This window comes from Dendrobates tinctorius, unplaced genomic scaffold, assembly GCF_039654945.1.
Source record: "Dendrobates tinctorius isolate UK_male_01 unplaced genomic scaffold, ASM3965494v1 ptg000049l, whole genome shotgun sequence".
Taxonomy (NCBI): domain Eukaryota; kingdom Metazoa; phylum Chordata; class Amphibia; order Anura; family Dendrobatidae; genus Dendrobates; species Dendrobates tinctorius.
This window is the reverse complement of record NW_027361717.1, coordinates 25,059,585-25,347,500: the sequence shown is the minus strand read 5'-3', so window position 1 is coordinate 25,347,500 and position 287,916 is coordinate 25,059,585. Positions and strand designations below refer to the sequence as shown.

Sequence of the window (287,916 nt, the reverse complement as noted above, 5' to 3'; positions counted from 1 at the left end):
GTCCATCTTGACACCGGAAACAGCAGCAAAATCTGATGAATTCAGCAGTACAGGGTCTATAAAACATTCCAATGAAACACGCCCACTGGTGACCCATTGGTGGTCAAAGATTTTGCTATTGTGAAATGTCACACCTAAAAACGCATGCGCATAAAAAACGCAACCGCATGCAAAAACGCATGTAAAACGCAAGTAACACTGCGTTATTTTGACGCATCAGCGTGCGCATGAAGAAAAAAAAACGCACATTTGTTTTGCGTTTTTCTTTGCGTTTTTTATGCGCACGATGCGCTGCGCAAAAAAACGCTAATGTGAAACTAGCCTTATCATTATCTGCTCCTAATGTTACGTAGCATCATTCTATATAGTAAAGTCACAACAAGATATAGAGATGGTAAATATTATGTATTTTAGGAATATTCTGTAATGAATGTAATATATGACGATATCATAGTCTGGGGCTGCAGCTGTTATCAGCATCACTGCACATGATGGAGTCAGCGACTCTATGAAGAGATGAGGAATCTGTGGATCATTATGGAAATGATCTGTAACTTCTGCAGATTTCTGTAAAGAGAAGACACCCAGTTATTACATCCCATCAGTAGATTCCTAATAAAAAGTAACTAAATCTGAGCTGGAGACTAAAAGAAAGAAAGTCTAATATCTACTTACATGAAGTGCAGGTCGTTCTGATCTAATTCCTCAATGTTCTCCAGACTTGGATCTTCCTTCTACAAAATGGAGAAAATAACAATTATTTCTATGTTACATGTAATATACATATCATGGGGCGGAGGGAGAAGTAATGGTAGATAACTTACCATCTGGTGGTTAGATGATTTCCCTGATCATAGCCCTTCACGCTTGGTGAGATGATGACCAAAGCTGATGTTAAACTAACGAAAGACCAGAAATGCAGGAAAATTAAAACTGATTTTTTTTACAGCCTTCAAATGAATGTAGTGTTAATGTATGTGCGGCTCCCTTACCTAGGCTGGAATTCAGTATGGTCTCTTACACTGTCTGCACTATGAACATGGTGCTTCACTGGAAGCAGTGGTTACGGCACAGGGGGCAGTGGGGGGTGGAGCAGAGCCATCTAGAAATACAGCTCGGATGGAAGCTGTGGTCACATGGAAGGACTGTGACCTGCTCTCCGATCTCATATTTGGTCATACAGATGGTGCATGACTCTGCCTCCTGTGGTGATATATCCCTTGTTGGGAGGTTTGCAATTTGCAGTGCTCGCCTGCCATTCCGAGCCTGCTGTCTCCCTGGCATAGGTTGATTTTGTGCAGGTGGCTCCACCTGTGGCAGTGGTGGTGTCATTCTAATCCATCCCTGCAGCTGACGCTGCATGTTAAATAGATGTTCCTGCAGCTCATGCAGGACGTTAAATAGATGATCAAAATGGCTACGGCCTACAGGATATCTGCTTGTAGCTGGAACCTCCCTGGGTGTGCGGCTGTATGGGACGGGATTTTGCCGCCGGAATTCAATTTCAGGGCTGGCTGCAGATCCACTTGCTTGATGGCCGTCATCCCTGCTGCTCTCTCCACTTGTTCTGGAGGGCTCCGCAGGGACTGGTCTTAGGGGAGAGCGACTTCTTTCTCTTCTCTACTCTTCTCCCCTACGCCTTGGAGGATCTCGGGCCCGTCTCCCTGTCCTCTCAGTGACAGCATTGCTGTCTCTCTGACGTCCATAACTGGTAGAAGGTCTTCCCTGATCTCTTTGATGAGACCTCAACCTGTGGACAATTATGGCCTGACCTATAAACAAATGAGAATTTATCAGAATTCCCAATTTTAGCAAACACTTTTGGGCTATAGTGATGGGTCCATCTGCTGCTGTGGTGTTTAGGGAGAAGGGAATCCTAGAAAGAATTGCCTTTATTTTGGACTTGGTGAACCTAAACTGTCCTGATATGTGGTCCATCATACCCCAGGTAGAATGCCTCCCGAGAAAGCCCCATAGGGTGGGAATATTGTCTGTCTCCCCCAAATATCACTTACCTTGATTTTCTGGTCGGCGCAGCCATGCCTCATTGTCGGCAATCAGCTGACGCAGCTCTCGGGCGCTCATGACTGAATTACCTGAAGCTGGCTGATAGAATATTGGAGGACTAAGCTCTCCGGTGGCACCGGTATTATTGTGCTCTGATCAAAGATCAAAAAGTAGCAATGGAAGTAATCACCAGATGTGTAACACAAACTAGTTCGCTCTTCCACAACCAACGTGAAGTGTCAGCAAAAGCATCAACTCAACAAATGGCGCTGATGTCACAGTGCTCAGACATTACATACCCTCAGCACATTCCATGATGCCATTATGACATCACAATTGAGCGTGACCCCCTAATCCTGAGCATAGCATTGTGACATCAGAGCAGCCGGCCGCCATGTTTGCTGCCAACTGGTGAATGAGGCAGAGAATGGGGAATGGAAATATCCCATCTGTTTTAATATAATAGAAATGTATATAAATCTGTCATGGAAAAGATTTCAGAATCCGTTTCCTCCATGTTTGTAAATAGTAGATTTTTTGCTTTGGTCGATATTCTATACAGATTATATCTGGTATAAGTTATCCTCTGCTGTAAACTATAAGGCTATGATCACACACGATTTGTCAGCGTTTTTAATGCGTTTTTAGCACATTTTCAGCTGCATTTTACAGCACCAGCAAAGTCTGTGAGATTTCAGGATTCTCATGCACACAGCTTGGTTTTTTGGCCTCAGTATTTTATACAATACCTTGGGTTTTGCAGGATGCAGCATGTCACTTTCAGTGTTTTTTCAGCCTTTTTCTGATACGCAGGTATCAGTTTTTGCTGCGTTTTTTGTGTCAAAACCTGATGAAGTAAAATCAGACATTTTTTTTATCCACTAAACTTTATCAACATTCACAAGAGACAAATATACCATGACAACAATGGAGGAAAAACGCCCCAAACACACAACTAAAACTAAGCAAAACCTGTTTTTTTGAAGCAGGTTTCTTACTGCCAAGAAAGCAGATTTTGCCTGTAGAAAAAACGGATCAAAATGCAATGTGTGAACATAGCTTCAGAATGTAATGTTTGTCTTTATCACTTCTTGTTGCGGATGATACATTATTGCTAAACAATACACATCTCAGCTGCTGCCTATCAGACTGTCAGCGAAATGATTAGGTTATATAAATAAGTGAAAATAAAATAAATATTAATAAAAGGTAAAAATACAAATGCCGTCAAAAAGAATTAAAAGGACATTGTAGCTTTAATTTTCTGTGCCACCAGGGCCATCCTACATGACATACACTGATTTTCCCTGGGTGTCATGTGCCCCTATAATAATGTGTCCATATCACTCAGTTACCCCAAATCCAAAAAGTTATTACAGCAGTACCTGACTGGTAATTCTTCCTACCTGCAGACCCCTGTGGACACCTCGGGTGGGCTGGTCAGTGAGGCACCAGCAAAGTGCAGATTTAACAGTAAGAGTTGGTGAAATTTCCCTCCTAAAGATCTTGACTGATTTATCTTCTTAACCCCTTCTTGACATGGAGAGTTCACATTTTTTCAGGTTCATTTCCCCCAATTCCAAGAGCCAAAACTTTTATTTTTCCGTCACTATAGCCATGTGAGGACTTGATTTTTTGCCAGACGACTTGCACTTTTCAATGACACCATTCATTCTATCACATAGTGACCTGGAGAACGGTAACGAAAATTCAAGGGCGTTAATGCAAAAAAAAAGTGCAATTCCACAATTGTTGTTTGTTTGTTTTATTAACAAAGTACAATCAATGGTAAAAACTGACCAGGAAATCTGATTCTCCAGGTCAGTACGAGTACGCAGATGTCAAACATCTTCAGTTTTTAATTATTATTTAAATAGTGAAAAAATGCAAAAAAATGTACAAAAAAATTTTTTTAGCTTTTGTTGCATTTTCCAGAATGCGTAATGTTTTCTTTTTTCGGACTATGGGGCTGGGTGAGGAATTATTTTTTGCGCCTTTGGCTGATGTTTTTCTGTACCATTTTGTGGTAGATACGATGTATTAATGTCTCCTTATTGCATTTCATTGCAAAAATGTAATTTAGGCGTTTTTGATTTCTTTTCTTGTTACTCCGTTTACTGACTGGATTAATTTACTTTATATTTTGATAGATCGGACCTTTACAAACACAGTGATACCAAATATGTGTATTTTTTTAAATTATTTTATTTTTAATGGGGCATAGGGTTGGTCACTCTCACCCACAAAGCACTCCACGGCTCAGCACCACCCTACATCTCCTCCCTTGTCTCAGTCTACCACCCTACCCGTGCTAATGACCTCAGATTAACATCCTCAATAATCAGAATCTCCAACTTCTGTCTACAAAACTTCTCACATGCTGCTCCTATTTTTTGGAATGTACTACCTAGGATAATTTGTGATGATCCCCAAAACCCACAGTTTTAAGCATGTCCTTAAACTAATTTCTTTAGACTGGCCTACTGCCTCAAAACATTAATCTAACTATCTCTGCGTTGCCCATTCAAAATTTTTACCATAACCAGGTTCTTCCCATCATGTTCTCACATGCTTTATGCATTTCATAACCCTCTTTGTGTCTGTACTGTTACATATTTTGGCTGATAACCGGTTCATGCAGCATTACATGAACACCCGATTTCCTACTTCATGACTGGTCAGGACAATGAAAGCAATTGTTACCATCCACCTTTCATGTCTCCCCTATTTCCTCATAGATTGTAAGCTTGCGAGCAGGGCCCTCACTCTTCTTGGTATTTGTTCATTTATGTTATTATTGTTATGCTGTATTGTCTTTTGTCTGTACAAGTCCCCTCTGAAATGTAAAGTGCTGCAGAATATGTTCGTGCTATAGAAATAAAATTATTGTTATTATTTGAACTTTTTTATTTTTTTTATATTTTTCAATTTTTTTCCATATTTTTAAAAACTTTTTTCATTTTTTACTCTATTCGTTGTTTGTGCTATACGTAACAGTGCATCAGCCCTGAGCTGGCTTTCACAGGATGATTGTAATGACATGCACTAGGGTCATCAGCAGACCCCAGCTGTTATGACAACCTACAGGTGCTTCTCACAAAATTAGAATATCATCAAAAGTTAATTTATTTCAGTTATTCAATACAAAAAGTGAAACGCATGTATTAAATATAGTCATGATGTAATAACGTGCAGGTGCTGGGTATGTCACCACGTAATAGACCAAAAGTTAAAGGGATTTATTTACAAGAGTCTAAACCTCCTCGCAGGGAGGAAACGGTGGGGATTAAACTGGAAAAAGAATTATGAAATAATGGTTTATGACAAATAGGCAAAGTTATCAAACAGTCAAGGCAGATAACGGTAATTAACGGGTATTCGTGAACGCGCTCTGTCTTGGTCCATGATGCAGTCGGTCCAGCTCCAAAAGTCTTCCCCCTGGCAACCCTACTGCGCAGCTATATGGTTCCGGACACGGAGCAAAGGAGGTAACCCCTTTCTGATTCTTTTTGTGCTTCACCCCCTTACATTTACAAACAGAGTGATCTATTTCACATGTTTATTTCTGTTAATGTTGATGATTATGGCTTTCAGCTAAAAAAACCCAAAAGTCATTATCTCAGAAAATTATAAAACTTTATAACACCATCTTGAAAAAATGATGTAAATGCACTCAATACTTGGTCGGGGCTCCTTTTGCATCAATTACTGCATCAGTGTGGCGTGGCATGGAGACGATCATCCTGTGGCACTGCTGAGGTGTTATGGAAGCCCAGGTTGCTTTGATAGCAGCCTTCAGCTCGTCTGCATTGTTGGGTCTGGAGTTTCTCATCTTCCTCTTGACAATACCCCATAGATTCTCTATGGAGTTAAGGTCAGGCAAGTTTGCTGGCCAATTAAGCACAGTGATACCATTGTTTTTAAACCAGGTATTGGCACTTTTAGCAGTGTGAACAGGCGCTAAGTCCTGCTGGAGAATAAAATTTCCATCTCCAAAAAGCTTGTTGGCAGAGGAAAGCATGAAGTGCTCTAAAATTTCCTGGTAGACTGCTGCGCTGACTTTGGTCTTGATAAAACACAGTGGACCTACACCAGCAGATGACACGGCTCCCGAAAGCATCATTGATTGTGGTTACTTCACTCTAGTCCTTGGAATTCAAGGTCCCAGAGTCTGGAGGAAGAGTGGAGAGGCCACAGACCAAGCTGCTTGAGGTCTAGTGTGAGGTTTCCACAATCAGTGATGGTTTGGGGAGCCATGTCATCTGCTGGTGTAGGTCCACTGTGTTTTATCAAGACCAAAGTCACACAAGATCGCCTCCATGCCACTCCGCACTAATGCAGTAATTGATGCCAAAGGAGCCCCGACCAAGTATTGAGTGCATTTACTGAACATACATTTCAGTAGGCCAACATTTTAAAATCATTTTTTCAAGCTGGTGTTCTAAAGTATTCTAATTTACTGAGATAATGACTTTTGGGTTTTCATTGGTTGAAACTTTTTGATGATATTCTAATTTTGTGAGATGCACCTGTATCATTGCCTATGACGGACCATAGACCTACCGACACGTATTAATTGACAAAGAGTGACAGCGGGATTTAACAGGTTAACAGCATGGGGCTGAGATCTGCTCCACCCGCAGCTGATAAAGGCGCATGATGGTTGATTAACCAGTTAGTGACTGAGCCAATTTTGACCTTAATGAACAAGCCAATTCTGACCACTGTAACTTTATGAGGTTACCGTATTTTCCGACCATAAGACGCACTTTTTTCCCAAAAATTTTGGGGTAAAGTGGGGGCTGCGTCTTATGGTCGTAATATACTCACCTCCGGGGCTCTGCGGTGGTGGCAGCGGGCGGGGCTCTGCGGTGCGGTGGTGGCAGCGGGCGTGGCTCTGGGGTGCGTTGGTGGCGGCGGGCTGTGCTCCGGTGCAGGGGCGGCGGCTGCGCCAGCATTTCCTCGCAGCCCGGAGGCCCCCGCACATCCCTTGCTGGCCGCTGCCATGTTGCGGTGGCCTCCGGGAACATGAACGCCGGAAAGATGGCCGCCGGTCCGGGGACGGCGCATGCGCGGGCTCAGATCTCGTCCCGAGATCTAGGGGGACGAGATCTCGTTGCCGAGATTTGAATCTCATTCCTCGAGATCTCGGGACGAGATCTGAAACCACGCATGCGTCGTCCCCGGACTGGCGGCCATCTTTCCGGTGTCCATGTTCCCGGAGGCCACCGCAACATGGCGGCGGCCAGCAAGAGATGTGCGGGGGCCTCCGGGCTGCGAGGAAATGCCGGTGGAGCCGCCGCCCCTGCACCCCGGAGCACAGCCCGCCGCCACCCTCACCCCGCAGAGCCCACCTGCCCCAGCTCAGCACAGGCCACCTGCCCCAGCAAAGCTGCCCCAGCACAGCACAGCTGCCCCTTCCCCAGGACAGCTGCCCCAGCACAGCTGCCCCAGCACAGCCCACCTGCCCCAGTGCAGCTGCCCCAGCACAACCCACCTGCCCCAGCACAGAGCCGACACCGCACGAGCCTGGACCACTGAATGACCCCTGTGACTACTCCTCCACCTGTGCCGGATCCCTTCCCAGGTAAGCTGAATTCGGACTGTAAGACGGACCCCCATTTGACACATTATTATTTTTTTCCCTATTTTCCTTCTGAAAATTGGGGTGCGTCTTATGTTCCGGTGCGTCTTATAGTCCGAAAAATACGGTATATCTCTGGCACGCTTCATCGGATCCCACTGATTCTTAGTTTGTTTTTTTGTGACATATTGTACTTTATAGAATGTCGGTCAGAGGCTTATACTGTATTGCACACCTCAATAATTAGTTGGTGCTTCAGAGGAAGTTTAAAAGTCCAGTAGTAATAGATAACCTCAAGCACTCAATTAATGCAGTCCATAGTAAATGAAAGAATGTATATTTATTTTGGGAATCCACAGCCGTCAATGAAAAAATAGAAAAATGTTATTCCCAACGTTTCAGCCTTTATGTCCTTGTTCAAGGGTTTTCTACTTAACAGAGAAATAAACATAAACATCATTACAATATGATGATTTATAAACACAAATAAAGTTATAATGTGGTAATATGCAATGGCCAGTTTTTAGTTTAACTGTACATAGCCATGGTTATACATACACAGTGTTGAAAATAATCGGCATACAGTAGAAGCAATTGGTGTGAATTCACCTAAAGGAAAATGGGGGGGAAATGATATAGTCACTATATAGGAGATGCAAAAAGACAAAAAAGACAAAGAGCAATTATCTGTAGGTAGGGAAATCAGCGTGACCGGCATGCACCATGTAGGTGTAGTGAAGCGTGTGCCTAAACACTACTAATGACAATGATGTTACTTCACCCATAGGAGATCATTTCACACAACAAGGAGCCCAGTTTGGACTCAAAGAATTAAATCCCCGCATACCCAGTACCTTCAATCCTCCATGGACATACCACGCTATTGAAACTTACATATCATTGGTGAAGAGGGACATAGACTTCAACCTCAAAGACATTAATAAGGGTTTTTTACGCATTCAACACAACATATCCACTATAGAGAAAAATGCCCTTAAATCACTTAAAGACAATAAACAAATCCTAGTAAAACCTGCTGATAAAGGGGGCTCAATTGTAGTTATGGATAAATCCCACTGTCTCTATTATCCAATCATTATTGAATGATATAACTACTTATAAGATATCTGATAGAGACCGTACTTTTGAGACAGCAAGGGAGATACGACACCTTGTGGATTAGGGACCATAGACTGCAAATTGGGAGAATACCTGATAAGCTTTCACCCTATAACCCTGGTATTCTATGTACTCCCTAAGGTGCACAAAGATCTCATTAATCCACTAGGGCATCCTATAGTGGCATCTACCAATTCCATCTTGTCACCACTTGCCATCACCTTAGATCGTATCCTTGCCCCTTTGCTGCCTCACATCACCTCACCCCCCTTTTTTCCCTTTTTATCTTCTTCTCCTTTATTATTGCCTTTTCTTCCCCTTTCTGTTATTCTTTATCCATTTTTCCCTTTACATATGCTGTCACTTTGTCTTTCATCTTTTATTCCTAACTATTATAGCACCTTAATTTCCCTTTGTGCGACTTTCGACCTCTTATTTCTCCTCCTCTTGTGGACCCCACGCATGCGCTGTTGACCGCTGACATTCTCTAACCGCAGTCTCAAGAGACTCCGGTGCATGCACACTTTCATTTACATCTTTCATCTCTCTCTGGCAGCACACAGAATTCCCTGCCATGTGACTGGTCCGGATCATATGATACATCCGGAAATTAAGTTTTCTTTAACAATGTTTTTATTAAAGTTTTCAAGATAACAGAAATATGAAACATTTATATAGTGCGAGTCATTGCTATATGGAGTTTAGGACACTGTATATCAATGCAATACAATAAGATACCAATTTCCATCTTATATCAAAAACAGCGACACTTGAGATGAATGCAATCAACAGTAAACAAAACGAAACCAATAGGCAACTGTAGTGACACCGGCAGGCAACTGGAAATATGAAGTTTTGAACACAATATAAATGAAAAGAGAGAAGAAAGGGTTCAGACTAGTTTTTACAGCGATTAAAAAGGCCTTTCCAGGACGTCCTATCCTGACAGCACCATGGGGTTGACCTTTCATCCTTACAGGGACAGGAAATACACGAGAGGTTAAAAGGTCCCCTCCCACACCACACTCCAGTGTTTTTCCTGTCCCTGTAAGGACAGGCACGAGAGCGCCGCAGCGGCGGCGGCAGGAGAGCAGCAGACAATGGCAACTTACCGGGGCCAGTAGGATCGGGGTCCCAACCGCCAACTCCTCCGGTCGGACGGTGCGTGCGGCACCCCCCTAAGGCGGGCTTCCCGCCTACAGTCCCGTGGAGCGTTGCTCCGGGACGATGTATCGCTCCCCCCAGCGCAACTCCCGCGAGAGCCGGCGGCCGCGTCACTTCCGGTCGCCGGGTATGACGACTTCCGGTCAGGAGGGCCTGCGTCGTCAGGATGAAGCATCATGGACGGGAGAAGCGTTTCCAGCACAAGATAAGGTAGGATAAGAAAGCGGGGGCAGCGGTACAGACCTGTGGTCACCTTCAGTGCATCATGGACGGAGAACACGGACGCAGGAGTGAGCCAGACCCAGCGTCCGTGAGTAGGGGGCATGGTGGGCTGTGATTTCAAAGACAGGAGCTGTTAGTAAAACGGTCTCCTGTTCTTTGTTAGGACAAGTCGGCGCCGACCCCGGAGGCAGCAGCATCTAGGGGATCAGGCAAGCCCAAATGCCCCATCTGTGCCAGCAAGCTGCCGAGCACATGGAAGAAACCCTTATGTGAGGGCTGCACCCTGCGGATCATCAGAGGAGAGCAGGCCACGTTCCTCACGGAGATGCGCACAGTGGTCAGAGAGGAGGTCCAGGCCTCCATCTCTGCATGGCTACCCACGCAATCTGCCGAACGGTCCCAATCCAAAAGACCAAGATGGGAGTCCGACCAGTCTTCAGAGGAGGATATACGGGGTACGGACTCGGAGGAAGAAGGCGAGATCACCTCTGAACCCCTGGAGACAGGGAAAAAGTACCTCTTCACATCAGAGAATACGGACGAGCTCCTCAGGGCAGTGAGGAGTACGATGCAGATCGAGGAAGCCCCGAAGGAGCAATCTATCCAGGACGCGATGTTCGGGGGGTTAAGAGCCAAGGTCCGTCAGGTCTTCCCTGTCAATGACCATATCCGGGCAATGATCCTGGAAGAATGGGAGGATGCCGAGAAAAGACTGATTGTGCCGCAAGACTTTAAACTGCGACTTCCATTTAACCCGGAAGACATCAACACTTGGGATGAGGTGCCTAATATCGATTCCCAGGTGGCTAAGGTGTCGAGGAAGACCTCAATTCCCTTTGAGGACTCTTCCAGTCTCAAAGAACCCATGGACAAAAAGGCCGACGTGCTCTTGAAGAGGGCTTGGGAGGCCTCAGCGGCGGTGATGAAAGCAAACATAGCCGCCACTTCAGTCGCTAGGTCCATGCATCTATAGATCGACCAGATGGAATAACAATTAAAGGAAAAAGCCCCTAGGGGCGATATCCTTGAGAGCATTCCCCTGTTAAAGATCGCGACTGGTTTTCTGGCGGATGCTTCGGCGGAATCTGTAAGATTTGCGGCCAGGAATAACTCTATATCCAACGCGGCCCGTCGAGCCATATGGATGAAAACCTGGTCGGGGGACTACCAGTCTAAAAATAAATTATGTTCCATACCCTTCTCGGGGGGGGGGGGGGGGAAGTATTTGGGCTGGCTTTAGATAAGATTCTAGAGAGTGCCTCTGACGACAAAAAAGGGTTTCCAGAGGAGAAACCAAGAAAGCAGTCTTCCTTTCAGAGATTCCGTCCTTACCAAAGGCAGGAATATAGAGGGAAGGGGAAATCTCCTCACTGGGAATATTCGAAGGGGGGGAAAAGTAGGGCTCTCCCGTCTCGTTCCGGGCAAAGTTCCAGAAGCAGAAGACAATGATGCCATACCGGTAGGGGGGCGTCTCACATACTTTGTGGGGGCTTGGCGACTCATCTCCCAAAACCCATGGGTCCTCAATACAATCTCCCAGGGTTATTCCCTCGAGTTTACAAAAACCCCCCCCCAGCACGATTCATGGTCACAGAACCCCGTTCCAGAGCCCTGATAGATCCTATATGGGCCGACATAGGAGATCTATTAAAGACCAAGGTAGTGGTTCCCATCCCAGAAGCGGAGAGATGTCAGGGGCACTATTCAACTCTCTTCACGATAAAAAAAACGTCGGGAGAAAGCCGAACCATCATAAATTTAAAACCATTAAATCAATGGGTTCGATACAAGAGATTCCGAATGGAATCCCTGAAAACCGCCATCCCGCTGATAGACCAGAACGCTTCCATGTGCACTATAGACTTAAAAAGTGCTTATTATCATGTGCCCATCCATCCTCAATCTCAGAGGTTCCTACGTTTCGCTCTAAAGAAAGGCGGCAGATACTACCACTTTCAGTTCCAGGCCCTTCTGTTCGGCTTGGCGTCAGCACCTCGAGTTTTTACGAAACTGGTCGCCGAAGTCGTGGCAAATTTAAGACAGGAGGGCATAATCATTGTGCCTTACTTAGACGACTTTTTAGTGGTATCCCGTACAGCGGAGGAGTTGAAGGAACAACTCATTTCAGTAATTTCCAGGCTCGAGAGCCTAGGTTGGATCCTGAACAGAGAAAAGTCAGATCTACTGCCCAGTTCTCAGAAAAAATTCCTGGGGGTCATGTTGGACTCCAGAAGAAGAATCTCACTCTTACCCGAAGAGAAGAAAAGACCCATCATGGACAAGGTTTGTCAGCTCGGTCAGCACCAGGTTTCATTAAGGACCGCGATGAAGATTCTGGGCACCCTAACCGCATGCACACCCTGCGTTATGTGGAGCCAGGCCCACACAAGAATCCTGCAGAGGGAGATCCTGTCAAGATGGGACAGACGACAGTCCTCAATGGACAAGAAGTTCCGGCCGTCTCCAGCTTTAAGATCATCCCTGAAGTGGTGGACCAACCACAGAAATATCAGCCAGGGGGTTCCTTGGATCCTGTCTCCATGTGTGACCATCACCACGGATGCCAGCAGAGAAGGATGGGGAGCCCACCTAGAGGGAAGATACCTGCAAGGAACATGGCCCAAGAATATCAGCTTACAGTCCTCAAACTACCGAGAACTACGAGCAGTTTGGGAAACGCTGAAGAGAAACAAGTTATGCCTACAGAACCAGCATATAAAGATCATGTCGGACAACGTGACCGCAGTAGCCTTCCTACGCCACCAAGGGAGTCCAATACATATCATCCCCTGAGGAAGAAGTTTTAAACTTCGAAACGCGTTGGGAAAATGGGAAAATAAAAGTATACAAATACACAATCTGGAAAGGAGTCGTTTTGTCTAGCAGCGCACGGTTAATCCGAAAAGCATTTCTTTGATATCTGATGATCTATGGTCATGGCGTGGCCATTTGGATGTGCAGCAGCTTTGACCTCCATTCCTTTATGCCTTAAACTCTCTTGCTATTGGTGAGTATAACAGCTTGAACTATATCTCTTTTTTACCTGGGTAAGACCCTATTGCGCTCTTTCTCTTTTAGTTTTAACCACCAAGGGGGTCCAAGGCACGGGAGGCTTCAGGACCTAGCAGCTCGCATCCTCACCTGGCAGAAAACAACACTCGCTCCTTGTCAGCAATACACCTGGAAGGCTCCCAAAACAATATAGCCAACTGCTTAAGCAGGCAAGAAGTCCGGGCCACCGAGTGGGAGCTAAAAGAGGAGATCTTCAGGGACTTGTGCCATCGCTGGGGGACACCCCAACTGGACCTCTTCGCGACGAGAAGAAACACCAAACTGAAGAGGTTCTACTCCCTCGATCCGGCGGACCATCCGGAAGAGATCGACGCCTTGAACCAGAGCTGGAGAGGGGGACTACTATACGGGTTCCCCCCTATCGCCATAATACCAAGGGTTCTCAGAAAGATCCAGGAGGAGGGAGCTCGGGTGATGCTAATCGTACCCTTTGGTTTCCCCTCCTCAAGAAGATGGCTCAGAAGGGACCACTCCATCTACCAACGTCGCCGGACCTACTTGCCCAGGGCCCAGTTCAACACCCAAACCCAGGAAGCTTGTAACTAGCAGCATGGATCCTGAGAGGGACATCCTGAAGTCCAGTGGCCTCTCGGACCAAGTGATCTCTACATTACAGGCCAGCCGTAAACCTGTCACGCGGGCAATATATCGTAAGATCTGGAAGAGGATCTGCTCAGAAAGTGGTAGTGCCCCTTTAGACCTGTCTCGGCCAAATATCCCTCAAATCCTAGATTTCCTACAGGTAGGATTTGATAAGGGCCTAACCCCGAGCACTCTCAAAGTCCAGATAGCGGCCTTAAGTACCTTCAATTTCTCCCTATCCTCCCATCCATGGATAGCACGATTTACCAAAGCCACCCAGAGGTTAAGACCCACATTAAGAAGGACGGTCCCCCCGTGGGACCTAAATCTAGTCCTCAACTCTGTGTAGACCCCCTTAGGAGCCAATATCAGAGATAGACATTACAAAGCTCACACAAAAAAAACGTATTTCTGGTAGCGATCACCTCAGCCAAGTGCTTAGGGGAGATCCAGGCCCTCTCAGTCCAGAATCCCTATATTCAGATCTTTGAGGATCACATAGTGCTCAAGCTAGACCCGAGGTTCCTCCCGAAGGTAGCATCTCCGCAAAATCTAAACCAGGAGATAATCCTACCCTCATTTTTTCCAGACCCAAAGAATAATAAAGAAAAACTGTTCCATTCCCTGGATGTTAGACGTGCAGTCATCCGTTACCTAGAGGTCACCCGCGATTGGCGACAGGACACAAAACTATTTATCCAGTACGGCGGTAAAAATAAGGGTAAAAGCGCAGCTACACAGACCCTGGCAAGGTGGATTAAGGCAATTATCACCTCGGCGTACAAGGCCGAAGGTTTTCCTATACCGGTAAGACTTAGGGCCCATTCCACTAGGGCAATAGCGACATCATGGGCAGAGAGGGCGGGAGCCTCAGTAGATCAAATATGCAGGGCTGCCACCTGATCTACACCAAACACTTTCTGTAGACACTATAAGTTGGACACTTTGACAGCTAGCCAGTCGACCTTCGGTCGTAAAGTGCTACAAGCATTAGTCCCACCCTAAGCGAATTCCTACTTTGGTATTCCCCATGGTGCTGTCAGGATAGGACGTCCTGGAAAACGGAGATTAGACCTACCGGTAATGTTATTTCCAGGAGTCCATCCTGACAGCACTGGTAGTTCCCTCCCCAGGATTTGTATTGGTGTCAATATGCTTGTACTAAATCTCAATAAATTTTAATTGTATCCATACTGGTGTGGTACTTGGAAAATCACTGGAGTGTGGTGTGGGAGGGGACCTTTTAACCTCTCGTGTATTTCCTGTCCCTGTAAGGATGAAAGGTTAACCCCATGGTGCTGTCGGGATGGACTCCTGGAAATAACATTACCGGTAGGTCTAATCTCCGTTATCGCGGCACACACTTCACCACGCCTGCATGGTGCATACTGCACACGCTGAGTTCCCTACCTACAAGTAATTGCTTTTTTGTCTTTTTTGTCTCTTTGCATCTCCTATATAGTGACTATATCATTTCCATTGTCCTTGCCCTGTACATACCTAACTACCCTCTTCCCATTATCTTCATTCTGTGTAGAAAACCTTAACTCTATATTTACTGGTTGTAAATACTCCTTTCCCTAACCTGTCTCCCCCTAATGGTTTATGGATATACTCCTTGATATCCCTGATTACAAAAAATATTTTTCCTTTCTCTGAGCTGTTGCTAGAGATATATATTTCTTGTTTAACATGAGGCTGGCTTTCAATTGTATATTGGCCTGTGTTCGTTTTTTCCCCCCTATTTTCCTTTAGGTGAATTCACACCAATTGCTTCTACTGTGTGCAGATTATTTTCAAAACTGTGTATGTGTAACCATGGCTATGTACAGTTAAACTAAAAACTGGCATATTACCACATTGTAACGTTATTTGTGTTTATAAATCATCATATTGTAATGATGTTTATGTTTATTTCTCTGTTATGTAGAAAACCTTTGAAAAAGGCCAAAACGTTTGGGGATGACATTTTTCTATTTTTTCATTGGCGGCTGTGGAATCCCAAAATAAATATACTTTGTTTCATTTACTATGGACTGCATTAATTGAGTGCTTGAGGCTATCTATTAATATTGTACTTTACGATAGTGATAAAATGTCTTTCATATGACTTGCGTTTATTTATGAAAAAATTGAAATTTGGCAAAAATTTTAAAAATGTTGCAATTTTCAAATTTATTTTTTGTACCCTTAAATCAGTGAGTCGTGTCACACAAAGTAGTTAATAAATAGCATTTACCACATGCCAACTTTACATCAGCACAATTTTGGAAACATAATTTTTTTTGTTAGGAAGTTATAAGGGTTAAAAGTTGACCAGCGATTTCTCATTTTTCCAACAAAATTCACAAAACAATTTTTTAGGGACCACCTCATATTTGAAGTGACATTGCGGGGTCAATGTGACAGAAAATAGCCAAAAGTGACACCATTCTAAAAACTACACCCCTCAAGGTGCACAAAACCATATTCAAGAAGTTTCGTAAACCTTCAGATGCATCACAAGAGCTAAAGCAATGTGGAAGGAAAAAATTAACATTTAACTTTTTACACAAAAAAATTATTTGGACCCAAACTTTTATATTTTCACAAGGATATCAGGAGAAAATCGACCACAAAATTTGTTGTGCAATTTCTCCTGAGAACGCCGATACCCTGTATATGGGGGAAAGCCACTGTTTGGGTGCATGGCAGGGGTCAGAAGGGAGGGAAACACTCTTTGACTTTTTGAGCGCAAAATTGGCTGGAATCGATGGCAGGCACCATGTTGCGTTTGGAGACCCCCTGATGTGCCTTAACAGTGGAAACCTCGCAATTCTAACTCCAACCCTAACACATCCCTAACTCCAGCCCTAACGCCAACACCCTTAACCTTAATCCCAACCCCAACACTAGCGCCAACACCACAATCTTAACCCCAGGGGTGCTTCGGCTGGTAGCGTCCTGGGTAACTGAGTGGGAGAATGCTGGAGCAGCATGTGACATTACAGTAAGAAGCTATGAAGTCCTGCGGTGTACACAACCTTCGCGTTTCATGGAAATCTCAGATCGGTTATGTAGACTGAAGACCACAGGGGAAAATTTAAAACTCCCAGCTCCACCCATACAAATTGATGCCACTGAATAGAACTGCAGATTAAGCCTTCTTGTGGATATTTTCTCCTCCCCCCCTAAAAAAAAATAGAGGGGGAATCTATACAACTTGTCCCAAAAATGATTCAATTATCTCTCTGACCGCTCCTTTACTGTATCTTTTGCTGGTTCCTCCTCCTCTCATCTTCCCCTTACTGTTGGGGTTCCTCAAGGATCAGTCCTAGGCCACCTCCTCTTCTCTTTGTTTGACCAGTAGAGGCAGTATGCAATCAATAGATTTGGTTTCCAGTAGCATCTCTATGCTGATGACACCCAATTATACAATTATACACTTCTTCTCCTAATATCACGCCTGCCTTTTTAGAAAACACCAGCGATTGTCTAATCACTGTGTCTAACATCATGTTCTCACTATATCTGAAACTGAACCTGTCAAAGACTGAACTCCTTGTGTTTCCTCCCTCTTCTAATGTACCTATACCCGACATTGCCATTTCTGTGTGTGGTTCCACTATTACTCCCCAGCAACATGCCCGTTGTCTTGGGGTCATACTTGACTCCGAACTTTCATTTGCCCCCCACATCCGATCAATGGCTCGCCCTTGTTATCTGCACCTCAAAAACGTTTCTAGAATTCAACCTATTATTACTTTTGATTCCACAAAAACTCTTACTGTTTCTCTTATTCATTCTCGTCTAGACTATTATAACTCTCTTCTAATCAGTCTCCCTCTTACCAAACTCTCCCCCTTCCAATCTGTCTTGAATGCTGCAGCCAGAATCATATTCCTCGCCAATCGTTACACCGATGCCTCTACCTTGTGCCAGTCATTACACTGGCTACCCATCCACTCCAGAATCCAGTACAAACTTATTACCCTAACCCACAAAGCTCTCCATGGCTCAGCACCACCCTACATCTCCTCCCTCTTTTCAGTCTACCACCCTACCCGTGCCCTCCATTCTGCTGATGACCTGAGGTTAGCATCCTCAATAATCAGAACCTCCCACTCCAGTCTCCAAGACTATACACGTGCTGCACCAATTCTTTGGAATGCACTTTCCAGGTAAATACGACTAGTCCCCAATCCCTACAATTTTAAGCGTGCCCTGAAAACACATTTATTCAGACTGGCCTATCGCCTCAACGCATTAACCTAATCTATCCCTTTGTGGCACAGCCAAAAGTTTTACCATAACTAGGTTCCCCGCATCATGTTCCCACATACTTTATGCATCCATTAGCCCTCTGTGTCTGTACTGTTATACCCTTAACATTATGGCTGGAAATAGCTGCGCTATAAAGTGCAAATGTGAAACTGGCCTAAATGGTATCAGTCAGGCTGGTGTTTGATGTAGATGTCTGGGCCCAATAACACCACATTCAATACCATTTAGGCCGATTTCACATTTGCACTTTATAGCGCAGCGATGGCCTGCACACGTCCGCCACTAATCCCCGCCTACTACCGCACATGAACGCTTGCGATCTGCGCACCCTATCTTTATCATAGGGTGCGCAGATGGTGCGCTGGCAGGATTTTACCGTGTGCTGCGCACTTTTGAAGGTGTGCCCTTGTGCACCAAACGCAGCATGTTGCATTTTGGCGCGCACGGCACACCTTCAAAAGTGCGCAGCACACTGTAAAATCCTGCCAGCGCACCATCTGCGCACCCTATGATAAAGATAGGGTGCGCAGATCGCAAGCGTTCATGTGCGGTAGTAGGCGGGGACTAGTGGCGGACGTGTGCAGGCCATCGCTGCGCTATAAAGTGCAAATGTGAAACCGGCCTAAATGGTATTGTATGTGGTTTGGGCCCAGACATCTGGCAACAGCCACACTGAAGACACCGAACCAGACATCAAACACCAGCCTGACTGATAGAATTTCAAACTCCGCTGCAAATCTTCCACCTGCAAGACACCTGGAGTGTGTAGCCTGGGTGTGTGTGTTATGCGTGTTTGGTTTTTTTTTTTTTAAATATTTTAATTTTGTAATGTATCTGTTGTAAATTTGCGTTTTTTTATTTTTCATGTATTGTGGTATTTAAAATAAAGAGCAGAGTAGCTCCTATTTTTTGGAAAAAAAAATAATAAAAAAAAAAATAAATTGTTTTGAAAAAATCTCCTTTGTATCATTTTAAAAAAGGTAAAATTAAGTTACCATAAAGGTAATTAAAATGTTTTGGTATACAAGTGTGGTTAAAAGTGAGATTGCAACATACCATGAAAAAATGGGTATACACAACTGAGTTTCAGGGAATTCAAAACCATGCAAACACAGTGGGTATACACAGAAATTAAACACCTTCAATCACTGGTTACATACTCTGTTGAGAGTTTCAGGGAATGCAAACACTGGTATACACAGCAATTACACACTACACGCCTTCAATCACTGGTTACACTCGGTGAGACCTTTAATCACTGGTTACACTCTCGGTGAGAGTTTCAGGGAATGCAAACTGGTATACACAGCAATTACACACCTTCAATTACTGGTTACACTCAGTTACAAAACACAAAGAAAGTGGGTTTACACAAAATATTACACACCTTCAATCACTGGTTACACTCTGAGATAAGGGAATGTAGACATGCAAACACTTAAAATTGCGTATAATTAGTTTCAGGGAATTACACATACAAAATGTGTTTGTTTTTTTTTTTTTTTAACTTTCATATCATTTTCTTTCAGTTCACACAATGAAGCGCCACCATGCAAGCAGACACGGCCAGCCCAACCGCAGCAGGGATCAACAACGCAGCAGACATGACCGGTCAGACCGCAGCAGAAACAACCCTGACCGCAGCAGAGAGGAACAGCCACACCGCAGCGTACAGGCAACCATTAGTTTCCCTGTAAGTATAAAGACCTGAAAGCTTATTATGATCCTTTGTATAGTAGCTTAACAAGTGTCTTTATACTTGCAGATCACTTCAAGCACTAACGGCAATGCCGCAGCAGAAAGGGTCGCAGCAGAGAGAGCAGCAGCAGAGAGGGCCAGCCAGGCTGCAGCAGAGAGGGCCAGCCAGACCGCAACAGAGACTGCCAGCCAGGCTGCAGCAGAGACGGCCAGCCAACCATTAGTTTCCCTGTAAGTATAAAAGCCTGAAAGCTTATTCTGATACTTTGTATAGTAGCTTAACAAGTGTGTTTATACTTGCAGATCAGTTCAGGAAGCAACGCAGCTGCCCCAAGCCGTAATGTCTTCTCCTGAAAGCTCCCCCTCACATCAGCGAGCTGAGGTAAAAAAATTTTTTTATTTAAAATAATTTTTTTGTGGTTAAAAACACTATCCTATTATGTTTTAACAGGAAGCTGATTCAGAGGAGCTTCCAGGAGGAGACGTGCAGGGTGGAGAGACACACGGAGGGGGTGCTCAGATTGTAAGTTTAGCACATACACAGATACATAATGCTACACCCAACACAAACATTCATCACAGTGCACACACCATAACTATGCATCCATCCAAACATTTTTATTTTTTTTTCCCCCACAGTCTTCAGAATCCGGTGCCCGCACTAGAGTGACTCCCAGGACATCCCAGGGTCGTCAAGGTGATGCCTCTGGTGGTCGGCAAACGGTAAGTAACCCTATTTTGATAATTGTTTAAATGAACATCATGTGTTTGAATATAATGTAATTTTTTGCTTTTGTTTTTTTTATCTTCACAGGTTTCACAGCGTGCTCCCCACAGACATCAGGAGGAGGGTGTCATTATTGATACTGATGACCTCATCCATGAGGTGGAAATCCGGGAGCCGCTGTGGAACATGGCAAACCGTCTTCATGCCGACCAACCAACCACCCGACGGCTCTGGGATGAAGTCTGTTCTTCAGTTATTGACAACTGGGAAGAACTCAGTGCGAGGGCCAGGGATTTTGTGCGTAAGTATTACAACTTCAGTAACTTATATTTCCAGCATGTGAAGTGTTGAATACTAAACCTTTTTTTTTTTTTTTTTTGCTTCACAGGTGACAGGGTTATCACACGGTGGCGGTCGCTCCGGGATCGCTTCAAGAGGGACTACAACAAAGAGATTCAGACCCCGAGTGGATCGTCGGGAGGACACCGGGGACCCCAGTACAAAAACTACAAAGCCCTGGTGTTCCTGCAATCTACAATGGCGTGCAGAAGGTAAATATTCCCCAAACAATTCCTGTAGTAGAAATGTTTAACCAATTTTTTTTTCAGCAGACTTAAATTAAATATCAATATTTTTAATATACATTTTTTTTCTCCTTTTTTAGCACCATCTGCAGCACTCGGGAGTCTGCATCAAAGTTGCATCCCTCTGGAGTGATCCCTAGTGAGACCGCCCCCGGTGACCACATCGAGGTATCCGACCCCTCTGTACCTACCCTCTTGTCTCATCCCTCTATCCCCTCCACCAGCACTGGAGCAGCAGGGCAGACTTCATCACATGAAGCTGCTGGTGACGACTTGTTCCCTGTTCCCCACCCCTCAGACACTGCCGCAACATCTCGACCAACTTTTGGTTCTGGCCGGCAGCGTCTGAGGAGTCAGGAAAGGTTGACCTTGTCTGACTGTTTGAATCTAAACTCAACTGTTCAACACGGTTTCCACACTTATGGACAACGGTTATCTTCTGGGTTGACCATGATCAATCAAAGTATCATGGACCTCAGAAGATACATGGAACAGATGAATTTAGAATCAAACCAGACACCGAGACATAGCTTTTTTCAATCTGTTGTCCGGCAAATGGAAGGTTTAAGTACTCACCAGCAGATGCGTGTGATGCAAGCCTGTCACAATGCTCTAGTGGAAGTGCTTGCTGAAGCATCTCATCCTCCCCCTGTCCATCCTCCCCCTGTCCATCCTCCCCCTGTCCATCCTCCCCCTGTCCATCCTCCCCCTGTCCATCCTCCCCCTGTCCATCCTCCCCCTGTCTATCCTTCCACAGTCCATCCTTCCCCCGTCCATCCTTCCCCCGTCCATCCTTCCACCACCATCCATCACACAGCCGTCCCTCCTCCTACCACTCCCTCTCTTTTCTCTAGTTCCCCATTCCATTCTTCCCAGTACCTACCTTCCCCATTGCATTATACCCCAATGCCCTCACCATACCCACCACCACATACACCTTCAATGTACCCACAAACCTCGTCTGTCCATCCACTCCCGTCCCAACCACATGTGTTAAACCCCCCTTCCACTTCTGGTCCTCACCAACTCCCTCCCCAGTCCCCTACCCCCCCCCCCTCGATGTGGTCAACCCTGTTAACCCCTCCAATACTATCTCCACCCAACATTATCATAGTTTGTAATTTGTTGTAATATACCAAAAAAAAAAATTAAAAAAAGGTAATATACCAAAAAAAAATTAAAAAAAGGTAATATATAAAGGTAATTATACCAAAAAAAGTTACCAAAAAGGTAATATACACTCACTGGCCACTTTATTAGGTACACCTGTCCAACTGTGTGTTAAGACTTAATTTCTAATCAGCCAATCACATGGCGGCAACTCAGTGCATTTAGGCATGTAGACATGGTCAAGACAATCTCCTGCAGTTCAAACCGAGCATCAGTATGGGGAAGAAAGGTGATTTGAGTGCCTTTGAACGTGGCATGATTGTTGGTGCCAGAAGGGCTGGTCTGAGAATTTCAGAAACTGCTGATCTACTGGGATTTTCACGCACAACCATCTCTAGGGTTTACAGAGAATGGTCCGAAAAAGAAAAAAAATCCAGTGAGCGGCAGTTCTGTGGCCGGAAATGCCATGTTGATGCCAGAGGTCAGAGGAGAATGGGCAGACTGGTTCGAGCTGATAGAAAGGCAACAGTGACTCAAATTGCCACCCGTTACAACCAAGGTAGGCAGAAGAGCATCTCTGAACGCACAGTGCGTCGAACTTTGAGGCAGATGGGCTACAGCAGCAGAAGACCACACTGGGTACCACTCCTCTCAGCTAAGAACAGGAAACTGAGGCTACAATTTGCACAAGCTCATCGAAATTGGACAGTAGAAGATTGGAAAAACGTTGCCTGGTCTGATGAGTCTCGATTTCTGCTGCGACATTCGGATGGTAGGGTCAGAATTTGGCGTAAACAACATGAAAGCATGGATCCATCCTGCCTTGTATCAACGGTTCAGGCTGGTGGTGGTGGTGTCATGGTGTGGGGAATTTTTTCTGGGCACTCTTTGGGCCCCTTGGTACCAATTGAGCATCGTTGCAACGCCACAGCCTACCTGAGTATTGTTGCTGACCATGTCCATCCCTTTATGACCACAATGTACCCAACATCTGATGGCTACTTTCAGCAGGATAATGCGCCATGTCATAAAGCTCGAATCATCTCAGATTGGTTTCTTGAACATGACAATGAGTTTACTGTACTCAAATGGCCTCCTCAGTCACCAGATCTCAATCCAATAGAGCATCTTTGGGATGTGGTGGAACGGGAGATTCGCATCAGGGATGTGCAGCCGACAAATCTGCGCCAACTGTGTGATGCCATCATGTCAATATGGTCCAAAATCTCTGAGGAATGCTTCCAGCACCTTGTTGAATCTCTGCCACGAAGAATTGAGGCAGTTCTGAAGGCAAAAGGGGGTCCAACCCCTTACTAGCATGGTGTACCTAATAAAGTGGCCAGTGAGTGTATACCAAAAAAAGTTACAAAAAAAGGTTAAAAAATAAAAAAAAAAACCAGTTAATACAAATTGTCAGAAATAAACATTTTTTTTTTCAAAAAACTTTATTGTGATGTTTATATTTTGCTTCTTTCTTTATTCAAATTACACCAGTGGTGTAAAAGGTAAACACAACACTTGGTAACACAACACTTGGTAACACAACACTTGGTAACACAACACTGGGTAATATTTCACAGTACACCGGTGGTGTACAAGGTACAAAAAAACACTTGGTAGCACAACATATGATAACCAACACTTGTGAACATTTCAAAGTGTAAAACGCTTGGTACACAACACTTGGTAACATAGGTACATAACACTTTGTAACTTTACGCTTGGTACCCAACAATTGGTAATACTGCAAAGTGTAAAACTAACCAAATCACATGGTAAAACACAATGCTTGTGCAAAGCAAACACTTGGTAAAATTTCAGATAAAAAAAAAAAAATTACTCACAATTGGTATGAAGAAAATTATATCATGTCATCTTGCCAGTCCACTTGTCCCTCTGGTGTAACAAAACAATCTGCAAAGGTATCCCTAATTCTTGCCACTGAACCAGTACTCCGAAAAGTTTGCTCCTCATAATCCCACAAGGTGGTTTCATACACATTTTCATCGATGGAAACTGGTTCCTTTGAAAGGACAAAATTGTGCAGGATTACACAGGCCTTTACCACCTCATCCACAGTTTCTGTTTTCATTTTCATGGCCGTTAACAGGACTCTCCATTTGGCAGTTAAAATTCCAAACGCGCACTCCACCACTCTGCGCGCTCTAGTTAACCGATAGTCATAGATTCTTTTCCGGTGTGTTAGTCCACAACTACCATATGGTTTCAGTAGGTGTTTAGAAAGTTGAAAAGCATCGTCGCCAACGCACACAAAAGGCATTGGTGGGCCTGTTGTTCCAGGGAGTGGTCTTGGAGGTGGGAAGTTAAAATTGTCTCCATACAAGCGACGGCCCATGGTGGAAATCTTGAATACCTGTGAGTCGTTAGAACGACCGTATGCACCAATGTCCACGGCAATGAATTTGCAGTTTGCATCCGAAATGGCCATAAGCACAATAGAAAAGTATTTTTTATAGTTGTAAAACTGTGAACCAGATCCCATGGGTTTCACAATCCTGATATGCTTGCCATCCACGGCACCGATGCAGTTTGGAAACTGGCAGATTTCTTGAAACTTCTCTGCAATCTCCAGCCACCTCTCCTGGGTTGGCTCTGGGATGTATTCCTCCTGTAGAGAATCCCATAATGCCCGGCAGGTCTGTTGTACAATTCCAGCAATAGTGGAAATCCCAATCCGGAACTGGAAATGGAGGGAGGTGAAGGATTCTCCAGTTGCCAGGAATCTTAAAAAAAGGGAAAAAAAGTAAAATTAATACAAACTACAAGCTATAACATAACAAAAGCCTGCAGAATCTGAAACATTTTAAAAGGTAGATAACTTACCGAAGGGTCACCATCAAACGCTCCGCCGGTGATATAGAAAACCGCATGTAGGTGTCCCTTCTCCGGATTTGTTCTCCAACACGATCCACCAATATCTCAAAGAATTCCATCCGCATGCGCACGTAGTTGAAGAACTTGTCCGGATTCTCCCTCAATTCCAGGTACAGTGTGGAAAAAACGACACGGGTGAACCTCTGCGCATTAATGGGATGAATCCACTGGCGCCATCTCCTCATACGCAGGATTCGCAGTCTTCTTTTCTCCCTCTCGATAGCAATAATTGCCAACCGATTCAAGTGAAGATCCAATTCCACACAGAAGCTGTCAATACTCGCAATAACTCCTTCCAGACTCGCACTAACTCCTTCCATCGCTGCCACTAGCTCTAAAACCTTTCAAAGAAATTGTATCACAACACCCTAGATATATTTCTCCCTAGTTTCCAGCATCCAATCACATTTGAGAGCATTTTCCAAGAGCCAATCATATTTGGGAGCATCCCATTTTGGAGGTGTGGAAAAACGGATCCGCAAGAAAACGGATCCAACGGATGATAAAACGGATGCGTTTTGTTGAGGATCCGCCGTAAAATCGGTATGGCGGATCCTCAACAAAACGGATCCGTTCCATCAGTTTGCATCCGTTTTGTTTCCATTTTTTGCGGATCCGTCATTTTCAAATTTTGGCGGATTTTGACTGATGGCAAAAAACTGAAGTGTGAAAGAGGCCTAAAGGTTTCCAGATGAACCCCTCAAAAGTTAAAACTATTAAGAAGTGAGTGCAAGTCCCTGAACGTTTTGCAGCATTTTCTTGGGATTTCAAACTACTATAATAAATGTATTAAACATTTTTCAAAGATTGCCAAACCACTGGGTGACCTGACTAAGACGGGGGCAGATGTAGTGAATTAGGCTGAAGTTTCAATCTGAGACTTCACTGAGTTAAAAGAACGCTTTTTTTGTTTGACCCTGTATTGGTTCAGTCTGAGCAAAGAGCATCCTTTTATTGTAGAGGACAATGCTACAGAGGTTGGAGTTGGACCGGTGTTCATGTGCCTTCTTTTCACCTGCCGACAGGAATTATGACATTGCTAATCATAAACTGTTGACTATTAAGTGGGCCTTCAAGGAATGACGCCATTTCCTCTATGGTGCGAAACATAAAATCACTGTTATCACAGACTACTAAATTTGACTTGATTAGAATCAGCAAAAAGACTCAGCGCTGAGCAAGCTATTTGGGCTTTGATCATTTGTAAAATTGATTTTGTGGTGATCAGACCTGTCACTTAAAACATAAAAGGTGATGCTCTCTCTTGAAGTTTCTGCCAATATTAGCCTGAGGACTAACCAATTTCTATTCTCTCTGAGGGTAAAATTGTGCTGCTACTGTTTCCCTAGATCTTGTAGAGGACATCTGTAGACCCCAAGACTTGGCCCTTGACACTACTCCTACCTAAAAATGATTTGTTCCTTCTCAGTTTTGCCTATGTATTATTCAGAAGCCTCATGATTTTGTACTTGCAGGTCACCCTGATATTGACAATAGCATCTTAATTTTTTGGTTGCCAACCATGGATAGGGACGGCAGGAAATACATGTTCGCTTGTGAAGTTTGTGCTTGAGCCACAATGCTCCGAACCCGTCCCCTCCCTGTCATTTCCAGCCTTTACTTACTTGGCTCCTTGGGCCCACCTCTCCATAGACGTCATTACTGAACTCTCACCCTCAGAAGGGAAATCTGTTATCTGTGTGGTGGTTGACAGGTTCAGTAAACCGAGTAATTTTGTCAATCTGCTTGTGTTGTCTAATTCTGAAACCTTAAGTAAGTTATTCATTAAACACACTGAGTGTTTACCTGATATTTTGGAAAATATAGTTTGCAACTGTTAGCTGAATTTTCTATTAATAAATATCAATAATCCATTAAAGCTTCTCCTTTTTATTGTCTTGAGTTTTATCATCATTTTTGGTTCCTTTTTTATTACAATGATGGATACTCCAAAGGTTTAAAAATCTTTGGATGAAAAGGTTAACTGGTCTAATGTCAGAGAGAACTTGAGGAAGGGGCAAGATAGTCAGACCTCAGGTGTTAGTTAATAAGAGATGCTCTAGGGTCACAAGCTTTGAAGTTGAGTACAAAGCCAAACTAACATTTTTATTGATATTGGGGTAGATTTTGGGGTAGATACGATGTTTTTGATCACCCGTTATTACATTTTCTTGCAATGTCGTGGTGGCCCTCAAAAAAAAAAGTAATTCTGTCTATATGACCTGGGACCTAAGTCCCAAGGACGGAATAGTACGTCCAGCGCGATCAGCGGCGCTCACAGGGGGAGCACCGCTGATCGCGGCCGGGTGTGAGCTGATTATCACAGCTGACACCCGGCACTATGTGTCAGGGGCGGTCACTGACCGCCCCCAGTACATACACCCTGACACACTGCGATCAAACATGATTGCAGTGTACCAGGGGCACAGGGAAGATGTGCTGCGTCGCTCCGAGGGTCCTCCTCCCTGCAGGCCCCTGGATCCAATATGGCCGCAGGGGCCTTCAGGGTCCTGCAGGGAGGCGGCTTCCTCAGTGCCTGCAGAGAGCAGGCACGGAAGAAGCCTGCTTCACTGACTGTCAGATCGGCTGATCTGTCACAGCGCTGTTCTAAGTATCAGATCTACGATCTGACACAAGACAGTGATGTCCCCCCCGGGACAAAGTAATAAAGTTAAAAAAAAAAAAAAAACACTTGTAAAAATAATTAAAAAGAAATTCCTAAGTAAATTTTAAAAAAAATTCCCTAATAAATTCTTTTTTCTAGATTTAAAAATAAACAATAAAAGTACACATATTTAGTATCGCCGCATCCGTAACGACCAGCCCTATAAAACTGTCCCACTAGTTAACCCCTTTAGTGAACCCCTTAAAAAAAAAAATCAAAGCAAAAAACAATGCTTTATCATACCGCCGAACAAAAAGTGCAGTAACGCGCGATCAAAAAGACAGATATGAATAAACATGGTATCGCTGAAAACGTCATCTTGTCCCGCAAAAAAAACAGGCCGCCACACAGCGTCATCAGCGAAAAAATAAAAAAAGTTATAGCTCACAGAATAAAGCGATGCAAAAATAATTATTTTTTATATAAAATTATTTTCATTGCATAAAAGCACCAAAACATAAAAAAATGATATAAATGCGGTATCACTGTAATCGTACTGACCCAAAGAAAAAAACATTTTATAAATTTTACCACACGCAGAACGGTGTAAACGCACCCCCCAAAAGAAATTCATGAATTGCTAGTTTCTGTTCATTCTGCGTACCAAAAATTGGCATAAAAAGCGATCAAAAAATGTTACGTGCCCAAAAATGGTACCAATTAAAATGTCAATTCGTCCTGCAAAAAATAAGACTTCACATGACTCTGTGGGTCAAAATCTGGAAAAATTATAGCTCTGAAAATGTGGTAATGCAAAAACTATCTTTACAATAAAAAGCATCCTTTAGCGTATGACAGCTGCCAAATATAAAAACCCACCATAAATAGTAAATCAAACCCCCCTTTATCACCCACTTAGTTAGGGAAAAATAATAAAATTAAAAAAAATGTGTTTATTTCCATTTTCCTGTTAGGGTTAGTGTTAGGGCTAGGGCTGGGATTAGGGTTAGGGGTGTGTTGGGGTTAGGGTTGGAGTTAGAATTGGGGGGATTCCACTGTTTGGGCACATCAGGGGCTTTCCAAATGCAACATGGCATCTGATTTCAATTCCAGCCAGTTCTGCGTTGAAAAAGTCGAACGGTGCTCCTTCCCTTCCAAGCGCCCAAACAGTGGTTTACCCCCACATATGGGGTATCAGCGTACTCAGGACAAATTGGACAACAACTTTTGTGGTCAAATTTCTTCTCTTACCCTTGGGAAAAAAATTAGGGACTAAAAGGTCATGTTTGTAGAAAAAATATGATTTTTTTATTTTCAGGCCTAGGCGTTATAAACTTCTGTGAAACACTTGGTGGTTCAAAGTGCTCACCACACATCTAGATAAGTTCTTTGGGGGGTCTACTTTCCAAAATGCGGTCACTTGTGGGAGGTTTCCACAGTTTAGGACATCATGCGACATGACACCCTCAGAGCATTCCATCAAAGTCTGCATTCCAAAACGTCACTACTTGCCTTCCGAGCCCCGACGTGTGCACATACAGTAGTTTTCTCCCACATATGGGGTATCGGCATACTCTGGACAAATTGGACACTAACTTTTGGGGTCCAATTTATCCTGTTACTCTTGGGAAAATAAAAAAATTGGCGACTAAAAGGTCATGTTTGTGGAAAAAATGATTTTTTTATTTTCATGCCCGGGCGCTACAAACTTCTGTGAAGCCCATGGGGGGTTCAAAGTACTCACCACACATCTAGATAAAATCCTTGGAGGATCTAGTTTCCAAAATGGTGTCATTTGTGGGGGTTTCCACTGCTTAGGCACATCAGGGGCTCTCCAAATGCAACATGGCGTCCGATCTCAATTCCAGACAAAACAAGTCAAATGGTGCTGCTTCTCTTCTGAGCTCTGCAAATAACTTTTGGGGTCCTGTTTCCCTTAGTAAAATAAAAATTTGGGGGTGAAAAGATCATTTTTGTGGAAAAAAATATGATTTTTTAATGTTACGGCTGTACGTTATAAACTTATGTGAAGCCCATGGGGGTTCAAAGTTCTCAACACACATCTAGATAAGTTCGTTGGAGGGTCTAGTTTCCAAAATTGTGTCATTTGTGGGGGGTTTCCTCTGCTTAGGCATATCAGGGGCTCTCCAAACGTGACATGGCGTCTGATCTCAATTCCAGCCAATTTTGCATTGAAAAAGTCAAACGGCGCTCGTTCCCTTCCGAGCTCTGGCATGCGCCCAAACAGTGTTTCCCCCCCACATATCAGGTATCCACGTACTCAGGACAAATTTCACAATAACTTTTGCAGTCCAATTTCTCCTGTTACCCTTGGTAAAATAGAAAAAATTGGACCTGAAGTAATTTTTTTTGTGAAAAAAAGTTAAATGTTCATTTTTTTTTTTAAACCTTCAAAAAATTCCTGTGAAGCACCTGAAGGGTTAATAAACTTCTTGAATGTCGTTTTGAGCACCTTGAGGGGTGCAGTTTTTAGAATGGTGTAACATTTGGGTATTTTCTATCATATAGACCCCTCAAAGTGACTCCAAATGTGTTGTGGTTCCTAAAAATAAAATGGTGTTGTAAAAATGAGAAATTGCTGGTCAACTTTTAACCCTTATAACTTCCTAACAAAAAAAAAATTTGGTTCCAAAATTGTGCTGATGTAAAGTAAACATGTGGGAAATGTTACTTATTAAGTTTTTTTGTGTGCCATATCTTTGTGATTTAAGGGCATAAAAATTCAAAGTTGGAAAATTGCAACATTTTCATCATTTTCCCCAAATTTCCTTTTTTTTTCACAAACAAACGCAAATTATGTGAATGAAATTTTAACATTAAAATGAAGCACAATATGTTATGAGAAAACAAGGTCAGAATCACCAGGATCCATGGAAGCATTCCAGAGTTTTGACCTCATAAAGGGACAGTGGTCAGAATTGTGAAAATTGGCCCGGTTATTAAAGCCCCCGTTACACACTGCGATATCGCTAGCAATATCGCTGCAATGTCACCGATTTTGTGACGTTGCAGCGATATTGCTAGCGATATCGCTGCATGTGATACTTACCTCCGACCGGCTCCCCCGCTGGTTATCGCTGATCGCGCGAGAAGCTGCTGGACCATTTCTCGTCGGGCACTTCCTGTGGCGCTTCCTGCTGTGACGACGAGCGACGCGTGGAGCCGGGCGGGAGGACGCAGGATCGCCGCGTCTGACATGTAAGTAGCGATCCCCGTCCCCAGAGATGTCGCTGGTGAGATCTGCCTGAGTGGCAGCTCACTAGCGACCACCCAGCGATGCACCAGCGATCCTGACTGCGTCATATTGCTAGTCGGGATCGCTGGTGCATCGCTAGGTGTAACGGTACCCTAACATGAAAACCACCCTTGGGAGTAAATTTTTTAAATGGGACTCAGATACACCCTGTATTGGATGTAATGGAGGGCCTCATACATATTCTGTTCAAATTGTCATGTATTGATACTCCTAGAATCATAAAGGCTATGCACTAAGTACAAAGCCTGTCAAAAATTACAAGCCGGGTCATCCATACAGACTTGTAATGCCTCATTCAAATATTGTGATCATAGTGTAGTTGTGGTATTCCTACACTCATAAAGGCTCTACACAAAGCAAAACCAGGAAAAAATTGTCATCCAGTTATTCATAGACCCTTAAAGGCAACAATTAGAGGGCCTCATTCGATCATTAAAAAGATTAAAAACACTTTATTTGCTGCTGTCCTCTGTCAGCAGATGAGATGATGCTGTGATGGACAGTATTTCCCTATCTCATGTCTTCCTTTATCTCCACCCGTTCTGCATGTAAAGTTTCATGTTTAATTGTGAGAAGTGACTTAGGGGTGACCTAATATATATGTACAAGTATATCAGAGGGCAATACAGAGATCTCGCCAATGAACTGTTTGTACCAAGGACTGTTACAAGAACAAGGGGGCATTCTCTTCGTTTGGAGGAAAGAAATTTCTGCACCAGCATAGAAGAGGGTTCTTCACGGTAAGAGCAGTGAGGCTCTGGAATTCTCTTCCTGAGGAAGTGGTGATGGCCAACTCGCTGAATGAATTTAAGAAAGGAATGGATGCTTTTCTTGTGAGTAACAGTATAGAAGGTTACGAATAACAGAATATTATAGGTAGATGGTTGACCCAGCTATGGAGTCGGAAAGGAATTTTTTTCCCTATGGAGAAAATTGGCTTCTACTCTGTGGGTTTTTTGCCTTCCCCAGGATCAACAATGTAGAACAGCTGCACTAAAAATAGGCTGAACTAGATAATAATAATAAATTTTATTTTTATAGCGCCGACATATTCCGCAGCACTTTATATTTCAGAGCGGATTTGTACAGACAATAGACATTACAGCATAACAATAATCACATACAGTAGATTATAACAAATACCAAGAGGAGTGAGGGCCCTGCTCGCAAGCTTACAGTCTATGAGGAAAGAGGTAGACACGAAAGGTGGGTGGTAACAGTTGCCCTGATTGTATGGACCAGCCATAATGTTAAGTGTGTAACAGTACAGACACAGAGGGCTAATGGATGCATAAAGCATGTGGGAACATGATGCTGGGAACCTGGTTATGGTAAAACTTTTGGCTCTGCCACACAGGGATAGGTTAGGTTAATGTGTTGAGGCGATAGGCCAGTCTGAATAAATGCGTTTTCAGGACACGCTTAAAATTGTGGGGATTGGGGACTAATCGTATTGACCTGGGAAGTGCATTCCAAAGAATTGGCGCGGCACGTGTAAAGTCTTGGAGACGGGAGTGGGAGGTTCTGACTATTGAGGATACTAACCTCAGGTCATCAGCAGAACGGAGGGCGCGGGTAGGGTGGTATACTGAAACAAGGGAGGAGATGTAGGGTGGTGCTGAGCCATGGAGGGCTTTGTGGGTGAGGGTAATAAGTTTATACTGAATTCTGGAGTGGATGGGTAGCCAGTGTAATGACTGGCACAAGGTAGAGGCATCGGTGTAACGATTGGTGAGGAATATGATCCTGGCTGCAGCATTCAAGACAGATTGGAGAGGGGAGAGTTTGGTAAGAGGGAGACCGATTAGAAGAGAGTTACAATAGTCGAGACGAGAATGAATAAGAGAAACAGTAAGAGTTTTTGCAGAGTCAAAAGTAAGAAAAGGTCGAATTCTAGAAATGTTTTTGAGGTGCAGATGACAAGAGCGAGCCAGTGATCGAATGTGGGGGGCAAAGGAAAGCTCGGAATCAAGTATGACCCCAAGACAGCGGGCATGTTGCTGGGGAGTAATAGTGGAACCACACACAGAAATGGCAATGTCGGGTGTAGGTACATTAGTAGCGGGAGGAAACACAAGGAGTTCAGTCTTTGACAGGTTCAGTTTCAGATATAGTGAGGACATGATATTAGACACAGCGTTTAGACAATCGCCAGTGTTTTCTAGAAAGGCTGGCGTGATGTCAGGAGAAGAAGCGTATAATTGGGTGTCATCAGCATAGAGATGGTACTGGAAACCAAATCTACTGATTGTTTGACCAATAGGGGCAGTGTACAAGGAGAAGAGGAGGGGGCCTAGAACCGATCCTTGAGGAACCCCAACAGTAAGGGGAAGGTGAGAGGAGGAGGAACCGGCAAAAGAAACAGTAAAGGAGCGGTCGGAGAGATAGGAGAACCAGGAGAGAACGGTGTCCTTGAGGCCAATGGAATGGAGCATAGTGAGGAGGAGCTGATGATCCACAGTGTCGAATGCTGCAGAGAGATCCAAGAGAATTAGCATGGAGTAATGACCATTTGATTTAGCTGTTAGCAGATCATTAGAGACTTTAGTGAGGGCAGTTTCAGTGGAGTGTAAAGAGCGGAAACCGGATTGGAGAGGGTCGAGAACAGAGTTTTCTGAGAGATAGCGGATAAGACGGGAGTGGACTAGGCGTTCCAGGAGTTTAGAGATGAAGGGAAGATTAGAGACAGGTCTATAGTTAGCGGCACAGTTTTGGTCGAGGGATGGTTTTTTAAGTAGTGGATGTATGATGGCATGCTTAAATGAGGAGGGAAAATTACCAGAAGAGAGAGAGAGGTTAAATATTTTAGTTAGGTGAGGGGTGACAGCAGGGGAAAGGGACTGGAGGAGATGTGACGGAAATGGGTCACTGGTGCAAGTAGTTGGGCGAGAAGATGCAAGGAGCCTGCTTACTCTTCTTCTGTGACTGGTTCAAAATCAGAGAGTGAGTTAGATGCAGTGGGGGAGGGAGGCCAGTGCATGGTATGAGGGGATTTGGAGATAATTTCCTGTCGGATCTGGTCAATTTTTTCTTTGAAGTAATTGGCCAGATCGTCAGCTCGGAGCTCCGTGGTTGGGGCCTGTACTCTTGGATTGAGTAGAGAATGAAAAGTGTCAAAGAGACGTTTCGGGTTATTGGACAGTGAGATGATGAGGGTGTTGAAATAGGTTTGTTTGGAGAGGTGAAGGGCAGTGTTGTGTGTTCTAAGCATAAACTTAAAATGGATGAAATCTTCGTGTAGATTGGATTTTCTCCACAGACGTTCGGCGCACCTGGAGCACCGCTGCAGGAAACGTGTTTGCACCGTGTGCCAGGGTTGTCGCCATCTGCGTTGTGGTGTTCTATTTATAGGGGGTGCAAATTCATCCAGGGCACTTTGAAGTGTTTCATTGTAATGCTTCAATGCAGAATCAGGACATGAGAGGGAGGAGATAGGGGCCAATGAAGACTGCAAGTTCTTCAGAAGTTTCTGGGTGTTAATGGCCTGTATGTTTCTATGTATGTTTGTAGATGGCCGTAAGGTCTTCCTTCAGCCTTCAAGACTATGTTACTATGACTATTTAAGTAGGCAAAGAAGCGGGATCGTTGTGCTGATTATAGCATCATAGAATCGTAGAGTTGGAAGGGACCTCCTGGGCCATCTGGTCCAACCCCCTGCTCAAAGCAGGATTCGCTAAATCATCCCAGTCAGATGTCTGTCCAGCCTGTTTGAAGACTTCCATTGAAGGAGAACTCACCACTTCTCGTGGCAGCTTGTTCCACTCATTGATCACTCTAACTGTCAAAAAGTTTTTTCTAATATCTAATCTGTGTCTCCTCCCATTCAGTTTCATCCCATTGCTTCTAGTCTTTCCTTATGTAAATGAGAATAAAGTTGATCCTTCTACAATGTGACAGCCCTTTAGATATTTGTAGACCGCTATTAAGTCTCCTCTCAGTCTTCTCTTTTGCAAACTAAACAATCCCAAATCCTGCAACCTTTCCTCATAAGACACGGTTTGCAGTCCGGTCACCATTCTGGTTTCTCTTTTCTGAACTTGCTCCAGTTTGTTGATGTCTTTTTTAAAATGTGGTGCCCAAAACTGGACACAATATTCCAGATGAGGTCTGACCAAAGAGGAGTAGAGGGAAATAATGACTTCACGTGATCTAGACTGTATGCTTCTGTTAATACATCCTAGAATTGCATTTGTCTTTTTTGCTGCTGCATCACACTGTTGACTCATATTCAGTCTGTGATCTATTAGTATACCCAAGTCTTTTTCACATGTGCTGTTGCTTAGGCCTATTCCTCCCATTCTGTATATGCTTTTTTCATTTTTATTGCCCAGATGTAGTACTTTGCATTTTTCCCTGTTAAAAACCATTCTGTTAGTTGCTGCCCACTTCTCCAGTTTATTTATATCTTTTTGAATCCTCTCTCTTCTCTAGTATTAGCTATCCCTCCTAGCTTTGTGTCATCAGCAAATTTAATCAGTCTACCCTCAATTCCTTCATCTAAATCGTTGATAAAGATGTTGAACAATACAGGGCCCAGAACAGAGCCCTGTGGTCCCCACTTGAGACATTCTTCCAACTGGATGTGCAGCCATTTACGACTACTCTTTGGGTCCGATCACTAAGCCAGTTATGAATCCACCTAACAGTTGCCTTGTCCATTCAATACTTTGTCATTTTTTCAATAAGGATTGTATGAGATACTTTGTCAAATGCTTTGCTGAAGTCAAGATATATTATATCTACAGCATTTCCTTGATCCACCCAATCAGTGATTCCGTCATAGAAGGAAATTAAGTTAGTCTGACATGACTTATTAGTTACAAACCCATGCTGACTCTGTTTAATCACTTCATTCTTATCCAGGTACTGACATACATGTTGTTTAATAATTTGTTCAAAGATCTTTCCTGGTATAGAAGTCAGACTCACCGGCCTATAGTGTCCTGGTGTGAAGGGTTAATACTAAAATCAGAGCTTAAGTTTCACTTCTCCATTTCAATGTAAGGTTTCGTTTCTTAGTTTTGTTGTTGTAAGATAAATTTTTGTAATTGGCATGGGCTGTCATGAAACCAGACTGTTCCCATCTGTATAAGATAAGGGAGGTGGGAATGTAAAACTCTGAAGAATATGCCATTATACTACTTTCTACGCTATCTAGGTACGGACATATATGTAGTTTCCGGTTTTCTTGCAATATTATTGGCTTATAAAGTGAAATGATGCTATTGGTACTTGAGAACCTTGCATAATTAAGCAAAAGATTATAAAAGATGTGACTAAAATAAAGGGGCTTAGTGATCTGCCTCGATCCTCCCGTACAGAGACCCCAGTCTCCGTGTGGTCATTTGAGTTGCTAGCAACACTGGAATAATTTGGAAATCACTGGATCAACCGTGAAGGGTTAATTAGCCCTCCCTAAATAGCTACCTCGACAGTGGCGCGCAACGTGGGGCCCCGAAACAGGGACGCCTCTGCCCCCGGAGGACAACAAGACAAAGGACCCTCGGAGCGGACACAGGTGCTGGAAAATTGGGACTGATCACCCCCCCCCACAACCACGGTAAGTTGGCAGTTATACTGTTCAGACTGACCGTTGGTGTGGTTTTCCTGTGCTTGTTGCTGCAAAGAGGATCTGAGGTTTGTCCCCTGGTGGGGTGATTCATGGGTGGAATCATATAGAGGTGTAGTCCCGTTGGGGGCCCAGTGCTCGAACCGTACCTCATAAGGGACGGACACCCCGGATTGACCAGTGATTGTGACTCTTTATATTCAAAATATCCTGAATTCCTGGTCATTGTTAGTTATCAGGCGTGGTCATGTGATCGAAGATGGGTAGGATACGTAACTCAGGTATATATAGATAGATATATATAACCAGAGGTGTCCGGAGGGATAGTCTGAGACGCCCTCCTCCTTTCACTGAGTACCGCAAATTTTGGGCTTCCCAGAGGGGGTTGACCCTGTGGAACAAACGGAGACGGCTGCTCCAGTATTGTGCACAACTGAAGTAAGGATATTTAGCTCTAAAGGAGAGAATTATGTTTCTGTGGAAGAAAAAGAAAAGTTTGGAATTGTGTGAAGGATCAGATACTGTTAGTCTTATGATTCAAAGACGAGGAAAGAAATGTGTCAGGAATGCAGGAAAAATATTTTAGATTCTGGGATTTCCTAAGGGCGGGAGGCTACAGCCTACGCTATGGGATGAAGGAGTTAAAAGGTTGACTGATGATGGATTACTTAAAGACGCTGAGGAATTCCGTGGCTTGGCACATGAATTGTATAATGAAGGTTACGTGGAAATTGAACAGCAAGTGAGTTCTGATTGTTTCTGCTATGTGGAAGAAGGAAAAATTGTCTATTATGACAGGGACGGGATGATTTGTGGTTCAAGCAAGTGACTGTGGTTTGACAATGTGATTGATTAAAGAAGGAACTAAGATTGATATTAATGTGTTAGGGAAATAGTTAATAGTGATGATTTGAAACAAGAGGTCTCCCTGCTAGATGACAATTGTACAAGGAGACCGAGAGTTGCAGCCCCCACCTTTGCTGACAGCACCTATTATACGCAGCCAGCCTCAATCCCCGTTCACCCGATCCAGAGGAAAAAAAAAAAAAAAAAGTTTTCAGAAGACTTTAACCTGCTGTTCAGAAGAGAAAGAGAGAGAAAAAAAAGCAAGCTAGTAGCTGCAGCTGCTTCAGTACCCCCTCCCATCTTAGCCCACACCATATCCCCTTCGCCCCCACCGCAGCTGCGAGCACACAGTGTGCCCTTCAGCCCACACAGCAAACTCTGCCCCCCCTCAGACTTCAGCTAGTGGGAGCCCTGCTCCTCAGCCCCTCCCTGCTAATTCTCGTTACTGCTCAGTTTGTAATCTCTCCCACATGTCCTGTAAATTTACTAGGGGTAGTTTAATTATCACAGTTCCGCTCCAGAATACAATTCCAAGATGATGGTCAGATGGTTTTTTTTGTTATATAATCCCTATGTAGATGAAGAGAGTGAGGAAATCTGTATTTTGCATGCCCTTCCCACAGTTATGATGGCCCTGATAGGCTCAGATCCACCCCCAATATTGCCTGAGGATCAATGACTCACCCCATACCTCTCAGAGATACTATCTAAAATCTGGTCAAAAGGGCCAAATGATATAGGGAAAATGCCTGTAGAACCAGTAAAAGTGTTTCTCAAACCTGGTGCCTAATCCTCATACTCTTTTGTCCCAAATACCCCAGGATGCTGCTTGGTTTACAGTTATTGATCTTACCGATGCCTTCTTTAGCATTCCGTTACACCCAGACTGCCAGTTTCTATTTGTATTCACTTAGCAGGGCCACAGTTAATATGGACAGTTATGCCACAAGGGGCCCAAAACAGTCCCAACCAGTTTGCAAAAAAATATGAGCAGGTGTCTTTTGCCATTGTTGCCATTGTTAGCCTCCTCAAGCATCTGGCAGCACCGAACTGTCGGGTTTCGGCCTCGAGACTTCGGTTCTGCCTTGGTCAAGTGATATTCTTGGGTCACTGTCTCCTTCAGGGTGTCAGACACCTCGCAGAAGAAAGAAAAATAGCTGTCAGCTCCCTTCCTTTCCCAAAAGATGAATCTGAACTCCAGCGTTTTCTTGGACTATGCACTTATTTTTGTCAGTGGATACCGGATAAATCCAGCATAATGCAACCCCTTTACAACGCCTTGAAAGACGTATAATGAACTATAAGGAAAGATGGCAGTGATGAGGATTACCTCCAACATGATTGTTCCCAACTTCTGACTGAAGAATCAGCTACTCCACCAAATGTCAGTGAGAATCCACTCCCAAATCCCGATCTGGTGTTATACACGGATGGTTCAAGATATGCTGACGAGTTTGGTAGATTCCACACGGGATACGCTGTTACCACAGAGGACACTGTAGAGCACGCAGCTGCTCTCCCGCCTTCACAGTCAGCAAAAAAGCAGAACTCCAGGCTCTGTCTACTGCATGTACTTTGGCCAAGAACAGACGGGCTAATATATACACGGACTCACGGTATGCATTTGGTATTGCTCACGATTTTGGGGCTCTATGGGCCAAACGAGCGTTTATTACTACTGCCGGAACCCCAGTGAAAAATGCTGAAGCTGTTAAAGCCCTCATGGACTCGATAAAATTACCTACTCAGGTGGCTATTATCAAAGTTAAGGCGCACGGTCCTAGGACCAGTCCACAGACTGTTGGCAACGCATTTGTGGATATGCAAGCAAAAGCTGCCACTCTTTTACCCGTTGAACCAACCATACCAACTATGGTGACCACACGCTCTCAGCGTAAACAGTTACAAGAAGCACTGACCCTACAAGAACCTGATGATCTACAACAGACTGAAGTTTTCTATCGGACCCCGCGAGACCGCTTAATGACAATGCAGAGAATGTCTCCAAAGGAAGAGGTGAAGCAATGGAAGACTGATGGGGCACATATGGATAATGGTCTCTGTAAAAAGGACCAACTCGTGTGTCTCCCTAAGCGGATGTACCCTGCTATTGCCACATGGGCCTACACATCGAGGAAAGAATCAGGCCCTCGCACTGGTGCAAAAATTCTACTGGGCCCCGGTTCTCCAGTTGGAAGCATTCCCTGTTACCAACATGACTGCAAAGACCACAGCGAAGAAACTGGTGATGGAAGTCATATGCAGATATGGGGTTCCAGAAGTTGTTGAAAGTGATCAAGGCCCGGCCTTTTCTTCTCATGTGTACCAAGAATCTCTGACAATGCTTGGATCCACTGTAGCCCTCCATACTCCTTACCACCCACAAACCAGTGGGGAAGTTGAGAGGCTGAACGGCACACTGAAGGGACAATTGACCAAAATGATGCAGGAGACTATGGCTCCATGGCCAGAGCTCCTACCCATTGTACTATACCATATTCGTACTACCCCTATTGCAAAATATGGCCTGTCCCCATATGAGATATTGTTTGGTACTAGGCCCCCAGTTGCAAATTTCCAGCCTTAGCAGTTATCAGAAGAAACCGACCATGTTGTTCAATATGTTATTCTGCTTAGTAAAAATCTTGCTAACACCTATGTTCTAGTTTTCTTTTCTTTTCCAGATTCAGCAGAAACTGACACCTGTCATAACCTGAAGCCTGGTGATTTGGTAGTCGTGAAGAGGCATGTCAGGAAGCACGGACTAGAACCCTTGTATGACGGTCCCTATCAAGTTCTCCTCATCACCCAACAAGCCAATAGCAAATGAAGGGACATAATGTTTTGGTTTTTTGCATTTTCCATATTATTATTGGTAAAAGTTAAAGTTAGAAGACGATCAATGACTCAGAGATCAATACAATAAAGACAATGATCGTAATAAGGACAGTTGGTGGTCAGACACCTTCTCCTTTCTCAATCCAGCCAATTGATTTAAGGGAATTGGGGGCTGGATAGCTGGGATCTTACAAAGCTTGTTACACATTGCTGCCTGTATCTTTGTTGTATATGTGATACTAAAACTTGTTCTTTGGTGTATTTCTGTATGTATTAGGAAATTCTGCACTAAGACAGCTAATGATGATACCAAAGGTGTCGTTGCCCCTGCTCTTCTCTGCACCAATCTCAAAAGGCTACTTGATGAAGATGTTGAAGCCAAGCACATGGCTACCTACAAAAGTTCCCCATCACCGTCATCAAAAATTGTTATTCGTGAACTGCAGTATACAGGGGGGACGGGTGCGCTGCGACAGCCATGACTGGTAACACGGCATCAGTCATGTGAAGACCAGTACCCCTCAAGCTGTTAGCTTGGGATAGCACCTCTGGTGCTGCATATGTGTTAAATAATTTATCTAGGGGGGAATGTGAAGGGTTAATACTAAAATCAGAGCTTAAGTTTCACTTCTCCATTTCAATGTAAGGTTTCGTTTCTTAGTTTTGTTGTAAGATAAATTTTTGTAATTGGCATGGGCTGTCATGAAACCAGACTGTTCCCATCTGTATAAGATAAGGGAGGTGGGAATGTAAAACTCTGAAGAATATGCCATTACACTACTTTCTACGCTATCTAGGTACGGACATATATGTAGTTTCCGGTTTTCTTGCAATATTATTGGCTTATAAAGTGAAATGATACTATTGGTACTTGAGAACCTTGCATAATTAAGCAAAAGATTATAAAAGATGTGACTAAAATAAAGGGGCTTAGTGATCTGCCTCGATCCTCCCGTACAGAGACCCCAGTCTCCGTGTGGTCATTTGAGTTGCTAGCAACACTGGAATAATTTGAAAATCACTGGATCAACCGTGAAGGGTTAATTAGCCCTCCCTAAATAGCTACCTCGACACTGGGTCCACCTTCTTCCCCTTTTTGAAGATAGGAATAACATTTGCGCTTCTCCAGTCTTCTGGGACTTCTCCTGTTCTCCAAGAATTTTCAAAGATTATGGAGAGGGATTCAAAAATTTCTTCATCATTGCTTCATCATTTCTTTCTTCATCATTGCCGCTCACCATCTTTGTGGACACCTCAAAGTCTTGGAAAACTGCACAAATGTTAGACATCAATGCCAACTCTTCAGTTGTTATATTCGGAGGCTCACCAGATACCATTGGGCTCGAGCTGGTATTCGACAACTGGCCTCTACTGCTCAAAAGCCTTACCAGTATGTGCAGTGTGGAGTTCTAGCATGTGGTGACGTCGCACACGAGTAAGGCCAGGTTCACATATTGTTAATGCAGTCCGTTCAACACATAGCGATCGCGATATGCTATACCGCTAGCGCAGATGCATTAGCAATGCGTCCGAGGGTCCTTCACAGAATGACGTCACATCGCTAACACAAACGCTAACACAAACCATGTCAAACTGTATGGATGACAAAAGTTATTTTTTGAAACAAAAAAATTTGGTCACCTAGAGCAGGCAAAACCTTTTTTAAAAATTTCAAACCACCATAATTTCACACATAGCACGTTAGACTGTATGGATGCCAATACAGGCAATGTTTTCACAAAAAAAAAGTGGACTGCAGCAGCTATATATTTAGCAGTGGACTGCTAAGCCCTGCCCTGTATTCAGCCACTTTCTTTCCTCCAGCAGTTGTGCCTAGGCTAAATGGAGAATGTATCACATAAGAACATAAAAAGAGCAAGTCTAACCCTTAGGGCTCATACTCACATGCGAGAAACTCGGACGAGTCTCACACGTCACTGCCGCTGGCACTCGTATCGGAACATTCAGCTGCATGTATTTCTGTGCAGCTGAACGCTCCGATCCGAGTGCCGGTGGCAGTGCCGTGTATTGACGTGCGAGACTCGTCCGAGTTTCTCGCATGTGAGTATGAGCCCATAGAAGGACTGTTAGTAGGATGGTTCAGCGTCAGCACCAGAGGACTCTGATTAATGAAACTGTGCATACACAAGCCTGGACAACTACTCTCTCCCTCCAATCACAATTGCCCTGAGCTGTGCAATGGCGTTTTTTAAATAACCTATGATGAGGTAATGTGGCCAGCCTATCACAGTAATGCTACTACCAAGATGCCTACTCCATTACAGTGACTGGCATGCAATCTCTGCATGTTTATCTGCTATGTAACAGTTGCCAAATATGCGAGGTAGGAATAAACTAGGAGAAATCAGCGCAATTGGGTCTTATCCGATGGACACAAATTTCATTCAATTCAGATTGCACTAGCCTGATAGATCTGTTGGTAAGGCATATACAGTAGATCTCAATGGGGATTCCAGCTGCAGTAGATCCACGGGTCCGCAAGTGACAGTATCAGATATGACAAGATAGAGGATTTTGTGGATATAGTCCGCGCTGCCGATAATGATATAAAGTCAAGGTGTGTAAATAAACGAAAGTGGTTTAATTCAATGCGTTTCAAGGTTCAAATGACCCCTTCCTCAGGACATAACCACAAGTGTACACAGACAAAAGAAATTGGCTGTGCAAATGGATCAAATTTTCAAATGTGGTGCCAAGACAACATCACATGACAAACAATGTCAGGGTTCTCAACGTTAACACATGGCGTTACACATGACATGCAAACAATTCAATTGTATATTGCAATATATCCAAATGGTAATCAACTGATCCACCCTGCATGTATTCACTCCATTCACTGTTAGCAGGCAGCCTGAATGGTACAACTCCATACTTCTGCTTGCTGTCTGTCTTCTGCTGCTTTATCATATTGCAACATATTTTAATCTGCCTGCTAAAACTTTGGTATAATTCATTTGTTGCACTGTATTTAATACTTACTGCTTTATATCCGTGACTGGGGCCTCTCTAGATCTTATCAGGTGGAAGGTGCTATAGCATATAGATGGAGCCTGGTCTAGTGCCTTTGATCATCTAACCACCCCCTGGTGTGCTGGCCCCAGCTGCCAAATTATCCCAAACCAGCTCCCACAATCCCTATCTCCTGACCCTGTAGTGTGGCCTATATATTTAGTAGTTCCTAAGGGGAAGCATGCAGTGTGAGGTGCAGCACGCAAGCATCACAGAAGCTAAGCATCAATTAAACTGCAGTTATCCATGACAGTTAATCCGGGCAGGAGTCAGGTAGCCCACACTTTGCTCTCCCCTTTAACCCTGTGCTTTATTTCTATCCTCCTGTGCTCCCTTGCCATCCACATTCACCACCCAATCCTCCCTCCATCACGAGTCATACACATCAACCACTCTATACTTCCCTCTCCCATGTACAGCTCCCATGCACTCGTCACCTTCCTGAGAAACCTCAGCCCATCTTGCCGAAACACATTGCAGAAAAAAACTACTTACAATTCCAACAACTATTTGCTCTTTATCTTCCTACTCCTACAGATTTCAGGGGACATCTCCCCCAACCCTGGTCCACCATCCCCCAACCTCAACCCCTACCCTACCTCATATTGAAACCATACTAATCTTATTAATATTACTTGCACTCCCTCATCTCCATCATTTCATTGTGCCCTCTGTAATCCACGGTCTGTTTGTAACAAGCTTCCTTTCCTGCACAACTATTTTCTGAACAACTCTCTTAGGCTGGTTTCACATTAGCGCTTTTTAAACGCACGCACGGCCGGGGGTAGCTCCGCCCCCGAGCCGGCTCTCTGCCCGGCGTGCCCGCCCCTTGCTTGTAGCGCCGCCTCCTAGCGGACAGCGGCGCCTGCGATCGGCGCACCCTATCTTTATCATAGGGTGCGCAGATCGTGCGCAGGCCGTGCGCTAGTTGCGCTTTGACCTGCGCTGCGCACTTTTGACGGTGCGCCGTGCGCGCCAAAATCCGAAAAGTTCGATTTTGGCGCGCACGGCGCACCGTCAAAAGTGCGCAGCGCAGGTCAAAGCGCAACTAGCGCATGGCCTGCGCACGATCTGCGCACCCTATGCTAAAGATAGGGTGCGCCGATCGCAGGCGCCGCTGTCCGCTAGGAGGCGGCGCTACAAGCAAGGGGCGGGCACGCTGGGCAGAGAGCCGGCTCGGGGGCGGAGCTACCCCCGGCCGTGCGTGCGCTTAAAAAGCGCTAATGTGAAACCAGCCTTAATCTGTTGGCCCTCACTGAAACCTGGATTCAGGATTCTGACACTGTTCTCTCCTGCTGCTATTTCCTATGGTGGCTTACAATTCTCTCATTCCCCGAGACCCACAAACAGACATGTGTTGTGAGTTCATTTTCCCCTTCACCATTGATGTCTTTTGAACTCCCTCTGCTGGTGAAGAGAGGTAGTGAAATTGATTGGGTTGAGAGGAACCTGTCATCTGAACAGGTGGAGCCTGATTGGACACCCGGAATCACTGAGTGGATATAAGGCAGCCGACGCCCTACAGGGGTGCTGGTGATCCTTTCTGCTCTGAGCTCTTGCAACCAGTTAGTCCTGTCTACTGAAAGCTAAGTTTTTCCTCTCTTATTTTTCCATGAGATTTTGTCTGTTTGCTTCGTGTTTTGTTTTCAGCCTGCCTTTGTTGGGACGGGCTGAGCTCCATTTTTGTCTCTGATCAGTTTATCTCTTTGCTCTGTTTTCAGAATATACCTGAGTGCTGATATAGTGTTTTTGAAGTCTAGCGACTTCAGGGCCTTTTTCCCTATCAGACGGTTGGGACATTTTTGGTAGGGTTTTTTGCGGATTGCAGCCAGCATCTTTTCTGTCCTTTCCTATTTAGTTAGTTGGGCCCCATCGTTTGCTCAACCTGTCTTTCTGTCTGTGTTTGTGTTTTCATCTGCTTTTCACCGACAATACATGTTGGGGGCTGTCTATTGCTTTGGGGTCTGCTCTGGGGCAGTTTAGATATCCCCTTTCTTTCTTTAGGCTTATTTAGTTCTCCGGCTGTGAACGAGGGGTCTAGGGCACCGTAGGAACCCCCCACGGCTACTGTTAGTTGTGGTGACTAGGATCAGGGGTCTGCAATCCGATTGCTACCAACCTCTCCGGTTTTCTGGACTTAGCTTGTATTTTTGTTTTTTCCTCCTTCGGTGACTCATTCATAACAGAATCGCCAGCCATACCGCAGATTCTAGGGTACTCAATAGCAGGAAAGAATTGTAAAAAAAAGGGAAAGAAAAAAAAAGTGTCAGAATTTTTTTTTGTGTGTATATTTTTTCCTCTATGTCTTTGAGGCCGTAGGGGGAATTTTTTCTTCTCAATGGAGATGAAGCAATTGTCTGATCGTGTGGAGCAGCTCACTGCTGAAGTGCGGGGAATTTCCGCCTATCTTGCTCATTCACATGTTGCTGAGCCAAAGATCCCTACTCCTGATGTGTTTTTTGGGGATCGGTCTAAATTTTTGAACTTTAAGAATAATTGTAAATTATTTTTTACCTTAAAGCCTAACTCATCAGGGAGCTCCGCACAGCAGGTTAAAATTGTCATCTCCTTGCTGCGCGGCGATCCTCAAGATTGGGCGTTTTTCTTGAAACCTGATGATCCTAATCTAACAAATGTGAATGCATTTTTTCAAGCCTTGGGGCTGTTGTACGATGAACCTAATGCTATTGATCGGGCTGAAAAGGCCCTGTTGGCATTGAGCCAGAGTCAGGATTCTGCAGAGTTGTACGGTCAAAAATTCCGAAAGTGGGCGGTCCTTACTACCTGGAATGATGGTGCCTTGGCAGCTCTCTTTCGGAAGGGTTTGTCAGAAACCGTAAAAGATACTATGGTGGGATTTCCTGTTCCCTCTGGTCTTGACGACTCTATGTCATTAGCCATTCAGGTTGATCAGCGTTTGCGTGAACGCAAAACTGCACGAGAGGTGCTGCCACCTGTTGAACAAATGTCTGAACCTATGCAATGTGATAGTTTTGTCTAGGGCGCAACGTCAGGAGTTCAGAAGGCGTAATAAGCTGTGTTTTTTCTGTGGAGATGCCTCGCATATTATTTCTGTCTGCCCTAAATGAGAGAAACGTTTTGCACACACATTTGCTGTGGGTGGTGTTCAACCTAAGTTTCTCCTGGCAATTACTCTGATCTGCTCCCTGTCCACATTTTCCGCTAAGGCTTTTGTGGATTCGGGAGCAGCTCTGAACCTGATGGACTTGGATTTTGCTAAACGTTGTGGATTTCCTATGACACCTCTGCGGACGCCTATCCCTTTGAGGGGTATTGATGCTACTCCTTTGGTGAAGAATAAACCTCAGTTTTGGACCCAGGTGGTAATGCGGGTCGCCCCAGACCATCAAGAAAATTGCAGATTTTTGGTGTTATAACAAGAGAAAATGGAGTACACGATGACAGCGAGAAAGATACTTTTTTGTATAAAAATTTAAATGTTTATTTATGCATACAAAATATATAAGTAATTATACATAATAAGATAGTGCACCAAGGAGCATACAAGCAAAACACAAGGGCCACCCCTCTGGCAAAGCAATCCTGTTGCAAGCAAATCCACAGGTCAAGTGACCAGAAGAAAAAATGTATAAGGGGCAAGTCAGGGAGTTCCCATCGTGGACCGCAACATAACCGAGATATATCCTGAATAGCCAAATTAAGTAAATAAATGATGCCGCTTACCGGGATCTGAGAAGCCAGAGAGGGAGCCCCAGGTGCCTGATGTCCACCCCCGACGCGCGTTTCGCGGGCTCTGAAGCCTGCTTCCTCAAGGGGATAGTGAATAGTGAGGAATAGGACCTTAAAATAGCTCATGTGAAGGATCACGTGATGCAGAAGAGCCAATAGCGGTGGTTTGTGACGGCGCATGCGCGGTGTGCGCGCCAGGTCCTCCACACAGCCCGGGCGTCATGCCATTCCATGCACAAACAGGACAGCAATTATCCCGCTGTGCATGGAGGCATAGAGACGCCCTGCAGCCAAAGGACACAAGCGCCCACCACCACGAACGCGCACAACCACCTTGGCTCCACAAAATCTGCCACCATTAATATAGTAATACATATGGGTGAACCCAAAGGTACATAATACACAGAAAGGCAGATAGTCCGCCCCAATAATGATATCACAAAATAAACACCCAAAAAATAAAAAAAGGGTACAAAAAAAGCAAAGCAGAAAAAAACAATAAAAGACAAAAATAAATAAATGCACCAACAACATTACAATATAGACAAAAAATAAATAATACAAAATGATATAAGGCTCAACAGATATATATATAAGTAGAAAACAGGCTGCAGAGAAGGTGAAGAGGGAATCATCACAATATATCCATCTGTTCGGGTTTTTCTTCCCCTCTTTTCAAAAATTCTGCAGCCGTTTCAAATTTTGAGAGCTCTAAATATATCACAAGTTGAGAGAAAAGGAATCCTATAATACACACAAAAAATTCAAAGAGTTAAAAACAGTAAAATAAAAACAAAATTAAGACAAAGGACATAAGGCAGTGATAGAACCAGCAGATGACAAACAAATTTTGACTGAGGCACAAATTGATGTACTCAGCAGAGGTCTTTCGTTTTCACCTACTAACCAATTTAATTTTTTTACAGCGTTGAAAGATTTACAATTATTTTCTCGTAAATTATTATTGAGAAAATTACACCATCGGGGTCAAACGTCGGCATCTTTGAATACTCTTGAGATGGAAGCCTTACATGATCTTGAAGACCTACTTGAGGAACAGGCAGCACCCCAGACAAGTAGGTTCCCTGTCGCATTATTGCCCAGATCGGCTAGGTTCCCTCCCTTGTCTCTGAGTCCAGCTATTGAGATTTTTACAAAACTCGTCATGGATGATTTCAAGAAATTATCCACTAGAAAGAGATTTGATAATTTAACATTTAAACAGCGTCAGGCAATCCAGCAGTTGCGGGCTCTTCCTGACGTTGTCTTTAAATCTGCAGACAAGGGTGGGAACATTGTCGTCTGGCCTTGTGATAAGTATGAACGTGAAGCCTTTCGGCAACTCAGGGATTCAAGTACTTACATTAAATTAACATCAAATCCTATGGCTTCCTTCTCAATTGAGCTTCAAAAGATTTTATTTGAGGCTTATGAATCCAATATTATCTCCAAGAAGGTTCTTGACGGTTTGGTTGTTTCTAATCCAAAGGTGCCGACGTTTTACTTGTTACCTAAGATCCACAAGGATGCCCTCAACCCCCCGGGGCGTCCTATTGTGTCGGGAATTGATGGCTTATGTGATGTGGTCTGTAAATTTATTGATTTTTATTTGAAACCTATTGTAGAGACCCTGCCATCTTTTGTTCGTGACACAACGGACGTTCTGGCACGGGTTGACGGCATCCTTGTGGAACATGAGACCATTCTTGTGGTTGCTGACGTGGAGTCACTTTACACCTGCATTGACCATACTCACGGCTTGGATGCGGTGCGCCTCTTCTTGGGAGCCTCCAACCTGGATGGCCCTCTGTGCGATCTTATTCTCGAGCTGCTGCACTATGTCTTGTCCCACAACTTTTTTGTATTCAAAGATTCCTTTTACCTCCAGAAGCGGGGCACAGCCATGGGCGCGGCCTGTGCGCCCGCGTATGCAAATCTCTTCCTGGGTTCCTGGGAGAGACATATTTTTAGCGACGCGGGCATGCCGGCCGCCTCCCATGTGCTGTGCTGGCTTCGCTATATTGATGACATCTTGATGTTGTGGGACGGGACGGTGCAGCAGCTCGGAGACTTCATGGACCAACTTAATCAAAATTCTTTTAATATTAGATTGACCTATCATCATAGTAGTACTAAAGTGGACTTCCTGGACATATCTTTGGAGGTTGACCCTTCACGTCGGGTCAGGACAGATGTGTTCAGGAAGCCCACCTCGGTCAATTCTCTGATCCATGCAGAATCTGCACATCATCCCTCTACCATTAGGGCCGTCCCGGTTGGACAGTTCCTAAGAGTGAGGCGCATTTGCTCCTCTGATGTTCTTTTTGAGGCCCAGGCTGCCGACCTTAAACAACGTTTTCGAGCCCGGGGTTACAGTGGCAGATCTATCAAACAAGGTTATGATCGGGCCAGGAAAACTCCACGTAATACTCTATTGCATTCCAAAAAGGGCCAAGATAAAGCTGGACTTGATGGTCCCATTCGATTTATCACAACTTTTAATCATCAATGGACGAACATGCGACAGATTCTCATTAAGCATTGGGATGTCTTAAAAGCTGATCCGGTTCTTGAGTCCTTTTTGGGTGACCTCCCCGCTATGACATCTCGACGTTCCAAAAACTTGGGTGATTTATTGGTCAAGAGCCATTATGTTCCGGCAACTCGTAATGTTTTCAGCTCTCGTGGTCCAACTCCGGGTTTCTTTCCCTGTGGCCACTGCCTCGCATGCGCCAATGTTCAACGGAGTACAAATTTCAGTGCTTCGGATGGTCTACGCACCTTTGACATTCGCCATCGTATTTCCTGCGGCAGCACTAATGTGGTCTATTATGCCACTTGTGGCTGCCCCAGGATATACGTTGGTTTGACAACAAGGGAACTGCGTGTACGGGTGCGTGAACATGTCCGTGATATTGGCGCTGCAAAAGCAGTTATGGACCCCTCGGAACTAAAAACAATCCCGCGCCACTTTAAAACCCACCACAATTGTGATGCAGGGTCTCTTAAAATACGTGGCATTGATATTCTCCATCTGGGGATTAGAGGGGGTAATTATAAAAAGATCTGATAAGGTGTCAGTCTCCACCAGCCTGAATGAGAGCATTTCAAGGGCCAGTAGTTTGGCAATGCCAGCATTCAAAGCCTGTGCTCAGGGATGGTTTGCCGAGTATGGCCGCCTTTTATCCCATGCCTGTTCTACCGATGGCTGTAGAGTGGCCTGGGAGTGTGAGGATGACTGGGAACGTGGTGCTGTGGGTGGAATGTCACTGGTTCTCCAGACAACAGTGCCAGAGGTTCTTCCTTGGCGATCCTGTGAGGAGGCCGAACCAGCTGTGTGTAAACTGGAGGAAGAGGCCCCAACACGAGCTGAGGAGGTGGTAGGTGGTGCTGCACGTTGGCCTACGTCTTCAGTGTGTCTGTGTAACTCCACCTCATGCTTGGTCCGCACATGTTTCCACATATTTGTGGTATTGAGGTTGCTGACATTTTTCCCTTTTTTTGACTTTCTATCTTGGCCCAGATGGAGACTCGTTGGATTGTTCTGTTGGACACCATGGCCCCTAGGGGCCTAAATGAACATCTCAGTTTTGCACCTTTCCTATGAGTTCTAGTTTCTGTATAAATGGTCTATGTTTGTCATCTGCTGGTTCTATCACTGCCTTATGTCCTTTGTCTTAATTTTGTTTTTATTTTACTGTTTTTAACTCTTTGAATTTTTTGTGTGTATTATAGGATTCCTTTTCTCTCAACTTGTGATATATTTAGAGCTCTCAAAATTTGAAACGGCTGCAGAATTTTTGAAAAGAGGGGAAGAAAAACCCGAACAGATGGATATATTGTGATGATTCCCTCTTCACCTTCTCTGCAGCCTGTTTTCTACTTATATATATATCTGTTGAGCCTTATATCATTTTGTATTATTTATTTTTTGTCTATATTGTAATGTTGTTGGTGCATTTATTTATTTTTGTCTTTTATTGTTTTTTTCTGCTTTGCTTTTTTTGTACCCTTTTTTTATTTTTTGGGTGTTTATTTTGTGATATCATTATTGGGGCGGACTATCTGCCTTTCTGTGTATTATGTACCTTTGGGTTCACCCATATGTATTACTATATTAATGGTGGCAGATTTTGTGGAGCCAAGGTGGTTGTGTGCGTTCGTGGTGGTGGGCGCTTGTGTCCTTTGGCTGCAGGGCGTCTCTATGCCTCCATGCACAGCGGGATAATTGCTGTCCTGTTTGTGCATGGGATGGCATGACGCCCGGGCTGTGTGGAGGACCTGGCGCGCACACCGCGCATGCGCCGTCACAAACCACCGCTATTGGCTCTTCTGCATCACGTGATCCTTCACATGAGCTATTTTAAGGTCCTATTCCTCACTATTCACTATCCCCTTGAGGAAGCAGGCTTCAGAGCCCGCAAAACGCGCGTCGGGGGTGGACATCAGGCACCTGGGGCTCCCTCTCTGGCTTCTCAGATCCCGGTAAGCGGCATCATTTATTTACTTAATTTGGCTATTCAGGATATATCTCGGTTATGTTGCGGTCCACGATGGGAACTCCCTGACTTGCCCCTTATACATTTTTTCTTCTGGTCACTTGACCTGTGGATTTGCTTGCAACAGGATTGCTTTGCCAGAGGGGTGGCCCTTGTGTTTTGCTTGTATGCTCCTTGGTGCACTATCTTATTATGTATAATTACTTATATATTTTGTATGCATAAATAAACATTTATATTTTTATACAAAAAAGTATCTTTCTCGCTGTCATCGTGTACTCCATTTTCTCTTGTTATGGCATAATTTATTGGAGTTGGTGAATTTGTTTGCTGGGAGGCTCACCAGGTGGTGATGTCATCCTGTGCATTTTCATGCACACTGATTTTGTTTCTAAGATTTTTGGTGTTGCATAATCTGCATGATACCATTGTTCTGGGGTTTCCCTGGTTACAAATCCATAATCCAGTTTTGGATTGGAAATCTGTGTCTGTGGTGAGTTGTTGTTGTCAGTGTGCCCTTAGTGACGCTCCTGTTTTCTCCACCTCTCCCCAGTCGCATGATGTTCCTGACTATTTGGCTGATTTTTATGATGTATTTAGTGAGAATGAGTCTGCGTCTTTGCCTCCTCATAGGAGTTATGACTGTGCAATTGAGCTGAGCCCGGGGTGTAAATTTCCCAAGGGTCGACTTTTCAATTTATCTGTACCCGAGCACGAGGCGATGGATCCTATATTAAAGAGTCGTTGGAGAAGGGCCATATTAGACCATCCTCTTCACCCTTAGGTGCTGTTTTTTTTTTCGTGGCCAAGAAGGATGGTTCATTAAGGCCTTGTATTGACTATCGTTCCCTCAACAAAATTACTGTTAACTATCAGTATCCGTTACCCCTGATTGCGGATCTATTCTCTAGAGTTAAAGGTGCTGGCTGGTTTACCAAGCTTGACCTCAGGGGGGCGTATAATCTTATTCGCATTAAGCATGGGGATGAATGGAAGACGGCGTTTAATACTCCAGAGGGACATTTTGAGTACCTGGTGATGCCTTTTGGGCTCACTAATGCCCCTTCTGTCTTCCAGTGCTTCATGAATGATATTTTCCGAGACTTTGTGGATAAATTTTTGATCATCTATCTGGATGATATTTTGATCTTTTCCAAGGATTGGGACTGTCATGTGGAACATGTTCGGACTGTGTTCCAGATTTTGAGGGAGAATTCCCTGTATGTCAAGGGATCGAAATGCCTTTTTGGGGTACAGAGGATTTAATTTTTGGGATTTATTTGGTCTCCGTCAACTATTGAAATGGACCCGGCCAAGGAACAGGCCATTTATGATTGGGTTCAGCCCACTTCTTTGAAGGCCCTCCAGAAGTTTTTGGGTTTTGCTAATTTTTATCGTAAATTTATAGCTAATTTTTCTGGTATTGCCAAACCATTGACTGATTTGACTAAGAAAGGTGCTGATGTGCTGAATTGGTCTCCGGAGGCTGTTTCTTCCTTTCAGGAGCTGAAGCGAAGGTTCACTTCTGCTCCGGTTTTGCGGCAACCTGATGTCTCAATCCCGTTTCAGGTAGAGGTGGACGCTTCTGAGATTGGTGCAGGAGCTGTTTTGTCCCAAAAAGATCCGGTAACATCTAAAATGAATCCCTGTGCTTTCTTTTCACAAAAGTTCTCCCCATCTGAACGTAACTATGATGTGGGGAATCGGGAACTGTTAGCCTCTAAATAGGCATTTGAGGAGTGGAGACATTGGTTGGAGGGAGCTAGACATCAAGTCGTGGTCCTTACTGACCACAAGAATTTGATTTACCTGGAGTCGGCCAAACGCTTGAATTCTAGACAGGCTAGGTGGGCCTTGTTTTTCACACGTTTTGATTTTGTGGTCTCTTTTCTTCCGGGCACTAAGAATGTCAAGGCAGACGCCCTCTCTAGGAGTTTCTTTGCTGATTCTCCTGTTGTGACCAAGCCTACTACCATCTTAGGTGAGGGGGTAGTTCTTTCTGCCATCTCGCCCGATTTGAGACGTGCTCTGGAAGAGTTTCAGGAGGACAAACCTGAGCGTTGTCCCATTGGAAAATTGTATGTTCCTGACCAGTGGAGGAAGAGAGTGATGTCTGAAGTTCATTGCTCTGCATTGGCTGGTCATCCAGGTATTTTTGGTACTAGAGATTTGGTGAGTCGGTCTTTTTGGTGGCCCGCCTTGTCTCGTGATGTCAGGAGTTTTGTGCAGTCCTGTGGGACTTGCTCCCGGTCTAAACCTTGTTCTCGCTCTAGTGGGCTGCTGATGCCTTTGCCGGTGCCCAAGAGGCCATGGACCCATATTTCAATGGATTTTATCTCTGATATTCCTGTCTCTCAGAGAATGACTGTTATTTGGGTGATTTGTGATAGATTCTCTTAGATGGTCCATCTTGTACCACTCCCTAAGTTGCCATCTTCCTCAGAGTTGGTGCCCTTGTTTTTGCAACAGGTGGTTCGCTTGCACGGGATTCCTGAGAACATTGTATCTGACAGAGGAGTTCAGTTTATTTCTAGATTTTGGAGGACTTTCTGTTCCAAGCTGGGAATTCAGTTGTCTTTCTCCTCTGCGTTTCACCCTCAGACCAGTGGGCAGACGGAGAGAACAAACCAGACTTTGGAGTCGTATTTGAGATGTTTTATTTCTGCTGATCAGGATGATTGGGTTTCATTTTTGCCCTTGGCCGAATTTGCTTTAAATAATAGAGCTAGTTCTGCCACTTTGATGTCACCTTTTTTTTGTAACTTTGGGTTTCATCCTCGATTCTCTTCAGGACAGGTGGAATCTTCTGCCCGCCCAGGTGTTGACACTGTGGTGGAGAGAATGCACCAGATCTGGGTCCAAGTGGTGGATAGGTTGTCTCTCTCCCAGGAAAAGGCCCAGCGGTTTTCCAACCGTCATAGGACCATTGGTCCCCGGTTTAAGGTGGGTGATATGGTTTGGTTGTCATCAAAGAATATCTCTATGAAGGTGGTTTCTCCAAAGTATAAACCTAGATTTATTGGACCTTACAAGATTTTGGAGATTCTTAATCCTGTCTCTTTTCGATTGGCTCTTCCTGTTACATTTAAGATCCATAACGTGTTTCATAAGTCTCTGTTAAAGATGTTTGTTGAGCCAGTAGTTCATGTGGTGGCACCTCCTGACCCTGTATTGGTGGAAGGTAATGTGGAATATGAGGTTGAGAAGATACTGGATTCTCGCCTGGCTAGGCGGAGACTCCAGAATTTTGTTAAATGGAAGTGATTTTGAAGTCTAGCGACTTCAGGGCCTTTTTCCCTATCAGACGGTTGGGACATTTTTGGTAGGGTTTTTTGCGGATTGCAGCCAGCATCTTTTCTGTCCTTTCCTAGTTAGTTGGGCCCCATCATTTGCTCAACCTGTCTTTCTGTCTGTGTTTGTGTTTTCATCTGCTTTTCACCGACAATACATGTTGGGGGCTGTCTATTGCTTTGGGGTCTGCTCTGGGGCAGTTTAGATTTCCCCTTTCTTTCTTTAGGCTTATTTAGTTCTCCGGCTGTGAACGAGGGGTCTAGGGCACCGTAGGAACCCCCCACGGCTACTGTTAGTTGTGGTGAATAGGATCAGGGGTCTGCAATCCGATAGCTACCAACCTCTCCGGTTTTCTGGACTTAGCTTGTATTTTTGTTTTTTCCTCCTTCTGTGACTCATTCATAACAGACATGGTGGTGGAGTCGGCATACTCCTGTCCCCACAATGCACTTTCCAGGTCATTCCCCCAGTTCCATCACTCATATTCCCTTCTTTTGAGGTCCACACCATCAGGCTCTTCCATTTCCTCTCCCTCAGAGTAGCCGTCATATACTGGCCCCAAGGCTCACCCACCCTGCCTGGCTGCCGCACTTCATGTCCTCAGAACTACCAACTCTTATCCTGGAAGTCTTCAACATCCTCATTAACAGCCCTACTTCCACATCTGCATCCCAGCTTCTATCACTAACCACCTATCTAGGCCTCTCGCAGCTTTCAACCTCTGAGACACACAAGGACGGTAACACCCTTGATCTGGTCTTTGTCCGGCTCTGTTCAATCTCCCACCTAAATAACTCACCGCTTCCACTCTCTGACCACAACATTCTCTCCTTCACGCTCACAAATCCTCGCCCACCCCAGCTTACTCCTACCTACCACACAGTCAGAAATCTACAAGCCATTAACCCTCAGACACTTTCAGACTCCCTGCACTCATCACTGTCCCCAATCTCCTCTTTTTCCTGTCCTGATCTGGCTGTTCATCACTACAACAACACTCTCAGAAGCACCCTTGACCAAGTAGCTCCCCTCACCCTCAGCACCTCCAAGCACAGAGTAAAACAGTCCTGGCTCACATTTTAAACTCAACTTCTCCAGAGATGTTCTAGGAGTGCTGAACACCTATGGAGAAAAACCCGTACACCAGAAGACTTCATCCACTTCAAATTTATGTTAAGAACCTATAACGCTGCCCTTCACCTTGCCAAACAGACCTACTTCACCACCCTGATCTCACTAGCCAACAACCCCAAGAAACTTTTTGACACCTTTCACTCCCTCCTCAGGCCGAAAGCACAAGCCCCTATCACAGACATTTGTGCTGATGACCTGGCCTCCCACTTTACAGAAAAAATAGATAATATCCATCAGGAAATCTGCTCCCAACCACCAAGTGCTGTGACTCCCATCCCTTCCTGCATCTCTCCCCTGGCTCTCTTTCCACATTTGATCCCATCACAGAAATAGAAGTCTCCAGACTCCTTTCTTCCTCTCGTCCGACCACATGCACTACCGACCCTTTTCCCTCACATCTCCTCCAGTCTCTCTCCAGTCGTCACAACTCACCTAACTGCAATCTTTAATCTCTCCCTTTCCTCAGGCATTTTCCCATCTGCCTTCAAACACGCCATCGTTACTCTATTACTAAAGAAACCCGCTCTCGACCCATCCTGCACAAACAACTAAAGACCAGTCTCCAATCTCCCCTTCATCTCTAAACTTTTGGAGCGCCTAGTTTACTCCTGCCTTACCCGTTACCTCTCCACTCACTCCCTTCTAGACCCTTCAGAGTCCTGCTTCCGCCACCTACATTGACAGAAACTGCACTCATCAAAGTGACCAATGACCTTCTGACAGCAAAACGTAACAGTGATCACTCTCTGATCATTTTTCTCGACCTATCTGCAGCTTTCGACACTGTTGACCACCATCTCCTACTCTCTAGGCTCCAGTCACTAGGCATTAAGGACACTGCTCTCTACTGGTTCTCGTCCTATCTTTCTGACCGTTCCTTCAGTCTCTCCGCAGTCTCCAACATTATGTCCGCTCTCTAGCCGAAACTCAACCTCTCCAAAACTGAACTTCTTCTGCTCCCACCATCTACTGACCTCCGTAAATCTGACATTTCCCTCTCCGTGGGTGGCACCACAATAACACCCCGGCAGCAGTCGCGCTGTCTGGGTGTTATGTTTAACACCAATCTCTCCTTCACATCCCATATACAATCTCTTGCCCGCTCTTGCCACTTACAGTACACCTAAAGAACATCTCTAAAATCTGCCCTTTTCTCACCAGGAAACAACAAAAACCCTCACTGTAGCATTGATCCACTCCCGCCTGGACTACTGCAACGCTCTATTAATTGGCCTCCCTGTTACTCGATTATCCCCTCTCCAGTCCATACTTAATGCAGCAGCCAGAGTAATCTATCTGGCTAATCGGTACTCGGACGCGTCCGCTCTTCGCCAGTCCTTACATTGGCTGCCCATTCATTATAGGATCCAATTCAAAGTACTTGTTCTCACCCACAAAGCTCCCCACAGTGCAGCACCCCCCTACATCTCCTCCCTCATTTCTGTCTATCGGCCTAACCGACCAATGCGCTCTGCAAATGACTTTCGACTAACCTCTGTACTAATCCGTACCTCCCACTCCCGACTCTAAGACTTCTCCTGTGCTGCGCCAATCCTCTGGAATGCTGTATCCCAAGAAAATAGGACTATCCAAAATTTGCATAATTTCAGGTGCTCCCTCAAAACACATTTGTTCAGAGCGGCCTATCACGTTCACTAATCAAAGTCATTCTATGTGTAAGTGTGCATGTGTAGCCCATTCACTATCTCCATCCATCCCTCACTCCCTCAAGATGGCTGGACCATCATTGTAAATACACACCTGTGCTTTGTATCTTCCCCACCTCATTGTAGATTGTAAGCTCTCACGAGCAGGGTCGTCTTATTTTGCTTTAATTACTGTATTGTTAACGTTATTACTTATGAATTGTGTTTTGAAACTGTTAAACTGTAAAGCGCTGTGGAATATGTTGGCGCTATATAAAGATTATTATTATATAAAGAAATCAAAATCATATTAATAATGTAATTGATTAATATTGATATCTAATTATTACACGGGCATATGGAAGGAAAAAAGAAAAATTTAGATACTAAGACTTTTGCCTGTTTTAACATCAATAACATTAAAGGGGTGGTCCTAACATTTATTTAAATCATGAATGTGTGTATATTTAATGTCCTAATCTAATCTGATTTCTAATATATTTTAATAACGTCCCTGTCTTTCCCTCTCGATGTTATGTTTTATTTTTTCCTGCTTTGATGATGCTTTGTTTTAGAATTTATAGTGCATGCTGAAATACTCAAGAAAGTCATCATCGGGTCATTTCCACAGCCTCTGTCCCCACCCTTCCTGAAATAAAGCATCAGTGACATCTGCTTCAGCTGTCCCTGCTGTACTGAGCATGCGTTGGTTGTCAATTCTGACAGATTCTCAGTAGGATCTTGTTATTGTGCAATATTCTTTTTTATGCACAGTGACAGTGCACTCCCTCGCCAGCTCTGATGAGAAGTGACAAGCCGGCAAGAGAGCGCACTGTTAGTGTGCTTTGTAAGGAGAAGACCTTTTGAGCAGAAACCAGTCCAGCCCTTGAAAGTGAAGTCACTGATGACACTTTATTTCAGGATGGGGTGGGGTGGGGGGGCAGAGTCTGTGGAAATGACCCCTGATGATGACTTTCTTGAGTATTTCAGCATGCACTAAGGATTCTCAAAAAAGCATCATCAAATAGAAAGCAGGAAAAAATAAAACATAACATTTGGAGGGAATGACAGAGACTTTATTATTAAAATATATTAGAAAACAGATTAAATTATGACATGAAATAGACGGCTGCCGTGAATGTAGCCTCTGCCCTTTGATAACGTATCGTCAAAAAGCAGTAGGCAAAAAATAAAAACAAAGCAGGTAGAGTAGTGAGGGAACGGTAGCGGTTTTTTAATTAAAGTATATAGAAAAAATTATTAGATTATGGCATTAAATAGACAGACATTTAAGATTAAAATAAATGTTAGTTTTGGATTTAAGGAGATTGTTATTTATTCTGCTTGGTACTTACATTCCTATACTGTAAATGTTTTGGCTATTTGAAGCCCTGTAATATATCTGATTTATTTGCACTGCACCTTACTTTGTAACTCTGTGGTCTCAGCAATCAGTCCTTTGTGGGTGCCTGTTTTTTAATCTGTTTAATGAAATATGTTTTTAATAAAACAAACTATAAATCTTATATGATAATTATTGTATTATGACAGCGAAAACTGAAAATAGTAAAATGAAGGGATAAAACAGCAAACATAGCAAGAATAATGGCAGCTCAATGACCCAGTGTCCATTACTAAGTCTTCTCATCAGTGATGGAACGAGCAAGCAGTGGCCAAAGCTGTAGACAAAAGAAAATGAAAATTACTATTTTATATAAAAGTTAATGGTACACTAGTAGAAATATAAAAGATGACTTCCCGCTATGTACCTTCCCAGGACTGCTGATTTAGGGGTTCGGACAGATCCTAACTAGAGATGAGCAAATTTGTTCGGATTCGGTTCTGTATACGATCAGAATAGAATATTGTTTTTGCAATATTCGTTGAACACAACTAAACGTCATTAGAGTCAATGAGAGTAGAAATTACCGAATATGTTCAGAACCGATCATAAGACAAATAATCAACACGAAGTGTTCAAATATGGCCCTTATATTTCACAATCAGATTCGGGGCAAAATCCGAACAAATTCGCTCCTCTCAAATCCTAACAGATCTTACTAATGTCCTTCCAATATTCCCTACTAGAGATGAGCGACCTTACCTTTTTTAGGGTCGAGTCGGGTTTCATGAAACCCGACTTTCTCAAAAGTCGAGTCGAATGAAATCGGACGACTATAGTGAAAAGTCGGCGGTCCGACTGAAACTCAAAACCCAATGCAAGTCAATCGGGAAGCAAAGTCGGCAGGGAGTGGAGGACAGTAAACACACCTACAGTGCCCATTTCAATGCCAACAATATCAATTCTTATTACTTAAAGGGAAGGTGCCGCAATTTTATATAATTTGCAAAAAAATAGTAAGTTACAAAACATGTTGTTTCAGCAAATGTTGTACTAACCAGGATTTATGGTTTGTTTGTAATAATGTTTTCATGTAGCCACTGGGCGCTGACATCTTGATTTGCAGATCTGTGGAGGACTCATACAGTCTGCAAATATGGCCGTCCCTGCACATAGGAAACTGCGGTCGGCTTCCGACCGCACATTGCAGCCTCAGTAGCAGAGAACTGGGCACGCCCCTGTGGGCTGCACCATTCACTGCTGTAGTTGTGGCTGGGCGCCATTTTACTGTAGCCCAGTGCTATCTGCTGAGCTCCACTTACCCTCTATCACAGGACCACTTGTGGCATAACGGGTCCTGTGTTGTGAGGAGAGGCTGTAGATATGGAGAAGGTGGTCAGCAGAGGAGAGAAGCGCTCACTGGAGCCGGAGGATGGAGAGTGGTGAGTGCGGGTGACTTTCATCTATGCTCCTCTGTACTGCTTACTCCAGGCTCAGCCCTGTGCTTCCTGCTCCAGCGTCCTCCTGCTCTGTCTCCGCCTCCTCACACACAGCCCCAGTGATCTCCGGTAATCTGACACCTTTGCTTTTATGGCTGTCTGAGGAGGATAGTGACTTATACAGCCCATAGTCTTGTGTATAATTGGGGGGGGCTGGAAGTTTCACCAGTGTGGGCATATCTGTAATACTGTCTGCTGAGCCGTGTATCTAATCCTCTCCTGTGTGATACTGCCTGCTGAGCCGTGCATCTAATCCTCTTCTGTGTGATACTGCCTGCTGAGCCGTGCAACTAATCCTCTTCTGTGTGATACTGCCTGCTGAGCCGTGTATCTAATCCTCTCCTGTGTGATACTGCCTGCTGAGCCGTGCAACTAATCCTCTTCTATGTGATACTGCCTGCTGAGCCGTGTATCTAATCCTCTCCTGTGTGATACTGCCTGCTGAGCCGTGTATCTAACCCTATCCTGTGTGATACTGCCTGCTGAGCCGTGTATCTAACCCTATCCTGTGTGATACTGCCTGCTGAGCCGTGTATCTAATCCTCTCCTGTGTAATACTGACTGCTGAGCCGTGTATGTAATCCTATCCTGTGTGATACTGACTGCTGAGTCGTGTATCTAATCCTATCCTGTGTGATACTGTATTCTGAGCCGGGTATCTAATCCTCTCCTGTGTGATACTTTCTGCTGAGCCGTGTATCTAATCCTCTCCTGTGTGATACTGTCTGCTGAGCCGTGTATCTAATCCTCTCCTGTGTGATACTGTCTGCTGAGCTGTGTATCTAATCCTATCCTGTGTGATACTGTATTCTGAGCCGGGTATCTAATCCTCTCCTGTGTGATACTGACTGCTGAGCGGTGTATCTAATCCTATCCTGTGTGATACTGTATTCTGAGCCGGGTATCTAATCCTCTCCTGTGTGATACTTTCTGCTGAGCCATGTATCTAATCTTCTCCTGTGTGATAATGTCTGCTGAGCCGTGTATTTAATCCTCTCCTGTGTGATACTGTCGGCTGATCTGTGTATCTAATCCTATCCTGTGTGATACTGTATTCTGAGCCGGGTATCTAATCCTCTCCTGTGTGATACTTTCTGCTGAGCCGTGTATCTAATCCTCTCCTGTGTGATACTGACTGCTGAGCCGTGTATCTAATCCTCTCCTGTGTGATACTGCCTGCTGAGCCGTGCATCTAATCCTCTTCTGTGTGATACTGCCTGCTGAGCCGTGCATCTAATCCTCTTGTGTGATACTGCCTGCTGAGCCGTGTATCTAATCCTCTCCTGTGTGATACTGCCTGCTGAGCCGTGTATCTAATCCTATCCTGTGTGATACTGTATTCTGAGCCGTGTATCTAATCCTCTCCTGTGTGATGCTGCCTGCTGAGCCGTGTATCTAATCCTATCCCGTGTGATACTGCTCTCCTGAAATACTCTGTGCTGCTGTCACTCTGCTCCCAGAATCCTTGCTGCCTGCCATCCTCGGTGACCGAAGACCCCATTCCTCTCCTCAGATCCCGTCCTGGCAATGTGTGAAACCGAGGGGACAGGGGCCTGATGTATGGTGGAAGGAGCAGGGCGACAGCAGCACAGAGTATTTCAGGAGAGCAGTGTGCTGGTCTGTGGGGGGCACCCTGTTCGGTGCCAGGGATTGTACAAAGAGCGCTGTGTTTTATTCACATGGATGGACCGTCTGCTTGTCTGCTCCACAGAAATCCAGGAAACATGTCTGCTGATTGATGGCCTGTTCTGATCCAGACTTTACATGCAAAGACAGTCAGTAACTTTGCAAGCCCCATCAAAATGGCTGCTCACTGTGTCTATAGATGTCATAGGTTTTTGTGCCAGATTTCAGTAGCTGCTCCCCCTAGTGTTAACAAGTGGAAATGCCAAACTTTTTAAAATTATTTTTCATATTTTGCAAAATTAAAAACAAACGATAATATTTTTTAAGAAAATGTAAACATTAATTCTTTACATTTTTTCAATTGCTGAAAAAATTTTTTTTGGATGGCACCTTCCCTTTAAGCTTGTCAACCTTAATTTACTTTATAATAATAGTTATGCATTGAAAACTGGGGGTTATTTGGCTAAAGTTGTGGGGGGGGTAGGGCTGGCTCCAGGTTGTTGTGTGCCCCGGGCCAAAGAGTGTCAGTGCGCCCCTTTAACACAAACTACAATTCATGATGCTCCGATACGGCACAGAAATATAGGTATAGTACAATGAAAAATACTTCACTTCTTACATGACATGACTGATATATCTATTTTAAATTCTACAATAGCTCAAAAAAAGGACAGTATATTACTCCATACAGTATTATGGCCACCACATGGTGTGCCATACAGAATAATGAGCCCCATATATTTCTCCATACAGAATTATTGGTCCCATATAATGTTCTATACAGTATACAGTTGTGGCCAAAAGTATTGACACCCCTGCAATTTTGTCAGATAATACTCAGTTTCTTCCTGAAAATGATTGCAAACACAATTTCTTTGGTATTATTATCTTCATTTAATTTGTCTTAAATGAAAAAACACAAAAAGAATTGTCCTAAAGCCAAATTGGATATAATTCCACACCAAACATAAAAAAGAGGGTGGACAAAAGTATTGGCACTGTTCGAAAAATCATGTGATGCTTCTCTAATTTGTGTAATTAACAGCACCTGTAACTTACCTGTGGCACCTAACAGGTGTTGGCAATAACTAAATCACACTTGCAGCCAGTTGACATGGATTAAAGTTGACTCAACCTCTGTCCTGTGTCCTTGTGTGTACCACATTGAGCACGGAGAAAAGAAAGAAGACCAAAGAACTGTCTGAGGACTTGAGAAACCAAATTGTGAGGAAGCATGAGCTATCTCAAGGCTACAAGTCCATCTCCAAAGATCTGAATGTTCCTGTGTCTACCGTGCGCAGTGTCATCAAGAAGTTTAAAGCCCATGGCACTGTGGCTAACCTCCCTAGATGTGGCCGGAAAAGAAAAATTGACAAGAGATTTCAAAGCAAGATTGTGTGGATGTTGGATAAAGAACCTCGACTTACATCCAAACAAGTTCAAGCTGCCCTGCAGTCTGAGAGTACAACAGTGTCAACCCGTACTATCCGTCGGCATCTGAATGAAAAGGGACTGTATGGTAGGAGACCCAGGAAGACCCCACTTCTTACCCCGAGGCATAAAAAAGCCAGGCTGGAGTTTGCCGAAACTTACCTGAAAAAGCCTAAAACGTTTTGGAAGAATGTTCTCTGGTCAGATGAGACAAAAGTAGAGCTTTTTGGGCAAAGGCATCAACATAGAGTTTACAGGAGAAAAAATGAGGCATTCAAAGAAAAGAACACGGTCCCTACAGTCATACATGGCGGAGGTTCCCTGATGTTTTGGGGTTGCTTTGCTGCCTCTGGCACTGGACTGCTTGACCGTGTACATGGCATTATGAAGTCTGAAGACTACCGACAAATTTTGCAGCATAATGTAGGGCCCAGTGTGAGAAAGCTGGGTCTCCCTCAGAGGTCATGGGTTTTCCAGCAGGACAATGACCCAAAACACACTTCAAAAAGCACTAGAAAATGGTTTGAGAGAAAGCAGTGGAGACTTCTAAGTGGCCAGCAATGAGTCCAGACCTGAATCCCATAGAACACCTGTGGAGAGATCTAAAAATGGCAGTTTGGAGAAGGCACCCTTCTAATATCAGGGACCTGGAGCAGTTTGCCAAAGAAGAATGGTCTAAAATTCCAGCAGAGCATTGTAAGAAACGCATTGATGGTTACCGGAAGCGGTTGGTCGCAGTTATTTTGGCTAAAGGTTGTGCAACCAAGTATTAGGCTGAGGGTGACAATACTTTTGTCTGGCCCATTTTTGGAGTTTTGTGTGAAATGATCAATGTTTTGCTTTTTGCTTCATTCTCTTTTGTGTTTTTTCATTTAAGACAAATTAAATGAAGATAATACCAAAGAATTTGTGTTTGCAATCATTTTCAGGAAGAAACTGAGTATTATCTGACAAAATTGCAGGGGTGTCAATGCTTTTGGCCACAACTGTATGATGGGCTCCACATAATGCTACAGTATATGATGGTCTCCATGGATGATGCTCCAGTGTGTTATGGGCCCAAATAATGCTCCATATATAATGGGCCCCATTTCTAATGCTCCAGTGTATAATGGGCCCCATAGATGCTGCTCCAGTGTCTGATCTGCCCCATTTGGAGTGCTCCAGTGTATGATGGGCCTCATGGATGATGTTCCAATGTATGATGAGACCAAATAATGCTCCATATATAATGGGCCCCATTTCTAATGCTCCAGTATATAATGGGCCCCATAGATGCTGCTCCAGTGTCTGATCTGCCCCATTTAGAATGCTCCAGTATATGATGGGCCCCATGGATGATGCTCCAGTGTCTTATGGGCCCAAATAATGCTCCATATATAATGAGCCCCATTTCTAATGCTCCAGTGTATAATGGGCCCCGTAAATGCTGCTCCAGTGTCTGATGTCCCCCATTTGGAATGCTCCAGTATATGATGGGCCTCATGGATGATGCTCCAGTGTATGATGGGCCCAAATAATGCTCCATATATAATGTGCCCCATTTAGAATGAACCCAGGCTTGGTATGTGAAAAGAGCTCCATGGAGTAATCTGAAGTGTGGGCTGCCGCATCCTTCACTTTTGGTGTGGGTGAAGGACCCAAGGAAAGGGGTTACTCCTGACCAGAAGCCTGCACTGACGACTCAGTGCTTGCATTTTTTGAAACTTCAGAAGAGGCGATAGAGCTGGAGACTGTTTTAGCAATGTAAGGCAAAACCAGTTCCTGATGCTCCGGCTTTAAAAGCAGTTTACTTATTCCCAGAAAAGGGAGCCTTTACAGGCCTTCCGGAGCCAGATCATGATGCAGGCTCAACACCTCCTGCCTTAGCTGCTATTGTGCTTTTGGCACTACCAGCAGATGCACCACCACCACCATCAGTACCATCTGGCCCCCCAAGCCCAGGTCCGCGGCCTCTTCCACCATACTTACTAATTTTTGTGAAAATGTACCTAAAATACCAGCAGATATATGGTACTGTGTCAGAAGCGTACAGCTCTATACAGTCTAGGGATAATTGTAAATCTCCGTATATATTTCATGAGTCATACACAGACGCTCACAGGCTCAGTATGGATTACAGAATAATATAAAAAGTTGAAAAAGGGTACAGTATCACCAGATACAAGGTATATATAGTATAGTTTAAACATTCTGAATCTCCGTATACATTTCAGGAGGCAGACACAAACACTCTCAGGCCCAGTATGGATTAGACAAGAATATAAAAAGCAGTAAATGGGTAATGTATCACAAGCTGTACACAGTGTGGGTGTAATCTTAAATCTCAAACTGTATTTCTGGAGTAACAGACAGACGTTCACAGGCTCATTATGGATTACACCAGAATCAAAATAGAAAAAAAGGGTACTGTATCAGAAGCGTAGAGCTGTATACAGTGCTGGGCAAATTTGAAATCTCGGTATATATTTCCGGAGTCACCCTCAGACGCTCACTCAGTCTGGATTTGACCATAATACAAAATGTTGAAAAAAAATGTTGAAAAAAAAGGTACTGGATAACAAGATAGCAAGTATATATATTATAGGGTACAATTTTTAAATCTCCGTATAGATATTCCCGTAGTCACCTTGAGACGCTCACTCAGTATGTATTTGGCCGTAATACTAAATGTCAAACAAAGGTACTGTATAACAAGATAGAAGCTGTATATAGTATAGGGTAAAATTTTTATCTCCGTATATATAGAAGGGGGAAACCACACACGCTCACTCAGGATGGATTATACCATAATAAAAAATTTTGAACAAAGGTACTGTATCAGCAGATACCTGGTGTATCCAGTCTAGGGGTAATTGTAAATTTCCGTTTATATTTCCGGAGTCAGACACTCACAGGCTCAGTATGGATTACACCAGAATATAAAAAATAGAAACGGAAATGTATTTGAAGCGTACACCAGTATACATTGTTGAGTGTTATGAATGGGTCACCGAGGAGGAAAACAAGACCAAGCCAAGTCACAGAAAAACCAGAGAGGTTGGTAACTATGCAGATTGCAGACCCTGATCCTGACCACACAACTAACAGTAGCCGTGGAGCGTACCTACGATGATTCTAGACACCTCGTCACAGCCGGAGGACTAAATAAGCCTAAAGCAAGAAAAGGGGAAATCTAAACTGCCCCAGAGCAGACCCCACACGTATTGACGGTAAGACAAGATGAAAGCACAAACACAGCAGGTAGGAAAATAGGCTGAGCAAACAATGGGGCCCACACTAGCTAGAAAGGACAGGAAAGGAAAGACACTGTCTGCAATCACGCCAAAAAACCCTGGAAAAATGTCCAACACTTCTGATAGCAAAAAAACCCTGAAGTCACTAGACTTCTCCCACTATATCAGCACTCTGGCATATTCTGAGAACAGAGCAAAAAGAGGCCAATCTAATAAGGGACAAAAAGCAAACTGGCACATACAGTGACATAAGAATGGAAATTCAGCACAGCCCCAGCCGGGGCTGGCTGACCACACAAAAAACTGAATAGACCAAACCAAATCAAATGTGAACAGTAGCAGAGAGCACTTAGCTTGAGAAGGCAGGAACTGAACTGGAAACTAAGACCTCAGGTGGCAGGAAAAAATCACCAGCATGGGAATAGGGAGTCGGCTGTCTTAAATCCAGTCTGAGACTCCAGATGTCCAATCCTCATCCTCATTATCAGGTGACAGGTCTCTGTTAATTAGATCAGCTTCATTACCTCCTGCCACCACCAGAGGGAGCCCGGAAAGATAACTCACAACTCCTCTGTCAGCACAACCAGCTCCCTCACCAGAAACCAGAGGCAGACCAGAAAATGAGTTCACAACAGTATCCTCCCCTTGATGAGGGGTCACCGAACCCTCATCCATGCCACCAGGCCGATCAGGATGGGTCTGGGGAAAAGCAAAACCAATCTATTGGCATGAATGTCAGAGGCAGAGACCCAAAAATGATGCTCCTGGCCATAACCCTTCCATTTGACCAAATACTGCAGTCTCCGTCTAGCCAAACGAGAATCCAATATTTTCTCTACCTCATATTCCACATTGCCTTTAACCAATACATGGTCAGGAGGTGCCGCCATAGGAACTACTGGCTCAACAAACCTCTTCAACAGAGATTTGTGAAATACGTTATGGATCTTAAACGTAACTGGAAGAGCCAATCGAAAAGAAACAGGATTAAGAATCTCCAAAATCACTAGCATGGGAATAGGGAGTCGGCTGTCTTAAATCCAGTCTGAGACTCCAGATGTCGAATCCTCATCCTCATTATCAGGTGGCAGGTCTCTGTTAATTAGATCAGCTTCATTACCTCCTGCCACCACCAGAGGGAGCCCAGAAAGGGAACTCACAACTCCTCTGTCAGCACACCCAGCTCCCTCACCAGAAACCAGAGGCAGACCAGAAAATGAGTTCACAACAGTTGGGGTACTTTTAAATCTTCGTATATATTTCAGTCTCAGTAAGCCAGTCCAGACTCTACGCTACTGGAAACTAGATGGATACAAGTACAGAAGTAAAGTCGAGTGTTTGCAGAAATTTGGGAATTACTGATCACTGGAAAACCTCCCGGTAGACTTCACAGAGGCGATGCTGACCCTCAATTACTTTGTCTGTGGAGAAAGCGGAAAAAAGGATTGCTGTATCGCAGTAGCGTGGATCCCATCACCGTTACTCGTCTCCATCAAATTGTGATCACAGGGAGAGATGTAGACATGGTCCTCACTGCCTATCATGATGTGTCTGGTCACTTTGGAGTTCAAAAGACAGAAGCCACAGGCTGTAGGTGATTCTATTGGATTGGCATGAGAGGAGACATTGAAAAATCGTGGCAGGAATGTCACACGTCTGTGACTGGGAAAACTGTGAAAGCTGATCATAAAGCACCACTGTATCCGATTGTGAGTTGACGTCCATTACAAATGGTAGCCATTGATCATCTGATCATCATTCGACCTTTTCTTACTTTTGACTCTGCAAAAACTCTTACTGTTTCTCTTATTCATTCTCATCTCGACTATTGTAACTCCCTTCTAATCGGTCTCCCTCTTACCAAACTCTCCCCCCTCCAATCTGTCTTGAATGCAGCTGCCAGGATCATATTCCTCACCAATCGTTACACCGATACCTCTACCTTGTGCCAGTCATTACACTGACTACCCATCCACTCCAGAATCCAGTACAAACTTATTACCCTCACCCACAAAGCCCTCCATGGCTCAGCACCACCCTACATCTCCTTCCTTGTTTCAGTATACCATCCTACCCGCGCCCTCCGTTCTGCTGATGACCTGAGATTAGCATCCCCAATAATCAGAACCTCCCACTCTCATCTTCAAGACTATACACATGCTGCGCCAATTATTTGGAATGCACTTCCCAGGTCAATACGATTAGTCCCCAACCCCCACAATTTTAAGCGTGTCCTGAAAACGCATTTATTCAGACTGGCCTATCGTCTCAACATATTAACCTAATCTATCCCTGTGTGGCACAGCCAAAAGTATTACCATAACCAGGTTCCCCGCATCATGTTCCCACATGCTTTATGCATCCATTAGCCCTCTGCATCTGTACTGTTACACACTTAACATTATGGCTAGTCCATACAATCAGGGCAACTGTTACCACCCACCTTTCGTGTCTCCCCTTTTTTTCCCTCATAGATTGTAAGCTTGCGAGCAGGGCCCTCATTCCTCTTGGCATCTGTTATGATCTATGTGATTATTGTTATGCTGTAATGTATATTGTCTGTACAAGTCCCCTCTGAAATGTAAAGTGCTGCGGAATAAGTCAGCGCTATAGAAATAAAATTTATTATTATTATTATTATTATCTGAAGGTAGAGGCCAGCAGGACAGGCCATAGCTACTTAACCATCATCGATCAGTTCACCAAATTTGTAGTGGCTGTCCCTGTGAAGGATTTAACTGCCCAGACTACACAGTGGTGGAGCAGGGAGAGGTAAGTATTGCAACTTGCAAGTGCTGTGGCCATGAGCAAGCAGGGGGGCCCACTCATGGGCGACAGTACTGGCACAGGGCCCATCATAGTACGCCGGTGTGTCTGACAGCGAGTGGGCCCCTTCACCGTCAGAGACACTGTATTGTACTATGAGGGGCCCTGTGCCAGTGCCGTCGGCCAAGAGTGGGCCCACCCACCTGTTCAGAGCAACGGCACGTGCCCGGGTGCCCCAGGTGGTGAACCCAGCCCTTGGGGGGGCAGCCTAGTTTGGGAGGTTTAAAAAATGGCATATGTTGATGTGTAGGCTGTACATTCAACAGCTGCAAATGGAGGAATTTGACAAGTCCGAGGAAGAGGAGGACAAAAGCGAGTCAAATTTCTGGCAACCTATGTGTCATCAGGGGAAGGTGGGACAAAATCCTTTGAAACCCATGCATGGTTCATTTTAATGAAGGTTAGATTATCAACATTTTGGGTTGACAGACGGGTCCTTTTTTCTGTCAGGATTGATCCAGCAGCACTGAAGACTCTTTCAGATAGCACACTAGCAGCAGGGCAAGCGAGCTCCTGTAAGGCATATTGTGCCAATTCAGGCCAGGTGTCCAGTTTACAGGCCCAGTAGTCAAAGGGGAATGACCTGTGAGGGAGAACATTGATATAGGAGGAGAAGTAGTTTGTAACCATAGTTCACAACTGCTGTCTCCTGTCACTTGCAATCGATGCAGTATTTCCAGTCGTGTGAGCGGTACTTGAGAAATCAGTCCACAACATGGTCATGAAACCCCTGTCTCCAACGCCACTTCAGCTGTGTGCACCACGAACACCTCTTCCATTTTGCCCACTTCAGCTTGTGGGAGAACCAGCACCGCTGCTGTGTGTTGGGAATGCCTCAAACAAATGGTTCACCAGAGTTGCTTGTTTGTTAGCCAATATAGCTCTACGTTCTCCTGTGGCATGATGTTGTGTAATTTGCCTTTATAGCGTGGATCGAGGATGCTGGCCAACCAGTAGTCGTCATCCTTCATCATTTTGGCAATGTGGGGGTCCCTTTTTAGGATCCGCAAGGCATAATCACACATGTGGGCCAATGTTCCAGGTGTCAATGAGGCACTGGCAGTGGTGGGTGGAGGAGCACTTTCTGGCAAATCCACATCCCTCCTGTCACGCACAAACCCTGTACCTGACCTTACCACGCCAACATTTTCTCTTGCCCCCAGAGAAGCATCCTCCTCCCCAAAATAATCATCCCCCTCATCCTCCTCCTCCTCTTCCTCTTCCTCCACCTCGTCCAGGACAGTTCCCTGACCAGATAATGGCTGACTGTCATCAAGGCTTCCCTGCTCCTCCTCCTGTTCCTCCTCCACTGCAGACGCCTGATCCTTAATGTGCGTCAAACCTTGCATGAGCAGACGCATAAGTGGGATGCTCATGCTTATGATGGCGTTGTCTGCGCTTATCAGCCATGTGCAATCCTCAAAACACTGAAGGACTTTACAGAGGTCTTTCAGCTTTGACCACTGCACACCCGACAACTCCATGTCTGCCCTCAAACTGCCTGCCCGTGTATCCTCCGAAAAATGCATTACAGTCTGCCTCTGTTCGCACAGCCTCTCAACCATGTGCAGGGTGGAGTTCCACCTTGTTGCAACGTCTATGATTAGGCGGTGCTTGGGGAGGTGGAGCAACCGCTGCAGCTTCTGCATACGACTGGAGTGTACGGGCGAGCGACAGATGTGCGAGCACAGTCTTCGCACCTTTTGGAGCAGGGCTGTTAACTCTGGATAATTATTTAGGAAGCACTGCACCACCAGGTTCAAAGTGTGAGCCAGGCAAGGTATGTGTTATGAATGGGTCACCGAGGAGGAAAAAAAAACAAGCTAAGTCTCAGAAAACCAGAGATGTTGGTAACTATGCAGATTGCAGATCCCTGATCTTAACCACACAACTAGCAGCAGTCGTGGAGCGTACCTATGATGGTCCTAGACGCCTCGTCACAACCGGAGAGCTACATAAGCCTAAAGCAGGAAAAGAGGAAAACTAACTGCCCCAGAGCAGACCCCAAAGGAAAGACAGCCCACCACATGTATTGACGGTGAAACAAGATGAAAACACAAACAAAGGCAGGAAAATAGGCTGAGCAAACGATGGGGCCCGACTAACTAGAAAGGACAGGAAAGGAAAGCCACTGTCTGCAATCTGCCAAAAAACCCTACCAAAATAATGTCCAACACGTCAGATAGTAAAATTAACCCTGAAGTCACTAGACTTCTCCCACTATATCAGCACTCTGAAATATTCTGAAACAGAGCAAAAAGAGGCCAATCTAATAAGGGACAAAAAGGCAAATTGGCAAATACAGTTAAATAGGAGTGGAAGTTCAGCATAGCCCCAGCAGGGGCAGGCTGACCGCACAAGAAACTGAATTGACCAACAAGCGCAAGTGTGAACATTAGCAAAAAACAAACTTAACTTGAGAAGACTGGAAGAGAACTGAAGTCCAAGACCTGAGAAGCAGACTGAATCACCAGCACCAGGATAGGGCGTCAGCTGTCTTATATCCAGTCTGATACTCCAGAGATTCAATCGTTATCCTCCTCATCAGGTGGCAGATCACTACCACTTAAACCAACCTCACTACCTCCTGTCACCACCAGAGGGAGAACGGAAGGAGAGCTCTCAACTGGTGGAGCAGAAAATGAGCTTATAACAGTATGTGTGTGAGATTTTCAAGGGCTATGGCTGCCACAAAATTCCAGCCGTTATCACTGACTACCTTGTCTGGCTCAAAATGTAGACTGCCCAGCCATGACTCAGTTTGTCGCTGCAAGTAGTCTGCCAGTACCTCCGCGGTGTGTCTGTTGTCGCCCAAAGACATCATCTTTAAAATAGCCTGCTGCTGCTTACGACTAGCTGTTCAATAGTGGGACACCTCGTGTGCAACACTGGCAGCTGCAGATGGAGTGCTCATGCGACTGCGCTCTGTCGATGAGCTTTTGCTTCTGGAGGAGGAGGAGGGTCGAACGCCTACAACCAACTGTTTCCTATGCCGTGGGCTAGGCAGCACTGTTCCATCGCTGCTGTCCCCTATGGAGCCTGCATCCACCACATTAACCCAGTGCGTAGTGATGGACACGTAGCGGCCCTGGCCATGCCTACTGGACCATGCATCTGTTGTGAGGTGCACCTTTCGACTCACTGATTGTTTGAGTTCATCGAGAATGCGGTCTTCACATGCAGATGGAGGGCAGGGATGGCTTTTCGAGAAAAGAAGTTCCAACTGGGTAGGTCATAGCGTGGGACAGCGTAAGCTTCGCTTTCAACCAAACGGAAGGGCATCATCTCTAATGAGATCAGTTTGGCAATGTAGGTGTTCAAAGCCAGTGTACATGGATGAGAGGATGAGTACTTTCTTGTCCTACTCAGAGTGTCTGCTAGGGTGAGCTGGACTTGAGAGCTGCATATGGGGGAAATAGCGGTGGACCGGACGGACTGAGAGGGGGTTGGTGATGGCCTAGATTCAGTGTTTCGTTGCAAAACCATTGTGATTCCCTGACTGCTTTGGCCTTGCGACGACACCTCAACATTTCTTGCTGGTGGTGTGCTTACCGGTGGCGGTGGTCTTACAGTGGGGGAAGCGATGGAGCGTTGCTGGCTACCTTCAGTCGGAGCAGGTGCACATGTGGTACTTGAGGTTTTGTAGTCTGTCCACGCTTGCAAGTGCATGGTGGTTAAATGTCTAAGCATGCAACTGGTATTCAAATTTCTGAGATTTTTTCCTCGGCTAAAGATCCTTCCACACTTCTTACAGATAACCTTTGCCTCATCAGTAGGATTTTGGACAAAGAAGTGCCACACTGCACTCTTTCTACTATGGTATAAATTTTCAGGGCTTGCACGCTGTGCTAATTTGACCGTGTGGCCAAGCTGTCCTGCACCTCTTTTGGTTTTTGTTCCACGTTTTTGGACAGCTACGGGCCTGCCAGATAACCACTGCTGAGATGTCAATGCCTGCTGCGGATCCTTCTTTTCATCTGAGCTATTGCCAGCGGCACCCTCTTCCCCCAATGGATGCCAATCCGGGTCAACAACTGGGTCATCCATCACCTCCTCTTCAATTTCATCAGCACCTTCCTCTGTGTCACCTTGTAAGGTGGTATAGTATGCGGGAAGGGGAACCTGAGTTTCATCAGGGTCAGATTCTGGCTCAGTAGACTACGAGGGCAATGTAGTGCTGTGGGTCAATGTACCAGCAGAATCATCTAGCAGTGGCTGTGCATCAGTGCACTCCATGTCAGATTCATCTTGGACTGGGAAATTCAGGATTTGACTGGATAAGCCAGGCATGGTATGTGAAAAGAGCTCCATGGAGTAATCTGAAGTGTGGGCTGCCGCATCCTTCACTTTTGGTGGGGGTGAAGGACACAAGGAAAGGTGTTTTACCTGACCAGAATCCTGCACTGACGACTCAGTGCTTGCAGGTTTTGAAAGTTCAGAAGGAGGCAATAGAGCTGGTGGCTGTTTCGGCAATGTAAGCCAAAACCTGTTCCTGATGCTCCGGCTTTAAAAGCGGTTTTCCTACTCCCAGAAAAGGGAACCTTACAGGCCTTCTTGTGCCAGACGATTATGCAGGCTCAACTGTTATGATTGGGTCACCGAGGAGGAGAGCAAGACCAGGCTAAGCCACAGAAAACCAGAGAGGTTGATAACTATGGGGATTGCAGACCCCTGATCCTATCCACCCAACTAGCAGTAGCCGTGGAGCGTGCCTACGATGACCCTAGACGCCTCGGCACAGCTGGAGAGCTAAATAAGCCTAAAGCAAGAAAGGGGAAATCTAAACTGCCCCAGAGCAGACCGCAAAGCAATAGATAGCCCCCAAACATATATTGTTGGTGACAGAAGATGAAAACACAAATACAGGTAGAAAAATAGACTGAGCAAATGATGGGCCCATACTGACTAGACAGGACAGGAAAGGAAAGACACTGTCTGCAATCACGCAAAAAACCCTGCAAAAATGTCCAACACGTCTGATAGAAAAATACTGAAGTCACACGACTTCGCCCACTATATCAGCACTCTGGAATATTCTGAAAGCAGAGCAAAGAGAGGCCAATCTAATAAGGGACAAAAACAAACTGGCACAAGCAGTAACATATGGATGGTGATTCAGCACAGCCCCAGCCGGAGCTGGCTGACCCACACAAAACTGAAATAGACAAAACCAGATCAAATGTGAGCAATAGCAAAAGAACACTTAGCTGAGCATGCAGGGACTGAGCTGGAAACTAAGACCTCAGGAGGCAGGAAAAAATCACCAGCAGGGATAGAGGGAGTTGGCTGTCTTAAATCCAGTCTGAAACCCCAGATCTCCAATTGTCCTCCTCATTATCAGATGGCAAGCCTCTGTTAATCAGATCAGCTCCATTACCTCCAGTAACCACCAGAGGGAGCCCAGAAAGAGAACTCGCAACTCCTCTGTCAATATGACCAGCTCCACTACCTTCAGTAGTAACCAGAGGTAGGCCAGAAAGCGAATTCACAACACTCAACACCTCCTGCCTTAGCTGCTATTGTGTTTTTGGCACAACCAGCAGATGCACCACCACCACCACCATCAGTACCAGCTGCCCCCCCGCCCACGTTCACGGCTTCTTCCACCATACTTCCTCATATTTGTGAAAATGTAACAAAAATACCAGCAGATATATGGTACTGTATGAGGAGCGTACAGCTGTATAAGGTGTAGGTAAAAATTTAAAAATCTCTGTTTATTTCCTTAGTCACAGATGCTCTCCCAGTATGTATTTGACCGTTATCCAACCAGCAGATATACGGTACTGTATCAGAAGCGGACAGCTCTATACGGTGTATGTATGGAAAAATGAAAATCTCCATCTATTTTTAATGGATTCACACCCAGATAGCATGTATTTGTCCATGATACCAGCCGGTACATAGTAGTGTGTGGGGAGCGTACAGCTCTATACGGTGTATGTATGGAAAATTTTAAATCTCCGTCTATTTTTTTTATGGAGTCACACACACGCTGTCTCTGTATAGATTTAAGACAAATGCCAGATATACGATACTGTTTGAGAAGCGGACAGCTCTATACGATGTATGTATGGAAAATTTTAAATCTCTGTTTTTTGACGGAGTCAACAGCAGATATACAATTCTGTTAGACAAGCAGACAGCTCTATACGGTGTATGAAAAAATGGAAATGTCCATCTATGTATTTACGCACTCACACACACGCGCTGTCTCTGTATAGATTGGCCGGAATCCAAACAGCAGATATACAATACTGTTTGACAAGTGGGCAACTGTATGTGGTGTATGTATGGAAAATTTTAAATCTCCGTCTATTTTTTTACAGAGTCACACACAGATAGCATGTATTTGTCCATGATACCAGCCGGTACATGGTAGTGTGTGAGGCGCGTACAGCTCTATACGGTGTATGTATGGAAATTTTTAAATCTCCGTCTATTTTTTATGGAAGATACTAGAGATGGTTAGCACTCGACTAAAGAGTTGAGAATACGGTGCTAGTAAGAAGGAGCCAGTGGCCCCATAAACATGAGTTCAATATAGAGTCACTGCACACGTGGATGAAGCGACAGCTGATGTTTCGGCCTAACAATGGCCTTTATCACATAGTCGCCCTTTAAAGTAGAGTTTCAGTAGTCACCAGGTAATTATAAACACTGCTTCACTGCGGAGGCACGGCGGTGCCTGCATCCCCCACTGCGCCACCAATACTCCCAGGAGCTCTGATCTTCCGTAAGCAAGACCTTTGACCACATTGGATAATCCGCATCTTTTTGAAATATTGCCTAGCAGTGATCATAATTACCCGGTGACTACTGAAACTCTACTAGGGCAACTATGTGATAAAGGCCATTGTTTGGCCGAAACGTCAGCTGTCGCTTCATCACCGTCAAAATAAAAAGTTTACTTTGAGCATATTCCACGTGTGCAGTGACTCTATATTGAACTCATATTTTTTTAAGGAGTCAAACACACACGCTGTCTCTGGATAGATTTGACCGTGTTCAAACAGCAGATATACGATACTGTTTGAGAAGCGGACAGCTCTATACAGTGTATGTATGGAAAATTTAAAATCTCCGTCTATTTTTTTACGGAGTCACACACAGATAGCATGTATATGTCCGTGATACCAGCCGGTACACGGTAGTGTGTGAGGAGCGTACACCTCTATATGGTGTGGGAAAAAATGAACGCTCTGCAACTGCAGAAAATCAGAATAAAAGTTTTTTTGCTTTTAAAAAAGCAGTCTGCACAGCAGTGTGCACACAGCAATGCAGCTATCAGGTAGCCTTATAAGGCAGCCTAATAACCACCAGCACTGCTGCACACACATAAATCCTCCCCTGTCAATGCACACTAACTGTACAGTTGAAATCGTTATCAGAAGAAGCACAGTTTTTTTTCTTTGTTGCCTAACGCTCTCCCTATTGAGAATTACCAGCAGCAACCTCTCCCTATGCCAAGATCGGCAGAAGTAAAATGGCGGTCATGGTTTTTATAGCCACTGTGACGCCACACAAAGCAAGCCAATCACACGAATGCCCTTCTCTAAGATGGTGTTGGCCGCTGCCAATGTCATAGCGTTGCCCACAGTGTGCATACTTGATGATTGGATGAGAAAAGGCGCTGGAGCATCATGGGAAACGCGACTTTGGCGCACGGGTCGTCGACCTCATGGCCAACCTCACGATATGGTCAGGTTTTGATCGGCGAAACCCGACTTTAGCGAAAGTCGGCCACTTATCAATTTTACCGACCCGTTTCGCTCAACAATATTCCCTACATCTGCAGTATCTATTGGATATGCCATAGGTATGTGATTAGAGGGATATATATGGAGTAAGATATATGGAACCAGCAAGGGAGGTCCTACACTGTTTTCATTTTTTACTCACTATGATAGAAACTGTAAATTCATCAGGTCTCATACATGGTTGTTCAGACCTTTTAATATTTACACATAAGAGCAAGTAATGTACCTGATTCAAAATATGTACCTGATATTGGAAAGCAGTCGTTGTCTCTGATCAAATGTTTGTGAAAGGGTTTGCCAAAATAATCATCCATAATATCTCTATCCAGCATCCGGTCAAACTCAACCAAGCATTGTGTGCGATCACTGAAGAGGAGGTTCTGGCCGTAACTGGTAGAAAACATCTGAAATATGTCCTTCAGGGATCCTGTCCGTCCATAGAGAGACTAAAGGAAAGCACAAATATTGGGATTAGAAATCCAACTTTTGCACATATATCTGTAGAAGGACTCAGTCACATGAGCATATAACACGTCCGAGCGCTATGCCATGTTTTACCGCATAGCACAAGGACCAGTGTTATTCTGTGGGGCAGCACGCTGCGGGTGCATACTATATTCGGATCACCCTCTCCCATTCAAGTCTATGGGTGTGTGTAAAACATGTTATCTGAGTGCAGTCTAATTGCCACAGACCCAGGGAATGGAGAAAATGGAGAAATTAATTTCTCCATCTTCATCGCACCTTTGCTACGATTCTCTAATGCGAAAGAATCTGATCACACCAAAGTGACACTTGGATCCAACTCTGACAGAGTTTTATCCGAGTGTCATTAACAATCTGCCCGATTCTCTTGCACGAGAGAATATATGCTTGTGTGACACCGGCCTAAATCTGTATATTGCATCTCAACTAGTCATAGACAGGACATGTAGACATGGGCAACACGGTGGCTCAGTGGATAGCAGTGCAGCCTTGCAGCGCTGGGGTCCTGGGTTCAAATCCCACCAAGGACAACATCTGCCAGGAGTTTGCATGTTCTCCCTGTGTTTGCATGGGTTTCCTATGGGATCTCCATATTCCAAAGACATACTGATAGGGAATCTAGTTTGTGAGCCCCATCAGGGACAGTGCCAATAATGTCTGTAAAGCGCTGTGGAATGTCTGTAAAGCGCTGTGGAATAAGATAGCGCTATAAAAGCATTGCATAATAAATATATAATGATAGGCCATGACATTAAAAACCACCTGTCTAACCTTGTGTAGATCCCCATTGTTCCACCCAAACAGTGGGCTCCATAAGACCAACGAAGGTATCTTGTGGTTTATGGCTCCAAGACCGCTTTTGCTGGTTTAAACTTTCACCTTCCTTGTTCCATTTTTTCTGAGGTTTGTCCAAAAGTGTGAATTGCGGACAAAAACGTAAGAAATGAGAGTGCAGCAGCCATAAGCGGCCGCTGTTTGTCTGCAGGGCTCACGTGGCATTACAATGTCACTCTATCTCCGGTGCCGACATCACTGTAACGGTCCTCGGATGGGAGGTGAGTATATGTTGTTTTTATTTCCTACGGGGACAATCTTTATTTAAAAAGCAGATGTCCAAGTAGTAGACAACCACTTTAATCAGACAACACAGCCACCTGTTAATATGCACATACCACTGTGATTTCACCTTGTAAAACCACTTATAAAGAGGTATGACTATAGATGGTACAGTCACATCCAGGCTCAGTTGCCTAAGTAGACCAAAGGCTACTAGGCCACAAAAGCAGAGGTAGTATTAGGCCTTGTTATATCGTTTCTGACCTATAACTACACAAACTATTGTGCAGCATAACAACAGGCCACAGCCTGTAACACTGCTATGTCACATGATATATAGATAGAAATATTTGAGCTTTGTGTTTATACAGAAAAAGTATAATAACACTACAGTGGCCCCAATTAATCAAGATTCGCAATGTTCACGTTGGTCTTGTTGAGGGGGCATGTTGGAGTCAGACGATCCTGAGTCATTCAAAGAAGCATGATAGTTAATGAATCAAGAGAGTCTGACAAGTGCCGTGCGCCTCTTTGTGCCTCACCAAAAATCTTACTCTAGTTATGGACTGTAGTAAGATTCCTGGTGTAAGTAACACAACAACTTGTCATTTTGGAGGAGTCAAGTTAAATTGGTCATAAAACTCCAGTAATCGCTAAATTTTTCCCCAACTCAACACAAATTTTGTGATCTTTCAACGCGATTTTGACTTAATGGCTTTGCTGAATCGGGGCCAATGTGTCTTATTTTGTTTGTGAGAGAAAACATTGCCATGTAGTGACACAAAATGCTAATTTTCACCACGATGAAATCCATTTCTGCATTTATTGGCTCGGCAGCCATGTAAGTCACTTACTTGCTGATTTTGTGTAATTCTTACAACATCTTTGACACTCTCCGGTCTGGTGACGGTAACTTGATTTGCGATGCCTGAAAGTTTACATGTTTTGTAGTTGCTGACAGGAGCACGAGATCCATCAGGACATAACAACTCAAAATCTGCGGATTTTAAATCCTTCGCCCAAAGTGCCGGATTTTTACCTGAAGGACAAATAACATCATTTGTACACACTATCCCGTAATAATCAGAGCCACCCGCATTAGTCAGACTCAGAATGAGGGATATATTTGTTGAAGAAAACACAAACCCATTGAGCGCTCCATGGAGACACAGATATGGGGACATATGACAATAAAGAGATCAGGGAAATTTGGATATGTCTCCATTGTATCTGAAGTGATCCTTTACCTATGAAATAATGAATTCACAAATTAACCTGGTAATGACCGTTGTTTTCTGTCTCCCACCATATACAGTATTTCTGCTTGCTGTCAGTGAATTGAATATTCATTAACCTCATTTATTAAAGGGAATCTGTCATTAAATTTTTGCCTATCAGCTGTGGCCACCAGCATCAGGGGCTTATCTACAGCATTCTGTAATGCTGTAGATAAGCCCCGATGTTACCTGAAAGAGAAGAAAAAAGAGTTAGATTATACTCACCCAGGGGCGTTCCGGGTCCGGTTCGGGTCCGAAGGGAGTCGTGGTCCGGTCCGGCGCCTCCCATATTGCAGCGATGACGTCCTCTTCATTCCTGGCCGTTGCGGCTCAGACGCAGGCGCACTGCTCTGCCCTGTTGAGGGCAGAGCAGATTAATGCAGTGCGCAGGCGCCAGAAGAGGTCCTGCGCCTGTGCACTGATAGGCAAAAAAAATTGATGACAGATTCCCTTTAAGATAGGGGTTTTCATTCTAAATGTAAAGAATGATATTTCATTCATTCTCAGCTATCAGAAATCTAAAAACACTTTAATAACGCAAATCAATAAAATTAAATCTCACTGGTAAAGATATTATATGGAGACCCATAATTATGGACAATTTTGAAGTGTGGGGTGAGAGGGGGTCTTCCAGCAATCTGATGTGGTGTATAAGGGCAGCTCTACTGACCTCATTGCTTAACATGACTGTGAGGAGCGCTGTCAGATACTTGTTCTCTTACCGTCAGTGTTTTCAAATACAGCCGTGTGCGGCACAAACGCCACATCTCCCTTCTCCACTAGACACCTAAAATCAAAGGGAAAAGTTTAACTGACTGGAAGTAAAATAGATGTAAGTTACATGGTGGACAGTGAACAATAAATCCCTGCTTCACTTGTGGTTTGTACATGGTAACAGATAATGGAGGAATGACCTATTTCAGGAAGGCTGGAAGTGCTTTTCGTCAGTGGTTACTCACAGATGCTTCCGCCTCATCATATTCACCTTCTGGAACACCAAACATTCCATATTTACATTTTTTAAATATTTTTAAATTTTCAATTTTCTGAGTGAATTTGTAAACTCAAAGAGAAAAGTTCACACTCAGTAGGTGAAGTAGAAGTGATGAAGCCTTACTTATAAAGGTTAAGGTTCATATATGAAAATTTGTTCCTTGATTGTGACAATGTTATTGACGTATCAATTTGTGAAACCTTTACCAAAATTGTCAGTAGGAAAAATTAAATAAACAATAAAAATGTAATATAAACTTATATACATATACTGTATTTACTTATTAAATTCTAAGTGTAACAGGAAGGTCTATGATCTGGCAAGCCAATTCTGTACAAATGGTAGTAGGTGTATGTGTGGAAGAAGCCCTAGAAATTAACAAGGAACTAGTGTTTTATAGGAATATATAAGTATTTTATCCCTAGTACTTAATTCCACTTCTATGGGTTCAAACTTAGCACCGATGTTATGCAAACAGCTACATAAGCCTTTGTTGAAGATGCGTTCATGTACACATATTACTTACTTAAATCACTTGCCACTTGCTAGCATCGCTATATTGACATCTTTTGCATATGGAATGGCTCCATTGATTCTTTAATCAAATAAATAAGGCAGCACTCTGTAGCGCTATAGCATGCAAACATTAAAGATGAAAATTGAACTGCATTACTGCACTAGAAATATGAAAAATTGAGAAAGCTTAGCGCATAAATTGGCCAATTCATGTGTACCTGGAAGCCACGTTAAGGCGATTTTCATTCTCCGGGACCTAATACTGCCATGCCATGAAAAGGGAAAGATGTTTTTTCTAGACAGGATAAAAAGAATCCAACATTCTAATGTGTTTCTGGCTGTAGCCCTTAGTTGTAGAATATTCTACGACTAAGGGCTATGTCCAGAAACACGTTAGAATGTTGGATTCGTTTTAACCTGTCTGGACAACATCTTTCACTTTTAATGGAATGAAATAAAAAAGCCGGATTACTTACCGGTAATGCTCTTTTAATGAGTCCACGACAGCACCCACCGGAGAGAGGGATCCGCCCATAGGAACAGGAAACCTACAGAGATAAAAGAGGGCGGTCCGCCTCTCCTCCTCAGTTGGATTTCAGAGTACCTGGAGGACGGCCAATTATTAGGCCATTATATTATTCCATATGATCATTCTATCTTTACAAGTAAGAAGGTGTATATACATTATGTTAACTTCTAGGGAGGGTTAGTGAACGGGTGCTGTCGTGGACTCATTAAAAGAGCATTACCGGTAAGTAATCCGGCTTTTTACCCTTCGCCACGACAGCACCCACCGGAGAGACTTTCAGAGACCTTCACCTGGGAGGGACCACCGTGCCGAGGACCGCTCTACCAAAGGCTAGGTCAGATGAGCATGATAAATCAAGCCTATAGTGGTTATAAAAGGTAGAGGGTGTAGACCAAGTAGCAGCCTTACATATAGACTCGATTGCGACGTCTCCCCTTTCTGCCCAAGAGGAAGCCATAGCTCTGGCGGAATGCGCTCTGATACCCTCCGGAGGTTCTTCATTGCTCTCAGAGTATGCCAGACTGATCGCGTCTCTGATCCACCGAGACAAGGTACCCCTTGTGACCTCATATCCCTTCTTTTGGCCCTGGAAGGAAATAAATAGAGCCCTATTCTTCCTCCAGCTGCTAGACCTTTCAATGTATTGTAATACTGCTCTTCTAACGTCTAGTGTATGGAACTTTTCTTCCTCTGGAGTAGAAGGGTTACTAAAAAATGAAGGGAGGTGGATCTCTTGTGACCTATGAAACTTCCCTGCTACTTTTGGTAAGTATGAGGGGTCCGGTTTTAATATTAGCTGATCCTGGAATGTCAACAGAAAAGGGGGTTCTATTGAAAGAGCTTATATGTCGCTAACTCTTCTGGCTGAGTTTAGTGCAACTAGTAGTACTGTTTTGAGAGATAGGTGTTTTAGGGATATTGAATCTAATGGTTCAAAAGGAGGACGTGTTAGGGCCTCCAGTACAAGATTCAAGTCCCAAGGAGGAACTCTGGGTATGTGCACCAGTTCGCTTCGCTCACAGGCCGAGATAAATCTGGCTATCCATCTATTGCCTGCCACGTTATAACTATAGAGGGCCCCTAGAGCCGACACGTGGACCTTTAGTGTGTTAACCGATAGTGCTAAATCTTTCCCTTTCTGTAGAAATTCTAGGATTGGTGTTATCGGAATTTCTCTAGAATCGGGGGCTGTGTGAAACTCTAGGAATTTCCTCCATACCCTGGTGTAAGTTTTTGTCGTAGCCAATTTTCGACTCTGCAGAAGAGTATTGACTAATCCTTCCGAGAATCCCCTTGCTCTCAACATTTCCCTTTCAAGTTCCAGGCCGTCAAGTGGAGATTGTCCACTTGAGGATGGAAGAATGGCCCCTGCGAGAGGAGCTTCGGGGTTGAAGGAAGCACCCAAGGGTCTGTCACTGACATTGCCTGCAGGCATGAAAACCATGGCCTCCTGGGCCAGAATGGCACTATTAAAACTATTCGCGCTTTCTCTGCCCTGATCTTCATGATCACCTGCGGTAGTAGTATGATTGGGGGAAATGCATATGCCAGTTTGAACTGCCATGGGGCTTGAAGGGCATCCAGAATTTCCGGATTGTCTACCACGTTTAAAGAGGCGAACCTTCGCACCTGCCTGTTTACCCTGGTGGCGAAGAGATCTATTTGGGGAAGACCCCATAGTGACACGATGCGTGAGAATATCTGCTGGTTCAGGCACCACTCTCCTTGTCGTAGTGTATGGCGATTGAGATAATCTGCTTCCAAATTGTCTCTTCCCCTTATATGGAGGGCTGAGAGAGACAAAAAATGTTTTTCGGCTAAGGACAAGATCTTTCTTGCGGAAGACATTAAGGCGACTGATCGAGTCCCGCCTTGTCTGTTCAGATATGCGACCACCGTAGTGTTGTCTGACAGGATCCTCACGTTTTCCCCTTGTAACTGCGGAAATAAATAATATAATGCATGACTAACCGCCTTTAGCTCTTTCAAGTTTGAGGAATCCTGATGCTCACTTTTATCCCACAAGCCTTGGCCGAAGTTGTCTCCCATATGGGCTCCCCATCCTGTGGGGCTGGCGTCGGTAGTAATTGTACGGGAAGGTGTTATCACCCATGGTACGCCTCCCGATAGATTATCTTCCTCTAGCCACCATGTAAGGGAGATTAGGACCGTTTGGGATAAAGTAATTTTGTTTGTCAAATTCCCTCGGTCATGGTTTCCCTCTATGAGAATTTGATGTTGTAGTTCCCTCGTGTGGAACTGGGCCCACTGAACTGCTGGGATGCAGGAAGTGAGGGACCCCAGGAGAGACATTGCATCTCTTAAAAATATATACGGCCTGTCTATTGCTAACTTGACCTTACTTTTAATTGTCTCAATTTTTACCTGTGGCAATAGGCATTTTTGTTTTATGGAGTCTAGCTGAAGACCCAGGAAGGACTGGACGGATTGTGGCTCGATTCTGGACTTCTTGAAATTTATTATCAAACCTAAAGCCTGCAGAGATAAGATTGCGTCAGCAACCCGTCTATTACATTGTTGAGTTGAGTTTCCTATTATTAAAAAGTCATCCAGATAGGGTATTATCAATGTGTCCTTCTGGCGTAAGAAGGCCATCACTTCCAGCATCACCTTTGTGAAAACTCGTGGTGCGATGGAAAGGCCGAATGGCATGGCTGTAATCTGGAGATGCTGTACGGTGCCATCGAGGGAGACTGCCACTCTGAGGTATTTCTGAAATCTGCAATGGATTGGGAGATGATAATAAGGATCTTTCAGATCCAAGCCTGCCATCATACAATTGGGGAAGAGAAGCTTAATCGTAGATCTGATGGATTCCATTTTAAATTTGTGATTTATTATATATGAGTTTAGTTTTTTCAGGTTGATTATAGTCCTGAATGAGCCATCTGGCTTAGGTACCAAAAAGAGAGGGGAGTACAAACCCCCTTCCTTCCTGTCCCTCAGGCACATGGATCAATACTTTTTTATTCAGAAGACTCATAATCTCAGTCTCTAGGGCCCGCTGTTGGATTGGCGAGCTGAGAGATGTTATGATAACTGAGCTATGGGGTACGTGGTGGAACTCTATTTTTAACCCCTCCCTAATAATGCCCAGAACCCAGGGACTGGCTGTGATTTTCTCCCATTCTTGCAGAAAAAATTTTAATCTTCCCCCTACTGGAGGAATTGGCTCCTTAGTTTTGTCTCTGCGGAAGGAGGATCCTCTAAACATGGCACCTTTGCCCTTTTCCTCCTTTGTGGCCCAGCGATTTTGATTTTCTGCTGGTCTTCCTCTGCCAAATGGTCATCTCCTAAATGCCCTCCTATAAAACGGGAGAGAGGGGTTAGGGAATCCTTTTTTCCTTTCCTTTGCCTTGGTAAGGATTTCATCTAAAGTTTTCCCAAACAGAACTCACCCTCACAAGGTATGGAACAAAGCTTTGCCTTGGATTGGGTGTCACCTCTCCAGCTTTTAAGCCATAGGCTACGCCTGGCGTTATTAAGCAGGCCTGCTGTTCTGGCTGCCATACGTAAAGAATCCGCAGAAGCTTCTGCTATGTACGCAGCCGCACCACGGATCAGTGGTATAGTGGCTCGTAGCTTGTCTCTGGAGATCTTTTGCTCTATTTGTTGGTCTAGCTGATCAATCCAGACCATCATAGAACGAGCTGAGCAAGTACTAGCTATTGCCGGTTTAAACGTGCCCGTAGCTGCCTCCCATGCCCTTTTTAGCGAGGCATCAGCTTTTTGGTCGAGTGGATCTTTTACAACCCCTGCGTCCTCCACTGGCAAGGCCGTTTGTTTTGAGGCGGAAGCGACCGCTGCGTCCACTTTCGGCACTTTAGACCATGTTGCTAACTCCTCGTCGCTGAAGGGGTACCTTCTTTTTGAGGCGGAGGGGAGATATCCTCTCTGGTCCTGCTTCTCCCATTCTTTCTTAACCAGAGCTTTAATAGCTGGTATAACAGGAAAAACTCTCCTTTTCCTATCTGTTAGGCCAGCAAACATAATTTCCTGTGTTGTTTGCGGCTCCTTTGTTTCTGTGCAGCCCATGGTATTCCTCACGGATTTAACCAAATTGTCCATGTTTTCTAAAGGAAAGCACGAATGCCCCTCCATATCTGAGGAAGATGATGATATAAATGCATCAGAACTATCGAAGGCTATTGCTTCGTCCTCAGAGTCTACGCTGACCGTAGTTGGTTTGCTAATCTCCGTACTTATAGGTGTACTACTAGCCTTGGTTAGGGCCTGTAATTCTTCCCTTATTATGGCCCTTATGTCCACGGCTGATGTTGATGCTTGTTTTGCTGTTTCATTAATACATTTTTTGCACAGCCTTTTCGTGTAAGAGTCCGGTAGGGGACGTGTACAGAGGGCACATTCTCTATTTTTTGTTTTTTCCCTTCTCTTAGCCTAAGTCAGAGATGTAGCGTAGGAGAGAGAGAGAAAGAAAGAGAGAGACATTTATCAGCTTTGTAGGCAGAGAGTCGTCCACTCACCCAGAGAAGCTGTAGGTACCGGCTCAGGAGGCTGAGAAGGAGGCTTGTTAGCGTGGCTTCTGTGGCTTCTATCCGAGGAACCTCGGTGAGAGCGATCCTTGGCTGCCGCTGTATCATCTGCCTGGGGATGCGTGTCCTGTCTTGGTGAAGACATGTTTGCACGCAGTAATCATATCCCCAAAGCCTTATATATGCTCTTCCATATGCAGGTACCCTCCCCCCCCAGGTGCGCCTGCTTATCCTAGGTGCCGCTAATTTGTCTGCGTCCGGCCTGGATACAGCCGCCGGACGCTTTATCAATTAAAACTGTTTCCCTTTTTTTTTTTTCCTCACAGGAGGGGGCGGGGAGCGCCTCTTCATGTCACTGCAGCCGCGTGTGCACTCTGTGCTGAGGAACCTCCGGTAACCCGGAAGTTCCTCCTTACCATTTCCTGCCTGCGCTGCATGTGCGTCTCTTCCTGGACACTGAAGCTCTCCTGAACGCTGGAGGATACCGCTCCCCCTCCGGTTCGCGCTCCCACACAGACCGGGATGGATCATCCCCGAATCCCGGTGGTGTGTAAATCTGCAGGGGAACCCCGGTTGGCCTCACCCGATACCAGCGTTTTCTGCCCGCGCTGCTGCGGCCCCAGGCAAGTAGGGAGCCGATTCACAGCACTCCCCCGTCGCTGCTTCCGGACCGGAACCCCTGCCATTCCCGCAGAGACTGCACAGGTGGTTCCTTGGCCCAGGTAAGAGTCTGTAGGAGAATCCTGCGGTTCCGATAGGAACAGGAAACCAACTGAGGAGGAGAGGCGGACCGCCCTCTTTTATCTCTGTAGGTTTCCTGTTCCTATGGGCGGATCCCTCTCTCCGGTGGGTGCTGTCGTGGCGAAGGGTAAAATCTAATTTTATTCACATTCAGCCTATGGATCATTTTCCCCTTTTTTTCCCGAAATTTTTCCGATGGACTTGGATCCTGGCTGCACTTTTGAGAAGCAACGATCAATTCATTACACGGTGAGGCTTATTTCCTATCATGTACTTTTTTCTTTTAAAAAGTCCTTACCTCGCTCCCAATTCTACAGGGTACACAAGATACTTACTGACCCCTCACTGCTGAACACAAGACTTGCAGACCTGGCAGAGAAATTCGACGAGAGAGGCTACCAAAGAAACTACTGGAGCGTAACTTGAACACACCACACAACAACCACGTGACAACACCAACAGAATCCCCCTTGCACACACCCATCATTCGATCGTTCCAACACATTATCATTATCACTGGCCACTCCTTGGCAGGGCCTACTGACAGAATCACGAATTTCAGGGTTCTCCCATAATATGTCTCCAGAGACAATGGAACATCACCTAGTCAGAGCGAACATTGATAGTCTCTTAAGCACCAACCCTGCCAACAATTCCTAGGCAGCACAAGATCCGGCCCTTTTTTTTAGCATTGTATAATGTGACCACATTCCACATACCCGGCGAAAGGATGCTTCACTTGTGATAGCAATTTTGTATTTTACTTGATCAAATGCCCTTGTGGAATTTTGGACATTGAGGAATCTACTCAACACATAGGGACCGCATTCCAAGCCAAAAATCAAGAATATGTTGCAGTAAAACTTCGCTCCACCTACTGGCAAACTTTAAAAAAGCACTCCCATCAAAATTTTGTTTGCACAAATCTTGAGACACTGCAAAAGTCTATGGCAGGGAGGAGGAGCGGAGCAGCTGAGTCAGAAGTTGGAGAGGGAATAAGTTATGCAGGGACAAGAGCCTTCCTGTTTCTACATAGAGTAAACAGACTAATTAGCTGGGTAAAAAGGCAATAAATAAATTCAGCCCCTAGATGGAGCATGTGTACTGCAAACAAACTCAATAATGAAAAGTTAATGCTGAAGGCATAGAATCAGAATGTTGGAGTTGGAAGGGACGCGTGTCCAACCCCCTGCTTATTGCAGGATTCACTAAACCATCTCAGACAGATGTCTGTCCAGCCTCTGTTTGAAGACTTCCATTGAAGGAGAACTCTCACCATCTGTTGTGGCAGCCTGCTCCACTCATTGATCACCCTCACTGTCATGTGGCGCCCCTGAGACTCAGTCGCCACAGAGGTACTGCACCTCCTCCTGAGGTGTGGTGCCCCACCATCCAGGTAAGGTGGAGACACCTGACCACACTCCAACACCTGCACCCCACACCACAAAGTAGTGTAGCAAAGCACCTTCGGCGGCTCCCTGCTTGGAGTATAGCAAAGCACCCATTAGTGGCTCCTTTCTTGGAACACGAAACGTGCTGGGAGGTGGGTGGAGTTAGTTTACATTACAAAGGGGGGGAAGAGTTGAGCAGAGTAGTCAGTAGTTGTTGGAGAGAGAAGAAAATCCCCAGAGAGAGGGATAGATGGATGGAAGTGCTGCAGCAGATCCCAGTGACCTGGGTCTGCTGGCACAGGGAAGGGAGAGAGAGCAACATAGACTGAAAGCCTGACTCTCCATAGACAGGAAGATCAGTACGGAACGTGAGGAGTAAAAGAGAAAAAAGGACGTGGGTTAGAAGAGAACCCTTCCTAGAAGTTCTAAGCGCAAGGCCGGGGCCCGGTCCCCGAGGTTGTATGGATACTAATGGTCCTGCAGCAGACACCGGAGGAATAGAAGTAGTGACCACTTTATTCCCAAACAAGACTTGGGGGCACAACAGCAACTGGATAGTGAGCCGGGACTTAGTAGCAAGGAGTCCCCGAAGCAGGCTACAGCTGTCTGCCGTACAAGCATTAATACACACTATAATAGTGTCAAAAAAACAACAACGTGCTATGTAATGATTAATACCTGTAAGCCTATATGCACTGTGTGGAGTGTCCCAAAACGCGCCTCGACGCGCGTTTCGGAAAATAGATCTCCTTCATCAGGGGGATCTATTTTCCGAAACGCGCGTTGGGGCGCGTTCTAGGACACTCCACACAGCGCATATAGGCTTACATACAGGTATTAATCATTACATAGCACGTTATTTGTTGTTTTTTGACACTATTATAGTGTGTATTAATGCTTGCACAGTTGCACTACAGCACTTTGAGCACATGTTTTTACACATAGGTATGGTTAATCAATTATGTACACATTATGATTAATTACCTGGTTTATTAATTAAGCCTTATGTTATGGACTGGCATTTTCTGTTTCCATACATATATTGCTAATGTGGTTGTGTATTTTTCTTTTTATGCGCTTGTATGTTGTGCCAAAATTTTAATAAAGGCATTTTTTATTGAGCATTGTGTTCCCGGAACTTTTTCATTATAAACATAAATAATTTTATTTTGTATGGATACAGACATATTTTAAGAATTTTAATTTTATTGGTTTTCCCTGCGGGATTTTTTTTATAAATCCTGGAGTTTATTTGGTTCCATAACACAGTACTAGGAGTACTTCATTTAATGGCGCTTTAAGAGGAGACGTTCAGAAAGGCACATGTTGGCGGAGTGTTGGAAAGGAGTATTCCATCTGGCCTGGAGGTTGACTGACTCCCTGACCCAGAGGACACGGCACGGAGGCAGGCACCTGTTTGTGCAACAGACTGTGAGTAAAGCTTTGGAACTACATGCCCTGGTGTCCTCCACTCATTCCTGGGAGAACCTGCCCAGCACTGACACATCCCTTGCGCCAGACACTACACCATCTACGTGTCACTTCTACTCTGCCCTGGGACTACAGCCCTGCCTGTGGAGGGCTATAACATCATTGCTGCACCACACCATCAGTCCCAGAGGATCTGTCTGCAGCGTCGGCTTACATATCTATTGCCGAACACCACAGGTGGTGTCACGAACTATTCATTTAATCCACTACATTCCACCATTCAATTCCCCTTTTTACATTGGGCGCCCAGGGGCAAGGACCGGGTCACCGCTGCTGTGACACCTTCCCCGCTGAGTTGCTGACCCGGTACCGAGCATCCCACAGCCCTGGGAGGGCGACCCAAATACGTTTTTTCTAATATCTAATCTGTATCTTCTTTCAGTTTAATTTGTTTCTCGTGTTTCCATGTGCAAACAGTGTGATATCCCATCAGATATTTGTAGACAGCTATTAAGTTTCCTCTTAGCCTTCTTTTTTGAAGGCTAAACATTCTCAGATCCTTTAACCGTTCTTTGAAGGGCATACTTGGCAGTTGTTACCATTCTGGTAGCTCTTCTCTGAACTGGCTCCAGTTTTTCAATGTCTTTTTTAAAATGTGCCCAGATGAGGCCTGACCAAAGAGGAGTAGAGGAGGATAATTACTTCACATGATCTAGATCCTATGCTTCTCTTAATACTGTACATCCTAGAACTGTGTTTTCCTTTTTTGCTGCTACATCAGACCGTTGACTCATGTGCAGTCTGTGACCTATTAGCACACCTTCGTGCTGTGAATCATCTCTCAGCCTCAGTTCTGCTACATTGCTGTTCCAGGAATGCTACGGTGCATTACAACTCTGCTACTCTGCTAAAACTCAGTAATGACCATTTTACATTGTTGTACTCTCTTTGCTTTATCATATTTCCAACTCTGCTATATCGTGATAACAACTGTGCCATATTATTATATCAACTGATAAGAATTTGCTGATCCAGCTCTGCTAAAACGGTTATTGTTTCAACTCTACTACAGATCAGCGCGACATCTGTTCTACAGTCATGGCCAAAAGTTTAGAGAATGACACAAATATTAATTTTTACAAAGTCTACTGCTTCATTTTTTCTAATGGCAATTTGCATATACTGCAGAATGTTATAAAGAGTGATCAGCTTAACAGCAATTACTTGCAAAGTCAATATTTGCCTAGAAAATTAACTTTATCCCCCAAAACACATTTCAACATCATTGCAGCCCTGCCTTAAAAGGACCAGCTAACATCGTTTCAGTGATTGCTCCATTAACACAGGTGTGGGTGTTGATGAGGATAGGGCTGGAGATCAATCTGTCATGATTAAGTAAGAATAACAACACTGGACACTTTAAAAGGAGGCTGGTGCTTGGCATCATTGTTTCTCTTCTGTTAACCATGGTTATCTCTAAAGGAACACGTGCAGTCATCATTGCACTGCACAAAAATAGCCTAACAGGGAAGAGTATCGCAGCTAGAAAGATTGCACCTCAGTCAACAATCTATCGCATCATCAACAACTTCAAGGAGAGAGGTTCCCTTGATGCCAAAAAGGCTCCAGGGCGCCCAAGAAAGACCAGCAAGCGCCAGGACCGTCTCTTAAAAGTGTTTCAGCTGCGGGAACGGGCTACCAGCAGTGCAGAGCTTGCTCAGCAATGGCAGCAGGCAGGTGTGAGTGCATCTGCACGCACTGTGAGGCGGAGACTCTTGGAGCAAGGCCTGGTCTCAAGGAGGGCAGCAAAGAAGCCACTTCTCTCCAGAAAAAACATCATGGACAGACAGATATTCTGCAAGAGGTACAGGGAGTGGACTGCTGAGGACTGGGGTAAAGTCATTTTCTCTGATGAATCCCCTTTTCGATTGTTTGGAACATCTGGAAAACGGCTTATTCGGAGAAGACCAGGTGAGCGCTTCCACCAGTCTTGTCTCATGCCAACTGTCAAGCATCCTGAAACCATTCATGTGTGGGGTGGCTTCTCAGCCAAAGGAATGGGCTCTCTCTCACTCTTGCCTAAAAACACAGCCATGAATAAAGAATGGTACCAGAATGTCCTCCAAGAGCAACTTCTCCCAACCGTCCAAGAGCAGTTTGGCGATCAACAATGCCTTTTTCAACATGATGGAGCACCTTGCCATAAAGCAAAGGTGATAACTAAATGGCTCAGGGAACAAAACATAGAGATTTTGGGACCATGGCCTGGAAACTCCCCAGATCTTAATCCCATTGAGAACTTGTGGTCAATCATCAAGCGACGGGTGGACAAACAAAAACCTTCAAATTCAGACAAAATAAAAGCATTGATTTTGCAAGAATGGACTGCTATCAGTCAGGATTTGATCCAGAAGTTGATTGCGAGCATGCCAGGGAGAATTGCTGAGGTCCTGAAGAAGAAGGGTCAACACTGCAAATATTGACTTGCTGCATTAACTCATTCTAACTGTCAATATAACCTTTTGTTACTCATAATATGATTGCAATTATATTTCTGTATGTGATAAAAACATCTGACAAACACATAAAAACCAGAGGGCAGCAGATCATGTGAAAATATAATATTTGTGTCATTCTCTAAACTTTTGGCCATGACTGTACAGCCCACTGCTCCATCCTGCTGCCTCCTGCATGTGATGTTCTAGAACTGCTCTCCTGGATCTGGGGCTTAGAAGATCCACTTCACCAGTGAGACATAACAGCTGATGTTTCCTTTCTGGGATCATTTTTGCAATAATTTCTTCAGACTTCTCATTATTCTTTCTTAAAATTCATGACACAACCTGTGCCCAAACACGTCTGTCTACATATTTTTTTTTTCATTGCACCAATCCTGTGTTACACCATTTCCACACCAAACCAGATATATTGTGTTTTGCTGGAACAAGAAAATACAGATGTTGACCAGCAGAAAATTTGTGCTTCTGTGAATGATCCAGTGTGTACAGTGAGGAAAAAAAGTTTTAGCCAGCCAACAATTGTGCACGTTCTTCCACTTAAAAAGATGAGAGAGGCCTGTAATTGACATCATAGGGAGACTACAACTATGAGAGTCAAAATGAGAAAACAAATCCAGTAAATCACTTTGTCTGATTTGGCAAAATTTATTTTGCAAATTATGGTGGAAAATAAATACTTGGTCACCTAAAAACTTGCAAGATTTCTGTCTCTCACTGACCTGTAACGTCTTCTTTAAGAGGCTCCTCTGTCCTCCACTCATTACCTGTAGTAATGACACCTGTTTGAACTTGTTATCAGCATAAAAGACACCAGTCTACAACCTCAAACAGTCACACTCCAGACTCCACTATGGTGAAGACCAAAGAGCTGTCGAAGTACACCAGAAGCAAAACTGTAGCCCTGCATCAGGCTGGGAAAACTGAATCTGCAATAGGCAAGCAACTTGGTGTGATGAAATCACTGTGGTAGAAATAATTAGAAAGTGGAAGACATACAAGACCACTGATAATCTCCCTCGATCTGGGGCTTCACACAAGATCTCACCCGTGGGGTCAAAATGATCACAAGAACGGTGAGCAAAAATCCCAGAATCTGCATCGAGCTGGGACCACCGTAACAAAGGCTACCATCAGTAACACACTACGCCGCCAAGGACTCAGATCCTGCAGTGCCAGACTTGTCCCCCCGCTTAAGCCTGTACATGTCCGGGCCAGTCTGAAGTTTGATAGAGAGCATTTACAGTATATTATCCAGAAGAGTATTGGGAGAATGTGATATTGTCTGATGAAACCAAAGTAGAACTGTTTGGTAGAAACAAAATTTGTCGTGTTTGTAGGAGACAGAATGCTGAGTTGCATTCAAAGAATACCGTACCTACTGTGAAGCATGGGGGTGACAACATTATGCTTTGGGGCTGTTTCTCTGCAAAGGGACCAGGACAACTGATCCGTGTACATGAAAGAACGAATGGGGCCATGTATCATGAGATTTTGAGTGCAAACCTCCTTCCATCAGCAAGGGCATTGAAGATGAAACGTGGATGGGGTCTTTCAGCTTGATAATGATCCGAAGCACACCGCCAAGACAACGAAGGAGTGTCTTCGTATGATATGAAGGTCCTGGAGTGGCCTAGCCAGTCTCCAGATCTCAACCCCATAGAAAACCTTTGGAGGGATTTGAAAGTCCGTGTTGCCCAGTGATAGGCCCAAAACATTACTCCTCTAGAGGAGATTTGCATGGAGGAATGGGCTAACATACCACCAACAGCGTGTGCCAATGTTGTGAAGACTTACAGAAATGTTTGACCTCTGTCAATGCCAACAAAGGCTAGATAACAAAATATTGAGATGAACTTTTGTTAATGACCAAATATTTATTTTCCACCATAATTTGCAAAATAAATCTTGCCAAATCAGACAAGGTGATTCTCTGGATTTGTTTTCTCATTGTGACTCTCATAGTTGTGGTCTACCTATGATGTCAATTACAGGCCTCTCTCATCTTTTTAAATGGGAGAACTTGCACAATTGGTGACTGACTAAATACTTTTTTCCCCACTGTACATCGGCCTCCGCTATCTCAATACTTCATGTTGGACACATATACACATCACAATAGTTTGCAGAGAAACAAACGACTGACCGGAAGGATAACATCAGTTTTTTACACTCCTCTGGTAAAATGGAAAGCAGCGCAAAACTATAATACCGTTCTGATAACTAAGGCCAAATAACCGTACAAACCACAGCAGGGGAATGGATCTTAGCTAAAAATCACATTAAAAAAATTACACAGACATTGAACTCGGTAGATTTTTTCCCATATACTTACGAGCAGTTAGGTCCATATTTGGATAGCAACACAAGGTTTGTTATTTTAGATGTTTACTAAAACATAATCAAGATACAGTTTTATGATCAATATATGGGCTTAAACTGCAGACCCTCAGCTTTAATTTGAGGGTATTCACAGCCTAAGTGGAGTAAGGGTTTAGGGATTAAAGCTCTTTAATATACAACTGCCTCTTTTTAAAGGGGCTGAAAGTAGTGGGACAATTATCTCAAAAGCTCCTTAAGGGATTGCATGGGCTATTCCCTCATTAACCTATCATCAATTAAGCAGGTAAGAGGTCTGGGGCTGATTCCAGGTGTGGCATTTACGTATGAAAGCTGTTGCTGTGAACTCACAACATGAAGTCAATGGAGCTCTTAATGGAAGGAAAACAAACCATCATTAGGCTGAAAAAAATGAAGAAATACATCGAAGAGATAGCAGAAATGTTAGGAGTGGCCAAATCAACAGTTTGGTACATTCCGCAAAAAAAAAGAGCGCACTAGTTAGCTTGAGAAATCAAGAAGCGACATTTAGTTTTATACATTGAGAAAGACACTCGTCTGACACAGAAATGTATTGGTATTAATAAAATCCTTTCTGTAATCCCTAAGCTCTTCATTTCTGCATCACAACCTGCCTAAACGTGCCAGCTTCCATTTTTGCCTTGATTGGGATATTGACTATTACAGGCTTTTGACGCACAGTGGCAGTTAAGAGGTTAAACTGAGGCAATTAAAGCTAGCTTTCATTGCATCAGTTACTGTCAGGTATGTAATACAGCCAGCACCCACACTGTACAGAGTAAGAAACGCTCCTAAGACCATTATATTGATAACTTATGATGACCCCTATCCTTCACTAAAGGATTAAATCCAGTTCCTTCAGTACACTCATCACATCCCATTTTGTCTGCTATTATTTTAGTTTATATTGTGGGTCAAATCATTTGTGGGATATGGGTCGCCCCTCGTCCCAGGGCTGCGAGGTACTCGGTACCGGGCCGGTATCAGGGGGACGTGTCACAGCAGCTGTGACCCGGTCCGTGGCCCTGGGCGCCCAATGAATTGGCGGGAGATGTAGTTATATTACAGTTTATAGGAATAGTTCGTGACGCCACCCGTGGTGCTCGGCAAGTGTGGTGCTAGGCCGACGCTGCGGGCAGATCCACTATCCACTGGGACTGATGGTGTGTGCAGCATAGATGGTAAAGCTCCCCACAGGCGGAGCTGTAGTCCCAGGGCAGTGTAGATGCAGTAAAGGTGGGGAGGTGTAGATGGTGTAGGTACAGGTACTCAGGTGTAACGGTGCGGAATAACAGGATGACACCAGGGTGTGCGGTTCCAATGCTTTACTCACTGTTTGCAGTTCACACACATGCCTGCCTCCGTACTGTGTTCTCCAGGTCAGGGCTCCAGCCAACCTCCAGGCAAGATTGGATTCTCCTTTCCACACTCCGCCAGCATGTACCTTCCTGAACGACTCCTCCAATGCGCTTTTAGGTGCGAAGCACCCCAGTACTTAGTTACCCTGGAATGCCTCTCTCTAGGTGTTCCTAGTCTTTACTTGTATGACAGACAGCTGTAGCCTGCTTCGGGGACTCCACTATCGCATCCCGGCTCACTATCCAAGTGCTGTTGTGTCCCAAGTCTATGATGGGAGCAAGGCATTAGCGGCTCACTACTCCACTGGTGTCTGTTGCTGGACATAAAGATCCGATCAACCTCGGGGACTTGGCCCCGGCCTTTGCGCTCTGGACTGGAAGGGTTATCTATCTTTCTTCAACCAGCTTCCCACCGTCCTTCTATTCTCCTTCGTTCCGATCTGTTCTCTCTCTCTTATGGATGGTTAGGTTATCAATCTTATCAGTCTCTTTCTCTGTCTTTCTTGTGCCAGCAGCCCAGATCACTGGGACCTGCTGCAGCACGTCCTTCAGACATCCATCTTCTCTCCTCTCTCACTAACCAACTCCCTAACTCTCACTCTTCCCACTCTTTTGTATCATCTCGCTCCACCTGCCTCCCAGCACATCTCGTGTTACGAAGCAGGGTTCCACGAGGGGTGCTCTGCTACCCCCAGCCTGAAGCTGTTAGGTGTCCCCACTGAACTATCCTGTGTGTGGAATGCAGATGTGGAGTGTAGTCAGGAGTTCCCACCATACCTGGATGGTGGGGCACTACACCTTAGGAGAAGGTGCAGTACCTCTGTGACGACTGAAGCCTCAGGGACGCCACATACCCCCCCGTTAAACACAGCACGTCCGCGGGCTGCAAGACAACAAGATTAGCAGTGCAAGAACACACAAAAATTTTTAAATGCTGGTTAAAAATACTTATATAATCTTCCTAATGTGGGAGGCACATTTCTTAAACGTTACAAACAGGCTAACTTCCTATCCTAGTATCAAAAGTTTACTTAAGTGCAATTCTTAATTCAAAGTGCTATACTCAACACATTTTCTTTATTACATTCTCTATCAATTATTCTCTTTTTTTCTTTCTCTCTCTATTGGACGCAAGACACTGACCTTCTACACTTGGCCTGTCACCTGTCACTTTATTCAAGTTTTTCATTCTATTCTAATTCTCTGTATCAAACATTCTATAAAAGACATTTACTTTTCATAAGACACAACATTATCAAATACTTTTTCATAAAACATTCAAAATTCTTGTAAGGTGCTGAACACTGCTCCCAGCCGGGATCTCTTGCAGTGCCCCTTGAGGTAGACATCATTCTTCGAAAAGTGTCCATTCATAAACATCATCTTCGCAAAGTGTCTATATGTAAACATTATCTTCGCAAAGGGTTCCATATGTAAAACCAAGAGTGAGCACCAAAGGGGTGCAAACTATGTACAGATAAAGTTTTGGACCAATCAGCGTCTATGATCTCCACAGTTCCATTTCAAAAACAACACTGCCAATCACAAACTGGGCAACATGATGAACAAAAATAGCAAAGGCACAACTGGTGCAAATGACCCTCCTGGGTAACGAGATTGTAAGTTTTTCCTGTTTCTTATTTACTGGTGATCCCCTCCTGGGGTTCTGGTACTATCACCATATTCGAGATAATCATTGGCCATTTTTAGGTAGTCCTCTTCCCACTGTGTCAGGCCAGAGATCTTCTTAGGCTGCCGGGTTGGAGTCGACTTTGGAGTAACTGGAATCCTGGTAGCAGGTACCTGAGTAACTTGGGTAATGACTGTGGGTGGAGGAGCATTGACTGGTTTCGATGACAGGTACCTCTCGATGAACTCTGCAGGGATACATCATACATTAAGGGCGTACCATCCCCTGAGCCCATCATGGCAGGTAAAGGTGACATACTCCCCAGGCTGCAGGTTTCTTTTAGGGTGTCCTTTGGGCAAGTAGGATTCAATGTCCCTCCGGTTGAAGAATAAGTCACTTATCCTCTTGGGGTCTGCAATAAATCCGAACCCCCGTTCTTGATTAACATTAAGGACCTGTCCCCATCCTGCGGCATCCTGGGAACTGTAATGCCCAGCACGGGCCCTCTCTTTCCTGCTCAGATCCGAGCCCAGTACAGCCAGTCTCCTCTGTTCCCTCTCCCGGTACTCAGCTGCCAGCTGTTTAATGGTGGCTCGGTGATAGGCCTCATTCTGCTCCTCCTCCTCACGGGACCTGCTTTTGCCTACTGGGGCCTACGTGTTGTGAGTTCATTTTCCCCTTCACCATTGAGGTCTGATGAACTCCCTCTTCTGGTGAAGGAAGGTAGTGAGGCTGATTACCAAGCACCTGGGCAGGATGATGATTACTGGGTGACGGGAATTACTGACTGGATATAAGGCAGCCGATGCCCTTCTGCCTTGCTGGTGATCTCTCTGAGGGATTCTAGGAGACCAGTCTGATTCCTGCTCCTCAAAAGCTAAGTTTTCTGCTCTACTTTTTGCATTTGTGTTTTGGTTTTGTTTTGCATTGTTTTCCTTGATTTCTGCCCTTCCCTGCTGGGGTGAGCTGAATTCCTGTCTTCAGAAAACACCTGAGTACTGATATAGTCTTTTTGAAGCCTAGAGTCTTCAGGGTTTTTTTCCCTATCAGCTGTTGGCTCTTGTTTTGATAGGGTTTTGGCGGATTACAGACAGCAGCTTTTCTATCCTGTCCTATCTAGTTATCTTGGGCCCCATCATTTGCTCAGCCTATCTTTCTATCTGTGTGTTTTTTCATCTTGCTTCACCGTCATTATATGTTGGGGGCTGCCTATTGCTTTGGGGTCTGCTCTGGGGCAGTTTAGATTTCCCTTTCTGTCTTTAGGCTATGTAGTTCTCCGGCTGTGATCAAGGGGTCTAGGGCACCGTAGGAACCCCCCACGGCTACTGCTAGTTGTTGTTGATAGGTTCAGGGGTCTGCAATCCGATAGCTGCCAACTTCTCTGGTTTTCTGGACTTAGCTAGTATTTTTGTTTTTGCCTCCTACGGTGACTCATTCATAACACCTACGGTACTGCCGTTGGGGGTTCCGGTGTCTCCCCCGGGGACTGGCTTCCCGGTCCCAGACCAGGTCTAGCACAACCTGGCCAGCTGCTGCAACCGTGGGGCAACCCCGGGTCTTCTCGTGTGAAGGGGCGTCGGACATACCTGAGGCCTCCCGGCGGTGCGGCCTCTGCTCCGGTGCAGGTGATGAAGAAGCAGGTGAGGGCTCTGGATCCGCAGGGGTTTCTGCGGGGACCAGCACAGCCGTGTCAGGTCCAGGCGGGAGCTCCGCTTCCACTCCCGGGTCCTCCTGTAACTTCTCCAGGCAGGTGGTGCTCAGCCGCACGATCAGGGTAGATGTGTAGGTCAGCGCCGTCCGGGGCAGTCCGGTGTAGCAGCGGGTACCGGTGAACTGGGTACCGCAGGTGCAAGCCCTGCAGGTGCACGGTGCCGTCTCAGCCTCTCCAGCGCTTCTCTTCTCAGTTGCAGACGGGTGGTCAGTTCCGTAATCTCGTCCTGTAATTGCTGGCAAATCATGCCAGGTTCAGGGTTGGAGCTGTCAACCATGGTGCCGGGGGTTTGCACTTCCCCGCGCTCCGCAGGCCTCCTTCCCTTGCTTCCCAAAATGGCGTTCTGGCGTTCTTCCTCTTGCTCCGCCCTCCTTCTTGCCACTGGCTTCCTCTGCCCCTCCTTCCGGGGGCGGCATCTTCTTCCAGCGCCTCCATACCAAGCCAATATACGAACCCCTCGGGGGTGGGCCATGCATCTGTCATATAGTAATTCAGGCAGGGAAGGCCCAATACTCTTCGCGGTCTTTTCTTAGGACCTCCCATCTCTTCACTCTCTTCTTCTCCGTGCCAGCGGCCATTTTTGAAGATTCATGTCACAGTCTATTAAATTTGGTCTTTTGCACATCTTCAAAAGTTGTAAATCCAAGGCACACAGAACCCGATGGCATCGGGTCTCGTCATCCTGTTCATGACGCCAAAATTTGGGTCGCCCCTCGTCCCAGGGCTGCGAGGTACTCGGTACCGGGCCAGTATCAGGGGGACGTGTCACAGCAGCGGTGACCTGGTCCGTGTCCCTGGGCGCCCAATGAATTGGTGGGAGATGTAGTTATATTACAGTTTATAGAAATAGTTTGTGACGCCACCTGTGGTGCTCGGCAAGTGTGGTGCTAGGCCGACGCTGCGGGCAGATCCACTGCGACTGATGGTGTGTGCAGTATAGATGGTAAAGCTCCCCACAGGCGGAGCTGTAGTCCCAGGGCAGTGTAGATGCAGTAATGGTGGGGAGGCGTAGATGGTGTAGGTACAGGTACTCAGGTGTAACGGTGCGGAATAACTGGAGGACACCAGGGTGTGCGGTTCCAAAGCTTTACTCACTGTTTGCAGATCACACACACGCCTGCCTCCGTACTGTGTTCTCCAGGTCAGGGCTCCAGCCAAACTCCAGGCAAGATAGGATTCTCCTTTCCACACTCCGCCAACATGTACCTTCCTGAACGACTCCTCCAATGCGCCTTTAGGTGCGAAGCACCCCAGTACTTAGTTACCCTGGAATGCCTCTCTCTAAGTGTTCCTAGTCTTTACTTGTATGACAGACAGCTGTAGCCTGCTTCGGGGACTCCACTATCGCATCCCGGCTCACTATCCAAGTGCTGTTGTGTCCCAAGTCTATGATGGGAGCAAGGCATTAGCGGCTCACTACTCCACTGGTGTCTGTTGCTGGACATAAAGATCCGAAAAAGTTTCCTGTCTTATGAGGAAAGGTTGCAGGATTTGGGAATGTTTAGTTTGCAAAAGAGAAGACTGAGAGGAGACTTAATAGCTGTCTACAAATATCTAAAGGGCTGTCACATTGTAGAAGGATCAACTTTATTCTCATTTGCACAAGGAAAGACTAGAAGCAATGGGATGAAACTGAATGGGAGGAGACACAGATTAGATATTAGAAAAAACTTTTTGACAGTTAGAGTGATCAATGAGTGGAACAGGCTGCCACGAGAAGTGGTGAGTTCTCCTTCAATGGAAGTCTTCAAACAGAGGCTGGACAGACATCTGACTGGGATGATTTAGCGAATCCTGCTTTGAGCAGGGGGTTGGACCAGATGGCCCAGGAGGTCCCTTCCAACTCTACGATTCTATGATTCTATGATCAACCTCGGGGACTTGGCCCCGGCCTTTGCGCTCTGGACTGGAAGGGTTATCTATCTTTCTTCAACCAGCTTCCCACCGTCCTTCTATTCTCCTTCGTTCCGATCTGTTCTCTCTCTCTTATGGATGGTTAGGTTATCAATCTTATCAGTCTCTTTCTCTGTCTTTCTCGTGCCAGCAGCCCAGATCACTGGGACCTGCTGCAGCACGTCCTTCAGACATCCATCTTCTCTCCTCTCTCACTAACCAACTCCCTAACTCTCACTCTTCCCACTCTTTTGTATCATCTCGCTCCACCCGCCTCCCAGCACATCTTGTGTTACGAAGCAGAGTTCCACAAGGGGTGCTCTGCTACCCCCAGCCTGAAGCTGTTAGGTGTCCCCACTGAACTATCCTGTGTGTGGAATGCAGATGTGGAGTGTAGTCAGGAGTTCCCACCTTACCTGGATGGTGGGGTACTACACCTTAGGAGAAGGTGCAGTACCTCTGTGGCGACTGAAGCCTCAGGGGCGCCACAGATATGCAAACCATTCTTTTTTAACAGAATGTGGAATTTGCTGCAGACTATGAATTTTCTATCTCCATATAATAAAGACTCAAGAATCGGCCTCCACTACATGTAAAATGACAAGAGCAGGATGGATAGGATGATCCTACTAGACTATTTTACCTGACGGCCCCTTCATTGCCGTAATACGCCTCTTTGTCGCTTAGAGAACATTTCGTATTTGCCTCGGTGTTTTGTGGATCACCAATACACAGTTTGCAGAGATTGGAACCAATGGGGGATCCTGGAGCGCAGCTCTGACTGAAGTAGGAACCTATTGAGGACATAAATATATCAACATGTTCATTTATTTTCTCAGCAGTATTATCAGTACCAACCAGCCATAAATTACAGACAGTCCTTAAAAACACGGAACTTTTGGCTACAAATCAGAGTAAAATATTGATAAGTCCATGATTTTTAATCACCATTGGAAAAACTTGTACTTCCAATAATATTTGTGTGGGAATATAATCAGCGTTATCGGGGCTAAGAGCAAGTTTTCCCGCTTAGAATTCACAATACTAATCGTCGTGCATTACAGAATTTGAAATAGATTTTGTAATAAATTTTGTAGCTGTTTTCACTCTGCATTACACCCAGTCCTAAGCATTAATTATCGAAAATTATTATGAATATCTTGGTGTCTAAATTATCCATAAATAAACAGGAGTTACCTGTTTTACGATATCTCATAATGTCATATATACCAGACATTTCAGAAGTCTTGATCAGTGGGGGTTTAGGGCCATCTGTGGATCCATTGTATGGATTTACCCAAGTAAAATTAGAATCGAAATGGCATAGTGCTCAGCTGAGAGCTTCTACCTTTCATTTTATCAACTGGTGGAAATCTAATTAGTCTCATCATCACAGATCAACTCCTGATATGTTAATGTGATATGTCAACAATTGTTTGAAGTAGAAGATACCTACCACCTACTCAAGTGATGATGCTTTGGTCGCCTATGTCTGTCTTTTTTCACTCTCCAAGATTTCACTGCCACCGTTAAAAGGCGTATCTGTGGTCACCAAGGGGTTAATATTTTTTCTATAGTGTATATCTGGCTGAGTTATACTAGCTGTGCTTCTTACTGTGAACCTCTTAAAGGGAATCTGTCACCACATTTTTCGAGTATCAGCTGCCGGCACTGCCATCAGGGGCTTATCTACAGCATTCTGTAAGGTAGATAGATAAGCTCCCGGTGTAACCTGAAAGATGAAAAAAATGAGTTAGACTATGCTCACCCAGGGGCGGTCCTGGTCCGGTTTTGGTCCGATGGGTGTCACGGTCCGGTCCGGCGCCTTCCTTCTTCTAAAGATGACGTCCTCTTCTTTCCTTCAGTCCGGCGCCTGCGCACTGCAGTATTCTGCTCTGCACTCAACAAGGCAGAGCAGTGCGCCTGTGCAGGAGCCACGACAGGCAGCAAAGAAGACGTCACAGTAAGGCTGTGTGCACACGCTGCGGATTATGTGCGGATTCATCCGCGCGGATTTTGTAAAATCTGCAGGTGAAACCGCAGGTCAAAAGACCTGCGGTTTTACCTGCGGATTGCTCTGCGGTTTTTCATCTCCTCAATGGAGGAGATGGCAAACCGCAGGGGAATCCGCAGAAAGAATTGACATGTCAATTCTTTCTGCGGATTGAAAACCGCAGATAATCCGCGCGGAAAAATCCGCACCGTCTGCACTGCGGTTTTTGATTCCCATAGGGAATCATGGTACTGTACACCGCAGCAAAAACTGCTGCTGGTCCGCAGAATGCTGTAGATAAGCCCTGATGGTGGTGACGACAGCTGATAGGCGAAAAATAGGTGACAGATTCCCTTTAAGTGCCTCTGTCAGTCTCTCGCAGTGGCAGGAGTGGTGCCAATTGCGTTGTTGTGATGTATTGGGCACCCTAACCAGACTTTTAATTTACCTACATACTGGAATAGATCGCAGGTTCAAGTCCACTAGGGGGACTAAAAATAAACAGAAAAAAAGGTTTTAAAAATCTAAAATCAGAAAATTCAAATTAATAATCTTTTCCCAACCCCTATACTGCTTCATCGAGAAACAAATAAAACTGTTGTGGGATTCAGATAACAAAGACACAAACCTCTTTTTCATACTGTTTTTTTTTCATCACTTAGAATAAAACTTTACAAGTTTGGTATCACCATAATTATACTGACTTGAAAAATCATGCTGACAGGTCTAAGCCATCTATACCGCATATTGAACCCTGTAAAAAAAACAATCGCAGAATGGCCTTTTTTTCCTATTTCTAAACAATTGGAATTTTTTCTTCATTTTCCAGAAAACTGTATTGCAAAATGAACGGTGGCATGCAAAACTCCAACTACAGTAAGTAACTACATTATGCAACAATACCTCAAGAGGCAAAAAATAAGCTTATGGTTCTCGGAAGAGGGATGCAAAAACGGAAACTTTCTCAGTCACGAAGGAGTGAAAAGGAATGTGTCATCATAATATGACCTGTTGTTACATCAGGTTTTTATGTTAAATGTACTTTTTCTCAATGTTTATTTTTAATAATATGATCTGTATTTTAAAAAAAAAAAATTAGAAATTGTGCAGTTTTCATACTGCCTACTGGGACTATTCTGAACTCATACTTTCTGTTTGTTTAGGAAATGTACATGTACATTAGCAGCAATAGCCTAAAGGGCCCATCACACTAAGCGATATCGCTAGCAATATCGCTATAACATCACTGGTTTTGTGACGCAGCAGCGATATCGCTATGTGTGATACTTACCTCCGACCGGCTCCCCCGCTGATTATCGCTGATCGCACGAGAACAGCCTGAGCCGTTTCTCGTCGTCAGCTTCCTGTGGGGCTTCCTGCTGTGGCGACGAGCGACGCGGGCAGGAGGACGTCTTCATCGCCTCGTCTGACAGGTGAGTAGCGACCGCCGACCGCTGCTATGTCGCTAGTGAGATCTGCCTGTGTGGCAGCTCACTAGCGACCACTTAGCGATGCACCAGCGATCCTGACCGGGTCATATCGTTTGTCGGGATCGCTGGTGCATCGCTAAGTGTGACAGTACCTTAACTCAGACTCTATCTTTTGTTTCAAAACATCTAATGAGTGTGTGCAAAGGTCATTCTAAAGGGAGTTACATCACCTATTGTTAGATTCTGAGTTATCAGATCTCCATGGAAGTGTTTTCTGTCATTGTAATCTTGCCTCTGATGATAAGGAGATCTCTGAAAAGTCTTCTGTGAACAACATAAGTTATGACTCTGTGGGAGGAGCGGCCCCCCCTGTCGGATGCCCGGGCCGGAAGCAAGGGGGCCATTATCCAGGTTCCGGTGGAAACTGTCCCCGGGGGACAATGTTCAGCGACGCACCCTTGTGACAGACAGGAGAGCTAGGGGAGGGACCAGTATAAAGGGGCGGGGAATTCCCCAGACGATGAGTCAGCAGACCGGGACAGAGAGAATAGGAGAGCGTTGGAGCGACTGCCAACCAGAGTGACTGACCAGCGCCAGGGAGGACTCCGACTGAGGACTCCAGGGGGACGGTATCCAGCAAATCGTCCCAGACTTGCTGCCTCTCCACAGCCCGCGGCCACTGCTGCTCCAGCACAGCTCGCGGCCGCTGTTATCTCCCCTCTGCCCGCGGCTGCAGCGGCCGCTTCCCCTTAGCTCGGATCCGCAGCCCATGCCCAATCACCTGCAGCCACCCTGCGCACACCAGCGGCCGCGACCAGCACCGCGACGTCGGTGGCCACCACTGTCCCGCTCCGGGCTGCATCAGGGGCCGGGCCACTCCTGACTGCGGACTCCCCGTCGCAGCCGTTAGCTGCTCAGGTGGCCTGTCACTCGCCACCGTACACGCCTGCCACCTGCCAGGCTCCAGGGGCTGCGGCCTACTCGTCCCAGGACTCCGCTGGGGCCCGTGGGCTTCCAAAGGCCTCAGCACGCCAACGAGCGCGAAGATTCCAACAGCGCCTCAACAACTGGGCCCAGCAACTCTTACGTCGAAAGGCCAGCAGCCAGAACGGCGAGGGACGTCGGGACAGCTAAGTAGACTCTAGACTTAAGGACCCGCAGTTGGCCACACCGCGGCCCTATAGTGACCGGCCGTTGCCGGGAGTAGTCGTGTTCTACATTACCGTGTTTGCTTGTTTAGAGCCCCTGCGTGGGCAACCTGTGTTACCCCTGTTTCGGTGATCAGGCCGTGACTGAGGGAAGTCCCCTCAAGTCCCATAAACGAATCTTTAAAAGCACCGTAGTTGTCTCGTGACTCGACGCTGCATCCTGCGTACCTGCAAACACCACAACTCTACAATATCTATCTTCAGTGGTCAGTGTGAAAATTGGAAGAATTCTATTTTTTGTAATATAGATTTGATAAGGAAAAAAAATGCTAAAATTAAAAAAAAATACATTTAACACAAAAAAAACAAATTTAAGCAATAGGTAATTTTCTGATTATTACTTCTCGTTATGGATTTTCGCTCTAAACTGACTAGACTAAAAAGTGAATCAGCAACAATTTATCCAGAAAAGTTTGAATTTTTAAAAAGACATTAGCACATGTGTAGGATGTTGGGTAAGTCTGAAATATTTTCACTTTTGTTTACCTACTCTTTAGAGATGAGTGAAACTGAACTGTAGGCTATGTGCGCACGTTGCAGAGTTTCTTGCAGAAATTTCTGCACGGTTTCTGCATCTCTTGGCAGAAATTGCAGTGGAAATTCCGTGCTTTTTTATGCGTTTTTGTTGTGGTTTTTCATGCAGATATTCAAGCGATTTTGTATGCATTTTTGTAAATACATAGAGCTAAATAAATATATTTTATTTAAAAAAAAATTGTGCTGTCATTTCCTTGTTCAACCTCTTCTTTTTCAATCTCTATTGAAGACCATAATATCACTACATACCATGTTCAAATTTATAATGTTTACACACAAAAAAATATAAGTGAATGTATATACTGTATATATAAATATATGTAATACCAAGCCCGAGATTTAGTAATGAACAGGTGTCAACCAGATACCCTCATTAATAAAATGGTACATAAAGAGTTAAATAAAGACACACACACATGAAATCTGCGTGAAATGCAATATCTGTCAATTTTAAAAAAAATTTGTTAAGAAAATTGCGTGGGCTACCGCATAATTTTCATAACCAGCACAGGGAAAGCTGACGGCTGAGGGCTGATGTTAATATTCTGGGAAGGAGCCAATAGCTACAAAGATTCCAGGCTATTAATATCAGCTGACAGCTTTTTGCTTAGCCTTTACTGGCTAGTTTACAGGGGAACCAGCAATTGGATAGCAATAAAATATAACTTTTGCTTCAAATTATAAAATCTAAAAAAGTGCAAGGTGCTCAAATAGCTAACGTGCAACAAGAAAAACTGGTATATACAACATCAATCAACAATTCCTTGATTGAAAGTGTCCTTCAATCATATATTTCTAGATAGACACTATATATGACCCTGTGCAGAATAGCTGCCTTCAAGCATTGGGTATAATAGACAGGCGTAGCCCAAAAAAAAAACAATAATACCCTGATACTCTCTATTACAGTTTGCCCACCAGGCCATCAGTCAGTGATATCCAATGAGAATGAACATCTAACAAACAGACAAAATGCCTACTGATCCGTGCTTACATTTGGCATATAAAGATACATTCATCTTATGGTATTTTAATAAAGCATAAAGGGTATATCCGCATCCTAATTTTGCAAACCCCTGCTTATACACTGACATATATTAGTGGATTAAAACCACAGACCAGCTTTACATTTTATAAACTTCAGTTATGTGTAACTGCAAGCTCTATTTATATACTGTACATAAATGCACAGGTATTCATGACATCATAATGCTTCATTTGTGTCACATTTGAGGTATTACATTTAACATATCAGAGCATATCACCTCAGCTGAGGTATTGTATTTAACATATACATGCCTATAACCTTATTTTACCATTGCACGCCTCATCCTTTTGTTTGAGGTATTTTTCATGACACAAAAATCTCATAGCATGTGTGCAAAAAGAACGGTCTCACCAAATTGCGGGATTATATTCGTGTTTTGAATGACCAACTTTCTCATATAGGATATGGTAAATAAGCACACAACCAGAATAAAGTCCTTTATTTGAAATAATCACACAGACTCCTTTATTGAATCTTAATTAACCATACTTACTGAACACCTAATCCCCAATGCCCTCGTCTCCTGCAACAAAAGCAAAATAATAAACCAGCATAAAATACTATCATGTTCGACATAGTCCATTTAATACCGAGTGTCCCACGGCGATCTCACGTATAGAACAGTCACATCGCCGCCGGTGATACACTGACAGGAGGTAATCTCTCTCGCAGTGTATCACTGAGCTGCCGTGAGAGTTCACTGGAGTTCATCAGCTCTAGTGCTCTCACTCACGGCACTACTGCTGTGTGAGAGCATCAGCGCTGATCAGCTGATGTACTCCGGTGAACTCTCACAGCGGCGCAGTGATACACTGCGGGAGCGATTACCTCCTGTCAGTGTATTGCCGGTAGCCGGGTGACATCAATGTGGGACACTTGGTATTAAATGGACTACGGCAGACAGGGAGTATATATTGGTTTATTTTTGATAAGAAAGACAAAAATCATCAGCTCACCCCTTAGTAGATCCAGGAGACCCAAGCACGGAAGTCTGCAGTGTAGCAGGAGGGGAATCCAATGAATAGAAAAATCCAGCTCTTGGTTCTTCTAGGGTTAAATTTATTCAAAGAGAAATTTTTTAAAAGTCCAACTTCATAAAGACAGCATGAATGTCACCACCATGCTTGGGGACACAAGAACAGACGCGTTTGGAGCTTACAACCTCTTAATCATTGCTTGTAAGCTCAAAACGAGTCTGTTCTTGTGTCCCTAAGTATGGTGGTGACATTCATGCTGTCTTTATGAAGTTGGACTTTTAAAAAATTTCTCTTTGAACAAATTTAACCCTGGAAGAACCAAGAGCTGGATTTTTCTATTCATCGTATTATTTTTGATTGCTTGCAGGAGACGCAGGTGTTGGAGATTAGTTGTTCAATGAGTATGTATATTGTATGTGATTATGTCAATGTTTTGATTTTTATTTTACGATTGAACTCAGACGCCGGAAGATGAGACTATTCTCTCATCATCGGCTCAAGCTGTCTGTTATATGTGACAGCTGACGTAGCCAGATTGGAGTAGTGGTTCCATTAGACGACACCTAAGTACAATCACACCCACAGACAGGCGCAGACAGACGCAGACACCCACAGATGGACACACACATATTCTCCACTCTCACATATTCTCCGCTCACACATATTCTACGCCCACACATATTCTCTGCCCACACACTCTTCCTCCTTCTGACATAAATTCCTTTGACAATTCTGCAGCATTTTTGGCAGCAAATCCGCAAACCTTTTTACACCTGCGTTTTTGCTGCAGATTTGACTGAATCAATGGAAGTCAATAGGTAAAAAAACGCTGCAGATCGGCAAAAAAAATTGACATGCTGCGGAAATAAAACGCTGCAAAGAAGGACTGAAATTTCCACAGCATGTGCACAACAATTCAGGAATGCTATTGATTAACATTGCTTAAGTAATCCATTGCATTTTTGGAGCATTTCCGCACGGAAAAAATGCTGCGGAAATGCAACAAATCTGCAAAGTGTGCACATAGCCAAAAGGTCAGGGTTCATACCGGACACCTAGTCTCCAGTACTAAACTCCGAACATGGACTTTTTCAACAGAATTATGTTTTACTGATCAGGTTCGGTGCAGAATAAAGTTTGTTGAAATGCTACAGTGCAGCCAATCAACAAGCTTTAAGGCTGTGGGCATTTCTGGAGCCATCACAGCCATGTGAAGAATTGGCATGGCTGTAATTGGCTGGCACAACACGTGACTTAGTCTGAATAAACACTGGATCACAGGTTGCGCCACCATTGTGCTCTGACTAGCGTAGGAACTGTGTAAAATAAATAAATAAACAATTAAAACAAAATATTATTTTTAATAATCAGCCAAGGGAAAGCAGACAGCTGTGAGTTAGTCTTTTGCTGGGAAAGGTCCAATATCCATGGACCTTCCCAGCCTATTAATATCAGCCCTAAAAAAATGATGTGGAATCCTCCTTAATTTTAAAAACCAGCTAAGGCAAAGGAGACTGCTGGGGGCTGATATTAATGGGTTGGGAAGGTCCATGGATATTGACCCCTTCCCAACCTAATAAGACCAGCCTTCACCCACACCAGAAATGCGTTATATGAAGCAGTTCTGGCCCTTAGCTCTTCCCAATTGCCCTGGCGCAATGTCAAGCTTTTGGGGTTGATGTCAGCTGTATAATGTTAGCTGGCATCAAGCCAGGGGGTGAGTAATGTAGAGGCATCTATCAGACAACCACATTACTAAGCCCCAATTTTAAAAAATAAAAAGACACATACAGGAAAAAAAGTTTATTGAATGAAGATTTTCCCACACATTCCCTGGTTTACCCATTTATTTTTATAAAATAATTCCAGCAACTCTGATGTAATCAATTGGGGTTCCCATTACATCCAGCGATTCTCTCCTGCAAAAAATGGAGTCTCATTCTGAGAATGAGGCTCCATAGGTTACTCATAGTTATATCTCACGGTCAAAGACATTACTGAAGTCATCACCCATGAGACATGACCACAAGTGACCTATGCAATCTCAAGAATGAGGATCCATAGGTCCATCCCGCTCATGTCTCATGGGTGATGAAGTTACTGACGTCATCGTCCTTGAGACATGACCGAGAGTAACCTATGAAGCCTCATTCTCAGAATGATGCTCCATAGGTTGCAGGAGAGAATCACTGGACATCGTGGGAACCCTATTGGATTAAATTGGAACTGTTGGAATTATTTTAATTATAAATGGGTAAACCAGAGAATGTGGGGGAGTCTTTATTCTAGTAATTTTTTTCCTGGGCTTGTGTTTTAATTTTTAAATATGGGGTTAGTTATGGGGGTATCAGATAGATGCCCCTCCATTACTAACCTCTGGGTTTGATGCCAGTTGACATTACACAGCTGACATCAACCCCAAAAACTATTAGCCCGATTGCCACCGCTCCAGGGCAATTGGGAAGAGCCGAGGCTAAGAGCCAGAATTGACACATCTAATAGATGCAACATTTCTGAGGTGGCTGAGGACTGGCCTTATTAGGCTTGAAAGGGGCTAATATCCACGGACCTTCACAGCCTATGTACTTTGCCTCAGCTGGTTATTAAGTAGGGGGGACTCCATGTCATTTATTTTGGGTCTCCCTATTTTTAATAACCAGCTGTCACATCGCCGCCAGACTTGGGGCCTGCTGTTCCGGTCGCGGCCACTAGGAGGCGCTGGACCGCTACTTCGTCGCCAGACTCAGGGACGGCTGTTCCTGCCTCGGCCACTGGGAGGGGCCGTGGTTCCGTCACATCAGACTCAGGGCCTACTGTCCCGGCTTTAGCCTCTAGGAGGCGCCGGTCTGTCACGTTGCCTTTAAATTCGGGGTCTGCTGTTCCGGTCGCGGTCACTAGGAGGCGCCATGGCTCGCCCGGGAGTTATGGTGCTGACAGAGTAAGGGCACCTGCGCAGGCATCTGGTGGACGCAGGCTCCGCCCCTCTGTCAGTCATCAGAAGGTTACTGCATCATCATCTGGTCTGGTCCTGGGGGCGGTACTGATGACATCATCAGTCCAGGAACCTGTGAGGGGTGACCTGATCCCTCAAATACCTTGGGACTGGTCTTGCAAGCCGCCGGATATATTCTTGGCTCCCCTGTGTGCTACTTGGTGATTGACTATTGTTTGACTCTGACCTCAGCCTGGATTTCTGACCCCTCTATTGCCTGACGATTCTGTAGTTCTGCTATTCTCCCGGTTTGTGACCTTGGCCTGGATATTCTGACTCTGCTTCTGCCTAACGATTCTGTACCTCTGCCGTCCTCCTGGTTTTTGACTCTGACCTTGGCCTGAATTTGACTCTGCTATTGCCTGCCGTTTCTTGTTCTTCTGCTGTTCGCCTGGTTAAGACTCGGATTCCCGACTACGCTTTTGGTCTCGTCTATTAATCCCTTTCTGGCGATCGTCCTGCTCTGGCCGCTGCTCATATTGAGACAGCTACCTCCTGGGCTCTGCTGTAAATCCAGATCCCTGTATAGGGGTAAAGGGTATCAGTGTTTCTCGGGGTGTTGTCTGGCTGCAGCCCAGAACCGCAGACGGACGTCACACCAGCAAAGGCAAAAAAGATAGAATCAAAAGGTCCATGGATATTGGCCCTTTCCCAACATAGTAAGACCAACTTACACCTGTCTGCTTTCCCTTGTCTGGTTATTAAAAATCATGTTGTTTTTTCCATTTATTTATTAAGTACACACAAGGCACTGCTCTACTCTTCCACCTGGACCTCCGCCTCCTGGTTCAAGATTATTTTTATTATTTTTTAAAATTCTATATTATTTTAAGTAATTTCCCTAGCCACATTTGTTTGCAGGGAAATAGTCCTGCTCTTACCCCCATTTTGCTTCCTTTTGCAGTCCCCTAGCCCTTACTACAACCATTTTACAGCACCAAAGTTTGCGTCTCCATAGACTTATATGGGGTTTAGGGTCACGTTCGGGTCAAGTTCTGGTGTTCAAACTGAACTTTGGACTAAAGTTCGGACGATCCCGAACATCCACGGGTCCGCTCATGCGTACTCTTCTTGTTTCCTCTAGTCTACTTTGCCTACATATTGGTGCAAAATCTCAGTTGCAGGGTATGTTTATTCTGTACATATGGAAACATCCTTCAGCTACTAATAGAAAGCGAATCAAGTTCGCTTTGGATAAAACAAATGTCTCATTTCATAGCCATTGAATTATACTGAAGACACAGCAGATGTACAGCAGTTACAGCTGATACAGATATACAATACTAGCTATGAACTCGTTCTACGCCCGGGTGGCGAGCATTTTTATTGGTATATGGTCTCCCATCCTGGTATGTGCTGCCACCCTCCTATCCTGGTATGCATGGCACCCCTCATTCCTATCCTGGTATGCTTCGTATCCTCACCCCCCCATCCTGGTATGCATGGCACCCCATTCTTCATCCTGGTATGCATGGCCCCCTCACCCCCCCAATCCTGGTATGCATGGTACTCCCTCATTCCTATCTTGGTATGCATGGTCCCCTCACCCCCTATCCTGGTATGCATGGTACCCCTCATCCCACAATTCTGGTATGCATGGTACTCCCTCATCCCTATCCTGGTATGTATGGTCCCCTCACCCCCTATCCTGGTATGCATGGTCCTCTCACCCCCCTATCCTGGTATGCATGGTCCCCTCACCCCCTATCCTGGTATGCATGGTACCCCTCATCCCCCAATCCTCGTATGCATGGTACCCCTCATCCCCCAATCCTGGTATGCATGGTACTCCCTCATGCCCCAATCCTGGTATGCATGGTACTCCCTCATCCCCATCCTGGTATGTATGGTCCCCTCACCCCCAATCCTGGTATGCATGGTACTCCCTCATCCCCATCCTGGTATGTATGGTCCCCTCACCCCCTATCCTGGTATGTATGGTACCCCTCATCCCCCAATCCTGGTATGCATGGTCCTCTTACCCCCCTATCCTGGTATGCATGGTCCTCTTACCCCCCTATCCTGGTATGCATGGTCCTCTCACCCCCCTATCCTGGTATGCATGGTATACCTCATCTCCCAATCCTGGTATGCATGGTACCCCTCATCCCCCAATCCTGGTATGTATGGTCCTCTCACCCCCCTATCCTGGTATGCATGGTCCCCTCACCCCCTATCCTGGTATGTATGGTCCTCTCACCTCCCCTATCCTGGTATGCATGGTCCCCTCACTCCTATTAAAACTACACACATACAAAAAAAAAAAAACAATTATACTCACCCTTCTTTCCTGTGCTCCAGCGGTGTCACGTTCTGCTGGAGGCCGGGACAGGAGTGCAGCCGGAATCGCGCATGCCCATAGCGCTGTCCGGCGCCATATTGCTGAAGACACACTGCAAGTGTGTCTTCAGTAAAATGGCACCAGATCGCGCTATGGGCATGCGCGATTCCGGCCGCACTCCTGCCCCGGTCTCCGGCCGAAGAGAAGCGCTGCGGCAACTCTCCTCCCGGTCAGGTAAGTATGTAAGTATGGTTTTCAGCAAGTGATCTACTAGCTAGAAATAATATCTTCACCAGCAAGCTAGACAAATACAAGAAATTAAAACTAATAAACTTTATTCTAAATAGATTAAAAAAGGACTTAGTCCATTTTAAAAAATGCACATGTACAAAAACACAAACACAAACATAAAACCGCTGAAAGCGGTAAGACCAAACTTCAAAAACTTTCCGGTTTACTCTTAGTGTCGTAGTCCAAATAGTACATAGGCACTCCTTCAGAGTATCCGCTTAGTATAAATTTGTTTGGAACAAGCACTCTCTTATAGTGCCATAAATTGTCTATATTAAATCCATTGCTTTTGAATCGATGTGTTACTACTGTATTACATCTATCATTCACACTCTCAATGATTTTTGACAATTTTTACAACAACAGCCTATATTATACACAATGGCATGGCACACAATCTGAGCTTCTTCAACTAAGGTGTGAACCTATACATTGCTCTAGTTATGCAGTTCACCACCTTCACAGACTTCTTTTAGAAAAAATAACGTATATCATGGAGAGATCTCACCCAGATGTTTTTCAGTAATGGGTTCCTCCATGTGACGCTCCCTTCTCCCTACGCGTTTCACCGTCCAGATCATCAGGGGAGTCTCTGGGTCAAACCTAATGCCTTCATAGAAAAAGTGCCATCACAGGGCTGTTCATTTGGTTGCTTTTTATAACATGCACTCATTAGTATGTTCCCGCCTCCTACAAGTAGGTGGGTGTATGCCCATGACCACTTCCTGTTGATGTGTTACTATAGTGATAGGCCTATTGCTCATATGTTTCTAATGCCACCTTCTGACTCATTCAAATAAAACCTTTATCACAAGTATACTCAGACATATATGATTGCGCAGGAATCAACCTTCTCATAAGGTATACACTCATGCGCGCTCTATATACTTCATTCAGCTTATCGGGTTGCCTGGTAACGCGCTGACGTCACTCCTCTCTCCTTCCTTTCTGGCGTGGGCACACCGCGCCTGCGCGCTCTTCACTTGTCAAGTCCAACCCTCCTTCCTATGTCAGAGCGCTTGTTTCCTCCCATCGCTGAGTCACCATCCAGGGACACAACGCGCCTGCGCACTCCATATGCAGCCGCTTCTTACAAGCTTCATCCTCTAAGTGCATATAATCCCATCACAGGGTTATCACCCGGGAACACTTGTATATCTATCTACCCTTCATATGCGCTTCATCTAGTACTTTCCTTGCGTCTGTCAACTTATGTCAATTTTCATATAAGTATAATTAGCGTTATTTAGCGAAGCGACAGTATATGTGAACTTTAGTATTTTTTTTTTTTAAAAAAACGATATTGATCTATACCCGCATATAATTACGATTAACATATTTTAGCGTTATATGGCAGATGTCCCCTGCTATTTAATAATACATGGCATATATACACTTTAATCACTATTAGTAACGGAAGTGTTCCCTCTACAATTCCCAGGATACATGTGGGCATAGATTTTACCCTTGTGTAAGATATATAACAGTCATTTTGGGCATACTTCACAGATTCATCATCCGATATTGAGATCTTTAAGTAATAAATCTAAAGTATTAAACTCTGTTTCAATACTCCTTGATTTTCTCTTTTCAACTATCTCAATCGATCACCTAGGGCTATATACAGTACTTGACTTGGACTTGATACATCTCCCTTCGAGACGAAACTTCTTGTCGTCTCTTTGTCTCACTCTAGTTTATTTAACGGCTTAACTCCGCACTTAAGGGAACAAAAAAAAAGACCATAAGTCCTATTAAAAAGGTGTAACCCCTTCGGTCTCCCTCCTGAGTAACCCCACTACCCTTTAACTCCTATACAGGGATCTGGCTTTACGTGGGGCACAGTGGAGCTTGTCCTCTGGGGTTCAGTACTCATTATATGTGGTATGATAAGTTATAAAAAAGCCGCAAAGGATAGTTGGTCGTTCAGGCCTGTTGGTTGGAGTGTCCTCAACCAGAAAATCCATTTACATTCCTTCTGGAGGATCACTCTATCCCAATCTCCTCCTCTATGGGGGTAGGGAACTTTCTCTATCCCAATAAATTGGATTTTACTATAATCACCTTGATGTATCCTATTGATGTGGTTCGCTATGGCTGTATCTCTTCGATTCACCACATCACCAACATGTTCACGTATCCTCTTCCTGAACTCTCTTCTGGTTTTCCCTACATATTCCATCCCACATATACAAGTTGCCTTATAAATCACCCCACTAGTGCGACAATTAATAAACTGTCTAATGGTGTAAGTTTTCTTGTTGTTCGTACTCATAAAAGTCTTCCCTTGCGTTACTGACTGACATGCTATACAGTTGCCGCATCTATAGCACCCTTTTACCTCCCTTTCTAACCAGGTGCGTGTTGGAATCTCTCTAAAATGACTGTGCATGAGTCTATCTTTTAAAGATTTATTCTTTTTATATGTCACTTGCGGTTTAGAGCCTAACGTTTTCTCGATATCTGTATCCATTTTAAGGACTGGCCAGTGTCGTTCTAAAATTTCTTTAAATTTTTCTGACCCATTCGAGAACTTGGTAATAAAACGTGTAACCTCTCTGTCCTCTTTTTTTTCCCCCTTCCTTAATAGTTCTTTTCGATCTTTCTTTAAAGATTCCCCATAAGCGGCCTTCAAAACGTGATCTGGGTATCCTCTCTCCCGGAATCTCTCCCTCATGTCATCAGCCTGTTATTTAAATTTCTGAGGGTTTGAGCAGTTACGGCGTAACCTCAAATATTGTCCTTTTGGTATCCCTCTTTTTGTGGAAGAGGATGATTGCTCTCCCATCTTAGAAGTGAGTTAGTAGCTGTTGGTTTCCTATAATTGCTCGTTTCTAGGATTCCATCAATTCCCTTTTTGACACACACATCCAAAAATCTCATTTCTGATCTATGTACCTCATATGTGAATCTAAGGCCTAAATCATTACAATTAAGGTCATTCACAAAAGAGACAAACTCAGATTCTGTACTCCTCCAAATCACAAAAATATCATCAATATAGCGTAGCCATAGGGCTACGCTATCATGTCGAGAATTCATATCGTTAAACACAATTTTTTCTTCCCACCAGCCCAGGAGCAAATTTGCATAAGTGGGCGCACAAGGGCAGCCCATTGCAGTGCCCCTGAGCTGGTGGAAGTACTTATTCCCAAAGAGAAAGACATTATTTGTAAGGCAGAATTTCAAAGCTTTTAAAACGAAATCGTTATGTTTCATAAAGAAGCGTCCCCGAGATTTAAGATAGTATTCCACAGCCATCAGGCCTTTTTCACGGGGTATCGAGGAGTACAATGCCTCCACATCTATGCTCCCAAAAATCATGTCTTCCTCAAGGCATATACCATCTAATCTACATAGAAGATCACCTGTATCTCTAATATATGAACTCAAGTTCGTTACAAAAGGTCTTAATATCTGGTCAAGATACATTCCTAGATTCTGGGTCACACTATTAATACCTGCCACTATAGGTCGACCTTTTAAAGGGGTAAGACCTTTATGGATTTTTGGGAGGCAATAAAAAGTCGCCATAGTAGGATGTAAGGGAATCGAGAAGTCTTTTTCTTTTTTATCGATGACTTCCGAGTCAAAGCCTTCATTAACTAACGTCCTAAGAGAATCAGATATACTCACTATGGGGTTAGATGATAATATCTCATAACTCAACCTGTCTTCTAATATAGAAAGGCACATGTTCTTATAACTAGATGTATCCATAACAACAATGTTCCCTCCTTTGTCGGAACTTTTTATAATGACACTCCTGTCATTCTCAAGTCTCTTAAGACTTTCCATCTCCTCTTTCCCCAAGTTATAGAACCTTGAGTTCAAAAGATCTCCTGATTTCATCAAATCATTTGTAACAAGATTAACAAAGATATCAATTGAGTTAACATCACCTGTGGGAGGGGGCATAACCGTACTTTTTTTCTTTAGATCTGTAAATGGGCCCTCGCCTTTAAGATTAGGATTATCATCCCCCAGGTGAAACAGGAACCGTACATCCTGTAATAAATCTTCGGAGATACCCAGTTCTTGGGAAAACCTCTGATCTTGTTTAGAAAAATGTTTTTTCCATTTTAATTTACGGGCAAACAGGTGTAGATCTTTCACGGTTTCAAAGATGTCTATGTCTGATGTTGGTACAAAAGAAAGACCTTTACTAAGCACACACATCTCAGTTTCAGTCAGGGGGCGTTGTGATAAATTAATTACCTCTGGCCCTCTGGTCCGCTGTGTGGATTTAAGCGGTGTCTTAATGGATAACTTAGATCTAAAAAATCTCTCTTCGGTGACCTCTTATGGGAGCCTCTATTAAATTTACCCCTTTCTCGAATGGGTCAGAAAAATTTAAAGAAATTTTAGAACGACACTGGCCAGTCCTTAAAATGGATACAGATATCGAGAAAACGTTAGGCTCTAAACCGCAAGTGACATATAAAAAGAATAAATCTTTAAAAGATAGACTCATGCACAGTCATTTTAGAGAGATTCCAACACGCACCTGGTTAGAAAGGGAGGTAAAAGGGTGCTATAGATGCGGCAACTGTATAGCATGTCAGTCAGTAACGCAAGGGAAGACTTTTATGAGTACGAACAACAAGAAAACTTACACCATTAGACAGTTTATTAATTGTCGCACTAGTGGGGTGATTTATAAGGCAACTTGTATATGTGGGATGGAATATGTAGGGAAAACCAGAAGAGAGTTCAGGAAGAGGATACGTGAACATGTTGGTGATGTGGTGAATCGAAGAGATACAGCCATAGCGAACCACATCAATAGGATACATCAAGGTGATTATAGTAAAATCCAATTTATTGGGATAGAGAAAGTTCCCTACCCCCATAGAGGAGGAGATTGGGATAGAGTGATCCTCCAGAAGGAATGTAAATGGATTTTCTGGTTGAGGACACTCCAACCAACAGGCCTGAACGACCAACTATCCTTTGCGGCTTTTTTATAACTTATCCTACCACGTATAATGAGTACTGAACCCCAGAGGACAAGCTCCACTGTGCCCCACGTAAAGCCAGATCCCTGTATAGGGGTTAAAGGGTAGTGGGGTTACTCAGGAGGGAGACTGAAGGGGTTACACCTTTTTAATAGGACTTATGGTCTTTTTTTTTGTTCCCTTAAGTGCGGAGTTAAGCCGTTAAATAAACTAGAGTGAGACAAAGAGACGACAAGAAGTTTCGTCTCGAAGGGAGATGTATCAAGTCCAAGTCAAGTACTGTATATAGCCCTAGGTGATCGATTGAGATAGTTGAAAAGAGAAAATCAAGGAGTATTGAAACAGAGTTTAATACTTTAGATTTATTACTTAAAGATCTCAATATCGGATGATGAATCTGTGAAGTATGCCCAAAATGACTGTTATATATCTTACACAAGGGTAAAATCTATGCCCACATGTATCCTGGGGATTGTAGAGGGAACACTTCCGTTACTAATAGTGATTAAAGTGTATATATGCCATGTAATTTTTTTTAAAAAAAATACTAAAGTTCACATATACTGTCGCTTCGCTAAATAACGCTAATTATACTTATATGAAAATTGACATAAGTTGGCAGACGCAAGGAAAGTACTAGATGAAGCGCATATGAAGGGTAGATAGATATACAAGTGTTCCCGGGTGATAACCCTGTGATGGGATTATATGCACTTAGAGGATGAAGCTTGTAAGAAGCGGCTGCATATGGAGTGCGCAGGCGCGTTGTGTCCCTGGATGGTGACTCAGCGATGGGAGGAAACAAGCGCTCTGACATAGGAAGGAGGGTTGGATTTGACACGTGAAGAGCGCGCAGGCGCGGTGTGCCCACGCCAGAAAGGAAGGAGAGAGGAGTGACGTCAGCGCGTTACCAGGTAACCCGATAAGCTGAATGAAGTATATAGAGCGCGCATGAGTGTATACCTTATGAGAAGGTTGATTCCTGCGCAATCATATATGTCTGAGTATACTTGTGATAAAGGTTTTATTTGAATGAGTCAGAAGGTGGCATTAGAAACATATGAGCAATAGGCCTATCACTATAGTAACACATCAACAGGAAGTGGTCATGGGCATACACCCACCTACTTGTAGGAGGCGGGAACATACTAATGAGTGCATGTTATAAAAAGCAACCAAATGAACAGCCCTGTGATGGCACTTTTTCTATGAAGGCATTAGGTTTGACCCAGAGACTCCCCTGATGATCTGGACGGTGAAACGCGTAGGGAGAAGGGAGCGTCACATGGAGGAACCCATTACTGAAAAACATCTGGGTGAGATCTCTCCATGATATACGTTATTTTTTCTAAAAGAAGTCTGTGGAGGTGGTGAACTCCATAACTAGAGCAATGTATAGGTTCACACCTTAGTTGAAGAAGCTCAGATTGTGTGCCATGCCATTGTGTATAATATAGGCTGTTGTTGTAAAAATTGTCAAAAATCATTGTGAGTGTGAATGATAGATGTAATACAGTAGTAACACATCGATTCAAAAGCAATGGATTTAATATAGACAATTTATGGCACTATAAGAGAGTGCTTGTTCCAAACAAATTTATACTAAGCGGATACTCTGAAGGAGTGCCTATGTACTATTTGGACTACGACACTAAGAGTAAACCGGAAAGTTTTTGAAGTTTGGTCTTACCGCATTCAGCGGTTTTATGTTTGTGTTTGTGTTTTTGTACATGTGCATTTTTTAAAATGGACTAAGTCCTTTTTTAATCTATTTAGAATAAAGTTTATTAGTTTTAATTTCTTGTATTTGTCTAGCTTGCTGGTGAAGAAGTATGTAAGTATGGCGTCGGAGATGGCGGTATGCAGTATGTACGGTACCGCCATCTCCGGCGCCATACACACTCCTCACCGCTGGATGCCTCATTCTGTCTGGAGCCAGACTGCGCAGGCGTGTCGCGCTTGCGCAGTCTATAAAGGCTTTGGACAGAGTGACGATTACAGCGTTATATTATAGATATGCAGCTGATAGAGATGTACGGTATATACAGATGATACAGGTATACAGTATATACACTAATACAGGCTTCCAGTATATATAGCAGAGACAGAGGTACAGTATATACAGCTGATGAGATGTACAGTATATACAGCTGATACAGATGTACAGTATATACAGCTGATACAGATGTACGGTATATACAGCTGTTACAGGTGTACAGTATATACAGCTGATACAGATGTACTGTATATACAGCTGATACAGATGCACAGTATATACAGCTGATACAGATATACAGCTGATACAGATATACAGTATATACAGCTGATACAGATGTACGGTATATACAGCTGATACAGATATACAGTATATACAGCTGATACAGATATACAGTATATACAGCTGATACAGATGTACAGTATATACAGATGATACAGATGTACGGTATATACAGCTGATACAGATATACAGTATATACAGCTGATACAGATCTACGTTATATACAGTTTTTACAGGTATACAGTATATACAGCTGATACAGATGTACAGTATATACAGTTGAAACAGATGAACAGTATATACAGCTGATACAGATCTACATTATATACAGCTGTTACAGGTATACAGTATATACAGCTGATACAGATATACAGCTGATACAGATGTACAGTATATACAGATGATACAGATGTACATTATATACAGCGGATACAGATGTACAGTATATACAGCGGATACAGATATACAGTATATACAGCTGATACAGATGTACGGTATATACAGCTGATACAGATATACAGTATATACAGTTGAAACAGATGAACAGTATATACAGCTGATACAGATCTACATTATATACAGCTGTTACAGGTATACAGTATATACAGCTGATACAGATATACAGCTGATACAGATGTACAGTATATACAGATGATACAGATGTACAGTATATACAGCGGATACAGATGTACAGTATATACAGCGGATACAGATATACAGTATATACAGCTGATACAGATGTACGGTATATACAGCTGATACAGATATACAGTATATACAGCTGATACAGATGTACGTTATATACAGATGATACAGATATACGGTATATACAGCTGATACAGATATACAGTATATACAGCTGATACAGATATATATACAGTATATATAGCTGATACAGATGTATGGTATATACAGCCGATACAGATGTACAGTATATACAGCTGATACAGATATACAGTATATACAGCTGATACACATGTACACTATACGCAGCTGATACAGATGTATGGCATATACAGGTATACAGTATATACAGCTGATACTTACCAAGGTCACAATTTTTGGTCTTCTTAGAAATCAGATAGACAGGGATATTCCATCCCATCATGTCCCCAACACCGGTGTGACAGGACTTTTTGCCTTGAAGATTGTTCCATGTGATATCTTTATCCTTCTTCTTCACTATGGCTACAATTCTGTATGAGCCAAACTCTGCATAAAAAATAAAGATTCATAGTAAATACAGGTCACCTCTAAAATACCTCAGTAATGAGCTGGATATTTCATTTGGAGGGAAAACAGTGGCAAATCAGAGACATGATTCATATGTTTTACATGTAACATTTGGAGTGGATTTTCCTCTGTGTAATATGAAGGGTAAAATCTGTAATTAATTCAGCACAAAAAATTCACAGATTTAGTAATAGAGATCCCCATACACATATCTGCCTTACAGAGACCTGTAGGTAATGTTCAAGACACGCTGATAAATCTGGCAGTGATATTCTGGTGTAAAGTGTAAGGTTTTATGTCAGTGATATCAGCAGATCTATAACTACAGTATTCACTAGAGTCTGTACTGTACCTATTGTGACAGGGTCACTGGTGCCGTATGTGAGGGGAGATATATGTCGCAAAGGTTATTATCGTGTGATGTGAAAGCCATAAGTTTTCTTCCAGCATGATATGTGCGGAGAGTAAATCAGTCGTTCTCAGGGTCTGGCTTTCATAGTGAGTAGGTCAGAGATGGGTGGGACGCCTACTCACTATATCTCCACCTCAAGTGTGTGTGTCATGATCCATGCTGGATCATGACAGATAAAAAGCACAGGTAACTTTTTTTTTCCTTAAGCGTGTGCTTAAGTTTTGGTTTTGCCCCCGGTGGCCATTAGGATTATTACACAGTGGTGTCTTTTGTTCTAGTTTGCCCCCGGTGGTGGTGAGCGTCATTGCACTCTGGTTTCTTTAGTGCATGTGATTATAAAGCAAGTGTGATTTGCTGGCTCTTACCTATAAAAGAGATTCAGGTGTTGCAATCACGGTTGGTGATAGTGTTCATTTCAACCATCCTTGGTGGAGGAAGGATCTAGAGAGAGGTCCTGGCAGCTCAGTCAGAGCCCTATTGTGGAAGGAGTCAGAGGGGATTTCCTTGCAGCTCTGACAGAGCTTGGTGGCAGCTATTCAGGAGGAAAGCTGCATTCTGGTGGTGGACTCAGAGCAAAGCTAAGTGGTGTTTCCCCGTTTGTGTTTTTCCTTAGTGTGTATTAGTACAGCGGTGGGGCCAGTGCCTGCGCCACCCAGCTCCCTAGCAAGGGATAGGTGTAGGGTGTGCTAGGGCGACAGGTTTCTGATTGGCGCCCGGTGCGGAATCGGCATAGGGAACGTTAGGAGCGTTAGGGACACTGACTCAGGGGAGTGCAGGAGGTCTCCACGTCCCCGTTCCCTATCGCAGGGCCCACCGTTGTAACTGTTTTCCCTTCCCCTTGTCTTGTTGTTTTAGTTACCGGCCTGCGAGCCGTGTCACACAGGACAGTATCATGTGCCGCGTCTTGTTGTTTTAGTTACTGGCCTGCTGGTCGCATCACACAGGACGGGTCCACGTGACAGTGTGGTTGGAAAGAGTTAAATGTCCAGCCACTGTTTTTTCTGTCTGTTCTGTTTGGAGGAAGGAAGCCTCCAGGCTGAAGTTTCAGTGAGAGCTGCTGTGTGTGTGTTTGTCCCAGAAGGCGGGAGCCATACTGGGAAAGGAATTTGTATGGACATTTTATTTTCATTTGTGCCAGAAAGGCTGTTTTTGTTACTATTTTGGGCTTTATGGTTTATGAAGTAATAATCCACCTAGAGACTTTTAGGTTAAAGTGTTCCTGTGTCTACCTCGGGGAACAGCTAAGAGAGTCAACCTTCCACACTATATTATGTATAGGAAGAGGGAGGACTGGGAGCTTGCATCGCATCCAAATAAAAGCCACTCTGGGCTGAGTGCAATCTTGCACAGGTGTGTGCACGTTTCGCTGGTGAGCACAGCAGGAATCCACAAAGAAGAGAAAATTGTTCGGCACACCGACCATAAAATTAGAAAAACTTTATTCGGCTATTATGCCATATTAAAATGTAGAAAACACCTGACGCGTTTCTGGTGCACAAGAGGCACCCATAGTCATAGGTAATTAAAAACAAAATATATAGAAATAATATAGAGGTAGTGAACCAATCAGAAAACACATACCATTAATTACAAGAAGTGACAACACCTGAAAAGTTGAAAAAGTTGCTTGCGACAATATAATTAAATACAGCCAGTTAGTAAATATAATACAGATCGTTCCTAAAATTCATGCCACCAGGACATTTTGTATCAAGCTTTAGGATCCAAAAAGCTTCTCCTATATTCAGCAATTTCTGTCTATCTCCACCTCGCACAGGAGTATTAACTCTTTCCAAACCATAGAATGCAAATGATTCCATAATACTATGATGGATTTGAACAAAATGTTTCACCACTCCAGAATAAGAAGCGTTTTTTGGTTCAATATTTTTAACATGTTCCGCTATTCTCTTTTTTATTTTTCGTATAGTGCAACCAATATATTGAATTTTACATGTTATGCAGCAAATGCAATAAACTATAAATTGGCTATCACAGTTCATGAAAGACATAATTTGCTGGGAACCTCTATAAGAAACAATAAATTTAGTTTTGTCTATGGCATATATGCACACATTACATCTGGAACCGGCGTATTTATGAAATCCAATGGAGGTTAACCAAGTATTAATACTATCCGGTGATTTAAGAAGACTTGGAGATAAATAATTCGCTAGACTTGTTCCCCTCCGGGCAACATATCGCCATCCAGTCGTATAATCTGTCTCACTTTGTCATCTTGGTTTATGACGGGCAAATATTTTCTCACAATTTCCCTGATTTCATTGACCTGGGGGCTGAAAGGGGTCGAAAAGGTGACTATTGAGTTATATGAATTTGCACGTTTTTCTCTAAGATTAGAAAATCTAGGTTTATTTGATGCTCTATGAAACGCATCATTTACATTTCGATAATTATATCCTCTGTCATATAACCGTTTCTTAACGACATTGCTTTCCTGGAGAAAAAGAACATGATCTGAGCATTTTTAGCCCTATTAAATTCCCCATAGGGGATGGATTTAATGGTGTTTTGGGGATGACATGAAGAAGAAAGCAATAATGAATTGCCTGCGGTTTCCTTTCTGAAAATAGTAGTGTGAACTTTGCCAGTAACAGAATCACCTGTGAGAAATATACTTAGGAAAGATACTTGAGTACCTACACTACTGATGGTAAAAAACAAATTTAAATTGTTAGAATTGAGGTAGGAGTGGAAAAGGGACAAATGAGTGGAATCACCCTGCCAAACAAACATCAGATCGTCCACATATCTGCCAAACCAAAAAATGTCATTGAAAAATGAATTTAAATCATGAAAAAGAAATTGTTCTTCCCACCAAGCCATATATAATATGGCAAGAGACGGTGAGAAATTTAACCCCATAGGGGCACCCAAAATCTGAAGAAAAAATAATTTGTTGAACATAAAAAAATTATGGCTTAGCAGATATGTGGTCGATCTGATGATGAATGATTTTAATTCACATGAGTAATTGCTGTAATTGTCCATGTGATGCGTTACGGCACGAATAGCAAGAGAATGGGGAATTGAAGAATATAAATTGGTTACATCACAGGTGAAAAAACGGAAATTCTCTTGCCAGACAAAATTGTCAAAAGCATGAATAACAGAAGAGGAATCCTTTAAATACCCTGGAACACGAACAGTTAATGTATGTAGAAACTGATCCACCCAGACACTTAAATTTTCGTTGAGTGAGCCTATGCTGGAAATAATAGGACGGAGTGAAGTTGGAAAATTATGTTTGTGAATTTTGGTTAGTCCGTGAAAAATTGGAATTATGGGATGATCGGGCAAAAGCCACTTGGCTATTTTTGAATTAAATACATTCATTTTTAAACCATCCTGTACCAACTTTGTCAATTCACATTTGAAAGTAAGGGAAGGGTCACATTTTAGCACAGAATAGGTGCATGAGTCATTCAACATACTGAATAAAGATTTAATATACAAATCTGTATCTAATATCACCGTGCAACCCCCCCCCTTATCCGATTGCTTTATCAGTGTATTAAGATTATTTTGTAAATCATTGATAGCTTGAGATTGAATAGAAGTTAAATTATTGAAGAAATCTGTAGATTTAGTATTTTTATCTAAATGGCGCAAATCTATACCAAGGATTGAAAAAAATCCAAACTGGGTACCCTTGATTGTAATGGATAGTACGATAAATTGTGAGGGACAATATGAAGGTCTTTATCTCGGACACGTTCCAAATTGTTTTGTGGATCCTGTAAGGAAGAAAGGGTAGCTACTGCAAATTGCTCTTTAAAAGAAAGAGAAGCAGAATAATCATCATGAGGTATGATGTTAGGATTGACGGTCACGTTATCGCTGGAATCGCTCTGAAAAAAATGTCTTTTGACTGTAAGAAGTCTAGTGAATTTATTCACGCCTTTTATCATTTGAAAAAGGTTGAATCTTTTGGTAGGAACAAAGTTCAATCCCTTTTGTAAGACATTCGTCTGTGCCTAGGATAAAATAAACGGAGTCAAAACTATGACATTAGACGCAGGGTTTGGAACACAGTTCTCTTGTTCCGCGTTGGATAGCATGTCCATGCGCGTTTTTCTCTTCCTCCTACTACCTCTCCTGCATCTCCGTTTTTTGCTGTGGCACCAGAAGAATTATGAAAATCAAAAGGCCGGTTTGGTAGAGTCCGGGTGGAATTATCCAAGTCTGGATCAGACATTGTAGTCAGAAGAAGAAAACCAAACCGACTATGCTCAGATCATGTTCTTTTTCTCCAGGAAAGCAATGTCGTTAAGAAACGGTTATATGACAGAGGATATAATTATCGAAATGTAAATGATGCGTTTCATAGAGCATCAAATAAACCTAGATTTTCTAATCTTAGAGAAAAACGTCCAAATTCATATAACTCAGTAGTCACCTTTTCGACCCCTTTCAGCCCCCAATTCAATGAAATCCGGGAAATTGTGAGAAAATATTTGCCCGTCATAAACCAAGATGACAAACTGAGACAAATTATACGACTGGATGGCGATATGTTGCCCGGAGGGGAACAAGTCTAGCGAATTATTTATCTCCAAGTCTTCTTAAATCACCGGATAGTATTAATACTTGGTTAACCTCCACTGGATTTCATAAATACGCCGGTTCCAGATGTAATGTGTGCATATATGCCATAGACAAAACTAAATTTATTTTTTCTTATAGAGGTTTTTCCCAGCAAATTATGTCTTTCATGAATTGTGATAGCCAATTAATAGTTTATTGCATTTGCTGCACAACATGTAAAATTCAATATATTGGTTGCACTATAAGAAAAATAAAAAAGAGAATAGCGGAACATGTTAAAAATATTGAACCAAAAAACGCTTCTTATTCTGGAGCGGTGAAGCATTTTGTTCAAATTCATCATAGTATTATGGAATCATTTGCATTCTATGGTTTGGAAAGAGTTAATACTCCTGTGTGAGGTGGAGATAGACAGAAATTGCTGAATATAGGAGAAGCTTTTTGGATCCTAAAGCTTGATACCAAATTTCCTGGTGGCATGAATTTTAGGAACGATCTGTATTATATTTACTAACTGGCTGTATTTAATTATATTTTCGCAAGCAACTTTTACAACTTTTCAGGTGTTGTCACTTGTAATTAATGGTATGTGTTTTCTGATTGGTTCACTACCTCTATATTATTTCTATGTATTTTGTTTTTAATTACCTATGACTATGGGTGCCTCTTGTGCACCAGAAACACATCAGGTGTTTTCTACATTTTAATATGGCATAATAGCCGAATAAAGTTTTTCTATTTTTATGGTCGGTGTGCCGAACAGTTTTCTCTTCTTTGTATATTATGTATACTGCATATTACCTGTATAATCTGCCCCAGGTATCTGGCACGGGATCAAATCATCTACGGAAAAAAAAAAAAAGAAACACTAGCCATTTTTTACACATAACTTTTTTTAAAACAGTATGTACGATATGTTTTTAAAACCCCTCAGGAGAGTCATGCTGACCAAACCGCATGAGTCTGGCAACATTATTGCAGCCATGTATGTTTTACTCCAAAATGCTGCAGTAAAGCTAAGTGCCCACGTTAGCGTTTTTAAACACTCCTTCCCAGAAAACGTGCGTTTTTTTCCTGCGATTTTTTTGGCGCAAAAAACGTGCATTATTGATGCATTTTTTTCCGCGCGTCTTTTGGACTATAGGAAATAGCAAAAAACGCAGACCTAAGCGGAAATTAATGAACATGCTGCGTTTTTTACCGCTAAGCGTTTCCTTAGCGGTAAAAAACGCATCCATTGGCACAAAATAGCCAAAATGCATTAAAATGAATGGGATGCTTCTTTTTAGCGTTTTTGAGGCTCTTTGACCCTGAAAAACGCATCAAAAATGCTTAAAAAAACGCAACGTGGGCACACAGCCTAAAATATACTTTGAAAAACCTGTGGAGACTATGCATATAGGCTGACTACTCCAACATGCAGGTTCCCCGTGGCCTCTTCCTGCCCCGGTCTCCTAAACTGAAGGGTTCATTCTCTATATATACATAGATACGAATGTAATTATTTACTTTTTGACTTTCACTATTTTCTCACCATCTTCTAAGAACCATAACATTTTTATTTTTCCCTTGACATAGCCATATCGGGCATGTTTTTTTTAGCAGGTTGAGTTGTAATTTTGAGTTTGGTTTTAACATAAAATGCACTGAAAATTGAGAAAAAAGTTCCAAGTTTGGTGTAATGGTGAAGAAAACGCAATTAATGTTTTTTTCATTGCTTTTTTATAGTATACATTGTGTAAAAATGACCAACAAATGTGATTCTCCAGGTCAGAACACATACAGCGATATCATGGTAATAATTTAATTTTTTTACATTTTAGGGGTAAAAAATATTCAGTGTGCTAGGAAGATATCAAAAAAAGAGAAAATGGCACCTCGTGTAATTATGATTAAGGTACCTGGGTAGATAAGCTGTTCCTCTCTTTTTCACATATGGGGAGGAAGTGGTTCCGTTGTTGCCGTTTATTGTCCAAGCGCAAGATCTCTAGTCAACGATTAATATGGCCGGTATCGCTAGTTAAGGACTAATGTGGCCGGTATCGCTAGTTAAGGACTAATATGGCCGGTATCGCTAGTTAAGGACTAATATGGCCAGTGATGCATCCATAAAGCATAAATAAGTTTATGGTTTTGGAGAAAATATAACACTTGGGAATTGTTGGATAGCCCAATAGATTGTCAACGTCGTGTAAGACTCACTGTGGAAATGTCTTTTGTAACAAAAAGTTCTTTATTTAAATTTCCAATGGTGCATTTCCTGGAATAGTTCCTTTAAGGAGTTAAACTGTTGCGACCTCTGATCACAGTAGTTAGACTCAAGTACCGGGCCAGCAGCATCTAATGTGTTAAACCATTTTGCAGAGCTGGCTGTGATCTCAGCAGTTACACTCAATTGCTGGCTGTACAACACAGTTGGCATCCGTGCTGTATGGAGCGGATTCCGCTCCTGAGCCCATTCTATACATGAGGTGCCCACAGCATTGAGTAGGTCTCCCGAAAGAACTGGGCCCTGGCACCTGACTACGTTCACTAGATGCTGGTGCCGGCCCTATGTCCCGCGTTATCCATTGTGAAGTATGAGATGTGCAAATGTTCCCTTTTTGGGCAAAACTAAGATGCTCATGGTGCGTTAAATTGAAAATGTTTTGGGTCTAATTGAAGTTACCCTTATTGCGGTACTCATCAAGTGATGGCAGCAGTCCACATTTCAGTGCCGTGTATGTGTGTGCTGTATCAAGATTTACTGCATCCGCTTCATCTTTCTGCAAATTATAGAAAAGTCATGTTACTGATGTCCTCAGTCCTCACCCCATCTACTCGCCATCTCTGAGAGACCACATATGGTGTTTCTTTCTGCTAGTAAAGATCACCTACCAGAATCTTTTTGACACACTCCAGGGCAGATGATGGTTCTGTGCATTTAATGGCGCCACCACTTACTGAGGACCAGTCCTCACATTTTTTATGCTCATTTTTGCTCTGTGGACACCAGCGGATTTGCTGTTTAACACGAGGAGGACGAGCTCCTAATGGAAAAAAAATAAATTCCACCATAAGTAAATTGAAACTGATGATTTAGAGATTATTAAGGTCATGCAAAACCAGAACTACCCCACATATGCTTCCTACCGTTAAGTGTTTTCATGCCGTTAAACAAGTCTGGTCCCAAAAAGAGGAAAGTGTCCATTGCTGATGGAAGAGCTATCAGAGCGCTGGTGGTGTCTTCAAACAGCAAATCCTTCCCATGAGTGGAGCTGAATAGTTTGCACTCTTTTTTCTGTGATTTTGCGAAAAATAACATAATCTATAAGTTACTACAAACTCCAAAGCTTCATTAGAAAGGCGACTGACACAATCCTCCCCTTGTGTTGTTCACGGGCTTTGCACTTCATCGTATTTATTACTAGTGGCCTAGGTTTAGAGAATGTTTAAATGTGTTCTGCTTGACACATTTAATTCGCCAATCCTCAAATCAGCATAGAGTCTGATTGTAAAGATGTGGAAGAAGTGTCGGCACCGCTTCTGAAAATTTGCTGAAAAACATGTCCATGAATGTGATTCATTAATCTGTTTCATATGTGGTTGTATATACTGTGATTTGCAACAGTGTGATTAGCTTGGATATGGTTAACAGTGCCAGCCCAGGTTAGGAGGAGTTAAGTGGGGACATACAGTGGGTATAGAAAGTATTCAGACCCCTTTACATTTTTCACTCCTTGTTTCATTTCAGCCATTTGGTAAATTCAAAAAAGTTCATTTTTTTCTCATTAATGTACACTCTGCACCCCATCTTGACTGAAATAAGCAGAAATGTAGAAATTTTTGCAAATTTATTAAAAAAGAAAATCTGAAATATCACATGGTCATAAGTATTCAGACCCTTTGCTCAGACATTCATATTTAAGACACATGCTGTCCATTTCCTTGTGATCCTCCTTGAGATGGTTCTACTTCTTCATTGGAGTCTAGCCGTGTTTAATTAACCCCTTAGTGACCAATGTCACTTTATGTGGTGATAATTCTGGAACGCGTCAACAAATCTCATTGATTTTGAGACTGTTTTTTCGTGGTACATTATAATTTATGATAATGGTAAATTTAGGTCGATAAGTTTTGTGTTTATTTACATAAAGTTTCAGAAATTTGACAAAAATGTAAAAAAATTGCAATTTTCAAAAGTTGAATGATTATCCCTTTACTCTAGACAGTCATATCACACAAAAAAAACATTAATAAATAACATTTCCCTCATGACTGCTTTACATCAGCACCATTTTTAAAACGCTAATTTATTTTGTTAGGCTTTTAGGAGGTTTAATAATGTAGCAGTAATTTTTCATTTCTTCAAGGAAATTTACAAAATTTATTTTTTTGAGGGACCTATCCAGGTTGGAAGTGACTTTGGGGGTCCTATGTATTGGAAGACCCCAAATGTGATACCATTTTAAAAACAGCACCCCTCGACATATTGAAAACTGCTGTCAAATAGTTTATTAACCCTTCAGGTTATTTTCAGGAATTAATGCAAAGTGGTATAGCCGGAATGAAAAAGTGTTTGTTTACCACCTAAATGTCACTAAAGCCCCCGTTACACATAGCGATATCGCTAGCAATATCGCTGTAACGTCACCGATTTCGTGACGTAGCAGCGATATTGCTATGTCTGATACTTACCTCCGACCAGCTCCCCTGCTTCTCATCACTGGTCGCACGAGAATGTCCTGGACCATTTCTCGTCGGGCGCTTCCTGCTGGGCTTCCTGTGGCGCCGGCGAGCGACGCATGGATGCGGGCGGGAGGACGTCAGGATCGCCGCGTCTGACAGGTAAGTAGCGACCCCCGACCCCTGCTATGTCGCTGGTGAGATCTGCCTGCGTGGCAGCTCACTAGCGACCACTTAGCGATGCACCAGCGATCCATATCGTTGTCGGGATCGCTGATGCATCGCTTAGTGTAACGGTACCCTAACTTCTGAACTGACTGCTAGAGCCAGCAGACTCTAAAGGTCCCTTTACATTTAGTGATGCACCAGTGATCCCGACAACGATACGACCCGGTCATAAATGGTCGCTAGTGAGCTGCCACACAGGCGGTCGTTACTTACCTTTCAGATGAGGCAATCCTGACGTCCTTCCGTCCACACGTCGCTCGTCGGTGCCAGCAGGAAGCGCCCGACGAGAAATGGAGCTGCGCGATCTCGCGCGATCAGCAACAGACAGCGGGGGAGCCGGTCGGAGGTAAGTATCACACATAGCAATATCACTGCTGCGTCACCAAATCGGTGATGCTTTAGCGATATTGCTAGTGATATCGCTATGTGTAAAACCCCCTTAAGGCCGCTATTTGGCCATGAACTGCTATGGCAAACATCAGGACCACACAATCATGATCTCGGTGTGTCAATTAGATTAAAGTGCAAGCCCCCACAATCTATTAACCATTTATTTGATGTAGTCACTTTTGACAGCAGCGGTTAAACAGATCTGAATGGTGCCAACACTGATCATTTGTGATACAGCAAGTTGTCAGCTATAGTGTACAGCTATCAGCTGATGGATTGTCACCTGTATGGCGATGCTATTCTCTTATATCTCAGGTCAGTAAAAAGACGTATTGGCTGTCATTAAGGGGTTAAACTGATAGGACTTGATTTGTAAAGGCACACACCTATATATGAGACCTCACAGTGCATGTCAGACCAAATGAGAATCATGAGGTCAAAGGAACTTGCCATGGAGCTCAGAGACAGAATTGTGGCAAGGCACATATCTGGCCAAGGTTACAAAAGAATTTCTGTAGTACTCAAGGTTCCTAAGAGCATAGTGGCTTCCATAATCCTTAAATGGAAGAAGTTTGGGACCACCAGAAGTCTTCCTAGACCAGGCCGTCCAGCCAAACTGAGCAATTGTGGGAGAAGAGCCCTGGTGAGAGAGGTAAGGAAGAACCCCAAGATCACTGTGGTTGAGCTCCACAGATGCGGAAGGGAGATGGGAGAAAGTTCCACAAAGTCAACTATCTCATTTGCACAAGGACAGACTAGAAGCAATGGGATGAAACTGAGTGGGAGGAGACACAGATTAGATATTAGAAAAAACTTTTTGACAGTTAGAGTGGTCAATGAGTGGAACAGGCTGCCACAAGAAGTGGTGAGTTCTACTTCAATGGAAGTCTTCAAACAGAGGCTGGACAGACATCTGATTGGGATGATTTAGCGAATCCTGCTTTGAGCAGGGGGTTGGACCAGATGGCCCAGGAGGTCCCTTCCATCTCTACGATTCTATGATTCTATGATCACTGCAGCCCTCCAATAGTTGGGCCTTTATGGCAGAGTGGCCTGACGGAAGCCTCAGTGCCAGATATATGAAAGTCCGCATAGAGTTTGCTAAAAAACACTTGAAGGACTCCCAGACTATGAGAAATAAGATTCTCTGGTCTGATGAGACGAAGATAGAACTTTTTGGAGATAATTCTAAGGCGCAGTATGTATGGAGAAAACCATCACCTGCTCAAAACAATCCCAACAGTGAAGCATAGTGGTTACAGCATCATGCTATGGGGGTGTTATTCAGCTGCAGGGACAGGACGACTGGTTGCCATTGAAGGAAACATGAGTGCGGCCAAGTACAGAGATATCCTGGGTGAAAACCTTCCAGAGTGCTCTGGACCTTGGCCAAAGGTTCAACTTCCAACAAGACAATGACCCTAAGCACACAGCTAAAATAACAAAGGAGTGGCTTCAGAACAACTCTGTGACCATTCTTGAGTGGCCCAGCCAGAGTCGTGACCTAAACCCAATTGAGCATTTCTGGAGAGACCTGAAAATGGCTGTCCACCAACATTCACCATCCAACCTGACGGAATTGGAGAGGATCTGCAAGGAAGAATGGCAGAGAATCCCCAAATCCAGGTGTGAAAAACTTGCATCATTCCCAAGAAGACTCATGGCTGTACTAGCTCAAAAGGGTGATGCCACTCAATACTGAGCAAAGGGTCTGAATACTTATAACCATGGAATATTTCAGTTTTTCTTTTTTAATAAATTTGCAAAAATTTCTACATTTCTGCTTTTTTTCAGTCAAGATGGGGTGCAGAGTGTACATTAATGAGAAAAAAAAAATGAACTTTTTTAAATGTACCTAATGGCTGCAATGAAACAAAGAGTGAAAAATTTAAAGGGGTCCGAATACTTCCCATACCTACTGTAGGAAGCTAATTCCTGTTTGTTAAGCAGTTGATGAATAGATATTGAAGAAATAAGAAGCATTGTTTGTTAAGAGGGAAAAGGCCATAAGTTGGGAAGAGTGTTCAGCGACAGAGATTTTTGTTAAAGGGATAGAAAGTTCCAGACTAAAGTATTCTACAACTGATTTCCTATATGGCTGGAGTGCAGAGATTAGAGGAGTACCCAGAAGGTTTCTTTCACTATCAGTGAGTACCAGCCATAGAAATAGACAGAGCTGGGGGAGGCGTAATTCCTCCAAGCAGCTAAAAGGAGTGGGCAATAGAAAGGCAATGTGTAAACCGATTCTGGAAATTTAGAGAAGTCCTATTCCAACCCGGAAGGAACACAAGGCGCCCATTACAGTTGAGGATAAAGAAAGTAAAAACAGAGCTAGAAAGCTTTGCCAGGTCCCTTACACCTAAATTGCCATAGTCGGCATGATCGGTTTGCCCTGCAGGAACATTTTTTTGGGAAGACTCCTGGAACAGTGAAGATGGTGTTGCACTATGGAAAGAAGAGCAGCTGATCTTGGGAGTGGAGGGCACAATAGAGCGTGAAGAAATGCCCAGCCGACTAAAAGTCTGGCCAAGAAAAGGGTATACCCTGTGAAGAAAACCCAAACTATGTGGGGAAGTGCGCATCAGCAGATAGATAAGAAAATTACTGGGAGGTAATAGATCACAGGAGGAGAGGCCGAAGGTGGAGACACGGAGTGTGATGTGGAAACCATTAACACAAGTGAAACATGATGTGCTGACAAATTCTTGCTCACACAAATGGTATTTCACGATTTAGGGTCGATGGCAATGGTCTGTGATGTAGTGTAGTGGAAGCAATGGACTAAAAAGCAGGAGAGGAGAGGTCATTATAGTTATCAACAGAACTTCTTTTACTGAGGTAGATGAACTTGGAAGAATCTATTATCTACTTACCTAAAATTGTCCATCATCCACTTCCGTCCGGACTTCCTCGAATCCCACAATCCTCCGCGCCGCACCGGAAGTACACCGACTGCCATATTGGAATACCCAAGTGACGGTGGTACCAGGCCCTTGTGCAGAACCACCAGCGGGACACCTACGCCGGACCCCTCCACCGCCGCCACTGGACCCACCGCCAGACCCCCACCAGGACCCACCGCCGGACCCCCGCCAGATCGCCAGCAGGACCAGTCGCTGGACCCCCGCTAGGACCAACCGCCGCCTGACTACATACGCCGGATCCCGCTGCTGCCTGCCCACCCACCTCCGTGCAGTCACAGCTGGCAGGAAAGACCGTGGCTCGCGGCCTGTGCTGGAGATGGGGTGCGGGTGCCCTCTGGTGGCGCCGCACCCCATCTCCAGCACAGGGCGAAACCACCGTCTTTCCTGCCGGCTGTGACTGCCCGGAGAGCACGGTGGGGGAGAGACAGCCGCCACCCCCATCGCCACAGAGCTGCCCCCATCATGAGGTCACTGCCCTCCCAATGTGACATCTAGTATAACAGATAACTGACATTAGATTGATTTTCACACTTGGATTTGATAGTTTCCATACAGATGTTTGTACATGGCAATAGTTTACACTTCTTCCCCAGTACAATCTCAGTCACATGAATCCATCTTAGAACAATCAATTTTTACTACTTTCTGCACAACGGCTCCAGCAGGTACTTTTCCAAATCCTCCCATGAGGCAAGAATTATAATTTATTCTCTAAATCTTACACACTAATTTAGCATTGGTATTTCACCACTGCATGTATACAGGCTACCTTGTCTAACCTACAGCAGTCTTAGGACTTGTAAGGACGGATGCCCACGATCCTGAACTAGAAGCTCTACGGACGCAACGCATGTTCGCCGCGTCCAAAGCGCTGCCGTCTATTGAACACAGGTAAATCCGTATGTATTCACTGAACTAGAACATTTCTATTGATGTAATTTCTGTTGCAGAGACATTAGAAATTGACATGCTGCGATCTTAAAAGACGCGCCACATGTCAGTCTCTGAGGGTGATCCACAGGTGACTATGCACGCATAGTGGACATGGAAGTAGGCAGCCATCCGCAGCCCTCCTGAATGGAAATGTGAAACCAGCCTTACTGTACATACATTTCAGTAGCCCAACATTTCGGGTTTTAAAATAATTTTTCAAGCTGGTGTTATAAAGTATTCTAATTTACTGAGATAATGACTTTTGGGTTTTCATTGGCTGTAAGCCACAATCATCAACATTAACAGAAATAAACACTTGATAAAATCACTCTGTTTGTAATGACTCTATATAATATATGAGTTTCACTATTTGTATTGAAGAACTGAAATAAATGAACTTTTTGATAATATTCTAATTTTGTGAGACGCACCTGTATATTCGGGCTTCTCTCAGCTTCCCACTAAGCTGTTCGCACTTCTAGGATAATGCTTCTGCCACTTTCTTGTAGCATTCTGGGTTGATAGAACTTGCTTTCTGTCTGGCTGATGTTCACTTCTGCAGTAACTATAGACACTCTATTTGCCTACTGTATGTAAGAACTTTTGCCACTCTTTGGTTGGTTGTTTTCAGGACTCTTGCTACCAGTTATGAAAACATAATTCTCCCTCTGTACAAATCACTCGTCAGACCACACTTGGAGTATTGTGTGCAATTTTGGACGCCGGTGCTCAAGAAAGACATTACTGAACTTGAAAGGGTTCAAAGGCGGGCTACTAAAATGATAAATGGAGTTGGTTCACTACAATACCCAGAAAGGTTATCAAAATTAGGTCTATTTACTCTAGAAAAGAGAAGACTTAGGGGAGACCTAATATATATGTACAAGTATATCAGAGGGCAATACAGAGATCTCTCCAATGAACTGTTTGTACCAAGGACTGTGACAAGAACAAGGGGGCATTCTCTTCGTTTGGAGGAAAGACAATTTCTGCACCAGCATAGAAGAGGGTTCTTCACGGTAAGAGCAGTGAGGCTCTGGAATTCTCTTCCTGAGGAAGTGGTGATGGCCAACTCACTGAATGAATTTAAGAAAGGAATGGATGCTTTTCTTGTGAGTAACAGTATAGAAGGTTACGAATAACATAATATTATAGGTAGATGGTTGACCCAGCTTAGGGGAAGGAATTTTTGTACATATGGAAAAAATTGGCTTCTACTCTGTGGGTTTTTTGCCTTCCCCAGGATCAACAATGCAGAACAGCTGCACTAAAAATAGGCTGAACTAGATGGACATAAGGTCTTCCTTCAGCCTTCAAAACTATGTTACTATGTTAGCACTCCAGAATGATCTCTCTCTCTTCTACACAAAACCCAGAGCTGTGCTGGTCTTCAATGTTGAGGTTACTTCTCTTACTTGTCTTAACAGCATTTGGAAACAAGAACTTAGTTCCTAAAATGCCCAATTAACGCCTCCCCACCTGGGCTGTTGTAGTACGTGTGCCGACTGGAGGGTTTTCCCTTTCGGTTGCAAGAGACTGAAGACAGATGCAGAAACTCGTTCAATCGGGTCCACTTTATTGGGTGTCTTCCTTGACATCCACAGCAAAATGACAGTTTCTGCGCTTTGGCCCGGGTACCTGTCACCTCCTCCTACTCCTGTCAGCGATGACCCTCTGGGTTCTTTCACCATGGTTGCCAGTAGGCCCACGGCCACAGCGCTTCCCCCAGTCGAGTCTGCCCGCTGTGACACTTACTGCCCCTTCTGTGTTCAGCCGTCCGGTATCCTAGGCTTCCTTCAGTCAGCAGCTGTCCTGTCAGGGTCACCCCCCGGCTATCTGTCTCTCTCTCCTCTGCCTCTCTCTTCCTGAGCTCTTCCTTCCTCAGTCTTCTCCTGAGCTCTTCTCTCCTTTCTCTCCTCCAGAATGTTCTTCCTGACCCTGGGACTCTTTCCTCTTATCCCATTTCTTGGGAATTCCCCTCCTTAGTCCCATAACTCCGCCCACCATGACTGCATATCCTAGCTTCAGCTCCTGTTAGGTTCCTTTACTCACTATCCTTTGTCTCCATCTAGTGGCCAAAACCAGGTACTACATTGTCTTTTACTAATTCTAGCTGTTTCCTTAGACATGTATACGAATTCTCATCAAACAGTGTACACAACATATTTTACATGTTCCTTCTTAATCAGACAGGTCCATCTGTCAGTCCACCCTCCTACACAGTCACTAACAGTTAACCCTGTCATTCTGAAATGTCCACGAAAACTGCAGCTCACATAAAATCAGGCACAATAAAGCAGCAGGTCAGACAACAAACATGAGAAATAATCTGAAAGGATGTCTAAAAGACTTCTCTACCTTTATATGATGACACTCTACATCCTATACATGTAAACTGAGTTTCTAAAACCTTTTCACTTGCATTTGAAATTTTTTATACCATCACTGGAAATAAATTAGCTTCAGTTTATTTCAAATGAATTCCTGATTGAAAAGCTGAAGATTTTCTAAATGAACTCTAGAAGAGAAGTGTATATGCGAATGCACCACCAGCCTACCCGTTAGTCACACTCGCCTTATATGACTATACTAATAATTTCAGATGATGCTTATAATGTTACCTGAGCCTGAAGAAGATACTCGGTGATATCCTGCATCTTGTCTCCGGTGCTCCTGGTCACCACAGAATGTCTGGGGATTCTTCCAAAGTTACAGATTTTGTATTGGCTTAGTGGTCTTCTAGTATTGTCTGGACACAGCAGCTCAAAATTGTCCGAGTATTGTCCTGAAGAACAACACATGGAATTTATATGGGAAGATATACAGTATATTAAATCTGTCACTGAAATCTGATGTATGGTGAAATAAATGTAAAAGTGTATCAGGTTTATAGATTTTGGAGACGCCATGTATGCGCTAAATGATATGAGAGATTTTTAGGATTAAATGTTCGTTAACTAGAAATAACCTTAGTACTAACTGTGAGGTTCTGATTATATTTTGCTAAAACAATGTGAGATAATTATCAAAATAATGGTACTTTATATGAAGAAAGAAAAAACCTAAACACATCCGAACTTATCTATGAATCAGTTTTTAATCTGAGATCTGGAGAAGAGACATTAATATGAATCTGTCACCAGGTTTTTGCTACCACATCTCAGAGCACCATAATGTAGGGGCGGAGACCCTGATTCCAGAGATGTGTCACTTACTGAGCTGCTTGCTGTACTTTTGATAAAATCACTGTTTCACCTGCTGCAGATCTAGCAGTTCTCTGAATGCCGAGTTCTGGATAACCCTGCCCACACCTCTGATTGGCAGATTTCTGCCTATGCACATTGTACACAGAAAGCTACCAATCAGTGCTGGGGGCAGGGTTATACAGAGCTCATCAACATGCTTGACTACTTGGCAGCAGGCTTTTTAGTCCTCTAGTGCAAATCTCCTCCTGATAAAATAGTGATTTTATTAATACTACAGCAAGCAGTCCGGTAAGTGACATATCACTGTAATTCGGGCTTCTGCCACTGTTATGCTTTTCTAAAATTAGGTAGCAAATACCTGGTAACAGTTTCCCTTTAAGCGCACCTGTCACCTGACATATATGTTTTAGCAAATGTATATAAATGTATATATCCCTCACAATGTAAGAATTCTGTAACAACTTTCCCTTGTTATTGAACTTATTCCTTATTATTTTTCCCACCTTTCGTAGCCTTGAGGAGTATAATAGCAACCCTGCAACCCTGTGGCTAAAATGAAAATTTGAGTTTTGCCCCTTTTTTATAATCACCCTTATCATGTTTTTTTTATTGGTGTCTCTCTTGCACTGTTTTTATCCTTTTTGCAATTTTTCTTTCTTTTTATTCTTGCAGATTTTATGTTTTTTTTATTCTTATTTAGGTGGCTCTCTCTTTTGTCTCAAGCTCCATTTTCGAGGATGGATTTGTCGTGGATTTGACGTTATATGTGTCTTTTTGAAGACATTTTGGCTTCATCTATTCATGGCGGATGGACTTATATATTATATATATATTTTATGTCACATTCTCACTGTGCAATTTTTCCATATGCATTATGCATTTTCAATTATTGGTCATCTGCACTTTTCTGTAATATAATATTGCATATTATATGAATATAAATGTATTTATTCATAATATAATATTTTCACTTTATTATTGTGCACTTTCATATTCAGGGCATTTTTGTTAGTTTTTGTCATCTACTGACTTCTCTACTGACTTTCACCTCGCCCTTCACTTGCTTTGCACTTTGTGCGTTAATCGCACTGCTTTCTTATAATGCTCTTCACTCTGTGTGTTAACCACACTGATTTATTACTTATAATGCTGCTAGTACAGGCTTTCTTGGCTATTGCATAGCTCACGTTATTGCCTCGCTCATGTGACTTGTGGGGGCGTTCTTTGAGTGACGCTCCCTGCGCATTGGCTTCCCGTTTTTTACAATGCCGATGGCATCTTTTTTTTTCTGGCTCTGGACATAATCGCGTCATCGCTCTTCTCATGGAGGCGTGCCTTCAGTGACTCACTCCTGTCCATCTGATGACCTCTGGGTTGACAACTTCAGAGTATCGCCAATAGCGCATGCGCCATATATGAGCTGCAGTTTTCCTGTCCTCGTTGTGATTGGCTACCTTCCCATATATATAGTGCAATTTTTCAGAGACACCTAACCCCCCCAGAAGAGGGCACTGCGCCGAAACGCGCGTTGGGGTGGGAGGAGCCACCGTCCCTCAAGGTAAACCCTTTGGGCACTTATACTTTACTTTGCAGAACTGTTCTGCTTATCTACTTTTGTGATGTTTTACCTTTTCAGGTCCTTTATAACAATTCAAGTGCTGGTTTATATGGATAACACTATATCCCTACTTTTTGCATAGGATCTTTATGTCAGCACAGTGCACTTGCCCTTTCCTAAGTGGACTTTACCTATAAATTATAGATTTGTCCTGACTGGTTTGCCTACTTTTTTCAACCGTGGCTCCTCTTGGTTGTCTGTACCACTGTCATCCTTGTAGTTACCATATGTCTTTGTATGCTATGTTGTATCTTTAATATATGTTGTACTTTTGCATGAGCTGTGCTCTTTCCTTGTTTGATTTTCTGTTCTAAAAATAGGTAGCAAGTACCTGGTGACAGTTTCCCTTTAAGCGCACCTGTCACCTGACATATATGTTTTAGCAAATGTATATAAATGTATATATCCCTCACAATGTAAGAATTCTGTAACAACTTTCCCTTGTTATTGAACTTATTCCTTAGTATTTTCCCACCCTCCTTAGCCTTGAGGAGTAGAATAGAAAAATTGAGAGTAAAAGGGTGAGGAGACAAGGAGACAAGAGCAATCGATGCGTAAAAGGTTATCATTTTTAGTCTCTTTAAGCAGGAGCAAATCTCTGTTTTCTCGTTTTCCTTTTTTCCTCCCCTTCTTCCAGGAGCCGTAACTTTTTTATTTATCTGTCCACATATCGATACGATGGCTTCTTTTGTGGAACAAAACGTACTTTCAATGACACCATTCATTTCATCACGTGACGCAGTGGAAACTGAGAAAAAATTCCTAGTGCGTCAAAATTGCCAAAAAAAGTGCAAATCCACTATTGTTTTTTTGCTTTTTATTTACCACGTTCACTATATAGTAAAACTGACCTGGCAATATGGGTCAGTACAATTACGCAGATACTAAACATGTCTAGTTTTTTTTATTTGCGTTGTGGAGAAAAAATCAGAAATTTCAGAAATTTGCTAACGAAAAAAAAAATTGCTTGTGTCTCTATTTTCCAAGACCCATAACATTTTTAATTTTTGGAATATAGATCTGAGTGACGGCTTATTTCTTGTGACTTGAGCTGATGTTTTTACTGATACCATTTTGAATAGATACGATGTATTGATTGCCTCTTATTGCATTTTACTGCAATGTTGCAACAGCTGAAAAACAGAAATTCTGGAGTTTCGGTTTCTTCTTCTACTTATAACATTTATCTATCGCATTAATTTATTTTACGCTTTGATAGATCGGACTTTTACAAGTGAAACGATGCGAAATATGTTTTGATTTTTTTTTTTTAATTGCTTTATTTTTAATGGGACTAAAGGGGGTGTGATTCAAACTTTTATATTATTTTTATTTCATATTTTTAAAAACATTTTTTAAACTTTTTATTGTATTTGTTAGTCCCCTTAGGGACTTAACGATCATCCGATTTCAGTGCTACAGCTCTGCCATGTTTAACGGAAATCATGGTCCTCTATGAACGCCAGCTACAGGCTGATTGTCACAGGGGTACCATAATTCATGGCATGTGGGTCTTCAGCAGACCCCTAACTGTCGTGGCAAGCATTCGGTGCAGTATGATATTGTCACAAGTGGGCCGACGAGAGCATGGAATGAGCTCCACTCCACTCGCGGCTGTTAGCGACAGATGATGGCTGAATAAGAAGAAAGCATGAGTAACAATGACATTGCCAGTGGCGATCCACACGATCCTATCTGCCTTGATAAGATCCTTTTATCATTGATTATTTATTTGGCGCTATTGTAAATAATAATATACATTGAGCGTACGTTTGCTGCCTTTGTTTGGAGCATACGTATTATTCTTGTTTCCTGTGAGTAAACTTGCTAGTATGGCAATCAGTGGTCATTTTTAAGAGTATTCACTAAAAATTACATTTTAAATGAACTTCCTTTATTAAAATTGTGATTTGTAAAGAAGGAAGTTCTTTGACCATTCAGTCTTGGTCTACCTGCACACACACAGTTTGTATTTATACGCTAAGAATAGGCGACAACCTGCTGTTGGTTTATACCTGCACACTGTTCAATAGCAGTCAGACATTATAAAAGTGAAATGCAGTGGAGATGTTGTGCTAGAATACTGTAGGGTTGCTCTTGTCACTCTGCCGGGCCCTAGTGATATGGCGGCATAGGTCCTAGTACAACAATAAAAATGACACCTAAATGACAACATTACCTGTTAATGCCGTGTCTTCTACAAAAGCCACATCTCCTTTACCATCCCTCAAACACCTGACCAAAGGGAAAAAAAGCATGTATTCATAAGTCTTTATTGTATACTCTCCTGCTACAAAAAAAACATTTAGCCATAATAAATATATGACTTATTGCCTGCCAGAACTAGATTCACCATAAAGGCCCCCATACACATTAGCCTAATACCTGCCAAAACCACCGATATCAACAGGTTCAGCCGACTAATGTGAGTGGAGCTGCCAAGGTGTCAGCCAGCAGATTTATAGAGAACACAGAAACGATCATTCAGTCGGGGAACTATCAGAATATGCGACTATCGGCTGAGAAACACTGTTCGTCAGACAGCCATCTAATGTGATAGATGGTTGATACCTATAGATTGTCCCACTGGGGAGATATTTGCTAAAAAGATAATTTATTTTAAGATACACTAAGTTTGTAGTAATTATGTATAATGTATTAATTGAGTGACCACAGTGCTGTGGAAGTGAGAAAAGGAGACACAGGCAAGAGTTGTTGGTTTTTTTTATTTCAATAATTATTTATTTAATGGCCTATGGCTCATTCTCGAACTATGGTCTCTCGATGAATGAAGGATCTGTAGGAAGATCAATCTTGTGCAAACCTAGATAAGTTCACCAGGGTCTTCTACGCCGTTATTTTGATTGTATCAAGCCATCAGATTGCTGGTCTTCCTCTTTGCCATGTTCCTTCTATACCTTAATGCCCTTCTCCAGTGATTTGTTCTCTGCGCATGATTTATCCAAGATAGGAAAGTCGTAGCTTGGTGATTCTGGCTTTCAGTGTCAGGTCTGGCTTGATTAGTTCCCGACATGACACTCGCTATCATAAATCTTCAGCACCACATTTCATAGTCATTTATTCTTCTGTCTTGTTTCTTTATTGTCCAGGTTTCACACTCATATGTTACTACAGAGTTGACAAGACTATGAACTAGCAGTGTCTTCATCACCAGTGAAATGTTCCTTGATTTGAAGACCTTGTCCAGTGACTTCATTGTTGATTTTCCCATAGCTATTCTCCTATTAACATCCAATATCATCGCTGCATTTTGGCTGATTATTGATCTGAGTAGGTTGAAGTCTTTTACAACTTTCAGTTTGTCGTCGTCCATCTCACACGAGTCCCGTTCATACCCGTCAGTAGTCAATTTCTTTGTCTTCTTTGTATTGAAAAAACAAAAACAAAATAAGTGCCAAGACTAAAATAATAACATTAATTGATTAAAAAGTTATGAACTTTATTGAATACAGAATATAAAAAATACATCGTTAAAATCTCAAAGCGCAGACACAAGGGCAAACTGGTGGATGAGCCACTGTAGGAACCCCAGTAATATAAAAATTCTCCATTGCAATGTGACATATATATAATATTAAATAAAGTACATAGTATATATTAATAATTCTAACATATAGTGACCCAATCACTATGACCATATACAAATGGCTATAGAGGAGTTATATACAGTACATCCTACAGATAAACATAGCAGAGAATATCAGATACAAAGTACAATAACTAGTAAAAATACCCTACCCACTAAACACCCGACACACGTTTCACAAATGTCTGACGAAGCATTGCTATGGCTGATACTGCCTCTTAAGACACCTTACCCCTATCTGGATTTACAACTCTTTGATGTTTTTTTTTCTTTTCTTCTTTGTATTGAGTTGCACTCCCATGTTTTAACACTCCTTAATACAATAATTCCTTCATTCTACATTTGTTGTTATCAGTGTTGTATCGACTGCGTATTTAAGAATGTTGGTGATTTGTCTAGCAATTTTGATTCCTTCTTTTTCTGTAAGTTCAGCCTTCCTGACAATACCTTCTGTATATAAATTGAGAAATGGTGCAGCTTTGTCTGACGCCTCTCTCTACTTTGAACCATGCCATGTACCATGTTCCGTTTGGACTGTTGCTTCTTTCTCAATTTAAAGATTCCTGAAGCTAATCAGATGGCACGACACACACATAGCCTTATATCATTAATGCTATTATATAGCTTCTGGTGATCAACACAGTCTAAGAGGCTTTTCTGTAGTCAATGAAGCAAAAATTTCCATTATCCATCTAATATTAGCAATTACATCTCTTGTTTCTCTGCCTTTTATGAATCCTGCTTGTTCTTCTGCCAGCTCTTTGTTAAAGTAAGGCTGTAACGTCTTTGTAGGTTATTCAGTAGTATTTTGCTGGCATGAGGCAAGAGCGCAATAGTCCGATAGTTGCCACAGTCAGTAGAATCTCCCTTCCTCCGGATAGGATTAAACAACGATTTTGTCCAGTACTTGGGGCATTTACCAGTTGTCCACATCTGCTGACACAGACATGTGATGACATCAACTGTAGCATCAGAAGACTTTATTAGTTCTATTGGAATATTATCACATCCAGGCACTTTTTTGCTTGACAGAAGCTTTATCAAAGCAACAACTTCTTCTTTCAGGATGTTCGAATCTATCATTTCCTGTCTTTTTCTTCTTGTATCACTGAGTACTTCTTGTAGAGGTGTACCCTTTCTATCTTTCTTTGATCTGTCCTTTCTCAGTTAATTTGCTCCTGTTGGAATCTTTCAACATGCCCACTCATGGTTGAAACTTTCATTGTATCTCTTTGATTTTTAGGTATGCCTTCCTGGTGTTACCCCTCATATGTTCGCTTTTTATCTCTGTAAATATCTTTTGGTAATAAAGTTCTTTCTCTGCTTGAATGGCTGTATTTAGTCTTTTACTGATGTTGTCTATATCCTGCTTGTTAACTTTTGCTTTTAGCAGTCTTTCTTCGATGATCATTTAGGGTCTCTTCTGTTAACCATGGATGAGGGGGGTCTCTTCTGCCTCTTGTTTATTGTCTTACTAGATTCTTATCTCATTAATGATAGCCTTTATATGTGTCCATTATGACTCAGGCTTTCTTTCATCCATGTCCAGCGATGAAAATCGGTTGTGCCGACCATTCCAAAAACTTCAGTTATGTTGCTCAAATGAAAGTTGGAAAATGACCTGTTGTCTAGTCCATTTGTGCAGCTTAACGCTAATCTCTGATGTCAATTATCAGTACCACAGTCAGCTCCTGGCCTAATTTTAATAGTAATGATCAATTACATCCTTCTTTGGTGAATCTGATTCTTATAGGCCCCATTCGGTAATGTCAATGTGTAAATTCTCCGTTTGTGATTTTGGAAGAAGGCGTTCATGATGGACAGTTGATTTGTCATAAAAAAGTCAATGACTCTTCATTATAGCCTTGCTTCATTCAGCAAATTCAAAGTTTCCAAAAATGGTTCCATGTTTGCCCAATTTAGCATTAGAGTCTCCTATGATAATGAGTAAGTTTTGTTTTTGCATTGATTTCTTCTAGAACTTTATCACAGAATAATTCAACTTCAACATCTATTGTTGGTGAGTAGACATGTATAATTGTGAAATAGATTGGCACTCCTTGTAGTCATATCAAGATGACTATATCAATGACTGTATTGTACTTCGGGACAGTGGCGGCCAATCTTTTGTAGAGAATAAAAGCAACACCATTTCTTGTTTGGTTATCATTGCCAGAATAGTAGAACCAATGTTCGTTTGACTAGAAATGTTTAGATTGATTCCATCTTAGCTCGCTAATTCCGTTTAAGTCGAGTCCTGTTTTGGCCATTTCGGCTTTGACAATGTTGAATTTGTCTTGGTTCATGGTTTGCATATTCCAAGTTTCAAATGTTTTGATATCTCAACAGATTTTGATCTTCCACAGACTTTGATCTTCCTTTTCAACTAAGCGACATCAGCACCAAATCGTCCTTGCAGCTTAGATCCTGGCTCGTCATGAATATATTCAGATCGACCATCGGCTCTCCTCCAGTAGCTTGTTAAATGCTTTCTGACCTAGAGGTGCATCTGTAAGAAGATGAGCCAGAACAGAGTCAGCAGTTCCCGATACACTTTGGGACCGGAACTATTGGGACTGTGTCATGAGCGCTTCGGAGGTGACAGGCTATCATCCGGCGTCAGGCCTCAGGTCTGAGTGCCTGTCCATACAGACTGCTCCCTGAACCATCTGCCTCTAGGACCCAGTGTCGACCTCCTCCTGCCCTGAGAAGTCTGGATCTATTTAGTTAGTGGCTCAGCTGTGACCCAGTGCGGGTAATAGTTTCATTTCCACTTCTGCTTGCTAGAGTGTTGGACCTCCTCAGAGTGCTCCAGGTTGGTGTCTGGAATCCCTCTTCTGGTAACCGTATCTGGCGATTCAGCTAAGTGTTCCCCTGTTTGTCTCACCTTACCGTCTTTAGTTTAGCGGAGATTGGCTAGTGCGATCTCCCTCCTGTTCCCTATTCAGAACTAGGCCCCAGGGAGACTCAGGGTCTCAGGTTCCAGTTCGGCAATTGGTGAGGAACCAATATAGGGACTCGGTAGGAGTTCTAGGAAGAGATTAGATCTAGCCTAGGGGTCTCCAAATCCCTTCCTTAGTGTCTGGGCACCCATCCCCACTTCCCTCTATGTTACACTTGGTTTTCCCTCACCGGGCGTGACATTATTACCCGCCACACCGTTTAGAGAAAAAAAACAACAAAAAAACAAAATTGACACTTGGTTCATTTGTGCATGTGTTTTGTTAGTTTTGTGTTTTTTTTTGTTGGGTTTTTTTCCCCTCTCTCTCTCCCTTTGGAGATGGATGCAGTCACTGAGTTGGCTGAGCGACTTCGCTGTCTGTCTCTGTAAGTGACTGATCTCCGTCGGGAGGTTCTGCAGCAGCAGCAGCTGCAGGTCGCCAGTGTTGGGGCCTCTGCTGCTGGGCCGGGTCGGCCTAAACCTAAGATTGCTCTCCCTGACAGATTTTCAGGAGGCAGGGACAAGTTTTTTGTGTTTAAAGAGGCCTGCAAATTGTATTTCAAACTTCGTTCCTACTCATCTGGCAGTGAGGAGCAAAAAGTAGGGATTGTGATTTCTTTATTGCAGGGAGATCGACAATACTGGGCTTTTTCCTTACCACAGGACTCTGTGTGTCTCCAGTCTGTGGAAGGATTTTTTGGGGCCCTGGCCCTCATTTATGATGACCCTGACCGAGTGACCCTGGCGGAGTCTAGACTTTGCCGCCTCCTGCAGGGAAACCGGTCAGTAGAGTCATATAGCTCTGAATTCCGTAGGTGGGCAACTGACACAAAATGGAACTATGCGGCTCTTAAGAGCCAATTTTGTGAGGGTCTTTCTGAAAAACTAAAAGATGTTCTGGCTATGTATGAGGCTCCTGTGTCATTGGAGGCGGCTATTTCACTTGCTATACGTGTGGATAGACCCCTTCGGGATCGGTGGGTAAGGCCACTTTCCCCAGGTCCCTCTGGTGAGAGTCATTTCCCTCTGTCCGGGGATCAGCCTGGCAGTGAACCTGTGTTGGGGGAGGAGGTAGAACCCATGCAGTTAGGAGGGGCCGCAACCCCGTACTTCTCCGCTGATAGTCGCAAGAAAAAGGTGTTTGTTTTTTCTGCGGGAAAAGGGGCCATTATATTGGAGCCTGCCCTTTGGTACCAAGGCAAAAGGGTACTCTGTTAACCCTTGGTGGTCTGGAGTTAGATAAGCAGGCCATGCATTTTTCTTTTGCTTGCAGTTCCCGATTTGTCCTGTCAGCAGAGGTGGTGCTTGAGAGCAAGGCCGAGAACATTTCGGTGTTTGTTGACAGTGGAGCTGGAGTCAATATGGTGGACGCCGAGTTTGTGAGAACTCATGGTCTTGCTTGCTGTACATTAGCTAAGCCTATTTCCATTTTCACCGTTGATTCAGCTCCACTTGCACAGAAGACTCTCGCACAAATTGTTCATAATATAAAACTGAGGGTGGGGCCGACTCATTCTGAAATAATTCCATGCTATGTTTTAGAGGGGCTCCCCACTCCTATTGTGTTGGGCCTACCCTGGCTGGTCAGACATAATCCTGTAGTGGATTGACAAGCCAGGGAAATCATTGAATGGGGAGATTACTGTCAGGAGAACTGTCTGAATGTTTCCCTCTCTGCAGTCTCTGCTGAAATCTTGCTAGGATTTCTGAAGGGCTTTGAGGATGTCTTTTCGGAGAGGGGGAGTCAGGAACTACCCCCACATCGTGCGCACGATTGTCCCATTAACCCCTTTACCCCCAAGGGTGGTTTGCACGTTCATGACTGGGCCAATTTTTGCAATTCTGACCACTGTCCCTTTATGAGGTAATAACTCTGGAACGCTTCCATGGATCCCGGTGATTCTGACATTGTTTTCTCGTGACATATTGTACTTCATGTTAGTGGTAACATTTCATTCATATGACTTACGTTTATTTGTGAAAAAAACGAAAAAATGGCAAAAATTTTGAAAATTTTGCAATTTTCTAACTTTGAATTTTTATGCCCTTAAATCACAGAGATACAGCACACAAAAAACTTAATAAGTAACATTTCCCACATGTTTACTTTACATCAGCACAATTTTGGAACCAAATTTTTTTTTTTGTTAGGAAGTTATAAGGGTTAAAATCTGACCAGCGATTTCTCATTTTTACAACACCATTTTATTTTTACGGACCACATCACATTTGAAGCCACTTTGAGGGGTCTATATGATAAAAAATACCCAAAAGTGACACCATTCTAAAAACTGCACCCCTCAAGGTGCTCAAAACCACATTCAAGAAGTTTATTAACCCTTCAGGTGCTTCACAGGAATTTTTTGAATATTTTTTAAAAAAAGAACATTTAACTTTTTTTTCGCAAAAAAAATATTTCAGGTTCAATTTTTTTTATTTTACCAAGGGTAACAGGAGAAACTGGACTGGAAAATTTATTGTGCAATTTGTCCTGAGCACGCTGATACCTGATATGTGGGGGGAACCACTCTTTCGGCCCATGGCAGAACTCAGAAGGGAAGGAGCGCCGTTTGACTTTTTAAATGCAAAATTGGCTGGAATTCTGATCGGACGCCATGTCACATTTGGAGAGCCCCTGATGTACCTAAACAGTGGAAACCCGCCACAAGTGACCCCATTTTGGAAACTAGACCCCCCAAGGAACTTATCTAGATATGTGGTGAGAACTTTCAACCCACAAGGGCCTCACAGAAGTTTATAACGTGCAGTGGTACAATTAAAAAATCATATTTTTTCCACAAAAATGATCTTTTCACCCCCCATTTTTATTTTCCCAAGGGTAACAGGACCCTAAAAGTTATTGTACAATTTGTCCTGAGTACGCTGATACCCCATATGTGGGGGTAAACCACTATTTGGGCGCATGGCAGAGCTTGGAAGGGAAGCAGTGCCATTTGACTTTTTTGGCTGGAATTGAGATCGGACACCATGTCGCGTTTGGAAAGCCCTTGATGTACCTAAACAGTGGAATCCCCCCACAAGTGACCCCATTTTGGAAACTAGACCCTCTAAGGAACTTATCTAGATGTGTGGTGAGCACTTTTAACTCCCCCAGTGCTTCACAGAAGTTTATAACGCCCGGGCGTGAAAATAAAAAATAGTATTTTTTCCACAAACATGATCATTTAGTCCCCATTTTTTAATTTTCCCAAGGGTACCAGGAGAAAATGGACCCCTAAAGTTGTTGTCCAATTTGTGCTGAGTACCCTGATACCCCATATGTGGAAGAAAACTACTGTATGGGCCCATGTCGGGGCTCGGAAGGGAAGTAGTGATGTTTTTGAATGCAGACTTTGATGGAATGCTCTGCGGGTGTCATGTTGCCTTTGGAGAGCCCCTGATGTACCTAAACAGTGGAAACCCCCCACACATGCACCATTTTGGAAACTAGACCTCCTAAGGAACTTATCTAGATGTGTGCTGAGCACTTTGAACCCCCAAGGGCTTCACAGAAGTTTATAATGCCCGGGCGTGAAAATAAAAATATCATATTTTTTCCACAAACATGATCATTTAGTCCCCAATTTTTTTATTTTCCCAAGGGTACCAGGAGAAAATGGACCCCAAAAGTTGTTGTCCAGTTTGTCCTGAGTACCCTGATACCCCATATGTGTATTACATATATAAAAATATAGTGCGATATTGGTGCATGTTGTTATTATGGTGTAATTTGTAATGGGTATACTGTTCAAATTATTACGTGGGATTGCAGTAATGAATTGTGCCTTGTAAGGCACTTGGATTTATTAATGGTGGTTACATGGACACATTAGGCTTTTTTGATGAAAAGGGAATTTTTTCTCAGCAATGGCTAATGTATGCTAGTATTTTATTTGTAAGTGTGCAATGGTTTCTCATTGAAAAAAGAAAAATAAATACTAATGATAGGTTAGGGTAACTTATTTAAACTTTGTGCCCTGAATATAGTCCTTCTTTTGCCATATACACTATGTTAGTTGCTGCCTTTCCATCTTATCCTAATTTACACTAATATCTTGCATTTGCACTTTAATTGATTTGACAGCCCCTTTTATTAGCCCACGTGGTTCCTTGTGCTGAGAGACTGTGCGCATGCCGGGATCGTGCAATGCCTTGAGGAATTTGCAGCGGTCAGCAGTGTTCCTCGGTATCCCAGTGTCCTAATAGGACCTGGCGTTACCCGGACCACGTGACCGCCAATCGTTCCTCCCATTGGTTGGCGGAGGTGACGTGATTCCGTGCATGCGCCGTTTGTGGTTTTATTTGGAAGGCACAGGACCTTTTTTCACGCAGGCACAGTGAGTAGACACAGGGTGATGACGCTTTTTAGTCAGGTGTGACATTTTGATAGTGGTCTTTTTGTATTTAAATGGGATGGCCCCCTGTTCTGACACGCCTCCATGATGAAGCAGTGCGAAACGCGTGTCGGGGCATAAGGGATGCCTAGGAAGCACCACCAGCTTGCGGTATGTAGTAATGGCAACTATAGATACATCTGGCTTGTTCATTAAGCATGTGATACCGATAGGGAGGACACTTAGGGGCTACACGTGATTGTCCCACTAAATTCAGTAATATGCCTGGAGGTAGTTGTAAGTTGTTATAGGGGACTACATCATTTTGCATTATTCATGCTCTTTTTGTGCCTTTCCCCATCTGGGAATGCAATGAATTTATATCCAATGTTATGCCATACATTTATGCCTTTATCGCTGTAGTGGTGTACTTCCATAACTTATGGGTCTCTGTCAATTTTGTCTGGCACCTTCTTTTTAACCGGTTTCGATTGTGTATTTTTGTACAATAAAAATTTGTTTATTTAAGATGTACCATTGTGTGGCACCTATTCTTAATTAGAAATTAAGGTTGTCACAAGGTGATAATAGGTTTAAGATTGAAGCCCATTAGAAGAGAGAAATCACGGGAGAATCGTGAATAGGTCATAGGAGACAATCTGATACAGAAGCGCTGTGCAGTAACGGGTGGGAGCCGATGAAAAATGCGCTCTCTCTTAGATTGTAGATCAACCGGACAGCCCTAAGCCACAACGCACGTCTCGTGGCGTTTGATAATCCTGCTGCTCTCACTGTCAATCTCATGGAGTCAGCGGAGGTGTCCATCAGAAAAACTGCTGCCCCATGTAGTAGATACATATCTGCCAGGATTTTTTCTCTTGAAACTTTGGTGGCAAGTCGTTCCTCCAGCTGCTGCAGCCAGAAACGCGTCGTGCAGGTTCCGGCTACTGCGGGCTTCAATCACCCGCTGCTGATGTATGTCTCAAATAGGAATCTGCTTTTTTGTCTTGTGGGTCCCTGAGTACCCCTGAGTCCTCTAGGGGCAGCTCCGATTTTTTTGATGACCTGGACACTGCCACGTCAATCTTCAGGACCTTGTCCCATATTTCTGCGTCATTATGCTCAAAGGGGTTATATCCTTTTGGAGGAGGAGGGGAGGGCTCCCGACTTCTCCAGCTCCTTCCATTCTTTTTCAATGAGTGCCTGGACCTTCTCTTTGACTAGAAAGGTCCATTTTTTCCTTTCCTGTAGTCCCCCAAACATGACATCCTCCAGGGATTTAGCTGTTTTTTCCTCCTGTAGGCCTATAGTCACTCTAATGGCCTTGAGGAGTGCATCCGTATCTTCTATTGGAAAACACAGCTTACCACCCGCGTCACTATCTGAGGAGGAGGAGGAGGAGGAGGAGGATGGGGGTTCGGCCTGAGATAAGGCCGAGGAAGAGTCTGAGATAGAGCTAGATGGAGGATCCTTCCCATTCTTTTTCCCTTTTTTTTTAATAACGCTTTAAGGGACCCCTCCACTTCCGACCTGATGACTGATCTAAGGCTGGCTGTGAAGCTGGGGGGCTTCCTCCGCCATGGTTCGCTGGATGCAGCTGGAACAAAGGTCCTTCTGCCAATCTCTTGCTAGGGGACTTTTACATATGGCACAATCCTTATTATTCTTCTTACTCCCTGATTTTTTAGGCCTTTCCTAAGGAATTAAATACACAAAAGAAGGGGCCTATTAATCAGTTTACTAACATTCACGAAGGTCACTCACCACCCGCAACCAAGGGTACCGGACTTGGAGGCTGTGGAGGGGCACGTGACGTGTGCTCGCTGGACATCGTGGAGTCCCCAGACCTGTGGCTGGGATGACTGCTGCTTTTGTCACTCGCAGAAAATTGTCCTTAGGGGTCTGCGGATTAATGTGTTTCCAACTTTTGACTTGGGCGACGAGAATCTTATTAACCGTTGGATTAAAGCAGCTAATACGTGCTCCCTTGAATTTATTTCAATTATTATTGAAAAGAATATTATGTCATTAAAAGCTATTGAAATGGAAATGACACGTTACAGAAAACCCTCCAACAGGGACTAAGTGCAGAACATTTTCAAGAAATGATTAAAAATCTGGATAAAGAGGTGGAGAAATGGGAGAACAATATTATTACAAATAAACAGAAGAAATATGAGAGTGATGTTGGAGACTTTGAGTGAAACAAAATTTTTCGCTGGCAGATGAAGAAAGAACCAATTTAGAGGAGTTACTCCAGGAGTTCCTCAATTGTTTCTGGTTCTTCCATGAGTGAAGGGGGTGGATCAACTTATGAGGAAAGGCATGGCCCAAGATGTTTAAGAAAAATCCAGTAGCGAGGAAGAGAGAAAAGGATGGCATTAAGGTAATAAATCTATCTACACATCAGCTCACAATAGCTCAGGAAAATGTTCTATCTAGGGGCCTGACCTTCTCTCCTTCATCTGATCTTGATTTATTCACAGTTATAATGGATCTCCACCTTTTTTCAAGAAAATTGATTTTGAAGATGCTGCATCACAGAGGGGAGGGGGGAGCAGATCTTTCTAGTATAGAGGAACAGCAGGCTTTGGAGACTCTTGAATCATTAATTGATGAAAACAGCCCAACAGTGAGTATTGATTTCCCAGTGAGGAAATTCAATAAATCAAAAAAAATTTCCATCACTAACTTTGGTACCTGCGGTAGACACTTTTACCAAGATGGTTTCATTGGAAATTGAGGAGATTAAAAAGTCTAACAATGAGTCCTTTCATAATTTGAGTAGGGTTGAAAGGGAGGCCTTACAACAATTGAAGGAATGGGATGATGTTGTCTTCAAAATGGCTGACAAAGGCGGCAATATAGTAGTTTGGCCTAATACGATGTATGAAATCCAGGCATACAAAATCCTGCTCTGACCTCATGGTTACCCGGCAGTACTAACCCCGACATCCGCCTTTAAATAGGCTGCCTTAGTCCCGGTGAGCATCTTTCCCCTCCCCATGCGACCGTCGGCCGACCGCCTCCACAAAAAAAGCCGGCCGGAGTCATACAGGGCGCTATGTTGCCGTCGCCTTGCCAACGTCAGCCTGGCACGCTACCAGAATACATTGCGCCACCGACGTCAGCGACCGGAAGACGCCCCCGGTCCTTCCCATGTCAGGCTTTCAGAGGGAGCTGGCCCGGGGGCGCGCGAGGGGAGGGAGGCGCGGCGAAGCGTCCAGGGCTCAGGAGCTGCCTGCCATGCCCGCATGAACAGGAAGCCCCAGGGGGACCCCGCGGACTGCGCATCCAGGAACCCGACGGCCGGCACCTGGAAAAATGAGCATCATTGCATTTCTTATGCATTTTTGTTGTACACCTGATACATGACAAGCACTTTTTGCATTTTGTGCCCCCCATTTTTCCTCATAGATTGTAAGCTTGTGAGCAGGGCCCTCATTCACCTTGGTATGTGTTGACCTACAGTATGTGTTACGGCCTTGTAGCGATACGACCCGGTTAGGATCGCTGGTGCATCGCTAAATGGTCGCTAGTGAGCTACCAAACAGGCAGGTCTCACCAGCGATGCAGCGACGCAGCAGCAGTCGTTACTTACCTGTCAGACGCAGCGATGATGACGTCCTCCGCCCGCGTCCACGCGTCGCTCGTCGGCGCCAGCAGGAAGCCGCCACCGAGAAACGGCCCAGGACGTTCTCGCATGATCAGCAATAGCCAGTGGGGAAGCTGGTCGGAGGTAAGTGTCACATATAGCGATATCGCTAGCAATATTGCTGCTGCGTCACAAAATCGGTGACGCTTTAGCGATATTGCTAACGATATCACTACGTGTGAAGCCCCCTTTACTCTGTAAAGTATTATCTTGTTTGTTCAAGTACCCTTTGAATTGCTAAGTCCTGTGGGATATGTTAGCGCTATAAACATGATTATTTTATTAGATTATTATTATAGAAGTTTCTGATTCTACACTTCAAAACATAACATTTTTTTACGTGTGTTTCTAAGCCTCCCCATAGAAGCCTATAGGGAAAAAACACGAAAAATGCATAAGTCAACAGCGTCTTTAAATGCTCAGTGGGTGTGACTTTTCAAGAATTACATACACCCTTGTACAGTTAAATGCAATTAAAATCTGAGCAAAAAGACGCATCAAAAAGAAGCAGTATTTTTTTCTACATAGTAACATAGCCAAAAGGTTTAAATAACTGTTGGACGAACGCTATCCCTCCTGACACCCCCATGTACATGAATGCTCGGTAGAATACTCATGTGCTTTGGTGCAACATATCAAAAAGATTGGATTTTTAATTCAAAACGCCTGATTCTTATCTTCTCCAACATCATCTCTCAGGGTGGAGTCGGGAGGGCTTCATACACATTAGATCAGTGCTTCCCAACTTCCATCCTCAAGGCCCACCACCAGGTCATGTCTCCAAGATTTCCTTAGTATTGCACAGGTGATGGAATTATTACCTGTGCAATACTAAGGAAATTCTGAAAGCATGACCAGATGGTGGATCTTGAGGACCTGAGTTGGGAAACAAAGCATTACATCATGGATCGATCCCATCAAAATCAGAACATTTGGACTACTTTGATCTAATGTACATGGGTTCATTGAAGGAGCTGAATACTTCTAGACAATTGCTCCTTATTTGTTCCAATGCCCCTCAAAAAGGAAAAACGCTTGATGCTGACCTCACAAAGCAATGCCATTGCAATGATGTTGATGCTGCAAATCCCAGGAGTCACTTGACATTGGTGTCACGTGGCCTCTTCAGCCCACCAGAGGTTGCTGATTTGCTGCAGGCTTCACTATAGAACAGATTTCCACTCAATAGATTGGCTAGATTTTTTTATTCTCTATTAATCTCAGCGACAGATTTGGAATATAAAGGTGTGACTGAATTTTCTTTGAGAAAAAATGCCTTACTTGGTTCTGTTGTTTCTTTAGAATGGAATTTTGCTCTGTCAAGCTCTCTTTAACATGGTTATAGTTGCATTGTCAGACAAGATGCGAGGAAAAAAAATTCTCAGAGGATAATAAGAGTCAAATGGTAAATTTCAAAAAGTTACACAAACATTAAATTGTGATGCAGCAAAAATAAGTAGCATCAAAAACTCACTAAAAACTCCTCATAGAAACACAACCATAAAAGTTGCATAGTACTTCACCTAAAGGCTCCTTCATCCCCATAGTACGGCTCTCCAGGACCACGTGTGCACTGATCTTCCTGACCGGCACACTGCTCACACAGGTTCGCCTCTTGGGCTCCTGGGGCACAGCTCGCAGAGAAGATCTCTGAGGCAACTATGGTGGAAACGGAGTGTAGTTAATTTCTAGAAATGATGTCACTAATACAGATTGTTCAGCACTATTTATTTTTTACTTGAATACCGGTAAAAAACTTTAAACATCATCTGTTATTTGGTATTAAAAGATAACCTGGAAAGGACCTGATAGTACATTGCAACTAAAAGAATAAATTATTAGAGGAGATGAATACTGTAAATACTGTATGTTCGAGTGGAGTGGAATTTTACACACATTTTTGTAAATTGCTTCTGTAATATTCCAATAATATGGTGATCTCTGGCCTCCATTTTTCTGTGGAAATTCCCACACAGCAATGGCATAAAGTGAGACTAGGGACTTTTTTTTTTTAAGTGGCGGAGGAATACAGTGCGGAAGGATACCTACCTTCCGTCATTGGATTCCTACAGCCCGTAGAGAACGGCAGCATCATCTGATGCTGCAGTTCTCTACCCAAGATCGTCGTGGGACACACTCGTGGACTGCTTCGGATCGTGGGTGAGTATTTTTGTGGTTTGTTATGTTAATATTTATCCCGGAATAGACAATGGCTTCGGGGAACAATGTGACAAGTATTGGTAAGTATGTTACTCTATGTTATATGTACTGTATGTCTATGTATGTATTGTATGAATGTATTGTATGTATGTAGTATATATGTAGTATGCATGTAGTATGTATGTAGTATGTATGTAGCATGCAGTATGTATGTAGCATGTATGTAGTATATATGTAGTATGTATGTAGCATGCATGTAGTATGTATGTAGTATGTATGTAGCATGCAGTATGTAGCATGTATGTAGTATGTATGTAGTATGTATGTATGTAGTATGTATGTAGCATGCAGTATGTATGTAGCATGTATGTAGTATGTATGTAGTATATATGTAGTATGTATGTAGTATGTATGTAGTATGTATGTAGTATGTATGTAGCATGCAGTATGTATGTAGCATGTATGTAGTATGTATGTAGTATATATGTAGCATGCATGTAGTATGTATGTAGCATGCATGTAGTATGTATGTAGCATGCATGTAGTATTTTTTTTTTTTTTTTTTTTTTTTAACATTTAACACATTAGCCGGATGATGGGACTACTACTGTCCCATCATTGGCTAATGTGTCAATCACTGTCATGGTAGCAGGCATCGCCCGATGGGACTTGTAGTCCCATCGGACGATGCTTGCACAGACCCCCGGACATCAGCACAGCCCCCCGGCAGGCCGGCACAGCCCCCCGGCAGGCCGGTACAGACCCCCACAGGGTGCACAGACCACCGGCAGGCCGGCACAGCCCCCCGGCAGGCCGGTACAGACCCCGGGCAGTCCACACAGCCCCCCGGCAGGCCGGCACAGCCCCCCGGCAGGCCGGCAGAGACCCCCGGAAGGCCCGAAATGACGGCGCATCATGATGCGCACACACCGCGCATCATGATGACGTCAGGCCGTCAATCAACTGAACTTCCGATTCCGATGCCGAATTCCGATATTGAAAAAATATCGGAAGTCGGTATCGGAATTCCGATACAGCAAGTATCGGCCGATACCCGATACTTGCGGTATCGGAATGCTCAACACTACTGACCAGTAAAAGTGCTGATGGTGAACGGGCCTAAGGCGGCCACAGTGACTGCGCAGACAGGATCGTCGCTAAGCGAAAAAGGGACGGTATGTGTAATTACATCCCTGGTGGAAAAGTACGGTGTGTGAGTGTGTAACGGGGCCTGGACACAGAGGGCCGTGAAGAGAATTGCGGTGTATCGTGAGGGCTGTCAGTCGGACGGCGGAAAATAAACTTGGACCTGTTGCACCTGAAATCTGCCTCCATCTTGTGTCTATACGTCACTGCGCGGTATACAGAGGGACCACCCCCCAGCCCTGCCCACGACCCTACACTGTCAGGACAGAACAGGTGATGAAAAGAAGTGGAGGAGCCGGAGAGGTGAAAGGTAAGGTGAGTATCAGTATTTTTACATCTTATGTTTAGTATGCACTGGGGTCTCTCTAGATCCCAGATTATAATAAAGAAGAATAAATTAGTGGAGAAAATCTTAACTACGAATTGAATTTCCTGGGAAAAATTAATTAGAATTTTGCCTGATCCGCTCATCTCTAAATTAGTCAATAGCCTGGAAATCTGCAGGAGAGAACTTTACGCTTGAAGCGATTCTCTATATTTGTTGTTTCAGTAAAGATATTTCCAAATGTAGATTCAGTGATTTTTACTAATCAAATTGGCCCCTTTCACACAACAATATGATATGGTGTACAAGAATCCATACATTAAACATGCAGAGGGCCTATTTTCTCCATGCACATGGGTGCAGTCTGGGCCAATACATTTCTATGGATTGCAAATTTTGGATCTGTGAAAGGTATTATCTTATTTTCTAAAATGGATAAATTATCAATTCCTTGTAAAAAGAAGCTATTTTGCGATTTACTTCTTATTACAAAATGTTTTTGCTCTCAAGAATGAAGAGATATTTAATTCTATAGTTTACTGCACATTGCCTAGGTTACCGGCCACCTCAGAGGAAAGGATATACGGAAGGATATAGCACTTGTAAGCTGACTGGCATTCATCTTGTAAGCGCTGATATGAAGTTGGCCGAATCTCTAGCTCCCGATGCTGTCTGGAGCACTTTGTCGATGCTGCGGAGTCATCGTTGCTTCCGCTAGCGGCATTGAGCCATCCGCTCGGCCATGGTCATACCGCACTAAATTCTGCATTTCATTGTATTAGCTTATACAATGGTATTACACTTTGATGTTGGTGCTTCCCTCATACTCTGTTGTACCCGCACCCGCTTGTACCTTTTTCAATAGATTTTTGTTCCGGTTCTTCCCACAAGAGTAATTTCTTCTTTAGGAGAACATTCAAAGGAGCGACCCAGCCTGCCGCCTCTCCCACCGCAGAATGACAGGATCTCTTGCCTTTCAATTGATCAAGTTGGAAGCTACTCGATTTTTTCACCACAGCGACGGCATAGTGCAGCGTCACAGGAGCTGGAACACACAATTAATGATGTAATAATGACCAAGAATGTTATAAACATTTTATAATTATTTTTCATGAAAAAAATGGGAAAAAAAACTTGATTACATGGTTACACCTTTAATAGTATAGAAAGGAAACACCTGTTAGGCTTTGAAACAACAACATATAGCTACATATACTGAAAAAAGACACAGGTCCATCAGGTTCACCTCTATCTCTAGATTATCTATACCCACAATGCTATTTGTTGAGAGAAAAGCATCCAACCTTTTTCAAATACTGATATATCTGCCATCACTACGTCTTGCGGTCAGGAATTCCACAGTCTGACTGCTCTAACTGGAAAGAACCCTTTCCTATTTGGCAGCCAGATTCGCCTTTCTTTCACCCATAATGAATTAATGAATGTCACCTGGTCCTTTGTAAGGTCTTTAAAAGGAGTAAGTCACATGTGAGTCTTTTAAATTGACCACACATGTTATACATATAAATGAGATCTCCTCTGAGACGTCTTTTTTACCGAGTTAAATAATCCCAATTTTTCTAATCTCACATCAGAGGAAAGACCTTCTATACCATGTAATAATCTAGATGATGCCTCTAGGCTAGGGACACTCGATCGTAGATTCTTTTTTCCTAGAGACTGTATTACTGCCATAGAAAATAGGTAAGTGCTATATTATGTACATATGGAATTTTAGAAAATTGGAAATGCAATATTGCTGGAAGAAAATTTTCAGTAAAATGAAGGCACTTAGCATATAATTGGCCAATGATGTTGCAGTTGGGTTCAAATACATTGGCCAATTTATGTAATAAGTACCTTCTTTTACTATAAATTTTCCTATAGCAATATTGCATTTCCAATTTTCAGAAATTCCATATGTACATCATGCAGCACTTACCTATTTTCTATGGCAGTAATGCAGTCCCAATTTTCTAGATTTACCATTCTAAACAATCCAGGCGCAGCTTTGTATTTTCTTACAATTCTTGTGTGGTAGGGGCCGGGATTGGGGGGTGGTCCACTGCTTACCACGTCCGGACGACACAGGCACCAGCGAAGCAAGGACAAGACAGAGGCCGAGTTCAGTTGTAAAAGTTCTGGATTTTATTCGTCGTCCTCCTGACGACCACAACCACGCACCGCAGTTCTTTACAGTTCTCCGTCTCCAGGCCCGGGTACCTGTACCTTTCCTCCAGTCGAAGTAACGTCCCTTGCGGATCTTTCGCTGGGGCTGTCCTAAACCAATCTACCGCCAGCGCTTCACCTGCCCGCGGTCGTCATCCAGTTGGTACCCCCGGGGCCTCGTCTGTCCTGCGGTCCGTCGGGTCAGGGCCATCCCCCTGACTGTCTCTTTCCTGTCAGTCCCCTCGCCGAGCTCTTCGCTGTTCTCCGTCTTCTGCCGAGCTCCTCCCGGGACTAGCCTGCCTGGAACCCCAACCAGTCCTATTTATCCCCTCACCGGAAATTCCCCTCCTGGGTTCCTATCTCCCCGCCCCCCTTGACTTAGCGTTTCTCAAGCCCTAAGCTGCTGTTGAGTCCTGAACTACTCCACCCTGCCATCTTGTGGTCATTTCTAGGTACTGCACTCTCTTGTCTGTCTTTCCCAGCTATCACCCTGCTGTCCTTGTCAATCTCCGTCCATAGTGCACCAACCGTTCCCTCCTACTTCCAGTCAAGTCTGTCCGTCAAGTCACCTTCCCCACACTTGTGTTAGCTGGCACCTGTTCACACTAGTTGGGATGTGCTGGTCAGTTTTTTTAGTGTGTCATCAGTGTTTGGTCAGTGCTTCATCAGTTGTTTGTAGAGTGTTTCATCAGTGTTTCGTCAGTGTGTCATGAGTGTTTGGTCTTGTGTGTCCTCAGTGTTTGGTCTTGTGTGTTCTCAGTGTTTGGTCTTGTGTATTCCCAGTGTTTGGTCTTATGTGTCATCAGTGTTTAGTCTTATGTGCCATCAGTGTTTGGTCTTGTGAGTCCTCAGTGTTTGGTGTTGTGTGCCATCAGTGTTTTCGATCCATGTGTCATCAGTATTTGGTTAGTGTGTCTTCACTATGTCTTAAGTATTTTTCACATATGGATAAATAATTAGATTACAAAACTTCTAGTTTACTTTACAATGTTAATAGACTTGTATTGGCCCTTTTCATGTGTTGCAGTAAAAAAATGAACATGTGAATAGGCCCATAGACTATAATTAGTAGGTGCTGTTGTAATACATGTGCCGACTGGGGGGTGGTCCCTTTCGGCTGCAGAACAGACTGGAGGCAGAGGCAGAAATCCGTTCAATCAGGTCCAAACTTTATTCAGTGTCCTCTTGACATCCACAGCAGACACACCAGCTTCTGCTCCCTGGCCTGGGTACCTGTCACCTTCCTTCTGCTTCGATTGGTGAAGACCCTCCGGGTTATTTCACCATGGCTGCCGTTAGGCCCACGGCCATGGAGCTTCCCCCTGGCTAAGTCTGCCCGCTGTACACCTACTCACTCTTCAGTGTCCCAGCCGTCCGGTACCCAAACCTTCCATCAGTCGCTGCCGACCCTTCCTGCGGCTGCTTCCTCAGGGCCACCCCCCTTTCTGAGTAACCGTCTCTGGCTCTTCTCTGTCCTTCTTGAGATTTTCCTCTCTCCGTCCTCTCCTGAGCTCTTCTCACTTCTTTCTTCCCCGTGGGTGTCTCTCTGCCCTGCCCCTGGGACTCTCCTCTCTTATATCTCCTCTCTCTGGAAATCCCCTTCTCAGTCCCGTAACTCCGCCCACCTTGACTATGCAGTTTTCCCAGCCTAAGGCTAGTTTCACACTTGCTTTTTTTTGCAGCGCGTTTTTCCCGCAAAAAAACGCATTGAAAAAACGCATACAAAAGCATACAACTGCTGCGTTTTTTTCAAGCATTTTTATGAGCATGCATGAAAAAAACGCAGCGTTTTTATGCGTTTGTATGCGTTTTTAGTGCGTTTTTACCGCGTTTGCGTTTTTTTCCAACATTAGGTGGCCCCTCACACTAACCCAAACCATGACTTTACTAACCCTAACCCTAACCCTAACCCTGACCCTAACCCTAACCCTGACCCTAACCCTTAACCAAACCATACTTAACCCTAACCCAAACCCTAAACCCTAACTAACCCTAACCCTAACCCTGACCCTAACCCTAACCCTAACCCTGACCCTAACCCTTAACCAAACCATACTTAACCCTAACCCAAACCCTAACTAACCTTAACCCTAACCCTAACCCTGACCCTAACCCTAACCCTAACCCTGACCCTAACCCTTAACCAAACCATACTTAACCCTAACCCAAACCCTAACTAACCTTAACCCTAACCCTAACCCTGACCCTAACCCTTAACCAAACCATACTTAACCCTAACCCAAACCCTAACTAACCTTAACCCTAACCCTAACCCTGACCCTAACCCTTAACCAAACCATACTTAACCCTAACCCAAACCCTAACTAACCTTAACCCTAACCCTAACCCTGACCCTAACCCTAACCCTAACCCTTAACCAAACCATACTTAACCCTAACCCTGACCCTAACCCCAACCCTAACCCTAACCCTGACCCTGACCCTAACCCTAACCCTAAACCCCCTTAACTAACCCTAACTCTAACCCAAACCCCTAAATTCCATGGTTAACAAAAAAAAACGCATGTGCAAAAAAACGCATACATGAGCATGCCAGTGCGCATGTATGCGCATCCATAGGCTATAATGGCCATTTTTAGCGCAAAACGTGCGCATGCGCTTTTTTGCAGGGCCAAAAAATGCAACATGCTGTGTCTGGAAAATACAAACGCACACCCCAAAAAAACGCAGCGCATGAAAATCGCATACATGCGCTTACCAGCGTGCAGGTATGCGCACCCATGTTAAATATAGGGGAAAAAACGCATGCGCACGTATGCGTTTTTTTCCAGCGCAAAAAAACGCAAATGTGAAACCAGCCTAAGGCTTGCTGTTAAGGCCTTTTTCACACATCAGTTTTTCGCTGTCAGGCGCGATCCGGCTTTTTTTTGTAAAACCTGATCCGGCGAAATGCAATGCCGGATCCAGTTTTTCCCCATTGATTTGCATTAGTGCCGGATCGCGCCGGATGGCATTGCGTTTCATCCGTTTTTTGCCGGATCCGGCTATTTGTCTCATCCCGGCGTCTGGAAAAAACGGCTACTGTAACGTTTTTTGTCTCCGGCGAAAAAGCCGGAAGCGCCGGATCCGACGCTTCCGGCTTTTTGCCACAATGAAAGTCTATGGGCGCCGGAATGCGCCGGATCCAGAAAAAGACGGATCCAGCCACCAGATCCGTTTTTTTAAGTCTGCGCATGCTCAGATCCAATTGGCCAGCCCCCAGGAAACAGATATAACCTGCTAGACGGATCCGGCAGAAAAACGGATCCGTTTCTACAGTTCTCCAAAATTTATGCCGGATCCGTTTTTTCTAAAAATAGCCGGATCCTGCCTGATGGCAAAAAACTGATGTGTGAAAGTAGCCTTAGTCCTTTTCTCACTGCTCTCTGTCTCCATCATGTGGCCAAAACCCGGTACTACGTCGTCCTGCACTAATTCCCAGCTGTTAACCATACACATACGATGAAGCATAGTGCACATCATCCTTTACATGTTCTTTCCATCTCAGACAGGTCCATGGGTCAGTTCACCCCATACACTGAATCTGTGAAAAACACTGGCAGAACAGGGACGTGCAACACAGTCGTCTGAATGAGGCCTCTCTCTCTAATCATTGTTTCAATTGGAACAGACAGGAAAAGATAAGACTTATGTTCATGTTATATTTATAAAAACAAAAACTAAAGCAAATATAGAGACTATGACTAGTACTTCTCATTCTTGATCCACTTAGGCAGGTAAAATAGTTAACATGGCGTAGACAAAGGTCGCATACACAATGTCGAAGTAGATAACCACAGTATAAAATACTAGAGCCTAATAATAATATTATGAATTTTATTTTTGCGGCGCCGACATATTCCACAGCACTTTACAATTAAGCGGGGACGGCTTATAGCACTTTCCACTGCCAAGTATGATGCTTCACTGTAACACCAAATGGCTGAGCGTAGGGCGGGATTGGGGGGGGGGGGGTTTGTTTTTCTGTTTGTGTAACAAAACATTTTAATAAAAAGGTTTTCCGATTTAAAAAATGGATGACGTGGCAGGCAAAGGTCCAAAAAGAGGGCGTAAAAATCAGGGCAAAGAATTTGTGATCTTTCATGTTGAATTGAACTTTAAGAAGAGAATTTATTAAATCTTTAGAACAGATTTATAGTGTTAAGAAGTTGCAAAATATGGTATATTTGAGCAAAAAGTAGTATTTTTTCGTGATTTTGTGTCGGACAACCATTTTATCTATTGTACATTCAGTAGATGTGTTGGAGCTTAGAAAAGAGGCCTTGGTCAGCCGGTTTCCCACAAACGTAATGCCTGACATACTCTGTAGTTCCTCACCTGAGACCTCACATGTAGGGGGTGTCTGTCCCGGTCCAGTTCTTGTACCCTTTATCTCTTCACCATTTTTGGTAACACACCAACTGTATCCGGTGCTGCCGTGGAACTGCAATGGACTAAAGTAGCCGTTTTCATCACAGTCAGGTAGAAAGGCTCCGAGTAAAGGTTCTGCGACACTCAGCACTTTATTACGTTCTTTTATGCAGGCTGTTTCACCTGATAACAAATATAGAAGAATTGGTGTTATTATCTGTATATGCATGACTATATTGTAGGGTGACCTTCATACTGAACTTTCATCATATATTTCTCAGTCCGTCAGAGCTGATGTAGTCCGAGCTTAGATCCACCTTCTTCTCTATCACTTCAGCATACAATGACAAGGAGCCCAACAATGGGTTTTCATGACGTTACACAATTGTACAGTCACAATGTATCAGTGATAAGTCATTATTGTAGTTGTAAGGTTTGGCCAGGACCGTAATCATGGCCGAGGACACCTGGGCATTAGTGTCCTGGCCTCCCTTCACAGGAGAATAATGTTCACTAGTCAGCATTCCTGTGTCTTCAGGTCCAGCTCCTTCAGGATCTTCCCTATGTCATGGGGGAACCTCTCCAGGTGGATTTATATTAACTGAGACACAGTCCATTTCAGCTTTAACAAGAACGTCTTTACTGGGTTCCTTACACAGCACATCCAAAGTCATCACAGCTTTTACAACAGTCTTTGCATAACAGTGTTCCTCTCTACACAGCTCTGCTACGGATATGCTTCCCTTGGTCTGTTTTTCCCCAGATGCAAGATCACTATTTACCAGAGTCAGTAGCCACTGGGAGAGCGATCTGCCCTTCTGTGCTGTTCCCTGCACTTGCACCACATGCTTTCTGTTCAGACTCACTGCATCTGTAGGTTCCTCTAGCCATTTTGCCCCAGCCAAGAGGGTATCTGCCCATGCGATGAGTTGCCACATACTGCAACTGCTGTTGGATCCCCAACGGTATCTGCCTGCTGCTGTGATGTCCTGTTGTGTTGGATAACTGGGCTTTACCCCTTCAACTTTGCGTGGCTGCTGTGTTGTCCGGGGCCTATAGCCCTTGTAGACGGTTCGGGTGTCCCTCGCCCTCTGGCTTAACCTAACACTTACACTTGCTTATTACACAGCAGCCCCTTCTATATTTAACCGTTACCTATACTAGTTCCTTAGTTACAACTATACCACTAGAATATCCCCCATTGGTGGCCAAAAGCTGACAATACACCCTCCCTATAACTTACATGGATACAATACACAGTAAAAAAAAACAAGATATGATATGTACATATTACTGGAAATCGTAATACACGTAACTGCATAGCACTACCATTACTTATAGGCGGTAATACATTTACTCATGTAGCAATACCACAATATATCAACAAACATACGTAGAATTTACATTACACTAACACATGCGAGAAAAAAAAACTTGCGCAAATGTGATACCGGGACCACCTGAGAAGGAAAGGGAAAGCAGTAACATTCTCCAATCCCCTTACATAGTCTTATATCTGTAATCACTGCCTGTAATAACATCGATGCACAGGGAGAGGAAGGAAGAGTAAAGTAGATTCTTACCGGAAGCTTCACATGGTTTTGGAGGTTTTCCAGGGAAATTTCTGGAACCAAAAACCTCTTCCCCATATTCATCCACGCACCAGGTGTAGACATGGGACTGCTGAGGTCGATAGTTGCCCTTTTCATCACATTCCGGTACAAAAACTGCTGGTGAAGGTTTAGCACTGAGCAGTTTCTGACGTTCCTTCAAGCAGGGAGGTTTGTTTGCTGAAAATGGATATATAACCAAGAGTTTATGAAGCCGCTTATTGCTGTGTATGTGGTATCATATAATGTCCTGAAGCATTGCATGTCTTTTTTTTTCTAAAATAGCGATTAAAGTTGTAGTTTCTGATTGGATGGCTACTTTTAATATAATGTAAAGGTTTAGTCCAAAGGTGTACAGTCAGTATACACGGCGGCTCCATTGTACTCCTTGTATATCAATGTGTTTTAATTGAGAATGACATAACGAAGGGATTGCCCACACCTGTCCATGAAATAGCCTTGGAGTCAATTGTCCAATTACTTTTGGTCCCTTTAAAAGCAGGGTGGCACATGTTAAGGAGCTGAAACTCCTAAACCCTTCATCCAATTTTAATGTGGATACCCTCAAATGAAAGCTGAAAGTCTGAACTTCAACTGCATCTGAATTGCTTTGTTTAAAATTCATTGTGGTAATGTCTAGAACCAAAATTAGAAAAATGTTGTCTCTGTCCAAATATATATGGACCTAACTGTAGGGTGACTAGAAAAGCAGGGCTGTGGAGTCGGAGTCGTGGAGTCGGAGTCGGTGCTCATTTTGGTGGAGTCGGAGTCGGAGTTGGAGTCGGTATAAAATGGACCGACTCCAACTCCTAAAATATATAATAAATTGGGTACAGTAATTCAATGCAGGATGTGCTGAATATTTTTTCATAGGAGTTTGGGAAAGTTATGAAATGTCCTATAAATGGCTGTTATATTCCTGATCTAAGGCTACATTCACACACAGCGTTTTTCCTGTGTTTTTTGAGGATACGTTTTTCAGCTGCAAAAGTTGATCATCTTTTTAAAAAACTGCATCACCTGAAAGGTTTTTGAGCTCATAGATAATGTTACTCAATAGCAAAAGCAGATTAGAAATCTGCTCTATCTATCCATTTATCCATATCTGTCTATCCATATCGTATCTGTACCAAAACGAATGAAAACCGGGTAGTACACCAATATATATTCTGTTCTATCTAAATATCTTGATTATTGGATCATAAAAATGATTAAATGTCTGAGGTTCACATTGTACTACAATAAATTTTTCACTTAAATATAAGCAATATGTGTGGGAGTCGGAGTCGGAGTCGTGGAGTCGGAGTCGGTGTAAGGGAAATTGAGGAGTCGGAGTCGGAGTCGCAGGTTTGGCTTATCGACTCCACAGCCCTGTAGAATAGGCTGGACTGTATGCCTCCCACACACATGTGCCCGTCATCCTGCCACATCTGATGTAGTTCCCCTTATACTCCCTATGAGGGTGGCTAATCATTACCCTAGTGGTGGATGCAATCTTCACTCCCACTCCCTTCAGTGTTGGCAGTCATCAACCTCTCTCCTTCACCTGGGATAACTACACTGACCAAATCAGAGTAAATGTTTAACCTACAAAAAAGAGGAGTACTAAGCCAATGTAAAACATTTCATCTTTATTGATTATATAGTTAAATGGAAATATACAAAGGAAATCATTTACAAAACAGAAAACGCCTGTGACGACTCTTGGAGTGGACCCTCTGGGTCGTGACACCAACCCTCCCAGGGCGAGCTGACCTAGTGAAGACCACCCCCTATACAGGGAGTGTCAGGGGCAAGCCCCAGGGGGTGATGCACCACGACTGCTGGCACCAGGCGGCCGGCTCACAGGAGACACGAGTGGGTGAGTGTGTCTGCAGGAACGTGTAAAGCGTGGACACGGGAACACGTGGTATACAGAGACTTCGTTCGTCCGGGTGTGAGTGAAGCAGGATGCGTGCAAGGAGCACGTCAGAGCACTGAGTCAGGCAGCAGGTGTGCCAGGAGGTGTAACAGAGTACAGGAGCAGGGTGTGTGCCAGAGGGCACAACTGAGCATAAGACAGAGCGCAGGATTGGTACGTGTGCCAGGAGGCACAACAGAGTAAGAGACTGAGTACAGGATCAGAGCATGTGCCAGGAGGCACAACTGAGTATGAGACTAAGCACAGGGTCCGAGTGTGTGCCAGGAGGCACAACTGAGTATAAGACAGAACACGGAAACAGAGTGTGTGCCAGGAGGCACAACTGAGTATAAGACAGAGCACGGAATCAGTGTGTGCCAGGAGGCACAACTGAGGATGAGACAGAGTACAGGGTAAGAGCGTGTGCCAGGAGGCACAACCGAGTATGAGACAGAGCACAGGTTCAGAGCGTGTGCCAAGAGGCACAACAGAGTGCAAGGCAGGGGACCTGAATACAGCGCACAGCCAGGCAGGGACACGGCAGACCAAGCCAGGAAGCTCAACAATAATCAGGCACCTCCCCTAGGGGGAGGTCGTCTGATATAGCACATCACTACTACTGGTTCCGGGTCAGGACCTAGCCAGAAAGCACATGACCACTACAGGTTCTGGGTCAGGTCCTCCATTACCATATAGAGGACCGAGCCCTATACAGCACTGACAGGAGCGCGCAAGCGCAAACGTGACATGTAGGAGGAGACCCGGGAACGAGAGCTGCGCATGCGCACCCGACGGGACCCCCGGAGTGACCGCGGCTCCGGAAGAGATGACGTCGGGACCGAGGTCCCGCCCCCAGGTGAGCACGGCGTGACAGTACCCCCCCTTTACGACCCCTCTTTCTAAAACTGGAGAGGAACTTAGACAAAATCTGGGGTGCGTGGATATTCTCCCTGGGTTCCCATGACCTCTCCTCGGGGCCAAAACCCTTCCAATCGACCAAGAACATGGTTCTCCCTCTTACCTTCTTCATGGCCAAAATGTCATTCACCTCAAACTCATCCCCCAAGCCAAGAGGCTGGGGTGTGTGGCCTGGAGAAGGATGAAATCGGTTAAGAACCACAGGTTTTAGGAGAGACACATGGAAGGAATTGGGAATACGGAGTGAAGGAGGCAGCTTCAATTTGTAAGCAACATCATTAATCCGCCTGAGGACCTCAAAAGGACCAATGTAATGGGGTCCCAGCTTGTAAGATGGTACCTTAAGGCAGATGTATTTGGTGGAGAGCCACACCTTGTCACCAGTGAGAAATGGAGGAACGTCCAGGCGCCTCTTGTCAGCATGTAATTTCATTCTGTCCCGTGCTTTCTCGAGAGCGGGTTTGGTCTCCTGCCATACCCTGGAGAACTCCACAGACAGAGAATCCGCAGCAGGTACCCCCGAGACAGGAAGTACCGGTAGAGGCACATTGGGATGCTGACCAAAGACGATGAAGAAAGGAGACTTGGTGGACGATTCACTGGAGTGATTATTGTAGGCGAACTCAGCCCAAGGAAGTAGACCGACCCAGTCATTCTGATGAGCATTAGAAAAATGCCGGAGGTAGGATGTAAGGATCTGGTTGGTACGTTCCACCTGCCCATTGGTTTGAGGGTGATAGGCGGAAGAGAAATCCAATGACACTTTCATGAGTCCGCATAGAGCTCTCCAGAATTGGGAGGTGAATTGGATCCCTCTGTCTGACACGATGTGCTGGGGGAAGCCGTGAATACTGAAGATATGGGAAATGAAGATCTTCACCAAGTCAGGAGCAGAGGGTAGTCCTGGAAGAGGAATGAAGTGGGCCATCTTTGAAAATCGGTCTACAACCACCAAGACCACAGTACAACCTGAAGAACAAGGCAGATCAGTAATGAAATGCATGGCTATGTGCTGCCATGGACCCGACGGAACGGGAAGCGGGAACAGAAGACCAGAGGGTGGTTGTCTGGGTATCTTGTTCTGGGCACAGGACGGGCAAGATGCTACAAAGTCTTTAACATTCTGGGAGAGTGAAGGCCACTAATAATGGCGAGAGATTAAGTCCAAAGTCTTTTTGACACCAACGTGGCCGGCAATCTTGGACGAATGTCCCCAATTTAGCACTCGTTTTCGGTTATTCTCAGCCACAAAGGTTCTTTCCGGAGGTAACGTGGTTAACTTGACAGGAGCCACAGTAATTACTTTGGATATATCAATGATATGAGAGGGTTCTTCCTCTGCATCAGACGACAGGAATGATCTTGACAACGCATCCACTCTAACGTTCTTATCGCCGGGCCGAAAATGTAGCTCAAAGTCAAAGCGGGCGAAGAATAGGGACCACCTGGCTTGCCGAGGATTGAGCCTCTGTGCGGACTGGATGTACGCCAGGTTCTTATGGTCCGTGAAGATCTTGAATGGATGTATGGCACCTTCCAGTAAGTACCTCCACTCCTCCAAGGCCAACTTAATGGCCAATAGCTCTTTGTCGCCAATGGAGTAGTTTTGCTCAGTGGAGGAAAATACTTTAGAAAAGAAGCCACAGGTGACAAAACGTCCAGAAGAAGATTTCTGCAGAAGGACTGCGCCAGCCCCAGTAGAGGATGCGTCCACCTCGAGAGTGAAAGGTCTACTAACCTCAGGTCTGTGAAGCGCCGGAGCAGCGGCGAAGGCTTGTTTTAACGAATGGAAGGCCTCTTCAGCCTCAGACGGCCAAGCCTTTGGGTTAGCTCCCTTGCAGATAAGGGACGAGATGGGGCGAACCAACGAGGAGAAATGAGGAACGAACTGTCGGTAGTAGTTCGCAAAACCAAGGAAGCGTTGGATTGCCTTCACCCCATGGGGCTGTGGCCAATCGAGGATGGCGGACACCTTTGCCGGATCCATGCGTAGACCTGATTCTGAGATAATGTACCCCAAGAATGGCAGGGACGTTTGCTCAAAGGCACATTTCTCGAGCTTGGCATAAAGGCAGTTCTCCCTCAGGCGCTGGAGGACTTGACGCATGTTCTTTCTGTGAGCGGAGAGGTCTGGAGAAAAAACGATGATGTCATCCAGATAGACTACCACGCAGAAGTACAGCATATCCCAGAAGACGTCATTCACGAACTCCTGGAACACCGCTGGGGCATTGCAGAGGCCGAAGGGCATGACCAAGTACTCGTAGTGACCGTCCCTGGTGTTAAAGGCGGTCTTCCACTCATCCCCGGAACGAATGCGTATCAAGTTGTTGGCCCCACGAAGATCCAGTTTGGTGAAAATTCGAGCTCCTCTAAGTCGGTCAAAGAGCTCCGGGATCAATGGCAATGGGTACTTGTTCTTGACCGTGATATCGTTTAGGCCTCGGTAGTCTATGCAAGGACGGAGGGAACCGTCCTTTTTTACAAAGAAAAATCCTGCTCCCGCGGGCGAGGAGGACTTACGGATAAAACCTCTCACAAGGTTCTCCTGGATATAGTCAGACATAGCTTGGGTCTCAGCAGGGGGTAGCGGGTATATCCTACCCCTGGGTGGCGTAGAACCAGGAATGAGGTCAATCGGACAGTCATATGGCCAATGGAGGGGCAGAGTCTCGGCCTCCTTCTTGTCGAAGACATCTGCAAAGGACCAGTAAGCCGACGGCAGACCTGTAGGTGTCGGGGATGGACCGGCAGAGTTCATCGGACAGACGGGCAACAGGCACTTCTCCTGACAGAATGGTCCCCACCGGAGTATCTCGCCCGACCGCCAGTCCAGGGTTGGCTCATGAGTCCGTAGCCAAAGGAGGCCTAGAAGAAGTGTGTAAGACATGGTAGACAAGACGAGGAAGGAGATCTTCTCCAGGTGCAGGGCTCCGATCTGCAGCTCCATCTCTTCGGTGGCCTGGGTAACGGTCTCCTGCACGGACGTACCATTGACCGAAACAATCGACCGAGGAGTCTCCAGGGATCTGACAGGAATCCGGTATTTTTTAACCACCTTGAGTGTGATAAAATTCCCCTCCACGCCAGAATCCAGAAAAGCCTCCTCAGAATAACGCTTGGCACTGAGATTCAATAATACGGACACGAGCAGGGGAGGAGAGGAATCACATACACCTAGGGAGGCCTCTCCTATCAACCCTAGGCAGAGAAGTTTCCCGGCTTCTTGGAGCAGGAACGGAGGAGGTGAGAGGAGCTCCTCTCTCTGGCTAATTCACGGGCACGTTCCTGAAACCGCAGGTCAATGCGTGTCGCCAGAGAGATCAGATCCTCTGAAGCGGTGGGGGTATCCCGACCTGCCAGTACGTCTTTGATCCGACCCGACAGGCCACGCCAAAAGATCCCTACGAGAGCCTCGTTGTTCCAACAGAGTTCGGAGGCCAAGGTACGAAAACGGATGGCATACTGTCCCACCGGTAGCGTACCCTGATGGAGGTTAAAGAGGGACTCGGTGATAGAGGCCAGCCGACCCGGCTCGTCGAACACCTTGCGGAAGGTGTCCAAAAGGTGGAAAGCTGAGAGACGAGTGGGTCATTGCGCTCCCAGAGGGGGTTCACCCATGCTAACGCCTCCCTCTCTAAGTGTGAAACAATAAAGGCAATTTGGGCGCGCTCAGTGGGATAGTGCTGCGGCAAAAGCTCGAAATGTAACCGGCATTGGTTCAGCAATCCTCGACAAAACTTAGGGTCCCCGCTATATCGGGGTGGCTTGCCGAGGCACGGCATCGGGTGCGGGACTGAGGACTGGCCAGAAACGGATTGTATGGCCGACACACGGGACTCCATGGATTTCAAAAAGGCCATAATCCTGGTCTGACTCTCCCGTAGGAACACCAGTTCCTTTTGGATGGAGGTGGTGATACCAGCGGGGTCCATGGCCTGATTATACTGTGACGACTCCTGGAGTGGACCCTCTGGGTCGTGACACCAACCCTCCCAGGGCGAGCTGACCTAGTGAAGACCACCCCCTATACAGGGAGTGTCAGGGGCAAGCCCCAGGGGGTGAGGCACCATGACTGCTGGCACCAGGCGGCCGGCTCACAGGAGACACGAGTGGGTGAGTGTGTCTGCAGGAACGTGTAAAGCGTGGACACGGGAACACGTGGTATACAGAGACTTCGTTTGTCCGGGTGTGAGTGAAGCAGGATGCGTGCAAGGAGCATGTCAGAGCACTGAGTCAGGCAGCAGGTGTGCCAGGAGGTGTAACAGAGTACAGGAGCAGGGTGTGTGCCAGAGGGCACAACTGAGCATAAGACAGAGCGCAGGATTGGTACGTGTGCCAGGAGGTACAACAGAGTAAGAGACTGAGTACAGGATCAGAGCATGTGCCAGGAGGCACAACTGAGTATGAGACTAAGCACAGGGTCCGAGTGTGTGCCAGGAGGCACAACTGAGTATAAGACAGAGCACGGAATCAGAGTGTGTGCCAGGAGGCACAACTGAGGATGAGACAGAGTACAGGGTAAGAGCGTGTGCCAGGAGGCACAACCGAGTATGAGACAGTACAGGGTCAGAGCATGTGCCAGGAGGCACAACCGAGTACGAGACAGAGCGCACGTTCAGAGCGTGTGCCAAGAGGCACAACAGAGTGCAAGGCAGGGGACCTGAATACAGCGCACAGCCAGGCAGGGACACGGCAGACCAAGCCAGGAAGCACAACAATAATCAGGCACCTCCCCTAGGGGGAGGTCGTCTGATATAGCACATGACTACTACTGGTTCCGGGTCAGGACCTAGCCAGAAAGCACATGACCACTACAGGTATCGGGTCAGGTCCTCCATTACCATATAGAGGACCGAGCCCTATACAGCACTGACAGGAGCGCGCAAATGTGACATGTAGGAGGAGACCCGGGAACGAAAGCTGCGCGTGCGCACCCGACGGGACCCCCGGAGTGACCGCGGCTCCGGAAGAGATGGCGTCGGGACCGAGGTCCCGCCCCCAGGTGAGCACGGCGTGACAACGCCAACCAGAAGTAGGAACCACACAGAATACCCTAGAGTACATTACCATTACTCATCTCTAAAAGTGAGTATGATATGAATATATTCCTTACTAATTCCAGTTCCCACATAGGTGTAACCAAAAAAAGTAGTGACACCTAATAAACAGTATAGGCCTATGTACATATAATCCAAATATGTCCTTTACCCAGAACAGAATGCAGCTCTTAGGATACAATATTTTGTAAAAAGTTAGCACCAAGTGTATACGGCTACATGACAGTGGATGTAGTCCTACTAAGAGGCATTTCCCATTAATGTGTGTACTTGATTACACCTCATGGCTCAAGAGTACTGTACTCAGAAAGATCAGAAATAATACAAAACAGATATCCTTTGTATATGTTCCATTATGCGTGTTATATATTCTTGTGTTAGCCTATCTCCAGCCGATTTATCTGTTAGCAATGTTACACATGATTTTTCTTTTTATCAGATGCTAACATTTCTATCCAGACCCTGGCACTACTAGGTTGTGGGTTTTATACATATACAGGTGCTTCTCACAAAATGTGAATATCATCAAACATTTATTTCAGTTCTTCAATATAAAAAATGAAACTCCTATATTATATAGTCATTACACACAGAGTGATCTATTTCACGTGTTTATTTCTGTTAATGATAATTATGGCTTACAGCCAATGAAAACCCAAAAGTCATTATCTCAGTAAATTAGAATACTTTATAACACCAGCTTGAAATATGATTTTAAAATCCGAAATGTTGACCTACTGAAATGTATGTTCAGTAAATGCACTCAATACTTGGTTGTGGCTCCTTTTGCATTAATTACTGCATCAATGCGGCGTGGCATGGAGGCGATTATCCTGTGGCACTGCTTAGGTGTTATGGAAGCCCAAGTTGCTTTGATAGCAGCCTTCATCTGTCTGCATTGTTGGGTCTGGTGTCTCACATCTTCTTCTTGACAATACCCCATAGATTTTCTATGGGGTTAAGTTCAGGTGAGTTTTCTGGCCAATGAAACACAGTGATACTGTGGTGTGTAAACCAGGTATTGGTGCTTTTGGCAGGTGCCAACACTGCAAAGTCCTGCTGGAGAATGAAATTTCCATCTCCAAAAAGCTTGTCAGCAGAGGGAAGCATGAAGCGCTCTAAAATTTCCTGGTAGACGGCTGCGCTGACTTTGGTCTTGATAAAACACAGTGGACCTACACCAGCAGATGCCATGGCTCCCTAAACCATCACTGACTGTGGATACCTCACACTAGACATCAAGCAGCTTGGATTGTGTGCCTCTCCACTCTTCCTCCAGACTCTGAAACCTTGCAAAATTTACTTTAATCTGAAAACAACACCTTGGACCATTGAGCAACAGTCCAGTTCTTTTTCTCCTTGGCCCAGATAAGACGCTTCTGGTGTTGTCTATTGGTCATGAGTGGCTTGACACAAGGAATGCGACACTTGTAGCCCATGTCCTTGATGCGTCTGTGTGTGGTGGCTCTTGATGCAATGACTCCAGCAGCAGTCCACTCCTTGTGAATCTCCTACAATTTTTTGAATGGCCTTTTCTTACCAATCCTTTCAAAGGCTGCGGTTATCCCGGTTGCTTGTGCACCTTTTTCTTCCACACAACTGTCCATTAATATGCTTGGATACAGCCCTCTGTGAACAGCCAGCTTCTTTAGCAATTACCTTTTGTGGCTTCCCCTCCTTGTGGAGTGAGTCAGTGACTGCCTTCTGGACATCTGTCAAGTCAGCAGTCTTCCCCATGATTGTGGAGCTACTGAAGCAGACTAAGGGATCTTTTTAAACTCTTAGTAACCCTTTGCAGGTGTTTTTTTATTAATTATTCTAGTTTACTGAGATAATGATTTTTGGGTTTTCATTAGCTGTAAGCCATATTCATCAGGGTAAACAGAAATAAACACTTGAAAGAGATTACTCTGTGTGTAAAAGACTCTATATATGAGTTTCACTTTTTGCATTGAAGAATTGAAATAAATTAACTTTTTCATGAAATTCTAATTTTGTGAGAAGCACCTGTATACTAATGGTTATATCTCCATGTAGGACTATGTCCACTGTATATAGTTACATATATCTGTTTTGTATTATATGTTTTGTATTATTTCTGATCTTTCTTAGTACAGTACTCTTGAGCCATGTGGTATAATCAAGTACACACACTAATGGGAAATAACTCTTAGTGGGACTACGTCCACTGTCATGTAGTCGTATACATTTGGTACTAACTTTTTACATTGGCTTAGTATTCCTCTTTTTTATAGGTTATATATTTTGATTAGGAGAGCCATTTAGTAATTAGATCACTTATAGGTATTCAGAATAATTGTTTTCAGATGTTCCCCTTCGTCACTCCCTATATAGCCCTATGGTGGCACAAATTTTGCAGAGAATGCTACTCACCCCCACTTGCTATTTATTATGTTGAATATTTTATCCCTAACCTTAGGAAATGTATTTCTGTATCTACTGTAGATGATTGATTTGACTCCTAATTGTAAGGAATGACTTATAGTAAGTAAGGGCATAACTAACTCAATGTAGAGACTGAGGTGAGTACACTGATAGCATGGATTATTACCTTTATTTTCACATGTCAGTCCCGAATTTCCTGGTGGAGTTCTTGTTCCCTCGATCTCTTCACCATTTTCGTTAAGACACCAACAATAACCGGTGCTGCCATGACACTGCTTCGGAACGTAGTTTCCCTTTTCATCACATTTTGGTACAAATGCCCCTATTTTCATGTTTTTTCCTCCGAGCACACTCTGCCGATGCCTCATACAAGGGGTATGTTCTATCCAAATAAAACAAATTGATCAGACAAGAAAGACTAGTCACAAAATAGAGATGATGTTTCAAGGCGAATTGAAGATTCCCTGAGTTTTAGGATCTAGATAATAAGTTCTAAGGAAACTGATATAAAAAGTAAATATCTCCAAAATATTACAGAGACAGATGGGAGCGGTCACCTGACTATGTCTGCCTCACAGCGACTGGCTCCATCAGAGGTTCTGTACAAATCCTGTTTCCCAGAGCTTCAGACAGAAGCCCCGACAGAGTCACTGACATGTGGACTGCACACAACATGATCATAGCCTTAAGAGACAAGTAAATAACTATTCTGGCATTTTTAATCTACATTTCTATTAGGATGAATACCATGCATGAAATACAGTGCATGAATCATAACATTTTTATAGCTTTAACACGATAGTTGTAAAAAAAAATATAAGAAAATGCAGCATTGAAAGTATTTCCTATCAAACATCACTTTTATTCCCTGTTGCAGTAAAACCGTGAAAACAGAACAGGAGCCTCTGATGAAGCTATTATGTTTCGGCAATGAAACCAAATCATCAATGGCTAAGGTTTAATTTCAGAAAAAAAAATATTTTTTGTGTTTTTAAAACTCCATTACTCCTGAATCAGGGGTAATAGAGTTTTAAATATAGAAAAAAAATAAGATTCAGGAGTCCTGAAGGGTAGCTGAGCAAGAAAAATGTAAAATAATTGGAAAGTTTGATATATCCGTTTAAGCCACAGAGATTCTGCTGACTTTTGTAGCATCTTCTTTTTCATACTTGTACCTTCTTTGTTATTTCATAGTGCTGGTGAGCTGACCTTATGGTGTGTAATAAATCCAATAACTTGGTTAGGATAGGACCATAGAAATAAGGTTTATTTCTGATTGTTGAGAGTTGATTCTAGATACATAAAATAGTTTAGTTCTTTCACAGCAATGATTAGAGGTGACTACTAATGTTAGCGCTCACCTCTCTCAGAATAAGCTTCAGTCATGATGGGCTTCAAATTAAAAGGATCCAATGAAGCTTTGTAAACGTCTTTACTATCCAGAGAGATGGCATCTGCTTCTCCATTCTGAAAAGCAAAAGGGTTATCACTGATAATGATTTCTTCTATTCGCTTTTCTTAAGTGGGTCCCCGACTATAAGGTGACCACAACAATCCGCAGCGATCAGGTGAATCTATCAATAAATGCCAGTTTTTGTGCAGTGCCCCAAGAGGATAGATTGAGTATTACACAGTCATTAGAGCGAGTGGTAAATTTGTAGCCATAATGTGCTTTGGCTAATAAATTCCAGCTCTTTTGTAATGTTCAGAAAGGTTATTTGAAAACAGCTTTCTTACACCAGAAATTTTTTATTTTAATTTCTCGGTTATCAATAAAGAAGCACTCTTATCAACATTTTCTACCCAATAAATTCATCTTTTTTCTCTGCTCTATATACAAACAGCGACTTTCTGTTTCCTGTAAAAATCCTCTTCAACTCTTGGCCCAGCTGCTCCGCTCCTCCTCCCGCCAGGGACTTTTGCGGTGACTCGTGACTCATACAGGGAAAAGAGACCTCCTGTTTCCATATAGAACTTATAAGGATCTAGCTAGTCTTTCTTAATACGTGATGTCATAGACCTAATGGAAAATGAGAAGAATTAGCTGGGTAGAAAGGCAAAATGAGCAATGGTCACTGCAGCCACAGGAGTTGCCAGGCGGCAGGCTACCATAGGCTCACCATAGCCTTAAAACAAGCTTTGGGTGGAAATAAAAAAAGCCGCATATGCTGTATATATGAATCTCTCTGAATCTATTTGAACCATTTAATGTAAAATTGATGAAGGTCTGATGACTGAAACGTTTTGTACACCTTCTACACATTGTAAATAGAGTCACCCGGTTGGGTGCTGGATTCTTGCACTGTTTGTATGTGACGGGTCAGGACCCTATCCGTGCACCTAGAGACGTCACAGGATTGCTGTTCTTCTCACTTTGCAATATATTAAGAAGATAAAAACTTTGACGGGAATGTTTCTTACTAGACAGTGAATACAACAGATCTTCACTCTTTGATTGTTAAATGATTTACTTCTAATAATTTTCTAATATATTTTAATCAATATTAAAAGTTAATATCATAGTTATACTTATTTCAAAATAACAGATTAATTTTTTCTTCTAAAAAACAAAATAACTGAATATTAAATGTATTGCCGTATAAAAAAATGGAATAAAGGGTCAGTATCATGTGGTTATCTTCTCTCTAAATGATAAATCACTACTTGTCGTGTGTAAAAGCTAAAATCCTTATAGCGAGGCAGGTCTCCACTCAATTAAACCTTACACTGGAAAGTTTCGAGAGGAGATTTGCCAATTCTAGAAGCAAATCCATGAGGTCTGTTTTTCAGATATTCTAGGAGAGTTGGAAAGAATCAGTTAGACAATCCATTTTCAGATACCCAATCTCATCCAGTGGCCAGAATGGTGTGTACCACTATCTACAAAGATGGTCTCACACCTGGGAGGACCTGTCCTGTACTGCAGCACACAAACCATTGATTTTAGTGGGCTTTATGTAATGCTTCATTTTCCCAAGGATTACACCCGAAAGTCATTGCCCCCTGCAGGTGAGACACTTTGTGATCAGCCTAATGTCAATGGACCCTTCAACAAGTGGACTTCCATGATGATGTACTCACGCTGATCGCTCTCACACAGTCCTCGGTGCTGGATTTTTTCACACACGTGAGTAGAATCTCATCTACATGACAAGAGGTCACCAGATCATTGCACTTTTGTTCTTCAGTATCTGACGTCACACACCAACGTACATTTCTTATATTGGGAGCTGCAGAGCTCAGAGCTGGAAAATTGCAGAATAACAATTAATCAAGGAAATAACATTTTCATAAAAAAATGTATATTTCTAATAAATACAAGCCTATATTATTGTCTCAAAAGTTCTGATTTTCCTAAAACTGCAATGATCTATACGGCTATTCCCAGTTTTGTATATATACAGAGTTAGCCATGTTACGTGTATCAATAAAACCTAATTTTCATTCTGCACTGATTTGCAGCTATTACCCTCTTTATGATGATCCCCAGAGCTCCAAAAACCCTGTTGTTACTGAATCCATCAATAGATTGCTGACATTCAAGCATGTTCAGATGACCCTAATGACCCTATGCATACATTATACATCATCACACTGCGATTAATGAATACATGAACTCAGCTACTAAAAACATAAAGTACACATAATATTTTTTAACAAAAAGTGAAAAAGCCATCAAGCCACGTCAAGGTGTACCTAAATATGAATGGTCGGTAACAATATTATTCTACCTCTCTATGTGATATACTAGGCCTCATTTCAACTCTCCAAGCCTCATCATCTTTAACCTACACATTTTTCCCAAACAGGGTTTTAGTTGTGAACGATGCCTTGATTCCTTTCACAACCCCAGTTCTCCAGTGGGATATGTGTAGTTGGGGCCAGACTGGGACAAAAGAGCTGTCCTGGCACACTAGGCCCACCAGCCCACATACTATAGTGGCCCCTACCCCCACCAACTGGTGAAATTTTTTTTACTTGGTCACATGTGGAGACACATGTGAATGGTGCGTCAGTGCGCATGATCAACAACCGCTCCATCTACATAGTGCTCTTCAGAGTTCCAGTTCTCGTGATCGTGGGGGTTCCCAGCAATTGGAAAGTTATCCCCTACCCGTAATTAGAAAATGATAACTCCACCAATACAGACACTCCTGAAGCCCAATGCCATCACTCCATCAACAGATCAGGAGAATAATTCAGATACGGAGAACTGCACCCAGTATACAAGTGGTAATGTGCAGTGTATATTTATACAGGACAGGAGGAGTGGAACTGTGCACTGTATATACAGGACAGGAGGAGTGGAACTGTGCAGTGTATATATACAGGACAGGAGGAGTGGTACTGTGAAGTGTATGTATACAGGAGAGGAGGAGTGGTACTGTGCAGTGTATATAAAGGAAAGGAGGAGTGGTACTGTGCAGTGTATATATGCAGGACAGGAGGAGTGGTACTTTGCAGTGTATATAAAGGAAAGGAGGGGTGGTACTTTGCAGTGTATATATGCAGGACAGGAGGGGTGGTACTTTGCAGTGTATATATGCAGGACAGGAGAAGTGGTTCTGTGCAGTGTATATATACAGGACAGGAGAAGTGGTTCTGTGCAGTGTATATACAGGACAGGAGGAGTGGTACTGTGCAGTGTATATATACAGGACAGGAGGAGTGGTACTGTGCAGTGTATATATACAGGACAGGAGAAGTGGTACTGTGCAGTGTATATATACAGGACAGGAAAAGTGGTACTGTGCAGTGTATACATACAGGACAGGAGGAGTGGTACTGTGCAGTGTATATATACAGGACAGGAGAAGTGGTACTGTGCAGTGTATATACAGGACAGGATGAGTGGTACTGTGCAGTGTATATATACAGGACAGGAGAAGTGGTACTGTGCAGTATATATATACAGGACAGGAGAAGTGGTACTGTGCAGTATATATATATACAGGACAGGAGAAGTGGTACTGTGCAGTATCTATATACAGGACAGGAGAAGTGGTTCTGTGCAGTGTATATATACAGGACAGGAGGAGTGGTACTGTGCAGTGTATATACAGGACAGGAGGAGTGGTACTGTGCAGTGTATATAAAGGACAGGAGGAGTGGTACTGTACAGTATATATATATATATACAGGACAGGAGGAGTGGTACTGTGCAGTGTATATATACAGGACAGGAGGAGTGGTACTGTGCAGTGTATATACAGGACAGGAGGAGTGGCACTGTGCAGTGTATATACAGGACAGGAGGAGTGGTACTGTGCAGTGTATATACAGGACAGGAGGAGTGGTACTGTGCAGTGTATATATACAGGACAGGAGGAGTGGTACTGCAGTGTATATATACAGGACAGGAGGAGTGGTACTGTGCAGTGTATATATACAGGACAGGAGGAGTGGTACTGTGCAGTGTATATATACAGGACAGGAGGAGTGGTACTGTGCAGTGTATATATACAGGACAGGAGGAGTGGTACTGTGCAGTGTATATATACAGGACAGGAGGAGTGGTACTGTGCAGTGTATATATACAGGACAGGAGGAGTGGTACTGTGCAGTGTATATATACAGGACAGGAGGAGTGGTACTGTGCAGTGTATATATACAGGACAGGAGGAGTGGTACTGTGCAGTGTATATACAGGACAGGAGGAGTGGTACTGTGCAGTGTATATAAAGGACAGGAGGAGTGGTACTGTGCAGTGTATATATACAGGACAGGAGGAGTGGTACTGCAGTGTATATATACAGGACAGGAGGAGTGGTACTGTGCAGTGTATATATACAGGACAGGAGGAGTGGTACTGTGCAGTGTATATATACAGGACAGGAGGAGTGGTACTGTGCAGTGTATATAAAGGACAGGAGGAGTGGTACTGTGCAGTGTATATACAGGACAGGAGGAGTGGTACTGTAGTGTATATATACAGGACAGGAGGAGTGGTACTGTGCAGTGTATATATATAGGACAGGAGGAGTGGTACTGTGCAGTGTATATATACAGGACAGGAGGAGTGGTACTGCAGTGTATATATACAGGACAGGAGGAGTGGTACTGTGCAGTGTATATATACAGGACAGGAGGAGTGGTACTGTGCAGTGTATATATACAGGACAGGAGGAGTGGTACTGTGCAGTGTATATATACAGGACAGGAGGAGTGGTACTGTGCAGTGTATATATACAGGACAGGAGGAGTGGTACTGTGCAGTGTATATATACAGGACAGGAGGAGTGGTACTGTGCAGTGTATATATACAGGACAGGAGGAGTGGTACTGTGCAGTGTATATATACAGGACAGGAGGAGTGGTACTGTGCAGTGTATATATACAGGACAGGAGGAGTGGTACTGTGCAGTGTATATACAGGACAGGAGAAGTGGCACTGTGCAGTGTATATACAGGACAGGAGGAGTGGTACTGTGCAGTGTATATATACAGGACAGGAGGAGTGGTACTGTGCAGTGTATATATACAGGACAGGAGGAGTGGTACTGTGCAGTGTATACAGGACAGGAGGAGTGGTACTGTGCAGTGTATACAGGACAGGAGGAGTGGTACTGTGCAGTGTATATATACGGGACAGGAGGAGTGGTACTGTGCAGTGTATATATACAGGACAGGAGGAGTGGTACTGTGCAGTGTATATATACAGGACAGGAGGAGTGGTACTGTGCAGTGTATATACAGGACAGGAGAAGTGGCACTGTGCAGTGTATATACAGGACAGGAGGAGTGGTACTGTGCAGTGTATATATACAGGACAGGAGGAGTGGTACTGTGCAGTGTATATATACAGGACAGGAGGAGTGGTACTGTGCAGTGTATACAGGACAGGAGGAGTGGTACTGTGCAGTGTATATATACAGGACAGGAGGAGTGGTACTGTGCAGTGTATATATACAGGACAGGAGGAGTGGTACTGTGCAGTGTATATATACAGGACAGGAGGAGTGGTACTGTGCAGTGTATATATACAGGACAGGAGGAGTGGTACTGTGCAGTGTATATATACAGGACAGGAGGAGTGGTACTGTGCAGTGTATATATACAGGACAGGAGGAGTGGTACTGTGCAGTGTATATACAGGACAGGAGGAGTGGCACTGTGCAGTGTATATACAGGACAGGAGGAGTGGTACTGTGCAGTGTATATATACAGGACAGGAGGAGTGGTACTGTGCAGTGTATATATACAGGACAGGAGGAGTGGTACTGCAGTGTATATATACAGGACAGGAGGAGTGGTACTGTGCAGTGTATATATACAGGACAGGAGGAGTGGTACTGTGCAGTGTATATACAGGACAGGAGGAGTGGTACTGCAGTGTATATATACAGGACAGGAGGAGTGGTACTGTGCAGTGTATATATACAGGACAGGAGGAGTGGTACTGTGCAGTGTATATATACAGGACAGGAGGAGTGGTACTGTGCAGTGTATATATACAGGACAGGAGGAGTGGTACTGTGCAGTGTATATATACAGGACAGGAGGAGTGGTACTGTGCAGTGTATATATACAGGACAGGAGGAGTGGTACTGTGCAGTGTATATACAGGACAGGAGGAGTGGCACTGTGCAGTGTATATACAGGACAGGAGGAGTGGTACTGTGCAGTGTATATACAGGACAGGAGGAGTGGTACTGTGCAGTGTATATATACAGGACAGGAGGAGTGGTACTGCAGTGTATATATACAGGACAGGAGGAGTGGTACTGTGCAGTGTATATATACAGGACAGGAGGAGTGGTACTGTGCAGTGTATATATACAGGACAGGAGGAGTGGTACTGTGCAGTGTATATACAGGACAGGAGGAGTGGTACTGCAGTGTATATATACAGGACAGGAGAAGTGTTACTGTGCAGTGTATATATACAGGACAGGAGAAGTGGTACTGTGCAGTGTATATATACAGGACAGGAGGAGTGGTACTGTGCAGTGTATATATACAGGACAGGAGGAGTGGTACTGTGCAGTGTATATAAAGGACAGGAGGAGTGGTACTGTGCAGTGTATATATACAGGACAGTGCAGTGTATATACAGGACAGGAGGAGTGGTACTGTAGTGTATATATACAGGACAGGAGGAGTGGTACTGTGCAGTGTATATATATAGGACAGGAGGAGTGGTACTGTGCAGTGTATATATACAGGACAAAAGGAGTGGTACTGCAGTGTATATATACAGGACAGGAGGAGTGGTACTGTGCAGTGTATATATACAGGACAGGAGGAGTGGTACTGTGCAGTGTATATATACAGGACAGGAGGAGTGGTACTGTGCAGTGTATATATACAGGACAGGAGGAGTGGTACTGTGCAGTGTATATATACAGGACAGGAGGAGTGGTACTGTGCAGTGTATATATACAGGACAGGAGGAGTGGTACTGTGCAGTGTATATATACAGGACAGGAGGAGTGGTACTGTGCAGTGTATATATACAGGACAGGAGGAGTGGTACTGTGCAGTGTATATATACAGGACAGGAGGAGTGGTACTGTGCAGTGTATATACAGGACAGGAGAAGTGGCACTGTGCAGTGTATATACAGGACAGGAGGAGTGGTACTGTGCAGTGTATATATACAGGACAGGAGGAGTGGTACTGTGCAGTGTATATATACAGGACAGGAGGAGTGGTACTGTGCAGTGTATACAGGACAGGAGGAGTGGTACTGTGCAGTGTATATATACAGGACAGGAGGAGTGGTACTGTGCAGTGTATATATACAGGACAGGAGGAGTGGTACTGTGCAGTGTATATACAGGACAGGAGAAGTGGCACTGTGCAGTGTATATACAGGACAGGAGGAGTGGTACTGTGCAGTGTATATATACAGGACAGGAGGAGTGGTACTGTGCAGTGTATATATACAGGACAGGAGGAGTGGTACTGTGCAGTGTATACAGGACAGGAGGAGTGGTACTGTGCAGTGTATACAGGACAGGAGGAGTGGTACTGTGCAGTGTATATATACAGGACAGGAGGAGTGGTACTGTGCAGTGTATATATACAGGACAGGAGGAGTGGTACTGTGCAGTGTATATATACAGGACAGGAGGAGTGGTACTGTGCAGTGTATATATACAGGACAGGAGGAGTGGTACTGTGCAGTGTATATATACAGGACAGGAGGAGTGGTACTGTGCAGTGTATATATACAGGACAGGAGGAGTGGTACTGTGCAGTGTATATACAGGACAGGAGGAGTGGCACTGTGCAGTGTATATACAGGACAGGAGGAGTGGTACTGTGCAGTGTATATATACAGGACAGGAGGAGTGGTACTGTGCAGTGTATATATACAGGACAGGAGGAGTGGTACTGTGCAGTGTATATATACAGGACAGGAGGAGTGGAACTGCAGTGTATATATACAGGACAGGAGGAGTGGTACTGTGCAGTGTATATATACAGGACAGGAGGAGTGGTACTGTGCAGTGTATATATACAGGACAGGAGGAGTGGTACTGTGCAGTGTATATACAGGACAGGAGGAGTGGCACTGTGCAGTGTATATACAGGACAGGAGGAGTGGTACTGTGCAGTGTATATACAGGACAGGAGGAGTGGTACTGTGCAGTGTATATATACAGGACAGGAGGAGTGGTACTGCAGTGTATATATACAGGACAGGAGGAGTGGTACTGTGCAGTGTATATATACAGGACAGGAGGAGTGGTACTGTGCAGTGTATATATACAGGACAGGAGGAGTGGTACTGTGCAGTGTATATACAGGACAGGAGGAGTGGTACTGCAGTGTATATATACAGGACAGGAGAAGTGTTACTGTGCAGTGTATATATACAGGACAGGAGAAGTGGTACTGTGCAGTGTATATATGCAGGACAGGAGGAGTGGTACTGTGCAGTGTATATATACAGGACAGGAGGAGTGGTACTGTGCAGTGTATATAAAGGACATGAGGAGTGGTACTGTGCAGTGTATATATACAGGACAGGAGAAGTGGTACTGTGCAGTATATATATACAGGACAGGAGAAGTGGTACTGTGCAGTATATATATATACAGGACAGGAGAAGTGGTACTGTGCAGTATCTATATACAGGACAGGAGAAGTGGTTCTGTGCAGTGTATATATACAGGACAGGAGGAGTGGTACTGTGCAGTGTATATACAGGACAGGAGGAGTGGTACTGTGCAGTGTATATAAAGGACAGGAGGAGTGGTACTGTACAGTATATATATATACAGGACAGGAGAAGTGGTACTGTGCAGTATATATATCAGGGCTGTGGAGTCGGTAAGCCAAACCTGCGACTCCGACTCCTCAATTTCCCTTACACCGACTCCGACTCCGACTCCACGACTCCGACTCCGACTCCCACACATATTGCTTATATTTAAGCGAAAAATTTATTGTAGTACAATGTGAACCTCAGACATTTAATCATTTTTATGATCCAATAATCAAGATATTTAGATAGAACAGAATATATATTGGTGTACTACCCGGTTTTCATTCTTTTTGGTACAGATACGATATGGATAGACAGATATGGATAAATGGATAGATAGAGCAGATTTCTAATCTGCTTTTGCTATTGAAAACATTATCTATGAGCTCAAAAACCTTTCAGGTGATGCGGTTTTTTAAAAAGATGATCAGCTTTTGCAGCGGAAAAACGTATCCTCAAAAAACACAGGAAAAACGCTGTGTGTGAATGTAGCCTTAGATCAGGAATAGAACAGCCATTTATAGGATATTTCATAACTTTCCCAAACTCCTATTAAAAAATATTCAGCACATCCTGCATTGAATTACTGTACCCAATTTATTATATATTTTAGGAGTCGGAGTCGGTCCATTTTATACCGACTCCGACTCCACGAAAATGAGCACCGACTCCACGACTCCGACTCCGACTCCACAGCCCTGATATATATACAGGACAGGAGAAGTGGTTCTGTGCAGTGTGTATATACAGGACAGGAGAAGTGGTACTGTGCAGTGTATATACAGGACAGGAGAAGTGGTTCTGTGCAGTGTATATATACAGGACAGGAGGAGTGGTACTGTGCAGTGTATATACAGGACAGGAGGAGTGGTACTGTGCAGTGTATATACAGGACAGGAGAAGTGGTACTGTGCAGTGTATATATAAAGGACATGAGGGGTGGTGCTGTGCAGTGTATGTACAGGACAGAAGTGGTACTGCGCAGTGTATATATACAGGACAGCAGAAGTGGTACTGTGCAGTGTATATATACAGGACAGGAGGAGTGGTACTGTGCAGTGTATATACAGGACAGGAGAAGTGGTACTGTGCTGCGTATATACAGGACAGGAGAAGTGGTACTGTGCAGTGTATATACAGGACAGGAGAAGTGGTACTGCAATGTATATATATATATATACAGGACAGGAGGAGTGGTACTATGTAGTGTATATACAGGACAGGAGGAGTGGTACTGTGCAGTGTATATACAGGACAGGAGTGGTACTGTGCAGTGTGTATATATACAGGACAGGAGGAGTGGTACTGTGCAGTGTATATATACAGGACAGGAGGAGTGGTACTGTGCAGTGTATATATACAGGACAGGAGGAGTGGTACTGTGCAGTGTATATATACAGGACAGGAGGAGTGGTACTGCAGTGTATATATACAGGACAGGAGGAGTGGTACTGTGCAGTGTATATATACAGGACAGGAGGAGTGGTACTGTGCAGTGTATATACAGGACAGGAGGAGTGGTACTGCAGTGTATATATACAGGACAGGAGGAGTGGTACTGTGCAGTGTATATATACAGGACAGGAGGAGTGGTACTGTGCAGTGTATATATACAGGACAGGAGGAGTGGTACTGCAGTGTATATATACAGGACAGGAGGAGTGGTACTGTGCAGTGTATATATACAGGACAGGAGGAGTGGTACTGTGCAGTGTATATATACAGGACAGGGGAAGTGGTACTGTGCAGTGTATATATACAGGACAGGAGGAGTGGTACTGCAGTGTATATATACAGGACAGGAGGAGTGGTACTGTGCAGTGTATATAAAGGACAGGAGGAGTGGTACTGTGCAGTGTATATATACAGGACAGGAGAAGTACTGTGCAGTATATATATACAGGACAGGAGAAGTGTTACTGTGCAGTATATATACATAGGAGAAGTGGTACTGTGCAGTATCTATATACAGGACAGGAGAAGTGGTTCTGTGCAGTGTATATATACAGGACAGGAGGAGTGGTACTGTGCAGTGTATATACAGGACAGGAGGAGTGGTACTGTGCAGTGTATATAAAGGATAGGAGGAGTGGTACTGTGCAGTGTATATATACAGGACAGGAGGAGTGGTACTGAGCAGTGTATATATACAGGACAGGAGAAGTGGTACTGTGCAGTATATATATACAGGACAGGAGAAGTGGTACTGTGCAGTGTATATATATACAGGACAGAAGTGGTACTGTGCAGTATCTATATACAGGACAGGAGAAGTGGTTCTGTGCAGTGTATATATACAGGACAGGAGGAGTGGTACTGTGCAGTGTATATACAGGACAGGAGGAGTGGTACTGTGCAGTGTATATAAAGGACAGGAGGAGTGGTACTGTACAGTATATATATATACACAGGACAGGAGAAGTGGTACTGTGCAGTGTATATATACAGGACAGGAGAAGTGGTACTGTGCAGTGTATATATATACAGGACAGGAGAAGTGGTTCTGTGCAGTGTGTATATACAGGACAGGAGAAGTGGTACTGTGCAGTATATATACAGGACAGGAGAAGTGGTTCTGTGCAGTGTATATACACTCACTGGCCACTTTATTAGGTACACCTGTCCAACTGTGTGTTAAGACTTAATTTCTAATCAGCCAATCACATGGCGGCAACTCAGTGCATTTAGGCATGTAGACATGGTCAAGACAATCTCCTGCAGTTCAAACCGAGCATCAGTATGGGGAAGAAAGGTGATTTGAGTGCCTTTGAACGTGGCATGATTGTTGGTGCCAGAAGGGCTGGTCTGAGAATTTCAGAAACTGATGATCTACTGGGATTTTCACGCACAACCATCTCTAGGGTTTACAGAGAATGGTCCGAAAAAGAAAAAAAATCCAGTGAGCGGCAGTTCTGTGGCCGGAAATGCCTTGTTGATGCCAGAGGTCAGAGGAGAATGGGCATACTGGTTCGAGCTGATAGAAAGGCAACAGTGACTCAAATTGCCACCCGTTACAACCAAGGTAGGCAGAAGAGCATCTCTGAACGCACAGTGCGTCGAACTTTGAGGCAGATGGGCTACAGCAGCAGAAGACCACACTGGGTACCACTCCTCTCAGTTAAGAACAGGCATCTGATGGCTACTTTCAGCAGGATAATGCGCCATGTCATAAAGCTCGAATCATCTCAGATTGGTTTCTTGAACATGACAATGAGTTCACTGTACTCAAATGGCCTCCTCAGTCACCAGATCTCAATCCAATAGAGCATCTTTGGGATGTGGTGTAACGGGAGATTCGCATCAGGGATGTGCAGCCGACAAATCTGCGCCAACTGTGTGATGCCATCATGTCAATATGGTCCAAAATCTCTGAGGAATGCTTCCAGCACCTTGTTGAATCTCTGCCACGAAGAATTGAGGCAGTTCTGAAGGCAAAAGGGGGTCCAACCCATTACTAGCATGGTGTACCTAATAAAGTGGCCAGTGAGTGTACAGTATACAGGACAGGAGGAGTGGTACTGTGCAGTGTATATACAGGACAGGAGGAGTGGTACTGTGCAGTGTATATATGCAGGACAGAAGAAGTGGTACTGTGCAGTGTATATACAGGACAGGAGAAGTGGTACTGTGCAGTGTATATATAAAGGACATGAGGGGTGGTGCTGTGCAGTGTATGTACAGGACAGAAGTGGTACTGTGCTGTGTATATACAGGACAGGAGAAGTGGTACTGTGCAGTGTATACATACAGGACAGGAGGAGTGGTACTGTGCAGTGTATATACAGGACAGGAGAAGTGGTACTGTGCTGTGTATATACAGGACAGGAGAAGTGGTACTGTGCTGTGTATATACAGGACAGGAGAAGTGGTACTGTGCAGTCTATATATACAGGACAGGAGGAGTGGTACTGCAATGTATATATATATATATATATATATATATACAGGACAGGAGGAGTGGTACTATGTAGTGTATATACAGGACAGGAGGAGTGGTACTGTGCAGTGTATATACAGGACAGGAGTGGTACTGTGTAGTGTATATATACAGGACAGGAGGAGTGGTACTGTGCAGTGTATATATACAGGACAGGAGGAGTGGTACTGTGCAGTGTATATATACAGGACAGGAGAAGTGGTACTGTGCAGTGTATATATACAGGACAGGAGAAGTGGTACTGTGCAGTGTATATATACAGGATAGGAGAAGTGGTACTGTGCAGTATATATATACAGGACAGGAGACGTGGTACTGTGCAGTATATATATACAGGATAGGAGAAGTGGTACTGTGCAGTATCTATATACAGGACAGGAGAAGTGGTTCTGTGCAGTGTATATATACAGGACAGGAGGAGTGGTACTGTGCAGTGTATATAAAGGATAGGAGGAGTGGTACTGTACAGTATATATATATATATATATATATATATATATATATATACAGGACAGGAGAAGTGGTACTGTGCAGTATATATACAGGACAGGAGAAGTGGTTCTGTGCAGTGTATATATACAGGACAGGAGGAGTGGTACTGTGCAGTGTATATACAGGACAGGAGGAGTGGTACTGTGCAGTGTATATATACAGGACAGAAGAAGTGGTACTGTGCAGTGTATATACAGGACAGGAGAAGTGGTACTGTGCAGTGTATATATAAAGGACAGGAGGGGTGGTGCTGTGCAGTGTATGTACAGGACAGAAGTGGTACTGTGCTGTGTATATACAGGACAGGAGAAGTGGTACTGTGCAGTGTATATATACAGGACAGGAGGAGTGGTACTGTGCAGTGTATATACAGGACAGGAGAAGTGGTACTGTGCTGTGTATATACAAGGCAGGAGAAGTGGTACTGTGCAGTCTATATATACAGGACAGGAGGAGTGGTACTGCAATGTATATATATATATATATATACAGGACAGGAGGAGTGGTACTATGTAGTGTATATACAGGACAGGAGGAGTGGTACTGTGCAGTGTATATGCAGGACAGGAGTGGTACTGTGCAGTGTATATATACAGGACAGGAGGAGTGGTACTGTGCAGTGTATATATACAGGACAGGAAGAGTGGTACTGTGCAGTGTATATATATATACAGGACAGGAGAAGTGGTACTGTGCAGTGTATATATACAGGACAGGAGAAGTGGTACTGTGCAATATATATATCAGGGCTGTGGAGTCGGTAAGCCAAACCTGCGACTCCGACTCCTCAATTTCCCTTACACCGACTCCGACTCCGACTCCACGACTCCGACTCCGACTCCCACACATATTGCTTATATTTAAGCGAAAAATTTATTGTAGTACAATGTGAACCTCAGACATTTAATCATTTTTATGATCCAATAATCAAGATATTTAGATAGAACAGAATATATATTGGTGTACTACCCGGTTTTCATTCTTTTTGGTACAGATACGATATGGATAGACAGATATGGATAAATGGATAGATAGAGCAGATTTCTAATCTGCTTTTGCTATTGAAAACATTATCTATGAGCTCAAAAACCTTTCAGGTGATGCGGTTTTTTAAAAAGATGATCAGCTTTTGCAGCGGAAAAACGTATCCTCAAAAAACACAGGAAAAACGCTGTGTGTGAATGTAGCCTTAGATCAGGAATAGAACAGCCATTTATAGGATATTTCATAACTTTCCCAAACTCCTATTAAAAAATATTCAGCACATCCTGCATTGAATTACTGTACCCAATTTATTATATATTTTAGGAGTCGGAGTCGGTCCATTTTATACCGACTCCGACTCCACGAAAATGAGCACCGACTCCACGACTCCGACTCCACAGCCCTGATATATATACAGGACAGGAGAAGTGGTTCTGTGCAGTGTGAATATACAGGACAGGAGAAGTGGTACTGTGCAGTATATATACAGGACAGGAGAAGTGGTTCTGTGCAGTGTATATATACAGGACAGGAGGAGTGGTACTGTGCAGTGTATATACAGGACAGGAGGAGTGGTACTGTGCAGTGTATATATAAAGGACAGAAGAAGTGGTACTGTGCAGTGTATATACAGGACAGGAGAAGTGGTACTGTGCAGTGTATATATAAAGGACATGAGGGGTGGTGCTGTGCAGTGTATGTACAGGACAGAAGTGGTACTGTGCTGTGTATATACAGGACAGGAGAAGTTGTACTGTGCAGTGTATATATACAGGACAGGAGGAGTGGTACTGTGCAGTGTATATACAGGACAGGAGAAGTGGTACTGTGCTGTGTATATACAGGACAGGAGAAGTGGTACTGTGCAGTCTATATATACAGGACAGGAGGAGTGGTACTGCAATGTATATATATACAGGACAGGAGGAGTGGTACTATGTAGTGTATATACAGGACAGGAGGAGTGGTACTGTGCAGTGTATATACAGGACAGGAGTGGTACTGTGCAGTGTATATATACAGGACAGGAGGAGTGGTACTGTGCAGTTTATATATACAGGACAGGAGGAGTGGTACTGTGCAGTGTATATATACAGGACAGGAGGAGTGGTACTGTGCAGTGTATATATACAGGACAGGAGGAGTGGTACTGTGCAGTGTATATACAGGACAGGAGGAGTGGTACTGCAGTGTATATATACAGGACATGAGGAGTAGTACTGTGCAGTGTATATATACAGGACAGGAGGAGTGGTACTGTGCAGTGTATATATACAGGACAGGAGGAGTGGTACTGCAGTGTATACAGGACAGGAGAAGTGGTACTGTGCAGTGTATATATACAGGACAGGAGGAGTGGTACTGTGCAGTGTATATATACAGGACAGGAGAAGTGGTACTGTGCAGTATCTATATACAGGACAGGAGAAGTGGTTCTGTGCAGTGTATATACAGGACAGGAGGAGTAGTACTGTGCAGTGTATATATACAGGACAGGAGGAGTGGTACTGTGCAGTGTATATATACAGGACAGGAGGAGTGGTACTGCAGTGTATACAGGACAGGAGAAGTGGTACTGTGCAGTGTATATATACAGGACAGGAGGAGTGGTACTGTGCAGTGTATATATACAGGACAGGAGGAGTGGTACTGTGCAGTGTATACAGGACAGGAGAAGTGGTACTGTGCAGTGTATATATACAGGACAGGAGGAGTGGTACTGTGCAGTGTATATATACAGGACAGGAGAAGTGGTACTGTGCATTATCTATATACAGGACAGGAGAAGTGGTTCTGTGCAGTGTATATATACAGGACAGGAGGAGTGGTACTGTGCAGTGTATATAAAGGACAGGAGAAGTGGTACTGTGCAGTGTATATATACAGGACAGGAGAAGTGGTACTGTGCAGTATATATACAGGACAGGAGAAGTGGTTCTGTGCAGTGTGTATATACAGGACAGGAGAAGTGATACTGTGCAGTATATATACAGGACAGGAGAAGTGGTTCTGTGCAGTGTATATATACAGGACAGGAGGAGTGGTACTGTGCAGTGTATATACAGGACAGGAGGAGTGGTAATGTGCAGTGTATATATACAGGACAGAAGAAGTGGTACTGTGCAGTGTATATACAGGACAGGAGAAGTGGTACTGTGCAGTGTATATATATAAAGGACATGAGGGGTGGTGCTGTGCAGTGTATGTACAGGACAGAAGTGGTACTGTGCTGTGTATATACAGGACAGGAGAAGTGGTACTGTGCAGTGTATACATACAGGACAGGAGGAGTGGTACTGTGCAGTGTATATACAGGACAGGAGAAGTGGTACTGTGCTGTGTATATACAGGACAGGAGAAGTGGTACTGTGCAGTGTATATATACAGGACAGGAGGAGTGGTACTGTGCAGTGTATATATACAGGACAGGAGGAGTGGTACTGTGCAGTGTATATATACAGGACAGGAGAAGTTGTACTGTGCAGTGTATATATACAGGACAGGAGGAGTGGTACTGTGCAGTGTATATATACAGGACAGGAGGAGTGGTACTGTGCAGTGTATATATACAGGACAGGAGAAGTGGTACTGTGCAGTGTATATATACAGGACAGGAGAAGTGGTACTGTGCAGTGTATATATACAGGACAGGAGAAGTGGTACTGTGCAGTGTATATATACAGGACAGGAGGAGTGGTACTGTGCAGTGTATATATACAGGACAGGAGGAGTGGTACTGTGCAGTGTATATATACAGGACAGGAGGAGTGGTACTGTGCAGTGTATATATACAGGACAGGAGGAGTGGTACTGTGCAGTGTATATATACAGGACAGGAGGAGTGGTACTGTGCAGTGTATATATACAGGACAGGAGGAGTGGTACTGTGCAGTGTATATACAGGACAGGAGGAGTGGTACTGTGCAGTGTATATATACAGGACAGGAGAAGTGGTACTGTGCAGTGTATATATACAGGACAGGAGGAGTGGTACTGTGCAGTGTATATATACAGGACAGGAGGAGTGGTACTGTGCAGTGTATATATACAGGACAGGAGAAGTGGTACTGTGCAGTATATATATACAGGACAGGAGAAGTGGTACTGTGCAGTGTATATATACAGGACAGGAGGAGTGGTACTGTGCAGTGTATATATACAGGACAGGAGGAGTGGTACTGTGCAGTGTATATAAAGGACAGGAGGAGTGGTACTGTGCAGTGTATATATACAGGACAGGAGAAGTGGTACTGTGCAGTATATATATACAGGACAGGAGAAGTGGTACTGTGCAGTATATATATACAGGACAGGAGAAGTGGTACTGTGCAGTATCTATATACAGGACAGGAGAAGTGGTTCTGTGCAGTGTATATATACAGGACAGGAGGAGTGGTAATGTGCAGTGTATATACAGGACAGGAGGAGTGGTACTGTGCAGTGTATATAAAGGACAGGAGGAGTGGTACTGTACAGTATATATATATACACTCACTGGCCACTTTATTAGGTACACCTGTCCAACTGTGTGTTAAGACTTAATTTCTAATCTGCCAATCACATGGCGGCAACTCAGTGCATTTAGGCATGTAGACATGGTCAAGACAATCTCCTGCAGTTCAAACCGAGCATCAGTATGGGGAAGAAAGGTGATTTGAGTGCCTTTGAACGTGGCATGATTGTTGGTGCCAGAAGGGCTGGTCTGAGTATTTCAGAAACTGCTGATCTACTGGGATTTTCACGCACAACCATCTCTAGGGTTTACAGAGAATGGTCCGAAAAAGAAAAAAAATCCAGTGAGCGGCAGTTCTGTGGCCGGAAATGCCTTGTTGATGCCAGAGGTCAGAGGAGAATGGGCATACTGGTTCGAGCTGATAGAAAGGCAACAGTGACTCAAATTGCCACCCGTTACAACCAAGGTAGGCAGAAGAGCATCTCTGAACGCACAGTGCGTCGAACTTTGAGGCAGATGGGCTACAGCAGCAGAAGACCACACTGGGTACCACTCCTCTCAGCTAAGAACAGGAAACTGAGGCTACAATTTGCACAAGCTCATCGAAATTGGACAGTAGAAGATTGGAAAAACGTTGCCTGGTATGATGAGTCTCGATTTCTGCTGCGACATTCGGATGGTAGGGTCAGAATTTGGCGTAAACAACATGAAAGCATGGATCCATCCTGCCTTGTATCAACGGTTCAGGCTGGTGGTGGTGGTGTCATGGTGTGGGGAATTTTTTCTTGGCACTCTTTGGGCCCCTTGGTACCAATTGAGCATCGTTGCAACGCCACAGCCTACCTGAGTATTGTTGCTGACCATGTCCATCCCTTTATGACCACAATGTACCCAACATCTGATGGCTACTTTCAGCAGGATAATGCGCCATGTCATAAAGCTCGAATCATCTCAGATTGGTTTCTTGAACATGACAATGAGTTCACTGTACTCAAATGGCCTCCTCAGTCACCAGATCTCAATCCAATAGAGCATCTTTGGGATGTGGTGGAACGGGAGATTCGCATCAGGGATGTGCAGCCGACAAATCTGCGCCAACTGTGTGATGCCATCATGTCAATATGGTCCAAAATCTCTGAGGAATGCTTCCAGCACCTTGTTGAATCTCTGCCACGAAGAATTGAGGCAGTTCTGAAGGCAAAAGGGGGTCCAACCCGTTACTAGCATGGTGTACCTAATAAAGTGGCCAGTGAGTGTATATATATATATATATATATAGGACAGGAGAAGTGGTACTGTGCAGTGTATATATACAGGACAGGAGAAGTGGTACTGTGCAGTATATATATACAGGACAGGAGAAGTGGTTCTGTGCAGTGTGTATATACAGGACAGGAGAAGTGGTACTGTGCAGTATATATACGGGACAGGAGAAGTGGTTCTGTGCAGTGTATATATACAGGACAGGAGGAGTGGTACTGTGCAGTGTATATACAGGACAGGAGGAGTGGTACTGTGCAGTGTATATATACAGGACAGAAGAAGTGGTACTGTGCAGTGTATATACAGGACAGGAGAAGTGGTACTGTGCAGTGTATGTATAAAGGACAGGAGGGGTGGTGCTGTGCAGTGTATGTACAGGACAGAAGTGGTACTGTGCTGTGTATATACAGGACAGGAGAAGTGGTACTGTGCAGTGTATATATACAGGACAGGAGGGGTGGTACTGTGCAGTGTATATACAGTACAGGAGAAGTGGTACTGTGCAGTCTATATATACAGGACAGGAGGAGTGGTACTGCAATGTATATATATATATATATATATACAGGACAGGAGGAGTGGTACTATGTAGTGTATATACAGGACAGGAGGAGTGGTACTGTGCAGTGTATATACAGGACAGGAGTGGTACTGTGCAGTGTATATATACAGGACAGGAGGAGTGGTACTGTGCAGTGTATATATACAGGACAGGAGGAGTGGTACTGTGCAGTGTATATATACAGGACAGGAGGAGTGGTACTGTGCAGTGTGTATATACAGGACAGGAGGAGTGGTACTGTGCAGTGTATATATACAGGACAGGAGGAGTGGTACTGTGCAGTGTATATATACAGGACAGGAGGAGTGGTACTGTGCAGTGTATATACAGGACAGGAGGAGTGGTACTGTGCAGTGTATATACAGGACAGGAGAAGTGGTACTGTGCTGTGTATATACAGGACAGGAGAAGTGGTACTGTGCTGTGTATATACAGGACAGGAGAAGTGGTACTGTGCAGTGTATATATACAGGACAGGAGGAGTGGTACTGTGCAGTGTATATACAGGACAGGAGAAGTGGTACTGTGCAGTGTATATACAGAACAGAAGTGGTACTGCAGTGTATATACAGGACAGGAGAAGTGGTACTGTGTAGTGTATATATACAGGACAGGAGTGGTACTTTGCAGTGTATATACCGGACAGGAGGAGTGGTACTGTGCAGTGTATATACAGGACAGGAGAAGTGGTACTGTGCAGTGTATATACAGAACAGGAGAAGTGGTACTGCAGTGTATATACAGGACAGGAGAAGTGGTACTGTGTAGTGTATATATACAGGACAGGAGGAGTGGTACTTTGCAGTGTATATACAGGACAGGAGGAGTGGTACTGTGCAGTGTATATACAGGACAGGAGAAGTGGTACTGTGCAGTGTATATATACAGGACAGGAGAAGGGGTACTGTTCAATGCATATACTGTATACACATTTATGCAGATACTGAAAATGACACACAGTAAAGAGAAGAGAAGTGGTACTGTGCATTGTATATACAGGACAGGAGAAGTGGTACTGTACATTGTATATACAGGACAGGAGAAGTGGTACTGTGCAGTGTATAAACAGGACAGGAGGAGTGGTACTGTGCAGTGTATATACAGGACAGGAGAAGTACTGATATACAGGACAGGAGAAGTACTGAGCAGTGTATATATACAGGACAGGAGAAGTGGTACTGCAGTATATATACAGGACAGGAGAAGTGGTACTGCAGTGTATATACAGGACAGGAGGAGTGGAACTGTGCAGTGTATATACAGGACAGGAGGAGTGGTACTATGTAGTGAGTATATACAGAATAATACAGTTCCTGAAAATCGTATACATGACAGGAGAAGTGGTACTGTGCAGTGTATATATACAGAACTAGGGCTCATACTCAGTTGCGTTTAAATCGGACATGTGCAATCTGATTAAGCAATCGGATTGCACTCTGACTAATGTTATTGAATGATTATATGTTAATCTGCAATTTTTTTCTCGACTGAAATTGGACTGAGAAAAAAAATTGCAGCATGCTGCGAGTGGCCGTGTATATCAGACAAAACTCACCAATGCAAGTCAGTGGGTGTGAGGAAAAAAATCGCACAGCACATGGACCATACATGTGTTGTCCGATTTTTAGGCACCCATCTGATAGGAAACCAACATTTCATCAGTCAAGTACAAGATATTCACAGCATGAACCATCAGAATAGAATATATAGAATAGATACAGTGGGGCAAAAAAGTATTTAGTCAGTCAGCAATAGTGCAAGTTCCACCACTTAAAAAGATGAGAGGCGTCTGTAATTTACATCATAGGTAGACCTCAACTATGGGAGACAAACTGAGAAAAAAAAATCCAGAAAATCACATTGTCTGTTTTTTTTTCATTTTATTTGCATATTATGGTGGAAAATAAGTATTTGGTCAGAAACAAAATTTCATCTCAATACTTTGTGATATATCCTTTGTTGGCAATGACAGAGGTCAAACGTTTTCTGTAAGTCTTCACAAGGTTGCCACACACTGTTGTTGGTATGTTGGCCCATTCCTCCATGCAGATCTCCTCTAGAGCAGTGATGTTTTTGGCTTTTCGCTTGGCAACACGGACTTTCAACTCCCTCCAAAGGTTTTCTATAGGGTTGAGATCTGGAGACTGGCTAGGCCACTCCAGGACCTTGAAATGCTTCTTACGAAGCCACTCCTTCGTTGCCCTGGCGGTGTGCTTTGGATCATTGTCATGTTGAAAGACCCAGCCACGTTTCATCTTCAATGCCCTTGCTGATGGAAGGAGGTTTGCACTCAAAATCTCACGATACATGGCCCAATTCATTCTTTCATGTACCCGGATCAGTCGTCCTGGCCCCTTTGCAGAGAAACAGCCCCAAAGCATGATGTTTCCACCACCATGCTTTACAGTAGGTATGGTGTTTGATGGATGCAACTCAGTATTCTTTTTCCTCCAAACACGACAAGTTGTGTTTCTACCAAACAGTTCCAGTTTGGTTTCATCAGACCATAGGACATTCTCCCAAAACTCCTCTGGATCATCCAAATGCTCTCTAGCAAACTTCAGATGGGCCCGGACATGTACAGGCTTAGGCTAGTTTCACACTTGCTTTGTTTTGCAGCGCGTTTTTCCCGCAAAAAAACGCATACAAACGCATACAGATGCTGCGTTTTTTTCAAGCATTTTTATGAGCATGCATGAAAAAAATGCAGCGTTTTTATGCGTTTGTATGCGTTTTTAGTGCGTTTGCGTTTTTTTCCAACATTAGGTGGCCCCTCACACTAACCCAAACCATGACTTTACTAACCCTAACCCTAACCCTGACCCTAACCCTGACCCTAACCCTTAACCAAACCATACCCTGATCCTAACCCTGACCCTAACCCTAAACCCCCTTAACTAACTCTAACCCAAACCCCTAAATTCCATTGTCTAAACTAATGGTAAAAAAAAAAACGCATGTGCAAAAAAACGCATACATAAGCATGCCAATGCGCACATATGCTCACCATAGACTTATAATGGGTGTCTTGCTGTAAAAAAACGCATTGCGCGCGCATGCGTTTTTTTGAGGCAAGTCGGACGCCCAAAAAATGCAACAGGATGCATTTTGTGCGCCCGAGCGCATTCCGCAAAAAAACGCATGCGCGGAAAAACGCATACAAACGCATGTGTATGCGCACATAAGCGCATCCCATGCAAAATATAGGAAAAAAAAAAACATGCGTTTTTTAGCGCTAAAATCCCGCAAAAAAAACGCAAGTGTGAAACCAGCCTTAAGCAGTGGGACACGTCTGGCACTGCAGGATCTGAGTCCATGGTGGCGTAGTGTGTTACTTATGGTAGGCCTTGTTACATTGGTCCCAGCTCTCTGCAGTTCATTCACTAGGTCCCCCCGCGTGGTTCTGGGATTTTTGCTCACCGTTCTTGTGATCATTCTGACCCCACGGGGTGGGATTTTGCGTGGAGCACCAGATCGAGGGAGATTATCAGTGGTCTTGTATGTCTTCCATTTTCTAATTATTGCTCCCACAGTTGATTTCTTCACTCCAAGCTGGTTGGCTATTGCAGATTCTGTCTTCCCAGCCTGGTGCAGGGCTACAATTTTGTTTCTGGTGTCCTTTGACAGCTCTTTGGTCTTCACCATAGTGGAGTTTGGAGTCAGACTGTTTGAGGGTGTGCACAGGTGTCTTTTTATACTGATAACAAGTTTAAACAGGTGCCATTACTACAGGTAATGAGTGGAGGAAAGAGGAGACTCTTAAAGAAGAAGTTACAGGTCTGTGAGAGCCAGAAATCGTGATTGCTTGTTTCTGACCAAATACTTATTTTCCACCATAATATGCAAATAAAATGAAAAAAAAACAGACAATGTGATTTTCTGGATTTTTTTTTCTCAGTTTGTCTCCCATAGTTGAGGTCTACCTATGATGTAAATTACAGACGCCTCTCATCTTTTTAAGTGGTGGAACTTGCACTATTGCTGACTGACTAAATACTTTTTTGCCCCACTGTATATACAAAGAATAGATAGAAAGATGTCAGTGACACATATAATTAGTGCACTGTGTGTGTATTTTACTGTATATGTATTTAGCTAATAAATAAGTTAAAGAAAAAAATGGTTTGGGATTCCAAATATTCCATATTTACCCCTCTCAGACTAACACCACCAGCCCTCAGATGCCCCAGGGATTGCTGTATGTACATCATATAGGAGAAACTGCTACTGCAGTATTTACATCTCATAGGAACCACCGCAACTACTGTATATACATCATTCAGGATACACTGTGACTGCTGTATATAAATCACATAGGAAACTGCAACTGCTATATATACATTACACTGTGTTCCAAATTATTATGCAAATTGGATTTAAGTGTCATAAAGATGTAATTTTTTGTTTTTCAAATAAACTCATAGATGGTATTGTGTATCAGGGCTCTTTGGATCACTGAAATCAATCTCAAATGCCTGTGATAATTAGTTTACCAGGTGAGCCCAATAAAGAAAACTACTTAAGAATGATGTTCCACATTATTAAGCAGGGCACAGGTTTCAAGGAATTTAGGAAAGAAAAAGGATCTCTCTGCTGCTGAAAAGCATCAAATAGTGCAATGCCTTGGTCAAGAGATGAAAACATTAGATATTTCCCAAAAATTTAAACGTGATCATCGTACTGTTAAGAGATTGTGGTTGATTCTGAGCACAGACATGTTTGTGCTGATAAAGGCAGAATGCGGAAGGTTTCTGCCAGGCAAGTTCATCAGATTAAGAGAGCGGCTGCTAAAAAGCCATTACAAACCAGCAAACAGATATTTAAAGCTGCTGGTGCCTCTGGGGTCCCTCGAAACCTCAAGGTGTAGGATCCTTCAAAGGCTTGCTGTGGTGCATAAACCTACTATTCTGCCACCCCTAAACTGTGCTCACAAGCAGAAACGATTGCAGTGGGCCCAGACATACATGAAGACTAATTTTCATACAGTCTTGTTTACTGATGAGTGTCGAGCAACCCTGGATGGTCCAGATGGATGGTTGGTGGATGGCCACTATGTCCCAACAAGGCTGCGACATCAGCAAGGAGGTGGAGGAGTCTTGTTTTGGGCCGGAATCATGGGGAAACAGCTGGTAGGGCCCTTTAAGGTTCCTGAAGGTGTGAAAATGACCTCTGCAAAGTATATCGAGTTTCTGACTGACAGCTGTCTTCCATGGTATAAAAAGCAGAAACGTGCCTTCAGGAGCAAAATCATTTTCATGCATGACAATGCACCATCTCATGCTGCAAAGAATACCTCTGAGTCATTGACTGCTATAGGCATAAAAGGAGATAAACTCATGGTGTGGCCACCATCTTCCCCTGACCTCAACCCTATAGAGAACCTTTGGAGTATCATCAAGCAAAAGATCTATGAGGGTGGAAGGCAGTTCACATCAAAACAACAGCTCTGGGAGGCTATTCTGACTTCATGCAAAGAAATACAATCAGAAACTCTCCAAAAACTCACAAGTTTAACGGATGCAAGAATTGTGAAGGTGATATCAAAGAAGGGTTCCTATGTTAACATGTAACTTGGCCTGTTAGGATGTTTTAGAGTTAAATAGCTTTTTTGTTCAGTGAATGTGACCTCCTAATGCTGCAAATTCCACAAATGAGCATTTTCAGTTCTTTAAAACATATCAAATGTTTAGAAATTCTACTGTGCCTAATAATTTGGAACAGTGCAATTTGAGTTTTTATTCATTTTGGAGATTATACTGTTATTATTGGGAGGTTTCTTCAATAAAATTTGATGTATTTCTAACAGGTGATGACCTTTATTAGACTGACTGTCATTTGCACCGACTATTTAGGAAAATCATAGAAAAATATCATTTGCATAATAATTTGGAAAACAGTGTATATAGAAGACTTGTATATACAGTGAGTACGGAAAGTATTTAGACCCCTTTAAATTTTTTACTTTTTGCTTCATAGCTGTTCACCATCTAACCTGACGGAACTGGAGAGGATCTGCAAGGAAGAATGGCAGAGGACCCCCAAATCCAGGTGTGAAAAACTTGTTTCATCATTCCCAAGAAGACTCATGGGTGTACTAGCTCAAAAGGGTGCTGCCACTCAATACTGGGCAAAGGGACTGAATACTTATGGCCATGTGAGATTTCAGTTTTTCTTTTTTAATAAATTCGCAAACATTTCTACATTTGTTTTTTTCCAGTCAAGATGGGGTGTAGAACTCGTGTACATTAATGAGAAAAAATGAACTTTTTTGAATTTACCAAATGGCTGCCATGAAATAAAGAGTGAAAAATTTAAAGGGGTCTGAATACTTTCCATACCCACTGTACATCACATAGAAGACACTGAGATTAGTGTATATACATCATAAAGGATGCAGTGCAATTGCTGTATATTCATTATATAGGAGACACTGGGGTTGGTGCATAAACATCAGAAATGAGACATTAGGACAGAAGTATACATAAAAAGGCGCCATCTCAGGATTTTCCCAGATCGTGGAGATGAAGGCAGATGAAAGGCTTCAGTGCGTCTATTGCAGTGTGCACAGAGAAGGAAAGGCTTAGAAACAGCTCCATGTACCGCAGTGGCGTTGCGTGTGCACACACATAAGGCCTTGACACTATGAAGAATATTTAAAGGGCCAGCATCCATAAAACAGGGCCCTGGCCCACTTTCTACTTCACTGCTGCTGCCCACCGGGTATCTGCCAGGTCGGGAAGATGGCCAATCTCGGCCTGCGCATAGTGTAGGTATATGTTTTGTATATTGCCTACCTAATGTATTTGTACATTAATACTTAAGTTGTATGGGCCCTGTATTTTTACTCTAATAAAATATCTAACATCTGGGTTGTAAGCAAAGCTCAGCTATGCTATGCTGAAAATCCCTCTGATACCGGCTACATTAACATCTAATGACCCTATCTGCTTAATAAAAAACAAGTGCAACTATTGTGGCGCCCCCAGGAGTAAGGTCGCCACACTGGCTTTGCCTTCCTCCAGGGGAGGGTAATGCCAGGCTTGGAGGCAATGATGGACCTCTCTCACAGTCAATCCTTACATGCAACACAGTTCCACTCTGGGTCAGCAGGGGGAGCTCTAAACCTGGATGAAGGGGAGGAGTGACCTCTGAGGACCAGGAGGAAGTGGAGTTAGTTAGTCTGCGGAGGGTGAAGTGTGCAGACGTGGAGAATGAAGCTGAGAGGTTGAGCTGCAGCAGGCGAGCTCCCTCAGCTTGAGAGCGCACAAACTGGAGCCTGGTCTCCAAGGTGGCAAGGATACTAAAGGTCCTACCACAGATACCAGAGGGGTAGGAGGCTGTAAATGCCCTGCTCCCATTTCAGACTTGAGGCACAACAGCGAAACGGATAGAGAGCCGGGAGCTAGGCGTCCCTGAGATAGGCTACAGCTGTCTGCCGTGCAAGTGAGAGTTCTAGGAACAATTGACAGGAGGAACTTCAGAGTAACTAAGGACTGGAGTGCTTCACACCACAAAGCGCTAGGAAGGAGACTGCACAGCCCGTCTGTGAGAGAGAATCCTAGAGTTGCTTCCAGGCTAACCTGCTCCATTACCATCTGTAATCAGGAACCTGGACTGCAGTTACCAAGTAAAGATACAGAAAATTGCACCCCACTGTGCCTTGTCTGCTTCCTACCCTGTCGGCACTGCTACATCACCGTGCCCACCACATCTACACTGCCTTGGGACTACAACTCCACCTTTGGGGAGCTTCACCATCTATGCTGCACACACCTTCAGTCCCAGAGGATCTGCTCGCAGCGTCGGCCTAACACCATATTTGCCGAACACCACAGGTGGCGTCACGAACTATCCATATAAACTATCTCATAAACCACCATTGATTTGGGCGCCCAGGGCCACGGACCGGGTCATCTCTGCTGTGACACATCCCCCTGACACCGGCCCGGTACCGAGTACCCCACAGCCCTGGGAGGGCGACCCACTATGAGCCTTTTCTAACCCCCCCCAGACCCTTCTACAGTATTGCCATTTCCCTGACAAGTGGGTTGCAGCACAGCTCAGCTATTCTATGTGCAGCTCTGTTATGCACATTGGGGAGAGGATGGTCGTGCTCTGAAGGTCCCCATGAGCTTCCAATGAAATGTGGAATTCGTAAATAGTAATGAATATTGGTTAAATAGTGAGTCACAGTTGATACATTCAAAACTATCAATGGTTACTTCATCCATAGAAATAAATTAAAATTTCCCATGTTGAGATCAATCTATTGCTATCAGGTATTTGTCAATTCATTGTCAGGAGAAGAACATATTCAGAAGGGACACAGCACTCAACCGAAGTACAGAGGCTCATGATCATTTTGGAGTGTGGGGCCCTGAAGTGTATTGTTAGAAATAATATATTATTCCTAAAACAAATTAGATGCAAAGACAAATATATATTTTTGTTTTATTCTGTAAAGATAATGTTATTCATAAAAAAAAATTATAATTATAGAAATGAGAAGATCTTATTGAGGCAAAGTCAATTCATCTTGAGTTTTGTAAAAATATCAGATTTGACAGAATCAGAATTTTTTTTTTTTGGCAATTTCATTTATGTGAATCCAACAAAATTACAAGGACTGTGTAGGGATTTAAAAAACATTTAAGAAAATTAATACTCATCCAACCCTCACATATCTTTGGTCCAATCAGTAGTGTGGCCAGAAGATGCCAAAGATATCAGGTGCTAGAAGATGTCGAAGATAACCCAGTGAAGACCGCACCAGAGACCGGACCGGAGAGAAGGGTTGGGCCAGAGCGGGGCTGCACAGCGGGACAGGCGAGTATCATTTTTTTTACATATGTTTATTATGTTCTGGAGAAACCTCAGGGCACAATAATATACATTTCATTAGCTTCAAATATAACTAATAGGAATGTTATTTTCTTGCCAAATTCAAGCAAACTGTCGGATTCAATTATAGTCAGATTTACTCATCACTTAGGTATATTTTTGCAGGCTTTAGCTCCCTACATGGATCATTGTACAGTGTCAGCTCCAGCAATAACAGCAGATTGTGGAGGTTATCACTGCTGGGAACCGGTGGCTAAACATCCTAAATATGCAAATTGACAGATTCCTTCATGAGCTTGGATGGACATGTACTTACCCAACAGGCAGAGCCATAGCAGCACTTGGGGAGTCATCCTCATTTCTTACTAGGCACCATACGAAGAGCGTCTCATCCAGCTGCTGTTCGCCTGTTATAACCTCGCTTTCTATTGATAAGGGGGCGGCTGAGGGAACAGATCAGAGGTCCTTGTGTTATTTACACAAATGTTTCTCAATAAGACCCGTTCACCTCTGTCTCTTTTTTGTTGATAGAATATGTTTTATTTTGCACAAAGACATTTCTTTATTTCATGTGTCATCAACAGAGTTCTGCCAATTTGAAACTCTATTTGGCAGATGCTTATCTGCAGAGGAACGACTGAGGGTTCAGCACAGGTGACGAAACACATGTCAGTGGAACATGTAGCCCGGTACTATAGAGCAGCACTGCTAGATGCCAACCAGGACATGTAGGTCACCACTACTGGTGTTTTGCCAGTGTAATGAACTTGCTGATGATTGCTTGCATCTTCCTACAGATCACAGGCGTCACAGATCCACAGTGTCTGCAATGTCATATGATAAATGTGGTTTCATGGTACAAAGGCCTTGAGGAGACCGTTGTATGTTCTATATACAGTATGTTAACCTGACAACATTGTAACTTGAGGGTCCACTGTAGTGAAAGGGTTTTGTAGGATATTACACATTGATGAAGCTGTATAGGCCATCAGTATTCGAGGATTTTTTGGTCCTTATTTCACTTATTCATAACCTCAATTTGAATATAAACCCTTTGGAAATAAGTTCTTGTGTGTTGGTGAGATGAGTGAAATTTGGTTTTGATTTTACTTTGCAAGACAACTTTTCTAACCAAAAAATAAAGGACTGGTAAGGTGTCAACCGCTGTTCCTCACCATATGCAAATCAGTATATAGTTACCGTGTAAGGTGGAAGACCAGGCTGCGGGTACTTGCATGATACCAGGTCCAGAACTATCAAAGCTGTCCCCAGTGTTGCCAGGGGGAAAGAATGAGGGACCAGAAAGGTCCATTGAACTGGGAGGAAGGGGCGTGGTTAAGCCGAGTAGTGAACAGAAAGCGCTAGAAAGTCTCCAGTTTCCTGCTGGCAGCGAGAGGAGAGGCAAGGATGTGGCGCACCCTGCAGCGTGAGAGACAGTGCGGAGCTGAACTGCGTCAGAGCCTTCATGTACGTGCCCTTAAGTCAGAGGATGTGCAGAGCGCCGTGCGCCAATCTAAGCAGAGTGCAGTGCTTGCACGGAGGAGCAAGGGCCGAGTTCAGGACCCTGAGGTACGTTCCCTATTGCTGACGGATGTGCAGCGGCACCTGTGCTGGACAGAGACCACTACAGCGATCCTCACTTAGGCTGCACAACTTCATGGACTAGGGGCTCAACGGGCAGAAATGGTGACTGCCCATTGCCGCTAGAAGCCGAACCGGGATCTGTTGAGATCCACCTAGAAGACTCCATACCAGCTGTTGCTGATACTACCACCCCCAGTAGACTGCCTGCAGCTGAGGAACCTAAAGACACGGTAAGTTTAATAACTGGACTGTTGTTACATTACAATTCCTGTTTTCAATTTAACTGTTATCGCCCTGCGAGGAATTCCCTTGTTATAATTAAATTGTTCAACTGTTAACCCTTGCTCTGCCTTCCCTGTGTCACTGCATCCCGCAACCTGCAAAGCAGAGTTTAAGAGGGAAATCTTGGAAAATCGAGTCACAATTTGATTTCCGTGGCCCCAAGTGTAACCGCGCTCTCCAATCAAAAATTGCTATTTATTAAAACATAAAAAGGAAAAATATGCAATAAATTAAACAATTTTTCTTTTTATGTTTTAATGCTGCCCTTTTGCGCCAATATTTGCACCCACTATAGTACATCGCTGTGATGGTGTGATATGTTATGTGGGTATCATTTTGTGTACTATTTATATTTTACGGATTTCCATAGTGTTCTCTTGTTGCCCTGTATCATTCCGTGTACTCCCCATATTGTCTAGTCTCAATTACCTTCCAAAAGTCTGATAATTGAATTAGCTCACTTACAGTCTGCAGCCTGACTGTGTCTATGCCTCTTGATGAACCCCCTGTAGTGCCTTAACCCCTTCATGACCCAGCCTATTTTGACCATAATGGCCTGGCCATTTTTTGCAATTCTGACCAGTGTCCCTTTATGAGGTAATAACTCAGGAACACTTCAACACATCCTAGCGATCCTGAGATTGTTTTTCGTGACATATTGGGCTTCATGTTAGTGGTAAATTTAGGTCGATCATTTTTGCGTTTATTTGTGAAAAAAACAGAAATTTGGTGAAAAATTTGCAATTTTCAAATTTTGAATTTTTATTCTGTTAAACCAGAGAATTATGTTACACAAACTAGTTAATAAATAACATTTCCCACATGTCTACTTTACATCAGCACAATGTTGGAAACAAAATTTTTTTTTTGTTAGGAAGTTATAGGGGTTAAAAGTTGACCAGCGATTTCTCATTTTTACAACAAAATTTACAAAACCTTTTTTTTAGGGACCACCTCGCATTTGAAGTCACTTTGAGGGGTCTTATATGGCAGAAAATACCCAAAAGTGACACCATTCTAAAAACTGCACCCCTCAAGCTACTCAAAACTACATTCAAGAAGATTATTAACCTTTCAGGTGCTTCACAGGAACTAAAGCAACATGGAAGGAAAAAATGAACATTTTATTTTTTCCAACATAAATTTTCTTTTAGCATCAATTTTTTCATTTTCACATGGGTAACAGGATAAAGTGGATCCTAAAATTTGTTGGCCAATTTCTCCTGAGTACAACGACACCTTACATGTGGTCATAAACCACTGTTTGGGCGCACGACAGGGCTCAGAAGGGAAGGAGCGCCATTTGACTTTTTGAATGGAAAATATGCTGGAATATTTAGCGGTTGCCATGTCACGTTTGGAGAGTCCCTGTGTGCCTAAACATTGGAGCTCCCCCACAAGTGACCCCATTTTGGAAACTAGACCCTCCAAGGAAATTATCTAGATGCATAGTGAGCACTTAAACCCCCCAGGTGCTTCACAAATTGATCCGTAAAAAAGAAAGTACTTTTTTTCACAAAAAAATTTTTTAGCCTCAGTTTTTTCATTTTCACATAAGCCACATGGCAAAATGGATCATAGAATTTGTTGGGCAATTTCTCCTGAGTACACCGATACCTCATATGTGGTCATAAACCACTGTTTGGGCGCACAGCAGGGCTCAGACGGGAAGGAGCACCATTTGACTTTTTGAATGGAAAATATACTGGAATATTTAGCGGTTGCCATGTCGCGTTTGGAGAGTCCCTGTGTGCCAAAACATTGGAGCTCCCACACAAGTGACCCCATTTTGGAAACTAGACCCTCCAAGGAACTTATCTTGATGCATAGTGAGCACTTTGAACCCCCAGGTGCTTCACAAATTGATCCGTAAAAAAAGTACTTTTTTTCACAAAAATTTTCTTTTAGCCTCAGTTTTTTCATTTTCACATGGGCCACAGGGTAAAATGGATCCTAAAATTTGTTGGGCAATTTCTCCTGAGTACACCGGTAAATTGGATCCTAAAATTTGTTGGGCAATTTCTCATGAGTACACCGATATCTCATATGTGGTCATAAACCACTGTTTGGGCGCACGGCAGGGCTCAGAAGGGAAGGAGCGCCGTTTGACTTTTTGAATGGAAAATTAGCTCCAATCGTTAGCGGACACCAAGTCTTGTTTGGAGAGCCCCTGTGTGCCTAAACTTTGGAGCACCCCCACAAAAGACCCCATTTTGGAAACTAGACCCCCTAAGGAACTTATCTAGATGCATAGTGAGCACTTTGAACCTCCAGGAGCTTCACAGAAGTTTATAACGCAGAGCCGTGAAAATAAAAATAACTTTTTTTTCTCAAAAAATTATTTTTTAGCCCGCTAATTTTTATTTTCACAATGGTAACAGGAGAAATTGGACCCCAAAAGTTGTTGTCCAGTTTGTCCTGAGTATGCTGGTACCCCATATGTGGGGCTGTACCACTGTTTGGGCACACGTCGGGGCTCGGAAGGGAAGTAGTGACGTTTTGAAATGCCAACTTGATGGAATGGACTGCGGGCGTCATGTTACGTTTGCAGAGCCCCTGATGTGCCTAAACAGTAGAAACCCCCCACAAGTGACCCCATTCTGGAAACTAGACCCCCCAAGGAAGTTATCTAGATGTGTGGTGAGCACTTTGAACACCCAAGTTCTTCACAGAAGTTTATAACGCAGAGCCGTGAAAATAAAAAATATTTTTTTTCATCAAAAAATGATTTTGTAGCCCACAATTTTTTATTTTCACAAGAGTAACAGGAGAAATTCAACCCCAAACGTTGTTGTCCAGTTTGTCCTGAGTACGATGGTACCCCATATGTGGGGGTAAACCACTGTTTGGGCACACGTCGGGGCTCGGAAGGGAAATAGTGACGTTTTGAAATGCCGACTTGATGGAATGGTCTGCGGGTATCATGTTACATTTCCAGAGCCTCTGATGTGCCTAAACAGTAGAAACCCCCACAAGTGACCCCATTTTGGAAACTAGACCACCCAAGGAAATTATCTAGATGTGTGGTGAGCACTTTGAACCCCCAAGTGATTCACAGAATTTTATAACGCCCAGGCGTGAAAATAAAAAATAACTTTTTTTTTCCACAAAAATAATTTTTTTAGCCCCCAATTTTTTATTTTCCCAAGTGAAAATGAAGAAATTAGACCCCCAAAGTTGTTCTGCAATTTTTCCTGAGTATGCTGATATCCCATATGTGGGGGTAAACAACTGTTTGGGCTCACGTTGGGGCTCGTAATGGAGGGAGCACTGTTTGACTTATTGAACGCAAAATTGGCTGGAATAAATGGTGGCGCCATGTCGCGTTTGGAGACCCCCTGATGTGCCTAAACAGTGGAAACCCCTCAATTCTAACTCCGATCCTAACCCCAACACACCCCCAACCCTAATCGCAACCCTAATCATAACCCTAACCACAATCCTAACCCCACACACCCCTAATCCTAATCCCAACTCTAACCCTAACCCCAACCCACCCCTAACCCTAATCTTAACCCTAATTCCAACCCTAACCCTAATCCCAACCCTAATTCCAACCCTAACCCTAATTCCAACCCTAGCCCTAACCCTAAATGGAAAAATAAAAATATTTTCTTTATTTTATTATATGTGCCTGCCTATGGGGGTGATAAAGGGGGCGGTGATTTACTTTTTTTATTTTGATCACTGTGAGAGTTTATCACAGTGATCAAAATAAATGAATGAATCTGCTGGCCGGCATATTCCGGCAGGCGCACTGCGCATGCACCCACCATTTTCCAAAATGGCTGTGCCCATGCAGGAGGGAAGGCGGGACATCGGGAGGCAGAGCGGGACAGAGCAGGTACCGAGGAGGATGAGGAGGGGGTCTGACTGTGGGGTGGAGCAGAGGGAAGGGGAGGGGGGGCAGATCGTGACGGCAACGTCCGATCGCTGCATTCAGTCCGTGGTGGGGGCGATCGCCCCTCGCCAGCCGGTGTGGGGTGGGGTCAGGTTAGTGTATCCAGCCATGTCCATTGCTACTGCAGCATCGGCCATGGCTGGATTGTAATATTTCACTAAATTTCATTGGTGAAATATTACAATCATACTGCACATGCGCCTGCCATTTTCGAGATGGCGGTGCCCATGATCCGGGATGGTGGGGCACTGAGAGCTAGAGCGGGGACTCGGAGGCACCGTGAAGTGTGAGTGGGGGTGATCGGACTGCGGTGGGGAGCGAAGGGGAGGGGGAGCATATTGTGACAGCGGCGGGCAATTGCTCCGCTCAGTCCGTGGCGGGGGCGATCAGTGTCTCCAGCCATGTCCGATGCCACTGCAGCATCGGCCATGGCTGGATTGTAATATTTCATCAAATTTCATTGATGAAATATTACTATCGCTCTGATTGGCTGTTTCACTTTCAACAGTCAATCAGAGCGATGGTAGCCACGTGGGAGCTAAGCCACCCCCCCGTAGTGAAGCACAAAGGGTCCTGTGTGTGCGGGTTGGGTGACCTTTCATTGATCCCGGTCACCCGACCCGCAGGGGGGCTATTTATACCATGACGCCAACGGGGCGTCATGTGTCGTTTGGGCACTACTTTTCATGATGCCTACGTAGGCGTCATGGGTCGGGAAGGGGGTCCCCAAGGCACCTTTGTCAGGTCTGGGAGGCCTGAAAACTGCCCCAACCTGTCTGACTACTCCTGGACATAAGGAGGGGGCTGGAGAGGACAGGAGCTGTACATTGACCCATTTTATCCTCTGTCTGCTGGATTATTGGACTCTGATCTCCTTGGACATTCATCCTGATACTGAACTGCATTCGTGTTCTTGACTATTGTAGAATCATAGAATCATAGAATGGTAGAGTTGGAAGGGACCTCCTGGGCCATCTGGTCCAACCCCCTGCTCAAAGCAGGATTCGCTAAATCATCCCAGTCAGATGTCTGTCCAGCCTCTGTTTGAAGACTTCCATTGAAGGAGAACTCACCACTTCTCGTGGCAGCCTGTTCCACTCATTGATCACTCTAACTGTCAAAAAGTTTTTTCTAATATCTAATCTGTGTCTCCTCCCATTCAGTTTCATCCCATTGCTTCTAGTCTTTCCTTGTGCAAATGAGAATAAAGTTGATCCTTCTACAATGTGACAGCCCTTTAGATATTTGTAGACAGCTATTAAGTCTCCTCTCAGTCTTCTCTTTTGCAAACTAAACATTCCCAAATCCTGCAACCTTTCCTCATAAGACAGGGTTTGCAGACCGGTATCCTCAGTGTGGTGGATTGTTTATGGACCTTTTAGTTTTGCCTATAATAAAGGTCTTGGGATTGCTCACACTTCCCTCGCTCTGTTGATTGTGTGGTATCGGAGAAAGGCCCCGTGACATCTACCATGTCCATGTTAGGGCGAGCCTCCAACATTGGGTATGTTAAATTGGCCATATTGGGCATGTGCGCCCTGGCCCATATATTGGATCTGTTGATGCACATTTGGAATTGGTGCTGGCTGTGGCAGAGGGGTGTTGGCATCCGTGGCAGAGGAGGAGGATCAGAGACTGATTGACTCGGCACTTGATGGCTTCCCAGCAGATGTATGTGATTTTTGGCTGAACGCTGCCACCTTTCCAAAAAATAAAATACTGTGCTGGGAATATTGGGTGGTGTGCCGGTGACAAGGACTATTTGTAGAGCCCCTCTGGTATGCAGCCTGAACTCACAGGGAATTTCTCTGAGGTACCGTGCCAGACTGCGCCCATAAGCCTCCTCCCCATCTTCATGAGCAGCTGTGGCCAAGTAGTCCAAAACACCTCTGTCCAACTGCCTCCTTGTTCCAGAAGTTGCGCTTTTCTCTCCTGCGCCTGCCTCATCGTGGGATGGCAGAAGCCTGGGGAGAGGTATCCAGAGGCATGGTGGGACTGCTACTGTTGCCCTGGTCCTTGGGATGTGCTGCCTGACTTGCAGATTCTGGTGGTGGTTTTTGGGTGCATCTTGAAACTGCTGAAGATGGAACAGCCTCTTCAGCACCATCACCCACTGGATAAATGTGAACCTCGGAGTCGGAACCCGTCTCCCTCTCCGTAAGGTTTGACTCTGTGCTATATTTGAAAAAAAAAGTGCAAAACATTACTATTTGAGACAAAATAGAATTTTTAAAGCCATGCAGTTACGGTCTCAGATCCATAACAGGAGCTAGGAAATTGAGGCGGTCGTAGTAGAGGCATTTCCTCTTTGTGGTTGCGGCCACTCCACTACGGGTCCGCAGCTGTCTCTCCCTCCTATATGAGTCCCTACAGCTGCGCCAACACCTTGTCACATCAGTCACTGCAATGTAACACAAAACACAAGTGTTCAGACTATGTCTATGTTGTCAACATATACAAATATATTTTGCAAGCAAGTTCAAAATTAGAGAATTTCTATTTCTTATGGCTCAAGACCAATAATAAAAATTCATTAACGTTTTCAGGGCGCCAAAGGACCTTCATCAGAACATACTTTAACGAAAAAGGACGAAAAAGAAGAGGTATTAAGGTATGGGTTAGAAGATCTATTATTATTTCAGGCCAAACCATTTAGGTATATACTCAGTGGTGGATTATAATGAGGTCAATCTGGGCCGTAGCCCAGGGCCCAGTGGTGTGGAGGGGCCCAACAGCCCAGGGTAAATTGCCCCATTATTATCCGCCACTGAGCAGCCGTGAGACACACTGGGACACCTGCAGCAGGCTATACACACACAGGTGATGGCAGCAGCCAGCACACACAGCTCCGCTGCATCTCACATGTGCATGCTGCACTGTGCAGAGCTCCGTAATTACCTATTGCAGAACGCCTATACCCACAGCCTGGCTCCTCCCAGTCATGTGACTGATCACATGCTGCTGACATCACGAATGGTCCTATTCCCTTGTAGCATGCTGCGTTGTTCTGCTGGGCTGATGGCTGCAGTGATCTATCATCTGGGGGGTCAGTGTATGATGTATCGGGGGTCCCCTCTCCTCACACCAGCAATATGGGTCCAGGAGGAGATGGTGACCTGCTGCAGGAGCCGCCGCAGAGGGGCAGTGGTGCCCCCTGATGCCACCAATCCACGTGTACCACTCATTCAGTCATCAGAACATCAAAGAGAGCTTATATCCCCATAAAATTATAGTACCATGGTAAAAAAATTCACTAATTTCAATTATGCAAAAATGTGCAAATTTATTGTATAAACAGGGCAAGAAAAGTGCATATAGTAATCACCATGTAAACATTACAGAGTTAATGAAAACCAGTGGCCAATGATGCAACATATGTGTGGCTAACTCAAACATCATTAATAAATGTCACCTCAGGGAACCAGGACCAGTGTTACAAAAATGCATGTAATTACATAACCTATAGTTCCACTGAGACAGGCAGAAAAGGTTGTCCCCATGGGGTGGTGAGAAATGGGCATACATATCAAAAAGTGAAATGGACAGGCAGAATGTTGAAGTGAGAGTGTCTCCAATCCAAAGAAAAGAGATACCAAGGGTCACAAAACATAGTATAAAGCATTTCAAAAAGATCTACCAAGTCCGAAATGTCACAAAATCAAGCCAAATCTCCCACGTCATCAGAGAAAACTATAGGTTACATCATGTCATGCATTTTTGTAACCCTTGTCCTGGTTCCCTGAGGTGACACATATTAATGATGTTTGTGTAAGCCACACATACAGTATGTGGCATCATTGTCCACTGGTTTTTATCAACTCTGTAATGTTTACATGGTGATTACTATATGCTCTTTTCTTGCCCTGTTTAATAAAGTTATTTGCACTTTTTTGCATAATTGAGATTAGTGAATTTTTTACCATGGTACTATATTTTATTTTATGAGGATATAAGCTCTCTTTGGTGTTCTGATGACAGAATATAGTATATAGTGAGTATCTCATTGTTCTAAATATGTTCTCTGTGTAAGGTCCAGAATCCTGGCCATGTTCTCGCATGTACCACTCATACCTGCAGTCTGAGAATTCCTGATATTTCAATCAATGGGACGAGATCACCCTGGACAGGCAGCTCACAGACAGCCCTACGGCCTGACCGCGGGGCCTTCCATCTCCGCCGGGGGCCGTTTTGTTGTACGGCAGAAATAAAGTTTTTCTTTTAGTAACAATATAATTAGAATCTGTCATTTGTGTCCGCCATGGTGGAAGTATTGATGATATAATATTTTTCTGCCATGATGGATGCAGGTTTGCTTTTTTCTTCGTAATCATGGCAACAAAGAGCACAGGGGACTACGCCGCCGTCTTCTTTCAGCAATACATTGATTATACAGAATATTTAAGAAGGGATCATATGACCACACAGATAAACCCTTGATAAAGGCTCGATTAAGCCGAAACGTTGGGGAATCTGTATTGTCTATGTTCCATGCTTCAATAAATATATTTTTCTGCAAAGTAAAAATGATTTTGCCTCAGGTTTTATACTATTAAATTATCTGGTTTCCTGGTGGCTTGGTTTGCTTTGCCCCTTTTCTATAATTGATGCAATTTCCTGTCACCTGGAGAAGTCTTGCGATTTTATCGCAAGTCACACTTGGGGTCCGTTTGTAATCCGATTTTTTATCGCACCCATAGACTTGCATTGGCGAGTCCAATCCGATAATCGATGACAATCGCAGCATGCGGCGATTGTCTTGGCCCGAGGAAAACGACTGAGGAAAAATCGGATGATGGGAGCTGCCCCATAGATTAACATTGGAACGATTGCAATGTGATTATTTATCGCATTACACTCGTCCGTTTTTGTCGCTAGTGTGACTCCGGCCTAAGAATAGGTTCCCTTTAGGGCTCGTACACATGACCATATTTTCGGTCTGAGTGCGATGCGACAAAACATCGGATCACACTCAGACCAATATTAGTAGTGTATCGGGGGGTGCACATGGCTGATTTTTTCTTTCCTCTGACAGAGATTGCCTGACGAAAGAATCGCTGTGTGCCCAGTTTGATCCAATATTCGTATCGCACTCAGCCATGCACGTCAAGAAGGGGGCAGACATCAGACTGATCTCGAATGACATCTGATTGCAGTCTGATTTCAGCAGACTGACAGAATGGAGATGGAGAACTTTTTTTCCCCATCTTCTCCTCATCTGGGAGAATTGGATCACACTATGATCAGAGTTTGATCAGTGTCATTTGCATTATCCACCTGATTCTCTTGGATGAGAGAATCTACAGCTGTCTGTACCTGGCGATAAAAGATTTTCCAACCGAAGAAGAAAAAAATCTGAGCAAAAAAGCCTTACAAACCCCTCAGCAATCTCTGCACTTGCTAGATCCAGTGATTGACTGCAGATGTCATGAAACCTCCCCTAAGTGTTTAACGGGGAGGGTATGGTAACACGGGCCCCTATTGTTTTAATGGGTTTATCTATTACAGCCGAAAGGCATAGGATGTTTTTTGTTGTTGCTAGCCATCTCCTGTCAGGTATGTTTAACAATTGGTTTATGTCCAGCCAATCACATGTGTAAGTCCAGGTGTGTTTTTTGATTGGCTGGTGAATTTTTGGCGGCAAGTTGCGGGCTATTTATAGCCAGCTATTCCTGTCAGAGCTCATTATCAGCTCTGACCATCAAACAATGGACCAGCTGGTGGCTGACATTCTCCTCAGAGCCGGTCAGTCAGGGGGTGAGGACTGGCTGCGGACCTGTTTGGTCTTACCACAGGGCCCTGCTGCCCCCGTTATGCCTTTTCAAGCACCGGAGCCGCCAGTAATTTACCTGAAGCTGCAGGGCGCAGTCTGCGCAAGAAGAAGCCTCCCAGGGAACGCTATTCACCGTCCCCAGCTCCAGGGAAGAGATGCCAGCCCCCTTCTAGACACCGGAGGTCTCCTTCCCCTGCTTCTTCCTCGCGGGGTAAGCGGCCGCATAAGCGTGATGTCTTACCGTCACGTCGCCGGTCATCTCCACGGGAGTCTCAATGAAACTCGCGAGACCAGCCTAGAGGCCCCGGGACTGTTGTGTCCAGCTCACCTGTTGTCTCTCCCTGCTGCGGTTCCTGTTATGGACACTCATAGGCCTCTGTCTTCTGCTGTGGGAGCGCCATCTACAGGCTTGGATGGTTTAGCCTGTGCCACCCAGAGGCCTGCTTTTTTTTGTCTCAGCCTCTGCTTTTTCTCCCATGAACTTGCAGCTACCTGGATCCTCCTCTGGACACCAACTTCTGCCGGATTCAAGGATGGACGTCGCTCATAGAGCCTGGATGTCGAACTCTGATTCCTCTGATGATGACTTCCCTCATCGTCGTGACAACATTGCTGCCCCGGCTGTTGCTCCTGTGAGGTCGGCGTCTCCTGCTGTCGGTCTCTATGCTGGTGCCCGTCCTCGTCTGCCTCAGACTAGTGGTGAGAACTCTGCAGTTTCTAATTTTTTTCAGGGTCTTTCTTTGGAATTAGTTCAATCTTTAGTTAGTCAAGCTTTAGCTAATGTGTTCCCTGGGAGGCAGGGTGGGATTGGCTCAGGGATTTCTCCTTCATTACCAATTGCTCAGTCTAATGTGCCTGAGTCTATTTATAAAGAAGTGTTAACATGTGAATTGTCCCCTTTGGGTTTCCATCTATCCACATCCGTGAAAGAGAAAATCTGGAATAGGGAATAGTATAGATATTTTTTCCCTATTGCCAGTTAATAGGGACAAAGGGGACAAGAAGGATGACAAATCTGAGCAAGATTCGGATAAGCGCAAGGCTTATCGGTCTTTCCATTCTTGGTTACAGGCGTTTGTGATCTACGCCTTGGTTTTAGGAGAACGGGCTCCTTCTTTGTGGAGTGGTTTGTTTCAGCATTTGGATATCATCATTGAGGCGTACCGCAATTTTGGCGGTGTCGCATGTTTGCAATATGATGAATCGTTCCGGCAGAAGCTGGTGGTTCATCCTTCATTACACTGGGGTGTGAAAGACATCGGGTTATGGCTTAACCTGATGTTACCCCAGCGTACTCCATCTTCCAAACCATCTGCTGGACAGACTCTTCGTAAGGGAGTTTGTTTTGCGTTTAACGAATCTACCTGTAAGTGGTTGAATTCTTGGAGGTTTCGCCATGATTGCTCTTTCTGTGGGGGCAATCATGCTGCGTTCAAATGTTTTAAAAAACAGCAGCAACAGGGCCAGTTAACTGTCCAGGGACATGAGCAGTTTCTTAAAAGCTACGACACCAGTGAATCTGGCAAAAATGTTACCGTGGCTCGCCAGGTTCCCAGAAAGACAGACGGCGCTCCGTCTCATTGAAGGTTTTAGTTTTGGTTTTAAGGTTCCTAGTTTTCGGGGCCACGGTTGTTCGTTAGTAAGGAATTTGTCATCGTTTTTTTCTCATATGTCGGCAGTAGCGTTGCACATTGCTAAAGAATTGCGGCTTGGCCGTATTTCTGGGCCGTTTTCTGAGCCCCACTTTCTGGATTTTAGGATATCCCCTTTAGGGGTTGTTCCTAAAAAGGAATTTGGTGCATTTCGTATCATTCATCACTTGTCATTTCCGAAATGGGGTTCTCTCAATGATGAGGTTGATCCTTCTACCTTATTGGTTTATTATAGCTCCTTTGATTGTACGGTTGAGCTTTTACAATGTTCAGGCGCTAACTGCTTGCTGGCTAAGTCAGACATTAAGTTGGCTTTTCGTTTACTGCCAATACGGCCTTCCAGTTTTAATTCTCTCGATTTTTATTTTTATGGGCATTTTTATTTTGATTGTTGTTTGCCCATGGGCTTTTCGTTATCTTGTTTTTATTTCGAGGCTTTTTCAACCTTTTTGGCGTGGACAGTGAGCTCTATTTGCCCTGTTGGCGGAGTGCTCCAATACCTCGACGACTTTTTGTTTGTTGGTAGGGATTGCACTTCTGAGTGCCATTCTCTTTTGAATCATTTTGTGGAGCTTATGGGCCAATTTGGAGTTCCCGATAAAACTGTGCAGCCTTGTCGCTGCCTTTAGTATCTGGGCATTACCATCGATACTACCAAGATGGAATTCAGCTTATCTGATGAGAAAATTTGTAAGCTGAAGGGTCTGCTTTTTGCTATGCTGGGAAAGGATAAAGCGACTTTGAGGGATTTCCAATCTTTATTGGGGAGCCTCAATTTCGCTCTTCGTATAATGCCTATGGGCCACCCTTTTCTTCGGCGTATGTATGAGGCTACAAAAGGGGCGTCTTCTCCGTGATCCCATATTCGGATAACTGCTCCTGTTGGTTTGGTCAGGTTTTTTAAAAGATTTTAATGGGATTTGCTGTATCCAATCCCCTTTTTTGGCTGCGGAAGATTTAGGCTTTTTTGGCATGTTCTTCCTTCAAGGGGTTTTGGGATTCTGTATGGGAACGAATGGTGTGCTTCCTCGTGGCCTCTTTTCTTTGCAGCGGTACATTTGAGTTCTAACGCTGTGGTTTTGGATTTGCTGTTAATCCTAATTTGGGTGGAGCTTCGGGGTTCTTGTTTTTCCAATCGTCGTTTTTTGTTGCGTTTTTCTTCCCCTGGGACGTCATGGTCATTAACACTCTTTCGTCCAAACTGTATATAGCTAACAAGCTTCTCCAATATATTGTTCTTAAATGTTTACGTCTTAATATATGGCTGAGATCAGCCTTGACCACTGATTAGCATGACAATCCTGCAGTTTTCCTCTCTCACCAGCAATGGAATTGTTTTCAGGAGGCTTACCCTACAGTGAACCGCAATGGGATGGTGGTCCCTTCCGAGGTGTGGTCTCTGATTCTAGATTAGCCATAAGTTATGTCAGGAATTCGTTAGCTCCTTCAACTTGGGCTGCTTATGCAGCTGCTTGGCAGGAGTGGTGTACTTTTTGTGTTTCTAGGGATTTTAATGTCCTCAATAAAAGAACTGATTGTGTGCTATCTTTTTGTGATATGTTAGCCAATCGAGGCTTACGCCATTCGAGTTTGTCTAAGCTGCTCTTTGGAGTTTCCGTTTTTCTTCAGCTTTATGGAGGAACTTCATTGATGAGCCTTTTTTCTGTTAGGCAGTTCCTAAAAGGTGTGAAAAAGCTGCATTTTATGGCAGATGTGTGGCACCCCTGAGGCTTCAGTCGCCACAGAGGTACTGCACCTTCTCCTAAGGTGTAGTGCCCCACCATCCAGGTAGGCTGGGAACTCCTTTCCGCATTCCAACACCTGCACCCCACACACAGGATAGTTCAGCAGGGACCCATCCATGCTTTATGCTGGAAAGGTCATAGGGTGCCTTTTGTGGTCCCTGGCTTCGTAATACGAGAGGTGCTGGGGAGGCGGGTGGAGTTAGATATAAAAGAGAGGGAAGTTGCAGGATTTCAGGTCAGTCTGGGGTGAGTCCCAGAGAAGGAGGTCAGTCAGATGAGGGTCTGAGAGAGAGAGCAGGCTGACAGCAGGTCAGCCTGAGAGGAGCTCAAGGCGGAGGAAGGCAGTCAGTCAGGAGAGGCTGAGGACTGGTCTTAGTGGAACGAGCTGGAAGGAAGAGAAGGAGAAAGTGACGTAGACTGGAGACTACAGATTCCATAAGAGAGAACAGATCGGAACGAAGGAGAATAGAAGGACAGTGGGAAGCTGGTTGAAGAAAGATAGAGAACCCTTCCAGTCCAGAGAGCGCAAAGGCTGGGGCCCGGTCCCCGAGGTTGTTTGGATCTTTATGTCTGGCAACAGACACCGGAGGAGTAGTGAGCTGCTAACGCCTAGCTCCCATCATAGACTTGGGACACAACAGCAACTGAATAGAGAGCCGGGATGCAGTGAGAAGTCCCCGAAGCAGGCTACAGCTGTCTGTCATACAAGTAAAGACTAGGAACACCTAGAGAGAGGCATTCCAGGGTAACTAAGTACTGGAGTGCTTCGCACCTAAAGGCTCATTGGAGGAGTCGTTGGCGGAGTGTGGAAGGGAGAATCCTATCCTGCCTGGAGGTTGGCTGTAGCCCTGACCTGGAGAACACGGTACGGAGACAGGCAGTTGAGTGAACTGCAAACAGTGAGTAAAGCTTTGGAACCGCATACTCAGGTGTCCTCCCGTTATTCCCGCACCACTACACCTGGGCACCAGCATCCATAGCATTCTGCGCCTCTCCTCATCCATTGCACCTACACTGCCCTGGGACTACAGCTCCACCAGTGGGGAGCTACACCATCTTTGCTGCACCACACCATCGGTCCCAGCGGATCTGCATGCAGCGTTGGCTCAACATCTTACTTGCCAAACACCACGGGTGGCGTCACAAAGTATTGTAATAAACTTTAACACCATTAACATCACCGCCATTGATATTGGGCGCCCAGGGCCACGGATCGGGTCACCGCTGCTGTGACACATTCCCACCTTGACACCGGCCCGGTACCGAGTACCCCGCTGCCCTGGGAGGGCGACCCAGATGCGTGCCGGACGATTTCTTGAGACTTATTGCTTAAGCTTTGGTTTTCATTAAAGGATCTTTGTTTACCCCATTTGAAGTTTGCCTGTTTAGTTCTTGTTTTGTCACTGCATTCTTTGGGGCTTTTCATATTGGGGAATTGATCTGTTATAGTCGTAATAGGGCCTCCGGCTTGCAAGCGGAGGATCTCTCATTTTTGTCTTCTGCAGTGACTTTGCTGGTTCGCCGTTCTAAGATGGATTAACTTGGATATGGTGTAAGTATAAAGCTTTGGGAAATTCCGGGCTCTCCCGTGTGCCCGGTAGCTAATCTTCATCAGTGATGTTCCATACGGCCGCATATGGCAGGTCCCCTGTTTGGTCATCAAAATGGGGAACCTGTTACTTGTTTTCAATTTTCTGCAGTACTTAAAAAATGCCTGGGTCGTTTGAACTTAGGGCATTTTAATTTTTCGTCACATTCAATTGGGGCTGCCACTGAGGCGGCTAGAGCAGGTTTAGGGGATATGCAAATTCAGCGTATGGGGCGTTGGGATTCTAATAGAGCTAAATTGTACATACGTCCTGCTCTGTTGGTTTAACTGTTTTATTCTTTTATAGGTCCTATTATCATATGGATTGTTGGCCACTCAGTCATCTTTTGGGCCTGAAAGAGAGCTTTGGTTCGGTCTTATTGTGAGAATCTATCATTTGACACCTCGCAAGTGGCCATCTATTGGCTTGGGATGAGAGGCATGCGTTTGTCCCATGTCTGTCCGTGCCTTAGTCAACTTTCAAGGGTCTTCCCTCCTCCTGATGTTATCTTATTGCACGTTGGCTGGAACGATATTGGCAAGGTCCCAACCTTAGACCTTTTAGGGTATTTTAAGCGGGACCTGCATTTGATCAAGTCCATGTTCCCTGGGTCTTGGTTGATCTTGTCAGAGATCGTTCCTCGCCTTATTTGGGCATCTGATAGGTTAAAGTTCATGGAGAACATCAGAAAAAGGGTCAACAGGTGTTGGAAAGATTTTTACAGTCAACAGGTGATATGTCTTATCATCATGTCGATCTTGGGGGTTATCTTCCGGGTTCGTATAGGCCGGACGGTGTCCATTTGGAAGATATTGGCCTGGATATTTTTAATCTTAGTCTTCAGACTGCTGTGGAATCTTGTCTTTCTCGGCTGTGGCGGACTTCTCATCTTTGATGTTCAGCCTTTTGGGGCAAAAATATCCCAATTTTATTGGGATGATTTTGGTCTTCAGTTTTAATAAAGGACTCTATTTTGGAAAGTATGGTGGATTAAAGGACTTTATTTTGGAAAGTATGGTGTTTATGGTAATTTTGGAGGAATTTGATATAAAATGGTATTTATTTAATTATTTTATTCTGTTTTAAACCTTAATAAAGCCTCACGGCCACAAGATTTTATTCCACATCAGTCTGAGTCAGTTTGCATTATTTATATTAATTTTATTAATTTAAAAGGGAATAAGTGGGCCTTGTGTTCCCATAGGATAGACAGGACGTGATCAGCTGCAAGAATGGACAGAAATTGGCGGAGGATCGGTACAGCTTTTCCATACCATGCAGCTTTCTGATCTTGTGAAATGCCTAAACAACACATTTTAAAAGGATTTTACCACATCACATAAAAATTAACAATATTTGACACATTCTCAAAAAATAGATCCATAGTTACATTTTCTTAAATAATATGGCTCCACCTAGTGTTTAAAGTGTAAAGCAGTGTGCGGGTCCAAGTAATGAGCTATGTGCTGCTTTCTGTTCCTGGCACTAGAGCTTATAGGGGCTGTCCACTACTTTTATATTCATGGCCAATCCAGTATAGGTCAATGATATCAAACTGGTGGTGGTGCACCCCCGCCGATCAGCTGTTCCCAGTGCAGTGCGAAGCAGAACGGCACAACTCTTACAGCTGTATGGTGGCCATATCCGCGTACTACACACCCGCCCCTATTCATATGTAAGAGTGGAACTGCAGTACCCCGCTACGGCCGCTGTGCAGTTATCAGAGCTGTACTGTTCAGCTCCACAAATTATCACATCCGACCGCCACCAATATCAGCTGACCGGCGGATTTACTGGGTGTCGCACCCCCATCAATCTGACATTAATGACCTTTCTTAATGATTGGCCATCAATATAAAAGTGCTGGACATCCCATTTCCCCCTTTAACTGTTATCGCTACCGCTATACCAACTGATAGAAAGTCAGTAAATCCCTCACTTATCATTATCTGCTCCTAATGTTACGTAGCATCATTCTATGTAGTAAAGTCACAACCAGATATAGAGATGGTAAATATTATTTATTTTAGGAATATTCTGTAATGAATGTAATATATGACGATATCATAGTCTGGGGCTGCAGCTGTTATCAGCATCACTGCACATGATGGAGTCAGCGACTCTATGAAGAGATGAGGAATCTGTGGATCATTATGGAAATGATCTGTAACTTCTGCAGATTTCTGTAAAGAGAAGACACCAAGTTATTACATCCCATCAGTAGATTCCTAATAAAAAGTAACTAAATCTGAGCTGGAGACTAAAAGAAAGAAAGTCTAATATCTACTTACATGAAGTGCAGGTCGTTCTGATCTAATTCCTCAATGTTCTCCAGACTTGGATCTTCCTTCTACAAAATGGAGAAAATAACAATTAATTCTATGTTACATGTAATATACATATCATGGGGCGGAGGGAGAAGTAATGGTAGATAACTTACCATCTGGTGATTAGATGATTTCCCTGATCATAGCCCTTCACGCTTGGTGAGATGATGACCAAAGCTGATGTTAAACTAACGAAAGACCTGAAATGCAGGAAAATTAAAAGTGATTTTTTTTTTACAGCCTTCAAATGAACGTAGTGTTAATGTATGTACGGCTCCCTTACTTGGACTGGAATTCAGTATGGTCTCTTCCACTGTCTGCACCATGAACCTGGTGCTTCATTGGAAGCAGTAGGTACGGCACAGTGGGCAGTGGGGGGTGGAGCAGAGCCATCTAGAAATACAGCCCTGATGGAAGCTGTGGTCACATGGAAGGACTGTGACCTGCTCTCCGATCTCATATTCGGTCATACAGATGACACATGACCGGGTCTCCTCCTCTGGGGTTACATCTCTTGCTGGGAGATTTGCAATTCGCAGTTGTCTCCTGGCTACCCTATTCAGCTGTCTCCCTGGCACAGGTATATTTTGTGCAGGTGGCGCCACCTGTGGCACTGGTGGTGTAATCAAACCCACTTCCTGCTCTTGAATGGGTGGTAGGGGACGGTAACCATCCCTGCTGCTCTCTCCACTTGTTCTGGAGGGCTCCGCAGGGGCTGGTCTTAGGGGAGAGCGGCTTCTTTCTCTTCTCTCTTCTTCTCCCCTACGCCTTGGAGGATCTCGGGCCCGTCTCCCTGTCCTCTCCGTGACAGCATTGCTGTCTCTCTGATGTCCATAACTGGTAGAAGGTCTTCCCTCATTTCTTTGATGAGACCTCAACCTGTGTACAATTATGGCCTGACCTATAAAGAAACGAGAATTTATCAGAATTATTCCCAATTTTAGCAAACACTTTTGGGCTATAGTGATGGGTCCATCTGCTACTGTGGTGTTTATGGAATGGGGAATCCTAGAAAGAATTGCCTTTATTTTGGACTTGGTAAACCTAAACTGTCCTGATATGTGGTCCTTCATACCCCAGGTAGAATGCCTCCCAAGAAAGCCCTATAGGGTGGGAATATTGTCTGCCCCAAATATCACTTAGGCTGGTTTCACATTAGCGCTTTTTAAGCGCACGCACGGCTGGGGGTAGCTCCGCCCCCGAGCTGGCTCTCTGCCCGGCGTGCCCGCCCCTTGCTTGTAGCGCCGCCTCCTAGAGCACAGCGGCGCCTGCGATCGGCGCACACTATCTTTAGCATAGGGTGCGCAGATCGTGCGCAGGCCGTGCGCTAGTTGCGCTTTGACCTGCGCTGCGCACTTTTGACGGTGCGCCGTGCGCGCCAAAATCAAACTTTTCGGATTTCGGCGTGCTCGGCGCACCGTCAAAAGTGCGCAGCTCAGGTCAAAGCGCAACTAGCGCACGGCCTGCGCACGATCTGCGCACCCTATGCTAAAGATAGTGTGCGCCGATCGCAGGCGCCGCTGTGCGCTAGGAGGCGGCGATACAAGCAAGGGGCGGGCACGCCGGGCAGAGAGCCGGCTCGGGGGCAGAGCTACCCCCGGCCGTGCGTGCGCTTAAAAAGCGCTAATGTGAAACCAGCCTTACCTTGATTTTCTGGTCGGCGCAGCCATGCCTCATTGTCGGCAATCAGCTGACGCAGCTCTCGGGCGCTCATGACTGAATTACCTGAAGCTGGCTGATAGAATATTGGAGGACTAAGCTCTCCGGTGGCACCGGTGTTATTGTGCTCTGATCAAAGATCAAAAAGTAGCAATGGAAGTAATCACCAGATGTGTAACACAAACTAGTTCGCTCTTCCGCAACCAACGTGAAGTGTCAGCAAAAGCATCAACTCAACAAATGGCGCTGATGTCACAGTGCTCAGACATTACATACCCTCAGCACATTCCATGATGCCATTATGACATCACAATTGAGCGTGACCCCCTAATCCTGAGCATAGCATTGTGACATCAGAGCAGCCGGCCGCCATGTTTGCTGCCAACTGGTGAATGAGGCAGAGAATGGGGAATGGAAATATCCCATCTGTTTTAATATAATAGAAATGTATATAAATCTGTCTTGGAAAAGATTTCAGAATCCGTTTTCTCCATGTTTGTAAATAGTAGATTTTTTGCTTTGGTCGATATTCTATACAGATTATATCTGGTATAAGTTATCCTCTGCTGTAAACTATAAGGCTATGATCACACACGATTTGTCAGCGTTTTTAATGCGTTTTTAGCACATTTTCAGCTGCATTTTACAGCACCAGCAAAGTCTGTGAGATTTCAGGATTCTCATGCACACAGCTTGGTTTTTTGGCCTCAGTATTTTATACAATACCTTGGGTTTTGCAGGATGCAGCATGTCACTTTCAGTGTTTTTTCAGCCTTTTTCTGATACGCAGGTATCAGTTTTTGCTGCGTTTTTTTGTGTCAAAACCTGATGAAGTAAAATCAGACATTTTTTTTATCCTCTAAACTTTATCAACATTCAGAAGAGACAAATATACCATGACAACAATGGAGCAAAAACGCCCCAAACACAACTAAAACTAAGGAAAACCTGCTTTTTTGAAGCAGGTTTCTTACTGCCAAAAAAGCAGGTTTTGCCTGTGGAAAAAAACGGATCAAAATGCAATGTGTGAACATAGCTTCAGAATGTAATGTTTTTCTTTATCATTTCTTGTTGCGGGTGATACATTATTGCTAAACAATACACATCTCAGCTGCTGCCTATCAGACTGTCAGGGAAATGAATAGTCTTAGTGATGAGCGAACATGCTCGCCACTAGTCGTTATTCGCCCGAGTATTAGTGTGCTTGGTATACTCGGTAAGCACCGAGCATTTCCAGGATTACTCGGCGGGAACTTGGTTCTCCACCCAACATTTTTGGCGGACTATAGAGACCCAATCACGCTGCAGGGATTGTTTGCCAGGCTATGAAATGTCACAGCCATCTTTGTTGTGGTCGTGCAGTGATTGACTGGCCGCACAGCATCAGCAGGAGTATAAGAGACTGGACGCCGCCCTGCTCGGCGCATTCAGCTCCAGATTGAGAGAGTGTAGGGAGAGCGGCTGCCTTGATAGGGTCAGAATTGGGGATTTATTAGTTACTATGGGGTCTATCATCCTAAATACTCACATCTAGCTAAACAAACAGTCCTTCTAAGGACTAATTCCAGAATATATAGGTTCCAGTGTTAGGCAGGCAGGGTACATTGCTCTATACACATCAGTGCAAGGCCTGCAGGCACTGTATGTGTGTATATACAGCATTGCAGACATCAAGAAGGTCCATTCCCTTCCTGTGTTCTGGTGCTGCTGCTACCTGTGGGATATATTAGCTGTATATAGCTAGCCCCAGGTGTAATTGGAATACAGGCCACACATTTTTTGGTGTGGTATTTCCATGCCACCTCATATCTGTGCGTGCTCAAAGTTTGGCCAGTTTACGGCTGTTTTTGCAAAATGGCGGGTGCATGCGCAGTGCGCCCGCCGAATCTGCCGGCCGGCAGATTCATTCATTCATTCCAGTTACATTTTGATCACTGTGATAAAACTTATCACAGTGATCAAAATAAAAAAAAGTAAATAACCCCCCTTTATCACCCCCATAGGTATGGAAAAATAATGAAATAAAGAAAATATATATTTATTTTTATTTTTCCGTTAGGGTTGGAATTAGGGTTAGGGTGGGAATTAGGGTTGGGGTTGGAATTATTGTTGGGATTAGGGTTGGGGTTGGAATTAGGGTTAAGATTAGGGTTAGGGGTGTTTTGGGGTTGGGTTGGGATTAGGGTTAAGCTTGTGGTTAGGGAAGGGGTTAGAGTTGGGATTAGGGTTAGGGGAGTGTTGAGGTTAGAGTTGAGTTAGAATTGAGGGGTTTCCACTATTTAGGCACATGAGGGCGTCTCCAAACAAGACATGGCACCACCCTTGATTCCAGTCAATTTTGCGTTCAAAAAGTCAAACAGTGCTCCCTCCATTCTGATCCCCGATGTGTGCCCACACAGTGGTTTACCCCAACATATGGGGTATCAGCGTACACAGGAAAAAATGCACAACAACTTTGGGGGTCTAATTTCTCCTGTTACCCTTGGGAAAATAAAAATTTGGGGGTTAAAAAATGATTTTTGTGGAAAAAAATGATTTTTTACTTTCAAGACTCTGCGTTATAAACTTCTGTGAAGCACTTGGGGATTCAAAGTGCTCACCACACATCTAGATGAGTTCCTTGGGGGGGTCTAGTTTCCAAAATGGGGTCACTTGTGTTTTTTTTTTTACTGTTTAGGCACATCAGTGGCTCTGCAAATGTAACATGATGCCCACAGACCATTCCATCAAAGTCGGCATTTCAAAACGTCACTCCTTGCCTTCCGAGCCCCGACATGTGCCCAAACAGTGGTTCCCCCCACATATGTGGTACCAGCGTACACAGGACAAACTGGACAACAACTTTTGGGGTCCAATTTCTCCTGTTACTCTTGTGAAACAGGGGAAGAGTCTTGAGGAGATCATTTGCATATTCCCAGTGCCTTCTGGGATAAGTGAAGAGTCTCCGCGAGCTCAACGATCACTGGGTTTCGGCCGTTGCAGCTGAAAAGAGGAAATCGGAAAACCAGGGGAAGAGTCTTGAGGAGATCATTTGCATATTCCCAGTGCCTTCTGGGATAAGTGAAGAGTCTCCGCGAGCTCAACGATCACTGGGTTTTGGCCGTTGCAGCTGAAAAGAGGAAATCGGAAAACCAGGGGAAGAGTCTTGAGGAGATCATTTGCATATTCCCAGTGCCTTCTGGGATAAGTGAAGAGTCTCCGCAAGCTCAACGATCACTGGGTTTTGGCCGTTGCAGCTGAAAAGAGGAAATCGGAAAACCAGGGGGGGTCTTGAGGAGATCATTTGCATATTCCCAGTGCCTTCTGGGATAAGTGAAGAGTCTCCGCGAGCTCAACGATCACTGGGTTTTGGCCGTTGCAGCTGAAAAGAGGAAATCGGAAAACCAGGGGAAGAGTCTTGAGGAGATCATTTGCATATTCCCAGTGCCTTCTGGGATAAGTGAAGAGTCTCCGCGAGCTCAACGATCACTGGGTTTTGGCCGTTGCAGCTGAAAAGAGGAAATCGGAAAACCAGGGGAAGAGTCTTGAGGAGATCATTTGCATATTCCCAGTGCCTTCTGGGATAAGTGAAGAGTCTCCGCGAGCTCAACGATCACTGGGTTTTGGCCGTTGCAGCTGAAAAGAGGAAATCGGAAAACCAGGGGAAGAGTCTTGAGGAGATCATTTGCATATTCCCAGTGCCTTCTGGGATAAGTGAAGAGTCTCCGCGAGCTCAACGATCACTGGGTTTTGGCCGTTGCAGCTGAAAAGAGGAAATCGGAAAAACCGCGCGCCGATAGAATTTGGGCTCATCTTTCATCGTTTTTAAGAAATCTCAAGATGGAAGAGGCCAGGAGCCATTTGGTGAGCTGCATTTCTTGCTACATGTTCACAGACTTACCAGTGGAAAAACCAAACTTCACATGCCACAAATGCAAGCTTGTGTCCCTGTTGGAGGAAAAGTTGCAAAATCTCGAAGAGAGGTTAGCTACGTTGAAGATCATTAAGGAAGGTGAAGAGTTCTTGGACAGAGCAGAATTATCTCTTCATGTTACAGAAAGAGAAGAAATTCGAAGTGCACCTGAAGAAACAGAGGAATTGAGACATGTGACCCAGAGAAGCAGGAGGATCAGGAGGCAGTCAGCACCCATACTGCTCAGAAACCAGTACCAGGCTCTCACGCAGGAAAACAATGAAGAAATACATCAGGATAAGACTTTGCCAACAAGCAGCAACCTTGTACGCCTTCAGAGTCCTCCTGGATGGAGAAAGAAAAATGTTGTGAAGAAGAAACGGAGAGTGGTGGTCATGGGGGATTCCCTGTTGAGAGGAACTGAGGCCGCTATCTGCAGACCGGATATAACTTCAAGAGAAATGTGTTGTCTTCCAGGTGCAAAAATTAAAGATGTGTCTGACAGGATATCAGGACTCTTCAGACCTACAGATGACTACCCATTCCTGCTACTACATGTGGGGACAAATGACACTGCAAGAAACGACCTGGAAACCATCTGCAGAGACTTTGAAGACTTAGGCAAGAAAGTGAAAGAACTGGGAGCGCAGGTGGTCTTCTCTTCCATCCTCCCAGTGGATGGCCATGGAACAAGGAGGTGGAATACGATTCTGCAGGTGAATAACTGGCTACGTCGATGGTGCCGTCAGCAACGATTTGGATTTCTGGATCACGGAGTGAACTACTTATACGATGGACTACTTGCTAGAGATGGGGTGCACCTTACGAAGACTGGAAAACATGTATTTGGAAGTCGCCTTGCTACACTTGTAAGGAGAGCTTTAAACTAGAACAACATGGGAAGGGAAGCAAAAGACCAGAAAAAGCCATACACCTGACAAATGAGAACTCTGCTATTAGAAGTGGAAAGGAAGAACAAAGACGAAAGAATCTAATTAATAAAAATATTGGAGAAAGAGAAACCAATCACAAACTAAAATGTTTCTATACTAATGCACAAAGCATGGGCAACAAACAAGGAGAATTGGAACTACTAACACAGGAAAAGAAATATGATGTCATTGGAATCACTGAAACTTGGTGGGACAATACACATGATTGGAATACAAGACTAGAAGGATACAACTTATTTGCAAGAAACAGACTTGATAAACGAGGAGGGGGTGTCGCATTGTATGTTAGAAACGCGTATATCTGCACAGAGATTGAAGCTTCAGAGACTGGGAGTTCTGTGGAAACTGTTTGGGTAAGAATACAAGGACAGAACAATGGAAAGGACACCATTGTAGGCATTTACTACAGGCCGCCTGTGCAAGCTGAAGCTATGGATGAACTCTTTATGCATCAAATGGCCAAGTTCTCCAAAAAATATGACATAGTTGTCATGGGAGATTTCAACTATCCAGACATTTGTTGGGAATCTCTCTCAGGCAAAACTAACAGGTCAAGGAAATTCTTATCCTCTCTTGCTGACAACTTTATCTTCCAAAAGGTAAGGGAGAAAACAAGGGGAACTGCTACCTTGGATCTAATCCTTATAAACAGGGAGGAAATGGTTGAGGAGGTAAAAGTGGCTGGGACCCTAGGAGGTAGCGACCATGCTATTTTAGAATTTTGGATAACTAGAGGCGGAAGACCTGTGAAGACTCAGACGTCAAGGTTAGATTTCAGAAAGGCAGATTTTAAGGGATTCAGAAAGAGAATTGGAGGGATCCAATGGCTGGATATCCTTAAAGACAAAAATGTCCAGGAAGGATGGGAAATCTTGAAAAATGAAATTCTCAAAGCACAGTTGTTAATTCCGAAAAGAGGGAAGAATAGGAAGCAGTTAAGGAAACCAGGATGGATGAACACAGAACTTAAGCACATGCTAAAAAGGAAGAAAAAAATGTTTATGAAATGGAAAGAGGGAGGCATATCTAAAGAAGAATATAATGCTGTCTGCAGAACCTGCAGGGCACAAATCAGATTATCTAAAGCTGAAAATGAATTGAGGCTTGCAAGAGATGTCAAAAGCAATAATAAAGGATTTTGGGGATATGTCAAAAGTAAAAGAAAAGTCAAAGATGCTATAGGATTTTTACAGGATGAAAATGATGAAATGGTAAGACAGGATGTTGAGAAGGCTGAACTTTTAAATTCCTATTTTGCATCTGTTTTCTCTCAGAAAGGAAATGTAACATTAACTGTTATTCACTGTCCTATTAAGGGAATAGAAGAATCCAGGATATCTATAAACAGAAAGATAGTGAGGAAACACTTAGCTAGCCTAAATGAATTCAAGTCTCCAGGTCCAGATGAATTACACCCCAGAGTACTGAAGGAGATAGCAGAAGAAATTTTTGATCCCCTCTCTATAATCTTTGAAAATTCTTGGAGAACAGGAGAAGTGCCAGAAGACTGGAGAAGAGCAAATGTTGTTCCTATCTTCAAAAAGGGGAAGAAGGTGGACCCAGGTAACTATAGGCCGGTGAGTCTGACTTCTATACCAGGAAAGATCTTTGAACAAATTATTAAACAACATGTATGTCAATACCTGCATAAGAATGAAGTGATTAAACAGAGTCAGCATGGGTTTGTAACTAATAAGTCATGTCAGACTAACTTAATTTCCTTCTATGACGGTATCACTGATTGGGTGGATCAAGGAAATGCTGTAGATATAGTATATCTTGACTTCAGCAAAGCATTTGACAAAGTCTCTCATACAATCCTTATTGAAAAAATGATTAAGTATGGAATGGACAAGGCAACTGTTAGGTGGATTCATAACTGGCTTAGTGATCGGACCCAAAGAGTGGTCGTAAATGGCTGCACATCCAGTTGGAAGAATGTCTCAAGTGGGGTACCACAGGGCTCTGTCCTGGGCCCTGTATTGTTCAACATCTTTATCAACGATTTAGATGAAGGAATTGAGGGTAAACTGATTAAATTTGCTGATGACACAAAGCTAGGAGGGATAGCTAATACTAGAGAAGAGAGAGAGAGGATTCAAAAAGATATAAATAAACTGGAGAAGTGGGCAGCAACTAACAGAATGGTTTTTAACAGGGAGAAATGCAAAGTACTACATCTGGACAATAAAAATGAAAAAGCCTATACAGAATGGGAGGAATAGGGCTAAGTGACAGCACATGTGAAAAAGACTTGGGTATACTAATAGATCACAGACTGAATATGAGTCAACAGTGTGATGCAGCAGCAAAAAAGGCAAATGCAATTCTAGGATGTATTAACAGAAGCATACAGTCTAGATCACGTGAAGTCATTATTTCCCTCTACTCCTCTTTGGTCAGACCTCATCTGGAATATTGTGTCCAGTTTTGGGCACCACATTTTAAAAAAGACATCAACAAACTGGAGCAAGTTCAGAAAAGAGCGACCAGAATGGTGACCGGTCTGCAAACCCTGTCTTATGAGGAAAGGTTGCAGGATTTGGGAATGTTTAGTTTGCAAAAGAGAAGACTGAGAGGAGACTTAATAGCTGTCTACAAATATCTAAAGGGCTGTCACATTGTAGAAGGATCAACTTTATTCTCATTTGCACAAGGAAAGACTAGAAGCAATGGGATGAAACTGAATGGGAGGAGACACAGATTAGATATTAGAAAAAACTTTTTGACAGTTAGAGTGATCAATGAGTGGAACAGGCTGCCACGAGAAGTGGTGAGTTCTCCTTCAATGGAAGTCTTCAAACAGAGGCTGGACAGACATCTGACTGGGATGATTTAGCGAATCCTGCTTTGAGCAGGGGATTGGACCAGATGGCCCAGGAGGTCCCTTCCAACTCTACGATTCTATGATTCTATGATTCTATGATTCTATGAAAATAAAAAATGCGGGCTAAAAAATCTTTTTTTGAGGAAAAAATGATTTTCTATTTTCACGGCTCTGCGTTATAAACTTCTGTGAAGCCCTTGGGGATTCAAAGTCCTCAACACACATCTAGATAAGTTCCGTGGGGGGTCTAGTGTCCAAAATGGGGTCACTTGTGGGGAGTTTCAATAGTTTAGGTACATCAGGGGCTCTCCAAACGCACATGACACCCGCAGACCATTCCATCAAAGTCTGCATTCCAAAACGTCACTACTTCCCTTCCGAGCCCCGACGTGTGTCCATACAGTAGTTTTCTCCCACATATGGGGTGTCAGCGTACTCAGGACAAATTGGACAACAACTTTTGGGGTTCATTTTCTCCTGTTACCCTTGGGAAAATAAACAAAATTGGGGACTAATTGATCATGTTTGTGGAAAATATACAATTTTTTTATTTTCATGCCCGGGCATTATAAACTTCTGTGAAGCCCTTGGGGGTTCAAAGTGCTCACCACACATCTAGATAAGTTCCTTAGGCGGTCTAGTTTCCAAAATGGGGTCATTTGTGGGGGGTTTCCACTGTTTAGGTACATTAGGGGCTCTCCAAAGTCAACATGACACCCGCAGACCATTCCATCAAAGTCTGCATTCCAAAACGTCACTACTTCCATTCCGAGCCCCGACATGTGCCCATACAGTAGTTTTCTCCCACATATTGGGTATCAGCGTACTCAGGACAAATTGGACAACAACTTTTGGGGTCCAATTTCTCCTGGTACCCTTGGGAAAATATAAAAAATTGGTGACTAAAAGATCATGTTTGCGGAAAAAATACAAATTTTTTATTTTCACGCCCGGGCGTTGTAAACTTCTGTGAAGCACTGGGTTGTTCAAAGTGCTCACCACACACCTAGATAAGTTCCTTGGGGGGTCTAGTTTCCAAAATGGTGTCATTTGTGGGGGGTTTCCACTGTTTTGGTACATCAGGGGTTTTCCAATCGCGACATGGTGTCCGATCTCAATTCCAGCCAAAAACGTCAAATGGCGCTGCTTCCCTTCCGAGCTCTGCCATGCGCCCAAATAGTGGTTTACTCCCACATGTGGGGTATCAGCGTTCTCAGGACAAATTGCACAATAACTTTTAGGGTCCTGTTACCCTTGGAAAAATAAGAATTGAGGGTGAAAAGATCATTTTTGTGGAAATAATATGATTTTTTAATTGTACGGATGTATGTTATAAACTTCTGTGAAGCCCTTGGAGGTTCAAAGTTCTCACTACACATCTAGATAAGTTCCTTGGGGGGTCTAGTATCCAAAATGGTGTCATTTGTGGGGGGTTTCCACTGTTTTGGTACATCAGGGGTTTTCCAATCGCGACATGGTGTCCGATCTCAATTCCACCCCCGCCGATCAGCTGTTCCTAGTGCAGTGCGAAGCAGAACGGCACAGCTCTGACAGCTGTATGGTGGCCATATCCGCGTACTACACACCTGCCCCTATTCATATGTAAGAGTGGATCTGCAGTACCCCGCTATGGCCGCTATGCAGTTATCAGAGCTGTACTCTTCAGCTCCACAAATTATCACATCCGACCGGCACCAATATCAGCTGATCGGCGGATTTACTGGGTGTCGCACCCCCATCAATCTGACATTAATGATCTTTCTTAATGATTGGCCACCAATATAAAAGTGCTGATCATCCCATTTCCCCCTTTAACTGTTATCGCTACCGCTATACCAACTGATAGAAAATCAGTAAATCCCTCACTTATCATTATCTGCTCCTAATGTTACGTAGCATCGTTCTATGTAGTAAAGTCACAACCAGATATAGAGATGGAAAATATTATTTATTTTAGGAATATTCTGTAATGAATGTAATATATGACGATACCATAGTCTGAACGTAGTGTTAATGTATGTACGGCTCCCTTACCTGGGCTGGAATTCAGTATGGTCTCTTCCACTGTCTGCACCATGAACCTGGTGCTTCATTGGAAGCAGTAGGTACGGCACAGGGGGCAGTGAGGGGTGGAGCAGAGCCATCTAGAAATACAGCCCTGATGGAAGCTGTGGTCACATGGAAGGACTGTGACCTGCTCTCCGATCTCATATTCGGTCATACAGATGACACATGACTGGGTCTCCTCCTCTGGGGTTACATCTCTTGCTGGGAGATTTGCAATTCGCAGTTGTCTCCTGGCTACCCTATTCAGCTGTCTCCCTGGCACAGGTATATTTTGTGCAGGTGGCGCCACCTGTGGCACTGGTGGTGTAATCAAACCCACTTCCTGCTCTTGAATGGGTGGTAGGGGACGGTAACCATCCCTGCTGCTCTCTCCACTTGTTCTGGAGGGCTCCGCAGGGGCTGGTCTTAGGGGAGAGCGGCTTCTTTCTCTTCTCTCTTCTTCTCCCCTACGCCTTGGAGGATCTCGGGCCCGTCTCCCTGTCCTCTCCGTGACAGCATTGCTGTCTCTCTGATGTCCATAACTGGTAGAAGGTCTTCCTTCGTTTCTTTGATGAGACCTCAACCTGTGGACAATTATGGCCTGACCTATAAAGAAACGAGAATTTATCAGAATTATTCCCAATTTTAGCAAACACTTTTGGGCTATAGTGATGGGTCCATCTGCTGCTGTGGTGTTTATGGAAAGGGGAATCCTAGAAAGAATTGCCTTTATTTTGGACTTGGTAAACCTAAACTGTCCTGATATGTGGTCCTTCATACCCCAGGTAGAATGCCTCCCAAGAAAGCCCCATAGGGTGGGAATATTGTCTGTCTCCCCCAAATATCACTTACCTTGATTTTCTGGTTGGCGCAGCCATGCCTCATTGTCGGCAATCAGCTGACGCAGCTCTTGGGCGCTCATGACTGAATTACCTGAAACTGGCTGATAGAATATTGGAGGACTAAGCTCTCCGGTGGCACCGGTGTTATTGTGCTCTGATCAAAGATCAAAAAGTAGCAATGGAAGTAATCACCAGATGTGTAACACAAACTAGTTCGCTCTTCCACAACCAACGTGAAGTGTCAGCAAAAGCATCAACTCAACAAATGGCGCTGATGTCACAGTGCTCAGACATTACATACCCTCAGCACATTCCATGATGCCATTATGACATCACAATTGAGCGTGACCCCCTAATCCTGAGCATAGCATTGTGACATCAGAGCAGCCGGCCGCCATGTTTGCTGCCAACTGGTGAATGAGGCAGAGAATGGGGAATGGAAATATCCCATCTGTTTTAATATAATAGAAATGTATATACCGTATTTTCCGCTTTGTAAGACGCGCTTTTTTTCCCCCAAAATTGAGGGGAAAAAGGGGGTGCGTCTTACAAAGAGGATATACATTTGCGCTGCCACTGAGGGTACTTGCCGCGGCACTCTGTGCCCTGATGCTGCCGCTGCGCTGTCCGCCACCGCCGCGCTCCTGTCCCACGGTGGTTTCTTCCGCCCCACCGCCGCCGCCGCGCTCTGTCCCGTTCAGCGTGGGGGGTCTCTGTCGCTCCATGCCTGCTTTCTTCCTGGAAAATGGCCGCCGCGCATGCGCAGACGGACATCTCGGCACTGAAATCTCGGGAGATGAGATTTCAGCGCTGAAATCTCATCTCCCGAGATTTCAGTGCCGAGATGTTCGTCTGCGCATGCGCGGCGGCCATTTTCCAGGAAGAAAGCAGGCATGGAGCGACAGAGACCCCCCACGCTGAACGGGACAGAGCGCGTCGGCGGGGCTGAAGAAACCACCGGGGGACAGGAGCGCGGCGGTGGCGGACAGCGCAGCGGCAGCATCAGGGCACAGAGTGCCGCGGCAAGTACCCTCAGAACGGGACAGAGCGCTGCGATGGCGGCAAACACCGGGGGATAGGAGCGTGGCGGTAAGAACCGGGGGACAGAGCGCGGTGGTGGCGGTAAGAACCGGGGGAGAGCGCGGCGGTGGTGGCAAGCAGGCACCGGGGGACAGCGTGGCGGTGGTGGCAAGCACTGGGGGACAGAGTGCGGCGGTGGTGGCAAGCACTGGGGGACAGAGCGTGGCGGTAGTGGCAAGCATCAGGGGACAGAGGGCGGCGGCAGTAACAGACACCGGCAGCGGCACGCTGCACATCAAAACACCCCCTCATCCCAGCAGCAATGTTCCACTCCGGCCTCCTCCATCACCACCCCTGGAAAGCAATAAGACGCATGGATTATAAGATGCACCACCATTTTATTAAAAATAAAGTTTTTTTCCTATTTTTCTCCTCAAAATTTGGGGTGCGTCTTATAATCCGGAGCGTCTTATAAAGCGAAAAATACGGTAAATCTGTCTTGGAACAGATTTCAGAATCCGTTTTCTCCATGTTTGTAAATAGTAGATTTTTTGCTTTGGTCGATATTCTATACAGATTATATCTGGTATAAGTTATCCTCTGCTGTAAACTATAAGGCTATGATCACACACGATTTGTCAGCGTTTTTAATGCGTTTTTAGCACATTTTCAGCTGCATTTTTCAGCACCAGCAAAGTCTGTGAGATTTCAGGATTCTCATGCACACAGCTTGGTTTTTTGGCCTCAGTATTTTATACAATACCTTGGGTTTTGCAGGATGCAGCATGTCACTTTCAGTGTTTTTTCAGCCTTCTTCTGATACGCAGGTATCAGTTTTTGCTGCGTTTTTTTTTGTCAAAACCTGATGAAGTAAAATCAGACATTTTTTTTATGCACTAAACTTTATCAACATTCAGAAGAGACAAATATACCATGACAAAAATGGAGGAAAAACGCCCCAAACACACAACTAAAACTAAGCAAAACCTGCTTTTTTGAAGCAGGTTTCTTACTGCCAAGAAAGCAGGTTTTGCCTGTGGAAAAAAACGGATCAAAATGCAATGTGTGAACATAGCTTCAGAATGTAATGTTTTTCTTTATCATTTCTTGTTGCGGGTGATACATTATTGCTAAACAATACACATCTCAGCTGCTGCCTATCAGACTGTCAGGGAAATGAATAGTCTTAGTGATGAGCGAACATGCTCGCCACTAGTCGTTATTCGCCCGAGTATTAGTGTGCTTGGTATACTCGGTAAGCACCGAGCATTTCCAGGATTACTCGGCGGGAACTTGGTTCTCCACCCAACATTTTTGGCGGACTATAGAGACCCAATCACGCTGCAGGGATTGTTTGCCAGGCTATGAAATGTCACAGCCATCTTTGTTGTGGTCGTGCAGTGATTGACTGGCCGCACAGCATCAGCAGGAGTATAAGAGACTGGACGCCGCCCTGCTCGGCGCATTCAGCTCCAGATTGAGAGAGTGTAGGGAGAGCAGCTGCCTTGATAGGGTCAGAATTGGGGATTTATTAGTTACTGTGGGGTCTATCATCCTAAATACTCACATCTAGCTAAACAAACAGTCCTTCTAAGGACTAATTCCGGAGTATATAGGTTCCAGTGTTAGGCAGGCAGGGTACATTGCTCTATACACATCAGTGCAAGGCCTGCAGGCACTGTATGTGTGTATATACAGCATTGCAGACATCAAGAAGGTCCATTCCCTTCCTGTGTTCTGGTGCTGCTGCTACCTGTGGGATATATTAGCTGTATATAGCTAGCCCCAGGTGTAATTGGAATACAGGCCACACATTTTTTGGTGTGGTATTTCCATGCCACCTCATATCTGTGCGTGCTCAAAGTTTGGCCAGTTTACGGCTGTTTTTGCAAAATGGCGGGTGCATGCGCAGTGCGCCCGCCGAATCTGCCGCCGGCAGATTCATTCATTCATTCCAGTTACATTTTGATCACTGTGATAAAACTCATCACAGTGATCAAAATAAAAAAAAGTAAATAACCCCCCTTTATCACCCCCATAGGTATGGAAAAATAATGAAATAAAGAAAATATATATTTATTTTTATTTTTCCGTTAGGGTTGGAATTAGGGTTAGGGTGGGAATTAGGGTTGGGGTTGGAATTATTGTTGGGATTAGGGTTGGGGTTGGAATTAGGGTTAAGATTAGGGTTAGGGGTGTTTTGGGGTTGGGTTGGGATTAGGGTTAAGCTTGTGGTTAGGGAAAGGGTTAGAGTTGGGATTAGGGTTAGGGGAGTGTTGAGGTTAGAGTTGAGTTAGAATTAAGGGGTTTCCACTATTTAGGCACATGAGGGCGTCTCCAAACAAGACATGGCGCCACCCTTGATTCCAGTCAATTTTGCGTTCAAAAAGTCAAACAGTGCTCCCTCCATTCTGAGCCCCGATGTGTGCCCACACAGTGGTTTACCCCAACATATGGGGTATCAGCGTACACAGGAAAAAATGCACAACAACTTTGGGGGTCTAATTTCTCCTGTTACCCTTGGGAAAATAAAAATTTGGGGGTTAAAAAATGATTTTTGTGGAAAAAAATGATTTTTTACTTTCAAGACTCTGCGTTATAAACTTCTGTGAAGCACTTGGGGATTCAAAGTGCTCACCACACATCTAGAGGAGTTCCTTGAGGGGGTCTAGTTTCCAAAATGGGGTCACTTGTGTTTTTTTTTTACTGTTTAGGCACATCAGTGGCTCTTCAAATGTAACATGATGCCCACAGACCATTCCATCAAAGTCGGCATTTCAAAACGTCACTCCTTGCCTTCCGAGCCCCGACATGTGCCCAAACAGTGGTTCCCCCCACATATGTGGTACCAGCGTACACAGGACAAACTGGACAACAACTTTTGGGGTCCAATTTCTCCTGTTACTCTTGTGAAAATAAAAAATGCGGGCTAAAAAATCTTTTTTTGAGGAAAAAATGATTTTCTATTTTCACGGCTCTGCGTTATAAACTTCTGTGAAGCCCTTGGGGATTCAAAGTCCTCACCACACATCTAGACAAGTTCCGGGGGGGGGTCTAGTGTCCAAAATGGGGTCACTTGTGGGGATTTTCAATAGTTTAGGTACATCAGGGGCTCTCCAAACGCACATGACACCCGCAGACCATTCCATCAAAGTCTGCATTCCAAAACGTCACTACTTCCCTTCCGAGCCCCGACGTGTGTCCATACAGTAGTTTTCTCCCACATATGGGGTGTCAGCGTACTCAGGACAAATTGGACAACAACTTTTGGGGTTCATTTTCTCCTGTTACCCTTGGGAAAATAAACAAAATTGGGGACTAATTGATCATGTTTGTGGAAAATATACAATTTTTTTATTTTCATGCCCGGGCATTATAAACTTCTGTGAAGCCCTTGGGGGTTCAAAGTGCTCACCACACATCTAGATAAGTTCCTTAGGCGGTCTAGTTTCCAAAATGGGGTCATTTGTGGGGGGTTTCCACTGTTTAGGTACATTAGGGGCTCTCCAAAGTCAACATGACACCCGCAGACCATTCCATCAAAGTCTGCATTCCAAAACGTCACTACTTCCATTCCGAGCCCCGACATGTGCCCATACAGTAGTTTTCTCCCACATATTGGGTATCAGCGTACTCAGGACAAATTGGACAACAACTTTTGGGGTCCAATTTCTCCTGGTACCCTTGGGAAAATAAAAAAAATTGGTGACTAAAAGATCATGTTTGCGGAAAAAATACGAATTTTTTATTTTCACGCCCGGGAGTTATAAACTTCTGTGAAGCACTGGGTTGTTCAAAGTGCTCACCACACACCTAAATAAGTTCCTTGGGGGGTCTAGTTTCCAAAATGGTGTCATTTGTGGGGGGTTTCCACTGTTTTGATACATCAGGGGTTTTCCAATCGCGACATGGTGTCCGATCTCAATTCCAGCCAAAAACGTCAAATGGCGCTGCTTCCCTTCCGAGCTCTGCCATGCGCCCAAATAGTGGTTTACTCCCACATGTGGGGTATCAGCGTTCTCAGGACAAATTGCACAATAACTTTTAGGGTCCTGTTACCCTTGGAAAAATAAGAATTGAGGGTGAAAAGATCATTTTTGTGGAAAAAATATGATTTTTTAATTGTACGGATGTATGTTATAAACTTCTGTGAAGCCCTTGGAGGTTCAAAGTTCTCACTACACATCTAGATAAGTTCCTTGGGGGGTCTAGTATCCAAAATGGTGTCATTTGTTGGGGGTTTCCACTGTTTTGGTACATCAGGGGTTTTCCAATCGCGACATGGTGTCCGATCTCAATTCCACCCCCGCCGATCAGCTGTTCCTAGTGCAGTGCGAAGCAGAACGGCACAGCTCTGACAGCTGTATGGTGGCCATATCCGCGTACTACACACCTGCCCCTATTCATATGTAAGAGTGGATCTGCAGTACCCCGCTATGGCCGCTATGCAGTTATCAGAGCTGTACTGTTCAGCTCCACAAATTATCACATCCGACCGGCACCAATATCAGCTGATCGGCGGATTTACTGGGTGTCGCACCCCCATCAATCTGACATTAATGATCTTTCTTAATGATTGGCCACCAATATAAAAGTGCTGATCATCCCATTTCCCCCTTTAACTGTTATCGCTACCGCTATACCAACTGATAGAAAATCAGTAAATCCTTCACTTATCATTATCTGCTCCTAATGTTACGTAGCATCGTTCTATGTAGTAAAGTCAGAACCAGATATAGAGATGGAAAATATTATTTATTTTAGGAATATTCTGTAATGAATGTAATATATGACGATACCATAGTCTGAACGTAGTGTTAATGTATGTACGGCTCCCTTACCTGGGCTGGAATTCAGTATGGTCTCTTCCACTGTCTGCACCATGAACCTGGTGCTTCATTGGAAGCAGTAGGTACGGCACAGGGGGCAGTGAGGGGTGGAGCAGAGCCATCTAGAAATACAGCCCTGATGGAAGCTGTGGTCACATGGAAGGACTGTGACCTGCTCTCCGATCTCATATTTGGTCATACAGATGACACATGACTGGGTCTCCTCCTCTGGGGTTACATCTCTTGCTGGGAGATTTGCAATTTGCAGTTGTCTCCTGGCTACCCTATTCAGCTGTCTCCCTGGCACAGGTATATTTTGTGCAGGTGGCGCCACCTGTGGCACTGGTGGTGTAATCAAACCCACTTCCTGCTCTTGAATGGGTGGTAGGGGACGGTAACCATCCCTGCTGCTCTCTCCACTTGTTCTGGAGGGCTCCGCAGGGGCTGGTCTTAGGGGAGAGCGGCTTCTTTCTCTTCTCTCTTCTTCTCCCCTACGCCTTGGAGGATCTCGGGCCCGTCTCCCTGTCCTCTCCGTGACAGCATTGCTGTCTCTCTGATGTCCATAACTGGTAGAAGGTCTTCCCTCGTTTCTTTGATGAGACCTCAACCTGTGGACAATTATGGCCTGACCTATAAAGAAACGAGAATTTATCAGAATTATTCCCAATTTTAGCAAACACTTTTGGGCTATAGTGATGGGTCCATCTGCTGCTGTGGTGTTTATGGAAAGGGGAATCCTAGAAAGAATTGCCTTTATTTTGGACTTGGTAAACCTAAACTGTCCTGATATGTGGTCCTTCATACCCCAGGTAGAATGCCTCCCAAGAAAGCCCCATAGGGTGGGAATATTGTCTATCTCCCCCAAATATCACTTACCTTGATTTTCTGGTCGGCGCAGCCATGCCTCATTGTCGGCAATCAGCTGACGCAGCTCTTGGGCGCTCATGACTGAATTACCTGAAACTGGCTGATAGAATATTGGAGGACTAAGCTCTCCGGTGGCACCGGTGTTATTGTGCTCTGATCAAAGATCAAAAAGTAGCAATGGAAGTAATCACCAGATGTGTAACACAAACTAGTTCGCTCTTCCGCAACCAACGTGAAGTGTCAGCAAAAGCATCAACTCAACAAATGGCGCTGATGTCACAGTGCTCAGACATTACGCACCCTCAGCACATTCCATGATGCCATTATGACATCACAATTGAGCGTGACCCCCTAATCCTGAGCATAGCATTGTGACATCAGAGCAGCCGGCCGCCATGTTTGCTGCCAACTGGTGAATGAGGCAGAGAATGGGGAATGGAAATATCCCATCTGTTTTAATATAATAGAAATGTATATAAATCTGTCTTGGAAAAGATTTCAGAATCCGTTTTCTCCATGTTTGTAAATAGTAGATTTTTTGCTTTGGTCGATATTCTATACAGATTATATCTGGTATAAGTTATCCTCTGCTGTAAACTATAAGGCTATGATCACACACGATTTGTCAGCGTTTTTAATGCGTTTTTAGCACATTTTCAGCTGCATTTTTCAGCACCAGCAAAGTCTGTGAGATTTCAGGATTCTCATGCACACAGCTTGGTTTTTTGGCCTCAGTATTTTATACAATACCTTGGGTTTTGCAGGATGCAGCATGTCACTTTCAGTGTTTTTTCAGCCTTCTTCTGATACGCAGGTATCAGTTTTTGCTGCGTTTTTTTGTGTCAAAACCTGATGAAGTAAAATCAGACATTTTTTTTATGCACTAAACTTTATCAACATTCAGAAGAGACAAATATACCATGACAAAAATGGAGGAAAAACGCCCCAAACACACAACTAAAACTAAGCAAAACCTGCTTTTTTGAAGCAGGTTTCTTACTGCCAAGAAAGCAGGTTTTGCCTGTGGAAAAAAACGGATCAAAATGCAATGTGTGAACATAGCTTCAGAATGTAATGTTTTTCTTTATCATTTCTTGTTGCGGGTGATACATTATTGCTAAACAATACACATCTCAGCTGCTGCCTATCAGACTGTCAGGGAAATGAATAGTCTTAGTGATGAGCGAACATGCTCGCCACTAGTCGTTATTCGCCCGAGTATTAGTGTGCTTGGTATACTCGGTAAGCACCGAGCATTTCCAGGATTACTCGGCGGGAACTTGGTTCTCCACCCAACATTTTTGGCGGACTATAGAGACCCAATCACGCTGCAGGGATTGTTTGCCAGGCTATGAAATGTCACAGCCATCTTTGTTGTGGTCGTGCAGTGATTGACTGGCCGCACAGCATCAGCAGGAGTATAAGAGACTGGACGCTGCCCTGCTCGGCGCATTCAGCTCCAGATTGAGAGAGTGTAGGGAGAGCGGCTGCCTTGATAGGGTCAGAATTGGGGATTTATTAGTTACTGTGGGGTCTATCATCCTAAATACTCACATCTAGCTAAACAAACAGTCCTTCTAAGGACTAATTCCGGAGTATATAGGTTCCAGTGTTAGGCAGGCAGGGTACATTGCTCTATACACATCAGTGCAAGGCCTGCAGGCACTGTATGTGTGTATATACAGCATTGCAGACATCAAGAAGGTCCATTCCCTTCCTGTGTTCTGGTGCTGCTGCTACCTGTGGGATATATTAGCTGTATATAGCTAGCCCCAGGTGTAATTGGAATACAGGCCACACATTTTTTGGTGTGGTATTTCCATGCCACCTCATATCTGTGCGTGCTCAAAGTTTGGCCAGTTTACGGCTGTTTTTGCAAAATGGCGGGTGCATGCGCAGTGCGCCCGCCGAATCTGCCGGCCGGCAGATTCATTCATTCATTCCAGTTACATTTTGATCACTGTGATAAAACTTATCACAGTGATCAAAATAAAAAAAAGTAAATAACCCCCCTTTATCACCCCCATAGGTATGGAAAAATAATGAAATAAAGAAAATATATATTTATTTTTATTTTTCCGTTAGGGTTGGAATTAGGGTTAGGGTGGGAATTAGGGTTGGGGTTGGAATTATTGTTGGGATTAGGGTTGGGGTTGGAATTAGGGTTAAGATTAGGGTTAGGGGTGTTTTGGGGTTGGGTTGGGATTAGGGTTAAGCTTGTGGTTAGGGAAAGGGTTAGAGTTGGGATTAGGGTTAGGGGAGTGTTGAGGTTAGAGTTGAGTTAGAATTAAGGGGTTTCCACTATTTAGGCACATGAGGGCGTCTCCAAACAAGACATGGCGCCACCCTTGATTCCAGTCAATTTTGCGTTCAAAAAGTCAAACAGTGCTCCCTCCATTCTGAGCCCCGATGTGTGCCCACACAGTGGTTTACCCCAACATATGGGGTATCAGCGTACACAGGAAAAAATGCACAACAACTTTGGGGGTCTAATTTCTCCTGTTACCCTTGGGAAAATAAAAATTTGGGGGTTAAAAAATGATTTTTGTGGAAAAAAATGATTTTTTACTTTCAAGACTCTGCGTTATAAACTTCTGTGAAGCACTTGGGGATTCAAAGTGCTCACCACACATCTAGATGAGTTCCTTGGGGGGGTCTAGTTTCCAAAATGGGGTCACTTGTGTTTTTTTTTTACTGTTTAGGCACATCAGTGGCTCTTCAAATGTAACATGATGCCCACAGACCATTCCATCAAAGTCGGCATTTCAAAACGTCACTCCTTGCCTTCCGAGCCCCGACATGTGCCCAAACAGTGGTTCCCCCCACATATGTGGTACCAGCGTACACAGGACAAACTGGACAACAACTTTTGGGGTCCAATTTCTCCTGTTACTCTTGTGAAAATAAAAAATGCGGGCTAAAAAATCTTTTTTTGAGGAAAAAATGATTTTCTATTTTCACGGCTCTGCGTTATAAACTTCTGTGAAGCCCTTGGGGATTCAAAGTCCTCACCACACATCTAGACAAGTTCCGGGGGGGGTCTAGTGTCCAAAATGGGGTCACTTGTGGGGAGTTTCAATAGTTTAGGTACATCAGGGGCTCTCCAAACGCACATGACACCCGCAGACCATTCCATCAAAGTCTGCATTCCAAAACGTCACTACTTCCCTTCCGAGCCCCGATGTGTGTCCATACAGTAGTTTTCTCCCACATATGGGGTGTCAGCGTACTCAGGACAAATTGGACAACAACTTTTGGGGTTCATTTTCTCCTGTTACCCTTGGGAAAATAAACAAAATTGGGGACTAATTGATCATGTTTGTGGAAAATATACAATTTTTTTATTTTCATGCCCGGGCATTATAAACTTCTGTGAAGCCCTTGGGGGTTCAAAGTGCTCACCACACATCTAGATAAGTTCCTTAGGCGGTCTAGTTTCCAAAATGGGGTCATTTGTGGGGGGTTTCCACTGTTTAGGTACATTAGGGGCTCTCCAAAGTCAACATGACACCCGCAGACCATTCCATCAAAGTCTGCATTCCAAAACGTCACTACTTCCATTCCGAGCCCCGACATGTGCCCATACAGTAGTTTTCTCCCACATATTGGGTATCAGCGTACTCAGGACAAATTGGACAACAACTTTTGGGGTCCAATTTCTCCTGGTACCCTTGGGAAAATATAAAAAATTGGTGACTAAAAGATCATGTTTGCGGAAAAAATACAAATTTTTTATTTTCACGCCCGGGCGTTATAAACTTCTGTGAAGCACTGGGTTGTTCAAAGTGCTCACCACACACCTAGATAAGTTCCTTGGGGGGTCTAGTTTCCAAAATGGTGTCATTTGTGGGGGGTTTCCACTGTTTTGGTACATCAGGGGTTTTCCAATCGCGACATGGTGTCCGATCTCAATTCCAGCCAAAAACGTCAAATGGCGCTGCTTCCCTTCCGAGCTCTGCCATGCGCCCAAATAGTGGTTTACTCCCACATGTGGGGTATCAGCGTTCTCAGGACAAATTGCACAATAACTTTTAGGGTCCTGTTACCCTTGGAAAAATAAGAATTGAGGGTAAAAAGATCATTTTTGTGGAAAAAATATGATTTTTTAATTGTACGGATGTATGTTATAAACTTCTGTGAAGCCCTTGGAGGTTCAAAGTTCTCACTACACATCTAGATAAGTTCCTTGGGGGGTCTAGTATCCAAAATGGTGTCATTTGTTGGGGGTTTCCACTGTTTTGGTACATCAGGGGTTTTCCAATCGCGACATGGTGTCCGATCTCAATTCCACCCCCGCCGATCAGCTGTTCCTAGTGCAGTGCGAAGCAGAACGGCACAGCTCTGACAGCTGTATGGTGGCCATATCCGCGTACTACACACCTGCCCCTATTCATATGTAAGAGTGGATCTGCAGTACCCCGCTATGGCCGCTATGCAGTTATCAGAGCTGTACTGTTCAGCTCCACAAATTATCACATCCGACCGGCACCAATATCAGCTGATCGGCGGATTTACTGGGTGTCGCACCCCCATCAATCTGACATTAATGATCTTTCTTAATGATTGGCCACCAATATAAAAGTGCTGATCATCCCATTTCCCCCTTTAACTGTTATCGCTACCGCTATACCAACTGATAGAAAATCAGTAAATCCCTCACTTATCATTATCTGCTCCTAATGTTACGTAGCATCGTTCTATGTAGTAAAGTCACAACCAGATATAGAGATGGAAAATATTATTTATTTTAGGAATATTCTGTAATGAATGTAATATATGACGATACCATAGTCTGAACATAGTGTTAATGTATGTACGGCTCCCTTACCTGGGCTGGAATTCAGTATGGTCTCTTCCACTGTCTGCACCATGAACCTGGTGCTTCATTGGAAGCAGTAGGTACGGCACAGGGGGCAGTGAGGGGTGGAGCAGAGCCATCTAGAAATACAGCCCTGATGGAAGCTGTGGTCACATGGAAGGACTGTGACCTGCTCTCCGATCTCATATTTGGTCATACAGATGACACATGACTGGGTCTCCTCCTCTGGGGTTACATCTCTTGCTGGGAGATTTGCAATTTGCAGTTGTCTCCTGGCTACCCTATTCAGCTGTCTCCCTGGCACAGGTATATTTTGTGCAGGTGGCGCCACCTGTGGCACTGGTGGTGTAATCAAACCCACTTCCTGCTCTTGAATGGGTGGTAGGGGACGGTAACCATCCCTGCTGCTCTCTCCACTTGTTCTGGAGGGCTCCGCAGGGGCTGGTCTTAGGGGAGAGCGGCTTCTTTCTCTTCTCTCTTCTTCTCCCCTACGCCTTGGAGGATCTCGGGCCCGTCTCCCTGTCCTCTCCGTGACAGCATTGATGTCTCTCTGATGTCCATAACTGGTAGAAGGTCTTCCCTCGTTTCTTTGATGAGACCTCAACCTGTGGACAATTATGGCCTGACCTATAAAGAAACGAGAATTTATCAGAATTATTCCCAATTTTAGCAAACACTTTTGGGCTATAGTGATGGGTCCATCTGCTGCTGTGGTGTTTATGGAAAGGGGAATCCTAGAAAGAATTGCCTTTATTTTGGACTTGGTAAACCTAAACTGTCCTGATATGTGGTCCTTCATACCCCAGGTAGAATGCCTCCCAAGAAAGCCCCATAGGGTGGGAATATTGTCTGTCTCCCCCAAATATCACTTACCTTGATTTTCTGGTCGGCGCAGCCATGCCTCATTGTCGGCAATCAGCTGACGCAGCTCTTGGGCGCTCATGACTGAATTACCTGAAACTGGCTGATAGAATATTGGAGGACTAAGCTCTCCGGTGGCACCGGTGTTATTGTGCTCTGATCAAAGATCAAAAAGTAGCAATGGAAGTAATCACCAGATGTGTAACACAAACTAGTTCGCTCTTCCGCAACCAACGTGAAGTGTCAGCAAAAGCATCAACTCAACAAATGGCGCTGATGTCACAGTGCTCAGACATTACATACCCTCAGCACATTCCATGATGCCATTATGACATCACAATTGAGCGTGACCCCCTAATCCTGAGCATAGCATTGTGACATCAGAGCAGCCGGCCGCCATGTTTGCTGCCAACTGGTGAATGAGGCAGAGAATGGGGAATGGAAATATCCCATCTGCTTTAATATAATAGAAATGTATATAAATCTGTCTTGGAAAAGATTTCAGAATCCGTTTTCTCCATGTTTGTAAATAGTAGATTTTTTGCTTTGGTCGATATTCTATACAGATTATATCTGGTATAAGTTATCCTCTGCTGTAAACTATAAGGCTATGATCACACACGATTTGTCAGCGTTTTTAATGCGTTCTTAGCACATTTTCAGCTGCATTTTTCAGCACCAGCAAAGTCTGTGAGATTTCAGGATTCTCATGCACATAGCTTGGTTTTTTGGCCTCAGTATTTTATACAATACCTTGGGTTTTGCAGGATGCAGCATGTCACTTTCAGTGTTTTTTCAGCCTTCTTCTGATACGCAGGTATCAGTTTTTGCTGCGTTTTTTTGTGTCAAAACCTGATGAAGTAAAATCAGACATTTTTTTTATGCACTAAACTTTATCAACATTCAGAAGAGACAAATATACCATGACAAAAATGGAGGAAAAACGCCCCAAACACACAACTAAAACTAAGCAAAACCTGCTTTTTTGAAGCAGGTTTCTTACTGCCAAGAAAGCAGGTTTTGCCTGTGGAAAAAAACGGATCAAAATGCAATGTGTGAACATAGCTTCAGAATGTAATGTTTTTCTTTATCATTTCTTGTTGCGGGTGATACATTATTGCTAAACAATACACATCTCAGCTGCTGCCTATCAGACTGTCAGGGAAATGAATAGTCTTAGTGATGAGCGAACATGCTCGCCACTAGTCGTTATTCGCCCGAGTATTAGTGTGCTTGGTATACTCGGTAAGCACCGAGCATTTCCAGGATTACTCGGCGGGAACTTGGTTCTCCACCCAACATTTTTGGCGGACTATAGAGACCCAATCACGCTGCAGGGATTGTTTGCCAGGCTATGAAATGTCACAGCCATCTTTGTTGTGGTCGTGCAGTGATTGACTGGCCGCACAGCATCAGCAGGAGTATAAGAGACTGGACGCCGCCCTGCTCGGCGCATTCAGCTCCAGATTGAGAGAGTGTAGGGAGAGCGGCTGCCTTGATAGGGTCAGAATTGGGGATTTATTAGTTACTGTGGGGTCTATCATCCTAAATACTCACATCTAGCTAAACAAACAGTCCTTCTAAGGACTAATTCCGGAGTATATAGGTTCCAGTGTTAGGCAGGCAGGGTACATTGCTCTATACACATCAGTGCAAGGCCTGCAGGCACTGTATGTGTGTATATACAGCATTGCAGACATCAAGAAGGTCCATTCCCTTCCTGTGTTCTGGTGCTGCTGCTACCTGTGGGATATATTAGCTGTATATAGCTAGCCCCAGGTGTAATTGGAATACAGGCCACACATTTTTTGGTGTGGTATTTCCATGCCACCTCATATCTGTGCGTGCTCAAAGTTTGGCCAGTTTACGGCTGTTTTTGCAAAATGGCGGGTGCATGCGCAGTGCGCCCGCCGAATCTGCCGGCCGGCAGATTCATTCATTCATTCCAGTTACATTTTGATCACTGTGATAAAACTTATCACAGTGATCAAAATAAAAAAAAGTAAATAACCCCCCTTTATCACCCCCATAGGTATGGAAAAATAATGAAATAAAGAAAATATATATTTATTTTTATTTCTCCTTCGTCTCATTGGGGGACACAGAGACTGTGGGGGACACAGAGACTGTGGGTGTGTGCTTTTGCCGTCTGGAGGCTGACACTAAGTATACAAAAAAAGAGTTAGCTCCTCCTCCGCCGCATACACCCTCGCCCCCAGACCGGGCGTAACTCAGTTTTTTGCTTAGTGTCTGATGGAGGCACACGCAGTCTGGAGCTCCAGACTAGGTTTTTTTTTTTTTTTTTCTATGAAGATAAGACAGGGGCGACGGATCCTATAGAGAGGGTCCGATCTCCCCAAATCATCAACGGGCGACCACGTGTGAGTAACCCTCCACGTGTTTCTCTCCCGCACCGAGGGACACATCTGGGACTTTTTCCCCAGACAACCATTTTTCTTTTTTATTTTGAAAGAGGCGGCAACGCATCCTGATAAGAGGATTGCGGTTTCCCCATCGTCCCCAACGGGCGAGCACGTGTGAGCGATCCTCCACGTTGTTCTCTCCTGCAACGTGGAAATGCCCCTACCACCCCTAGGTAGTGAGTCCAGGGGTGGAGTTGGAGGCGCAGGTAAGCCAGGGATTGAAGCGGAGAGTGGTACAGTAGCCTCCCCCTCCCTGCCCAGGGATGGGGTTGAGAAGCACCTCCAGAGAGCCCCCTCGGCGGCCCGGCTCACCTTTTGTTGATAGGCCGGGACCAGGTAGTCCGCCTCTCACCCGGCGCTGCCCCCGGCGGGTAACGCCGCACGCGGAGCGCGGCCGGAGCCCCGCGGGCGGCCGCGGCCCCCGCTGTATGGATCCGTGAGCGCGCGCCCGCCGACTTCCGGGGATGGCCGGAAGCCCCGCCCACTAACTTCCGGGGGCGGAGAGCGGCGGGCGCGCACAGTGACCGGGGAGCTCCCGCCCCCTCCCTCCAACGCCGCACGTGGAGTGCGGCCAGAGCCCCGCGGGCAGCCACGGTCCCCGCTGTATGGGGAGGTCCGGAGTCCGCGCGCCCGCCCGCCGACTTCCGGGGATAGCCGGAAGCCCCGCCCACTAACTTCCGGGGGCGGAGAGCGGCGGGCGCGCACAGTTACCGGGGACCTCCCGCCCCCCTCCTTGCATTTCCTCGCCGAAGTGGGGCCGGAAGCCGCCCCCTATCTCCCGGAGTGCGAGTGCCCCGGCGGGTAACGCCGCACGGAAGAGACGCAAAGTTGGGCCATTACCGGTGGGTAAGTGCATCCCCGTTGCGAGTGCCGCACTAGTAGTCAAGGAAGGGGTTATCCTCCTCCTCCTACCCTACCTTGCAATATGTCTGGCAAAGGGAAAGCTCACTCTTTCCTATACGCTGTTTGCGTTTCCTGTGGGGTCAGGCTGCCTAAAGCACAGCCGGGTAAATTTTGTGAAGCCTGCGAGTCGGAGCGAGCCCAGGAGCCCCCCATTGTTGCAGAGCCCAGAGGTCAGGACCCTCCAGAATGGGCGGTGTCTTTATCAAACTCTATGATGTCCCTTACAAAGGCAATTGAGTCTCTCCAAGGCCCAGGCAGGGACAAGGATGGTGGTCTGCCAGCGGAAGACAGCTCGTCCACGTCTCAGGACCCTCCGACCGTTAGAGGCCGCTCCAGCACCAGACAAGCTCATAGCAAAAGAGCTCGTTCCCCGTCGGCCGGACCCTCTGGGGCTTCGGTGGCGGGTATTAGGGTATCTCGTTCCCCGTCGCCGAGCTCAGGAAGCGAGCAGGATGAGGGCGAGGAGGAGGAGGAGGCCTGGAATCCAGAAAGCCTGGGATACCAAGACTCGGTGGACAGCCTCATTGAGGCAGTCAACCAGACTTTAGAGATCGAGGACGATGTGTCCACGACCTCAGGTCACAAGGTCTCCTTCAAAAAGACCAGGCGACCGCATAGAAGGTTTGCCACGCATCCGGAGTTCGAGGAGCTAGTTCAGAAACATAGGGAACACCCGGATAAGCGTTTTGCAATGCAAAAAGCGCTGCAAGCTAAGTATCCGTTTCCTCCTGAACTCCATAGGGGATGGGTGGAGTCGCCAGTAGTGGACCCACCGGTATCACGTTTAGCGTCAAGATCGCTATTGTCGATACCCAGCGGTTCTTCTATCAAGGACCCAACTGATCGCCTTATAGAGGGGCTTGCCCGCTCGGTGTATGAGGCAGCGGGGTCGGCCCTAGCCCCCTCCCTTGCGGCTACTTGGGTGGCTAAGGCCATGGTTTCGTGGGCGGACGCTCTGCAGAATGCCCTCCAAAACAGAGACCTGCCTGCGGAGGTCTTGGAGGTGACAAATCAGATCTTAGGGGCAAGTGATTTTCTCGTCAGCGCCTCTCTGGACGCGGCCGAGTGTTCTGCGGTGGCAGCAGCAAATGCGATCGCCATTAGGCGAGCATTATGGCTGAGATTGTGGAAAGCGGATTCTATCTCCAAAAAGTCCTTGACCTCATTGCCTTTTCAGGGCAATCGGTTGTTCGGTGAGAAGCTTGATAAGCTTATCTCAGAAGCCACAGGGGGGAGGAGTAGTTTCCTCCCGCAGCAGAGGACTTGGCCAGCATTCAGGCAGACACAGAGGCGTTTTCGGCCTTTTCGTAACCCCTGGAGGGGGACTTCGGCCAGAGCATCCACCTCCGCAAATGATGGTCAGATTAGGGAAAGGCAAATCTCTTACAGAGCCAATCCGCTGGGTAGAGGCCGAGGCCGTTTGCCCAGAACAAGGGGGGCCAGATCCCAAAAGCCTCCAGCAAAATGACTCGAGGCGCTTCGTACCTACGGACGACAGAGTGGGCGGACGCCTACTAAGGTTCAGCCACGTTTGGGTCGCAGTGGCACGCGACGCTTGGGTGGCAGAATTGATATCGTCCGGGTACAAGATAGAGTTTCTCGGACTCCCGCCACGGCGATTCTTCCGTTCCCGGCTTTCCGGAACAGAGTCGCAGGCGGAGAGTTTGTTACAGGCCATAATGTCGCTACAGCGCAACGGGGTCATTGTCCCAGTACCGAAAAGCGAAGAGACACAAGGTTTTTACTCCAACCTGTTTTCGGTCCCCAAAAAGGACGGGACAGTAAGGCCAGTATTAGATCTAAAAATCCTGAACAAATTCATCAGAGTCAGGCGGTTCCGGATGGAATCCCTCCGTTCGGTCATTGCAGCCATGGATCCAGGGGAGTTCCTGGCCTCGATCGATGTGCAGGATGCATATCTGCACATTCCGATTTTTCCTCCACACCAGAGGTTCCTGCGTTTTGCGATCGGAGGGCGACATTTTCAATTTGTTGCTCTGCCCTTCGGTCTGGCCACTGCTCCCAGAGTCTTTACGAAGATAATGGCGGTGGTTATGGCCATCCTGCATGCTCGGGGCATAACGGTACTACCTTACCTGGACGACCTTTTGGTAAAGGGGCCGTCGTTTCAGGCGTGCCAGGAGAATGTCAGTATCACGCTGGATACCCTGGCGCGTCTAGGCTGGTTGATCAATCGGAACAAATCGTCCCTGGTTCCAGCCCAGAGAATCGTATTCCTAGGCATGGTTTTCAACACCTCCCGGGGGCTGGTGATCCTCCCTCAGGACAAAGCGCGAAAGATCAAACAGGGGGTACGGAACCTTCTACAGCCAGGCTCCAGATCCATCCGGTACGGCATGAGTGTGTTGGGCAGAATGGTGGCGGCGATGGAGGCAATCCCGTTTGCCCAGTTCCATCTCCGTCCGCTTCAGCATGCGCTCTTGTCAGCATGGGACAGAAGGCTGCTATCCCTCAGTCATCGGTGCAATTTGTCTCCGCTGGTCCGACAATCACTCCGATGGTGGACTCGCGACTCGTCTCTGGTCCAGGGGAAACCCTTTCCCCCGGAACAGTGGTTGGTGGTGACGACCGATGCAAGCCTGCAAGGTTGGGGAGCAGTTTTCCAGAGTCACACAGCCCAGGGGCGGTGGTCCATTCAGGAGATAATTCTCCCGATCAACATTCTGGAGATACGGGCAATACGATTGGCCCTGCAACATTTTCAGTGTTTCCTGAGACACCGGCCGGTGCGCATTCAGTCGGACAATGCTACAGCAGTAGCATATGTCAACCATCAGGGGGGCATGCGCAGCCAAACAGCCATGCGCGAGGTTGGACTGGTACTGCGTTGGGCCGAAAAGAACCACGTGGTAATTTCAGCGGTGCACATTCCGGGAGTCGAAAACTGGGCGGCAGATTTTCTCAGCCGACAGGGGGTCGCGGCAGGGGAATGGTCCCTGCACCCCGAGGTTTTTCAACAGATCTGCCAACGGTGGGGGACACCAGACGTGGACCTTATGGCATCCAGAGAGAACGCCAAAGTGCAAAGGTTCGTCGCTCGATCCCTCGACCCGCAGGCGATCGCAGCAGACGCTCTGGTGCTTCCATGGAGCCAGTTTCGTCTCCCATACTTGTTCCCCCCGCTACCTCTGCTTCCAAGGGTCATCAGAAAGTTAAGGAGAGAGAAGGTTCCAGCAATTCTGCTAGCGCCAGACTGGCCTCGGGAGGGCCTGGTATGCAGATCTGGTTCAGCTAGTGGTGGACGTACCCTGGCGTCTACCAGATCGACCGGACTTGCTGTCCCAGGGGCCGATCTACCATCTGAACTTAGGGGCCCTGTGTTTGACGGCGTGGCCATTGAATCTTGGCTGTTAACACAGGCAGGATTCAGGCACGATGTGGTGGCCACGATGGTGAGTGCCCGAAAACCTTCCTCGGCGAAGGTATATCATCGGACTTGGGAAGTTTTTTTCCGTTGGTGTAGGGATCGCGGAGTGGCTCCTCTGGTTTTTTCAATCCCCAACGTACTGGCTTTTTTGCAGGCAGGGCTGGACGCAGGGCTGGCTCCGAGTTCGCTCAGGACGCAAATCTCGGCCCTGTCGGTCCTTTTTCAACGAAAGGTCGCTTCGGTCTGGCAGGTTAAGACGTTTATGCAGGGGGTCGCACATTTAGTACCCCCCTATAAGGCGCCGACGGAATCATGGGACCTGAACTTGGTGCTCAGGGCCCTTCAGGAGCCCCCCTTCGAACCCTTACAAGAAGTCTCCTTACCTTACCTGTCCAGAAAGGTCGTTTTTCTGGTAGCTATTACGTCTATTAGGCGGGTTTCGGAATTGGCGGCTTTATCTTGTAAACCGCCGTTCTTGACTTTTTATAAGGATAAGGTAGTTTTAAGGCCAGCTCCCCCCTTCTTGCCGAAGGTTGTCTCTGCATTCCATATCAACGAAGACATTGTCTTACCTTCGTTTTGCCCGGCACCGGTGCACAGGGTAGAAAAGGCTTTGCACACACTGGATCTGGTAAGAGCTCTTAGGAGGTATGTGACAAGGACAGCATCTTTCCGCCGGACAGACTCTCTATTCGTGATCCCAGAAGGGAGACGGAAGGGGCTTGCTGCGTCCAAAGCGACTTTGGCCAGATGGGTTCGCCTGACGATTCAAGAATCTTATGAAATCAGTGGCAAGCCGGTTCCGGCAGGGATCAAGGCACACTCGGCTCGAGCAGTGGGTGCCTCATGGGCACTGCGACACCAAGCTTCAGCGGAACAGGTGTGCAAAGCAGCTACCTGGTCCAGTTTGCATACGTTTGTCAAACATTATAACGTACATACCCAGGCATCCTCGGATGCAAGCCTGGGAAGAAAGATTCTTCAGGCAGCAGTTGCGCACCTCTAATCAGGGGCGCAAAATAGCATGGATTGGGTGAGCTAAGATCCCGCCCAGGGACTGCTTTAGAACGTCCCACAGTCTCTGTGTCCCCCAATGAGACGAAGGAGAAACATGGATTTTTGTGAGTACTCACCGTAAAATCCTTTTCTCCGAGACGCTCATTGGGGGACACAGCACCCACCCTACTAGCCAGTTGGCTTTTGCTTATTTTAAGTTATACAAATCCTTATGTAAGGATCAGGGTGGTCCCTTTTCCAGACGTATAATTTCTTGCCTGAGTTTAAGGCGCGTTCTCCTACTGCTTATGCACTAAACTGAGTTACGCCCGGTCTGGGGGCGAGGGTGTATGCGGCGGAGGAGGAGCTAACTCTTTTTTTGTATACTTAGTGTCAGCCTCCAGACAGCAGAAGCACACACCCACAGTCTCTGTGTCCCCCACAGTCTCTGTGTCCCCCAATGAGCGTCTCGGAGAAAAGGATTTTACGGTGAGTACTCACAAAAATCCATGTTTTTCCGTTAGGGTTGGAATTAGGGTTAGGGTGGGAATTAGGGTGGGGGTTGGAATTATTGTTGGGATTAGGGTTGGGGTTGGAATTAGGGTTAAGATTAGGGTTAGGGGTGTTTTGGGGTTGGGTTGGGATTAGGGTTAAGCTTGTGGTTAGGGAAAGGGTTAGAGTTGGGATTAGGGTTAGGGGAGTGTTGAGGTTAGAGGTGAGTTAGAATTAAGGGGTTTCCACTATTTAGGCACATGAGGGCGTCTCCAAACAAGACATGGCGCCACCCTTGATTCCAGTCAATTTTGCGTTCAAAAAGTCAAACAGTGCTCCCTCCATTCTGAGCCCCGATGTGTGCCCACACAGTGGTTTACCCCAACATATGGGGTATCAGCGTACACAGGAAAAAATGCACAACAACTTTGGGGGTCTAATTTCTCCTGTTACCCTTGGGAAAATAAAAATTTGGGGGTTAAAAAATGATTTTTGTGGAAAAAAATGATTTTTTACTTTCAAGACTCTGCGTTATAAACTTCTGTGAAGCACTTGGGGATTCAAAGTGCTCACCACACATCTAGATGAGTTCCTTGGGGGGGTCTAGTTTCCAAAATGGGGTCACTTGTGTTTTTTTTTTACTGTTTAGGCACATCAGTGGCTCTTCAAATGTAACATGATGCCCACAGACCATTCCATCAAAGTCGGCATTTCAAAACGTCACTCCTTGCCTTCCGAGCCCCGACATGTGCCCAAACAGTGGTTCCCCCCACATATGTGGTACCAGCGTACACAGGACAAACTGGACAACAACTTTTGGGGTCCAATTTCTCCTGTTACTCTTGTGAAAATAAAAAATGCGGGCTAAAAAAATCTTTTTTTGAGGAAAAAATGATTTTCTATTTTCACGGCTCTGCGTTATAAACTTCTGTGAAGCCCTTGGGGATTCAAAGTCCTCACCACACATCTAGACAAGTTCCGGGGGGGGTCTAGTGTCCAAAATGGGGTCACTTGTGGGGAGTTTCAATAGTTTAGGTACATCAGGGGCTCTCCAAACGCACATGACACCCGCAGACCATTCCATCAAAGTCTGCATTCCAAAACGTCACTACTTCCCTTCCGAGCCCCGACGTGTGTCCATACAGTAGTTTTCTCCCACATATGGGGTGTCAGCGTACTCAGGACAAATTGGACAACAACTTTTGGGGTTCATATTCTCCTGTTACCCTTGGGAAAATAAACAAAATTGGGGACTAATTGATCATGTTTGTGGAAAATATACAATTTTTTTATTTTCATGCCCGGGCATTATAAACTTCTGTGAAGCCCTTGGGGGTTCAAAGTGCTCACCACACATCTAGATAAGTTCCTTAGGCGGTCTAGTTTCCAAAATGGGGTCATTTGTGGGGGGTTTCCACTGTTTAGGTACATTAGGGGCTCTCCAAAGTCAACATGACACCCGCAGACCATTCCATCAAAGTCTGCATTCCAAAACGTCACTACTTCCATTCCGAGCCCCGACATGTGCCCATACAGTAGTTTTCTCCCACATATTGGGTATCAGCGTACTCAGGACAAATTGGACAACAACTTTTGGGGTCCAATTTCTCCTGGTACCCTTGGGAAAATAAAAAAAATTGGTGACTAAAAGATCATGTTTGCGGAAAAAATACGAATTTTTTATTTTCACGCCCGGGCGTTATAAACTTCTGTGAAGCACTGGGTTGTTCAAAGTGCTCACCACACACCTAAATAAGTTCCTTGGGGGGTCTAGTTTCCAAAATGGTGTCATTTGTGGGGGGTTTCCACTGTTTTGGTACATCAGGGGTTTTCCAATCGCGACATGGTGTCCGATCTCAATTCCAGCCAAAAACGTCAAATGGCGCTGCTTCCCTTCCGAGCTCTGCCATGCGCACAAATAGTGGTTTACTCCCACATGTGGGGTATCAGCGTTCTCAGGACAAATTGCACAATAACTTTTAGGGTCCTGTTACCCTAGGAAAAATAAGAATTGAGGGTGAAAAGATCATTTTTGTGGAAAAAATATGATTTTTTAATTGTACGGATGTATGTTATAAACTTCTGTGAAGCCCTTGGAGGTTCAAAGTTCTCACTACACATCTAGATAAGTTCCTTGGGGGGTCTAGTATCCAAAATGGTGTCATTTGTGGGGGGTTTCCACTGTTTTGGTACATCAGGGGTTTTCCAATCGCGACATGGTGTCCGATCTCAATTCCACCCCCGCCGATCAGCTGTTCCTAGTGCAGTGCGAAGCAGAACGGCACAGCTCTGACAGCTGTATGGTGGCCATATCCGCGTACTACACACCTGCCCCTATTCATATGTAAGAGTGGATCTGCAGTACCCCGCTATGGCCGCTATGCAGTTATCAGAGCTGTACTGTTCAGCTCCACAAATTATCACATCCGACCGGCACCAATATCAGCTGATCGGCGGATTTACTGGGTGTCGCACCCCCATCAATCTGACATTAATGATCTTTCTTAATGATTGGCCACCAATATAAAAGTGCTGATCATCCCATTTCCCCCTTTAACTGTTATCGCTACCGCTATACCAACTGATAGAAAATCAGTAAATCCCTCACTTATCATTATCTGCTCCTAATGTTACGTAGCATCGTTCTATGTAGTAAAGTCACAACCAGATATAGAGATGGAAAATATTATTTATTTTAGGAATATTCTGTAATGAATGTAATATATGACGATACCATAGTCTGAACGTAGTGTTAATGTATGTACGGCTCCCTTACCTGGGCTGGAATTCAGTATGGTCTCTTCCACTGTCTGCACCATGAACCTGGTGCTTCATTGGAAGCAGTAGGTACGGCACAGGGGGCAGTGAGGGGTGGAGCAGAGCCATCTAGAAATACAGCCCTGATGGAAGCTGTGGTCACATGGAAGGACTGTGACCTGCTCTCCGATCTCATATTTGGTCATACAGATGACACATGACTGGGTCTCCTCCTCTGGGGTTACATCTCTTGCTGGGAGATTTGCAATTTGCAGTTGTCTCCTGGCTACCCTATTCAGCTGTCTCCCTGGCACAGGTATATTTTGTGCAGGTGGCGCCACCTGTGGCACTGGTGGTGTAATCAAACCCACTTCCTGCTCTTGAATGGGTGGTAGGGGACGGTAACCATCCCTGCTGCTCTCTCCACTTGTTCTGGAGGGCTCCGCAGGGGCTGGTCTTAGGGGAGAGCGGCTTCTTTCTCTTCTCTCTTCTTCTCCCCTACGCCTTGGAGGATCTCGGGCCCGTCTCCCTGTCCTCTCCGTGACAGCATTGCTGTCTCTCTGATGTCCATAACTGGTAGAAGGTCTTCCCTCGTTTCTTTGATGAGACCTCAACCTGTGGACAATTATGGCCTGACCTATAAAGAAACGAGAATTTATCAGAATTATTCCCAATTTTAGCAAACACTTTTGGGCTATAGTGATGGGTCCATCTGCTGCTGTGGTGTTTATGGAAAGGGGAATCCTAGAAAGAATTGCCTTTATTTTGGACTTGGTAAACCTAAACTGTCCTGATATGTGGTCCTTCATACCCCAGGTAGAATGCCTCCCAAGAAAGCCCCATAGGGTGGGAATATTGTCTGTCTCCCCCAAATATCAAACGCCAAAGTCGCGTTTCAAAAGTTTGTTTTGCGCTCTTTTTCAGCCAATCAGGATCCACGGACACTGTGGGCAACGTGATGACATAGGCACGGGTCACCACCATCTTTCAGAAGGGCATGCAAGTGATTGGCTTGCTTTGGTGGGCGTCACAGGGGGTATAAAAGGGCGTGCACGCCGACCGCCATCTTACTTCTGCCGATCTTAGTATAGGGAGAGGTTGCTGCTGATTCTGTAGGGAGAGCGTTAGGCAGGGAAGAAGACAAAAAAACTGCTTCTGCTGCTAGCGATTTGGCCTGCACAACACACCAGTCACTGTGTGTGCAGTGCAAGGGGAGGCTATATAGTGGTGTATCAGTGGTGTTGGTTGTTGGGCTGCCTTTTAAGGCTTCCTGACAGGCTGGCATTGCTGTTTACCCACTGCTCCGCAAACTGCTTTTTTAAAAGCAATCCCAATTTTTTTTTTTTGTCCTGCTGAGAAGAAAAAAAAACTGCTTCTGCTGCTAGCAATTTGGCCTGCACAACACACCAGTCACTGTGTGTGCAGTGCAAGCGGAGGCTATATAGTGGTGTATCAGTGGTGTTGGTTGTTGGGCTGCCTTTTAAGGCTTCCTGACAGGCTGGCATTGCTGTTTACCCACTGCTCCGCAAACTGCTTTTTTAAAAGCAATCCAATCTCCCTTATCCTCTAGTCACTTTTGTCACTTTTGTGGGCCTCACACAATCCAAAAGTGTCCAGTGTCCAAAAGTGTGTGCAGAGATTCAAAATCTCCCTTATCCTCTAGTCACTTTTGTCACAGCAGTGCCATCGAGCCTGTCACATAGCGCTCAGATATCAGTGGGCCTCACACAATCCAAAAGTGTCCACTGTCCACAAGTGTGTGCAGAAATTCAAAATCTCCCTTATCCTCTAGTCACTTTTGTCACAGTTGTGCCATCGAGCCTGTCACATAGCGCTCAGATATTCATTGGGCCTCACACAATCCAAAAGTGTCCAGTGTCCAAAAGTGTGTGCAGAGATTCAAAATCTCCCTTATCCTCTAGTCACTTTTGTCACAGCTGTGCCATCGAGCCTGTCACATAGCGCTCAGATATCAGTGGGCCTCACACAATCCAAAAGTGTCCACTGTCCACAAGTGTGTGCAGAAATTCAAAATCTCCCTTAACCTCTAGTCACTTTTGTCACAGCAGTGCCATCGAGCCTGTCACATAGCGCTCAGATATCAGTGGGCCTCACACAATCCAAAAGTGTCCAGTGTCCAAAAGTGTATGCAGAGATTCAAAATCTCCCTTATCCTCTAGTCACTTTTGTCACAGCAGTGCCATCGAGCCTGTCACATAGCGCTCAGATATCAGTGGGCCTCACACAATCCAAAAGTGTCCAGTGTCCACAAGTGTGTGCAGAAATTCAAAATCTCCCTTATCCTCTAGTCACTTTTGTCACAGCAGTGCCATCGAGCCTGTCACATAGCGCTCAGATATCAGTGGGCCTCACACAATCCAAAAGTGTCCACTGTCCACAAGTGTGTGCAGAAATTCAAAATCTCCCTTATCCTCTAGTCACTTTTGTCACAGCAGTGCCATCGAGCCTGTCACATAGCACTCAGATATCAGTGGGCCTCACACAATCCAAAAGTGTCCACTGTCCACAAGTGTGTGCAGAAATTCAAAATCTCCCTTAACCTCTAGTCACTTTTGTCACAGCAGTGCCATCGAGCCTGTCACATAGCGCTCAGATATCAGTGGGCCTCACACAATCCAAAAGTGTCCAGTGTCCAAAAGTGTGTGCAGAGATTCAAAATCTCCCTTATCCTCTAGTCACTTTTGTCACAGCAGTGCCATCGAGCCTGTCACATAGCGCTCAGATATCAGTGGGCCTCACACAATCCAAAAGTGTCCAGTGTCCACAAGTGTGTGCAGAAATTCAAAATCTCCCTTATCCTCTAGTCACTTTTGTCACAGCAGTGCCATCGAGCCTGTCACATAGCGCTCAGATATCAGTGGGCCTCACACAATCCAAAAGTGTCCACTGTCCACAAGTGTGTGCAGAAATTCAAAATCTCCCGTATCCTCTAGTCACTTTTGTCACAGCAGTGCCATCGAGCCTGTCACATAGCGCTCAGATATCAGTGGGCCTCACACAATCCAAAAGTTTCCAGTGTCCAAAAGTGTGTGCAGAGATTCAAAATCTCCCTTATCCTCTAGTCACTTTTGTCACAGCAGTGCCATCGAGCCTGTCACATAGCGCTCAGATATCAGTGGGCCTCACACAATCCAAAAGTGTCCACTGTCCACAAGTGTGTGCAGAAATTCAAAATCTCCCTTATCCTCTAGTCACTTTTGTCACAGCAGTGCCATCGAGCCTGTCACATAGCGCTCAGATATCAGTGGGCCTCACACAATCCAAAAGTGTCCAGTGTCCAAAAGTGTGTGCAGAGATTCAAAATCTCCCTTATCCTCTAGTCACTTTTGTCACAGCAGTGCCATCGAGCCTGTCACATAGCGCTCAGATATCAGTGGGCCTCACACAATCCAAAAGTGTCCACTGTCCACAAGTGTGTGCAGAAATTCAAAATCTCCATTATCCTCTAGTTACTTTTGTCACAGCTGTGCCATCGAGCCTGTCACATACCGCTCAGATATTCATTGGGCCTCACACAATCCAAAAGTGTCCAAAAGTGTGTGCAGAGATTCAAAATCTCCCTTATCCTCTAGTCACTTTTGTCACAGCTGTGCCATCGAGCCTGTCACATAGCGCTCAGATATCAGTGGGCCTCACACAATCCAAAAGTGTCCACTGTCCACAAGTGTGTGCAGAAATTCAAAATCTCCCTTATCCTCTAGTCACTTTTGTCACAGCAGTGCCATCGAGCCTGTCACATAGCGCTCAGATATCAGTGGGCCTCACACAATCCAAAAGTGTCCAGTGTCCAAAAGTGTGTGCAGAGATTCAAAATCTCCCTTATCCTCTAGTCACTTTTGTCACAGCAGTGCCATCGAGCCTGTCACATAGCGCTCAGATATCAGTGGGCCTCACTCAATCCAAGAGTGTCCACAAGTGTGTGCAGAAATTCAAAATCTCCCTTATCCTCTATTCACTTTTGTCACAGCAGTGCCATCGAGCCTGTCACATAGCGCTCAGATATCAGTGGGCCTCACACAATCCAAAAGTGTCCAGTGTCCAAAAGTGTGTGCAGAGATTCAAAATCTCCCTTATCCTCTAGTCACTTTTGTCACAGCTGTGCCATCGAGCCTGTCACATAGCGCTCAGATATTCATTGGGCCTCACACAATCCAAAAGTGTCCAGTGTCCAAAAGTGTGTGCAGAGATTCAAAATCTCCCTTATCCTCTAGTCACTTTTGTCACAGCTGTGCCATCGAGCCTGTCACATAGCGCTCAGATATCAGTGGGCCTCACACAATCCAAAAGTGTCCACTGTCCACAAGTGTGTGCAGAAATTCAAAATCTCCCTTATCCTCTAGTCACTTTTGTCACAGCAGTGCCATCGAGCCTGTCACATAGCGCTCAGATATCAGTGGGCCTCACACAATCCAAAAGTGCCCAGTGTCCAAAAGTGTGTGCAGAGATTCAAAATCTCCCTTATCCTCTAGTCACTTTTGTCACAGCAGTGCCATCGAGCCTGTCACATAGCGCTGAGATATCAGTGGGCCTCACACAATCCAAAAGTGTCCAGTGTCCAAAAGTGTGTGCAGAGATTCAAAATCTCCCTTATCCTCTAGTCACTTTTGTCACAGCAGTGCCATCGAGCCTGTCACATAGCGCTCAGATATCAGTGGGCCTCACACAATCCAAAAGTGTCCAGTGTCCACAAGTGTGTGCAGAAATTCAAAATCTCCCTTATCCTCTAGTCACTTTTGTCACAGCAGTGCCATCGAGCCTGTCACATAGCGCTCAGATATCAGTGGGCCTCACACAATCCAAAAGTGTCCAGTGTCCAAAAGTGTGTGCAGAGATTCAAAATCTCCCTTATCCTCTAGTTACTTTTGTCACAGCTGTGCCATCGAGCCTGTCACATAGCGCTCAGATATTCATTGGGCCTCACACAATCCAAAAGTGTCCAAAAGTGTGTGCAGAGATTCAAAATCTCCCTTATCCTCTAGTCACTTTTGTCACAGCTGTGCCATCGAGCCTGTCACATAGCGCTCAGATATCAGTGGGCCTCACACAATCCAAAAGTGTCCACTGTCCACAAGTGTGTGCAGAAATTCAAAATCTCCCTTATCCTCTAGTCACTTTTGTCACAGCAGTGCCATCGAGCCTGTCACATAGCGCTCAGATATCAGTGGGCCTCACACAATCCAAAAGTGTCCAGTGTCCAAAAGTGTGTGCAGAGATTCAAAATCTCCCTTATCCTCTAGTCACTTTTGTCACAGCAGTGCCATCGAGCCTGTCACATAGCGCTCAGATATCAGTGGGCCTCACACAATCCAAGAGTGTCCACTGTCCACAAGTGTGTGCAGAAATTCAAAATCTCCCTTATCCTCTAGTCACTTTTGTCACAGCAGTGCCATCGAGCCTGTCACATAGCGCTCAGATATCAGTGGGCCTCACACAATCCAAAAGTGTCCAGTGTCCAAAAGTGTGTGCAGAGATTCAAAATCTCCCTTATCCTCTAGTCACTTTTGTCACAGCAGTGCCATCGAGCCTGTCACATAGCGCTCAGATATCAGTGGGCCTCACACAATCCAAAAGTGTCCACTGTCCACAAGTGTGTGCAGAAATTCAAAATCTCCCTTATCCTCTAGTTACTTTTGTCACAGCTGTGCCATCGAGCCTGTCACATAGCATTCAGATATTCATTGGGCCTCACACAATCCAAAAGTGTCCAGTGTCCAAAAGTGTGTGCAGAGATTCAAAATCTCCCTTATCCTCTAGTCACTTTTGTCACAGCAGTGCCATCGAGCCTTTCACATAGCGCTCAGATATCAGTGGGCCTCACACAATCCAAACGTGTCCACTGTCCACAAGTTTGTGCAGAAATTCAAAATCTCCCTTATCCTCTAGTCACTTTTGTCACAGCAGTGCCATCGAGCCTGTCACATAGCGCTCAGATATCAGTGGGCCTCACACAATCCAAAAGTGTCCAGTGTCCAAAAGTGTGTGCAGAGATTCAAAATCTCCCTTATCCTCTAGTCACTTTTGTCACAGCAGTGCCATCGAGCCTGTCACATAGCGCTCAGATATCAGTGGGCCTCACACAATCCAAAAGTGTCCACTGTCCACAAGTGTGTGCAGAAATTCAAAATCTCCCTTATCCTCTAGTCACTTTTGTCACAGCAGTGCCATCGAGCCTGTCACATAGCGCTCAGATATCAGTGGGCCTCACACAATCCAAAAGTGTCCAGTGTCCAAAAGTGTGTGCAGAGATTCAAAATCTCCCTTATCCTCTAGTCACTTTTGTCACAGCTGTGCCATCGAGCCTGTCACATAGCGCTCAGATATTCATTGGGCCTCACACAATCCAAAAGTGTCCAGTGTCCAAAAGTGTGTGCAGAAATTCAAAATCTCCCCTGTCCTATAGACACCTTGTACCTTGTTTTACATTACTATATAGTTTGTTGGATTTTGTCTACATTTCTACCAAAAATGAGGAAGGCTGGTGGAAGAGGCCGTGGAATTGGGCGGGGGTTGGCAGCTGGTAATGATGGTGTTGGTGGTGGATCTGATGGTAGTGGCAAGAGCAAAATAGGACCGAATGCAGGAGGTGCTGACCCTGCGTCATCGTCTGGCTACATAAGGCCTCGAACGCTTAGTTTTCTAGGAGTTGGCAAACCGCTTTTAAAGCCAGAGCATCAGGAAAAAGTTTTGTCTTACATTGCTGACTCAGCCTCCAGCTCTATCGCCTCCTCTTCTTCAGTTGTAAAAAATAAAAGCACTGAGTCGTCATTGGAGGCTCATGTTCATGAACCACACCTTTCCTTGTGTCCTTCACCCCAACCAAGATTGAAGGATGACGCAGGCCATACTACTGATTACTCCATGGAGCTGTTTTCACATACCATGCCTGGATTATCAAGTGAAATGGTGAATTACCCAGGCCAAGATGAATCTGACATGGAGTGCACTGATGCACAGCCGCTGATGGATGATTCTGCTGGTACATTCACTCAGAGCACTACATTGTCCTCTCAGTGTACAGAGCCAGATTCTGACCCTGATGAGACTCAGGTGCCCCTTCCCGCACACTATACCACCATACACGGTGACACAGAGGAAGGTGCACATGACATAGAAGAGGAGGTGATGGATGACCCAGTTGTTGACCCAGATTGGCATCCATTGGGGGAAGAGGGTGCTGCTTCCAATAGCTCAGATGAGGAGCATCCACAGCAGACATCGACATCGCAACAGCTGTTATCTGGCAGGCCCGGAGCACTCCAAAGACAGGTTCCAAACATCAAAAGAGTTGCTGGACAGCTTGTCCAGAGGGTCAAAAGATCACAGCGTGCTAGGCCGCAAAATGTCTGCCAAAGTAGGAAGAGTGCAGTGTGGCACTTTTTTGAACAAAATCCTCATGATCAGGCCAAGGTTATCTGTAAGAAGTGCGCAAAGACCTTTAGCCGAGGGAAAAATCTGAAAAATTTGAATACCAGTTGCATGCTTAGACATTTAACCAGCATGCACTTGCAAGCGTGGACACAACACCAAACCTCAAGTGCCACATGTGCAACTGATCACAACGAAGGTAGTCAGCAACGCTACATTGTTTCCCCCACTGTAAGCCCACCGGTTAGCACAGCAGCAAATGTTGAGGTGTCGTTGCAAGACCACAGCAGTCAGGGAATCCCACTGTTATATCAACGAAAGACTGATTCTAGGCCATCAGAAAGAACACCAACTCCATCACCATCATCAACCCTCTCTCAGTCCGCCCTGTCCACCGCTACTTCCACCATATGCAGCTCTCAAGTCCAGCTCACCCTCCCAGACACTATGAGTAGGTCAAGAAAGTACTCAGTCTCTCATCCGCGTACACTGGGTTTGAACGCCCACATTGCCAAACTAATCTCGTTTGAGATGATGCCCTTTCGGTTGGTGGAAAGCGCAGCTTTCCGCGAACTCATGGCCTATGCAGTACCACGCTATGACCTACCCAGTCGCCACTTCTTCTCTCGCAAAGCCATCCCAGCCCTCCACCATCATGTGAAAGACCGCATTGTCCATGCACTCAAGCAGTCAGTGAGCGGAAAGGTGCACCTCACAACTGATGCATGGTCCAGTCGCCATGGCCAGGGCCATTACGTGTCCATCACTGCGCACTGGGTTAATGTGGTGGATGCAGGGTCCACAGGGGACAGCGGTGGTGGGACAGTGCTGCCTAGCCCACGGTATAGTAAACAGTTGGCTGTAGGCGTTCGACCCTCCTCCTCCTCCTCCTCCAGAAGCGAAAGCTCGTCCACAGAGCGCAGTCGTACGAGCACTCCATCTGCAGCTGCCACTGTTGCACACGATGTGTCCCCCTATCGAGCAGCTAGTGGAAAGCGTCAGCAGGCTGTGTTGCAGATGATGTGTTTGGGCGACAGACACACCGCCGAGGTGCTGGCCGAGTACTTGAAGCGACAAACTGAGTCATGGCTGGGCAGTGTACATCTTGAGGCAGGCAAGGTAGTTAGTGATAACGGCCGTAATTTTGTGGCAGCCATAGCCCTTTCAAAACTCAGCCACATACCTTGCTTGGCTCACACCTTGAACCTGGTGGTGCAGTGCTTCCTCAAAAATTATCCGGAGTTAACAGCCCTGCTCCAGAAGGTGCGAAGACTGTGCGCGCACATCCGCCGGTCGCATGTACACTCCGTTCGTATGCAGAAGCTGCAGCGATTGCTCCACCTTCCCAACCACCACCTCATTATCGACATTGCAACAAGGTGGAACTCCACCCTGCACATGGTGGAGCGGCTGTGCGAGCAGAGGCAGGCCATAATGCATTTGTGGGAGGATACACGGCCAGGCACTTTGAGAGCAGACATGGAGTTGACAGGTGTGCAGTGGTCGAAGCTGAAAGACCTTTGTAAAGTCCTTCAGTGTTTTGAGGAATGCACACGGCTGGTAAGCGCAGACGACGCCATCCTAAGCATGAGCATCCCACTTATGCGTCTGCTCATGCAAACTTTGACGCACCTTAAGGAGCAGGCGTCTGCAGCCAATGTTGATGAGGAGGAAGAGGAGGAGGGAATCCTTGAAGACATTCAGCCATTGTCTGCTCAGGGACCTCTCCTGGACGAGGTGGAGGAAGAAGAGGAGGAGGATGATGGGGATGATTACTTAGGGGAGAAGGATGCATCTCGTGGGGCAAGTGAAAATGTTGGCGTGGCAAGGTCTGGTACAGGGTTTGTGCGTGACTGGAGGGATGTGGATTTGCCAGAAAGTGCTCCTCCACCCAGCACTCGCAGTGCATCATTGACACCGGGAACATTGGCCCACATGTCAGATTATGCCTTGCGGATCCTAAAAAGGGACCCCCGCATTGCCAAAATGATGAACGATGACGACTACTACTGGTTGGCCAGCATCCTGGATCCACGCTATAAAGGCAAATTACAAAACATCATGCCACAGGAGAACCTTGACCTAATATTGGCTAATAAACAAGCAACTCTGGTAAATCGGTTGCTTGAGGCATTCCCAGCACACAGCAGCGGTGATGGTTCTCACACGAGCCGTACGGGCCGGGGGCAGCTTGGCAGAGGTGTTCGTGGTGCACACAGCAGAAGTGGCGTTGGAGACAGGGGTTTCATGACAATGTTGTGGACTGATTTTTCAAATACCGCTCACACAACTGGTAATACTGCATCGATGGAAAGTGACAGGAGACAGCAGTTGTCAACTATGGTTACAAACTACTTTTCCTCCCATATCGATGTTCTCCCACACAGGTCATTCCCCTTTGACTATTGGGCCGCTAAACTGGACACCTGGCCTGAATTGGCCCAATATGCCTTACAGGAGCTCGCTTGCCCAGCTGCAAGTGTGCTATCGGAAAGAGTCTTCAGTGCAGCTGGATCAATCCTGACAGAAAAAAGGACCCGTCTGTCAACCCAAAATGTGGATGATCTAACCTTCATTAAAATGAACCACGCATGGGTTTCCAAGGATTTTGTCCCACCTTCCCCTGATGACACATAGGGTGACAGAAAAATGGCTTGCTTTGGTCCACCTCTTCCTGGTACTTCACCTATTTCGCCTTTTGCATCAGCTGAATGTCCAACATCAACATATGCCACTTTCTAAAACTCCCTAACTGTGCTGCTTCCCCCCCCATGGCCGGGGTCACCACCTACCGCACGACACCGTGCGAGTGCCGTTGCCCTGGACAGGTGGGTAGGCCGACTCTTGGGCGCAGGCACTGGCACAGGGTCCCTCATAGTGCAATCAAGTGTCTCTGACGGTGGTGGTGCACACCCGCCGTCAGACACACCGCTGTACTATGAGGGGCCCAGTGCCAGTACCGACGCCCACGAGTGGGCCCCCCTTGCTTGGGCAGGGCCCCAGCATTTGCAATCTTTACCTCTCCCTGCTCCTCCGCTGTGTAATCTGGGCCGTCAAATCCATACTGTGCCTGACACCGTCTGAGCCTGCCTCCTGAGACATATATTTTGAATGTGTACGCTATCCATACATGTTATCCGGGGATACGGTACCCTTTCTAACCTTTGTGCAATCACGTGCAATCCATACTGGGCCTAACACCGTCTGAGCCTGCCTCATGCTGTATAGACATATATTTTGAATGTGTACGCTATCCATACATGTTATCCGGGGATACGGTACCCTTTCTAACCTTTGTGCAATCACGTGCAATCCATACTGGGCCTAACACCGTCTGAGCCTGCCTCCTGAGACATATATTTTGAATGTGTACGCTATCCATACATGTTATCCGGGGATACGGTACCCTTTCTAACCTTTGTGCAATCACGTGCAATCCATACTGGGCCTAACACCGTCTGAGCCTGCCTCATGCTGTATAGACATATATTTTGAATGTGTACGCTATCCATACATGTTATCCAGGGATACGGTACCCTTTCTAACCTTTGTGCAATCACGTGCAATCCATAATGGGCCTAACACCGTCTGAGCCTGGCTCATGCTGTATAGACATATATTTTGAATGTGTACGCTATCCATACATGTTATCCGGGGATACGGTACCCTTTCTAACCTTTGTGCAATCACGTGCATTCCATACTGGGCCTAACACCGTCTGAGCCTGCCTCCTGAGACATATATTTTGAATGTGTACGCTATCCATACATGTTATCCGGGGATACGGTACCCTTTCTAACCTTTGTGCAATCACGTGCAATCCATACTGGGCCTAACACCGTCTGAGCCTGCCTCCTGAGACATATATTTTGAATGTGTACGCTATCCATACATGTTATCCGGGGATACGGTACCCTTTCTAACCTTTGTGCAATCACGTGCAATCCATACTGGGCCTAACACCGTCTGAGCCTGCCTCATGCTGTATAGACATATATTTTGAATGTGTACGCTATCCATACATGTTATCCGGGGATACGGTACCCTTTCTAACCTTTGTGCAATCACGTGCAATCCATACTGGGCCTAACACCGTCTGAGCCTGCCTCCTGAGACATATATTTTGAATGTGTACGCTATCCATACATGTTATCCGGGGATACGGTACCCTTTCTAACCTTTGTGCAATCACGTGCAATCCATACTGGGCCTAACACCGTCTGAGCCTGCCTCATGCTCTATAGACATATATTTTGAATGTGTACGCTATCCATACATGTTATCCGGGGATACGGTACCCTTTCTAACCTTTGTGCAATCACGTGCAATCCATACTGGGCCTAACACCGTCTGAGCCTGCCTCCTGAGACATATATTTTGAATGTGTACGCTATCCATACATGTTATCCGGGGATACGGTACCCTTTCTAACCTTTGTGCAATCACGTGCAATCCATACTGGGCCTAACACCGTCTGAGCCTGCCTCATGCTGTATAGACATATATTTTGAATGTGTACGCTATCCATACATGTTATCCGGCGAAACAGTACCCTTTCTAACCCTTGTGCAATCACGTGCAATCCATACTGGGCCTAACACCGTCTGAGCCTGCCTCCTGAGACATATATTTTGAATGTGTACGCTATCCATACATGTTATTCGGGGATACGGTACCCTTTCTAACCTTTGTGCAATCACGTGCAATCCATACTGGGCCTAACACCGTCTGAGCCTGCCTCATGCTGTATAGACATATATTTTGAATGTGTACGCTATCCATACATGTTATCCAGGGATACGGTACCCTTTCTAACCTTTGTGCAATCACGTGCAATCCATACTGGGCCTAACACCGTCTGAGCCTGCCTCCTGAGACATATATTTTGAATGTGTACGCTATCCATACATGTTATCTGGGGATACGGTACCCTTTCTCACCTTTGTGCAATCACGTGTAATCCATACTGGGCGTGAGAACGGCTGGCGAGCTGTTAAGCAAGCTACAGCACCTGTCCAGACAAGTACAGGGATTCCCTAGCGAGGAGACTTATTTGATTGTTTTCAATGTTGGGACAGCAATTTTTGGGGAGCACTATACTCTGGAGAATTATAGATGGGGCCCACCATACACTGGAACATTCCAAAGGTGGACATCAGACACTGGAGCAGCATTTACAGGGCCCATTATACACTAGAGCATTAGAAATGGGGCCCATTATGTTTGGAGCATTATTTGGGCCCATAAGACAGTGGAGCTTCATCCATGGGGACCAACATATACTGTAGCATTATGTGGAGCTCATCATATACTGTTTCAAACATTATATGGGACCAATGATTCTGTATGGAGAAATAGATGGGCCTCGTCATGAGATGTAAAAAGTGAGGTATTTTTCATTGTACTATACCGCTATTTCTCTGCCGTATCGGAGCATGATGAGTTGTGGTATGTGTTAAAGGGGCGCTCTTTCGCCCAGGGCACATGAAAACCTGCAGCCAGCCCTCCCCCCCCACAACTTTAGCCAAATAACCCCCATTTTTCAGTGCGTAACTTGTATTATGAAGTTAATTAAGGTTGACAAGCTTAAGAAAGAAGAATTGATGCTTTTGGCATTCAAATGGGCACTGTAGGTGTGTTTCCTGTCCTCCTCTCACTGCCGGCTTTTATTCCCCATTGACTTACATTGGGTTTCGTGTTTCGGGACGACCCCGACTTTTCCCTATAATCGGACGATCTTGCTCGACCCGACTTTTGGAAAAGTCGGGTTTCACGAAACGAAACGCGACCCTAAAAAACCAAAAGTCGCTCAACTCTAGTGATGAGCGAACATGCTCGCCACTAGTCGTTATTCGCCCGAGTATTACTGTGCTTGGTATACTCGGTAAGCACCGAGCATTTCCAGGATTACTCGGCGGGAACTTGGTTCTCCACCCAACATTTTTGACGGACTTTAGAGACCCAATCACGCTGCAGGGATTGTTTGCCAGGCTATGAAACGTCACTGCCATCTTTGTTGTGGTCGTGCAGTGATTGACTGACCGCACAGCATCAGCAGGAGTATAAGAGACTGGACGCCGCCCTGCTCGGCGCATTCAGCTCCGGATTGAGAGAGCGTAGGGAGAGCGGCTGCCTTGATAGGGTCAGAATTGGGGATTTATTAGTTACTGTGGGGTCTATCATCCTAAATACTCACATCCAGCTAAACAAACAGTCCTTCTAAGGACTAATTCCGGAGTATATAGGTTCCAGTGTTAGGCAGGCAGGGTACATTGCTCTATACACATCAGTGCAAGGCCTGCAGGCACTGTATGTGTGTATATACAGCATTGCATACATCAAGAAGGTCCATTCCCTTCCTGTGTTCTGGTGCTGCTGCTACCTGTGGGATATATTAGCTGTATATAGCTAGCCCCAGGTGTAATTGGAATACAGGCCACAAATTTTTTGGTGTGGTATTTCCATGCCACCTCTTATCTGTGCGTGCTCAAAGTTTGGCCAGTTTACGGCTGTTTTTGCAAAATGGCGGGTGCATGCGCAGTGCGCCCGCCGAATCTGCCGGCCGGCAGATTCATTCATTCATTCCAGTTACATTTTGATCACTGTGATAAAACTTATCACAGTGATCAAAATAAAAAAAAGTAAATAACCCCCCTTCATCACCCCCATAGGTATGGAAAAATAATGAAATAAAGAAAATATATATTTATTTTTATTTTTCCATTAGGGTTAGGGTTGGAATTAGGGTTAGGGTGGGAATTAGGGTTGGGGTTGGAATTATTGTTGGGATTAGGGTTGGGGTTGGAGTTAGGGTTAAGATTAGGGTTAGGGGTGTTTTGGGGTTGGGTTGGGATTAGGGTTAAGCTTGTGGTTAGGGGAAGGGTTAGAGTTGGGATTAGGGTTAGGGGAGTGTTGAGGTTAGAGTTGAGTTAGAATTGAGGGGTTTCCACTATTTAGGCACATGAGGGCGTCTCCAAACAAGACATGGCGCCACCCTTGATTCCAGTCAATTTTGCGTTCAAAAAGTCAAACAGTGCTCCCTCCATTCTGAGCCCCGATGTGTGCCCACACAGTGGTTTACCCCAACATATGGGGTATCAGCGTACACAGTAAAAATTGCACAACAACTTTGGGGGTCTAATTTCTCCTGTTACCCTTGGGAAAATAAAAATTTGTGGGCTAAAAAATCATTTTTTGAGGAAAAAAAATGATTTTTTATTTTCACGGCTTTGTTATAAACTACTGTGAAGCACTTGGGTGTTCAGAGTGCTCACGCCACATCTAGATAAGTTCCTTGGGGCGGTCTAGTTTCCAGTATGGGGTCACTTGTGGGGCAGCTCCAATGTCTAGGCACACAGGGGCTCTCCAAACACAATATGGTGTCTGCTAACGGAGCTAATTTTCCATTCAAAAAGTCAAATGGCGCTCCTTCCCTTGTGAGCCCTGCTGTGCTCCCAAACAGTGGTTTATGACCACACATGAGGTATCGGTGTACTCAGGAGAAATTGCCCAACAAATTTTGGGATCCATTTTATCCTGTTGCCCATGTGAAAATGAAATAATTGAGGCTAAAAGAAAATTTTTGCAAGAAAAAAGGACTTTTTCATTTTTACAGATCAATTTGTGAAGCACCTTGGGGTTTAAAATGCTCATTATGCATCTAGATAAGTTCCTTAGGGGGTCTAGTTTCCAAAATGGGGACATGTGTGGGGGAGCTCCAAAGTTTAGGCACACAGGGGCTCTCCAAACACGACATGGTGTCTGCTAATGATTGGAGCTAATTTTCCATTCAAAAAGTCAAATGGCGCTCCCTCCCTTCCGTGTCCTGCCGTGGTTCCCCCCATATATGGGGTTTCAACGTACTCTGGACAAATTGGAAAACAACTTTTGGAGTCCACTTTCTCCTTTTATCTTTGGGAAAATAAAAAAAATGTTGCTAAAAATCATTTTTGTGACCAAAAAGTTAAATGTTCATTTTTTCCTTCCATCTTGCTTCTGCTGCTGTGAAACACCTGAAGGGTTAATCAACTTTTTGAATTTGGTTTTGATCAGCTTGAGGGGTGCAGTTTTTGGCTTTGGGGGATTGGATTTTATTGGATTAGTTTTTGGGAGCCATGTTTCTTTTTTAGAGACCTTTCAATTTCCAGTAAGATGAAAACCCACAATTTGCTCATTGACAAACAATAGCCTTGATGGGGAGGCTTGTTTTTTGCTTTATGAGTTGAAGATTTTATTCAGACTATTTTGGGCTACATAACATATTTGTATCGCTTTTAATGCTTACTTCACATTTCAGGGGCGGACACAGACTGTAGTGGGCCCCTGTGCAAGAAATTTTTTCGGGCCCCCCCCCAACCCTTCATAGGGCAACAAAGGTATTTGTTGTTATCTGATATTGAGGCTATGCAGGGCTGGATATAATATCTGTATAGAACATAATGTAACCCCCATAGAATATAATGCAGTCCCCCCCATATAGTATAATGCAGCCCCTCCATAGAATATATGGCAACCACCCCATAGGATATAATGCAGCCCCTTATATAGTATAATGTAGCCCCTCCATAGAATACAATGTAACCCTCCTCATATAGTATAATGCAGACTCCAAAGAATATAATAAGTATAATACAGCCCCCCTATAGAATATAATGTAGCCCCAAATAGAATATAATACAGCCCACCTCCCCATAGAATATAATGTAGCCCCCCATATTATATAACACAGCCTCCCCTTATAGAATATAATGTAAAATGTACCCCCCATGGTATTTTACACAGCCGCATTGTATATAGCCCAGCACCACATGGTATATAGCCCAGCCCACCATGGTATACAGCCCACCATGGTATATAGCCCACCATGGTATAATACAGCCCAGCATGGTATATAGCCCCCCCAGCATGGTATAATTCAGCCCAGCATGGTATAATACAGTCCAGCATGGTATATAGCCCCCCCCAGCATGGCACAATACAGCCCAGCATGGTATATAGCCCCCAGCATGGTATAATACAGCCCAGCATGGTATATAGCCCCCCCTAGCATGGTATAATACAGCCCAGCATGGTATATAGCCCCCCCAGCATGGTATGATACAGCCCAGCATGGTATATAGCCCCCCAGCATGGTATCTAGCCCCCCCAGCATGGTATATAGCCCCCCCAGCATGGCCTCACAGTCCAGTACTCACACTGATTTAAAAAAGAAAAACACTCCTCACCTTCTCCTCGTGCCTGCGTGGCTCCTGTCTCCTCTCCTGCTCTGCCTGGTACACAGTGAGAGCGTGATGACGTCATCGCGCACCCGCTGTGTCAGAGGCAGAGCGGGGAATGATGGGAGAGGGAGCGTCTGACGCTCTCTCCTCCAGGCTCCATCATTGCCTCCTTCAATGCGGGGAGCGGGGGGGTGGAGTCGGCGCTGGGGGGCAGGCGGGCCCCCATGTCTCACAGGGGCCCCTTTGCCTCCCACAGCGCTGCTCTCCTCATTGCACTACACATGGCTAATTTGAATTTTGACATAATTAGCCATGCGGTGCTGGAGGCTGGAGGGGCCCCCTCTCCCCCGGGGCCCCCGTGCAATGCACGGTCTGCACGAGCGTTAGGTCCGCCCCTGTCACATTTATCCTGTGCATTACATTGAGCACATACATCAAGGGTATCGTGTTTTTGATTACCTTTTATTCCAATTTTTTGAGAAATGTATAAACAAAAAATTGAGATTCTAAAATAATTTTTATTTGCTTTTTTAATAGGTCACAGTTCGATAAAAGTGATAAGACAGCTTTATTCTTCGGGTTAGTGTGATTACAGAGATATCTATTCCAGATTTATATAGGTTTTGTTATAGTTTTACACTTTTGCATGCTAAAAATACTTTTTTGGATAAACAAAATGTTTTTCCTCTGTCATATTCTGGGACCCACAACTTTTATTTACTTTATCTATTCACAGAGTCATATGAGGGCTTAATTATTTGCTTATTTTTTCAAGATGAGAAGATTTTTTTTGGTAGATTTTAAATTTATTGTCATTGTATGGGTTTAAAAACAACACTTTTATAGCTTGGGTTATTCTGGATTCAGCAATATCAGTTATGTGTTTGTTTGTTTGTTTTAAGCTATGATTTTAATGGCAAAACATTTTTCCATGATTTCTTTTACATTTTTAGAAATTTTATTAAGCTTTTTTTTTAACTTGGTCCCATTGTTGGACTTGAATTTTCAGCATAAGCAAAATAAAGCATCATGTGAAATATACAAATGAAATCATAAAAAGAAAAAAAGGTGTGGACAAACTAAAGTATAGACCAAAATATATTTGAAAAGTATTTTTATTGAAAGTCAATTAAAGTTGATACCAAAAACGCAAATAATAACAGAATATAAATATATAACAAGGTTAGCCACAAGATGGCCCCAACAGCAAGAAATTTTATAGCTACTGCTAGGTCCATATATATTTGGACAGAGACATTTTTCTAATTTTGGTTCTAGACATTACCACAATGAATTTTAAACAAAATAATTCAGATGCAGTTGAAGTTCAGACTTTCAGCTTTCATTTGAGGGTATCCACATTAAAATTGGATGAAGGGTTTAGGGTGTGTGCAGACGCTGCGGAATCCGCTGCGGATTCATCCGCGCTGATTTTGCAAAAACCGCAGATAAAGCCGCAGGTCAAAAGACCTGCGGTTTATCTGCGGTTTAGCCTGCGGTTTGGTCCTGCGGTTTCACCATCTCCACAATGGTGGAGATAGGAAACCGCTGCGGATTCCGCAGAAAGAATTGACATGTCAATTCTTTCTGCGGTTTCAAAACCGCAGGAAAACCGCGCGGATAAATCCGCACCATCTATACAGTGGTTTTTGGTTACCATTCATTTGAATGGTACTGTACACCGCAGCTAAAACTGCTGCGGGTCCGCAGCGGCCAACACCGCTGTGGAACCGCAGCGGAATCCGCAGAGTGTGCACGTAGCCTTAGGAGTTTCAGCTCCTTAACATGTGCCACCCTGTTTTTAACCCCTTTCTGACATCAGACGTACTATCCCGTCCATGGGACCCGGGCCCCTATGCCCATGGACGGGATAGTACGTCTAGCGCGATCAGCGGCGCCCACGTGGTGAGCGCCGCTGATCGCGGCCGTGTGTCAGCTGATTATCACAGCTGACACCTGGCACAATGTGTCAGGGGCAGTCACGGACCGCCCCCGACACGTTAACCCCTTGCACACCGCGATCAAACATGATTGCGGTGTACCAGGGGTGAAAGGGAAGCATCGGCAGGGAGGGGGCTCCCTCCGTGCTTCCCTGAGCCCCCCACAGCAGCGCAATGTGCAGCGCTGCTGCGGGGGGCTCTTTCCCTACAGGCCCCCGAATCCAAGATGGCGACGGGGGCCTTCGTGGGCCTGCAGGGAGCTGACTTCCTCAGTGCCTGCAAAGCGCAGGCAAGAGGAAGTCTGCAGCAGTGCCTGTGACAGATCGCTGACCTGTCACAGTGATCTGTGATGTGACAGATCAGCGATCTGTCACAGGACAGTGATGTCCTACCTGGGACTATGTAATAAAGTTAAAAAAAAAAGTGTTAAAAAAATCGCCAAATAAATTCGAAAAAAAAAAAAAATATTCCCCCAATAAATCCATTTTTTGGAAATAAAAAAAAAACAAAACAATAAAAGTACACATATTAGGTATTGCCGCGTCCGTAACGACCCGCCCTATAAAACTGTCCCATTAGTTAACTCCTTTAGCGAACCTCTTAAAAAATAAAAATAAAAAACGAAGCAAAAAATAATGATTTATTATCATACTGCCAAACAAAAAGTGCAATAACGCGCGATCAAAAAGACGCATATAAATATCCATGGTACCGCTGAATACGTCATCTTCTCCCGCAAAAAACGAGCCACCACGCAACATCATTAGAGAAAAAATAAAAAAGTTATAGCTCGCAGAAGAAAGCAATGCAAAAATAATTATTTTTATATAAAATAGTTTTCATTGCATAAAACCGCCAAAACTTAAAAAAATGACCTAAGTGAGGTATCGCTGTAACCGTACTGACCCGATGAATAAAACTGCTTTATCAATTTTACCGCACGCAGAACGGTGTAAACGCACCCCCCAAAAGAAATTCATGAAATGCTGTTTTTTGTTCATTCTGCGTCCCAAAAATCGGAATAAAAATTGATCAAAAAATTTCATGTGCCTGAAAATGGTACCAATAAAAACGTCAACTCGTCCCGCAAAAAATAAGACCTCACATGACTCGGTCGGTCAAAATGTGGAAAAATTATAGCTCTCAATATGTGGTGATGCAAAAACTATTTTTACAATAAAAAGCGTCTTTTAGCGTGTGACAGCTGCCAAACATAAAAACCGCCATAAATAGTAAATCAAACCCCCCGTTATCACCCCCTTAGTTAGGGAAAAATAATAAAATAAAAAAATGTATTTATTTCCATTTTCCCATTAGGGTTAGGGCTAGGGTTAGGGCTAGGGCTAGGGTTACGGCTAGGTTTAGGGTTAGGGCTAGGGTTAGGGCTGAGATTAGGGTTAGGGGTGTGATGGGGTTCGGGTTGGAGTTAGAATTGGGGGTTTTCACTGTTTGGGCACATCAGGTGCTCTCCAAATGCAACATGGCGTCTGATCTCAATTCCAGCCAATTCTGAGTTGAAAAAGTCAAATGGTGCTCCTTCCCTTTCAAGCTCTGCCATGCGCCCAAACAGTGTTTTTCCCCCACATGTAGGGTATCAGCCTACTCAGGACAAATTGCAAAACAACTTTTGGGGTCCAATTTCTCCTGTTACCCTTAGGAAAATAAAAAATTGGGGGCAAAAATATCATTTTTGAGGAAAAAAATGATTTTTTTATTTTCAAGCCCGAGCGTTATAAACTTCTGTGAAGCACTTGGGGATTCAAAGTGCTCACCACACATCTAGATGAGTTCCTTGGGGGGGTCTAGTTTCCAAAATGGGGTCACTTGTGTTTTTTTTTACTGTTTAGGCACATCAGTGGCTCTGCAAATGTAACATGATGCCCACAGACCATTCCATCAAAGTCGGCATTTCAAAACGTCACTACTTCCCTTCCGAGCCCCGACATGTGCCCAAACAGTGGTTCCCCCCACATATGTGGTACCAGCGTACACAGGACAAACTGGACAACAACTTTTGGGGTCCAATTTCTTCTGTTACTCTTGTGAAAATAAAAAATGCGGGCTAAAAAATCATTTTTTGAGGAAAAAATGATTTTTTATTTTCACGGCTCTGCGTTATAAACTTCTGTGAAGCCCTTGGGGATTCAAAGTCCTCACTACACATCTAGATACGTTCCATGGGGGGTCTAGTGTCCAAAATGGGGTCACTTATGGGGAGTTTCAATAGTTTAGGTACATCAGGGGCTCTCCAAACGCACATGACACCCGCAGACCATTCCATCAAAGTCTGCATTCCAAAACGTCACTACTTCCCTTCCGAGCTCCGACGCGTGTCCATACAGTAGTTTTCTCCCACATATGGGGTGTCAGCGTACTCAGGACAAATTGGACAACAACTTTTGGGGTTCATTTTCTCCTGTTACCCTTGGGAAAATAAAAAAAAATGGGGACTAATTGATCATGTTTGTGGAAAATATACAATTTTTTTATTTTCATGCCCGGGCATTATAAACTTCTGTGAAGCCCTTGGGGGTTCAGAGTGCTCACCACACATCTAGATAAGTTCCTTAGGCGGTCTAGTTTCCAAAATGGGGTCATTTGTGGGGGGTTTCCACTGTTTAGGTACATTAGGGGCTCTCCAAAGGCAACATGACACCCGCAGACCATTCCATCAAAGTCTGCATTCCAAAACGTCACTAAATCCATTCCGATCCCCGACATGTGCCCATACAGTAGTTTTCTCCCACATATTGGGTATCAGCATACTCAGTACAAATTGGACAACAACTTTTGGGGTCCAATTTCTCCTGGTACCCTTGGGAAAATAAAAAAAATTGGTGACTAAAAGATCATGTTTGTGGAAAAAATACGAATTTTTTATTTTCATGCCCGGGCGTTATAAACTTCTGTGAAGCACTGGGTTGTTCAAAGTGCTCACCACACACCTATAAGTTCCTTGGGGGGTCTAGTTTCCAAAATGGGGTCATTTGTGGGGGGTTTCCACTGTTTTGGTACATCAGGGGTTTTCCAATCGCGACATGGTGTCCGATCTCAATTCCAGCCAAAAACGTCAAATGTCACTGCTTCCCTTCCGAGCTCTGCCATGCGCCCAAATAGTGGTTTACCCCCACATGTGGGGTATCAGCGTTCTCAGGACAAATTGCACAATAACTTTTAGGGTCCTGTTACCCTTGGAAAAATAAGAATTGGGGGTGAAAAGATCATTTTTGTGGAAAAAATATGATTTTTTAATTGTACAGATGTATGTCATAAACTTCTGTGAAGCCCTTGGGGGTTCAAAGTTCTCACCACACATCTAGATAAGTTCCTTGGGGGGTCTAGTTTCCAAAATGGTGTCATTTGTGGGGGTTTCCACTGTTTTGGTACATCAGGGGTTTTCCAATCGCGACATGGTGTCTGATCTCAATTCCAGCCAAAAATGTCAAATGGCGCTGCTTCCCTTCCCTTCCCTTCCCTTCAGAGCTCTGCCATGCGCCCAAATAGTGGTTTACCCCCACATGTGGGGTATCAGCGTACTCAGGAGAAATTGCACAATAACTTTTAGGGTCCTGTTACCCATGGGAAAATAAAAATTGGGGGTGAAAAGATCATTTTTGTGGAAAAAATATGATTTTTTAATTGTATCGCTGTACGCTATAAACTTCTGTGAAGCCCATGTGGGTTCAAAGTTCTCACCACACATCTAGATAAGTTCCTTGGGGGGGGTCTAGTTTCCAAAATGGGGTCAATTGTGGGGGATTTCCACTGTTTAGGTACATCAGGGGGCTCTCCAAACGTGACATGGCGTCCGATCTGAATTCCAGCCAATTTTGCATTGAAAAAGTCAAACGGCGCTCCTTCCCTTCTGAGCTCTGCCATGCACCGATACAGTGGTTCCCTCCCACATATCAGGTAGCAGCGTACTCAGGACAAATTGCACAATAACTTTTGCAGTCCAATTTCTCCTGTTACCCTTGGTAAAATAAAAAAAATTGAACCTGAAGTATTTTTTTTGTGAAAAAAAGTTAGATGTTCATTTTTTTTTTTAAATATTCAAAAAATTCCTGTGACGCACCTAAAGGGTTGATAAACTTCTTAAATGTGGTTTTGAGCACCTTAGGGGGTGCAGTTTTTAGAATGGTGTCACTTTTTGGTATTTTCTATCATATAGACCCCTCAAAGTGGCTTCAAATGTGATGTGGTCCGTAAAAATAAAATGGTGTTGCAAAAATGAGAAATCGCTGGTCAAATTTTAACCCTTATAACTTCCTAACAAAAAAAAATTTTGGTTCCAAAATTGTGCTGATGTAAGGTAAACATGTGGGAAATGTTAGTTATCAAGTTTTTTGTGTGCCGTATCTCTGTGATTTAAGGGCATATAAATTCAAAGTTGGAAAATTGCGAAATTTTCAAAATTTTCGCCAAATTTCCATTTTTTTCACAAATAAACGCAAGTTATTTGAATGAAATTTTACCACTATCATGAAGTACAATGTGTCACAAGAAAACAATGTCAGAATCACGGGGATCCATGGAAGCATTCTGGAGTTATGACCTCATAAATGGACAGTGGTCAGAATTGTAAAAATTGACCCGGTCATGAACGTGCAAACCACCCTTGGGGGTGAAGGGGTTAAAGGGACCAAAAGTAATTGGACAGATTAAATAATTGTAAATAAAATGTTAATTTCTAGTACTTGGTTGAAAACGCATTGTTGGCAATTACTGCCTGAAGTCTTGAACTCATGGACATCACCAGACGCTGTGTTTCCTCCTTTTTGATGCTCTGCCAGGCCTTTACTGCGGTGGTTTTCAGTTGCTGTTTGTTTGTGGGCCTTTCTGTCTGAAGTTTAGTCTTTAACAAGTGAAATGCATACTCAATTGGGTTGAGATCAGGTGACTGACTTGGCCATTCAAGAATATTCCACTTCTTTGCTTTAATAAACTCCTGGGTTGCTTTAGCTTTATGTTTTGGATCATTGTCCAGCTGTAGTATGAAAAGACGACCAATCAGTTTGGTTGCATTTGGCTGGATCTGAGCACACAGTATGGCTCTGAATACCTCAGAATTCATTCGGCTGCGTCTGTCCTGTGTCACATCATCAATAAACACTAGTGACCCAGTGCCACTGGCAGCCATGCATGCCCAAGCCATCACACTGCCTCCGCCGTGTTTTACAGATGATGTGGTGTGCTTTGGATCATGAGCTGTACCACGCCTTTGCCATACTTTTCTCTTTCCGTCATTCTGGTAGAGGTTGATCTTGGTTTCATCTGTCCAAAGAATGTTCTTCCAGAACTGTGCTGGCTTTTTTAGATGCTTTTTTAGCAAAGTCCAGTCTAGCCTTTTGATTCTGGATGCTTATGAGTGGCTTGCACCGTGCAGTGAACCCTCTGTATTTACTATGCAGTCTTCTCTTTATGGTGGATTTGCATATTGATACGCCTACCTCCTGGAGAGTGTTGTTCACTTGGTTGGCTGTTGTGAAGGGGTTTCTCTTCACCATGGAGACTATTCTGCGATCATCCACCACTGTTGTCTTCCGTGGGCGCCCAGGTCTTTTTGCATTGATGAGTTTACCAGTGCTTTCTTTCTTTCTCAGGATGCACCAAACGATGTACCAAACTGTAGATTGTGCCACTCCTAATGTTGTAGAAATTTCTTGGATGGGTTTTTTCTGTTTTTGCAGCTTAAGGCTATGTGCACACGTAGTTTTTTGGGTGTGCGGATTTTGGAGAGAAAACCGCAGGTAAATCCGCAGGACAAAAGTCCTGCGGTTTTGCCCTGCGGTTTTACGCCTCATAATGAATGAGGTGTAAAACTGCAGCATTTCTGCACCAAACAATTGACATGCTGCGGATTGTAAACCGCAGCAAAACCGCAAGGAAAAATCCGCAGCATGTGCACAGCGTTTTTTTTTTCCATTGAAAATAAAGGTACTGTACAACGCAGCAGATTTCACTACGTGTGCACATACCCTAAGGATGGCTTGTTTCACCTGCATGGAGAGCTCCTTTGGCCGCTTGTTTCCTTCACAGCAAAACCTTCCAAATGCAAGGACCACACCTCAAATCAACTCCAGGCCTTTTATCTGCTTAACTGAGAATCACATAATGAAGGGATTACCCATAAGAAATAGCCTTGGAGTCAATTGTCCAATTACTTTTGGTCCCTTTAAAAACAGGGTGGCACATGTTAAGGAGCTGAAACTCCTAAACCCTTCATCCAATTTTAATGTGGATACCCTCAAATGAAAGCTGAAATTCTGAACTTCATCTGCATCTGAATTGTTTTGTTTAAAATTCATTGTGGTAATGTCGAGAACTAAAATTAAAAAAATGTTGGCTCTGTCCAAATATATATGGACCTAACTGTACAAGTAAAAATGGCCTGCAACCTACTCATGGAAAGTGACAGGAATGGTAAAGGTAATAATATAAGTAAAGTAGCAATAAATCTGGAAGATAAATCACTGAAAAGAAGCAGGGAAGTAAAATAAAGTATTTACCATTAAGGTGCTGTTGTGCAAGAGTTCCCTACGTACGTTTCGGCTGGATGAGCCTTCTTCCGTGGGTGCCCGGTGTTCAGGCAGCCGAAGCCAAACAGTAACACAGACTTGCTGGTGAAGTCTTTGTTTGGTTTCCGTGACTGAACAGTAGGTGTTCGGTACGGACGCTGAACTTTACTGTTCGAGTTCGCCCCTCTCTACTTAGCAGCAATTTTTCATTTTTTCAAGGAAATTTACAGAACCTTTTTTTAGGGACCGCTTTTCTTTTGAAGTGACTTTGAGGAATCTACACGTAAAAAAAAACTTCAAGCAAGAACC

At 44.5% G+C, this 287,916-nt stretch overlaps 2 protein-coding genes across 10 annotated transcripts in view; one reads left to right on the top strand and one right to left on the bottom strand.

Annotated features, from left to right (window-relative positions):
- The window catches only part of LOC141091154 (uncharacterized), a 258,846-nt gene extending 217,721 nt beyond the window's left edge, over positions 1-41,125 (top strand). For 4 of the 9 annotated variants that reach the window (XM_073576555.1, XM_073576553.1, XM_073576551.1 and 1 more), the window contains 8 exons: positions 19,543-19,706; positions 19,779-19,942; positions 20,015-20,093; positions 20,163-20,234; positions 20,351-20,434; positions 20,526-20,739; positions 20,827-20,989; positions 21,103-22,371. In XM_073576555.1, the coding sequence (XP_073432656.1) occupies positions 19,551-19,706; positions 19,779-19,942; positions 20,015-20,093; positions 20,163-20,234; positions 20,351-20,434; positions 20,526-20,739; positions 20,827-20,989; positions 21,103-22,153 (1,983 nt within the window). In that variant the 5' untranslated portion in view covers positions 19,543-19,550 and the 3' untranslated portion in view covers positions 22,154-22,371. The other 5 variants (XM_073576557.1, XM_073576556.1, XR_012232438.1 and 2 more) reach the window with 5 other exon arrangements.
- A 17,874-nt stretch (positions 41,126-58,999) lies between these two features.
- Positions 59,000-208,582, bottom strand: LOC141091152 (saxiphilin-like). Its single transcript, XM_073576550.1, has 20 exons — positions 208,438-208,582; positions 181,454-181,617; positions 179,734-179,839; positions 178,539-178,754; positions 168,062-168,268; positions 166,446-166,661; positions 160,793-160,984; positions 157,832-157,967; positions 143,951-144,006; positions 139,569-139,732; positions 130,940-131,087; positions 130,685-130,836; positions 130,476-130,572; positions 128,609-128,650; positions 122,641-122,805; positions 102,244-102,394; positions 80,738-80,802; positions 79,593-79,777; positions 77,441-77,642; positions 59,000-59,155 (listed from the first exon to the last, which is right to left on the bottom strand). Exons 1-20 carry the CDS (start codon positions 208,478-208,480, stop codon positions 59,124-59,126), a joined length of 2,739 nt encoding a protein of 912 aa, XP_073432651.1. The 5' UTR covers positions 208,481-208,582; the 3' UTR covers positions 59,000-59,123.
- Positions 208,583-287,916: the final 79,334 nt, after the last annotated feature.

Excerpts from the sequence above, each read along its gene's own strand:
- LOC141091152 (XM_073576550.1), bottom strand. The coding sequence starts at position 208,480 with ATGAGGATGACTCCCCAAGTGCTGCTATGGCTCTGCCTGTTGG. Across the intron at positions 168,269-178,538 it reads ACTGACATGTGAAAATAAAG|CAAACAAACCTCCCTGCTTG; the intron begins GTAATAATCCAT and ends ATCCATTTTCAG. Across the intron at positions 102,395-122,640 it reads GACCAAAAATTGTGACCTTG|GTTCCTACTTCAGTCAGAGC; the intron begins GTAAGTATCAGC and ends TGTCCTCAATAG.